Source organism: Magnolia sinica, chromosome 19 (genome assembly GCF_029962835.1).
Source record: "Magnolia sinica isolate HGM2019 chromosome 19, MsV1, whole genome shotgun sequence".
In the NCBI taxonomy this organism is placed as follows: domain Eukaryota; kingdom Viridiplantae; phylum Streptophyta; class Magnoliopsida; order Magnoliales; family Magnoliaceae; genus Magnolia; species Magnolia sinica.
The window spans coordinates 37,891,080-38,179,437 of NC_080591.1; the positions used below are offsets into that span (position 1 = coordinate 37,891,080).

Genomic DNA, 288,358 nt, shown 5'->3' on the forward strand with positions numbered 1-288,358 from the left:
TCTATCCTTTTACCCCTTGCTTCTCTCGTATCTTGGTTTTTGTATTCTCTTGCGTCTTTGCTTCTTTTTTCATGTTCAACCATGTTCGTGAACAACTTCTGAAGTCCTCTTCATGCCAGTTCAGAATTGAATGCTGGCAATTTTCAAGTCATCAGTTCTGAGGCGTGATCTTTTGTGGCTAAGTCACGAAAAGTCCTGATGTCGGCACTAGTGAGACCGAATGCCACCCCCGTCTCCATGGAGTTTAGGCAGATCTTCACTTGTTCTTTCTCTTCTGGCAATTACCTGTAAGAAGCCCCCAAGGTCTTCCATCTATTTATAAATTTTTCTACTGGCTCTCCCTCTCTCTGTCTTATTGAAGCTAATTCTGTGATACTGAAATCTCGTTCTGATGAGAAGAAGTTTGACATGAACACGTCTTGCATTTTTTCCCATGTCCTTATCGACCCAGGTGCTAGGCTGAAATACCATTTAAACACTTTGTTTGTCAAAGAAGACCTGAACAACCAGAGACAGTACTGCGGCATGTAGAAAAATTTCCCATGCTGGTAATAAAATGCATCAGATGTTCCTCTGGTGACCCTTCCCCATTAAACTTTTAAAAATCCGGATGCTTGAAGTTATTTGGGAACGGAATATCTTCGACTTCTTTTGGGTATGGCGTCCGATATCTGAATCTCCGTATATTCTCACGTTCTTTTTCTGATCTGACTGCTTCTTCGACAACTTGTCACACCTCTTCTTGTGTTAATACTTTCATCGTAGGGGCAGATCCATGTGACCTAGTCCATGGAGGTTGTGACTCTTCAGGGTGCTGCTCTCATTCGTTTATCTTATCGGTTATTGGGGGTGTCGCCATTCACGCCACATTATGTGCAAGAGTCCCCAAGGCTTCCCGGAGGTTCCTACATTCCTCCATTAATGCTTTCTTCACTTCTGCCATCTCGGTGATTCGATCTTCTGAGTTGGAGAAGAACCTCGGTTTGTTCCGGCCATGTGAACGATAACCTCTTCATTCCCTGACGAGGTAGTAGTCAATGTTGAATGGGAGTGTATTGACATTATAGGAGTTTCCGAAAGAGGAGACTCATATGATCTTTGTGTATTTCTGAAGTATCCGGTTGATTGGGGAGGCATAGTGATTGGTGATATAGATCCTAGTGGACTTGTCAGTAAAGCCTTTCCTTTTTGCTCTCTTGTCCACCGGGAGCTCTTAACAGGCAAAGCAAGGAAATCTTGTGCAGCTGAAGGAATCATCACTTGCATAGGGTAGATTGCAGGTGGAGCAAGTTCAGGATGTTTCCTGGTTGTATTTCGCGTTATCGGTCCCTTATCTCTTCTCAGTGGTGAATTTGTTCCAGCTACAGCGATGTTCCGGGTCCTTGTCCTTCTGCGAGTGACGATGATCTGGTCATCTCTTTCTTCCTGTGCTATTGATGAAGCAGTTATAACTATAGCAGCTACCCGTGGCTCCATATGCTTGGTTGACACTGCTTTCTCTTTGCGGCATTCAGTTTGTTTATCAGCATACTCTACAACGAAACCCGTCGCAATGAAGTAGAAAATTGTATTCTTCTAAAGGATTGCCATTGATTGGTTGGTTGGTTGGTTGCAATATCTTTTCTCCTGAATCCTCCATATTGCAAAATAATAAAATTTAGTAATTAAATCAAGTTATATTCTATTTTGGAAATGAAAGGCAGGATGTTTCCACTGAGAGTCGCCATTTTGGCACCTTATAGGCGCCAAACAGTTGTGATTATCTTTCGTACAGCTCTTAAGTTAATATTTAAGTAAATATGAGAAATGACCATAGTGGAGTCACCATTTTGTTTCAAATAAGAAACAAATGCATTCGATTTGGGAATCTCATTCACTTAATGATAAATAAAAGAAGATAAAGAAGATAATTACATCATTTATTCATTCCAAGTTCTTTTACATCCTTTTCCCTCTGATTCCAAAATAGAAGGTTTATGAATTGTAATATAAAACAAATATTTGGCAGCGTTGTGCATAAGGGCATCATGCACTAAGACACTGTGCTAAAAGCACTGTGCTGGAGGCCATTGTGTTGGAGGCCATTGTGCGCTGGAGATCATTGTGGGCTGAACACTACTGTGCATTGGGCACTATTGTGCGCTGGGCCTGTTGTGCGCTCCCTCTTGTTGTGCACTCTCTCTTGTTGTGCACCAATAGCATTGTGCGTTGTACAACACCTGTTTCGCACAATGAGTGCGGACTCTACCTCTCTCTTCTTTCGCATTCTTTTCCTCTTTCGTGATTGGATGCTAATAACCCCCTTAGAGGGGTCATGGGGTATTTATAGCCCTCTCACATGTGTGATCATGCCACATAGTCATTGTGCGGTATCCCTTGTGCGCCAATTTACTTTGCGCGAACTCTACTCTGCGGATTCCTTTGTGCGGACTCCACTGTGCGAGTTCCTTTGTGCGGACTCCACTGTGCGAGTTCCTTTGTTTAGACTCCATTATACGAGTTCCTTTATGTTGATCGACTCCTTTCAACGCACAATGCTTCTAAGCACACAACGATCATTTGTGCACAATGATCATCTATGCACAATGAACTCTTGTTGTCTTTCTTTCTCTCTTTTTATGCCTCAACACATATATGCGGGCAATATGCCTTAAGATTCGGATTTCAAGCCTCCAACAATGTAGCAAAATACAAAGCTTTATGCATCGAAATTAGGCCGGCAGCCATTATGGGAGCTCAGCACCTCAAAGACTTCAGCAATTCCCAATTGGTCATCAATAAATAGATGTAGTATACTAAGTCAAGAAGGAACACAAGAAAGCTTATCTAAGGAAAGCCAAAGAATTGATCAGAAGATTCAAAAAATGCAACGTAGCACTGATTCCCTGAGCGAAAAAATCCAAAGCCGACATGTTAGCAAAGCTATCCACTTCAGATGAAGACAATATTCCAAGATCTGTTCTAATCGAGTTGTTCACAACCCCAAGTGTAGGGTCGCAATGTAGCAATAACTTGGTAAGACTGAGGTCAAATCCACAAGGACTAAACTTGTACGTATTTTGAAAATAACTAGAACTAGGAGTAGAAAAATATCTAAATTGAAATCTGAATACTCGAGAGTAATGGTGAATAATGTTGATTAAAACTTATGAATTTAAAGGTGGGAACTAGGGTGCCAATGATCCACTTGTAACTATCAAGAGCTACCTTACTTGATTCAAGGAACACAATTGGAATTGGAGTCCTATCCTATCCAATTGGAAGATAAAGCAATTTAAATCAAATCTGAACTTTTCATTGACCTAATTCTCAATAGAGGAGAATTGTGATGATTGGAAAGGATTCCATCACCCTACCATGCCCAGGAGACGATGGTGAACAACGGGATTTACCAATCTCACTATCTCAAAACAGGAAAAAAAGATATCCAAAGTTATCACACCATCTATTGTAATTTGAGTCACAATAAATCATAGAAAACTGAAAATATTCCCTTAATATCAAACTAGAAATTAATGAAGTTCAATAAGATCAAAAATCAAAGCAAAATAAACATCCAAACACGCTACAAGCTTACCCTCTTAGCCCTACCTAAGAGGTTTACCCAACCATAGACATGATTGAAACCAAATCTCTTAAACAAAGTATGAAAAATAAACTAGGGAAGAAAAAAAAACTCTTTAGTGGATGCTCCACCCTTGTGTATGCTCCTTGAGACCTTCCCAAACCCTAAAAGATGTTTTGGAGCATCCTAGGGAATCGTATTTATAGTTGTGAAACTCTAACTTTCGTACCAAGTTGAAAAAATCTAGAAATAATTTTAAATTTATGCATTCTGCACAGTTTTTCAAAATAGACTCAAAGTTTAAATCGCTTCAAATTTACGCACTCTGCATAGTTTTTCAAAATAGACTTGGAGTTTCAAAATATGCTTTTCAGGACAATTTCAAGAATATGTTTGTTTTCAGGATAATTTCAGGATTCCTTTTCTTCTCTTTAAATCTTTGATTCTCTTCATTCCTTACTTAGTTTTCTTTGATCTTTGGCATGTGAATTCTTCATTGATAACTTCCAAATCTTCAAATCTTTATTTAGTAATCTTTTGAGCATAAATCTTCCTTTTGGCATCAATTTCACCTTAAGCTCTCAAACTCATCTCGCACATGAAAACATGCATAATTAAATCGATTGAGCACTATCATGTTTATAAAACCAAGGTATAAATAGGAGAAATATGTAATATTTCACACTTAACACACACCCCAACTAGCATTTTAGTCTCAAGCAAAACATGCATGAAGATATCCTCAATTCTCAGTGTGCAAACCTCTTTTACAAAATAATCTTTTGTGTAATCAAGTATGAATGAGTAGAATTAAAATGAAAAAGTGAAACTTTAAAAACCTAGAGCCGAATCACATAAGCAATCAATCAAATAGGTTCTATATCAATCACTTAGGAGCATAAGTTCATATATTAAGTTTTTCAATGTGCTTAATAAATTTCAACTTACTTTCCATAAAAATACTATCATTTCAAAATATTAACCATGATCATCACTTCAAGATTAATTGAATAGTTATGTGCTAATTCCAAACTTATCTCATTTTTCTTCTTTTTTGAGTTTTTGATTTTATATCGACAGTCCCTTTTATTTATTCGTTCTTTTCAGTCTTTTTGGTCTTTTTTAATCTTTTCATCATACGTGACCTTTTTTGTTTATCTTTCTATTTTTTAACTAGTTCTTTTCATCTTTTTAAGGTGGATAGAATTCTCCAAACTCAACTATCAATATCTATCAATGATACACATACTAGCAATCAGAAATTTTAGCATTATTCACAGGAAGCAAATCTGTAAGACCCGTGTCCTAATCCATACTATTCCGTTGGCTTCCGCGGTCCTTCCGGTCAAATTCCAGCAACCTTCACACCGTATCCGGTGTTTGCACACGATCCTAAGCCAGGTCCCGCGCACCGACGTCGGCTCGATCCGAAACCTATGTCTTAGCGATCGCGTCATCGCCGCGGTTCCAACGCCGTGACTTGCGCACCGAACCGATACCCAGGCAAGAAGATGCCGATCTGTATTTATTTCGAAGAAACACCGCGTGTTGCGGATTTTGAGGGAATCTCTACTATTAGTCCCATCAATCAATCATAAATGCAAGCCTTACCTCAAGTACATCAACCCATTCCCTCCTTTTTCAAAAGTCCACCCTCTTTCCACCTCACCACTCCTCTTTTTCCCATTTTCAACAACAACCATACACCTTTTACAATTTTTCAACCCAACCCATCACTCCATCACCTCACCTCACCCATCCATATCTTCTCTCTCTCCCTCATTTCTCCAAAAAGAAAATCTCTCCCAAGCAACTCAACCCCCACACGTCCAAGCTTTCTCTCCCTCCCAAGTGTGGTCCACCTTCCCATCTTCCATCTCAACCATCAAAAGTCCATCAACCTCCATCAAAGTTGAAGCTAAGGAGCATTGGAGTCTTAGGGACCAAGAAGAAGGAAGATAAGGTGGGTGATTTGCCATTATTTTAAATTTTAGGGCCCACTTGTTGGTGGGACCCATTTGGATGTATGTGATTTAATTAAGAGGGCCCATAGTGGCGGGGTTCCTCTATCTCACCGTATATCCCTCTCTATCTCTCTCTCTCTTCCTTTGTAATGGTGTAGATCCCACCAATATGTGTTATATCTACCCGTCCATCTACATCAGATGGTGTAGCCCATCCTATTGTAGGTGATGATCCACACCATCCATTGTTTGGATGGGCCCAATGCATCTTTTTATATGTATATATATATATATGTTATATTTTATATAATATATGTATATAATATATAATATAATATGTATTTATATATATATATATAATATAAGATATATATTATATGTATATGTATCGGTGGGCCACGTCCACATGGGACCCACCACAATGTTGTGAATATGTAAGTCGTCCAGCGTCCCTGGACACTGGACGTTGCAAATAGTGAAGTAACTGGCATGTGTGTGTATTTTAAAACAAAAAGAGAGAGAGAGAAAGAAGTGGTGGGCCTCTCATGCAAGCCCCACCTTAATGTACAAGTCAAATCCAAGCCGTCCATTTTGTTCCCCATCTCATTTTAGGCGTTGAGCCAAAAAATGAAGTTGATCCCTTTCCTTGGCGGGCCATACCATAGGAAACAGTATTCCTACCTTCAATTTACTCCCTGATGCTCTTGTATATCAAAAATAGCCCAATATTGGACTCTATGGGCTTGTATCAAGCCACAGGGACCCATGGCTGGAGTGGATGTTGCTGATGTGGGCCCTCCCATAGAGAATCCGTAGAAAAACGGTTTTCTTAAAAAAAAAAAAAACAAAGGCAAGGGATGCAGCAGCGCTGACACTGCTGCTGCCATCAGCGCTGGCCGCTGACGGACAGACGTGCTGGGGCTCACGACCATCAACACCGTGCATTTGATGGGTCCCCTCAGTCCACACGTCTGCCCCAAAAATCAGCCTTATAGGAAACTCAGGTGGGCCATACCATGTGAAATCGTGGGAAGACATGCTGAAATATATAAAATCAGTTGGTGGGGCCTACCTGAAATTTGGATGTGACTAAAACTTGGTCTGAATGTTCAGCCAAGTGGGACACACATAATGGACGGGCTGGATCAGTGGACCACATCACAGTGGGCCCCCAAACCGTGACCCTATGAATGGTTTAGATGACAAAAAATAAAAATAAAAATAAAAATTCCAGCGTAACCCTATCAACCGTCCGATGTAAGTGAACATTATGGTGGACCCTGGTCCACTTGGATTCGTGAACAGATAGGAGGCAAATAAACATTACAATGGGCCTACCCCCTAGTCCACGTGACCCTTTGACAGGTTGGATGGCAACAAACATCACTGTAGGCCCTACCCTCCTATCCAGGCCCACGTGACCTTATGAAGAGATTGGATGATAAATAAATATTATAGTGGGCCCTACCCTGGTCCACATGACCATATGAACAGTTGGTTGGAAAATAAACATTATGTTGGGCCCTAGGTGGCTTGGAAAATAAACACTACTGTGGGCCCTGGTCTGAATGACCTTATCAATGGGTTGGATGGGAAATAAACATTATGGTAGGCCCCGCATGGGACCCACTTATGTATGTATTATAAACCATACCCTCCATTAGAGTGGGCTCCATCATGATGCATATGTTTCATCCAACTGTCCAACTATTTTAGAGATGATTTAAGGCCCATTGCCGAGGCCTACCTTGATTTGTATAGGGCCCATATTATGAGGCCCATTGTGAAGCATATAAGAATCGTGTGTTTAAGCCCAGCTTGATGTATTGTGGCCTGCCCACTAAGGCCCACTTGAGATATATGAGCCATGGTTTGAGGCCCATTTGGTGTATTTGGGCCTTGGGTCGAGGCTCCACAAGATTTATATAAAGTCCATTACAATGTGATTCTATCATGGTTCATGCCTTGGGAACAATGTTGGTTTGACGTCCACATTGCAAGTACAATGTTGGTTAAATGTCCGCATTGTCGCTCTCCCTAAGGCCCATTAATAGGTCCATACCTGTAGTATATAGGCCGTCTAGGCCCATCTTCATTTTGATCAGAGCCCATCACCACATAATATGCAGATCATGATTCATGATCATACGCATCATATGTATGCCTGATGTGAGGAGTGACCGATCATAGCATATGCCTTCGGGCGGACTGTTTATGGGCTCCCTGATAGGCGAAGTTGCCCCATATGAGTGCATGGTACACGCAGGACTGTTGCATGACTGATAGTGTGATTTATGCACTTGCATTTGTGTAATTGTAGTTACTGTATGCCCTAGCCACATCAGGGTCACAGCCTCCACAGACACATCATGGATGGCAGGATTGGATACCGAAAATGTTTGGTTCTAGCATACGGGCGCCATAGACGTCCCTGGGTGAAAATCCTTAAACCCGATGGTACCAGAGGATGACTCCAACGTCGAGACCGGGTGGATATATGAGCGCATGAGGGCCGAATACCAGGAGGCCGCGTCTCCCACTGTGTCGTGGTCAGTTGGAAAGGAGTGTGGCCTTACTCGCCCGAGGGTAGGGGGCAATACTAGGCTGAGTTTGACCAGCACGCGAATGGGTCCGCTATCGACGTGCCGGATAGGTATTGGTAGACTATTGGTCAGGCAGATAGTGAGGTTTCTTACCCTCACTTGGACTATGCAGCTAGGAGAGTGACAGTGCCATTTAGAGTGTATTGAACCCCGGTGATTATCCAGGATGAGAACTGTACTAATATATGATGAGGTTTGGCATGCTTGAGTTGCATCTCACATCGTATGGCTGTGTTATAGCCGATAGCATTCATATCTTGCACCGCATAGCCTTCGTACGGCTGATTGCATTCATGTGCTCATCACCATGATTCCGCATTACTCTAACCTTGCATTTTGAGCACGCTTATATTACGCACATACTTACACCACCCTCTAAGCTTTCTATAAGCTTATGCACGATTGATGCGTGCAGGTGACGCCAGGATGCAGTCGCAGCCATAGTCTCACCGTAGTTGGACCGTGCAGACGAGTTTTAGAGTTTCTATCTTTGTGGGTTATGCTTTTGTTATGCTCATTATGATTCAGACTGATGATTATAAATCCTCCTTGTAGTATCTCAGGATCGGAATCCGATGAATGGGTGCCGGGATCCGAGAATGGGGTTCTACGGAGGCTGTCGGCACCGGATTCGGCGATAGGGAATTTTGTGAGCCCGGTTTTCGAGTTCGGGGCGTGACAAAATCGAAGGTGTCTTATGACTTAGATCAACGTGATATTTAAACTTTCTCTTAATCAATTAAATGAGAGAACCTAAGTGATAGTCTTCTTAGTTGATCAAACTCCAACAATTCAAAATTCAATCTCCGTCTTATCATCATATTTAAAAAATTCTTAAGTGCACAACTATCTCTTTCTAAACAGGTTTTTCGCTTGAAAATTTGAAATTTTTCATAATTTTCACTCAAAACTAAGAAGACACTGATTACTTTACCTAATCCACACCCCCTAACCTAAAACCTACATTGTCCTCAATGTAAAAGATATGAGCATGCAATGCACATGAAACAACGAAAAGAAATGAAAAGTGATGGGAAGATAATACCTAAAGAAGGAGAATTGAAGCTTGTTCAAAGTTCTTAACATGTAAATGGATTAGCACGAAAACTAAACAAACTGAAATCAAACTATCCTAATCCTAAATCTAATGAAAGTAATAAATATAATCTTAAACTCGGAAAGCAAGGGATAGCTACTCAATCATCCGGTCAGGTTCCTCCAGCCAGTATCTCGATAAATTTCTTAGTAGGTTTCTCAACAAGATCATCTAAAAGCCCTTTTTGCAATAGGCTTGGATGCCCTAGAGCATGAATGTCCAGAAAATATATGAACCTCAGCATAAAGTTTTCTTTTGCTCTCCTGAGGTGTCCAAAGTAGATAAAATTCAGCTGTGTTAGAAAAATTTTCAATGTTAGTGCACCACAGTGAATTAGAGACTACAAGTAGGTGAAATTCAAAAAATTCTCATTAGGTTGTATAATCTCAATGCATTTCAAAGTTTCAGACTTCGCTTCAATTTTCAGCTCCTCCTCCTTTACTGTAAACACTCAGGATCTATGAAAGGAGGTGCTTTAGAGAAATAATTCCCTCGGTCAGTATCAACTACCAAGGTATTTTCTCGCACGGCATTCACTATATCTTGAATCATATAGTCACTAGAATTCTTAAAGTGTGCCAGGAAAACTTCTAAAGATTCAAGACATTCAGTTGGAAGAGGCTCATTCTCCACATTGAGGTCTGTGATGATATGCCCAATGACTCCTTCATCTTCTTCGAGAGTAAAAATGAGCATACTCTCATGTTCTTTCTCAAGGTGGGATGAAATCACCACCAGGTATGTCTCATCTTGACTCGAGTAAACATATTTAAGATCAACAGGTAATGGTTTCAGGTCAAGCTTCGATTCTTTGAGGCTAGACGATAGAGGCACTACATTAGTTTGGGGTAATTTCTCAAATTGTGGCCTCCTCTAATATATTTCAAGTACCGGCATAACATTAAGCATGGCATCCATCTCCTTAATCATGTCATCATCCAAATCAGGGGAGTGGGCTCAGCACATCTCTAGAGGATTAGAGTATAGATTCAAGGTTGTTCTATCTTCCACGAAAGAGTTGATCATGTTAATGTCGTGGATATCATCAACATCTTCTGACTGTTTGCTCATGTTGAAAAAGATATTGAGCTCCAATGTCATATTTTCGAAAGATAAACTCATAACTCCATTCCTACAATTAATTATGGCATTTGATGTAACAAGGAATAGACGACCAAGGATGACAAGGATCTAAGTGCTCATATTTACGATGGGTTGAGTATCCAAGATGATAAAATCTACCGGATAGTAGAATTTTTCAACCTGGACCAATACATCCTCGATTATCCCTCTCGATACATGGATCGAATGATCAACAAGTTGTAATGTGGTACGAGTGGGTTTAATTCACCTAAACCCAATTGTTCGTATACCAAGAAAGGAATCAAATTAATGCTTGCTGCCAAGTCAAGAAGTACGTGCTCTATCTGGTGATTCCCAATTATACGGGTGATAATTAGGCTACCAAGGTCTTTATATTTTTATGGCACATCTTGCTTGAGGATGACACTCACCTTTTCTATTAGAAAAATTCTCTATTGAATAGTCTGTCGTCTCTTAGTTGTACATAAATCTTTCAGAAATTTGGCGTAAGAGGGGATTTGTTTCACAGCGTCTAGCAGAGGGATGTTGACTTTTAGTTATTTCAACACCTCTAGAATATCCTGTGAGTTAGCTAGAGGTTTTGGTGCAATCAACTATTGGGGGAATGGCGCAATCGATTTACTCACTTTTTCTGGTTCTTCCTCATGTGAGGCATTGCTAGGTCCATCATTCTTAGTTCCTTTCTGGTCCTTAGGCTTTTCAGCCCTCACCAGAATGGTTTTGTCAATAATCTTCACACTCCTAAGAGTGGTGATAGACTTAACCTGCTCCATTTGACTTAAAGAGCTTAGGTCACTTATTTCATATTGTGGTTTACGGTTGGGGAGAGGCGGGGTTGAAAGGATCCCTTTCTCCCCAATCGATTTGTTCATCTCAAGCCCTTGCATGGCCTTTGTAAGGCCTTTAAAGGCTTGTAACATGCCCTAATTAAAAAGCTCTTGATTTTGAATAAATTTCAAGACCGGATCCTCTTGAGGGTTCCTTTGATTCGAAATTTAGTTAAGGATCCCTTGAGGAGTAGCAGTTTATTCGTTCCTCCAACTGAAATTTGGATGGTTCTTCCAACTTGAGTTATATGTATTTGAATTGGGTCCACCAAAAGGTCTTTGGTAGTTGTTCACGGTATTCGATTGCTCATTCAATATTTCTTGAAAAGTAGGCATTGTTGGACAATTTTCAGTTGTATGAACGTTGCAAGCACAAATACCGCAAACAACTTCCTTAACCTTATCCTTCTTAAGTTTATGGCCTCAATTTTCCTTTTGAGATTGACCATTTTAGTATTTATATCATCTTCCTCTTTCAAAATATATATTCTACCCCTCTCCTTTGATTGAGTAAGCTTAGAAGTGGTGCTAGGTCTTGGGAAGATGTCCCATGATTGTGCGTTTTCAGCAAGTTTGTCAAAATAATCCCACACATCATCAACATTTTTGTTCATGAATTCCCTATTGCTCATCATCTCAACCAATTAGCGCATGGAAGATGTCAATCCATCGTAAAAGAAATTTGTTATGCGTCATGTTTCAAAGTTATGTTATGGGCATGAACTGACAAGATCCTTGAACCACTCCCAACATTGGAAGAATGTCTCATCTTCCTTTTGGGTGAATTCATGATCGACTTCCTGATGGTATTCGTCTTATGGTATGGGAAGAATTTCTTTATGAACTCCCTTGTCATGTCGTTCCATCTGCCAATAGATCGTGGTCGTAGTGAAAGCAACCAAGTCTTATCTTTTTCTTTTAAGGAGAAGGGAAAGAGTTTCAGCCTAATCGTTTCCTCAAACATGTTGGGAAGGTGTAAAGTGGTTATTATCTCATCAAACTCTTTCATGTGTAGATATGGACTTTTATATTCAAGTCCATGAAACTTTAGAAAGAGTTGGATCACCCGGTTTAATATTCATAGTTCTTGCATTGTTTGAAAAAATCAGGCAGGAAGGTGTGCTCACCCCGCCGGTTGTAAATAATCTCATAAAGTACGAGGTGGAGGTACATGATGCACCTCATTCTCATCCTAAACTTCCTCAACTAGAGGTTGAGGTTGATTTGCAGCCATCACTTCTATTGACTCAGAGGTTCTTAAGTGGTGTCTAATCCTGCGATGGATAGGCAACCCTTCGACTAATCCTCCTTCACTCAAAAGACATAGAGTGTTATAACGGACCCACTTAGGCATGAAATATTGTCAGTCCTTAAGTAATAAATAACTAAACCTAAAAAAGGAAACTAGAAAAACTAAAACAAATAAGAGATCTAGAAAAGATAAGAGAGAGAGAGAGAGTTGGAACAAAATTACCAAATAAAAGTTGTTATGTTAAGATCCTACAAAACAGAAAATAATGTTAGTTTCTAAAAATAATTAAAAAAATAATTTTTAAAAAATGTAGCTATAGTCCCCGGCAACGTCATCAAAAACTTGTTTACAACCCCAAGTGTAGGGTCGCAATGTAGCAATAACTCGGTAATACCGAGGTCGAATCAACAGGGACTAAGCTTCTACGTATTCTGAAAATAACTAGAACTAGAACTAGAAAAAGATCTAAATTGAAATCTGAATAATTGAGAGTAATAGTGAATAATGCCGATTAAAACTTATGAATTTAAAGGTGGGAAATAGGGTGACAAGGATCTACTTGTAGCTATCAAGATGATACCGTACTTGATTCAAAGAACACAATTGGAAATGGAGTCCTATCCTATCCAATAGGAAGATAAAGCAATTTAAATCAAATCTGAACTTTTCATTGACCTAATTTCATGGTTTAGGTACCCATTATTCTATATTCGGGAACGTAGTGTTTAAACCGAGTCCAAATTGAGTATTCCGACAGAAGGTGCGGACTATAAACATTTAGGTTATGGTTTTCAATGCTTTCAATGTCAGCTAATGATTTATGTCTAACTTGATTGTTACTATATGATCTTAGTTACGACATTAAAGATATATTATGCATGTGTGAACTATGTTCAATATAAGATGTATTCTATGTATTTGTTGAAATGTTTGAATGAACATGAAATCGTAATTTGTGCTTGTCATGACTGTAAACCTAGGATTCACGTTTGTCGTATGTATGACGATCTCTTTGTGTAAGGAATTGCCATAATACATGTCGTAACTAATCTAGTCTATGTATTTAGTGAACTGTAGCCTAAGTGTTTGATAACTTGTCTGAATGAGAAATTGTTGATGATTTATACTTATTAAGTGTATTGAAAAAGGATTCTCAATTACCCTATCCATATGTATAGTTCCTTCATGTAATCTTAATTTCGTCTATGCGATTTATGGATAAAATGTAATTGCTAGGGGACATGTTCAATGTGTTTGGTCAAATGCTCAAATAAGGGATTTATTTAGACTGTTTGTTAAATACCAATATGATTTTCACATGTGTCTACCTATTGCATCTGAGTAAGATTGGGGCTACAACGTAGCTCAGGCAATCGGTAACAATCCATGTACAGGTGGCTGAATTAGTCTCGCTACCTTGGGTAACTCGATAAATCCGTGTTGTACGACAACGGTCGATAGTGGTTAGGCCACAAGGGGTGCTTATGCGCTCCATGTCGATTAAGTCAACGTGTGCTCGTACCAATCAAACTTACCAAACAAACCGATTGGCCTATTGTGTGTTTACCATGTATGGACATCACTACTTGAATCTAAGGTACCACCTACCAATGTAAAAAGTCGTTTCAACCATGGTACCACGATCCGCTAAGACTCATGAGCCGGGCATGGTGGTATGGGACACCGTGGTCGAGTTGTAGGCCTACGCTAGGGTGATGAGCCTCTCGTAGTGACCAGTGAGCAACTTAAACTCATGAGCCGGGCATGGTGGTATGGGATACCGTGTTCGAGCTGTCAACCTATGCTGAGGTGACGAGCCTCCCCGTAGTGACCGCGTGTGTAAACTTTTGAATTTGCCTATCGACTGCTTTCCATTAGGGGTGATGCCCTACAATTTGCCTATCGTATGTGGTTAACTAGGATTGACAACCCTAGATGGATCCTTTAGTTTGAGTCAATGATATAAAAGGAGGTACCTTAGCTTCCCAAATCTACTGTATGAATAAGCCTAAATTAATTACTCAGCTAACACGAACATGCACCGCATTGCATGTGCTTTAGCGAGGAAGGTGCACTTTAAGGAGGTTGTCATGCGCGAACTTGGTTGTCGGAGTCACTTGTGAGGGAACTTTGTGCGAGGGCATACATCATTACTGCATACCATCCCTGCATTAACAAGAGTAATTAGGGAATGAATGTTGTACTGCTTTATCATTACTGCTTGATTGAATTGATAACATGTTAACCTTTGCCTTATAGTAACACTGAGTCGATCACTCACTCCCACCCTGGGACGGTGTTTTAAAACACTAACCAGACTCTATTATAGATGCAGGTGATGACAAAGCCTATGCATCGAAGTTGGACTTCATAGATGAGGAGGAAGAATTCTCCTACGTTCAGCTCTTAAGCGGGTCTATGTAGACCTAGTACTGATTCGACAGGATTACAGGGACATATGGATTAGATGGACACTTTACATTTTGATATTTTGTTTATTTTGGAATAATACATGTATATATTCTGCCCGATTATGTAATCATACTCTGGAGTTTGTGAAACACTTACCGTTCAAATATATATGTTTCAGTCTTTTGCTTGCTTAATTAAATTATATCTGGAGTATGATATGCAATTTTGGTATAATCTCACTCATGTTTAACTCATTAATATGGACAAAATCTGAACATCATTATCCATGTTGCGTAAGTGATGTGCTGGATTTCGGGAGTAGAGCTTTGCTCGACCCTCGAAATCCAGAGCGTTACAATTGGTTACACTCCTTGAGGCTGAGATCTATTGAGACATGGGTTGAGATGACCTGGGAGTTCCTTAAAAAGTTCTTCTCAATTCATAAGACTAATACCCTAAAGAGAGTGATCATGAAACTTAACGGGTAATAAGATTTTTTTATGATGGACTGACTTCGCCCATGTGCTAATTCATAGAGATGATGTGTAATGGAGAGTTCATGAACAAGGATCCCAATGATGTGTGGGATTATTTCAATGTACTTCCTGAAAAGCGTAATCATGGGATACCTCTTCTAAGACCACTAATTCCATGCCAACTCAGTCTAAAGAGAAGGGAGAATATACATCTTAAGGGATGAGGACAATGTGAATGCTATGGCAGCTAATCTCATAAGAAAGGTCAAAGCCATGGAACTAAAGAAAGTATAAACAATCAAACCCGATGAGACCATTGAGGTTGTTTGTGGTATTTATGCTAGTAACATACACTTGACACGGGATTGTGCGACAATTCCTGCATTCCAAGAGTTGTTACATGAGCAATCTAATATCGTGAACAATTATCAAAGGTCATTCAATGCCACCATCTCAAACACGTATAATCCTAGTTGGAGGAAACATCAAAACTTCAATTAGAGGATTGGGAAAACGACTAATACAGAGAAAAATCCTTTAGGAGATTTTCCATCAAATTTCAATCCATTAAATCAGGAAAGATCTCAAGAGGATACGAGTCATAAATTCATTCAAAATCAAAAGCAATTCAACCAAAATATGTTACAAGCATTTTAGGATATCAAAACATCCTTGGGAGTGTTTGCATCGTCTATTCAAAGAATTGAGTCACAACTAAACATTAGGGAGAAAGGGACTCTTCCAGCCCAACTTCTACCTAATCCAAAACAACAATGTGAATTAAGTGACCCAAGCTCTTTGAACCACCATGTGGAGCAAGCTAAGTCTGTCACCACTCTTAGAAGTGGTAAAGTAATTGATAAAAACATCCTGAAGAGGGCTGAGAAGCCTAAGGATTTAAAAGAATCTGAGAGGAATGATGGACCTGGCCATACTATGCATGAGAAAGAACTGGAAAAGGAGTGTAAGTCGGTTGCTCCGTTCCCTCAAAGGTTGATTTCACCAAAACCTCTACCTAACACTTAGGAATCTTGGAGGTGCTTAAATAGGTGAAAATCAATATTCGTCTATTGGATGCCATAAAATAAATACCATTATATGCCAAGTTTCTGAAAAATCTCTGTATAGCTAAAAGACAACAAAACATTCAAAATAAAATTTTCTGACAGAAAAAGTGAGTCTTATCCTCAAGCAAGATGTACCCCAAAAATATAAAGATCCCGGTAGCCCAACTATCTCTTGTATAATTGGGAATCACCGAATAGAACATGCACTACTTGACTTGGGAACGAGCGTGAATCTGATTTCATACTCAATTTACGAAGTACTTGGCCTTAATGAATTAAAACCCACCAAGACCACACTTCAACTTGTTGATCATTCGGTTCGTATATCAAGAGGAATGATAGAAGACATGTTAGTCCAAATCGATAAATTCTACTATCGAGTAGATTTTATTGTTTTGGATACTCAACCTATCATTGATATCATCCATGGTCAACCCTTCCTAGCTACATCAAATACCATCATTAATTGTAGGAATAGGATTATGAAATTAACTTTCAGGAATATGATATTAGAGCTAAATATCTTCAACATGTGTAAACAACCAGAGAATGTTGATGATTCCCACGAAGTAAATGTGATTGATTTACTCGTGGAAGATAGGTTGCTTTTGAGCTTATAATTTAATACTCTAGAGACATGCTTGGCCCACTCCCCTTATTTAGATGATGATGTGATTAAGGAGATGGATGTCTTGTTTGATGCTATACCAGTACTTGAAACTAACCGGTGGAGGCAATTTAAAAAATTGCCCCAAACTGATATGAAGCCTCTATCATATAGTGTCAAGGCACTGAAGCTTGACCTAAAACCATTACCCACTAGTCTTAAATATGCTTGTTTGGGTCAAGATGAAACATATCCGATGGTGATTTCTTCCCACCTGGATGAGGAATAAGATAGTGTGCTCATTTCTACTCCTAAGGAACACAAAGGAGCCCTTGAATGGACGATCGCGGACCTCAAGGGAATTAATCATTTGATTTGTACTCATCGCATTCACCTCAATGATAATATGAAAACATCTAGATTACCACAACATCAGTTAAATCTAAACATGAAAGAAGTGGTTAAAGCCGAGTTGTTAAAGTTGTTGGATGTAGGTATCATATACCCTATATCCGATGGCCAATGGGTGAGTCCAACTCAGGTGGTACCCCAAGAAGTCCAAGATTACCATCATAGCCAATGAGGAAAATGAACTTGAGCCAACTAGAGTCACTACTGGTTGGAGACTGTGTATTGACTACAGAAAATTGAATACCGTCACAAGGAAATACCACTTCCCTTTGCCCTTTGTTGATCAGATCTTGGAAAGGTTAGCCAGTCATTCCTATTACTATTTTCTAGATGGATATTCATGCTAAAACCAAATAGAGATATCCATTGAAGACCAAGAGAATACCACATTTACATGTCATTTTGGCACTTTCTAATATCGAAGGTGCCATTTGGACTATATAATGCTCCTGCCACTTTTCAACAACGTTTGTTGAGTATCTTTTCTGACATGGTGGGTCAATTTTAGAGGTTTTCATGGACGATTTCTCTGTTTTTATTACATTTTTCAACAAATGCCTTAAGAATCTCAAACTTGTGCTAAAAAGATGTGAAGAAAAGAACCTTATGTTGAATTAGGAAAAATGTTATTTTGTGGTTCAAAAGGGACTAGTCCGTAGACATATCATATCGTCCAATAGAATTAAGGTAAACAAAACCAAAATCAATTTAATCTCTAACCTACATCCACCCACAAGCATACAGGAGGTGCGATCATTCTCAGGACACACCGAATTTTATAGAAGGTTTCATAAAGGACTTTAGTCTTATCTCTCGTCCTTTATGCAATATTCTTCAAAATGATACTTTAACACCGGAAATTTTTGCTATTTTAAATTACCAAAAAAATCCTTAAAATTATATATATATATATATATATATATATATATATATATATATATATATATATATATATATAAACTAGCCACGTCATCACTTACTGACCCTTGACACTTGAGATGGGCTTATACGTGGCTGGTACCGATAAAGAACCGTACAAATAAGATAGATCCAACGTATAAAAACAATGTATCCAACCGATCACTTAAACATCGAGTTTAGCCTCATGATTTATTCATATAGGGCTCAAATCTAACTGACCTGCCACCGACTAATTAATTAAACAACCGTAACTAAATTAGAGATCTATGCAAACCCGAGCTAGCTATGAATCGGACCTTAATTAATAAACCAAATCAACCCGGTTACACTTTTATCCTAAAACCGATGGTTTAGAGTGATCATGACTGAATCACCATTTTTGCTAATTTTGAATAGGCCATACTGTGAACTTAGTTAATCCATACCTCAACAACTGCGCCCAAGAAATCTCCCTACCCAATTTACTCTAGAAATGCCCCGATTATCCGAACATGCTCTAGACCGCTCGTTAGTGGGCCACTAATTCTGAAATTATAAAGGAATGTCCATCTCACTGGGCTTGTGGTCCATTATGGGCAATAGACTCAAAAAACACCTTGAAACAGACGATTTGCGCTATCCAGTCGGCACTTTTAAAATGCAACCCTCCCAAGTATTGGCCAAAAATCTGAATTTAAAAACAAATGGCCCCACCACTTAGGACAATAAATTAGGACATTTTAGCCATTGGATTTCACCCAAATTTACACTAAAGGTTGAAGATAGTTCCTTACACTTGTCCGTCAAATCTGACCCCCGATCGAGAAACGGTGACCGTTGATCACAAATCGGACCTTTACAATAAAACTCCACGTTCGTTTGCTATTAAACTTTACACAGCCCTTCATCGAGCCATGAGGCACATATCCCATAAATTAGATGGGCTATGGGGCCATTAGGGCAGCCCCAAAAGCTATAAGTGGGCCCCAAAGGGGCATTTGAGGAAATACACAACACCTAAGGCCAACTGAAATAAAAATCAGGGTATATAACCCATTTCAGCCCTCTCTCTCTCACTCCCATAGCAATTTCTAGCATCAGAGAGAGAGAGAGAAAGAGAGGAGGGTGCATGTGCAAGGGAGCTAGGGAATTGAAATTCCCGCTCTCCTACCACCGCTATTCGCCGGAAACTACGGCCCTACCGCCATAGAGGCGAAGTGCAGCTAACCAAAGGTAACCATTCTATCTCTCCTCCATTTTCCTTAGCTTGGGTCACTCGCTTGTGTCCTGACATGCAATGCCTCTGGCACAGGACCCCGATACATCAAATTTACGGACCCGGCACCGCTAGAGCATCTCCAAGGACCTCTAATCTATGATAGGTGCGGACCATTACCTCTAATTGGCCTGTCATCATACCTAGAGCAAACTCTAGTGATTTTGTGTGAAAAATTTACTTGCATGTTACTGTTTTAGTATAAAATTGCTGATTTAGAACTTATGCCTGAAATTTCCCTAAATTGGGGAAGGAAATTTCAATTCTAATTTCCTTGATATATGCATTGTTGAATTGTCTGTCAAATTGTGAAGTTACATGTGCATTATCCCAATCTTGTTGATTTCATAAGTTAGATCCTGTTACATGCAACTTACATGTGTAGCTTTGGTGTATTGTTGTTCGTACTGTCGAATTGCTGAAATTTGTGAAACTCCTAGCTAGAAATATCCCTGAAATTGTTGAATGTACATTATGGACTAATACACATGCCTCTCATAGACCCGAAATGGGAAAATTTACTACCCACACCCCACCACGTAAGATAAATCCTCCCTATAGCTAGCTGCGGTGTCCATTCCCACACTGTGATCCCTTAAAACTTAGATCCACGTACATGTATCACTAAGGATTCCTCAAATTATACACAGCTATGTCTTGTGCCCTGATTTCAAATGTGGACTATAATTACACTCACCTGATTCCCCTCACAACTACAAGTAGATCGGCTTCTACTTGTCAGTCTTGTATTTACACATTGTGCCTTTTCAGATCAGTCCATCAACCGAGATTTTATTGGGCAACCCTTCCGTTGGGTCAGCTCATGGGTGAGTTTGGCCCGACTAGCCAAATTGTGAGCTGTCGACTGTAGTTGGACTATACGAGACATTGCTCTCAGGTCGTACAGCCCGTGGTTCATCTCATGGGGACAAATTGGTCCACTGGTTGCCCATCCTTGTACGTTAACTATATTTGTACATGCCTGCTAGAACCTGAGGCACCCTATAACCTTTGCGCCCACTGACAACCACAAGTTGCGGCTCACAAGACTCATGAGCCAGGGGTGGTGGTATAGGACACTATGCCCAAGCTATCGGCCTATGCTAGGGTGACGAGCCTCCCCGTAGTGACCAGTCATGAGCACTATAACTCGTGAGCTGGGGATAGTGGTATAGGACACTATGCCCGAGCTGTCGGCCTACGCTAGGGTGATAAGCCTCCCCGTAGTAACCACGAGCAAGACTTTATATGTCTTAAGCACCTTCGTATGATATTAAGTTATGGGAATGATAAACCCACATAGGCCAAGGGTCGAGAGCCATATGGCCACGACCACCAGAGCTGCGCAATCCGATTAAGGCATTGATTTGTCAGGATGTTTCGGTTTCTCAAAATTGTTAGATGAATGAACGTAATTAATCAACTTGGCTAACATTTTACATTACATTACATTATTTAATTTTGGCGATTCGGCAGTCGAGGTCGCACCGAGGAAGTGTTTGTCATATGTAATTGTTAAATGTTGTCGCTCGAGGGAGTGTTGTTGAAGAGGGTATGTATCATGTCATTGAATCATACATTTGCATTAACAAGAGTATTTAGGATTCTTTGAACGTATGCCTTTTAATAAATATGTTCCTGCATATGATAACATGTGTAACTTATTGTTAATGGTATCCACTGAGTTGATCACTCACTCCCACTCTGGGACAGTGTTTTAAAACACCAACCAGACCTCATCTTGGATGCAAGAACTACAAAGCCTGACGCGCTGGATGAAGCGGCCATTGCATAGTCTTTTCTAATTCCAGAAATTACTCAAAGCCCAGGTAAAATGAATTATAAGAACCCCGCTTCCGCAAAGTGTAAGTGGCACTCGGGATATCAGGAGTTGAGTATCTACTCAGCTCCCCAAAAATCTGGGGTGTTACAGGTGGTATTAGAGTAATAGTTTGGAATTAAACTGGGCCATGGGCTGTGGACTCACCAAAATGCATTCAATGACGTAGATATAACCCTTTAGGTAGTAATGTTATGCCCTAAGGGAAGCTCCGGAACTAGGCTGCAACTAAAACTCTTTGGAATCCTTACTTATTATAAATAGTAAACTCACCATTTATAGACAGTCATGATCTCCGCTAGATCTAGTGGTTTCCAGCCAAAAGTAGTAAGTGTCCCACTTGCCTCAACCCAATCCATTCCCCTAATCTCTCTAAGTGTCTTCCCTATTGAACGCGACTCTTAGAACTAGAAAGGATCAGATGCCCTAGTCGATCTGAGACCCTACTATACATAGTAAAGGCGGGAATAAAATAAATTTCTCGGTCCATCTTAGCCTCAGAATCACCCACTCGCCGCCCTACACCCATCTTGGATGAAGAACAATGTCGCCGCCAAATAAAATCAAATAAATTTCAATGATAGATAATAAGAACAAATTGACAATCCTTTAAATAGTGATACCAAACCTTGTAAGAAGTTTTAGAATCCAACTCCAACTCAAACTCCCTAAATTCCATAACTTAATATAAATAACGAATTTTTTTTTTTTTAGTAAATGCCCTATCTGTCTTAACCATGTTATGCTCCTAATTTTTCTAAGGACTTTTCATTTTAGACACAACTCCTAAAGCTCAAAGGATGAAGAGTTCTAATCAAACTAAAACTTATTATAAATAGTAAAAATAGAAATAAAATGGATTTTTGACCACCAACCTAATGGAATCTCACTAAATAACCCAGTTTTTTGATAAATTGGCTCCTCTTACCCTAAAATCATATGTGTCATGTCAAATAACTCCTTTTGGTTTGCAAGATATGCATGTTATAAGGTTTAGACAGTCCGAATCAACAAAACGGGGCGTTGTCGCAACCCAGGGGGCGTGCCCACGTCCGGAGAGACAGAGGGCAGCGTTTCTGCTGCCCTGGGGTGTGCCCATGCTGGGCTACATAGAGCCTAGGTGTTGCTGCCGCGCGGGGGTGTGGCCACACCTAGGTAACCCCCACCAGGCGTTGGCCCCGCCCGACCGCGTGGCCATGTTGAAAATTCTGTAAAATTTATACTAACTTTAAAAAATTATATCTCCCTTGATATAACTCTGATTTAAGTGATTCAAAAACCAGATTAAAGATTAATAAGTCTAGTTTTATGTAAAAATTAAAATATAGTTAATTTTAGAATGTTTTGACAATTGTCCAAAAATTGTTAGTTTCAGACAGTTGTTACTTTTAATATTTTAATAATTTATTTACAGGTCCAAATGAGATGAAATTTTGTGAGATGGATTTAAACTTAATGATAAATTATAATAAAAATTTTAAAAATAATTCAGTTACTAAAAGTATAACAAACGTTAAAAGAAATAGAGACATTTTGCAATCATATAAAAATCATTAGTTTCAGACAACTGTCACTCCTAGAATTTTAATAATTTTCTTACAATACGAAATGAGATAAAATTTTGTAATGTGAGATTTAACTTACTGATAACTCACTATGAAAATTTAGAAAATAATTTAGTTACTTTAAGTATGAAAAAGGTTACAAGAAGTCGAGGTATTTTAGAAACAAACAGAAAATCGTTGGTTTTGGACAACTAGTACTTCCTAAATTTTTATAATTTTTATAAAATTTTAAATGAAATAAAATTTTGAAAAATAAAAGTAAGATTAATTATGGATTACTATAAAAATTGTAAAAATAATATAGTCGCTAAAGGTGACAAATATGTTACAAATAATAGAAGGGTTGAAACCGAAAATTTCTGCAACTTCAAGTTGTCAATAGACTAGTCATATCTTTACATATTAAAGTTTAGTATTTGGTGTCTATTTAGGAATTATTTATAATCGTACTAGGAATCATCCCCGTGATTAAATTTAATTATATATATATATATATATATATATATATATATATATATATTTGTTTAAGTTGTTTTGGTGCAATTAAATTAGGACCATTGAGTAGGATTGAGTTTCATAGTTTAATACTCTATAAGATCATATTAGAGGCGGACTACAGTAAAATATTTTGAGTTTTCTTATTCTCTTATGGACTCGAGGTTTAAACAACATTGCGAAGACGATATTCTTCATCTTTCCTTTTTTATGTCCTTATTAGTGTTATTAGCACTCTAAACCTCTAAAATACCTTAGAACGTTCAATCATTCCTTCTCTCTTGAGATTAATGAAACCGAAGTGTAGTTTTTCCATAACCCACTAGCCATAAGATCGAAATGATAATATACATGTAAAATTTTCTACCATTAGAAACCCTTTTAGGATGACCTTTGACCATAGGCATATTGAGAGATTTATTAACCCCAAATATGGACATAAATTAAAACGAGAACTCTCTTAGACCAAAACCCAAAGGACAACCTTATAAATAGGAGATTTGAACTTTTCAATGTTAGGTATTCCCTAAACATTTAGGTTGATCGGACTACGGAATTACGGAACGATACACCTATGAAGCATTCGCAGCTTAACCCAATTATCAATCCTGGATGACTACTAACGGACTCACTGCTTTGACTGAGCAGAAGACCAAGATCCACCAGGATTAAGAAGGGATACAATGAACCTTCTACACTGGCCAGTTAGATGATCGATATATCAAGTTCAAGCCCTACTACAACCATCTCTTCGTGTTAGCTGAACATTGAAAACATGCATTTTTACTCTAGATAAAGGGGAACCGTCGTCATGAATCCAAATATTACAAAAAATTAATAAAGGAATAAAATAAAAATTTTAGTAAACCATCAGGATGGAAAGGTTTTAACAGGTGTAGACTATAATAAGCCAGACTAGTATAGATAATATGCACCTTACCATGCACATGAATGTGAAATCAATGAAACTTAGATATACATAATTAAATTACATTTTCCTACTTACATTAGGCAATTTTGAGGACAACATTGTTTTTAAGGGGGGTAGATTATAACACCCTGAATTTTTACTATTTTGAATTGCCAAAAAAATCCTTAAAATTTATATATATATATATATATATATATATATATATATATATATATATATATATATAACTAGCCACGTCATCACTTATTGACCCAGGACACTCGAGATGGGCTTATATGCGGCTGGTACCGATAAAGAACTGTACAAATAAGATAGATCCACCATATAAAACTAATGTATCTAACTGATCACTTAAACACCGAGTTTAGCCCCATGATTTGTTCACATAGGGTCCAAATCTAACCGACCTGCCACCGACTAATTAAACAACTGTAACTAAATTAGAGATCTACCCAAACTTAAGCCAGCCATGAATCGGACCTTAATTAATAAATCAAATCAACCCAGTTACTCTTTTATCCTAAAACCAATGGTTTAGAGTGATCATGACCGAATCACCATTTTTGCTAATTTTGAATAGGTCATACTGTGAACTTAGTTAATCCATACCTCAATAACTGCACCCAAGAAATCTCCCTACCCAATTTACTCTAAAATTACCCCGATTACCCGAACAAGCTCTAAACCGTTTATTAGGGGGCTACTAGTTCTGAAATTATAGAGTAATGTCCATCTCACTCGGTTTGTGGTCCATCGTGGGCAATAGACTCAAAAGACGCCTTGAAACAGACGATTTGTGCCGTCCAGTCGGCACTTGTAAAATGCAACCTTCCCAAGTATTGGCCAAAAATCTGAATTTTAAAAGAAATGGCCCTACCACTTAGGACAATAAAGTAGGACATTTTAGTTGTTGAATTTCACCCAAATTTGCACCATATTTTGAAGATATTTTCTTGTACTCGTCTGCCAAATCTGACCCCCGATCAAGAAACGGTGACCGCTGATCGCAAATTGGACCCTTGCGATAAAACTGTGCATCCATTTGCCGTTAAACTTTGCACAGCCCTTCATCGGGCCATGGGGCACCGATCCCATAAATTAGATTGGGTCAAGGGGCCATCAGGACAACCCCAAAAGCTATAAGTGGGCCCTACATGGGCATTTGAGGGAATACACAACACCTAGGGCCAACTGAAATAAAAATCAAGGTATATAACCCATTTCAGCCGTCTCTCCCTCACTCCCACAACAATTTTCAACAACCGAGATAGAGAGGAGGAGGAGGGTACATGTGGAAGGGAGCTAAGGAATTGAAATTCCCGCTCTCCTACCACCACTATTCACCGGAAACTGCGACCCTACCACCGTAGAGGCGAAGTGTAGCTGACCAAAGGAACCATTCCATCTCTCCTCCATTTTCCTTAGCTTGGGCCGCTCGCATGTGTCCTGGCATTCAATGCCTCTGGCACAGGGCCCCGACATATCAAATTTACAGACCCGACGCCACTAAAGCAACTCCAAGGACCTCAAATCTACGATGGGTGCGGACTATTACCTCTAGATGGCCTGTCATCATGCCCAAAGCAAACTCTAGCAATTTTGTGTGAAAAATTTGCTTGCATGTTGCTGTTTTAGTATGAAATTGTTGATTTAAAACTTATGCCTAAAATTTCCCTAAATTGGGGAAGGAAATTTCAATTCTAATTTCCTTGATGTATGCATTGTTGAATTGTTTGTCAAATTGTGAAGTTGCATGTGCATTATACCCAATCTTACTAATTTCATAAGTTAGATCATGTTACATGCAACTTACATGTGTAAATTTGGTGTATTGTTGTTTGTACTATCGAATTGCTTAAATTTGTGGAACTCGTAGCTAGAAATGTCCCTGAAATTGTTGAATGTACACTATAGACTAGTACACATGCCTCTTATAGACCCGAAATGGGGAAATTTACTACCCACAACCCACCACGTAAGATAAATATTCCCTATAGCTATCTGTGGTGTCCATTCCCACACCGCGATGCCCTAGATCCACGTACATGTATCACTAGGGATTCCTCAAATTATGCATAGCTATGTCTTGTGCCTAATTTTGAATGTGGACTATAATTACACTCACTCGATTCCCCTCATAACTACAAGTAGATCGGCTTCTACTTGTTAGTCTTGTATTTACACATTGCGCCCTTTTCGGATCGGTCAATCAACTGAGATTTTCTTAGGCAACCCTTCCGTTGGGTCAGCTCATGGGCGAGTTTGGCCCGACTAGCCAAACCGCGAGCTGTCGGTTGTAATTGGACTACGCGAGACATCTCAGAGGTCGTACAGCCCGTGGTTCATCTTGTGGGGACAGATTGGTCCACTGGTTGGCCATCCTTGTATGTTAACCATGTTTGTACATGCTTGCTGGAACCTAAGGTACCCTATAACCTTTGTGCCCACTAACAACCACAAGTTGCGGCTGACAAGACTCATAAGCCAGGAATGGTGGTATGGGACACTATGCCTGAGCTATCAGCCTACGCTGGGGTGATGAACCTCTCCGTAGTGACCGCAAGCAAGAATTTATATGTCTTAAGCACCTTCGTATGATATTAAGTTATGGGAATGACGAACCCACACGGGCTAAGGGTCGTGAGAGCCATACGGCCACGGTCACCAGAGCCACGCAATCAGATTAGGGCATTAATCTGTCAGGATGTGTCGGTTTTCCCAAATTGCTAGATGAATAAACATAATTAATCAACTTGGCTAACATTTTACATTACATTGCAATATTTAATTTTAGTGATTTAGTAGTCGAGGTCGCACTGAGGGAGTGTTTGTCATATGCGATCATTAGATATTGTCCCTTGAGGGAGTGTTGTTGAAGAGGGCATGCATCATGTCATTAAACCATGCATTTGCATTAACAAGAGTATTTAGGATTCTTTGAACGTATGCCTTTCAATAAATTTGTCTTGTGTATGATAATATATGTAACTTATTGTTAATGGTATCCACTGAGTTGATCACTCACTCCCACTCTGGGACGGTGTTTTAAAACACCAACCAGACCTCATCTTAGATGCAAGAACTATAGAGCTTGACGCGCTGGATGAGGTGACCATTGCATAGTCTTTTTTAATTCCAAGAATTACTCAAAGCCCAGGTAAAATGAATTATAAGTACCCCTCTTCCGCAAAGCATAAGTGGCACCTGGGATATCGAGAGTTGAGTATCTACTCGGCCCCCCAAAAATTCGGGTGTTACAGATACTCCATTTGAATGAAGTAAGAAATGCCAAAAAGTTTTCACAAAGTTTAAGGGCATGTTGACTAGTGCTCCCATTATGCAACCACCCGATTAAAGTCTTCATTTTGAGATTATGTTCGATGCGAGTGACTATGCTATTGGGGTGTATTAGGCCAGAGAAAAGAGAAGAGGCCTTACATTATCTACTATGCAAGTAAAACTCTAAACTCTGCCTAAGTGAAGTATTCCACTAAGGAGAAGGAACTCCTAATCATAGTATTTTCTTTTGATAAGTTTAGGTCCTACTTGATAGGATCCAAGATCATCATTTTCACTGACCATGCGGCGTTGAAGTACTTTCTTTCTAAGAATGATGTTAAGCCCCATTTGTTAAGATGGATCCTTCTACTCCAAGAATTTGATATAGAAATATGAGACAAGAAAGGAGTAGAGAACGTAGTGACAGACCATCTCTCTAGGCTTGTTTTGTTGATTCCATGGAGATGACACCTATCAATGACATATTCCCTGACAAACAACTCTTTTAAGTCTCCCAATTCCCTTGGCATGCTGATATTGTTAATTATCTTGTCTCAGGTATCATGTATATTCATTGGATTGCGTAAGATAAAAAGAAGTTTTTTCACTGAGGTACGCAGGTTCTTCTGAGATGATCCATATTTGTTCAAATATTGCCCAAATCAAATCATTAGGAGATGTGTCTCTGATAATGAAGATTCACATGTGGTGGCCATTTCTCGGCTAAAAATGGCACAGTGAAAATTCTATAGTGCGGCTTTTACTGGCCCACTATGTTTAAGGATACACACAAATTTTGTAAAGCGTGTGAGCGTTGTTAGAAATTGAGAGGATTTTCTCATAGAAAGCGTAGTCAGAAATTGAGAGAATTTTCTCATAAAAATATGATGCCGCTAAACCCCATTCTCATCATTGAAACATTTGATTATTGGGGCATCAATTTCATAAGGTCAATACCACAATTCTTTGGAAATATATATTTTTGCTCAATGTAGATTATGTCTCTAAATGGGTCGAGGCAATTTTGTGCCAGATAATGATCATCACATGATCATTAAGTTCTTAAAAGAAAATATCATATCTCAATTCGAAACACCTCGAGTCATAGTGAGTGATGGAGATTTCATTTTTGCAATAGGCCATTTAAAACTTTAATGAAGAAATATGGTATTTCTCATAGAATGAATACCCCCTATCATCCTTAAACAAGAGGTCAAGTTGAAATTTCAAATAGAAAAATCAAACAAATTCTAGAGAACGGTTAACCCAAATCATAAGGATTGGTCACTTCAATTGATCGATGCATTATGGGCTTACCGTACGGTATATAAAATTCCTATTGGAATGTCTCCCTTTAGACTTGTTTATAGGAAGGCTTGCCACTTACCTGTGGAGTTGAAGCATAAAGCATATTGGGTGATAAAGAATTTTAATTTCAACAATGTCGGCTTGCTTCACAAATTACAATTGAATTTTGAAGAAATCTGGAGTGACGCATATAAGAATTCTAGAATTTACATGGACAGAATGAAGGTGTTTCATGACAGGAACATTCTTCAGAAATATTTTGAGCCAAACTAGAAAATCCTTTTGTATAATTCTAGACTTCATCTTTTTCCCGGTAAGTTGTGATCTCATTGGACCAGCGCCTTTAAAGTCAAAACTATCTAACCTTATGGAGTTGTTGAGATTTAAAAAAAACCCGATGAATCATAACATTTTTAAAGTGAATAGTCATCGTCTCAAACCATTCATTGAGAAATTGATTCAGAGTATATGTCCATCCCTCTAATTAATCATCTGTATCAAGATTGACCTTCTAGTCTGATGGAGGTCCACTCATTTTCTGTTTTCCTAAGATTAGGATTAGGATTTTGTTTTAGTTTTATTTAATATTAATCCCTTTAGAATGATGAAGACTTCATATCATCTCATTGATCTTCCTCAGGTATTATCCTTCTTACTCACTCCTCTTTTATTTTCATTGTCTCATGTGGATTTCATGGCATATATTTTACATTGAAGACAATGTAGATTTTAGGTTGGGGAGTGAGAGTAGATGAACTAATCAGTATTCTCTAACCTAAGCAAATTTTCTTGAAAATTTTCAAAATTTTCAGTTTCAAAACTCTCTTTAAATATTGATATTCTATGTAATTAAATACATTTAGCATATAGAATAACTTTTGAAAATCAAGAGTTTAGTTAATTAGTAGATTTCTTAATAAAGTTCATTTTTCAGGGGAAGCAACATATTTTTCATGAGAAGTTTTGTTAAAAGTTCATATTCAAGGCCTATATTATTTTGAATATGGTTATTGAGTCTATGTAGTCTTGAGTACTTGTAATGTGATAAATGTGTAATGTTTTATATTTTGCAACGAAATTGACAAAGGGGGAGATTATAAGTACTAATATTTTAAGCACACCAAGTAGATTGTCAAATTTCGTAAACAAAAGAAATATTGTATGAAACTTCAGCTCAATTCAACATTTCAAGAATAGAGCGCGGCTCAACATCTTTAGATCAAAGGTAGAAGAATTTCAAGAGAAGAATCGATTGTATGCTAACCTTCTATAAATACTGTCTTATCTAGTTCCTAGGTTTATCAAATTTTATTATGCCAAAACCTCTTGGAATCTATATCTTGTTTAGTAGATATTGTAAGATCAACTTCATGTCATCCTTGCCAATCTTGTCTACATTTAAGTACAAGATCAAGACATTTAAGTACAAGATCAAGACATTCAAGTACAACATCAAGAAGTTCACTTTTCAGAACAAGAAGTTCAAGTATAAGATCAAGAGGTTCAAGAACAAGAAGTTCAAGTACTAGATCAAGTCTTCAAGCTTCAACTATTTTAAGAAAATGATATGTGATGAATCGATCTCAGAAGTAAGGTTTGTTTAACCCTAGACTAACCCTAGGATAGGTCACATATTATCATAAGTCATTTAATAATTTTATAGGTCATTTTTCGACCAATCCTAGTCATGATTCGACTAGTCCAGACACTGGCTTGACCAGTCCAAGAAATCCCTCGACCAGTCCAAGGTTTGTTGTGAATTTTTAGGATTTTTTATTAGACCCTCGACCAGTCCTGGAGACTGCTCAACTAGTCGAGTGAACAATGCTCGACCAGTCGAGCAGGCTCGACTCAAAGTCCAGCAACATTGTTGGGTCCCACTTGACCAGTCGAGTAGCGATCTTATCTTATTGCACCAGAAATTTTGAAATGCTGTTAGTCCTTCAACCAGTCGAGCTGACCACTAGGCCAGTCGAGTGAACAGTATTTTTACTTATAAATTGAGGATAATTTTCAGAGATTTTTAATTGATTCAAAGCTATTCAAGTCACAACTCTGAGAAACTTGTCCCCATATTCTAGAAGTTAATTGGTTAGTATTTAAGATTCTTTTAATAGCTTTTTTGCATTTAATTTTGTGATCTCTATTCAATTATATTTCTTTTAAAAAGGGAATACTGATTTTACCCTTTTTGAGATCAAAATCAAATCAAGCTAGCCTAGGTTGATTTAATCTAAAAATCATTTAGACCTAAGAACCTTTTCATATGTGAGATTGGACATTGATGATCTACATCGAATTGGTTTTATCGGGCTTCATCAAAAGAAGAATCTTCAGATAAGTACATTTCAATTTTCTGTATTTGGTTTGTAACATTATAAGAAAATCTTTCATTTTTGGTTTTGACTGAAATAGCAAGAAAATCTCAGTGTGTGGCGTTTTAAATTGTGGTAGCCCTTTAAAAACACAATTGTGAAGGTTTTGGGTGAACCTTGGAAAACCTATTTCATAGTGAAAACTAATATCCCGTGGGTGAAGATATTGGGAGTGGAGTAGTTGTATGGCTATTTTCTAACAGTTAGTGTACACACAAGTGAACCACTATAATTATTGGAGTTGTGGTGAATGTTTATTTTTATGCATTTGTAGTGAATGATTGTAATTTATTTTCTGCATATGTAGTGAATGTTGTAATAGCAGTAGATATTTATTTCTGTTTTATTCTTTATTCCTTTGTATCGGTTTGGGATTTTGATACACAGACCGTTCCAGAAATCAGGTTGTCCTACCATAAGCATTGGTTTTTGGTGTAAGGTTGTACTTAGAACAACATCTGTATCAACCTCTTAATACTTGTGCATTTGAGGTTGTTATTTTTTTCTGCTATTTGGGATTGATAAGTGCTATCTTATTCTAGTTATTTCATTTATTCCGCATTTAAATTTTAATTTAGCATAGTCCTATTTACACCCCCCCCCCCCCCATCTATGACTTTTAGCTCGACTTTTTCAAGTGGTATCAAAGCCTAATAGCTCATTTATTTAGATTTATTTCCTGAGCTAACCGATCTGAGCTTATATCATGTCAAATTTTGATAGCCTTTCAATTACTAGGCTACCACCATTTGATGGCTCCAATTATGCCTATTAGAAAGCCATGATGAGAATTTTCTTGAAATCTATCGATGAAAATGTGTGGCAATCCACAGTAACTAGATGGAACCCACCTGCTATTGAAGTTCTAGCCATTGATAGTATTAAAACTCTTAAGGTTGCACCTTATAATACTTGGACCACTCTTCAAAAAATGAGGGCAATGTCAATGCTAAGGCTTTAAATGCAATTACTTGCGCACTATCACCAGATGAATTCAAAAGGATTATATCTTATGATACTACAAAACAAGCCTAGGATATCTTAGAAATGACATATGTGGGTATGACTACTGTCAAGAAATCTAAACTACAAGTCCTCACCAAGAGGTTTAAGGAAATACATATGGAAGAAAGTGAAATATTCATGGACTTCTATACTAAGTTAAATGACATAATCAACTCAATGTGGGGTCTTGGAGATAGCATCCCAGAACGCAAAGTTGCGCTGTTTAATCCGAACCTCATATCCTAGCAAATTCTAATGATCTCAATGCCCTGATCAGGTAGAAGATCAAAATTTATCAGGATTACGGATTGATACAGAAAATCCTCTGTTTTACGTAGGCAAAGGATCGATGTATCGGGCTCAAACCTACTACGACCATCTTCTCGTGTTGCCCTAGACGCTGAAAAATAGAAATTGGTAATATACCTTAGGCAGCTAGAACTATCATTGATAGCCAAGGAAAATAAAGAGGAAAATATAAAATTCTTAGGCGTCCCCTAAAGGAAGTTGTAGTCCTAGTAAATACCGTAGGATGTCGCAATGTTGTTAGACATTAGACCAAATCTCCATAAGAAAAATTTTCTTTAAGGGGGGTAGATTGTAATGACCCTTGCCCTAATTATAAGCCATGAGCACTTACATATATAAATGAACTTAGGGTAGAGAACTAGCGGATGCATATGGATACCGTAAGATAGGTTGTTGTCCACATCCATAGTCGGAATACTGAATTTCGGAGGCAAAATTCTCTTTAAAGGGGGTAGTTTGTAACACCCCGTACTTTCCAGTACTCGAGTGTTACCATGTAGAGTAATTTAATATAAATACAAAAAAAATTTATATATATATATATATATATATATATATATATATATATATATATATATAAATAATGCAACCTAAATATATATACTATGAAATGTTTTTTTAATATATATTTTATAAATATTTAAAGTTTCATATTAAAATGATATGTAACTATGATCTATATTATATGCATATACTTACAACATCGTTAAAATAAATTACAAATTATAGAATTTGTAATACATAAAAATAAAATATACTGGAAAAATTTGTAATGGATAACATATTTTAAACAATTTAATGACTCATATAAAATTTAAAACCTAACACAAGGATATATATATAGAGTTATGCTCCCCTGCGCAACTAATTTATATATATTTAAATTTTTTGTGATAATATAAATTATATATATATATATATATATATATATATATATATATATATATATATATATATATCGGAAATAAATAATAATAATAATAATAATAAATGTTGAATTAACCCTAATAAAAACATTTAACGTTCTAAAATCATAGAACGGGTGGTCCCAATCACCTAAATAAATTCTAAAGTACCTTTTTACCCAAATTATAAGAAATCCCATGGAAGCCACAATTGCCAAATTCACACCTTGCAAACTCCGATTTGTTCTGGTATGTAAATAAATAGCAAATATGGTCCAAGTAATAAATGCCCAAGTTTCCTTGGGGTCCCAATTCCAATAAGATCCCCATGCCTCATTAGCCCATACTGCTCTCAAAAGAATACCTATGGTTAAAAAGGTAAACCCTAGACTAATGACAGACCACTAGATCGGCAGGAAATCCATAAATAGGGCCTGAATCAAGTCGTAGGCCCCACCTAGGTATTGGATCTGCTTGATCCTTGATCAAGGACCTTACCTGGGGCCTCCATAGTGGAATAGATGGAGTGGATTCCCAAAAAACATCACGGTGGGTCCCAGAGAGGTGTGGCATGCGTATCAGGGCGTGTACACCCACCGTGCATTGAGCCAAGAGGCTCGGTCAGACGCTGCTGACCCGCTGTCTCTCTAAAAAGAGAGATTTTTCTCTCGCTTGGTTTCTAACAACGGACGGACAGGACGCCTATTTTCTTTGATCAGCGGCCCACCAAGAAGGGTCCCTCACATGATCTGAACCTCCCATCTTACAGGTGGATCAATTTAGAACAAAACCCAGTTATCTCAAATAAAGGTATATACTCATGAGGGCACAAATCCAGTCGTATACAGACTATGAAAACCATGTTTCTAAAAATGGAAACCTTCCGTCTCTCCATCCGTATGCCAGCTTGGAGATCCGAGAGAGAGGTAGAATCCCTCAATACTAGCTGTCTATGGGGAGTCAATCACGACCGTTGAGAGCAACAAGCGTTGTTGCTATACGACCGAACGACCGGATATTTTGAAGGGAGAAAGAGAAGAAGCCCTAGATCGGATCCTGACCATTTATTTTTCATTGTCTATGAATAACCACAGTCTCCTATAAGAAACGGAGGATCGAGCAGCAGCAGTGTCTATGCTCCCATTCCTGCAGCTACACTTGAAAATCCACCGTTCTCTTCTCCTTTCGAAACCACCACCAAAACTCCAATGGAGCTTCGTTTTTCTTCTTCCTCAAGCTTCATGATATCATTTTGATTCATCCCATGCTCTCGTTTCAAATAAACGGATACAGATGAAAAATCTGCCATTATCTTCCTCGTTGAAGAGGAGCTGCAGCACGTCGAGTTGAGGTGAGTCCGGACATGTCGAACGAGCTCGTCTGAGTCCAGTGGGGTTGCTGGCCTTCAAAAAGATCTGAGGGAAGAAAAAGAAGAAGAAAAGAGAGTGAGAGAGAGAAGAGAGAGCGGGGGTGGCTGTTGCACCAACCCGACCCGATTGTGGTGCGCGAGTCAGGTAGGGCCGTTGGCGTCGTTGGGCCTGTAGCAGATGAAGAATGAGGGAAATTATGAGAGTAGAAGGTAGAAAAGAAAAGAGAAGAGAAACAGAGGAGAAGGAAGAAATAGGAAGAAAAAGAAAAAGGAGAGAGAGGGAGAGGAACGCTGTTGCTGATTTCTGTTGCACCAGGTGCTGCCCTGCCACGTCATGGCCTGAACAGGGCTGACTCAGTGCAAGCAGGGCCCTGTGCTAGAAGCAGGAAGAAGGAAAAGAGACAGAGAAAGAGGAAGAGAAATGGAGAAGAGATAAGAGAGGGGCACTAGTCGATGGGTGCTGCCGAGTTAACTCGGTTGGAGCCGACCGTGTCCAGCTGGGCTGATCTAGGCATGTGACTGGCATGGGTCTAGCGGGGTTCTAATAGGAAGAGATAGAAGAAGAGAGCAGAAAAAGAAAAGATAGGGAAGAAGAAGAAAAAGGGAGAGAGGGAAGATGAGAAACTTGAAGAAAGACCGAGTCGACTCGGTTGGTACCGAGTCAGGGCCGAGTTCAGCTGGGCCAGATAATGCTTGGGCCTGGTCCAAGCCTTGCTGAGGTCGAGTTGGGTCGACTCAGCTGAGTCGAGTCATGGAGCAGGTCTATGGCTCGAATGGAGGACGAGTTGAACTACCAAGTCAATCAATGTGAGCAAACTTCCTCTCCCTAAGTAAGCTCCATGATTTATTATCATCATTAGCGTTACTATAATTATTGCAATTATTAAATATGGTTAACCATTAGTAGGTTAATTTTACTAGTATTAGTTATTACAGATACTTGATATTAACAATTATAATTATTAATGCTATTTTTATTTTGTCATTAATTTATAGGATATTGATTATAAGATTAGTGTTGTTAATAGACAATTATTAATTATCTTTACCTCATTCTAATATTATTATAAATTGAAATATATGAGTTAGGTTTCAAACCCTAAACCAAGTCTAAGATTTGATTAATGGATAAAACTCTAAACTTAGGTAATCCAAACCCTAGGCTAAGACCTTAATCATGAATAGCATGTAATGTATGGTAGGATTTGGTTCTAATGACACCTATGTTTCCTAGCGACACTAATGGGCGACTCGACACGTAAGGTGAGGACTCACCCTTTGAGCTTCCCACTTAATTTCATCAATCTGGATATAGATGATGGCATAATTCCTCTAATTAAATTACCTACCTTACTATTGAATAAGTTAAATTGTTGTTTTAGATGATAGACATCTCTCTTTAATTATAACATGCATAAATGATTAGGTGATAACATGCTATCTTTAGTCGTGCATTGTAAATTAACTGTATGTCTGTCGTTTGTGATCGATTGATGTAATGAATGAGACCTATCGTGAACTCACCATCTTGCGGCCCATATTTGACTTACACAACTTGGATCGCACATCCTTACATGTCTTGGACCGCATATTTACCCTACGTGGCTTGGATCGTTTATTTGTCCTTCATGACTTTGATGGGTCGTTGGTGCCCTTTTATGACTTGATGGTGATATTCGCATATCTTGCTGTTTTCTAGCCATCTTGCGGCGTTTGGTCGTATTGTGATTTCCAGGTGGAGTGGGTGTTCGCTTGGCGATTTCCTAGCCATCTTGCGGTGTTCACATACGATACGATTTTCAGGTGGTCTAGAGTTTATATGTTGGTTTTCTAACCTTCTTGCGGTGTTCAGTCGTACCATGATTTTCGAGTGGAGCGGGTGTTCGCTTAGCGATTTCCTAGCCATCTTGCGGTATTCACGTACGATATGATTTTCGAGTGGTCTAGAGTTTGTGTGTTGTTTATCTATTCATCTTGCGGTGTTTAATCATACCATGATTTTCAGGTGGAGCGGGTGTTCGTTTAGCAATTTTCTAGCCATCTTGCGATGTTCACGTACGATATGATTTCCGGATGAAGTAGACGTTGGTATGTTGTTCTCTCTTCATCTTGCGGTGTTTAGTCGTACCATGATTTTCGGGTGGAGCGGGTGTTTGCTTAGCGATTTTCTAACCATCTTGCAGTGTTCACGTACGATATGATTCCTGAGTAAAGTAGAGGTTTAAGGTTAATTTTCTATTCACCTTATGAATTTCACTTGTACCATGATTTCCAGGTGGAGCGGGTGTTCGCTTAGCGATTTCTTAGCCATCTTACGGTGTTCAAATACAATGTGATTTTCGGGTGTAATAGAAAGTCGTATGGTTGATTATTTGATTACCTGAACATATATCATTATATTGCGACTGCGATTATATTTACTTATGATGAGATTCTGTTGACTGGCTTGATTTTTTAGTATATGATCATGATTATGAATTGTCCTGTTTAATATATCCATTTTCATAACTTACAAGCTGTATTGGATTATGAATGATAAGTGTGCAATCTTAGAGGGTGCTCCTCACTGCGATAGCGATTGACGCTATCAAACCGTAACAGTTGATGCAGGTGTAGAGCAAACTGATGGTGTTCACAGGGTTGCTACAGGGTTTCACATCCCAAGAGTGTTGTAATTTACTTTATTTCATATGTAATATTATTTCATTTTTATAATTGTAAGAATGGGGGCATTGGTTTGTATAAGTCATTATGGGCAACTTCTTGTATATTCCAAATGTAAATGAAATTTTCCTTTATGCTGATTTGTTCACTCTATGCTTATCTGCTTACTCTGAATGAAAAAAAAAATGTGTACTCAAATTTGACCATCCTTTAAGATTACCACTCGGGTTTTCGGGAAACGGGTCATATACTCGAGTCCTTAAAAGTCAAGGCGTTACAATTGTAGATGACTTTACCAAGTAAACTTGGGTAGTTTTCTTGAGAGAGAAATCAGAAATCTCGACGAAGTAAAAAGTGTACTTAAACGTATCTAAACTGAAAAAGAATCACAAGTCACTAAGATCGGTAGTGATCATGGTTCTGAGTTTGAAAATAACAGTTTTGAGAAATTTTGCAATGACCAGGGAATATCACATGAATATTCCATGCTCAAAAAACCACAACAAAATGCTGTAATGGAAAGGAAAAATAGAGTGCTTCAAGAAATGGGAAATGTGATGCTAAATAGTATGAAGCTTCCTAAAAATCTTTGGGCTGAAGCCGTAAATATTGCTTATTATATAATTAATCACGTTTATACTAGAAGATCAAATAGTAAAACTGCTTATGAAATGTCGTTTGATAAGAAGCCTACTATCAAATACTTTCAACTTTTCGGCAGCAAGTGTTATATCTTGCGTGACCGAGAAAATCTAGGTAAATTTAACACCAAAAGTGATGAAGGGATATTTTTAGGCTATGCTCTAAATAGTCGAGCGTATCGGGTTCTTAACAAGAGAATTGGTGTAATTCAAGAATCTATTAATGTTGTCATAGATGATCATCTTAATACATCTATCACTAGTTCAAAAGATGATGAAGTCTCATTAATTGATAAACCAGACTCTTCATCCAGTTGATATAATGACACTGAACTACGATCAGTTAAAGACCATCCAACTGATCAAATCCTTGGAAATCCTCTCACTGGTGTGCTCACTCGTAAACAATTAGAAGATATGTGCAACTACGTGTGCTTTACATCTCAGATAGAACCGGCTAACGTAAAAGAAGCCCTCACCAATGAAAACTGAATTGTAGCAATACAAGAAGAGCTCAATCAATTTGTTCGAAATGACGTATGGAATTTGGTTCCTAGACCTAATGATAAACATATAATTGGAACCAAGTGGATCTTTAAAAATAAGTCTGATGAATTAGGTAACATTATAAGAAATAAGGCGAGACTGGTTGTACGATGCTACAATCAGATAGAAGGCATCGATTATGATGAAACTTTTGCCCCAGTAGCTCATCTTGAATCTATCAGACTGTTCATATCCATTACTTATTACAAAAAAATTTAAATCTATCAATTAGATGTCAAGAGTGCTTTCTTAAATGGTTATCTGCATGATGAGGTATATGTAGAACAGCCTAAAGGTTTTGAAGACCCTAAACATTCTAACCATGTTTATCATCTGGAAAAAAACACTTTATGGTTTAAAACAAGCTCCCAGGGCATGGTACAAAAAGTTGACTAAGTTTGTACTAAGCCATAACTTTATAATAGGAAGTGTTGATAAGACACTGTTTGTAAAGAAATACAATGATCAAATTCTAATAGTGCAGATATATGTTGATGACATTATCTATGGATCTGTTTGTGCTAACATGTCTGTTAAGTTTACAGAATTAATGCAGTCCAAGTTTGAAATGAGCATGGTAGGAGAATTGAATTATTTTCTAGGTCTGCAAGTGAAACAGCTTGCTGATAGAATATTTATCTCTCAAACCAAGTATGCTTTAAACTTAGTGAAAAAATTTAGATTTGAGAATAGTAAGAACTTCGATACTCCTATGAGTATGACACTTAAACTCTCTAAGGATTCAACAGGTAAAAATGTAGATCCTAAGTTGTATCACAGTATAATAGGTAGTTCATTATATTTAACTGCGAGCCAACCTAATATTGCATTCAGCGTAAGTATTTGTGCTAAATATCAATCTAACCCTAAAGAGTCTCACCTAATTGTTGTAAAGCACATTTTAAGATATGTCACTAGTTCAGCTAATCTTGGTCTCTGGTATCCACATGATACTAGTGTGCAATTAGCTGGTTACACGGATGCTATTGTGCTGGTAACATTGATGATCGTAATTAACCAACGGTGGTTGTTTCTATGTCGAGAACTATTTGGTTTCTTGGCTAAGTAAGAAACAAAGTTTTGTATTGCTCTCCACAGCTGAGGCTGAATATATTGTTACTGGTGATGCATGCACTCAGCTTGTGTGGATGAAGCGAATGCTAAGCGGTTATGGAATTGCGCAAGAATCTATGGTTTTATATTGTACAATTCAAGGACAATTAATATTTCTAAAAATCCAATTTAGCATTCAAAGACTAAGCATATTTGTAAATTGGTGGAAGACAAGATAATTTCATTAAAATATATTCAGACTAAGAATCAACTTGCTGACATATTCACAAAATCGCTAGACAAAAATAGGTTTGCAAAATTGAAATTTGATCTTGGTATGTGCAATATGAACTGATGATATGTGCCTATTTGTATCATAATGTATATATTTATTAATTTAAAATTTTAAAAATTCTAATAAGATGCAAAATTATATATTTTTAGTGGTACACGACCAGTCGAGTACACACTCAATGGGTCGTGGCTCGACTGGTCGAGTATGTACTCGACCAGTCGTGAATCTCAAGTTTTGTCTTTTATTTGGAGAAAAATATTTTTTTCTTCACTTGGTTCTTCTTCTCCAACAAGCCCTACCACGACTGGTCGAACCCATCTTCAATTCCTCCATGGTTAGTGCATCATTTTCAATTTCCTTGTAGATTTGAATTCTTTGCACTTCCATTTCTTTGTTTGTGTTGTTTATTTTAAGGTTTATATTTGTTTTGTAGGTTTTGTAGCTAAAAATCTGATTTATTTGAAACCCTTCTTGCCTCTTTTGTAATCCTTGTATTCCTTGGTTTTCTTATTGCAATGGAGAGTAGAAATAAGAAGAAAGGATCTCGTGGTCCTTCTTCTTCTCGTTCCGCTCTTATCACGGTCTGCCATCTTCAATTACCCGAGGAAGATCCCGAGTATGTGTGAGATATTCGCTTACGCAATGTGATAGTTGAACGAACAGTTAACACTGATCATTTGGCACCATTTGGTATTATTCAACTCCTTCAATTTGTAGGATGGGATAACATTTTACATTGGGGCGGTCTGGCATACCGTTCCATTGGGCAGGCTATGTTTGCTTGCATTAGTGACTACTCTTCTGAGAATCTAATGTTTATAATTACAACTAGAGAAGGTCCAATTAAAGTGGACCGTCACTTAATTTCTGGATTAATGGACCTTCCAGTTAATGATGACGGTATTCCCATTCATACACTTGTAGCAAAACCATCTGAATCTAAGAAAAGAATGCACTCTAGAGTTTTATGCAACATGAATGCGGAATGGAGTTCTGGGAATACGCTTGCTTCTAAGTTTATGTTACTCAGATACAAGGTTCTCCATTGAATTTTCATTTCAAATGTCTACCCTAAATCTGGTAATAAATCCGAGCTTACTACGTTCATGGCTCGTATTCTTCATTCGATTGTTACTGGTGTTTCCGTTTGTCTTCCATCCTTTATCTGTTACATCATTATTCAGTTCCGTCTCCACCCAGGTAATAGTGATATGCCTTTTGTCTATCTTATGACTGCACTAGCCACCCATGGTCTTATGGCAACGCCTGTTGGAGAAGCTCCAATTAACCATCTACCATTCAACAACTTGAACATAAATAACATTAATTTGAGGTTGGCTCTGGGCCAAGTTGATGTAGGTGCTGGAGGAGCAGCTGAAGCAACTAAAGAGGAGGATGCTTTGCTTCCAAATGATGTCAATATAGATGACATATTTGATGAGCTTGAGTCTAACTCTGCAGCTGATCTTGATTATCAGCCTTCTAACTTTGGTGCGCGTTTGCGATCTCTTGAGGAGAAGGTAGAAGGTATACATGTGTCCCAAGAAATGCAATTTAAATATATGCACAAATATCTTAGGCACATTAATAAGGGACTTCATTAAATTGATCCTTCCATACCTGCTCCTTCTTCTAGTTCAGATTAGTTTTGAATTTCTGATATGTAATAAATTTCATACTTGGATTTCTCTTGACTCTATATGCTTTGACATGTTTTCTTGTTTATGTGGACATGTTTTTAATGGTTATCTTGACATTATTAATGTTATCTTGAACTTACTTCTTATTCTCATTACTCAATACTCTTATTCTAGTCTTATACTTCCATCATTTATATACTCTTTCCTTTGTCATATTGTGACAAAAAGGGGGAGAATTTGTGTTGGTATGTCTATTTAATGATATTGCATTCCATGGAGTGAAAGTTGTGGAAGTTGTGGAGAGAAGTGTGGTTTTTTTTTTGTAAGTAGTTTCTTCTCTTTGCTTGGATTCTATAGAGTAATGTATTAAGGGGGAGTATTGATTTTTACTGACCAGCTTTTCACTGGTGCACGATTTTTTATTGATCTAACTGGTGCATGATTCTATATTGATCTAACTGGTGCATGATTCTTTATTGATCTAACTGGTGCATGATTCCTTGGTCTTGGTTTATTTTGTCACAAATTTGATAAAGGGGGAGATTGTAAATGCTATCTTATCTGCCTCCTAGGTTTGTTAAATTTTGTTATGCCAAAACCTCTTGGAATCTATATCTTGTTTAGCGGATATTGTAAGATCAACTTCATGTCATCCTTGCCAATCTTGTCTACATTCAAGTACAAGTTCAAGACATTTAAGTACAACATCAAAAAGTTCAAGTACAAGATCAAGAGGTTCAAGAACAAGAAGTTTAAGTACTTGATCAAGTCTTTAAGCTTCAACTATTTCAAGAGAATGATATGTGATGAATCAATCTCACAAGTAAGGTTTGTTTAACCCTAGACTGACCTTATCATAGGTTATACAATATCATAAGTCATTTGATAATTTTATAGGTCATTTTTCGACTAGTCCTAGTCATGGTTCGACTAGTCCAGGCACTGGCTCGACCAGTCTAAGGTTTGTTATGAATTTTTGAGATTTTCTTTTAGACCCTAGACCAGTCCTGGAGACTGCTCGACCAGTCGAGCAGGCTCGACTCAAAGTCCAGCAACATTTTTGCATCTCACTCGACCAGTCGAGTGCAGGGCTCGACCAGTCGAGTAGGCCGCTCGACCAATCGAGCGAGCCACTCGACCAGACGAGTAGCGATCTTATCTTATCGCGCCATAACTTTTAAAATGTTGTTGATCCTTTTTCCAATCAAGCTGACCACTAGGTCAGTCGAGTGAACAGTATTTTTGTCTATAAATTGAGGACGATTTTCAGAGTTTTTCAATTGATTCAAAGTTATTCAAGTCACAACTCAGAGAAACTTGTCCCCACATTCTAGAAGCTAATTGGTTAGTATTTAAGATTCTTTTAATAGCTTTTTTGCATTTGATTTTGTGATCTCTATTCAATTCTATTTCTTTTGAAAAGGGAATATTGATTTTACCCTTTTCGAGATCAAAATCAAATCAAGCTAGCCCAGGTTGATTTAATCTAAAAATCATTTAGACCTAAAAACCCTTTCATATGTGATATTGGATATTGAACATCTATATCGAATTGGTTCTACTGGGCTTCATCAAAAGAAGAATCTTCAGATAAGTACATTTCAATTTTCTATATTTGGTTTGTAAGATTGCCATAAAATCTTTCAATTTTGGTTTTGACTGAGATAGCCAGAAAATCTCAGTGTGTTGGGTTTTTAATTATGGTAGCCCTTTGAAAACATAATTGTGAAGGTTTTGGGTGAACCTTGGAAAACCTATTTTATAGTGAAAGCTAATATCCCATGGGTGAAGATATTGGGAGTAGAGTAGTTGTGTGGCCGTTTTCTAACAGTTAATGTACACACAAGCGAACCACTATAATTACTGGAGTTATGGTGAATGTTTATTTTTGTGCATTTGTGGTGAATGATTATAATTTATTTTCTGCACATGTGGTGAATGTTGTAATAGCAGTAGATATTTATTTCTATTTTATTCTTTATTCATCTGTATCGGTTTGGGATTTTGATACACAGACCGTTCTAGAAATCAGGTTGTCCTACCATAAGTCATTGGTTTTTGGTGTAAGGTTGTCCTTAGAATAACATCTATGTCAACCTCTTAATACTTGTGCATTTGATGTTGTTATTTTTTTCTACTATTTGGGATTGATAAGTGTCCAATTTCCAGCAATAGGTTTTTTTTATTTTCTTGAGTGTTCGGCTAGCCGAACCCTGTCTCAAGCCAGCCAAATTCTGTCTCCGACTAGCCTAAGATTGATTCAAATCATATCTCGCGAAATCTTTTAGCCGTTGAAACAAAATCGTGAAACTCTGGCTAGGCCAAGGGATTCTTAAGCTGACCGAAGCTCTAATCCTTTTGCTATAAATGTGGCCCATTTCTTACTATTTCAATACAGATAAAATACCAAAACATAAATGAAAAATCTTCTTCTTTTCAAACTATTTACATTGTCTTTAATATATTATATTTTAGCTTATTCAATTCTCTTCTCAAGCCTTGTTAAATTCAAATAGAGAGTAGCATATACTCAACTTGAGAATAAAAGATTGAATCTACAACTTTTGGGGATTTTCTTTTTTAAAAATTATCGATCCCTAAATTCTTCTTAGTTGTACATACATTGAATTATCTTCATCTAAGAAAAGAAAGGATTATTGCATTTACCAAAGCTACATCTTCAAAGGCTTCGCCAATATCTTCGTTTCAACTCATGTCTTCAAGAAGATACATTCTCATGCGGTAAATCGCTTTTACTTAGGTTGAATGAGATTGCCCTGAAAAATCTCATCTGGTTGAGATGTGATAAGCCCGTTAAAATCACTTAAGGTTAGTTATGATAACCTATGAAAATCACAAACTGTAAGAGATTGTTGAGGTTAACTTGTGAAAATCATAGTGGAGAAGTAATTTTAGGAGTGGAGTAAGTGTGTGTTAACACTATAATTTTGTTTGTCTTGTGGTATTTAATAATCTTTTCCTCATATTTATCATCTTGAAATACTGAGTCGAGAAAGTCATGAAATAAGATTATCCTACCTAAGAGATTAGGCTAAGGTTGTCCTACGACTCATTTAAAATCAATATTTCAATATTAGTTGTTGTTGTGAATTTGTTCTGTGAAATTGTTTTAAAAATATTGGTTAATTCCTATATAACCCCCCTCCCCCTTTAGGACATCGATAGCTCCACCGACATAATATTAAATACAAGCATGTATAGTGATTCGGTTTTCCTACTCCACTCTCAGCAGATGCACTTAGCCCATGAGTGTACCGGATTTCACTAACGAAGGTATTAAACATGTTTACCTCTAACCTTTACAACCCTAAACAAGGACCCTAGCGTACACTCCCTGTAACGCCCCGAATTTTCATGGCCAAAGTTTATACTCGTGCCGAGAAAACTGGGTGTTAATAATATAAAACTTAAATGCTTTAGAAATCACACCCTTTTCTTTTTCATTTGGATCACATCCAGGTACATTCATGAAGGTAACATTCACAAGAATAAAATTGACTAGATTGATTATTTCGTTAGAGTAAAGAAATTCAATAAATAATAAAATGCCTTCTCAACGAAAGCTTATTACATTAATTGAGTTCGCAACGGAAGTATAAAAATAAATAATAAAACTATCTTCATATTTTTTTAGTAGTCTTCTATAGGGAGATAGTCCTCTAGGTCTTCAAGCTGTAGATCACTTGCAACATCTGTACGATTGGGAGAGGGTCAATGCCCTACTCATAGTGATGGTTATCCTTTAAGATTAACAGTAATTCAAGAGAATCATAAAAGCAATGTAAAGGTTCTAATACGTCCCGTACTCCACAACTACAAGAGGTATTAATATGCACAAGCAACCTATATGAGATGCCTGCCTAGCAAAGTATATGCAGTTTATCATGCTTAGTGATCGCCATAATGTAGAATATGATTATAGTTATCCGACTCACCCTGTATCCCATACAATGGAGATTCGCCGACGTGTCCCACGTCTAACATGGATTTACGTGGTTATTCCAAAGTGAACACAACACATGATCGGGTGAATCAAGCAACCCGGATTGGCGCAACTAATTGCGACATTGAACCCCCAAAAGAAAAGACTGGATTGGAGTGACTAAATGCGACATTTAACCCCCAAAAAGAAAAGAATTGATGTAACACGAATAATGATTTACATACACCAATTTGTGCATCATCACTCATGAAACATGGAATTATGTGTCGCCCCAAGGCCACAACCAAAAATGCATTATGTCCACGATATTTATTCGATCATTAAAAGAGGGATACCCAACATAGTACTTGCACCAAAAAGGAAAATCCATTGAATCATAGGAGTTCAGGAATATCAAGACACATGCCCAAGCCCTTTAAAGATAAATAGCACAAGGCCAATAGCATAAAGAGGAGTGGCAATGGCCAACTCAGCAAAGATAAAAATGGCAATGGCTAGCGTAATAAAGAGGAGAGTGATAATGGTCAACTCAATACAAGAAGAGTAGCAATGGCTAACTTAACAAATAGATGAGTGGCAATGGCCAACTCAAATATAAGGAGAGTGGTATTAACTAACTCAATAAAGAGGAGAGTGGCAAGGGCCAACTCAATAAATTGATAAAGGCAAGGGCAAGGCTTGTATCCATCGCCTCACATAAATTCATAAAGATCATTCATAATCAACATTATACTATAATCCGAAAGGGCAAATAATTGATGGTAAAACATAATTGCAGGAAGGATTCATAATAACATGAAAGCACGTAAAAGGGTAAGAAAAATATAACAACTTAAATTAATGTAAGCTTACAAGATAAAGCCCTCTCCTTAGTTGCTTGGCTGTCTTCTAAGGTTTAATTTTTGGATAGTCTTTAGAATATTGATCCACCTATTTTTTTTGACTAAGTGAATTTAGAGTTTCCTAAGCTTACGTTATTTGGGACTCAGGTGATCTTTCACCAAGTCAACTCGGTCCAACTGATGAGTTCGGCCAGACCAATGATTCTGCTTTCTTTCTTTCCTTTTCCTTCCTTCTTTCCCTCTAAGCTAGGACGTCCAGTGATGCCTCGTTTTCTTTTCTTTTCTTCTTCTTTCTCTTTATTTCCCTTTCTCCTCTCATTTCTACTGTGGACGTTGGCAGCGTGCCTTTCCTTTTATTTTTCTTTCCTTCTTTCTCTCCTTCTCTCTCTCTCATTTGTTATGTGTTTAAGACGATGGAGTGAAGGGCCCCTTTTATAGGTGTGAAACCCCCGAATTCCCTGTGCAAAAATAGCTTTTTGTTCGGACTTTACGCAGCCCTTGTTCCTGCGTAGGGAAGTCGATGGCGGTCTGCGTAAGGAGAAACGGGAGTTGCCGTGTTTCTTTCTCGCTCGCGTTTCCCTCAGACGACGTGGGTGGCATCGGATCTCTCCCTCCCCATTATTGGACGGCTCAGATTTCGCTAAAGCTATCGAGTCCAAGAGTCCTAATAGGACGTTCTTTCGTAGTGTAAGTCACTTGGTCACTGTTACAGCGTGCGGAGTGAAGCCGACTCTGGTTGTTTATTGCAGTAGGTGGGGTCCACTGATGTTTGTTTTTTGTCATTTTTGTCCCATCTACAAGATGGATGACTTGGATTTGTCAATTAGCCAATCAGGGTGAGCCACCGACGTCACAAATGGGCCTTGTTCGTTTGAATCTTACGGCATCCAGGTTCCTTTCATCGATAATTGTAGTGACGTGTGCATGCATGGATGCACCCGGTGCCATGGTTTTGATCAGGCCAGGACTCCAGACGTGATGGACGGTTCGAATCAAAGAGGTGGTCCAAGATCCATCACAGCAAATGGACACTGTCTGTTTAAAATCCAAACATCGAGAAAACAGTTCCGCTTTGAGATTTTTGACTTCCCGTTTGGTGCACCGCAAGTGTACATGGGTTGCATACCTTAGGATTGATTGCGGGTCCCATAGTGATGTTTCTGAGAATCTACACCGTTCATTTGTTTTTCCATCTAACCTAAGGGTTTGAGCCCAAAATTGAAGCATATCCAAGGATTCGATGGACCATACCACGTGAAATAGTGGATATTTTTGATTTCCACCGTCGAAACCTGTCTAGGCCCTATAGTGATGTTTGTTGGTCATCCAATCCTATTCATAAGATCATATCAACATAGATGAAGAGATATCTCGTACTACAACTGCCCATGACCCTTCTTTAACCGATGAACAACAAACTCAACAGTTAAGGGCTGATCTTTTCATTGGGTTATTTGTACAATGATCCAAGTGCTGAAATTCGACGTGTACAGTTAATTTAGGATTTCAATGCATGGTATAAAATTTCACGTTAATCGGATAATGGAGAACTACATGGTCTAAAATTCAGGGGTCTAGTTAATGGCATTTCCGTAATTATTCTAATCTAAGAGTTTTATGAAATCTAATGGTTCGACATGGTTTTAGGCATGCTTCTAAGTGATTCTTATGAAATATCTCTATCATCATGGATGAAGGGTTTATTTGTAAATTCATTTAAGAGATGATTTATATGTCAAATTACCTGATGGATGATCTTGTCTTAAAATTGACGGTCAGATTGCTAGATTTATGAGTGGAGATCATTCACAATGGTTAGGTTCATGTCAGGGAATAGATGTAAGGTTTGGATAGTTGAATTGGCATCGTACACACGTATATATTATGTTGAATCTTATGGTAACACTCAAGAACTTTCGATGCTCGAGTATGGAAAAGTTTGGGGCGTTACACTCCTGTCAGAGGCTCCCGTAAGTAGAGTTGGGGACAAGACAACTCGACTCACCTAATTTGACTAGTCCGACTCATTAGGATCCAACTCGACCCGAACCAAATGGGTGAGTTGGTCCGAATCAAGTAGGCTTTGCCCAATCCGAACTTAAACCGAGTCGAGTTCGAGTTACCTAGTAACTCGACCCGACTCAATCCAAAACGCGATCAAGTCAAACTCAACTCGATCCAAAACCGTATCAACTCGGATTCGGGTATATATATAATAAAAACCCCAATCCGATCCCAAACTCTCTTTTCCTACCTCATACTCCTCTTCCATTCCCAACAACCACACACCACCATCACCACCCTCCTCTCTCTCTCCTCTCCACTCCCTCTCACCCTCCTCTTTTAAGCCCACCACCACCCTCCTCTCTCTCTCTCTCTCTCTCTCTCTCTCTCTCTCTCTCTCTCTCTCTCTCTCTCTCTCTCTCCCCCCCCCCCTCTCCACTCCCTCCCTCATCTCTTAATCTGAATCGGTGCTGACTCAAACCGACTTGGTACTTTTTACCGGGTCAGACTCAATCTGGATTAGTTTAGGCCAGACCCGGATTTGGATCGATTTAGGCATACTGGACTCAGTACCGAGTCAAGTCAAGTTTGGATCGAGCCTATTTCAAAACCAGATCGAGTTGGGTTAGCCCTAACTCAGTCCGACTCAACTTGATGCCCAACTCTACCCATAAAAGACTTGAGTTGGTTTTCTATCGACTAACTAACAACCTCAATCATAATCTATAGACCTATGTTTACTCCCGTCAGAGGCTCCCTTAGAAACTAATACGTACACACCTGTGTCCGGTGGCCTACACAAAGACTTTGACTTAGCTCCTACACAAGAACTTAGTCAAGTTTGGCAATCAAACTCAATTCTACATAAGGAATGAGTGTACATTGACTCACTTAATGATACTTGTCGAATTGAGCCCCATTAATGCATTGTCTTGGGTTGCTTAATCGATGCTCTCCCATGCTTCAAATAGCTCCCATTTGCTCCCTCGGTCATGATGTCGATGCATTATCAATACTTCAGCTCCAAGATCAACCACCTTGAATCTGATGCTCCTTTGAGGTGACTACGATGATGGGAGATTGGAAAAATATCCTATAATTAATGGGAAGTTAAATTCCTATGGGATTCTACTTAGAAGGGTTTCCTAGAGAGTTTAGATAAATGATACACCAATAAGGTTGGGTCTAATCTCTAAAAAGTGGTGGAGATTGGGTTCATTTTCAACATTGAGGTTAAAATCCTCATTAGAGTGGTAAAGCTCAAAAAGATTAATCAAATCTCATGAAATGTGAGGCTTAAGAAATGGAATATGATTGGAGATTTACCTAAGCTTCAATTGCACCAAAAACTATCTCTCTTGCCCAAAGATCTGAAGTAATTTTTTTAAGAAAAAAAGCTCCAACGGATCTCTAACAACTTGGATCAATTGATTAAGCCCGGTCTTCGATCGATCAAGCTAGGCCGAAAATAGTTCAGAGAACTTATTGGACTATTTTGGCCATATTCAATCGCTCGAGAAGAATTGAGGATTCCTTGATCGATCGAGTTTGTAAGACCCATATCCTAGTCCGTACCATTTTGTAGCCTTCCGCGGTCCTCCCGGTCGAATTCTAGCAACCTTCGACCCGTATCCAATGTTTGCGCGCGATCCTAAGCTAAGTCCCACATATTAGAGTCGACACGACTCGAAACTGTACCCTGGCAACCGCGCCGTCGCAGCAGTTCCAATGCCGCGACTTGTGCACCGAACCAATACCCAAGCCAGGAGATGTGGGCCCGCGTTCATTTCGAAGAAACGCTGCACGTTGCGAATTTTGAGAGAATCTCTACAACATGTCCCATCAATCAATGTCAAGTACAAGTCAAGTACACTCCATACCCAAGTACAACAACCCTTCCCTCCTTTTCCATAAGTCAACTCTCTCTCTCCCCTAACCATCCCTCTTTTTATAAAAAATCAAACTCACCCATAGCTCCCATCCCCTCCTTACAACACCCATCCTTATCAACCCATCACTTCTCTCATATCTCAAACCTCCCAAGCAACAAATTCCAACGTCCAAGCATTTCTAAGAGCAAACAAGTGTGCCCCACCCTCTCATCTCTCATCCCCACCATCAAAACTCCATCATCCATCGTTAAAAGTTGAGCATAGGAGCTAAGGAGGCCAAGGGATAAAGGAGGAGTTAAGAGGTGGATGATCCACCGTTGATTCTTGTTTTAAGGGCCCACTTGTTGTGGGACCCACTTGATGTATGCATTGTTTAAGGGAGGGCCCAATAGTGGTGGGGTCCCTCCCCTTCTCGTTTCTCTCTCCCTCTTTCTCTTTTCCTTTCTCTTTCTTTATGATGTCTTGTGGCCACCACGGTGCAAGATGATCTTGACCGTCCGATCGTGAGGCCCACCTTGCAGCGGGCCCATTGGACGGCCAAGATGAAGGAAAAACACAAGTATCATATTGATTCAAATCAGGTGGGCCATGTTCATGTGGGACCCACCTTAATGAAATGTGGGACACGTCCATGTGGGACCCACCGCAGTGCCTGTGTTTATCCATGCCGTCCAGCGTCCCTGGACACTGGACGTGATGGTGGCTAGCATGGAGTGTGTGTACTGACATGGGTGTGCACTAACAGCTAACCAAAAAAATGAAATATATATTATATTTGAGCTTTTGGGGTGGGCTGCTCATGCAGGTCCCACCTTGATGTAAAAATCAAATCCACACCGTCCATTCCATTTCTCAGCCCACTTTAGGCGTTGAGCCGAAAAATGAAGTCAATCCGATTATTTGGCGAGCCATAGTATAGAAAATAGTGGTTCTTACCATTAAAATGTACTTTAAAGTTTTCTATACGCCAAAATACCTTAGATATTAGCCTCATTTAGCTTATACTGAGCTGTAGGATCCAATGGCTAGAGTGGATCTGCCTGATGCGGGCCCCACCTAGGAAAAACCCTGAATAAACCAAAAAAAAAACATGTTATGCAGCAGGATGCTACTGCTGCCTGAGGATGCGCAGGCAGCGTCCTGCGTTGCCATGGCATGGATGGTCAAGGATGGGGGTCCCATGTGTAAACCCCACCATGATGAGCGTTAAGCATCAACGCCGTGCATTTGGTGCCCCACCTTCTGGGACCGTGGGCCACCCCAAAATCAGCCGCATGTGGTGCTCAAGTGGCCCACATCATAGGAAACAGTGTGATTTAATGTCTGCCATTCGAACCCTTTTGGGTCACTGAAGTTTTGAATCATTATGAAATTTATTTTTCCTATTCATCCAGGTCTGCATGACCGTATCAACAAGTTGGACGATAGATAAAATTATGGTGGGCCCCATGTGGGACCCACCTGTAATTTGGAAAGGGGAGTGGCCGGTGTACGTTCACAACAGCTGTATAGCTGCTGTATGGATGTCACCCAACAACGTGGGACCCCACCGTATTATACATCCACACCATGTAGACGGTGGATGTCCACTGTGATGCATGTGTTGCATCCAAACCATCCAACCATTTTGAAAGCTCATTTTTAAGGCTTGAGATAAAAAATAATAATAATAATAAATGAGACAGATCCAGTTGTCAGGTGGACCACACTACAAAAAAAAAAACAGTGGAGTAAATGCCTACCATTGAAACCCCTTTTGGGTTACAAAAGCTTTGGATCAATATGATATTTGTTTCTCCCCAGGTCCTTGTGAACATGGGAATAGTCTAGATGGAAATTAAATGTTGGGGTGGGCCCACTGGAATTTGAAAGTGGGAAATTAATGTCACCATTGTTAGTTGTAGTATGGTCTAGATGATCTTTGGATATGATTCATTTTATGCTCTATAATGATCTCTATTGATGGATGATTGGTGCGGCCCATTCGATTGGCCAATTGATTTGGCCCATTCGATAGGCCAATCGATTCAGCCCATTTGAGTCAAGCCATTTAATTCGGCCCATTCAACTAGGCCCATTCAACTCGGCCCATTCGACTTGTCCCAGTTGATTTAACCCATTGATTCGGCCCATTTGATTAGGCCCAATGTGATATATGAGGCCCGATGTTGGGGAGCACCTGGATATATATGAGGCCCATTTGATGTGGCCCATTTGATGTATTTGGAGCCCTTGGGTCGAGGTTCAACAAGATGTACATAAGGCCCATTGCAATGTGTGATTCCACAATGGTTTATGTAATGATGTTCATGGCAGGTCGTGCCTTGGGAGCAATGATGGTTTGATGCCCACATTATAAGGATAATGTTGGTTAAATGTCCGCATTGTCACTCTCCCTAAGGGCCCATTGATAGGCCCATACTTGCAGTGTGTAAGCCGTCTAGGCCCATCTTTGTTATGAACAGAGCCCATCACCACATAACATGTTTAGTATAGATCCATAATTCATGATCATACGCATCATATGTATGCCTGATATGAGGAGTGACTGATCATAGCATATGCCTTCGGGCAGATTGTTTATGAGCTCCCTGATAGGCGGAGTTGCCCTACATGAGCGTGCAGTACGCGCAGGATTGTTGCATGTCTGGTAGAGTGATTCATGCACTTGCATGTGTGTGATTATGATTATTGTATGCCCTAACAACATCAGGGCCATAACCACTACAGACACATCATGGATGGCTGGATTGGATACCGAAAATACTGTTTCTAGCATCGGGACGCCATAGATGTCCCTGGGTGAAAATTCCTAAACCCGATGGTACCAAAGGATGACTCCAACGTCAAGACCGAGTGGATATATGAGTGCACGAGGGCCGAATACCAGGAGGCCGCGTCTCCCATTGTGTTGTGGTCGGTTGGAAAGGGGTGTGGCCTTACTCGCCCGAGGGTAGGGGGCATTACTAGGCTGAGTTTGACCAGCTCGTGAATGGGTCCGCTATTGACGTGCCGGATAGGTATTGGCAGACTATTGGCCGGGTGGATAGTGAGGTTTCTTACGCTCACTTGGACTATGCGGCTGGGAGAGGGGCAGTGTCATTTATAGTGTACTAAACCCTGGTGATTATCCAAAATGAGAACTATACTGATATTTGATGAGTTGTATGAGGATTTGGATGAGGATTAGCATGCTTGAGTTATATCTTGCATTGCATGGTCTTGATATGCTCGATAGCATTCGTATCTTGCACCGCATAGCCTTGGTACGGCTGCTTGCATTCATGTACTCATCAGCATGATTCCGCATTACTCTGACCTTGCATTCTAAGCACGCACATATTACGCGCACACTTACACCACCCTTAAGCTTTCTATAAGGTTATGCATAATTGATGCGTGCAAGTGACGCCAGGGCGCAGTCATAGCCTTGTCATAGTTGAAGTGTGCTGCCGAGCTTTAGGAGTTTCTGTTACTTTCATTATATTTTATTTCCCTTTCATATGCATTGTACTCAAAGTTTTTTATCATAGTAGATTTTGTGATAGTGTTCTTATGGTTATTGTTCGTGGGTTATGCTTATGGTTATGCTTATACTAAAATAAAATCATGTTTGAAATCCTCCTTTTAGGATCCCAGGATCGAAACCTGGTGTATGGGTGCCAGGAGCCAAGAATGGGGTACTATGGAGGCTGTCAGCGCCGGATCCAGCGATCGAAAATTTTGTGAGCCCGGTTTCCGAGTTCGGGGCGTGACAGAGTTTGTACTTCGAGACTAATTAATATTTAGGACAGAGCTTGCTAGACATTTTAAGATATGTTTAGTCGATTGACTTGATCGATCAAGCTTTGCTCGAGCACATTAATAAGACTACTAGTTTGGGCAGTTTAGATTTTCAACAGCTTGGGAACCTCAATAACCCATCTTATCATATTTCAATAAGGCTCCTAAGACTAAAGGATCATCACACAAAGTTTACTTATTAAGGTTAGGATCATCTAGAGGTGTAGGGTTATTTTGAGTTAAGGCTAGGGTCACTAAGGCACCTCATTTACTTATTCTTTGCTCCTTGATGCTCATGTCCTCTTGTGTTTTCAGTCTTCATCTTTTAAGGGCTCAACCGACTACATGACACACGGACTCACATAATTGATAAACAAGATTCACAAATTAGTGTACTAACATTCATGTCCTTTAACACATATACATGTATGATTTAAGATGTACACACTATTAATAGAGTGCCTTTAATATGGCCCAGTGTTGTTCGATCGACCGAGGAATTCTAGGTCAACTGAAGCACAATGTGATATTCCCAATTGACTGAGGTATGTTTTGGTTGACTAAGAGTTTTTATTAATATCTCGGTCAACCAAAGGTGTGACTGAGCAAAATGCATAAGTGCAGATTTTATTTTTAATGAAATCAGGGTAGAATGAAAGTAGCTTAGCACATTTTTAAGGGTTTTGAGGGAGAAGCTAGGGTTTCTCACTTTTAAGTTGTTCCATCTCTTGTAACTTTCTGCTCATAGTAGATTGTTTGTTGCTTGGTGCCGTGGTTTTTTCCGACAAGGGTTTTTCCACGTAAAATTTGTATGTTCTTTGTGGTTAATTAAAAAAAAAATCCCTATTGCATTGTGTGATTCCGTCTAAAGTTGCTTCTGTGCCAAACAAGTCGTGTTAGGGCTTGCTACGTCCCGAACGAGTGATATCAAAGTGTACGTTAGGTTTTCAGATAGAATTTGAGACATGGCATCAAGGGAATCGAATGTGAAGTTTGAAATAGAAAAATTCATAAGTAAAATTAATTTTGAATTATGGAGGTTAAAGATGAAAGCCTTCTTAATTCAACAAGGGTTACAACAAGCACTCATTGGCAAAGCGAAATGTTCTAAATCGATAAAAGAAGGGGATTGAGATGACTTTGATCAGAGGGCAATTAAAGCAATTCAATTATATTTGGTTAATGAAGTCCACTCTAATGTCATTAATGATATGACTATCATAGGCCTATTTGGAGAGCATATATATGATAAAGTTACTCTCCAATCGTCTATATCTGAAGAGATAGATGTACAATCTAAAGATGGCGAAAGGGATATATCTCTCTAAGCATATCAACGCCTTTAACAAACTGATTTTCAAACTGACAAGTGTGGAGGTGAAGATCAATAAAGAAGAAAAAGTCTTAATTTTGTTGACATCTCTTTCGAAATCTTATGGGTATCTGGTGGATACTTTGTGCCATGGTAAGGGATACAATGGACCTTGATACCGCTATCTCATCCCTTCAGTCGAAGAAGTTGAGAAGGAATAATGATGAGGAAGTTACTTCTATTGGTGTACTGGTTGCCAAGAGAAGATCGTCTAAGCGAGAGAATGGGAAGTAGTGATTGAGGTCCAAGTCTAAGGGCAAAGGAAAGTTGAAGTATTGGAATTATGACAGGATGAGACATATGAAGAAGGATTGTACAAATCCCAAAATCCATAAAGAGAAGAAATCAAATGATTCACCGAATGAGGCTAAGTTAGCAAATATGATATACGAACAAGTAGTTGTGACGTGTTGTCGATGTCCAAGGTTGGTCACTTATTAATGAAAGTAAGAATGAGTGGATTTTGGATACGAGGGCCTCACACCATGTGTCCTCATCGGAGTTGATTCACCACATATAGTGAGTATGATAGTGGCCTAGTTCTTATGGACAACGATTATGCCTGTAAGATGATAAGAATTGGTTTAGTTCGCATTAGAACGTCTGATGGGGTGGATCGTACTCTAACTAATGTAAGCCACATTCTGGATTTAAAGAAGAATCAGATATCTCTATAAGCTTTTGAGGCACTCAGATGCAAATTCGCCTACTACAAAGGTGTCGTAAAAGTTTTCTAAAGGGGCACTCACTGTTGTGAAGGCACAAACGAGGAGAAACCTTTACAGGTTGATCGGGAGCACTGTATCGGGTGGAATTGAAGCGTATGTAGCAAAATCCACATCAGCACATGTGTGGCATGCACGCCAAGGCCATATGAGTAAGCATGGTATAAAGGTACTTCTTGATCATGGTTGATTCTTAGCTTTAATTTTTTTATTTAAATCAATATGAGCACTAAATATACAGGAAACAATCAAGGTTAAGTTTTAAAACCAAGAAACATGTTAGTAAATGAGACCTTGATTATGTGTACTCAGATGTGTGGGGCTCATCGCCTATTGTTTTTGGAGGAGGGTCATCATTCTTTGTCACATTCATTAACAACTTATCTAGAAAGGTGTGGGTTTATTTCTTAAAATATAAATCTGATATTTTTTCCACTTTTAAAGCAGGGAAGGCAATGACTGAAAAGCAGACATGGCAGAAGTTAAAATTGTGAGGACCGATAAGGGCGAAGAGTTTACTTCTAAGGAATTTAATCAATTTTGTAAGAACATGGAGATCGTAAGGTATAACATAGTGAAGCATACACCAGAGCAGAATGGTATGACAGAATATATAAATTAGACTCTTTTAGAAATAGCTCGAAGTATGTTAAGTAATGTTGCGTTGGGTAAGGAGCTATGGACTGAAGTTGTTAACATGACTTACTATTTAGTTAATTGATCTCTATCTACGTGGGTTGATTGTAAAAATCCAGATGAAGTATGGAGTGGTCATGAAGTTGATTACTCGAGGATGCACATATTTGGTTGTGATGTTTATTCTCATGTATCGTTAGTTGAGAGAGAAACTAGACCAATAGGTGAAAAAGTGTACTTTTGTTGGCTATGGTGATGGGGTAAAAAGATATAGACTGCATGACCGGATTTCACGTACAATCATATTTTGTCAAGATGTCAAGTTCGATGAAGGTTCCTTATTTTGGAAAGATGAGCACAAAAAAACAGAAAAATCAACGATCGACGTTGAAATACATAAAGAAGTTAAGCCGCAGGAAGAGTTGGTGGCACCACCTATCATAAGAAATCTACCAATAAATCGTAGAGTATCATTGAGGTATAAGGATGACTCAATTGTTGTGTTTTCCCTCATTATAGATTAGGAATATCCATCTACCTTCCACGAAGCATTAAAAGACATAGATGCTGAGAAGTGGATGGCGGCGATGTATGATGAGATGGATTCTCTATATAAGATCGAAATGTGAGAGCTGGTGGAGCTACTCATTGGGAGGAAAACAATCGGGTTTAAGTGAATTTTTTGTAAGAAATTGGATAGATACTGTAACGCCCTGAATTTTAAGAGTCGAGCAAAGCTCTACTCCCGAGATTCAGCACATTACTTATGCAACATGGATAATGATGTTTAGATTTCGTCCATATTAATGAGTTAAACATGAGTGGGATTATACTAAAAATAGCATATCATACTCCAGAGATAATTTAATTAAGCAAGCGAAAGTCTGAAGCATATATATATAAGTATGTAAGTGTTTCATAACCTCCAGAATATAATGATGTAACCGGGCTGAATATGTACATGTATTGTTTCAAAATAAACAAAATATGAAAAGTAAATGTGTTCAACCAAGCCAAAAATCCCTGTAGTTTCTGCGCATCGGTACGAGATCTACATAGACTCGCCCGAGAGCTAACAGTACGAGAATCTTCATCCTCATCCATGAAGTCATGCTCCGTCGCATAGACCTCATCATCACCTACATCTAAACTAGAATCTGGTTGGTGTTTTAAAACACCGTCCCAGAGTGGGAGTGAGTAATCAACTCAGTGCTACTATAAGGTAAAGGTTAACATGTTATCAAGTTAATTAAGTAGTAATGATAAAGCAACATAACAATCACTTCTTAGCTACTCTTATTAATGTAGGAATTGAGTGCAAGTAATGATGCATGCCCTCGCATCAAAGCTCCCTCAACAAGCGACGCCTACACCAATATCGCATATGACAACACTGCCTCCTGTGCAACTTCCACGCCTTTAAAGCACGTCCTAACTAATGTAATGCAATGCATGGTCACGTTAGCCGAGTAGTTAATTAAGCTTATTCATACAGCAGATTTGGGAAGCTAAGGTACCTCCCTTTATATCATTGACCCGAACCCAAGGATCCATCTAGGTTCGTCACTCCTAGTCAAGCACATACGATAGGCAAGTTGTGGGGTCATCACTCCCAATGAAAAGCAATCGATGGGCAAATTCATAAGTTTATACTCGCGGTCACTACAGGGTGGCTAATCAGCTTGGCGTAGGCTAACAGCTCGAATACGATGTCCTATGCCACCATGTTCGGCTCACGAGTCTGAGTTACTCACTGGTCACTACGAGGAGGCTCGTCACTCCAGCGTGGGCCGATAGCTCCAACACGGTGTCCCATACCACCATGCCCGACTCATGAGTCTTAGCGAATTATGGTATCATGGTTAAAGTGGGTCTTTACATTGGTGAGGAGTACCTTAGATTCAAGCAGTGGTGTTCATACATGGTAAACACACAATAGGCCGATCGGTTTGTTAGGCAAGTTTGATTGGTATGGGCACACGCTAACTAAATCGACATGGAGCACATAAGCACCCCTCGTGGCCTAACCACTATCGATAATCATCGTGTGACCCGGATTCATCAAGTATACCCAATGTGGCGAGACTAATTTGGCCACCCAAACAGGAACTGTTACCGGTTGCGTGGACTACGTTGTAACCCCAATCCTACTCAGATGCAACAATTAAATACATGTGATAATTAATTTAGTATTTAACAAACAATCCAATTGAAATCCTCATTTGAGCATTTCATCAAACACCTTGATCATACTACTAAATACTAGCAATTTTATCAATTATTTACATAGAGGTGAATATGATTTCATAAAAGAAACTACACATATGTATAAGGTACGAAAGGATCATATCTTAACACTCGTCATACATACAAATTATCAACAATTTCTCATTCAAACAGTTCATTAAACACTTAGAATACACTTCACCAAATACGTAGACTAGGGTAGTTACAACATGTATTTTAGCAAATCCTTACACAAAGAGGTCAGCATGCATATAACAACGATGAATCCTAAATTAGTAGGCATGGCAAGCATAAATCATGTTTACATGTTCATTTAGACATTTCAATAAACACATGGAATGCATATTTTGTTCAACATATTTTATACATGTAAAATATATTGAGATCGGTGTGTGTAAGACAATATGGTAGTAATCAAGTCAAAGATAAACCATTGGCTGACATTGAAAGCATTTAAAACCATAACCTAAACGTTTATAGTCCGCACCTTTCATCGGAATACTCGATTCAGGCTTGGTTCGAATTCTACGTTCCCGAAAACGAAATGTCAGGCACCTAGATAACATATATGGTTAACTATTTTGACAAATAATTAGCCCGGATCTCTATGACAAGATTAAGGTTAGGGTTTCTTACCCAAAATCGTAGCCGAAAACAGGTTGTGTAGCGTAACGGGAAAGTGATTTGGCGCGTGGAATCATGGGAGAGAATCACAGCAACGATCTCCCAAAAGCCTTCCTTTCTCTTTCCTCTTTTCTCTTCTTTTCTCTCTCTCTCTCCCTTGGGGTTTTAGGAAAATTCGCATATGAGAGGGGTGGGGTGATAAAAGGGCTATATAAAAGCCCAAAAGTGATGCAAATGGCCCCAGGCCACATATACATGGGTTATAACCTTTGGGCAGCTGTTTTTAACAAACAAGGCTCACAGGGAGGCCCACTACTCACATACGTCGTAGGGTAAGTTCTCCGAAAATGGATCTATGCCATGATGTGATTTCGGTGCGATCGGATAAGTCGATCAACCGTGGAGGACCCATGTCAGATTAACAGTCATACTTACACAATTGGGGCCACAAGTATATGGATATATGCAGGAAAATTTTCTTTTCCCATGGGTGAAGTTTGGTTAGAAACTGACAGTCCGAAATCTTCAATTTCGCTTGTGAGCGAATGGCCCAACTCACTTAAGTTTCATTTCATTTTCTAAAGATATTCGCGTTTCTCACACTCTTCGTTCAGGGCTTAAGTTGTGCATTTCTGGACACCATCTGGGCTCGATTCCCGCAATGGTTGTCAAACCCAGTAGGACAGACGTAGCCCTATAGTTTCGCGGTCATCGGACTCTCGATGTGCAGTCTAGGTCCGATACGGGGTTTCAATGTATTCCTGAGAGCGACAGGCTCTTGGGATTTCTCCTAGGTTTTTAAGGGACGTTGAGTCAATGGTATTAATGGTTTTGGATCTTGCCATTTGTGAAAATGGTAGTTTGAGTTAAATCCATCAATTATTTAGTTTAGCACTTAACTAAATTTCGCCTTAATTACGACAGGATAAGGTCCTTAGGTATTTCTGCCTGAGGTGATACTCGGGTCTTTGTACGGATTTTTTCGAGATGTTACAAATACATGGCCATATTGGTAGCAAATGGTTATACTTAGAAAGAGGGTGTCGACTTCTAAGAGATATTCATACTTGTGGTTAAGTAAGTATCTATCAGATTTGTATTGCATTGGTTACCCAATACAATCTGAAACTGAAACAGTTAGATGTGAAGATTACGTTTCTACATGGAGAATTATAAGAGTTTATTTACATGAAGCAACCTGAAGAGTTAAAGGTACAGGGAGTAGGTAATAAGGTTCGAAAGTTAAAGAGATTGTATAGCCTGAAACAGACGCCTAAGCAATGGTACAAAAAGTTTGATTCTTTCATGTCGAGACAACGGTTTATCAGAAGTGAGTTTGATCATTGTGTCTACTACAAATCACTGAGTGATGGAGAATTCATTATTCTGGTATTGTATGTTAATGATATGCTTATCGCCAATTACAATATGTTTGAAATCAATATCTTGAAAGCTCAATTATCCAAGACATTCAAGATAAAATATTTGAGGGTTGCGAAAAGGATTCTCTGCATCGATTTATACAAAGATAGGGAAAGGAGCAGGCTATGATTGTCTTAAGAGGAGTATCTTGAGAAGGTTTTAGTCAAGTTTAGACTTAATAAGGCTAAACCGGTTATCACACTATACGCTGCTTACTTTCGTCTTTCTTTAAAGCAATGTCTTGTGTCAAATGAAGAAAAGTGGTATATGTTTCATGTGCCCTACTCAAGTGCAATTGGCAGTCTTATGTACGTAATGGCTTGTATTAGACTAGATATTTCATTTGTGATTGGTGTTATGAGTAGATAGATATATGTTAAATCCCGGCAAGCAACACTAGGAGGCAGTAAAATGATTATTTAGTTACATATGAGGTATAATGGACTACGTCTTGACATTCAAAAAAATTGAGGAGAGACTAGTAGGCTATGTGAATTCGAATTATGCTAGTAATATGGGCAATAAAATGTCGACTTCCTGATTACTTGTTTGTGTTAGTGGGTAGAGCGATCAGTTGGATGTTGAAGCTTCATTCTGTTGTTATACTTTCCATAACCAAAGCAGAATATATGGCAGTGATGAAAGCATTCAAGGAAGCTGTTTGGTTAAAAGGGATGATGAATGAGTTGAGGCTTTAGTAGGAAGTTGTGCTTATGCATTTAGTAGCGAAAGTGTGATCAATTTGGGGAATAGCTCATTGTACCATTATCAGACTAAACACATTGATGTTCGTCATCATTTTATCTGATAGATGCTAGAGGAATATGGTGCTACTCTTGAGAAGATTCACACTAGTAAAATTTCAGCAAACAGGCTTATGAAGGTGGTTCATGCAGAGAAGTTCAGGTTTTGCTTAACTTCTCTAGGCTTGGCAAATAATGAATGAAGGTAGAGTGTGCACAAGAAGCAATGATGATGGTGCTACTATTAAAGAGAGTAGAGATGGTGATGGCAACTTGAAACAATAGAGCTGGAGGATTAAAGCCATGATGGAGATTGTTGATAGAGTGCCTTTAATCTGGTGCAGTGTTGTTCAGTCGACCGAGGAATTCTTGGGTAGATCGAAGCACACTGTGATGTTCCCAATTGACCAAGAGACTCTGTTGATGTCTTGATTGACCAAAGGTGCGACTACGCGAAATGCGTAAGTGCCATTTTTTTCTAATTTTGTATGGAAGTATATAAATAGGCTTAATTACACAATTAGGATAGAACGAAAGGAACTTGATACGTTTTCAAGTGTTTTGAGAGAGAAGACAATGTTTCTCATCTATAAGTTATTCCATTTCTTGTAACTTTCTGTTCATAGCAGATTGTTTATCGCTTGGTGCCGTGGATTTTTCCCACAAGGGTTTTTCCACGTAAAATTCATGTGCTTTCTGTAGTTGTTTAAATTTTAATTCCCTTATCGCATTATGTGATTTTTGTCTAAGGTGGCTTCCACATCAAACAAGTCGTGTTAGGGCTTATTGCATCCCTAACACACACATAAAAAATATGGTGTTAATAACATGTCCAAATAAGACTTATGATCATTATGACCTACTTTCAAAATCATTAATTTAATCAATGATTAATATTAACTCATTGACTTTATAGGGCATACAACACTACACACATGCATAAATAGATATGGATTATGAGCCCAAAGCCGTAGGACTCTATAGAAGGGAGGAGACCCAAGGATAACCCACCAGGCTTGGACATTCCCCCTCTTTCTCTCTTTCCTTCAGGCTAGGGTTTGGGTATAAGGAGTGACTATAAAATTCATTTCTCAGAGGCATGTGGGCAGAATTAATGATCATCCATCGATGAAGGAAAAAAAAAAAAATCTTACATTGTGTTGTGGCTAGAAGAGTTGAAGATCCAAAGCTAGTGGAATTATATTTTTCTCTTGAGGTAAGCAATAAACTTTAAACTATTATTTTTTGTTAATCATATCATATTATGCGTGCAAGTCTCTCCTTATTTGTTTTGATTGCATATAATCCTTCACACGTATAGAGTGTGATCTATGGGGTTTCAAACCTAACAACACATGGCTATACGACCATCTGAACAACATTCCCTCCTTTGGAGATGCAACACGTGGCCCCACCAATATCTTGAGGCCTAGGTGACTATGTCAAATGCCTAATTGCTAAATGGTTATATGAAATGTCATGTGCTAAATAACTACTTAAAGCTATTCAATTGTGAAAAGGCCGAGTTATGTGTCCGGGGGGGGGGGGGGGGTTGAATAGGACTATGCCAAAAAAAATTAATAAGCAGAATATAGACAACAAATAGCTAAAAAGAATGCAAACAACAAAAGAAAATAACAACCTCAAAAATCAAGTATTGAGAGGTTGATACAAACTTGGTTTTAAGGACAACCTCACACCAAAAACCAACGGTTTATGGCAGGACAACCTTACTAGAACGTGGGTGAGTATCAAAAACTCAAACTCAAGAGGATATGAAAGAAATAGAAACTAATCTATTACAACATTCACCACACAATGCTGAAATATAAAGATTACAACATTCACATCCACAAATACATCCCACAATCTTAAACCATAAAAGATAAAGAAATAAATCACACATCCACCAAATACAGAGAATTACAGTGGTTCGCTTGTGTGTACACCAACTGTTAATAAATAGCCACATAACTACTCCACTCCTAATATCCACTCCCTCAGGATATTAGCATTCACTATTCAAAATATATTTTACAAGATTCACCTAAAACCTTCACAATTGTGTCTTTAGATGGGTTTACACAAATCAAAAAACCCTTCGCTCTGAGATTTTCTGGATCACATCAGACAAAACCAAAATAGAGATTTTCTAGAACAATCTCATAAACTAGAAATAAATTGAATTACGGAAAAAGTAAAAACTTATCTGTATGACGATTCTAAAGCAGCCCGGTAGAACCAACTTGATGACGACATAGATGTTCAACATTCAGTCTCACAAGTGTATAAGGTTCTAAGTCTAGATAATTTTTAATTAAATCAGCAAGGGCTTTGTATTGATTTTGATCTCAAGGAATGGTAAATCAAATATCCCTTTTCAAAATGAGAATGAAACAGAGAATCAAAATAAAAAACAACAGCTACTTTAAAGAATCTTAAATATACACAAAATAGCTTAAAATGTACTCAAAATTATCTCAGAGTGATTGCTTAAGAATGATAAGAATTAAATAGAAAACTTTGAAATTTAAGCACTATTTATAGGTGAAAAATCGATTCGCACAACTGGCCTTTTGTTAGCTATGACTGGCCTTATCCAAACAGATTTTTAAAAATTATGGTGCGATAAGATTTTTCAGCTGCACGACTGGCCTTGTGGGTCCCACGACTGGTTGAGTGGCCTGCTCGACTGGTCATGGACACCACACGACTGGTCATGTGAGTCCAGATTACTCGCTGGAAAATGAGTCAGTACTGCACGACTGGTCAAGCACTATTCACACGACTGGGCAAGTAATTTTTAGGACTGGTCGTAAACCAACAGAAAAATTCTGAAAATTTATAACAAATCCTGTACTGGTCGAGGAAATACTAGGACTGGTCAAGCTAGTGCTGGGGCTAGTCGAAAGAATAGAATTTTACACTTAGAAAATGACCAAAATGACCAACCGAAAGTATGAAATGATTTAATCATGATCTAAGGTCAATCTAGGTCAATCATACCTTACTTGTGAGATAAAACATATGAACACTTAATCTATCGATCACTTCAGTAGCTTTAATTTTTGCGATCTTCAAAGCTTAAACTCGACATACCAAATATAATCTTCAACTAGGTCTTAAGTTCTTGGACTTTTCTGGTTCACTTTCTTCCAGTTTGAAGATCTCGGTAAGTTTGTCGTAGATATCGGCAAGATAGATTCAGCCCGAACAAAACAAACGTCAAAGATTCAATGTGAACAGATGCACAAGCTTGATACAAATCAAGATACAAACTTGAATTGGTTTGTCATACCAAAATTTGACAATACTTAGGGTTTATTAACATAATACTTTCAATCTCCCCTTTTGTCAAATTTGTGACAAAACCAAAATTACAATATGCAATAATATTCAAACAACACATTGCACAAACATGTTGCACTAACATATATACACATGTATGATATGATCTATAATAGATATCATGCACAATAATCAACTCTCCCCCTTAATCCACTACTCTTTGTAAAAAAAAATAAAAAATATTAGCCACATTTCATCATATCATATCAACATATCATTCAATATTACAATGTCTCCCCCTTTTTGTCACAACATGACAAAGGAAGCGAATAAGGATAAATGAAGAGAATAAGAGAGCATGTAGAATTAATGACTACTCATTCAAATCAAACAAACAGAGTATCTGAACTAAATAGATAAAAGTGTAAACAAAATTATCTAATTAGTCATAGGGAAAAGAGTTAGAACAAAGTTATTATAGATACCATCAAAACAAAACAAAACTAATCAGATCCTGAAGAGGGAGCAGGAATAGATGGATTAATTTGATGTAAACCCTTATTAATGTGCCTGGTATGTTTGTGCATATAAGCAAATTGAGAATCCTGGGTTACACGAATCTGAGCCACCTGTTCCTCAAGATTACGCAACCTCTGATCGAAATCAGAAGGCTGATAATTAGGGTCAGCCTCAGAATCTGATTCAAGTTCATCAAATAAATCATTCATATTAATGTCTTCTTAAGGTAAAGCATCAACTTCTTCAGCTTCTTCATCTCCTCCAACATTCCCATCAACTTGACCAGGTGCCAAGTCCAAGTTCATCTTGTTGATATTAGAATTGTTAAATGGACGGAGATTAATAGAACCTTCTCCAACCGGTATAGCTATCAAAGCATGATTAGCTAAGACAGTCATAAGATAAGTGAATGGAATATCGCTATGACCAGAATAGAGATGAAAGTGAATAATATGATGACAAATAAGAGAAGGAAGACAGATATGGATGCCAGATACAACTGATTGCATTAAAAGAGATCAACTCAGTCTTGTTACCTAAGCAAAGATAGACATTCGAAATAAAAATCCGATGCAAGACCCTGTATCTGGACAACGTATATTTGGAACTGAACATAGTACCACCATTCCATTCCGCATTCATATTACAGAGAACTCTCGTAATCAATTGTTTAGCATTTTCAGAAGGTTTAGATTGCAAAGTGGATATGGGTATGCCGTCATCAACAATAGGTATATTCATGATTGATGAAATTAAATGACGGTCTACCTCAATTAAACCTTCTCTAGTTGACACAGTAAATGTCAAATCTTCTAGAGATAACTCAGTAATGCAAGCGTACATGGCCTGCACAATGGATCGGTATGCAAGACTGCCCCAAGAAAGTATGTTTTCCCAACCTACAGGTTGAAGGAGAGGGACAATGTTGAAGCGCTCAAGATTATCAACAATGACAACATGCTCAACAATAACATTTCTAAAATGGAAATCCCTCACATACTCGAGATCCTCTTCGGGAGGCCAAAGGTGACACATGGTAATGGGTGCAAAACGAGATGAAGAGGGACCACGAGTGGTTCTCTTCCTATTTCTTCCTTCCATTACAACAAGAAAACAAAGAAACAAAGGATTGCAAAAAGAAATGAAAGGATTCCAAGCAAATCAGATTTAAGGAAAAAACCCTTTCAAACCACCATAAATCTTGAAACAAGAAGCAAAATCAAGATTAAGGATGATCAAAGAACTTAAATCCACAAGGAAATAAAAAATGAAGCACTAACCGGAGAGTAATCGAGAGATGGGTTCGACCGGTCGTGGTCGGGCTTGATGGAGAAGAAGAAAGAAATGAAAAAAAGTGACATTTTTCCCGAATAAAAAAGCATTTCACGAGTTTCACGACTGGTCGTGTACATACTCGACTGGTCGTGCCACGACTGGTCGAGTGTGTACTCGACTGGTCGTGTAACACTGAAAATGTGCAATTTTACATATATTTAAATAAAAAATGTAAAATAATATATACATATACACACACACATTATGATACAAATGAGCACAAATAATCAATTCATATTGCACATACCAAGATCAAATTTCAATTTTACAAATCGATTTTTATCGAGCGATTTTGTAAATATGTCAGCTAGTTGATTCTTAGTCTGAATATATTCTAATGAAATTATCTTTTCTTCCACCAATTTACGAATATAATGATACCTAATGTCAATGTGCTTGGTTTGTGAATGATGAATAGGATTTTTGGAAATATTAATTGCGCTTGAATTATCATAATAAATTCTTACGCAATTCCATAATCGCTTAGCATTCTCTTCATCCATACTAGCTGAGTGCATGCATTACCTGCAGCAATATATTCAGCCTCAGTAGTGGAGAGCGATACAGGACTTTATTTCTTACTGAGCTAGGAAACGAGACAGTTCCCTACATAGAAACAACCACTACTGGTCGATTTACGATCATTAATGTTACCAACCCAATCAGCATCCGTAAAACCAATTAATTGCACACTAATATCATGTGGATACCAGAGACCAAGATTAGTTGAACTAACGACATATCACAAATTTCGCTTAACAACAATCAAGTGGGACTCTTTAGGGTCCGATTGATATCTGGCACAAATTCCAACGCTAAAAGCAATATCAGGTCGACTCGCAGTTAAATAAAGTAAACTTCCTATCATACCGCGATACAACTTAGGATCCACACTCTTACATGTTGAATCCTTAGAGAGTTTCAGAGTGGTACTCATTGGAGTATCAAAAATTTTTTCACTCTCAAACCCGAACCTTTTAACTAAGTTCAGAGCATATTTGGTTTGAGAGATGAAGAATCCATCAGGAAGCTGTTTGACTTGTAACCCTAGGAAATAATTTAGTTCTCCAACCATGCTCATTTCAAATTTGGACTTCATAAGATCTGCAAACTCAACAGTCATGTTAGCAAAGGTAGATCCATAGATAATATCATCAACATAGATTTGCAAAATTAGAATATGAACATTATGTTTCTTAACAAATAATGTTTTATCTACACTCCCCATAACAAACTCATGACTTAACAAGAATTTAGTTAATTTCTCGTACCATGCCCTGGGAGCCTATTTCGAACCATAGTGTCTTTTTTAGGCGATAAATATGATTAGCATGCTTAGGGTCTTCAAAACCTTTTGGTTGTTCAACGTATACTTCTTCATACAAATCACCATTTAAAAATGCACTCTTAACATCCATTTGATATATTTTAAATTTTTTAAAACACGCAATGGATATAAACAATCTGATTGATTCAAGACAAGCTACTGGGGCAAAGATTTCATTATAATCAATACCTTTAATTTAGGTGTATCCTTGTACAACCAGCGTAGCCTTGTTTCTAATTATGTTACTAAATTCATCAGACTTATTCTTGAAAATCCATTTTGTTCCGATAATATGTTTATCAATTGGTCTTGGAACTAAATACCAAACATCATTTCTCACAAACTGATTAAGCTCTTCTTGCATAGCTACAATCCATTTTCATCAGCAGGGCTTCTTTTACGTTAGCCAGTTCCATATGAGATGTAAAGCACATGTAGTTACACATATTTTCTAATTGTTTATGAGTACGTGCACCAGTGAAGGGATTTCCAAGGATTTAATTAGTAAGATGATCTTTATTTATTCGTAGTTCAGTGTTATTTTGATTAGATGAAGAGTCTGATTAATCAATTAGAAGAACCTCATCATCTTCTGAACTTGAGACAGGTGTATTCAAAGGATCATCAATGACCACATTAATAGATTCTTATAATACAACGGTCCTCATGCTAAGTACCCGATATGCTCGACTATTTAGAGCATACCCTAAAAATATCCCTTCATCACTTTTGGTGTTAAATTTACCCAGATGTTCTCGGTCACGCAAGATATAGCGTTTACTGTCGAAAACTCGAAAGTAGTTGATAAAAGCTTCTTATCAAACCACATCTCATAAGCCGTTTTGTTATTAGATTCTTCTAATATAAACATGGTTAATTATATAACAAGCAGTATTTACAGCTTCAGCCCAGAGATTTTTAGGAAGCTTCATATTATTTAACATTACATTTGTCATTTGTTGAAGCACCCTATTTTTCCTATCCACTACCCCATTTTGTTGTGGTGTTTTGGGAGCAGAATATTCATATGATATTCTTTGGTCACTACAAAATTTCTCAAAACTGTTATTTCCAAACTCAGAACCATGATCACTATGGATCTTAGTGATTTGTAACTCTTTTTCATTTTGGATACATTTAAGTACCCTTTTTACTTCATCGAGAGTTTCAGATTTCTCTCTTAAGAAGACTTTCTAAGTATACCTGGTAAAGTCATCTACAATGACCAGAATATACTTCTTCCCACCTCGACTCTCCGTTCTAGTTGGTCCAATGAGATTCATGTGAAGAAGTTCGAGTGGTTTAGATGTGGTAGTGGAGTTTATCTTTTTGTGAACACTCCTGGTTTGTTTACCAATCTGGCACTCGCCACATATCTTATCCACTTTCTTTATTTTAGGTAGACCTCTTACCAAATCACTTTTGCTCAATCCATACAAGTTGCGATAGTGTACATGTCCTAGGTGCTTATGTCATAGTTCGATCTCATTGGTATGGACCATGTAACACGATAGCTTAGATGAGCTTGAGTCATTATCTATATAGCAGTTCTCAGAAGTTCTGTGACCAGTTAATATTACAGAACCATTCTTATTTAAGATTTCACACTTTTGGCTTGAAAATTTTACACTGTGATTATTGTCGCAAATTTAAGAAATGCTTAATAAATTATGTTTTAAACCTTCTACATATAAAACATTCTCAAATAAAGGGAGGTTAGGGAGTTGAACCATACTTTGGCCAACAATTTTGCAGTTGCTACCATCACCAATTGTAACTAAACCATCAGTCGTGTCTTTAAGACTGGGAACAGACTTTTGTCACTATCCAGGTACCACTTTGAATGGCTCGTGGCTTTGAATATGGTGTGGGCAACCAAACAAGCAACCTTAGGGACCCATTTCATTGCAGTTTTGGGTTTAGGAGCATAGTTGGTCTTCTTCTGATTATAATTGTTATACATCCTACCCACTGAGTTAGATTTTAAGAGCTCTTTAAGCAAGTCTACAATTTTCTCAGCTAAAAGATTATGGTTCTAATTTTTATAGTTGATATAGTTCTTTTTAGGATTTAAGGACTAAAAAGTTTTAGTCGTTTTAGAAATATTTTGATTCAGACTTTTTCCTTTTGAGTTAGAAGACTCTCCTTTAACAAATTTAGGTAGAGTATTCTTATATTTAGGAGGAATATTTTTATCATAGCCCAATCTAGATCGATCACCATATTTTCTGGATCCGGATAAGAGTTTTTCTAATTTAGGGTCACCTTGGGCATACCTCCATGTGTCCTTCAAACTTAAAAGTGAAGAGACTTCTAGTTTTAGGTTTTCATTTTCAGATTTTAAGTTTTTAACTTGGGATATTTTGAAATCTAAGTCACACTTAGTTTTTTTAAAGCAATCTGAAAGGTGTGATTTTTCTAAAATCAGATTATCAAAATTTTCTTTCAATTTTAAAAACTTTTCTTCCGATACTTTTAATTTAACGGCTATTTTACAACTTTTCCTATATAGGGCATCATAAGCATCCTAAAGATCTTCTTCATTCTCATGATCACTTCCTAGATTTTCTTCACTGGTTGTATCATTATCTAAGAAAGTGAATTTAGCTAGAGTCATTAAGGCTTTAACATCATTACCCGACTCAGTTTCAGAATCTTCTAACTCAGAAGAGACTTTACAGCAAGAAGATTCATCCCATGTAGCCTACATACCTTTCTTTTTAGGTTTATTCTTTTTAGGACATTTGTTCGCTAGATGCCCATATTCATGGCAGTTGTAGCATTGGCTGTCTTTTAAAGATTTTCAATTTTTTGATCTTGATCTTTTCTTTTCAGTAGGTTTTTGAACATCAACCCTCTTTTTACTTTTGAAAATCTTATAAAACTTTTTAACTAAAAGGGTCATATCATCTTCAGAATTTTCTAAATCAGAATTGTTATTTTCATGAGACATGCTTTTAGAAGACTTAAGGGCGATAGATTTACCTTTCAAAACTTTAAAGTTTAACTCATAGGTTTGTAAAGAACCAAGTAATTCTTCAACCTGCATATGATTTGTATCACGAAGTTCATAAATGGTCGTGACTTTTGAATTGAACATTTCAGGTAGTGAGCGTAGTATTTTTGCACAGACTTTGCTTTCTGGGATGTTATCTTCAAGACCTCAAATAGAGTTGACTATGTCATTCAACTTAGTATAGAAGTCCATGAATGTTTCACTTTCTTCCAAACGTATTTCCTCAAACCTAGTGGTGAGGATTTGTAGTTTAGATTTCTTTGGCAGTAGTTGTACCCTCATTTGTCATTTCTAAGATATCACAGGCTTGTTTCGCAATATCATAAGATATAATTCTTTTGAATTCATCTGGTGATAGTGCGCAAATAATTGCATTTAAAGCCTTGACATTAACACTACTCTCAGTTCTCTGAAGAGTGGTCCAAGTGCTATAGGGAGCAACCCTTGGAGATTTAGTTCCATCAAGGCCTAGAACTTCAACAGTAGATGGAGTCCATTTAGTTATTGTGGCTTATCACACATTCTCATCGAGAGACCTCGAGAATATTCTCATTCTGGCTTCCCAATAAGCATAATTAGAGTCATCAAAAGGTGGATGCTTAGTTATAGAAAGGCTATCAAAATTTGACATCTTAAAAGCTAAGATCGGTTAGCTCAAGAATTAAATCTAAATAAACAAGCTATTAAGCTCTGATACCACTTGAAAAGGCCGAGCTATGTGTCCTGGGGGGGGGGGGGGGGGGGTGAATAGGACTATGCCAAAAAAAATTAATAAGCAAAATATAGACAACTGATAGCTAAAAAAAATGCAAATAACAAATGGAAATAACAACTTCAAAAATCAAGTATTAAGAGTGTCATGCCCCGAAGTCGGAAACCGGGCTCACAAAATTCCCGATCGCCGAATCCGACTCCGACAGCCTCCGTAGAACTCCATTCTCGGCTCCCGGCAACCATTCACCAGGTTCCGATCCTGGGATACTACAAGGAGGATTTATAATCATCAGTCTGATTCATAATGAGCATAACCAAAAGCATAACCCACGAACAATAACCACAAGAACACCACCACCAAATCTACTATGATCAAAAACTTTTGAGTACAATGCGCTTGAAAGGGGAAAATACAAGATAATGCAAAAGATAGAAACTCCAAAGCTCGTCTGCACACTCCTGCTGCTACTATGCTATGGCTGCGTCCTGGCGTCACCTACACGCATCAATCGTGCATAAGCTTATAGAAAGCTTAGAGGGTGGTGTAAGTGTGTGTGTGCAGGTCAGAGTAATGCGGAATCATGGTGATGAGTACGTGAATGCAATCAGCCGTACCAAGGCTATGCGGTGCAAGATATGAATGTCATCGGCCATAACACGGCCATGCGATGCGAGATACAACTCAAGCATGCCAATCCTCATCATATATCAGTACAGTTCTCATTCTGGATAATCACCAGGGTTCAATACACTCCAAATGGCACTGTCGCTCTCCTAGCCGCACAGTCCAAGTGAGCGTAAGAAACCTCACTATCCGCCTGGCCAATAGTTTGCCAATACCTATCCGGCACATCGATAGCGGACCCATTCGCGAGCTGGTCAAACTCTGCCTAGTATTGCCCCCTACCCTCGGGCGAGTAAGGCCACACCCCTTTTCAACCGACCACGACACAGTGGGAGACACAGCCTCCTAGTATTCGGCCCTCGTGCGCTCATATATCCACTCGGTCTCGACGTTGGAGTCATCCTCTGGTACTATCGGGTTTAGAAATTTTCACCTAGGGATGTCTATGGCACCCGTATGCTAGAACCAAACATTTCCGGTATCCAACCCAGCCATCCACGATGTGTCTGTGGAGGATATGGCCCTGATGTCGCTAGGGCATACAGTAACTACAATCACACAAATGCAAGTGCATGAATCACACTATCAATCATGCAACAGTCCTGCATATACCATGCATTTATATGGGCAACTCCGCCTATCAGGGAGCCCATAAACAGTCCGCCTGAAGGCATATCCTATGATCAGTCACTCCTCACATCAGGCATACATATGATACGATTGATCATGAATCATGGATCTATACTAAACATATATAAAGAGATAGGCTCTGAGTATAACGGAGATGGGCCTAGACGGCCTACTTACCACAAGTATGGGCCTATCAGTGGGCCTTAGGGAGAGTTATAATGCGGACATTTAACCAACATTATCCATTCAATGTGGACGTCAAACCAGCATTGCTCCCAAGGCGTGGCCCATTACAAAATCAATACATATACCATGGTGGAATTACACTACATTGGGCCTTATGTACTTCCTATTGGGCCTTGACCTGTGAGCCTCCAGTACATCAAATGGGCCTCATACATAGGTCTCGTATATACATATCAAGGTGGGCCTTAAATTATCTCCAAAATAGTTAGACAGTTGGATGAAACACATGCATCATGATGGAGCCCACTCTAATGGAGGGTATGGTTTACAATACATACATAAGTGGGTCCCATGTGGGGCCTACCATAATGTTTATTTCCCATCCAACCCATTGATAAGGTCATTCAGACCGGGGCCCATAGTAATATTTATTTTCCAAGCAACCTAGGGCCCAACAGAATGTTTATTTTCCAACCAATTGTTCATAAGGTCATGTGGACCAGGGTAGGGCCCACTGTAATATTTATTTATCATCCAATCTATTCATAAGGTCACGTGGGCCTGAATAGGGCCCACTGTAATATTTATTTTCCGTCCAACATGGGCCCACTGTAATGTTTATTTTCCATACCACCTATTGATGAGGTCACGTGGGCAAGGAGCCCACCGTGACATTCATTTGACGTCCAACCTGTTTATAAGGTCACCTGGACCTGGGGGTGGATGTGGGGCCCACTGAAATGTGGTTCACAGATCCAGCCCATTCATTGTGTGTGTCCCACAAATTTAAGGGTCCAAATCAAGTTTCAATCACATCCAAAACTCAGGTAGGCCCCACCAAATGATTTTATATGTTTTAGGCATGTCTTCACATGATTTTAGATGGTATGGCGCGCCTGAGTTCCATTTACGGCTGATTTTTGGGGTGGACGGCTGGTCCGTGGGGACCCATCGAATGCATGGTTTTGATGTCTGAAACGCATCACAGTGGGGCTCGCAGCTGGGGCCGTGAGGCCCTGCTCGTCGTCCGCCCGCCCGCCTTTTGACAGCGACAGCAGCAGATGCTGCTACCTCTTATTCCATTTTATTTTTTTTGAAAAACCAATGATTTGATGGTTTTTGATAGATGGGGCCTACCACAGACGAATCCATCCCAGCCATTGGTCCCTGTGGCTCGAAATAATCCTATCGAGTCCAATATTGGGTGGTTTTTGATATACAGGAGCATCAGGGAGGTATTTTAATGGCAATACCGCTATTTCCTTTGGTATGACCCGCTTGATTATCAGATTGGTCTAAATTTTTGGTTCAATGGCTGAAATGAATTGGGTAACGGAATAAACGGTGTGGATCAGTCCCATACATCAAGGTGGGGCCTGCATGGGCAGCCTACTCCAAAAGGCCCCTTTTTTAGAGTTTTTATTAGCTTGTGAGTACACACCACTGTCAGTATACACACTCCATGTTGGCCATGCCCGTCCAGCGTCCAGTGATGGTGTGGATAAACACATGCATTGTGGTGGGTCCCACATGGACGTGGCCCACCAAATATATACATATAATATATATATATATATATATATATATATATATATATATTATATATATATATAATACATATTATATTATATATATTATATATATTATAAAAAATATAACATATATATATATAAAAGATGCATTGGGCCCATCCAAACAGTGGATGGTGTGGATCATCACCTGCAATAAAGTGGGCCACACCGTCTGATGTAGATGGACGGGGTAGATATAACACATTGGTGGGATCCACACCATCACAACGAGAGAGAGAGAGAAAGAGAAATATACGGTGAGATAGAGAGGAGGGACCCCGCCACTATGGGCCCTTCATTGATACAACACATACATCAAAATGGGTCCCACAACAAGTGTGTCCTAAAGATCAAGATTTTAACGGTGGATCACCCACCTTTAAGCCTCCTCCTTGCTCCCTTGGCCTCAAATGCTCCTTGCCTTTGCCTTGGACGGTGGATGATGGGAGATTAATGATGTGGATGAGAGATGAGAGGGTGTAGATGGAAGATGAGAAGGTGGACCACACTTGGGAGGGAGAGGGAAGCTTGGACGTGAGGGGCTTGAGTTGCTTGGGAGATTTGAGAAATGAGAGAGAGAGAGAGAGATGATATGGATGGGTGAGGTGTGATGGGTGATGGGTTGGGTTGAAATTTTGAAAAAGGGGTATGGTTGCTGTTGAAAATGGGAACAAGAGGAATGGTGAGGTGGAAAGAGGGTGAACTTTTGAAAAAAGAGGGAATGGGTTGTTATACTTGGGGTAAGAGATGCATTTATGGTTGATTGATGGGACTAATTGTAAAGATTCCCTCGAAATCCGCAACGCGCGGTGTTTCTTTGGAATAAACGCAGATCGACATCTTCTTGCCTGGGTATCGGTTCAATGCGCAAGTCACAGCGTTGGAACCGCGGTGACGGCGCGGTTGCCAAGATATAGGTTTCGGATCGAGCCGACGTCGGTGTACGGGACTTGACTTAGGATCGCGCGCAAACGTCGGTTATGGTGTGAAGGTTACCAGAATTTGACCGGAATGACCGCGGAAGCTAACGGAACGGTACGAACTAGGACACGGGTCTTACAGAGAGGTTAATACAAACTTGGTTCTAATGACAACCTAACACCAAAAATCAATAGTTTATGGCAAGACAACCCTACTAGAACGTGAGTGAGTATCAAAAACTCAAACTCAAGAGGATATGAAAGAAATATAAACTAATCTATTACAACATTCATCACATAATGCTGAAATATAAAGATTACAATATTCGCATCCACAAATACATCCTACAATCTTAAACCATAAAAGATAAAGAAATAAATCACACATCCACCAAATATAGAGAATTATAGTGGTTCGTTTGTGTGTACACCAACTGTTAATAAACAACCACACAACTACTTCACTCCTAATATCCACTCCCTCGGGATATTAGCGTTCACTAATCCAAATAGGTTTTTCAAGGTTCACCTAACACCTTCATAATTATGTCTTTAGATGGGCTTACGTAATTCAAAAAAACCCCTCGATCTAAGATTTTTTGGATCACCTCAAACAAAACCAAAAATAGAGATTTTCTAGAACAATCTCACAAACCAGACATGAATTGAATTACAGAAAAAGCAAAAACTTATTTGTATGACGATTCTAAAGTAACCCGGTAGAACCAACTTGATGACGACTAGATGTTCAACGTTCAGTCTCACAATAGGGTTATAAGTCTAGATGATTTTTAATTAAATCAGAAAGGGATTTGTATTGATTTTGATCTTAATGAAGGGTAAATCAAATATCTCTTTTTAAAATGAGAATAAAATAGAGAATCAAAATAAAAAATAAGAGCTACTTTAAAAAATCTTAAATATGCACAAAATAGTTTAAAATGTACTCAAAATTATCTCAGAGTGATTTCTTAAGAATGATAAGAATTGAATAGAAAACTCTGAAATTCAAGCACTATTTATAGGTGAAAAATCGGTTCGCACGACTGACATCTGGTTAGCTACGACTGGCCTTATCCAAACAGATTTTCAAAAATTCTGGCGTGATAAGATTTTTCAGTTGCACGACTGGTCTTGTAGGTCCCACGACTGGTCAAGTGGCCTACTCGACTGGTCGTGTGAGTCTAGATTACTCGTTGGAAAACGAGTCGAGCACTATTCACACGACTGGTCGAGCAGTTTCCAGGACTGGTCGTAGACTAACAGAAAATTTTTGAAAATTCATAACAAATCCTTTACTGGTTGAGGAAATACTAGGACTGGTTGAGCCAGTGCTAGGGCTAGTCGAAAGAATAAAATTTTACACTTATAAAATGATCAAAATGACCGACCGAAAGTATGAAATGATATAATCATGGTCTAAGGTCAATCATGGTCAATCATACCTTACTTGTGAGATAGAACATATGAACACTTAATCTATCGATCACCTCAATAGCTTTAATTCTTGCGATCTTCAAAGCTTGAACTCAACATACCAAACATAATCTTCAACTAAGTCTTGAGTTCTTGGACTTTTCTGGTTCCAGATCTTGAACCACAATATTCTTGAAAACTCTATCTTCACTCAATATATGAAAGTCTTTACTTTCTTCCAGTTTGAAGATCTCAGTAAGTTTGTCGTATATATCGGCAAAATAGATTCAGCACGAACAAAACGAACGTCGAAGATTTAATGTGGACAGATGCATAAGCTTGATACAAATCAAGATACAAACTTGAATTGGTTTGCCACACCAAAATTTGACAATACTTAGGGTTTATCAACATAGCACTTTCAAATTGATACTCCGGACACTAAAAGATGAAGGTCGACATTAGATTAAGAAAAATGAAGCATTTGCATTTATATCATACCAATTCCTTTGTTTTCCTTTAATCAAGGTTTTCTTCAAGGATTATAATTAAGGATGTGGTATGTCATACCTGGAAATATTAATGAAGCCTTTTGAAGAGTATTAATATTTTCTTTGATTAAATGAAATATGTTATTTGAAAACACTAGGTCAAAAAACTATATGCTTAATGCACTAGCTAAGGGCTCATTGTGTAGCAACAAAAGTTTAGTCTTCAACAACCTATTAGAGATATTTTTATCCAGGTTGAAGACTTGCCCATGCTATTCTAAACTAATCATTTCCTATTGTTTATGAAGCACCTAGAATGAAATAAGGATTATTTGGCACACATGGTATATACGTGGTTCTTGAAATGTACAACAGCTTGTGTGGCCCATCGAAGATGCTTGAAAATGTATGGTAACCTATGTGGCATATGTGGGGAAATCAACGATGTACTATAATCCACATAGCACATACATCACATCACATGTATAACTTGTTACTTGTGAAAAATGTAATACATGAATGACATAAAAGACTATATTTTTCCACATTTGTAGTGCTTGAATATAGACAATGGCTCTTTTAATACATTGACATGTTAAACATGTGTGACACGTGTACAGAGGACACAACTAGGTACATGGAAAAGTTTTATAACATTAAGCCGCTGTAAGGTTTCTCGAATAACATAGGCTCCAATGTGTTGGCCCTTGTTACATATCGAAGCTCAAGCCCAGCCCAATCAGCTTTCTAGCCGGTCCTTACTCTTGCTCTGGCAATAGACTCCCAGGAGTTTCAAAACCTGGTCAAAGGTTCAAGTACCCATAGGTGGTGAAATCCCACTAGTGAGTGTGGGGTGTGTGCATGGCTGTAAATAAAATTTTTTTTTTAAAAAAAAATCAGCTTTCTAGCTCAAAAAAAATTAATTTTTTTTTTTAAAAAAAAATGGCTTGGCCCATCCTACGTACCTTAAAGCTAAGCACATGTCCAGCCAAGCGCAAGTTCTCCAGCCCAAAAACAGAAAGGCACTTGTGTTGGCGGGAAATGTGACCGTTGCTCATCCACGTAATCCGCGTTACCGTTTTGTCCTTTCGACCCTTTTTACAGTCAGTTGAAAGGTGGACCCCACGGGGCATCCGATGCCCAAGTAGTACTTCCCGCCAATCGCTTGTACTAACAGTTCCCGCCAATTGCATTAACAATACAAAGAACAAAATTACAATCTTACCCTTATTTTATTATGTAAATGGACTGAGACTGTATGCTTTTAAAAAGGAAATTTGGTCCTGGATGATCGCATTCAGCTCCCATCCCGTGGTAAGAAAACCATGCAACTTTGTACTGGTGCGTTGAAAAAAATAGTAATAGGGCGATGTATCACACGGACCTTGCTTTTAGCGAGGGGGCCGTTCCTCTCAAGTCTTGTACGGTAAGCTTATTCTACACGTGTTTTGAGGCCCAACAGCGTGCATGGCACACCCAAATCGTGCAATAAATAAGCCCCTTCGTGAAAATTTGACACTTCAAAAATCAAACCTATCCAACCATTATGTAAGTCACTAGGTGAATTTGGAGATTTTGAATGGTTGTCTATTATTTTCTAAGATAGTGCTGATCATGCTGTGTATATGACATCCAACCCATGTATTATTGGAGTGTTATCTTGATAATGGGATCCATAAAAAATAAGCTTTGACAATCATTAAGTGAGTCACATCACAGGTCATTATTCATAGCCCCGTGGCATACAATGGATGAAGGATGAGTTAGATGTTATATACAAAACTTTGGCCCAAGAAAATTCTTATAGTTTATTCATTTTTTATTGTCAATTCTTTAAGATGGGAAGGAAAGAGAAAAAATAAAAGTGATTTGAACCCCAATCAAACTCTGACTCGTGATAATATTAATAGATGTAGAGCAGAAATCAAAATATAAGTACGAGTCAAGCTGTTTGAGATCATACGAGATAACAAATTAAATCCAAATAGGACTTGTAAGGGGACTGCCCTCACACAAATACGCAATTGTTGCTTTGTAAGACCTACAAGACACATACCAACATACGGTCACAGATGTCAACGGGTATAGACCATCTTACAAGTGCAATGTGTATGACCCCACAAAAAATGAGGCCTGTGGCGGCAAGTGTGAACGTTACATGGCAACTTATCCAAATTGCACATGTATAGGCCAACTTCATATTCAGTAAGTGGGGTTAGCCCATGAGCAACTTATTCTACTTTGCTTAAAAGCCGACATTAGTCGACTTCATACCTGGGTTTTTAAAAAATCAGTCAAAAGCATTAAAAAAACATTTCTAATTAAGTAAACTAGTAAATTCAGCTTAGTACCATGTGCTCGGAGAACTGAGAAGGTGGCTTGTAAGATGGGAGGAGAAACACTTGTAAAATGTACAACTATTTGGTTGGTAGTGAGCTTAGCACTTGGGTTCACCTTATGAATCACCCAAACACCCTTTGATTCAAATCCCTTCTCTATACTTCAATAACCTATGGTTCTATGCCTGTTTTGCTGACACTTAAAAAACTGAGTTCATTTCATTTTAGTTAATCATAATTATTTATTATAGATCATAATTGTTGATTATTAAGATTGTTTTTAATCTTTAATAAAAAGAGATATGATTTCTAGTACATAATTGTGATTAACTAAAACGAGATAAAATCATTTTTAGGCATTTACCAAACAAGCCTTCGGTAATTTTGAAATTTATTATTGTGCAATTTTTTGCTCCTAAAGGCACTATCTCAATTACTTGAGACCATTTGATGCTTCAAAGCATGGATAGGTATGGCCCGAAAATTTTCAAGACGGAGATGATTCAATCCATCCTGTTGGGGGATGCTACTGTATTTTCTCACGAACCATTCAATTGTATGCCTATGATTTAAGGGTTAGAATCCTACAACCCATAAGATTTTTAAGCCATCACCTATCATTTGTGAGCTCATTCACGTGACGACTGGATCCTGACCGCAAGCCCTACTTTCACAAATGGACGCATCAGGAAACTCTCATTTTAATGAATCAAAATCCTGTAACTAATCTATTAGTTGAGGGCATGATGCAAATAATGTCCCATCACAACAATTCTAGGAAGTTTCACCCAAGGTTCATTTATCCAAACCATTGATTGAAGTATCCCATTCATTAACTAGCCATCAACAACCAATCTTCGACTATATTTGGAAAGCATGTACCTTATTTTCAAGGGTAAAAGTAGAAGCAAATATTCATGAAGCAAGAAAATAGGTCCTACATTGGATGTGGTCCAAATCAGTCAGGTTGATCTAATGTGCCATTGGATCTGACTTTGCAATAAATAGGCATGCATCTCATTTTGGATACACTAGATTAGGCCAGGCTTCAAAAGTCCATCCACATTACACAAGGGGTCGAGTTGAGAACCCCTCAAAATCAACCCGATCAGAGCCACCCTATATATGATTTAGACCAATCTAAAATGGACCCAAACTCAATCAACCTAGCCATGGACCTCAGCTAGACCCAACTAACAGGGAATCTTTAAAATTCGACAAATGGTAAGTTTGTGCATAAGACTCCAATTACTCTTATAAACACAAAAATTTTTAGTTCCCTTGTAATCTTTTGAAGATGTTTCAACATTAAAAGTGAATGTACAATTTTTAAGTTTTGATAATGCCTATAAATTTTAAATTTAAATTTTGAATATATTTCTAATATATATAAATTATTAAATTTAAATTTTGAATATATTTCTAATTTAAGATTATATTATTGAAAGAATTCCATAATTACCAAGATGCCTTAACAACTCACAAAGTGAATGGGTTAGGTTTGTATGATAGAGTCAGGCCTCTTAAATGAGTGGTTTGGCAGTTTTGGTAGGATACTGTAATGGGTTGGGTCTTAGACTAAAATATGGATTTGATTATTAAATGAGTTGGGTTTGGGGCCCTCACTCAAACTGTACCTGATCAAACCTGACTCACGAAGTGAATGGGGTCAGGTCCGTATAATAGACCAGCCAATTAATTGAGTGGATTGGCCGTTTTGGCAGATATTCTAATGGGTTAGGTCTAAGGCAAAAAATATGAATTCGGTTATAAATGGGTTGGGTCCGGAGCTCCCCTCAACGCAACCTAACCTGGCCCATTTGCTCTATGCATAGGATGAATTGCAGACGTTGGTTAGCCTTCATTGCACATGTGTTGCATGCTTCTCTTGATCATCCATTTGTAAGCTATTAATCCAGGGGTTAGGATCTGCCATTCTGTAATAATTTATGAGATATCCCTCCATCCACTCTAAAACAGACATTGAAGAAGGCAAGAAAATGTATAATTTTGAACCATGGATGCATAAAGCGGTGCAAGAAAATAATAGGCAGTTCGGGGATGTAGAAAAAGAGGAGAAAAGAAAAAGAAAAAATCAACGCTTCAAGGACAGTTACGTAATTTGAATATCTCATAGTAGCGGGTCGACTCAGAATCACCGAGGACCTGTTTTCATTAACAACTCAGTGTGTCCTTTCAACGCTAAAAAATCATTTCACGCTGCGCATGCCTTTCGCGCAATCTTTCTTTTTTGGTTTTTAATGTTTTCCGGGAGAAAAACTCTGATACTCTGGTAGAATGTGAGGAATGATGCACAGGTACTTAAAAATTACTCAGATACTGCACACATTTCACATAAGTAGGTCAAGGTCAACTGTCCAAATTATGGTACTAGATTAGATGTGCGACAAACCAAAAACTACTCTTATTTGATTGCAACCATCGGTCAGTAAACTTCTATTGGATGGTTAAAATGAAGTATTAATGAATCAACGAACAGGATTGTTCAACCATTTTAATTATGGGAATGTGACCCAGTGACATTGGGTTCTATAATTTAGTCAGTTTAAAATTAGATTTAATGAATGTCATGTGTTCAATTTCTGAGTGGCTGCGTATTGAGTGTCACACTCCAGCAGAGTACTGAACAACTCCTGATTTTCTTTACAATTTTTCTTGTAGAAAAAAAAAAAACACAACTCTCCCACGCGTCCATGCACCACGTGCCAGAGAGGTTACATGCGGATCCAATCTAACGGCAGATGTTGCAAGCATGTTTAATAATCAGGACTTTGATCTAGTGGGCCACAGCATCTACAGGCCATATACAGAAAGCAAGGACGACTCATCTTATCAGTGGCTTGCAAAAGGAACGGCCAGGGCAATTTTCTACATTCAACCGTCTAAAATCACAATTTGGAGGGTTACAATTGTCCAATCCCGGGATTTTATGGTGCATCGCTTGTCCACGTAGTGGCCTACTATGACAATATCCTTGATCACCACACACGTATTTACCAAGTGCACGTGAGAAGAAAGCTGCATAGTACTTGTATGACGCAAGATCCATGGAGTCTCCCACTCTTTTTTGGGGACCGGAGCCGTCTACAGCACAGTGCGTGGTCTAAAACGTTTTATATGTAAAATCCACTAAGTTCATCATGTTAGAAATATTATTTGGACCGTTTATGTTGAAGATGTGCTTTATTAAAGATTGATTTAAACCACAACAATGGGAGCAATGTAAAACTGCTAACAAAACTGCTAAATTCACATGGTGTGGCCGAATGAGATTCATGTAAGGGTGATTATTCTATATTTTCTTAGTCCGTAGTGATTTATACCTGATTAATGGGTCTGATGAAAGATATACACCATGGGTATAGACATAAACCTTTGGTTGGCATCCTATCCCGATTATCCTGTTTGTGTGCCGCAATTGAGTTGTGGATCAAGCTGATTTTTGTAAGTAATCTTAAAATAGAGGATAGAACCAGATGGACGGAGTGGATTATACATATACAGAACATGCATGTTTTCCCTACAGACTTGTGTATTTTACGCACTTGGTATAGCAGTGTTGCACGGGATTCTATTCATTTTTCTTGTGGGTTAAGCATTCTTCTCCCTATCCATGTCCAATGGATCTAGACCGTTTATCTGGTGAGTTATACGATGCATAGTCCTGACAACGGACATGATCCGGGTCTGGTCATGGTCAGCCTATGCCGGATCCAGTATTTAAATCAAGGCTGAAACTCAGGCCGAGGTCTCATCCCGTCTAGGAACTGTGGCCTTGATTTCAGGTCCAAGCCCCGCCCATCGAAAGTAGTTCGGCACCCATCAGTCGTAATGGACGGTTGGGATCTTCCAATTTTTGTGGGTCCCATCAATTGGAATAAAGTTATATTGTCCATCCGTCCATCATGGATGGATCGTAACCGCTTAAATTAGGTAATTCTGTATTGTTCGGCCGAGAATTTTTGTACGTGTATTTGAAAAAAGAAATAGTAAGAAATTTGGTTGCGTGGATTTTCAATTCCGCCGAGTCCCATATTTTTTGGATCGAGCGAGTCGAGGCCGAGTAGAGAATCGCGGTCTCACCTGTCCTCTTGGCGGTAATATCTTTAAAAAGCTAACCGTTACTTCCGCTCGCATGAAAAGGGGGATTTCTTGCGGCACATGTACCAACAAAATGAAAACGTGTAAAAGATCCAAGCCATTCATGAGGCGGACCCACCTCTAAAATAGCCTGGCCAACAAGAATCAGGCAGGGCTACTTGTCATCAAGCAGCTGGAAGGCCATGCATTTTACCAATCTATTACTTGCTGTCGGTTTTACACGCATACGCAACGCACCTGATCGGCAGGGCCCATTCCTGAGCCAGATTAATGCCGATGGTGGGGCCCACTGGATGAATCCCCATGACCTTATGCGCGTGTGTCTAGTCGTCACGCGTTCGCTCCATGTCACACGAGCGGATACTGCAAGCGCTCCTCTCCCTAGCTTCGTGCCTTAGGGCCTAGTGTTAGGAAGTGGAAGAGGCCGTTCCGTCTCTCTCTCTCTCTCTCTCCGATTAGGGCAGAGTAAAATAACACAGCCCCTTTCTCCCAACCCCCAAAATCTCCCCTCTCTCTCTCTCTCTCTCTCTCACAGAAGGCGTCGTTTCCAAACCCTAGCCAGGTATTGCAAATCTACAATCTCTTTTCTATTTTTAATTTCATCCGTTGCAGCGATTCGTTCTCTTTCATATGGGCTCCGACGAAGCCAAAACAGGTCTGGAAACCGATTCTTGAAACCCTAGATTTTATATCGAAGGCCGTTCCCATCAAGGGTTTCTCCCCTCCCCCCCACATTTTTTTTCCCTTTTATATGGAGTCTGAGGTTCTCCCGTTGGACAATCGGGAGCGGAAGCGAGGGAGAGAGCAACTGGGCGGTCCAGATCGATGGGATCTGGTTGGGCGCCGCGTGAGGAAGGAATTCGTTGGCAGCGGGGTCTTCATCGGGAGGATCTTGAGATTCAAGCGCGGCGGATTGTATCTCGTTGAATATGAGGATGGCGACCGTGAGGATCTGGAATATGAAGAGGTTTGCGATCTCCTTGTGAAGGAAGATGGTGGTGGCAGCGGCAGCGGTGGTGGCTTGTGCGCGGATCCTGCTGCTGGGAAGCAGGAATTGGGTCGGTCAGTTTCAAAGAATCAGGGTCCAAAAGCTCCTGAAACTGCTGATGGAGTCGACCGGGTTGATGATTCATCGGCTGTCAGCAAATTGACTTCTGCTGATGTCGAGTCGGATGCCGACTCGTCCAGCGATTCATGCGAGTCTGAAACGGCTCGGCTTCCTCCGCTGGCGCTTCCTCCATCCTCTGGTGATATTGGTATTCCTGAGGAATCGATTGGTTATTTGTTCTCCGTGTACAATTTCCTGCGCTCGTTCAGTTGCCGGCTGTTCTTGAGCCCATTCAGCCTTGATGATTTCGTTGGGTCGCTCAACTGCATGTCCCAGAATTCTCTGTTGGATGCGATCCATGTCTCTCTGATGCGTGCGCTGCGTCGTGATCTTGAGATGGATTCTTTAGATGGGAGCAGCTCCGAGTTCACTTCAAAATGCTTGAGGTATTTCTCTGTTTCTTTTGCGGTGTTTTCATTCCTGTATACTCGTCTCTGACTTTCCCTTTTTTCCAGGCGTTTGGATTGGAGCTTGCTTGATACGCTTACTTGGCCTGTTTATGTAGTTGAGTATCTTCTGATAATGGGATACACAAAGGAGCAGGAGTTGAAAGGATTTCATGACCATGTTTTGAAATCTGAATATTACACCATGCCAGCACCGACAAAGCTAAGGATTCTGCAAATCTTATGTGATGATGCTCTAGACTCAGCAGAGCTTAGACATGAAATTAACATGCGGGGAAGCATGGAAGTGGGAATGGAGACCGATGGTAATGCCAGCCTTGCCCCTGAAAATGGGCCGAGAAGGGTCCATCCTCGATACACCAAGACCTCCGCGTGCAAAGACCCAGTAGCCATGGAGAATATTGTTGAACCCTGCGAATCGAAGCCACCTCGTGACCGGAGTTCTACGGGTTCTAGTAAAGCTGTGGAACCAGAGGTGAATATGTCAGAAGATGTTGTGGATACTGATGAATGCCGGCTTTGTGCAATGGACGGGACTCTCCTTTGTTGTGATGGATGCCCTTCAGTGTACCATTCGCGATGCATTGGTTTGAATAAAGCTTCATTAGATGAAGGGGATTGGTTCTGTCCGGAATGTGTTGTGAATAAGATTGGGCCAACTTGCTCAAGAATTGGAACAGGATTAAGGGGGGCAGAGTTCCTAGGCATCGATCCACACGAGCGGGCATTTTTGGGCACTTGCAATTACTTACTCGTGTAAGGATCTCTAGTCAACTACTATTCCTTCTATCAATATCTTATTGGTCGTATGGCATGTCTTTAACATGTAGCAAAACTTGGTTATTTTTTGTGAGTTCATATCACTGTAGGTACTTTTTATAATCCTTTGCTGACAACTTGAATCTACATTATATTACACAATATGTTATCTTCTTTGTCATAAGCTTGTCTTGTTGGATGCATATTGCCTTTGCCTTTATTTCTTAGGACTGATATTGTATTTTGATAATACTCTGGTCTGCCTTGTGTTTGGAGCTCTTTGAGGGTATCAACCTTCAATAGGCCATATGACATCCACAATTTATGATAACATAATCCTAACCCAACCTAGCAAGTAAGAGATAAAGAAATTGAGAGAATTTTCTAATTGAGTTTAGAAATACCTCTAAATATGTTTTGTTTAACTCCTTAGTCCTTACTCAATTTTTGTGTTCATGGTTATAGAGGGATAAAAAGGGCAAAAGTAAATTAGAAAAAATAAAAATAAAAATTCTTCTATAACGTCTGCTCTTGAGAAACAAATTGGGAGTCGCCTAAGACCCTTAGCAGAAGGCATACATCATACAGGACGTGTATATCACTCATATGCCTCACTATTTGAGGCATAAGCCTTACGTATATTACACCTCAAGGTCTATGCCTTGGGAGAGCGTCGGCTTCCTTAAGGCATAAGCCTTCCGTACCTCAACAACATTGATCCCCTTCCTGATGTGAACATGACCTATTTGCCTATACAATGCAAGAGGACTCTGGTGGGCCCCACATAACTACACTTGAACCCCACATGATCACACGTGGACCCCATGTGTGGCCCTATGTCCACATGAACCCTTTTGACTGTGTGCTTTTGCTTTTGCCTGTTTTTTTCTTCTCTTTTTATACTGGAATGACCCTAATATCCCTTTCTTTTTCTCCAGTGAACTAAAGTAGGGCATTTTAGTCCTTTCACCTAGTTATTGGGGCTAGTCTCTAGCTGTTATATGTGCACTGTTTATATATTTGAACTTCTTGGATCTTTTTCATATCTCTTGAAATGAATGATTGCAGGCTCGGGACTTCAATAAATGCAGAACCAATCATTAGATACTACAGTCAGGATGATGTTTTGAAAGTCCTCCAAGTGCTTCATTCATCTGCCCAACATGCACCATTGTACTCCCAGATCTGCAAGGGAATTTTACAGTACTGGGAAATCTCAGGAGATGCAATATTGTCTCATCCTGCAGGAACTGAACCTGGTGTAAATTCATTGGATGAGAAGGAAGATGCAATGGGTTCTTCTACATTTTGCCCCCAATCTGTTAGGAAAAGTCGAATTCCCTCAAATACAGATGAGGGGTATAACCATGAGAGCAAGACAAGTGAAAGTAAGTTGGAGAATGGAGCACTATCATTTCAGGAGAATGACTGCATTGAAGCTGGGGTCAATGGCCCCTCCTTAGACTCGGTGTGCCAAACTGATCTTCCAGATTTGCAGAAAGACAATGTTGTTACCTGTGAGAAGTCTGGTGACCAATTTACTTCTGGACATGCTGAGCTGACAGCTCAACAGGTTGGGCAGCTTGGAACAGAATCTGCCATATCTGCTGGCTCACTCATCATGCCAATTGATCCTTCTGATGTAAACCACCAAAGTTCAGGTGAAAGATCAACTGTATTAGAATTCGCTACTGGTGCATCACGAGATGTGGAGAGCTCTGGTCGAGAAGATGCAGATAGCTTGGTATTGCAAATGAAGAATAGCATTCATAGCATTTCTCGTGAAAGCAGGCAGCATAACCATGGTTACAGTGGGGTAAATAAAGGAGATACAATCAACAGCACCTCATTCTTGGGAACTTCTTTCAAATTCTTGGGAACTTCTTTCAAGCCTCAGGCTTATGTAAATCAGTACATCCCTGGTGACGTTGCTGCATCTGCAGCTGCTGCTATTGCTCGTCTTGGATCTGAAAATGGCAAGTCTTCTGAGTCTCGCGGTGCTTCAAAGGCTAAGAAAATTGTTTCTGAAAACACATCTTTGCAAGTAAAAGCCTTTGCAGAAGCAACCATACATTTTCTATGGCCAAGTTCTGAAAGGAAGCTCATTGAGATCCCAAGGGAAAAATGTGGCTGGTGTTTAGCATGCAAGGCTCCTGTAAATAGCAGAAAAGGCTGCTTGTTTAATTCAGCTGCGATCAATGCATTGAAAGGAGCTGCAAGGGTCCTTGGAGGTGTTCGTCCCATAAAGATTGGTGAAGGACAACTTGCTTCTATTGCAGCATATATTTTACACATGGAGGAGAGTTTACGTGGTCTGTTAGTTGGCTCATTGCTGATTGTAAGCTATAGAAGACACTGGCGTAAACAAGTAGAACTGGCATCTTCATGCAGGTTGCTCAAGCTCCTCTTGCTTGAAGTAAGTTTTTCTTGCTTACAGGTTTACTGATTGATATTTATTTTGCATGCGGCAGTTATAACTTTGTGTGGACCATTTCTTCTGATCTCAGATTTATCACATCTGCTGTGTTTATCTTTATGTCAATGTTCGATTTGAATGCTAGTAAATGCAATGGAAGTGTCCACTTTGTCCAGATTGTAGTCTATTCTTTAATAAACATAAAATCAATGTCATTCACATCGTCATAGCCGTCCCAGCCGTTTGGGCCTCTCTATGGATCCCAATTCCTCAACCACTCCTATCTAAGGTTCTATCTGATGCAACTAAACTCAAAAGAACGAAACTAACTGCAGAAATGGAATTCTATGTTCTAATTGAATGATCAAAATCACGAACAAGAGTGTAGGAGGATCTACATGCATCAAATAGAAAGAAGAAACAAAGTACTGTGAGCAAGCCCAACAGCCCTATGGTCTTTCACCACATTACTACTACAGTAGAAACGAAACCTCTCAGCAAATTTTGCTCAAAAGAAAATAGCATGAATCTGTTATTATGTACGGCATGTACCCTTATTTATAGACTGGGGACTGTGAGGTTTGCTTACTTGATCTAACATCCAATTCTCATAATAAGGAAACAAAAATCCTAATGAGACACTGCATCCTAACAACATAACAATAACAAGGAAGACTTCTAAAGCAAATAGGAAAACTAGTTAGGGACACATAACAGGGCAGATGAGGACCCTAGCTACACGTGCTTAAGTGGGGTCTCATGTTCACGTTTGGGCCGATTCATGTGTAGAGACGGAGCATGCACATGTTGGATGGGGTATGATTGCTGCAATTCCTCCTAATGTGAAAGAACTTGTGGTGCAGGTTGATGCAATTGAACTCGGTCGACCTCTTCATCTAATTAGAAATTTTTTATCCCCTCCTAGGTGTCCTGAAATTAAGTGATCGTCGAACACATCTTTAATGACTTTCTCAAAATGGTGTTGTCTTTAGATATTTGGATAGTCCATTCTTTTGTGCTCTTATCATAGTGATGTCGGTCCAAGTTAACTGCAAGGTCCTCAACTTGGAAGCACACAGATCTTAATTTCAGGTGGAAGCTCGTTCTGGTGTGCATGATCACATAACTTCTTCAGAGCATGATAAGGACCTCCCTTTATTAAGTGGAGCTCGGTATAAGTTCCTACTGGACACCATGACCTTATCTCATTCTCTTGCAATTGTGCAAAGCGTTGCCAAACATCTACATTGCTCGTGTAATTTTCATTACCAAGGTATCTTCCGCCTGACTTCGTCGTGTGTATTTTGCACAAAAGCCTAAATGCCCCTTCTCAGTCTAATCACAATAGTAAGTGGAACCATTGTTGTCATGTGCAATCGTATATGCGCATATCCATATGCAGATCGCATATGTGATCACATATGTTGCATATGCGAAAATATGCGATGTATGCGATCGCATACAGCATATGTGATTGCATATTGGCCATGGCACATTGAATTTTTATTTTTATTTTTTTGCAAAAAATAACATTTTGTCTATAAAAAAGCTTCCAAATCTCCTCCATTTGCAATATTCTCACTTAATCTCTCTCTCTCTCTCTCTCTCTCTCTCTCTCTCTCTCTCTTACATTCCCTCTCTCTTGGAAGTTGGAAGATCATGATTCAAGTACTTTTAAGTTTCAAGGAAGATAGCTTGTTGATTTTGTTGTTACTTCTTGTTAACTATAGTGTTAAATGTGGATGACTTGATGTTTAATTCATTGTTTAATTGATTTTATCTCTCTCAAATGTATTTTAAATATGTAAAATTAGTTATCTATGAACTTAGAAAAGTTCTCCTCAGTTTCTTATATTTTTTTACAATTTTTTGAATTTTTCCCTAACATATATATATATATATATTTTAATTTTTCAAATTTTTTTTTAAAAAAAAAATGCAATTGCACATGATCGCATATGCGATTCGACAACAATGAGTGGAACTAAATTGATAGATCATTGAGGTCTAATGATAGTCAAAATCTTGAAAGGAGAGTCCCATAATTCTGTTAACGCAATTGTTATAGGCTGTTTGAGAAGAATTTCTTTCTTTCTTAGGTTTGATTATATTAGCCCTTGTTCCAAGCTAGGCCTCATTAAGATGCTCTAGCTTGAGGGGGAGTGTTGAAAGGTTGATAGTTGAATAAGGTCCATTGGGTCGAAGTCCATTAATAAGGCTATAGGCCCTATTCATGTTTTTACTATTATAAATAAGAGTAGAGGGCTGAGGTTTTAATAGACCCACAGCATCTCAAGTTTTTTGCTATTTCTCTCTCTCTCTCTCTCTCTCTCTCTCTCTCTCTCTCTTTCTCTCTCTCATTGTTTCTCTCTTCCATCTTTCTTCTCCTTCTTCTCATTGCAGCTTCTTATAGACCCTCAAGATTAGCACAATGTATCCGTTTAACATGGTATTAGAGCCTAAGTGTTCCTATGGTTTCTTCTTTTCTCCTTTCTTCTTTTTTCCTTCATTTTTTTTTCATTGTTCTTCGATTCTTTTTTGGAAGATTTTTTTAACGGACTTTTTTATTTTTGTGTTGCCTTGACTATGGTTTTTCCTGTTGAAGCAAATTTTTTATTTTTCTTGTTGAAGTAGATTTTTGTTTTTCGGATTTTTGTGTTGCCTTAGTTAGAGTTTGCTGATTTTTTTCCCCTTTTAGAGCATATTTTTAGCTATTTTTTGTTTCCTTTCCTAATCTTCGGTGGTTCCTATCTTTCCTTTAAAAAAAAAAAAAACTTTTTCCTCTTTCATTCTTTTTCATATGCTTCTCAACTCTATGAGTTTTATATTTTTAATCTTTCTCAACAACTAGTGTCTCCCTTCCTAATCTTTTTTTTTTTTTTTTTATCCCTTTCCTCTTTCCCTCTTTCGGTCTTTCTTTCCCTGTACAACAACTTATTCGTAATTTTCTTTTCTTCCCCTCTTTCCATACACAACTACAACTTTTTATTAACCCTTTTCCTGGCACCCTTCATTCTTCTTTTTCATTCGTTTTTATGTTTTGAGAGTCATGAGACCTTTCTTCACTGACTTGTTGTGATTTGTGAGAGGGGATGGCTGGCCATTGGAATTTTTAGGGCCTTAAATTATTTGTTGTTGGATTTGGAGCCGTTTTGTTGACCGGTTGAAGTTTTTGGTGATCTGGTTCATGTGTTGCTGGATTTGAAGCCTCTTTGATGTGTTGTCACGATCCGAAATTTGAGTACCGAGCACACATCCCAAACATGATTTTCAAGGTGCGACTCGTACACTAAGTGTACTTAATCAATTCAATGCATTTACGTAGAGACGCCAATTTGATATTGTTAATGTAGAATCTAAGTTCCATCCAATCACAATCGCAATCACAAATCATACATCCAAAAATCAAATATCCATTCAAATCAACTATTGGGAATTCATTTTGGGACCCACCCATTTGAGGTCTTATTTACATGTCGAAAATTAATACTTAAGTTAAATAATCATCATGTCATGTCTAATGCTCTTAAATCATAAAATCAACACCATCATCTCAAGTAATGCGTAACAAATCGGAACTAATTCCAAGAATAGCAGGTTAGAACTAAAATGAATAATTAAGATTGGTCCAAAGCAACCAATTTTTCTTCCAGCAGGTAAGGCCATGTGTCATGTGGATCATTCATTGGTTCGGATGCGCTTTCTTGTTCTTATGCCAAAGGTTCAACCTCGGTCACATCTATACGATTTTTCATTAATAGAGGGTAAGCTGACCAGGCCTAGTGAGAATTCCCAAGTGGTTTGTCGCATTAAAATTAAAACTGTATAACAACAAAATAAACAGAATAACCATCAAGCAATCTAAATGCATGAATTGAATGAACGCATCAATGTCGTGCAAATGCGTAAATGTATGAATGCATCAAGTGGGATAATTGTCCACTTGCTTGAGTTGGATGACCGTCAACTCACATCTGTGCTTGGTAGGCTTCTACTAGTTTGGTAGGCATGGGAAGGCCCACATCCAATAACGATTCTACTAGATACACCTTCCAGGGAGGTCCCCCAGGAATTCAAGCACATAGTGTGTATGCAAGAGATGAATGTTCGAATGTAGTAATACCATTGTAAACAATGAATCGCATATAACAAACTGATATTCAACTCAGAATCAACACAAGTTACATGTGAACTGATGAAATCAACACCAAACGATTCTCAACCAAAATGAATAAAGTCATGAGTTCAACGACATTAAATCAATTAGTTTCAACTTAATCGAAACAAGCGAACGACATAACAAACATCGGATTGGATATAATAAATACATCAAAACCATTTAAAATCTAATAGAGAGGAAACATGTTGGGATTACTCACTTGTACTCGACAATAATGATTCTATATAAAATTTGAATTAGAACGAATTAGAAATTGCTAATATAGTCATATAACTAAAATCATTTGCTAATCATATTAATTTATATGGTAGGGCCCATTTTAAATTGACCAATTTCCCAAATTGGGGTCCACATGAAGGATTACACACTATCCAATTAGACTCCTTCATACCCAACCCTTAACACAGGGTTTGCGATTGCCACCATCTTATGTGGGGCCCACTTGATCAGATCCAAGTGGCTGACCACCAGCCAGTGATATTTAATTGGTTTGGACAAGCCTAATGTATGTGAATTTATAAGTATATTTAGTTCATTAGTCCAAGTATCCAAATTCAGAATCAAACAAATCTGTTCAACTGTTTGTTGATCGAATCGACAACACTGTTGATTGAATCGACTCGAATTGATGGTTTGTCGATCGAATCGACACTAATAGAAAATCGCATTGAGAGTCTCTAGACAAAATTCGCCTTTGTCGATTGAATTGACTCAAATTGAAAGTCGAATAAAAAATCTCCAGATTCAATCCAGTTTTGACAAACTGAATCAAAATTGTTGGATTTTTCTTAAGTTCATTTTTTAGTCCAATCGTGCCCATTGGACGGATTGAAACCAACCATTGTCTCTCTCTCTTAATCAATTAGGAGAGAGGTCCATTGATCAACTGATCTGAACCACCCATGGCTCACATCATTCAAAACTACATGATTTGATAATAATTGATGTTCGATTAGTAGTAGTACGGTCCATCAGATGGTCAGATTGGCCCAGTGATTGAGGTTTTTGCATATTTCTACATTGGAAAACCGATGGATGGTATGGATCTGACTTCATAAGTCATTAAAGGCTAAACATCATTCTCTACGCCAATTCGCCAAAAACGATTGCGCAAAGGATGATATCTTTGTACTATACATGCCGAATTGATCGATGCAATGAATGTGTAACTAATCCCACCCATTCATTGTGTAGATTTGCCAAAATAGGCCTAGGTTACAAGAAAATCAAAATAAAGGGATCATATTACCAAACTAGATAAATCGAGCTTATGGTTTCCTCAAAGCCTCTCCTCTCCCTCTCCGTTCCAAGTCTCTGAATTTTATTTTTTTTGGTTAAAGAGGGCTATTCACGTATCCTCCCTTGAGGAGGAGGAGTCAGATAAGAGAGAGATAAGAGGGATGAGGGAGAGATTTGTCGTTTTTCTCTCTCAAATTTAAAGATCAACTTTAAATTTAAATTCAGATTCTTTATTTATTTATTTTTAAATGGACAATCGTTACATGTGTGGTTGAAGCCCTTGCTGATTTTTTCGCTATCTGGTTAGAGGTATTTGACTGGATTGTCTCTTGCTATGTGACATGTGTTCGCCTCTTCTTCACCTCTTCCTTCGACGACTTAGTAGTTTCTCTGTTTCATGCTCTCCTTGCTAAACATGTGATGTGACTAATATTTATTCAAGGCAGTTGGAACAACTTATTTATGTACTGGGTAGTTGACTTGAACCCGTTTAAGCACCAAATTGTTGGTTTTGGCTTGTTTGGACTACATGATTGTCCCAGCCTTGGTGCAGATTTATGATTGTACTGGGCTTGTTTACTCTGGGCAGTTGGCTCAGGCTCGTTGTTTATATTGGATTGTTATGATTGTGTTGGGCAGTTGGCAACCTTGGTTAAGCTGGGTAATTGATCCAGGCTCGTTGTTTATATTAGACAATTAGTCAATTCTTATTTGTTCTGGGTGGTTGTTCGGACTTATGATTGTGTTGGACAATTAGCTAGGCCTTTGTTGAGCTGGATAGTTGATCCAGACTTGTTGGTTGTTTCTGTGGTTCACATCCTAGGCATGTCCTTAAACTGCTAGCCGAGGGACTTTATGAAGTACTTTCCTAGATGCCTTAATGGCCCACTAAGTGGACGGTCAAGGGGAAGGAAATCTTGTACCTTAGGCAAGCCACTTAGTGGTTAGGTGTAAGTGAAGCTTAACCTCCTAGCGCCTAACCTCAGGATGGGGATGGTTTCAGATGACAGTCTTTGTTTCAGCATACCTGAGGTTAGCCACCGGGGGTAACAAAGGTGGAAAAAAACCAACCAATCACCCCCTATGGCTCACATCATTGAAATTGTAAGAGTGCCTGTTCGCCTAAAGGTATTAGTGGTCTCGTCGCCTCCACTTCTCATCCGCTCTTCCCATGGAGCATCAGGTACTGGAATTGGAGTATAAACAATTGGTATCACCCAGGGTTTGCAGGGAATCACAAAAAGGTGGGAAAATAGTGATGTTAAGAAAGGGTTGTATATTGTTGATTGGGTTAGGGACATTGCTAGGAACTGTTTGGACTGAACTTAATTGTTAATGGGGCTGAACTATGACTGATTCCGGGATTAATTTTCTGGACAAATTTGGGACTGAAATCTGGTTTGCAATAGGGATGGCATGAAGGCTGGTTTTGGGTCAATGGTTGGCAGGTTTGGTGACTGTTTGAGTGCAAGATGGCTGAATTTTAAGGGCTTTGCCTCTACAGATTTTGGGCTGAAATGTGGGACTTATTTCTGGCCGAAATTTCTGACAGATTCAGGGACTGAGTAAGATGCATAATTTGGGCCTGAAATTGCACAGATAAGGGGACTGTTTGGCAATGAATCCATCCACTGGTTTAAGGGTAGATTTTGTGGTGGCTTGGGGTTGTGAATGGGCTACTTATGCAGCTGCTGGGGACTGACTTGGTTTCTGAATATGGCTGTTATAGGATGGCTATGGGCTGTTCTGGGAGCAGGTAAGGGGACAGTTTTGGGACCAATTTTGCAAGTTCACATACTGTTTGGGCAGAAACTGGACCACCATGGGATTGCATTGGTGATGGCTGGTTTTAGGACAGGTTTCAGTGATGGTTACTGAGGCTTTGAACTTGGCAAATTAGTGGGCTGGTTGTGGACAGATTCCTTTACAGGTTGGACCACAGGGCGACTAGGTGTGGTCTGTAGCAGTGTTTTGAATAGCGGCAGCATGTTGCGTAGCTTTCAGACCTTTGTAGCGTGCAGTGTAAGCTACACGATACTTCTATTTTTAAATTTAAAAATAAAAAAATTATGATAAATAGTAAGAAGAAAATAATGTGTGTGCGTGCACATCTAAAAGTAAAAAAAAAAGAAAAAAGAGTCATTGTAGAATGGTGGCCCACATGATGGACTAGAAAACAATGGGCCATAGTGGGCCCATTGTGGGCCATAGAACACAATGCCCAACCACCTATGCACATCTTTTTATTAAATCCATACTATACATAGCCATAGTGGGTCCCACATGAGCCACACCATAGAAAACTATGCGCAACCACCTGTACAAACACCACAACAGACCACCTAAAAAATGAAAAAGAAAAAAATTCATAGCAACCCCTACCATGTCATGCACACACTACAGCAGGCCCCAAAACAAACAAACAAAAATGAAAAAAAAAAAAAATGGATAGCAACCCCCTATCCTACAATATTACACAGTAACCAGCATCCTAAAATGAATGTGTGTGTGTGTGTGTGTGTGTGTATTCCCAAAAGTAACAAGAAATCTTCATTCCAAATGTAAAGGAACTCATTGAGGGCAAGGTATCCCAAATCGGTTACGTATCGGCCGTAACGGCCGATACATAACGGTAACGGTGGGACCCGTTACGCGATACGGGGTCGAAACGGCCGTTACGGAATTCTGTGACCGTAACGGCTGTGACGGGCCCTATAAAAAAAAAAAAAAAAAAAACTTACCTTTTTTTCCTTTCCTTTCTTCTTCTTCTTCTTCTCTTTCTTCTTCTTCTTCTTCTTCTTCTTCTCGAGTAGCTGCGCCCTGCTGCGGCTGCGGCTGCTTCTTCCTGTTCTTCTTCTTCTTCTTCTTCTTCCTCTCTCTCACTCTCTCTCTCTCTCAATCTCTTCTTTCCCCCTTTCCCTCTTTTTTTCTTTTCTCTTCTTTCCCTCTTTTTTTCTTTTCGTTTCCCTCTCCCCATTTTTTTTTAATACTGCTGTAGGTACGTGTCACGCAAAGACGAGCGCTGACACTCCTCGAGGTCCGAGTTGTACGAACGGTTCAAAGGAGATCAAAGTTATATGGGCTCCACAGTGATGTATTTATTACATCTACACTGTTCATCTATTTTCAGAGATCATTTTAGAGCACCACCCAAAAAATGAATTATATCCAGAGATCATTTGGACCACACCAAAAATAGCAACAGAGATAATGATTTTCAGGGTTAAATAATTCGTAGGGCGCACGGTAACGTTTATTTTCCATCCAATCTGATCAGACCCGAGTGGGCCCCACTATGATGTATATTTTTTATCCATATCGTCCATCCATTTTGCCACATCATTTTAGGTCAGGATTCAAAAAATTAGTAATATCCAAATCTTAGGTGGACCACACCATAGGAAAAAGTGGTTATAGAATGCTCACCATTAAAATTTTCTTAAAGTCCACTGTAATGTTTATTTTCAATCTAACCTATTAATTGGGTCACATTGACATGGTTAAAGGGAAAACACACATGTCAGCTTGATCTAAAACTTTTTTAGCCCCCAATAAATTTTTAACGGTGAACATTTAATTATTGTTGTTTTTTATGGTGCAATCCACCTGAGCTTTGGATGTGCCTCATTTTTGGGCTCATGCCCTAAAATTATTTGGCAAAATGAATGGACGTTGTGGATATAACACATTCATCACGGGTGGGGCCCAAAAAACTTTGACATGTGTGCTGCACTTTACATCTGAGTCCCTCCTAATTCAAGCCTTAAAAAATTGTACACGAGACATATATTAACTTAAAATTTGACAATTAAATTATGGACTGCAATTGCTAACTCACAATGCCAAAATCAAATTACTTGAATAGTTTTAATTGTTAATTTGTGAGCTTTTGTTTTTTTAAATAGGGCCTTTTGATTTATTTATTTATTTTTATGATTCACTATCCAATAAATGTCCACCAATTTATAAGTGGGATAATGACAATAAATGACATGAATTTGAGGCTGATTTGGAGAATAGATTGGTCCTCCAAGTCAGCCCCAAATTGGTAACGCCATCTACCTGAATTTAATTTCATTTTTTTTTAAAGAACTATTGGGAGAAATGATATCAAGTTGTCAAATATAAAAATTACATATTTAAAAAAATTAAATATATGAATTTTGTAGTCAAATTCAAGTTACCTGGTTAAAAATTAATTAGATAGTCCGATACAACTTCTCACCAAAGAGTGGACCGTTACACCACCATAAACGTTTTCCAATTTATAAATGAATGGATATTTGGAATGCTTGGAATATTTCGGATTTAATCAATATTTTTTCATATTTTTTTGGCAAAAAAAAAATTGCGCCATTACGGGCCGTTACGCCTCCGTATCGCCGTTACGCCCCCGTATCCGTATCGGTTTCGGAGGGCACCGTTACGCCAACCGATACCAATACAGGACACCTTGATTAAGGGGCAGGAACATACCTCTTGCAAGCTCAAGAAAAGATTCAATCAATTAAAAAAAACTGAACATTGGAGCTCCGTAGCTGTACAAATGGGAGAAGGAGAAAATCATTTCAACTCCACAATGCTCTTGAAAATACAACAAATGGACCTTTTTGTAAGGTCGACTAATTAGCCGAAATCTCCCCTTGAATGGCCTTCCAGATCAAGAGAATTGATGATGGGTTTTGGGTAGGGGTGCTTGTGTCGCATATAGGGTTTGAAAGAGGGGTTATCAAAAAAAATTTCGTTTAATTCTAGTTTTAAATATTTTTTTACTCAGTGAGTTTCACACCAAATTTAACAATGGGCCACCGCCATTTAAAGTAAAAATAAACAAATGAAATTTTGGTTTTAACTTTTACATTTTAACTTTTTTTTTTTTACAATGAGTTTTACACAATTTGATACACTAAACTTTTAAACAAACTATACATTGTAGCGTATGCTACATGCTACGTAGCTATAGCACACACTACGACCCCTATGCACTATTTAGTAATGCCGCATAGTGTTATGGCTATGCTATGCTATGTAGCGTGTACGCTACGAGTGCTATTTGAAACACTGGTCTATAAAGATCAACAGTTTGCATGCAGGCTAAAAGTGGATGGGTTTATGGCTATAAGTAGGATTTTGGCTTGGGAATTGGGACAGATTTGACAAAGATTGGAGCATGGTTTTGAGAAGGTGTTCCATATCCGTTATGATATGGTTGTAAAGGGCGATACGTATAGGTAATAGTTGTGTCCATTACATGATACGGGGGTGAAATGGGGTAATGGGTTTTTTGGGACCGTATCGGCCGTTACGGGGGACGTAAAGGCCGTTATAGGGGACGTAAAGGCCGTTACAGGGCATGACGATTGTTACCCTTGAAATAATCGAAAAGCGATCACTTTTTTTTTTCTATTTAAATAAAAAAAAAATTCCCTCATTTTGCTATTTTTCACATTCTGAAAACTTTCTTATAAATCATTCTACATCAGATTTCGACTACTCTTACTATAGTTTTTAGGATTAAAATCGTAGATTGAAGCGATTTGAGCGAACAAAAGCTCCAAGGTCCATTTTTTTTCAATTTTTTTTTTTTAAAAAAATAGTATTTATGCCTTTTTTCCAATTTCTAGTTATAATGCTTGACTGTGATGTGTAAACATTAGAAACATGTAACCATGTTCATAAATTCACCAGACAACTTGATACAACACTCTAACTAGAGAGTGGACTTTTACCCTACCATAAACATGTTTCAAACAAAAAACAAATACATATTTGAAATATTTACATTATTCTAGATTTTCTAGATATTTTTTCAGAATTTTTTGGACAATTTTTTTTCCCACCGTTATGGGTGCCGTAATGGTTGTTACGACCTTGTATTGACTATTACGGTCGATACTCGTATTGGTAATAGTGGTGACCATTATGGCCGCCATTACTGATACATAATACCTTGTTTGAGATTGGGAAAGAAAAGAAACATGAGAAAACAAGAGAACAAGAAAAGATAGGTTCTAGACTTGCTCTAATACCAAGGTTATGCAACTGACTCAAAAGAATGAACCTAATTGTAGAATGGAATTCTACACACTTGATTGATTTATCAAAATCACAAACAAGGGTGTAAGAGGATCCACACACACAAGTAGTAAGAATAAACAGAAGATTGCGAGCTAGCTCAACAGTCCCCAATATTACTACCATAGTAACAAAAGCTCACATAAAATTTTGGTCAAAAGAATATATCATAAATCTATTATTACATGTGGCATGTAGCCTTATTTATAGAGTGGAGTACTAGGTCTCTTTCATCTAACTGTTAATGGTCAATACTCCTAATGAGATGTTACTTCCTAACAAAACAACAATAAAAAGAAAACTTATGGAAAAAAAAAGAGGAAAACTAACCAGAAATAGATAAGGACCCTAGCCATGTGTGCTTAAGTGGGACCCCATCTGGTCCTCTTGTGTACGCATTTGGAAGTGCACATATTGGTTGATGTATGATTGCTAACCTAAGCCTCCATTCCCTTGCACCTCAATCCAAGTCCTCTAGGCCTTATCCTCATGTTTGTCCCTTCAACCCTAATCAAAGTTCTCCTCAACGGAGCCATTTGTAGTCTTCATTTCACATAACCAAACCATTTCTATCTCTTTAGAGGACCTGATTCTTAATTTTATCCTTCCTAGTCTTCCCACACATCCTTGGTAAGGGAATTAGCCTTCATACGCTTCCTCTCACAACTCTTATCCAAATCCTTTTAAGTCTTATCCTTTCATACGACCTTTCAGCGCTAAGCTGTTTTGGTTCGAGCTTATGTGACTTCAAGAGGAGGGTTTTGCAGAGTTAGTAAGAAGTGGTAACAATTGTTTGAGGTTGAGGGCTTTGTTGGCTTCATTCAATTTCAAAACCTCTTAAGCTTTTGAAAAGGAATTGACTAGAGAAAGGAGGTGTTGAAGGAGAGGGAAGTAGAAGCAGTGGTTATCCTATGGGAAATCCAAGCTTTGATTTAAAAGAGGGTGGTGAGATTTTGGAGGAAGAGAAGGCCACGCTTGCAAACCTTTCTCTTGAATATATTAATTGTCTAAAGGAAAAAGAGATAAAATGGAGGCAGTGCTCATAAGCGACGTGGCTAAAAGAAGAGGCCAAAAACACTGAGTTTTTCCAAGAGTTGCTAGTGCGTGGGCTTAGTGTTGTCAAAATCCTAGGATTTACTATTTACGATATATGATTTTAGTCGAATCTTAAGCAAAACTATTTGAATCCCAACCTTAAATCCCTTTTTATATGAATCCTACGATTCTATGATATGAATCTTGCAATTTACGATTCAAATCACGATTTATGATTCAAATTATACTTGTTCTTTTCTATTTTAAGATTCGCTTGGCTTTCATTTTATATTTTAAAATTGTTGGGGGCTTTAAGATTATTTATAGAAGGTAAATTATTTTATTTATACTTTATATATTCTCTTCAACATTAAATCATGTAGCTTCTTTTTTTTTTTTTTATTTCTTTTTTTTTTTTTGTGATTTCTTATTTAATTGGTTGAAACACCAAATTTAATTATGTCTTACTTGTAATGTTTTAATGGATGGTTACAATCATGCTGACTTATATGTATTATCGAATGATGTTTGGAAATTAAAATATCTTTTTTTCTTCGGTCTACAATATCAATGGCTGCTTTTCCACCGTGGTTCTACATTCAAGAAAGGTAACAAGAACATAAATTATTAAAGGATCCTAGTATTTTTTAAGGAAAAAATTCTTGAAAGACAAAATAATAATAATAATAAAGGAATAAGAATCATTTAACACCATCATGACAAGGTATTACTTGGTGCACATTGATGGCAAAAGGATGATGAGTTTTTTTTTTAGAAAATTATGATTTAATTATTTTTACAAAAATCTCACGATTCATGATTCGATATGATTCAAACCCTACTACGATTTGCAATACGATAACAATTTTGACAACATTGCCTGGGCTAGGAAAGGTGTACCAAAACGGTAACGGTGGACGTTACAGCCCTCGTATCGACCGTTACAACCATTTTTTATTTTTTGAAAAATGCTGTTACTAGGCTGATACGGGACCGTTACGGCCCATTTTTCTATAACGGCCATTACATTACTGATTTTGAATACCTTGGGCCTAGGCATATATGATTCACATTGTGTTGGTGGACAAAAACAAGGTAGAAGAAAAGAATTAGGTGTGCGACTCTATAATGCAACATTATAGGAAGATGCTCATGGATAAAGGTTGGGTGAGGCCTTGGTTGGATAATCTTCAATTTAATCAACTTTCTCTTGTGGTTGTGAATGGTCTAGAAAAGCCCTTCCTGAGGTCAAAGTTGTTGTTAACACTTTGGGTAGGGAAAATGTTGTAGGTCCAGATGGCGTCCCATTGGTGTCTTTTGGTAGTGAAAGATGACGTGCTCAATTTCTTATCCAATTTTTGGGTGAGTGGCTGGATTTAGTTAGAGTTTGGGGTATTGTTCATTGCTATCATTCCGAAGGTCCAAGGTGCCTAGTGTTTATGAGATTTTAGCCCTATTAAATAAGGGGTCCTCGTAAGATCCTTGCTAAAATTCTGGCTTCTAGATTTCGGACGATGTCAAGGAATGCCATTTCCGAATCCCAAGGTGTGTTCTTGTAAGGTGCATTTATGGCTACGATGCAAATATTGGATAGTGCTTTTATTATATACAAGTGCGTAGACTCGCAATACATGGAAAATGAAAGGGAATAATTTGCAATCTGGACATCGAGAATATGTGTGATCATGTGAACTAGGACTTCCCAGACTACATGTTGGGGAGGCCGAGGTGTGGTCAGAAATGGAGGAGATTGATTCAATAATTTCTTCGATTAGTTAATTTTTTTGTACTTGTCAATGGATCTACCAAAGGCTTATTTTAGGCGTTAAGAGGTCTTAGGTAGGGAGACCTGCTATCTCCCTTTTGTTGGTTGTAGTCACTAAAGCTTTTTTTGGTAGTTGTTGAAGCTTTGAGTAAGATTATGGAAAAAAGTCAATCTATTGGGTTGATTAGTTGTTTCAGGATGGAGAATGCTGATTTTCATATCTCGTATCTTTAGTTTGCAGACCTTCTATTTTGCTATGCAAATGATGTGATGGTGGACAACCTAAGTAGTCAGGTGCTTTGAGGTGGTGTCCGGTTTAAAGGTTAATATTCTCAAGAGTGAGTTGTTGGACGTTCACACTTCTAAAGATTAGGTGGAGAGATTGGTGAAGGCGTTTAAATGTCGGGCTCGGTCTCTTCCGTCACTGTATCTCTGTTTCCAGAGATGAAGTTCTTTGGTCACACCTTGTAGGAGGAACCTAACGGATGAGTTCATTCAGCTATTACCAAGGCTCCATCATGCAAGGCTGCTTTTGGCGAGAGTGCTTTCGATGATGTGGACCAATGTCAAATCTAGATGGCTATCTATTTGATTTTTCTATAGGATGGTGACCAATTGCTTGTTAGGTGTGAGGTGTGGTCATACCTCCTACATTTGGTCCTATGGGGCTCCTCCCAAGGTCACGACTTTTGCTTGGTTAGTGGGAAGGAATAGAGCATGCACTATAGATAACCTGCAACGATGAGCGTTGATGATCCCCAATTGATCCCCAATTGTTGCATTATGTGTATGAAGGATGTGGAGTTGGTAAACCACTTGTTCATTCACTTGAAAGATGTGAAAAAGATTTGTTATTTTCATTCACTACGCATTCACTTGAAAGATGTGAAAAAGACTTGTTATTTTCAACACCTCTTGCGTGATGCCGGGGTCTATTGATGATCTCTTCGTAGTGTGGCATAGGGGAGCAGTAGGTAGCAAAGAAAGGGTATTATGGTGGTTAGTTTTGTTGGTTGTAATGTGGGGTTTGAGAGAGAGGGGGTGGGGGGATGTTTTTTAAAAGGGGTGAAGTTTGATGTTTTAGATTGGGTAATTGTATTATTGCCATCAATCATAGTGATTGGTTTGACATGGCAAGGCCTTTGTTGTAGTTTGACGCCTTTTTGGTGTTTTTTTCAATAAAGTTCTGTTACCTTTCAAATAAAAGGGTGGATTATTAGGAAAATGGCATACTTTTACATGCGACCAATATGCGATCGTATATTTCCCAACAATCAGAAATATGACCTTTGAGAGCAATTTATTTTTTATTTTTTAAATTTGGGGCACTTTTGCCTATAAATAGCCATTCAGACCCCCTCCATTTTCACTATTCTTTACTCCAAAGCTCCAAATCTCTCAGTTTTTCTCTCGTACTTAAATTTTTCTAAAACTATTTTAAGCATGTTTAATTTTTATATTTTGTTAAGTTGTACTTATTTTTTGTCAATTGTATTTGTAAATTAAGTTGTAAGTTGTAATTTATAACTTGTTTCAAATTATCCATTTATCAATAAAATTTCTATGTTGAATTTTTTAATAATTAATTCTCTCTTAATGTAGCTTGATTGTTTTGTTAAAATTATGTAAATATAAGAAGTAATTCTATCTCCAGATTTTATGTATTCAACTTTTATGCAGATTTCTGTGGTATTTTCTCTTCTTAGTGAGGACTTAATTGCATGAACCTTCTATCTTGGTGCCTCTCTCACTTCGGACCACACCTTGGACTTACTCACCTGCTCCTGCTTCGAACCACATTTCAGACTCACACTACTCCTTCCCAGCTGTTTATACTTGTCAGCATTTTGGAATAGAAGCTTCCTGCTCCCTTGCCCAAATTTGTTGCCACTTCCCTTCATGCTTGGTTCAGTTATAAGTGAGGGGATGCTGTGGGATTTTGGGAAAGTTTATGGATGGGGAAAGAATCCTCGTGGTCAAATGCACAATGACAAACCAATCCATTTTTCATCCATTGTGTTCTGGTTCATAAAATTTAGCCATACTTTCTCAATCTCTTTGGTGTTTCATGATCATGCATAAAAAAGGTTGGGGGTGTGACAAGAACAATGACTGCAGTATCGATAATATTGGCCGATATTATTGATATTGCATAGTACTGATAAGACACCATTCCTTTAGTTGGGAAACTTCCCAATTTCGGTCAATATATTGCAGATTGATGGAACTTTTCGAAATTAAAAAAAAATATATTCTTAATTAAAAATGTCAAAAATTAATTAACAATAATTTGATTTGAAAACAATTAGATTGACTAGATGTTATGTATGCCCAATATTTTGTATTCATGAGTGTATATTGATTTTAACATCACCCACTTGTTTATTTATTTTCTAAATTAAATTAAATTATTAATACATTATAAAAAATAATTTAAAAAATATACTTTTAAATAAATGCACCATAGATTGTAGAACATATCCAGTGTCAGTATTTAGTACATTGAATGTGCCGATAAGTGATATGAATTATAGAAATATTAGTGATTTCTTTATTTTTTTAAAACTTTTATATGCATTGTTTTTTGATACGGTTGCATCACTTCTATCTGACATCGCATGGTTTTAGTACCCTATGCCAAGAAAATTTATTGTACGTACTTGATTTTTGTAATATTATGAATTCTAAGTGTGTAATGCCGTCTTTTTGAACATCCCTTAAAGTTTCATTGAAAAATTCAATCAACTTTCCATTGTTTCCTAAAAATAGCAATATTATGTTATACATCTCTGATATTTCCCATGCGATACCCGATACGTTTCCGTATCTCAAGGGTGCGATACATCCGTCGATACTGATAGTAAAAACATTGGGCAAGAACAAGGTAATGGGCGAAGAAAGGGAAATGATATTTTTCAGATGTTTCCCATTGCTCTCAGAGTTTGGAAAGTGGGTAATAACTGAATATTTAATGATGTGAAGGCCCTATTGTACAGCATGGTTAGCCAAAAGGGAAAAAAGAAAAAGAAAAGGAAAAAAGAGTAGCCTAATGAAGTGGGCTCTTATTAGGCCCAAATTCAAAGGAGTATCATCATGTCAAGGGATAAAGTTGTTTCTAGTTGGACAATCCTGCCTATTATGTTCATGGATGGCTCCTCTTGGAAACCAATAGCCTTGTGTAATTGACGGAGTTTTAAGGGATCACTCAATTCACAAAGGTCTGGTTCAGATGTCCCTTTACAGTCCTGCTGTTTGGATTGGAGGGTAGAGGCTCTTTTGGAAGGTCTCCCAAAATATTTCTGGTCCTCAAATAAATGGAGGTGATTCAGGGAATATGGTTACTTGGGTGTCACTTGTGCGTTCTGAGGTTTGGAGATTTTCCTTTATGTTTTATTTTTATGAAATCCGTGACTGCACCTTTAAGCTAAAGTGCTAAACTTTGTATCTAAGGGCTTGTTTGGATATGTGGAAAATGTGGGAAAGGAAACATTGTTTATTGGGAAACTTTATTTTCAGGGAATTGTGGGAAAGGAATCTTGTTTTTTAATGTTTGTTTTTTAAATAAGATTTTCCTACAAAATTTGGGGCAATTTTCCAAATTTATTGTTTGGCAAAATTAAAGAAGAAATTCTTGAGAAAATTTCCTTGGTAGTTATTGGCATGTGCGTGTGTCAGATTAACACATGACACATATTAGACGCTTGAAGATGGACGATGGCACATGTGGGTGCTTAAGCTTAATGGTGTCGCACATGACACATGAGGGGTTCTTGAAGTTGTATGGTGGTACTTGTGACACAAGCGACACATTTGCACATTTGACGCCATCTGAGCACTTGAAGGTAGATGGTGGCACATTGGCACCTATGGCACGTATAGAGCAATTGAAGATGGACAATGGCACATGTGGGGCACCAGCGAAAGATGGATGGTGGCACATGTACAATACAATGGAAAGTTGACACATGACACACATGTGAGGCGCTTGTACATGTGGAGCCCAAGTGAAGATGGATGGTGGCACGTGTGGCATAGTAGAAAGTTTCAACAAAGAGAGGAAATGAGAAATGGTGTTTCCCACTAATTTCCACGAAAAAGCCTTCACAAACAGTAGAAAGTTAGTTCATGGGAAATGGTGTTTTCTTTCCTTTCCATGAATCTAAACAGGCCCTAAAGGTGTCATCAAGCATTATATTTGTATTGGGAACACATGCCCCTACACCAAAGTATTCTTCTTTTAAATTCACTAATTCTCAGAATAAAACATATTGATTTCTGCACTAAATAAATAGCACTGTTATGACAAGCATTTTTAATTTTTAATGGTTGTTGCAATAGGCTCAGGTTTCCAAATTTCCACTTTTATCATAGTAGCAGCTTCTGAAATTCTTTTGGTAACAGATATTGTGATATGTTTCTTACATTTCCTTGACCTTTGTTTGATATTATCTCTAGCACTGCCATAAAAAGGGTACTTTCTTTGAATCCTACTTGCAGACACAACTATTAATGCCAGAGCTTTTTGTACTGTCAGCTTTACACTGATTTATTATCATCTTCAAGTCTTTTCTTACTACCTCTATCGCATCCTTTTGGTTCTGCCACTTGCCCTTTTCATTTCAACTTTCTTCTTTGAGTAAAAACTAAAAATGTGGCTTATTTTGGTAAGAAAAATTGTATCTTCAGTATATGTATTTTCTAATCATTATTTTATCTGGTAATATACTGTGATACAAGGTGTTCCGTATCCGTTAAGATACGCCCGTAAAGGCCGATACATATAGGTAACGGCCATGACCATTACGCGATACAGGGGTAAAACGGGGCAATTGATTTTTTGGGACCGTATCGGCCATTACGGTGGCCGTAAAGTCCGTTACAGGGCATGACGACCGTAACAACCACTTATTTTATTTTATTTTTTCTATTTAGATCCATTTCTCCCTTTTTTTTCTTTTTACTTTCCTCATTTCAAAAACTCTTCTAGATCATTTTACAATAGATTTCGACCACTCTTACTGTAGTTTTTAATATTAAAAGCGTAGATTGAAATGATTTGAGCGAATAGAAGCTCCGATGGCTTTTTTTTTTCAAAAAATTGAAAAAGTAGTATTTATGCATTTTTTCTTATTTATAGTTTTAATGCTTGATTGTGATGTGTAAGCATTAGATACATATAATCATGCTCACAAATTCACTAGACAACCTGATACAACACTCTCACCAAAGAGTGAACCGCTCCACTACCATAAACATGTTCAAAACAAAAAAAATGAATACATATTTGGAATATCTACATTATTCTTGATTTTCTAAATATTTTTTCAGAATTTTTTGAGCAAAAGAAAATTTTCAACTGTTACGGTGGTCGTAACAGTCGTTACGCCCCCGTATCGGCTGTAAATATCAGTAATGGTGGTGACCGTTAAGGCCACCATTAGCGATACGGAATACCTTGCTGTGATACGCTCCAGTATTTTCTAATCATGTTGTGTTTTAAGTTTTCTAATTATTTCTATCCATGGAGACTAAAAAGAGTCCAGTAGAATATTTACATTGTCTTTCGGTAGCTATTGCTTCTAATGCATATAGCCTTGGTATGTTTCTTTGTTTCATTGGAAAAGTGAATATTTTATGCACGTTATGTACAACTACAGATACACATGCACAAATATTTGTATAATGTGATATATGAATACACTTGTACATACATATGTGCATGTGCATATATTATATTTTTTGAATATTTGATGACATCTTATGTGGTGTTTGCAGCTCGAGGAAAATATGCACATACTTGCTCTTTCTGGTGGCTGGGTTAAACCAGTGGATGATTGGTCGGTTGAGTCTTCTACAACTCAGGCCACCACATGTGTTGTTGGACCAGCTAAAAAACGTGGACCCGTTAGAAAGAACAGGAAACAATCTGCTACATCTGAAATCACACCCGATGCAAGTTCCAGGAGTCACATTAACTGGTGGAGAGGTGGGAAACTATCGAAGCTGGTATTTCAGAAAGGGATTCTACCACACTCCATTGTTAAGAGAGCTGCTCGTCAAGGTAAGAATACTTTGACTGTGTTTGGATAATCTCTCTTGACTTCTTCTCCATTGTTTCTCTTTCTATCTTTAAGATTTCATATCTGCTGCGTATCAGGTGGTTATAAAGGGATTTTCGGTATTAATTACAGTCAAGCTTCTGAAATTCCTAGAAGGAGCCGACGGCTTGCTTGGAGAGCTGCAGTAGAAATGAGTAAGAATGCATCACAGCTTGCTTTTCAGGTTTGTTCACATTTTCTCCCATTGATTAATTGCTTATCAGATGGTCAGGCACTTCTGAGACCTGAGCATTATTGAACTGTTTCAGTAACCTATGTTTTCAACTGCAATGTATATCAGGTCAGATGTCTTGATGCTCATGTAAGATGGAATGATCTTGTTCGTCCAGACCAAGTTTCTCAGGATGGGAAAGCGTCAGACACTGAAACATTTACTTTCAGAAATGCAGTCATTCGCGATAAAAAGATTGTAGAGGGGAAGACAAGATACGCATTGGCCTTTGGTAATCAGAAGCATCTCCCTTCACGGATAATGAAGAATATTGTAGAAGTAGAGACAAGCCAAGATGGTATGGAAAGGATGTGGTTTTCTGAAAATCACATCCCTCTGTATCTGATAAAAGATTATGAAGAGAAGGCAGAGAGGTATCCCCTGCCATCTTCTGCGGAGCAGTTGCAGTGTTTTTCAAAGTTCCAGAGAAGGCCGTTGAAAGCTTGTCAGAAGGATATATTCTCTTATCTCGTGTGCAGGGATGACAAGTGCCCCTGTGCTCTCTGTCAACAGGATGTTTTTCTCAGGTATATGTGCTGTTTCAGTGTTTTGCTACTACGATATTCTCTTTCAACAATTTCCCGCTAGTTCATCTAATGAATATTTGGATGTGATTCACAGGAATGCTGTCAAGTGCGGTTCATGTCAAGGTATAGAAACACAAGCCCTCTAGCACTTGCTCTGCTTGCACATGATATATACTGGTTGGTCTGATAAATGCCGATGATTTTGTTTGCTGTTTTCTGTTTGCTGTTCAGGTTGCTGTCACAAGGATTGTACAGTACCGTCAACAGTTGACATGAAAGATGGATTGGAATTCATGTTCACATGCAACAGGTGCCATCAAGCTGTATCTGCTGTTGTAGAGAGCTATAAGAAGCTTCCAAAGGTTCCACTGTCTCCGCAAGGGCAACATCAGATGGTTTCAAATACTAAAAGCATGCAGCAGGATGGTTATCATCACATTACTAAAAGTGTGCAGCAAGATAGATTCAGTGTGCAGGAAGATAGATTCAGTTTGCAGCAAGATCGATTCAGCGTGCAGCAAGATAGATTCAGTGTGCACCAAGATAGATTCCGTCACATACCGCTGACAATCGAGAAATTGGAAAACCACTCGGAGAGGAAGCCACCCGCTCCCACTCCTGATTCGGGACGCAAAAGTAGACATGGGTCATGCCTTACAAATGGTCTGATATGGAAGAAGAAGAAGGCACAGACATCTGAATCTGGCACAGACTTCAGGCTCAAGAACATTCTTCTTGGAGGCACTGTAGATATGGATCCGTCTATGGAACCTCGTTGTATCCTCTGCTCCCAACCATACAATTCGGATCTGATGTATATCCGCTGTCAAACTTGCTCAAGTAAGCCTGCATCAGATGTAAAACTCATATATTATGCTTGGAAACTTTTTTTTTTTTTTCCATGACCTTGTTTGTGCCTTTTTCTTTTTCTTTTTTGTCATCTCTAGATTGGTACCATGCGGATGCTGTCCAGCTCAAGGAAGACCAAATTTTTGAATTGGAGGGGTTCAGATGCTGCAAGTGCCGAAGAAAAATCTCTCCCATATGCCCATACACAAATCCAGAACGCATGAAGACGCTGCTGAAGAGGGCTTCGAGGAAGCAAGGCAGCATCACACCACCTGTATCAGCAACTTCCTTGAGAAAACTTGAAGTAGGAGAAACAACTACTCCAGTCATACATCTGAAAACAGAGAATGTGAAAGCAGAGAATGTGAAAACAGAGAATACAGTCATAGAAGAGGACAATGACCCTCTTCTATTCTCACTGCAAAACGTCGAGCCGATTACAGAGCAGACGCCAGAAATTGAACCTGATTGGCATACAGCAACTGCAGCATTGTCCCAGACCCCACAAAAACTACCAGTCAGAAGGCATTTGAAGCAGGAAAATGAGGAAGCTGCAACCCATGAAACAAACCCTCCCATAAACACTAAGGAGGAAGCATCATGTCCTGGAGTAGAATGGGAGTTTCCAGTTGCCAGCGAGTTGGCTGACTTTGAAGGTGGGAGCATGGAGTTTGAACCTCAAACGTACTTTTCTTTTACAGAGTTGTTGTCAACTGGGGATGAACGGGTGGATGGCCTATTTGAAGCGCCTGTGGATGTGTCAGGGAATTGGTTGGATCCCTCGGTTTATGACGATATGGGAACTGTCTGTCAATCAATGTCCCCCTACAACTCATTTGAAGCATACGAAATGGGCATGGGAGCAGGTCCCCAGGAATTTGGTGCCGTGGCCAAGCCTGCGGGTGATGAGTTGGTGCCATGTCAGATGTGCACACACGCCCAACCTGCCCCTGATCTCATATGTGAAACTTGCTCCCTGCAGATACATAGCCACTGTTCACCATGGGACGAACCACCATCATGTGGTAATAGGTGGAGATGTGGTCGCTGCCGGGATTGGCGATAGGTTGACACAGGTTACTGGATTCAAGTTGTCTGACTGGTATTATTTCCCTTTTCTGAGATTGACATTTGAGAACTGGTATTTTTTTTCTCACCAATGAATTGGTAAGAGGCCAGGGCTGTATATTATCAGGGGGTTGGGGTGGGGGGAGGAGCAGCAACATCAGACAGTTTGATAAGATGGCTTTTAAGTTGGGGAGAGAGACCCCATGGGAGAGAAGCTTCTAAAAGACAATAGGGAGGGACACTGCTCATTTCCAAAACTTAATTTCCCGAGTAAACTCAAGCGTGTGAATGCACTGGTTTTTGCATCCCGCCGATTATCATTTTGAAAGGATGACACACCTCTTTTGAAAATATATATACAAAATTGATGAGAAAGGTAGTAGTCACTTTGAGAATCTCATTCATCTGTCATGTTCTATCTTCTTGGGGGGAACTAGTTTTGGACGCGTGATTGTGGAGCTTGTTGTTGGTTTGATCTTTCAAGCTTTGCAGTTGTTCGGTACAGTTCCCATTAGGAGAAAAGCCCTGAAAGTTGCGTATTGATTTGGCTTTGGGGTATTTGAATTTCATTTTTGATGTTCTTCAAAGGATGAGCAGAGGTGTTGGTTTTTTTTTTTTAATTAAATGCTTTAACATGTTGGATTTGTTCGTGTAAGTATAGCCTTTGATATTAGCAACAAATATTTTGCAACTTTTCAAATGACTTCCTGCCATTTGATTTAAGACAACCCAATACCTGCTGTTTTTTTAGTGCCTGTGAATGTTGGCTTGCAGGGTCACTCTACCCCTCACTTGGTCTGCGAATGATTTTTATTACTCTTGAACCCTGAGGCCATTGATTTGTTGAATGACATTCCATCTGTAATAGGCCATGAATAGTGGGCCCTACCTGTTCCCGTTTCCAAGGGGCCATCATGCTCTAAAGGCGCCCTCTACCATTGGAGGAAGACACCTTAAACCCGTGTGTTTCCTTGGGATGATGTATACAAGTTTAGCTTGCTGGAACTTGGTTTGCAGGAACCATTTCATAATACAGATAAAAGTGGTGGTTGTTTACTAGAATGCAAAATGTCAGGATTTGGATCAGGGTCTTTTGGGAAAACACAAGAACTTTTATATAAATAATGTACCCTTGGTTTAATTTCAAAAGGCTGCGGGTCGTTCTGGATGCTTGTAAAATTTTAAGAAAACAGGCGTTGCATGTAAAATTGGTTATATTTTGTTATTTTTTGCTAATGTATTTGGCTTTTGAAGCATTTACCTAGTTATTATAAAAAAAAAAAAAGTGCAGTGCATATAATTCCCCTAATATCTTCAATCCACACAATAGGGCTGATATAAAAGTATGCCATTGAGCCAATTTCAATGCAAATGATGAATGGGCTCCACAATTTCCGGGAGTCTTTTAATGGTAGCCATACAAATCCAAACTGTTCACCAGTGTAGGCCATATGATTTTCAAACAGCCTGAGTTTTGGGGACAAATGGACAACTTCGATGGCCTGTACCCATCACATGCGTGAATGTCAAACATGGCACTCCCTATCATGCAACCACTAGTATCCATGTCTAGAAAAATATTTAGCGCTTGATGATTTTACAAGCACCCAAACGAGACATTCCTAGGAAGAGTATTATGATCAGTGAATTGAAATATTCTGATATAAATTATTATTATTTTTATCACTTTGCGTATTGCCAATCCAAACACTATATATATATTCACCATTTAATGATTTCACAAGCACCCAATGTGACATTCCAAGAAAACAGTTGTATGAGGTCGGCCCATCATACAAATAGTTTGGATCATTGAAAGATGATCCTAGACCGAAAGGAGGCTAAATTTACTTTGGTACCTCGAAGATTGTTTAGGGGCTGAGAAGGTTCTTGGGGATGATTGATTGCTAACACTTGTTCATGACAGAAAGTTGTCTACATTTAAGATGTAATCTCCACACCCAGCTTTGCATAGTTATAGAAAGTTGGCTACATTTAAGATGTAATCTCCACACTCGGCTTTGCATAGTTTTAAAAAGGGCTATTTTGGAACACCATTTCAGAAGTGGACATTATAGGAAGAGACGAACCTTAAAAGTTAAGGAACCTAATAGGCAAATTGGTCAGTCAATTGTCAAATTGCCCGATATCTTAACTAAAGAACAGGACTGATCTCCGCATAAAGAAGAGGATTTCAAAATTTACCAAATGACTTGCATTCAAGCTCCCATTTTTACTGTTTAGTAATTAATTTGTTCTGTTTTTTTTTTTTTTTGAGGGAAAGATGCCTTGCGCACTCTTGCCATCACCTAGGCAGACAACCTGTGATGACGTCCCATGTCTATGTGAACCAACAAATTTTTTTTGCCTCGGCTCCATTTACTTGCACAGTGTGAGGTAAATTGGCATTTTGCAAAGTATCCAAATGGAGAATAAAAACTCAAGAAGGGCCAAAACTGTTCATGTTTCTTCCTGCCGCTCTTTATTGAATATATAACCATGGAATTGCCCACAAATGCAAACTGTTGTTACAAGTGCTTTCACCCATGCCCTAATACATTCTCAAATATCAGGTTACAGAAACTGATCCTGCGAAACCGTAAAAGACCGGTCACCCAACACAACGATACCCTCACCAAAAGGGTAAAAACTACACCCCGAAAGAATCTAAAAGCCCCCACAAAAGAAATCCACTCCAATACTATGCCGATCACACAATGAGCTCACCTTTATTCCGCCAGCCCTTGCATTGTACCACAATCCTCTCCCATGCAGCTCCACTTCAGCAATTGCGGTGCTGCAGGGGGTTGGGATCTTTCTCAGGTACAATCATAGTAAACAAATCGGCACGCCACATCAATCACCAAATTCCTCAAAGCAAACCAGCAAGCATGGCACCGGGATCCGTTAATGCTGCAGCTGCAACAGCTGGTTGCCCCGGAGGCAGTGCTGGTGCAGGTGCCGATGGAGCCATGGGAGCTGTGGGGATACTGACCAATTGTTCCTTGATAAACTCCTTCAACCTGTATGGAAGTATGTTCAGAGTCCTCTTTGACAACCAAAAACTTGACTGTTGGGAGAAAGAGAAACTTACTCTAATGTTAGAGTTGGTTCTGCAGAAGCAACTGTCATCCGAAGCTGGGTTCTGTCTGATGGATCTGTTTCAACTCTAATCTAAAATGTAAAACAAGGTTTTATTAGATAGTGGACCTAAATCAACTTCACAAAGCTCGACACATAACCATAGTATAAAACTGGATGGGTTGATTCCAAACTCAGCACTTTTCTATTTAGAAGGAAGGAAAAGAAACGGTAAAAACTCTAATAGATTTAAAAACTGGGTAAAAAATTGGAAGTTGGGACTTGCCTATGACATTTTTCAGCACAAAGCAAAAACACATGATGGTCAACAGCCAATTTTTTCCTTTTGTTTCGTAAACATACAGTCCCTTCAACTGCTCATGCTTGCTTATCAAGAGAATTTGCTAATTATTGTGGAAATATAGCATGGAACCCACCACGAGAACCTGTTACAGAGTGGAGTCAGAAACCCAACTCCAATTGGCACACCAGTATGAACTTCATTTGGAAGAGCCCAAGTCTGTCTGACAACATCAGATTTGCCAGTCAAGTTCTCCCTCTAGTTTGGTTTCAATTTAGGGGAGTTATTGCATCATACACAGGCAATTAGAATGATACACATGGAATATATCAATTCAAACGAAACCAACTAAATTGTGGAACCAACTGTCACTGAGTTGCAATTGAAAAATCATATTGGTTGAACAATCCTGGCCTCTGGTTGTGGATAGATGTTTGCTGAAATTAATTAGATCAATGGATAATTTTTCAATTTTAACAGTTCAATAAATGCTTACCAATCTGATAGTCAGATATAAGAAAAGACTTGATGACCTAAGGATACGGTCCTTGATAAAGTGGAATGGCAGCACACAATTTGTGTAGCTGACCTGAAGTGGTTGGGGATAAGGCTTGGATGTCGATGATGATGATGAATAATTTGGATGGTAATTTGAATTACTTGTATACCATGTATGCCATTTCGAAGTAATTTGTAAGTGCCTAAGTATCATCCATCATACTCTACCAGAGAATCGGAGTTTTTTCCCCCCTTTTTTCTGGAAGGTAACAAACTTTTATTAAAGCAGAGCACCGATGAAAAGGAAAGGCGAGAATGACTCCTATAACCCAAACAAGGAAGAAAAATTACAATCATTGATGGCATTTAAACAAGAGGCACATCCCACTATATCTAGCCTAGCCCTTCTAAACACCTCCAACACCAATCTACTCTTATCCTGGAAACACCTACTGTTCCTCTCCCCCCAAATTGATCATATAAGAAGATTAAGAAAGCAAGCTGACACCCTTTGAGCAAGCTGACATACCACCCTACCTTCTTTTCCAGCCCCTCCTCCATGCCAAGCCAAGAACAACTCTTCAATTGTCCCTGGTATCACCCATGAAACTCTAAGAAGATTAAGAAAGCAATCCCACACCCTTTGAGCAAAAGGGCTGTGAATGAACAGATGATTAACTGATTCCGCATCTTCCACATCTTTCATGCACATCACACATGTTGGTAACCACCATCAACCTTTTCTTGAAAGTTGTCGATTGTGAGGACTCTCTTCCCACCCACCAACCAACCAAAACTCACTATTTTAGGAGGGGCGCCATTGAACCAGACTTTGGAAATGTGGCCACATCTCTCCTATTGAGGATCTTTGAAGCAATTTGTAGAAAGAGCAAACAGAGAAGCGGACTTCTCCTTGATCCACACCATCGCGTCCCCCACACCCAAAGTTGGATAGCAGAAACGAGGATGCTCCAACAGCTTAATGAATCATTTGCTTCCTCATATGATAAACTCCTACTTTAAGGAGATGGAACAACTACATCACCACATGTAGAGAAGCAACAAGCAATAGGGGTATTCCTTGTTGGAGATAACCAAGCTAAATCTTCGAAACTCAAAACTAAAGCGATCCTCTGCCAACCCATACATCCTCCCAAAAGTGGATCTGATAGCAGACAACTGACCAGTGCACCAAAAGCTCTAGAGTTGATGGGGAATGACCAGTTTATCCCTATATGCAGGCCCTACCCGGCAAACCCAGGCAAGACCTCCCCATGGGCAACTCCCGCTTCGCACAGTTCGCCGAATCGCATGGGTCCCCGAATCACATGGTCCCAGAGTGGAACTCACCTTGTGGCCATTCTGCATCTCACTGACCCCACCTCGTGGGCCACCCCACCCTAATGTGGAGATATGGTGTATCCGTGGAATCACACCAAGATGCCCCCACATCATCCACCCATGCCGTTGAGGAGACTTGAACACTGGACTCTCACTACGATACCATTCTGATAACAAGCAACCGACCAACACACCAAAAGCTCGAAAGTTGATAAGGAATGACCAATTTATCCCTATATGCAGACCCCCCAGGCGAACCCATGTGAGACCTCGTGGGCAACCCCCACTCCACACAGGTCCCACAGTGGGCCCAACCTCGTGGCCATTCAGCATTTCACAGACCCCACCTCGTGGGCCATCCCACCCTAGCATGGAGATACGGTGCATCCTTGGAATCACACCAAGATGCCCCCGCATCAGGATCTCAATGCCATCACTAAGAGAGAAGCTAACCCCCTCCTTAAACCTAACTAGCAATTTATAACCTCCTTCCATAAACCTGAAGCCCTATAAATAGAATATTCATTTACGCACCATCTCCCTTCTTGAGTCCCATGCTTGCAATAACCCCTCTATAAGCTCCATTCTTCCGTATCAACCTCCACAACCATTTACCTAAAAAAGTGAGGTTTATCATCCCTAAATCCATTATACCTAGGGGTGTACATCGAGTCGAACTGAGTCGAGTTGGCCTCAGCTCGACTCGGCTCGGCCGCTAGCTGACCTCAGCTTGAACTTAGCTGAACTCAGCTAGGCTCGGTCCTCGAGCCTGACTGGCCAGCTCGGCTTGCTTCGGTCAGCAGCTCGGGCCAGTTTGAGCCAAATTCGAGCCAAGATCGAGCCGAGTTCACCATTGCAGCATTTTCACAAACACCTTGACTCCACCTTCAAAATCTCACTGTATTTGAGATAGCAGAAATGGTTTTACAGGTATTTTATCAAACACCTTCTAAGCAACATAAAAATCAAGAAAAGAGGGGTGTTGGTTTCATATACATACCTTCTTTGCCACCAACCACACTTCTTTGAGTCATTTTATCAAACACTTGGTGAGCAACATCAATATCAAAGTAACCGAGTCACCAAACTAGTTCAATCCGAGTTCGATTCGAGCTGGGTTCTATCTGAGTCGAGACAAGCTGAGGCCAGCTCAAACTCGGCTCGAACTCATTTTCGAGCTCAAAAAATCAGCTCAACTCGGGCTCGAACTCAGCTTCGAACCGAGTCGAATTGAGCTTTTTCGAGTCGAGTCGAGCGAGCTAACCAAGCTAGCTCGGTTCGTGTACACCCTTGATTATAGCTGTCCCCCCTTCCCCATAGGGGTTGCATACCTCTTCCCATCACAAAAGGTGACAATTTGTTTTTTTTCTTTGGAACCGTGCTATAGAAAATCCTGTCTAAACCTGTCCAAACTATCCAAAACAAATTTTAGACACCTTAAAAGGGGCATGAAGTACAACAGTAAGTTAGAGACATACTGACTCTTCCACCTAACAACTTTCTTTCTACTCTTTTGATTACCTATCCCACAAACGCTTTGCCGGCTTGCAAATGCCTAATGGAAGATCAAGATACAATGCAAGAAAAGAACCCGCACTACCCAAACACCGCCAATCTCACCACCTCATCCCTAAAGATACAAACACCCAACATCTCACAGTTAAGAATATTAAACTTCAAATCCAAGAGCACTTCAAAACAACTCAAAAATCTTCCTCCAATTATCCACTATAATACGATCTACATCCAAAAACAAAATTGTCAAATTGCAGGTGAGAAATCTAAAACCCCATGTTCTCCACCCTATCCCCGCGAATAAGATTGATCAATTGACTTTTATCCAGCATTTTACTGAGCGCCTCAACAACTACCACGAATGGGAAGGGGAAAGCAGATCACCCTGCTAGAGACCCCTTGATGCATTGAAGAAGCCTTTCTAAGATCCATTGACCAATATCAAGAAGTTGGCCGACTGGATGCATTCTTAGATCCACTTTCTCCACTTTTGCCCACATTCCAGCATCCCAGCATGTAATCAAGGAAGTCCCAATGAACGTGATTGTACGCTTTGTCAAGGTCCAACTTGCATATGATATCATTTTTTTTCCTTCCCTACACCAGGAATCCATTTAGTCATGAGCTACGAGCACACTATCCAATATGTGTCTACCCCCAATGTTGTCAAGTAGCATAGGCGATCCTATGCAACCCAAGGGGGTGTGCTTATGCGATAACACAACCCCATGAGATTTATTTATTAAAAAAAGAAGAAGAAGAAGAAGAAGAAGAAAAAATAAAAAATGAAGGAAAATGAAAAATTATGTAAAAATACTACAAGTGAAGAGAATTGTTTCTTCTTCTTTTTTGTAGTTTTATTAGACTATTAGACTATAGCAAGTCAACTAACAACTACTCGATGAATGCATATACTAAAAAAATGTGAAAAAACAATATATAAATTTTATTGATTTCATTTTAAGAAAGGATGAGAGTAATAGAGTGTGAGAGAGAATAAGGGAGTTAAGAGACTAGAGAGATTAAGAGACGAGAGTATTAGCGAGAGAGAGAGAGAGAGAGAGAGAGAGAGAGAGAGAGAGAGAGAGTTGTGAACATAGGGGAGTGGGAGGCAAAAAGTGAGAGAATGAAGCAAAAAAAAAGAGTCCAAACAATCAAAAATCTAACTATTGGTAGGTTGCGCCATCGCATACTAGGTACATAATGGCATAACCGCATAACTATGGCTAATGTGGTTCACTGGTCCAGAATGACATATGCGATGGCATAATCGTCTATGTGATCACATGTGACAACATTAGTCTACCCATGACAAACGCACCTTGGACATTAGAGATAACATTCACAAGAACCACCCAAAACCTAAAAGCCAATATTTTAACTATGATCTTAAATGGAAGCCATAAAAGTAACATTTACAAGACCACCCAAAACCTGGAAGCCAATATTTCGCTATGATCGCATTGTCTAGGATTTCTCAACCGGCGACAAACACACCTTGGACATAATTGATAACATTCCACCATAAACCTAGAAGCCAATATTTTAACTATCTTATATGGCCCCCCAATAAGACTTGTTGGCTTGTAATCTTCCAAAATTTTTATGGCTTCAACTCACGGAATAATAGCAATAAATGAAGCTCCTAACTCTGACGACAATCGAACTCTATTGTAAAATTTCATCATAAAAGTAACTAAATCACCCTTCACCACTTCAAATAAATAAATAAATAATAATAATAATCCAATATTTTAACTATCTTGTATGACCCCCCAACAATTGAACTATATAACTAGAAGAATGCTATAGGAAAGCGATCATAACCCGGTTTTCTTCAATCCTTCTATCATCTATAACAACACGGTTAATCTTGTCATTCCTTGCCTAGTCACTAGCGCAATGATTTTTATTTTTGTATTCTTGTTGCCTTCTTTAAGCCAAGTTGCTCTTGATCGCTAACCATTGTTTGGGTTATAGCTAGGCCAAAGTTTTAGGAGCTGCCACATTCGGACCTCCCACAGGATTGGATAGGAGGGATTCATTGGGGGTAAGGGATGAGGATAAGGCAAAGTGAAACCCACCTTAACTGGGCGTCTTAAAGCTTAATTTCAATGGGTGCTCTTTGGCATGATGGCTTTCTCCAGGCCTTGTGGGAGGTGGGGACAAGCATCAAGGAGGTTTTTGCCCTTAGGGATGAGCTTCACAAGTTCCTGTCTTGTTTCTCTGGGAAGTTAATCATCGGAGAGGACCCTTGGAATGTCATTTATCGGGCAACAATAAAAATTAATTAATTAATTAAAAAACAGGACCTCAGTGGTTTGAGTCATGTATCCCAGAGAACAGATGTTAAGCCTTTAACTGCCATTTTGAATTGAAAGCCAAGTTTTCTATCATTCAGACTGATGCTGATGAAGTGTCAGGTAGTCTCACAATGAGCTAGTGAAGAAAGGGTCCCTCACTATGGATCATTCCATTTCACTCTTAAGCACATATTTGGTATTTTCATTTCTTTGAATAAAAATTTGTAGCCTTTCAGAAAGAAAGTTTGCCTTTAGACTTTATTTAAGTAAAACCAAATACTAAAAAACTCAATCAAGTTGTGTTGTGTCTGAACTGAGTCACCTCAACCAGATAGTGATCCGAGTACGGATTTCAAGGTTTTAAACCTTGCATAGAACCAATTGTGCATTGGGACCCAGCGGCTTGGCTGCAGGTGCTAGAAAAGAAAGCAAGCATTTATTGCTTACCAAGCAAAGCATTGCCCGAGTACTCTCAGAGTTGAAGGTTGTACTTGCAACCAGATTGTTTGGATTCGGATCCTGAAACAGAGCATCAGCTTTAACAAACTGAAAGGAGATAGTGGAAGGCAGTTGGAATGCAATGTAAAGAGTGCCTTACAAGTCCTGGAGAAACCATCAACTGGAAGCTGTTGAACAAGTTTGCCATCTCTGGAAGGGAAAGCGGTTTTACACCTCTAACCTGCAATCACATAGGCAGGGATGAGTCTAAAGGAAACATGACCAAATCAAATATGTTCGACATGATTAGCTTAACCAGAAAAGAGATAAAAAGAAGAAGAAGAAGCTAATGAAATATGTTTGATATGGGTAGCTTAACAAGAGAAGCTAACAAAATATGTTTGATATGGGTAGGCTTAACAAAAAAGCTAGAAAACACATGGCAGGAAAAGGCAACCAGAAGCACTGTTTACCAAGGTTCACTACGGCAAAAGAAACATTTCCATCAATTTGAACTCCCTGTGTTTCCTGCCAGTATGTAACATGAGTAAAACATCTCAACTGTGTAAAAGTTGGGGCCCACTATGAAGATCACTAATCACAAAGATCAGGCAGGCAGGCTGCATAGGTAAAATGAGTAAGGCTATCTATTGTTTTGATGGTGTTGCCTGCATGATGAATGGACTGGCCTGTTTCTTTTATCATGGTGGTATACCTTCCTCTGGCCTCTTTTTTTTTTTTTTTTCTTTTAAAAAAAATAAATAATCATGGTGGCCTCCCTCCCTCTCATGCACACACATGGGGCAGGAAAGACAACCCTCTCTCTCCCTCTCTCAATCTTGGCAGGAGAGACAGGGTCACCTTTATCAGCCTCATGCGTCACTCTCACATTCTTTTCCTCTAAATTGAATAACAAATAATGTATCTAAATGTAAGCAAAACCGAAAGAACAAAGCGATTTCCCTAACAGTCAAGATTAATTTTCGTGAAGAAAATGGAACTGACAGAAAAGAAAAAGGTACTCGCACTAATGACTAAGAGAAGACTAACCACTTCTTGAAGCTTCAAAGGTGGTCCAGCAAGAGATCTCCATTGGCGAAAAAACTCTTCACCAGAAACTGATATAGGCTGCAGAAATTTATTTAATACAGCCGGAATACGGAGCTTGACATTCACCTAATAGGACAGAAGAGAATTAAAGATTGGAATCACAAGGCTTCTTCTAGCACCCACAAATCAATGACACTCAACCCATTAGTGTTTGGTTGAAGTACAGTACCAATGTAGTTCCAAACTTATATGAGAAATCAAGAACAGCCACGTCCCTGCTTGGGCGAAGATTCACAATTTCGAGTGGGCATTGCACCTAGACAGACAAGGAGAGATCAGAAGAGGTATTGCATCATACAGCTACAGAATATACAGCAGCATAACATATGCAATCTTGACCTGTGCCCTTGGAGGAATAGTTTCAGGTACCAACGAGAGCTCTATTTTCAAATGGGAAGGAGGCAAAATCAAAGCTTGGACCGAGACAAGAGGGGAAGTATTCTTGTTCCCTAAGAAAAGGACGAGACGTCCATGTTGTGCTCGCCACTCTGCTTTTATGCCAATCTGAACAGAGGCAACAAGAAATTGGGTGTAATGAATATTAGAAGCTTGAACAGATAAGATTACTGTAAAGCATAGCCTGTCTAGTGCACAACAACTAAATGGATCACTGCCATTTCAAATACACAAGAGTCAGTACACCTGAATGTAAGGGTCCTCGTACAACACGCCACTATCCTTCAAGCACAGAGCATGAAATCTTTCCGCAATATTCCCAAATGGCTGCAAACATGTATGGTAGGGTTAGCTCGTAAAATGTGAAACCATTCCCATTGCACAACAGCCATGCACTAACACCAGTGTAATTGTGTTAGACCAATCCTATCCAATGCATTATAGCCTAGCACTAAGACCAGTTTAATTTTGTTACAAAGTAAGAGTCAGATATTTTCTTTACAGAAAAAATAAAATAAAATAAAATAAAAAAATTCACACGAACAACAAGGTAATGCCAGGTAAACTATTGAATATCCATGACAAGCATACAATCTCCCTCACATGAATACAGAAAAACTATTCAATTACCATGAATGACTAATATTGCAAGGCTCCTAAATCTTGGGCCTCACCCCAAGGAACTTGAGAAACCACTTCTCAAGTTGCACCTAAATTGATCTCAAGGTAAGAGCAAGGTGGGGGAAAAAACTACACAAAACAGCTCATGTCCTGTATTTCATGTGCCACTCTCCTCTCTAGCAAAAGACCCAAAATGTGGGTTATTAAAACATTACATTATTATGACAGCCTCAAGATACAATGCTTGGGATCTCTTCCCTTCTCCCTCTCTCTCTCTTCTTTCTCTTCCTCTTTCTTTTTGGGGCTGGAAAGAAGGCTGGCAATGGGCCATGCCTGGGAGTAGCAAAATCAATATTCTGAATAGGCCCAGCCTGGTTGCCTAGCCCAAATAGTTCAAAATCCAGGTGTGAACCACTAATGTATCCCGTATCCATTATGAACTTACGATACGGCTGTAAAGGTCGATATGTATAGGTAACGGCCGTGACTGTTACGCGATATGGAGGTAAAAAGGGGCAATTGATTTTTTGGTACCGTACCAACCGTTACAGGGCATAACAGCCATTACCCCAGTAACAGACTACCAGTTGAAAAACTATCAATTCTTTTTTCTATATAAATCCATTTTTTTGCTCCTTTTTCTATTTTTCTCATTCTAAAAACTTTCCTACATCATTTTACAACAGATTTCAAACACTCGTACTATAGTCTTTAGGATTAAAATAGTAGATTAAAGCGATTTAGGCAAATAGAAGCACCGAGAGCCATTTTTTCAAAAAATCAAAAAAAAAAGTGGTATATATGCATTATACGATTTCTAATTCTAATGCTTGATTGTGATGTGTAAACATTACAGACACATAACCATGTTCATAAGTTCACTAAACAACCCAATACAACACTCTCACCAAAGAGTGGACAGTTAAACTACCATAAACATGTTCAAAACAAAAAATGAATATAGATTTGAAATATTTACATTATTCTAGATTTTCTAGATATTATTCCAGAATTTTTCAGGCAAAATTTTTATTTGAACCATAACGCAGGTCGTAGCGGTCGTTACACCCCCATATCGACTGTTATGACCGATACCCATATCGGTAACAGTCGTGACCATTATGGCCACTGTTACCATTATGGAATACCTTGGAACCAACCCAAGGCCTACCCATTACCAGCCCTTGCTGGAAAGAGCTTGTAGGTGCACCAGAAGGTACGGCACAAAACAATAGCAAAGACAAAAGGTTTCACTGTTAAAGAAATTATGGTTTTCTTTCTCTCTTTCTTTCTTCTTTCTGCGATGAAACTTTTGATGTAGCTAGTCATGAAAAAGGGGAAATATCATGTAACATCAGATATTGCTCCCTTTTTTGTATTCTCTCTGTTTTTTTTTAAAGAAAATAGTCCAATTGTCATTAGCTTGTCGATAACTGGACCATATTCAAGCATATGATGCAATCTACATATATGAATCATGCGTGTACGTGTGCGTGTGAGAAATGCTCCAATGCTATCAGAGAACTAAGTTATCGATAACAGTCCAATCCATTAAACAGCCTACTATTTCAACATGCATATGCCTACTCATCTTGATAAGTTGGAAACATGAATACGCCCATATGTGTGTAAGCAACCACAAGCTTGATGAGTAGAAGCTACGGGCCTAGAGGGCATTACAGCAAAAGCAGAAGAAGAAACAGTGCCGCAAAAATATACACGCAATTTGGTCAGTCCAATTGCTAGTGAAGGACGTAAAAGAGCTCCACGGATGTGAATGATGCTTGTGCAGAAGTACCTGAACCGAGTTTGATTGCTCGTCAACAGGAGCAAGAGCTAAGGCGTCCGATGCACTGGAACCAGAATCCAATCCTGATATCAGAGTTTGCTCAGCTGGGACAGTTGCACCAGGAGGACCTTCAATAGCCAATGGACCCAAAAGATCACCAAGGAGGTCTGCTGGAGGTGCTGGGGCAGGTTGAGGATCTACTTTGCTCAATGTCCCATTTGTCTCTGTCAAAGCTCGGTCTGCTAAACTAAGATCCTGCAGATTATACATAATTTTACTATTATAATGTGATGACAAAAATATCGGCAACTCTAGATTTGATAATGAGTTTGGAAGAATCAGTTCTCACCGTATTAGCGCTTATGCTCGGCATCTTGACAAGGCTAAGTTGACCAACAGATACAGAACCATTAGCCGGCCGCTGGTCAGTTACAACAAGAGCATTTGATGTCTGTTGCTGCGTCCGTAATTTGATGGCACTTTGCTCTGCAGTATCAATTTCAGTATCTTCGGCTCTTTTCAGCAATGCAGACTGGTATTGGTAATTATAGTTAGCATTCAATGGTCTTTTACATGCAGACAGGCAGAGACGCATACATGCATGCATATATAGTCAGAACTACTGTTGTCAAAATCCTACAATTTACAAATTGAGTTGAAATCTTAAGCAAAACGATTTGAATCCCACCTTGAATCCCTTTTTAGATGAATCCTACAATTCTTGATTTGAATCTGATTTACAAATCAGATCCCAATTTATGATTCAAATTATACTTGTTCTCTTCTATTTTAAGATTTATTTGGCTTTCATTTTATGCTTTAAAATGGTGGAGGCTTTAAAAATCGCTTAGAAGAGGTTAATTACATTTTTGGTTCTTTATAAGAGATTACATGATAGATATTCTCTTCGATGTTAAATCATTTTGCATTTTCTTATGGTTTCATACTTCTAACATAGACGAAACACCAAATTGATGTAGTACTCAATAATGGTAACGGTGACCATAACGGCCAGCATTATGGTCATTACGATACAGGCCGTAACAGCCTTTACGGCCCTGTAATGGTCAAATATTTTTTTTAAAAGGAAAAATGTATCAGTCGTGTAATGGTCCGTAAGGACCCGCTTTGGCCCATTACGGGCCCTTTTTTTTCCCTTTCAAATTGGGTGTTACAGTCCAATATCATGTACTGGTCACCACCATTACCATTACATAACATCCATTAAGGTTGTAACATAACCGTTTTTTAATACCATGTGCATGACTTATCTGGAATATTTTTTTTAATAGATGGTTGCGATCATGTTGACCTATATGTGTTGTGGTAATGATGGATAGAGATAAAAATATCTTTTCTCACCGATCTACAAAATCAAATGCCTCTTTTCCAATGTGATTCTACACTTAAGAAATGCAAAAATAACATAAATTATTAAAGGATTCATGTATTGTTTTTAAGGTAAATTTCTTGAATGACAAATAATAAAGGAAAGATGACATCCTATAACACTATCATGATATGGTGGTATTACTTGGTGCATATTGATGTGAAATGGATGATTGATGAGTTTCTTCTTTTTTTTCCTGATTTATTTACATTTTGCAGATTTTTTTTCCAATTTTTTAAAGAAAATCATTAAAAAATCTTATGATTTACAATACAATTTGATATGATTAAACTCTTATTTCGATTCACAATACAATAACAAATTTGACAAAATTGGTTAGGACTCAATTGTCCGAAAATGATCCAGCCAAACTATCAGTCAAGGTAGCTCTGGGAATGTTAATTAATAAGCACTTCTTCTGTCTCCCATACCTTTCTCCCTTTTCTTTATTAAAAATAAATTCATCTATTATTACTATAATAAAGTAAGCCCTTGCATGGTCTGACAACACCTTTAAAGTAGCATATACATACCTGCCGCTCTGGAAACTTGGGCATTTCAGCCAATATGTCCATCAACGCTGCACCTTTCCTACTTAATGCAAAATACTCAACAGCCCGTTGTTGTATTTCAACATCAATGTAACTCTCATACCTGAAGACATGCATGATTGAGTTAAAATTCAAACCATGATATCATGAGTAAAGCATATGACAAAACAGCATTCAGACTAAAGAAAAATTGTCAGGCTGGGCTAGGATAAAAGTAAAGATCAGTCTCACTTGTTGAATATTGCCCAAATTTGATGCTGTAATTCTGGATCAGGGGGCTGCGTGTGCATTAAGATCTTAGCATATGTCGAAAGAAGAATCGAAACAGTAGCAGTCCTGAAAGAAATGCCACTTTTAGAATATTGAAAAAGAAATGGAACCAATATTGCTTTGCAATGGTCAGAGATGGAAAGATTGAATCATCTTACGATACAGTAGGAAGCTTCTCATGTATAATGGTAAAGATCTCCTTAGGACTACACCCAGGTCTTCTCGCCAAAAGGTGGCTGTACTCTCCAAGAAGATAAGCACTAACCTGTACCATATATTCCAATTTGACTGTTAAATAGACTTCACTATGTTCACTCAAAAGATCAAGAACTATCTGATGTTCCAATGTACTTTTAAATAAAATTACTAGGAATATGCTGCTGGCACATCACATATAGAATCTTAGAAGGCCAACAACCAACAAATTACTCATTAAATATTTGTCACCAGTAAAAATAAAAATAAAAATGATACGTTAACATAACAAGTCTTCCAATGTAGACTTTGCACAGATTTTAATAGCATGATTTGATTGTGAGATGGTTCCTGTGAGATTTTAATAGGATGACTTGGCATTTCTTCCTAATAAGATGATTTGATTGTGAGATAATTCCAGTTGCAGGTATCAGGTGTTGAGTCGTCCATACGCCTTTGGTTGCATATTGAGATTGAGGACATCTACTGAGTTCAAATCTGGTCATTCTGTGTGTGATTGATGCATACTGCTTTTGAACTACCAGATTTTAATACTGTTAGAAGTCCATTGGCAGTGAGATGGTTTTTTCCCTCTCCCTCTCTTCTCAAGAGTGAGATCGATGGCTCGAGGCAGAAGGCTGGATTCGAGAATCTGACAGCATCATCCTCAACGGACCACCATGGTGCGGGCCTGTAGTTGCAAAAAAAAAAAGAAAAAAGAAAAGACTTGGGGGAATGGCATGTGGGTTTCTGCATTAAATCTGGAAACACTTTTCTGTCCTCCTGCTGTTTCTTCCGATTTGAGAGGGAGAAATACTCTCCATTTCAATGGAGGTCACGGAGGAATCTTACGTCAAGCTCTGGCCCCCTCCAAGGCTTCTATCTAGGAAGGAGGGAAGAAGGGTGGACAACGGTCTCCAGAAGAAAGTGCAAGGAAGAACCTCATCCTGTGAGGAAACCTATGGTCTCTAGATATGTGGTTTTCCCTATGGTTTTTGTCTCAAAATCCCTCCAGAGTGGGATGAATACATGCTCAATCAGATTTTCCAGAAAAAAGCGAAGAGACAAGACAAAGGAAATTGTCTTGCCGAAGAAGAAAGGGACGATGTCTCATCAAGGCTTTGCCTATATCCGCATGGGTTTCCTCTGAAAAAGTATCAGTGGTCATATCCTCCCTACACAATGCGCGATTCAACGGTCAACACATCTCCATCCAAATGGCCCGAGTCAGACCTCGGCCTCCGGCGGGGAACTCTTCTCCTTCATCCCTGACCTCTCAACCGACTCAAAGCATTAGGGACCTCTACTCAGTAAAAGGAAGTTCATCCTTCAAAGATGTCATTTCGGGGGTGGAGAGGCCTCCCTCACCGACTTCTTCCCCCCTCCGAACTCACGTCATCACCTTTGACTTGGGTCCGAGCATCTTCGTCGACCAAGCAATGATAGCATAGGCCCTATCCTTCTCTCACTCATAGTCTAATAATTCATTGCACGAGAATTACCTCCTTCTACGAGGTCCAACAATGGCTTCTCAACATATGTAACATCCAGGCTGGGTTTATGGCCTCAAGACCCTATCGGAGACGGACCTCCTCAATCTACAATCAAGATCTAGCCTAGATTTCATTTTATCAGTCGGAGTCCAACACCAGGAGGACCTCGTGACCTCCATAAGCAAATTGAAGAATTTCTCCCCCTTCGGATCAATTGTTGTTCAATTTCTCTTCTCAGGTATTCCGATCGAGCTTTGGAACTTCTAATTTCACTCCACCCTAGGCTATTTTGTTGGAGAAGTTCTGGAGTTTGATCTGGCTACTCAATCTAGTTGGGAACTTAGATGGGCTCGCATTAAAATAAAAAAGAAGAATCAGGTCACAACCCCTTCCTCAATGATCATCAAATCAGGGTATGTTACGTTAAAAATCTCAATATCTCCTAAGCAAATGATCAAGGTTCACGCCAGAAACAATGGCAGTTTTCACTTCCGACTCCCATCATGGACGAAGATGGAGAAATGGTCCCATTCTCCGCTGGAGCACCGAACATTTCTCAGCAACGTGTCAACTAATCCTCACCCACGTGTTCAAGCTAGACGCACAAACGGGCGCCAATCTTGATAATAGACACTCCTTCCCACATTCAACACGTGCCTCCATCTCAACATGTGACCCTTCTCTCCTCATTTGGGAAATCTACACCACAGAAATCCCCCACACGAGAGAATCGTGGCAGCATCAATCCTCCTCTCGCACATGATCCAAGTGGGTACACGTGCAGATCCTTTTGTGATGATCCCTATATAGGCAAGGTATTCCGTATCGGTATCGGTTGACGTAACGGTGCCCACCGATACTGATACCGATACGGAGGCGTAACAACAATATGGGGGCGCAACAACCCGTAACGGTGTAATTTTTTTTTTCCTAAAAAAATATGAATTAAATCCGGAATATTCTAAGCATTCCAAATATGTATTTATTTATAATTGGAACATGTTTATGGTAGTGTAACAGTCCACTCTTTGGTGAGAAGTTGTATCGGATTGTCTGATGAATTTATGAACCAAACAACCTGGAATTAATTGCAAACCTTTTATATTTAGTTTTCTAACTATATAATATCTATATAAATTTATTATAATGAATGTAATACCAAAACATCTTATATTTTCAAGTTTTCCTTTTATTTATAGTACTAACGCATTGCATACTTCGTGACTCACATGCATTTTATTTCAATATATAGAGTTTAGGGACTTTTGTATCCTATTATGTAATTCATATACCTAACAATTTGATATCATTTTTCCCCATAAATCTTTAAAAAAATTAAATTTAAATTGAGGTAAATAGTGTTGTCGATTCGGGGCTAGTTCGGGGACCATTTGATGCCCTAAACTAACCTCAAATTAATGCAATCTATTGGCACTTATCCCACTAATGGATTGGTGAACATTTATTCGACAGTGAAAAATGAAAAATATCAAATGGTCTTATTTCAAAAAACAATTGGAAAAAAAAAGGTAAATCCAGATCTCAGGTGGGCCACTAGTGGGCCAAGCGGGCCACCTCGATGTATTTATATATCAATGCCATCAATCTGTTTTGCCAACTCATTTTAAGGCATGGTCTAAAAATTCAGGTAGATCTAAATCTTCGATGGACCACTAGTGAGTATTCCTTTAAAAGTGGGGCCCACCTCAATACATTTGTTGTATATCCATTTGGGCCATCCTTTTTGTCAACTTATTTTAGGGCCTGATCAAAAAAATGAGGCTGATCCAAATCTTAGGTGAACCACAAAATAAGGATTTAATTCCCAACATTAAAAATTTCTTAAGACATTTTTTTTTAAAAAAAATCAAGCTACTATTTGTGTTATCCCTTCATCAAGGTCAAAGTTTATGTGACCTTATCAACAGGTTCGATGGAAAATAAACATTATAGTGGACGGCATAGATATACCACACATAAATTAAGGCGGGCCCATGTAACAAAACAGTGCAAGTGCACTGTTCAACGTGCACCGCAAAACACGTTAAAAAACAAATTTAAAGTGTGGCTATTTCGTTTTCGATACCAAAATGAAAAAGAAGAGAGAGAGAGAAGAAGAAGAATGGCCGTAGCCGCAGCCGCAGCAGTCTGAGAAGAAGAAGAAGAGGAAGAAGAAGAAGAAGGAGAAGGAGAAGGAGAAGAAAAAGGAATGTTTTTTTTTTTTTTTTTAAATATATTTTCTTTAGGCCCGTAACAGCCGTTACGGTCACAGAATCGGGGGGTGCCCATTTCGACCCCGTATTGCGTAACGGTGTTGATCGTTACCATTACGTATCGGTCGTATCATAGCGGATACGGGACACCCTGTATATAGGTGGCAATCCAGGAGAGCCTAACAGAAGGCTCGAAAAATTGCCCTCGCCGACTCTTTAAAAGAGGGATTTGGCTTGCTCAACAAGTTGACATCCCTCCCATCTCTCTTCCTCAGTTTGTGACGAATGTCTTGATGACATCATGTTCAAACACGAACCAATCAGGCTCAGTTGACTCCGAGGCTAACAGCTTCGAATCTGAAAAGGGGAGCGACGTGAACTCTCCTCAACCATCCATGCCTTCATCCATCACCTAATTAGCCATCATAGTGCCACTCAACCTATTACAATAGACCCCACCAATTCACGTGTCCGTCTCTTCTTTGAGCCTAATTCAATCGAATGGCTTTCTTTCTTCGCCAAGCAAAGCACTCATAGTGCCACACCTCGACCGTCCACACCTTCATCCATCACCTCATTAGTCATCATAGTGCCATGTAATCCTATTAAAATAGACCCCATCGATCCACATGTCCATCTCTTCTTTCGGCCCAATTCGATCAAATGGCCTTCTTTCTTTGCCAAGCAAAGCGCTCCCATTTTCAACAACCTTTCATCTCAAAACAACTATTGTTGCCCTCTTTCAATTCCTTCTTCTTGCAAGCTTCCAACAACTTTCCTTAATCCTCCGAGAGAATGGGCTTTGGTCCCGGTTCCAAACCCAACCCCCTCTAACTCCATTGTTATGGATATTCCTCCTATTCAATTTGTTGCATGACCTCTGATAACCCCACAGGAGCCTCAACTTATTAATCCCCCTTACATGGAATCCTAATTCCATCCTGGATAAATGTAAAGATCCCATTAAGGTTAAAGAGGGACTGATGGACTTTCGAACCCCATTGGGGTTATCACTCGAAGAAAAAGAGGAAGACTACATCACTCTCATGCACTTTATTGAAGAATGGGAAGTCAAAGCCTCTGAGGAGGCTAGGAAAAGTTCAAGATCTCCTAGAGGTATCAGAGAACTCATCATCCTTAAATCCTCCATCAACTAAAAGAAAGGGTCATCTGCTTGGGTGGCCAATCCCAGGCGAAAAGGTAGGAAAGTTGCTCAATTAAGATAATTTCCTGGAATGTGCGAGGTCTGGGCAACTCCTCTAAATGAGCCCGGATAAAAGATTTATTATGTAAATTCAAAGCTAAGACCATCACATTTCAAGAAACAAAGCTCACCAAGGTAAGCAAGTCCATCCTTAACTCAATTTGGAGCACTTATCATAAAGAGTGTTTCTTTTTAAAGGCTTCTGGAACTTCAGGGGGGATTCTAATTGCTTGGGACGCACGTTCCTGGTCATTAGAAGACTCCTTCAAAGGTTCTTTCTCAACTTTTGTTGTTCTCAGAAACCCTTCCTCTGGGTTCAAATGGATCTTCTCTTCTGTTTATGATCCCTCTTCCACCTCCTATCAACCGAACTAAACTCCATCAAATCCAGATGGGATCTTACGTGGTGTGTAGGAGGAGACTTTAATGTTACTCACTTCTCCTTTGAAAAAATGAATGCCTCTTGCATCTCTAGAAGTATGAGGCTTTTCTCATAATGGGTAGGGGAGAACAACCTCATAGACCTCCCGCTTCACAATATTCGGTTTACCTAGTCAAATGGTTGATCTAACCCTACACAATCCCGGCTAGACAGATTCCTCCTTACCCCGAAGTGGATTCAATCCTTTCTGTTAGTTACCCAGGGTGGTCTTCCCCTTCCTATCTTTGACCATTGCCCTATTCTTCTTAAATTGATGGAGGAAAGCTAGATTCCTAAACCCTTCAAATTCGAATCATCCTGGTTCCAATCCGAAGGATTCTCTGAGCTTGTCTCCTCTTGGATGGACTTCTTTTCAGATTACAGGTAGCCTGAGTTTCATCCTGAGCCAATAACTAAAAATGCTTAAATTCAATCTTATCAAGTGGAGAAAAAAACTCAGGTGGATCTCGATGTTGCTACTTTTAATTCTTTGTGCCATCCAATCATTGGACATCCAAGATGAGACTTCCCCCTTATCAGAAGAGGACAAAACCTTGAGGGAGATCCATAAAGCGGATTTCAAAAGAATCTCCCTACAACAAGAATCCAAATGGTGTCAACGCTTGAGAGCTACATGGTTGAAAGCAGGAGACTGAAATATAGCTTTCTTTCACGCTATCGCTAGTGCCAGAGCTCGTTCAAACAAGATAAGTTCCATAACAATTAATGGTTCTACCTTGGAAGACAAAAGCCAGGTATCTAACCATATAGTCTCTTACCATTCATCTCTGCTTTCGTTTGACTCTTAGTCGAGACCTTCCCTAGACAATCTAGAGTTTCCCCAGCTGTCAGCTAAGGACTCTTTTGATCTTGAAAAACCATTCTCTGAAGACGAAATTAAACACGCAGTTTTCTATTTGGCTAGTGAAAAATCTCCAAGGCCAGATGGCTACCTGATGGCCTTTTTTTCCAAAAGTTTTGGCTCTTAGTTAAAAATGAAATTGTTGCTTTTGTAGCAGACTTCTACTACTATGGAAAAATCTCGCAAGCCATGGGATCTTCTTTCATTGCTCACAACCTTGTAATAGAAGGGGCTTCAGATCTTAAAGATTTTTATCCTATCAACCTCTTGGGGGCCCTTTACAAAATTTTGGCTACCAAATTACACCCTACTCTTTCCTCCATTATTTATGAACCCCAAGGGGTTTTTTTGTCTAATAAGCATATATTGGACTGCGCTTTCCTGGCCCATGAATGTGTTGATTCTGGCCATAGGTCTAGGGAATGGGGTATCGTCTGCAAATTAGATCTAGCAAAGGCCTTCAATCATATCAACTGGACCTACCTTGATTACCTGATGTTGAGATTTGGTTTTGAGAGGAAATGGAGAGGGTGGATTGCTAATTGTTTATCTTCGACCATGTTTTCTGCCCTTGTCAATGGTTCCCCTAAAGGCTTCTTTTCAAGCTTCTAGGGACCTTAGACAAGGGAACCCACTCTTCCCTTTCCTTTTTGTTATAGCTAGTGACGGTCTGAGCCGTACGATATCCAAACGAACCTCCGTTGGTTACTTTAGAGGCTTCAGTTGGGCCTCCCCCTTTCCCCCTATATCCCACATTCAGTTTGCAGATGACACATTGCTATTCTGTGAAGCCTCTGAATCTACGGTTCTTGCTTTAAGATTGGTCATTAGATGTTCTTTGGGCTCAAGGTGTAAACCATTTTAAAAGTGAAATTTTGGGCATAAAAATATTTAATGATACTCTTGATATCCTTGCAGATATCTTTGGTTGCAAGTAGGGATCATTCCCCTCTAAATACCTTGGCTTGCCCCTTTGCATTGGAAAACCTCCAACTTGTCTCTAGGATGCTGTTCTCAAAAGAATGGAGAGGAAGCTTGCTCCTTGGAAAAGTAGATACCTTTCGCTAGCAGGGCGTCTAACCCTTATTAAATTCTCTCTTTCTAACCTTTCCTCATATTTCTTGTCCCTCTTCTGCTGCCCTAAAGACATTAACCTTAAAATTGAGAAAATCGGGAGAGATTTATGGAATGGTAGTTCTCCGCACCCCAAATTTCATCTTCTTAGCTAGTCGGATGTCTATAAACCTTACACAGGAGGGGTTGGTATCAGAGTTATCATCGACGTTAACCCTACTGTTTTGGGGAAATGGCTTTGGCATTTTGGTATTGAGATAGGTAGAATGTGGAGGGAAGTTGTTGCTGCTAAGTATGGGATTGAGAATGCGGGTTGGTTCATTAGACCGGCCTCTCTTTACAGAGCTTCTATCATTTGGAAAGTTGTTGCAGGTGCTAGAAACCAATTCCTCCAAGGTATCAATTTCTCCATGGGTAATGGGATGAACATAAGATTTTGTCTTGATACCTGGATTTTGGATAGATCTCTAGCTGAAGCTTATCCAAATTTGGTCAATATCTCTATCTCATTGGATGATTGTTTCTCCATCGGGCGTTGGAACTTGGTCCCCCCCTTGCCACATAAACCTTACTGATTTAGAAGCTAAAGACTTAATGATGCAGGACAATTAACCACTTACTCTAAAAGTTCGAACTGATAGAGCATGGAGAATCAATCCTTTTATCTCATAGCCCAAGCCCCGTATCGCATGGGTTAGGACCTCGGCCGAACCCCCCTCACGGGACCCACTTCATATGGGTTCCGCCTCACACGGGTGGGGCCTGCCTCACACGAGCCACCTGCTTCACACAAATCACCCACCCTAAGTGTGCCCCTGCATCCCACAGGCCACCCCACTCAAGCCCGGTGTAAAAATGCACATGCATTACTTATCTTCTCCTCCTCTTTTTGTAAGGGATTCATCCCTCTTTGGATCAAGTAGACTACCTCCACTAGACTCAAGAGTACCCCTCCAAGATTTTCACAACAAAGTCCTTCTATAACTTAATCTCACACTCTCTAACTAGCAAGTGCAGCCTTTCCCAGCCTTCTTCTAGAAATATAAGGCTCCTCTGAAAGTTACGGCTTTCACTTGGTCATTAGCTAGAGGAAGGACACTAACCATAAATAATCTTTAGAAGCGAGGAATGATTCTCCCTTACGTAAAAAACTACGAGCGTAGGGAATTGATTTTTATAGTTCTATTAGAGACTATAACAAATCAACTAACAACTAAAATGAATGCATATACTAAAAAATGTGAAAAACATAAATTTTATTGATGTCATTTTAAGAGAGAATGTAAGTAATAGAGTGTGAGAGCTAGTAAGAGAGTTGAGAGATAAGGGTATTAGAGAGAGAGAGAGAGAGAGAGAGAGAGAGAGAGAGAGTAATAGATATGTGAAAATAGGGGGATGGGTGTGCCTATTTATAGGAAAATTTTCAGAACGGAAGGTTATGCCATCACATACTATGTACACGATGGCATAAGTTTCAACGGCACAATAACGGCATATGCCAACATGGCATATGTCGTCCACTAGTCCAAAATGGCGTGCGCAATGGCATAAGCACTTATGCGATCGCATATGACAACAATGGAAATTTGAAATTCCATCATAATCTTAAGATGATGAGATGTTCTCTGCGTGGTTGTTGGGTGTTTTGAAACAGGCAGGCAATTGTCGAGGTTAATGAGTAGGATCGGAAGTTTGGAAGTGGTCAAGGAATGGAAGTCTATCCTCTAAATCATTCTTCTTTCAAGTTTGCGCTCAAGTGAATGAGGCCTCCCCTTGTGCTAAAGTTGCAGCAACCCCACTCCTTTGGGAGTAGAAACCTTCACCTAGATGGTTGTTGGCTTGTTGCAAACAAAGTTTTAATCTTGGATATATAAAGAAAAGGGATGTAGCTCCCTAGCAATTCTTTAGATACTAAGGAATTGCAATGGATGGTGAGAGTGGATACTTAAAGTCAAAGTTCAATGTAAATCTGAATTCTTTATATACCAAGGCATTGCAATGGATGGTGAGAGGGGATACTTAAAGTCAAAAGTTTACTGTAAATCTCGTCCGGAATTGAATAGGAAGATTAGGATACAAATTACTGCAACCTAGACGTGGGTCCCACCAAATTCCAAGGATTAGGCCCTACGATCTTTTCTATGAGAGTGCCTACAAGCTACCTAGATAGTTCGTGGATCCCTGATAGTGGTCTGAACAATCTGTCAGCCCCACAATAGTGGTCATTCAATTAGTGGTGTACATGACAGGTCCACAGGGATTGCTCATTGAGTCCTTTAGTAAGTTTATTATTTAATTGGTTATTAGAGTTAGCCTGTGACTTTTTGGGCAAGTTTCTCTTCAGTGTTTTTCATCACTTACTCTGTGGGCAGCGTTTTGGGTACTGAACAATGTCCGATTGTCACATAATTGGCCCCATTTGAAAGCCTATTTAAGTTTTCAAATACGCCCAAGAAACCCTTGGCTTTAACCCTTTTCCTTTTAAAGAGACAGAGACCAATATCCAAGTAGATCTTCTCCCAATTATCCTTGCGAGCGCCCTCTCAATCTTCTCGTTGATCGCCCTCTCAATTGCCACTCCCTTTGAGAAGCCCTCTCGATCGCACCCTAAAGGCTAAAACATGGATTATGCCACCTAATGGATGGTGGAAGATCAATCTATATGGGAGCTCCGTGTAATACTAAAGCCTCAAGGACTTTGGAGGTTTTAAAGAAAGAGCATGTTACCATCAAGTATTCTTTTTAAAGATGGGTGAGGACCAGAAACTCAAATAGTGAGAATTTCTAGGGCATTAAAGCTAGCGTGGAATTTTTCCCTATTTGAGTGGTTGGGTGTTTAGTGATTGGAGACTCTCGTGATGCCATTACTAGGGCTTCCTGACTTGCTTTCATCCTTCGGACATATTGAGTGACCTATAAATACACCCCAGAATGGTTCTAAATATCAGTGTTGGGGGGTGTATTGGCCTAGCCTAAAAATGATACGATATGGGCATGCATCAGTATAAGCCCGTATCGGCCTTTATTGGTCGAATTTTTTTAAAGCTAAAAATTTAAGGGAAATATAAGGAAAAAAGGAAAACAATGAGAATTCAAGAATCTATCAACTTTTGTATTTTGGACATGTATATATGGTGTATCCATCTTTTCTTTGATAAGAATGGCGTCTATCATCTTGCCAATTAAAAGTCAACCAAATGGGCCATAATTGAACAGAAAGCAACCATGATTTGGTGAATTAGGGCCTGTTACAATGAAATACAACAAAAAGGCGATGGTTTTACCTTTTTATGATTTATTCCTATAATGGTCTATTCTACTTCGATTCGATGAATCCCACCCAATTCTTTCGTTATGATCCCCAAAATAGGGGTAGATCTAGTCTAAATGATTTTCTAAGATTCCTCCGTAGTTTAAGTGAAGAAGGCAAAAACTTCGGAGAAATTAGAAAGGTAAAAAAAAAAATTCAAATTTGGACCTTTATGGTTGTATCGGCCATGTATCAATCAATATGGGCTAATATGGCCTATTTTTTAACTAGGGCCAATACAGCCTCGTATCACATATTGTTTTGAGCTGATAAGAATACACCTTTTTTTTTTAACAACGATGATATATTAAAAAAAAAAAAAAAAAAAAAAAGGCCAAAGCCAAAGCATACAAATATAAAAATATACAACTACACCCAGCAAAACGCTCCCAAAGGACAAGAAGAGAAGATTGAAAAATCTATGTTTCCACCAAATCCTCTATATTAAGAATCACCCTATTGACTACTTGCACCCAATGTTGTCGAATCGCATATGCGATCATGTGCAATCGTATATGCCTATGCACATATGCGATTGTGCGATCGCATATGCGACCGCATATTTTATTTTTTATTATTTTTTTGAAAATTTAATATATATATATATATATATATAGGGAAAAGGTACTATACACTCGACCGTATTATACCTTCTATAAGGTCGAGTGCTGGCGGCACGTTATTCGTCGGATGGTGAAAATTTTAAATAAATCGGGAAATTTTATAAGCCGCAAGGAATTTATGTGCGAGACTTTCGTTGTTAGAAGATCATGTTCTAGGATTCTGTGTAGGGCTCACTATGATGTTTGTGATAAATCCAACCCGTCCATCCGTTTTTCAAAATCATTATAGGACATGCAACCAAAAGTGAGGAGGATCCAAAAATTAAATGGGCCACATGAGAGGAAACAGTGGGGATTTAGTGACCACCATTGAAACATTCATATGACTATAAAAGTTTTGTATTGGTTTATGTTCGTGGTGTTTTCACTTCATATAAGTGAAAATGACCTTATAAACGATTTGGATGGAATATAAAAACCAAGGTGGAGCCTAGGAAGGTTTCAACGGTAAGCATTCCTTTCCCCACTGTTTCATCTCGCATGGCCCACTTGAATTTTGGATCCTCCTCATTTTTCGTATAATGTCCTAAAATGATATTTAAAAACAAATGGACGGATTGGATTTCACACAAAGATCACAGTGGGCCCCACACAAAATTCTTCCGCTAACCTTCATGGGAAAGGCTTTAGCAGAAAATCCGCGTCCCTGGGTTTTGAGTTTGGGAAACGGACTGGCTACTCCCCCACCACCGGTAAATGGCAGGTGGTTAGTGCCATGTTCGCCCCCACCATGATGTATGTGGTTCATCTATGCCACCCATCCATTTTTCCATCTAATTTAAGGGGTTGATCCCAAAATTGAAGCATATTCAAAGATCAAGTCCATCATGCCTGGGAAAGAGTGGGGATAATGATTTCCACCGTTGAAACCTTGTTAGGCCCCATAGTGATGTCTATTTGTCATCCAACCTGTTGATAAGATCATACATACATGGATGAACGGAAAACAAAAATATAAGCTTGATCCAAAATTTATGTGGCCCCCAAGAAATTTTCAACAATAGAAGTTCAATTCAACTGCTTCATGTGGTGTGGTCCATTTGAACATTGTATATACTTCATTTTTGGGATTAAGCCATAAAATTATCTGGGAAAATGGATGGACGGAGAAAATAAAATACATAAATCATGCTGGACCTCACACAGTTTACTCAGTAAGCTGAGCAATCCCCTTCCGTCTAGGAGGGAAGCGGATTGGCTGGTGTACTACACCAACTATATAGCTGGTGTAGATACGTGTTACACGAAGACAAGTGCCGACGCTCCTCGAGCTCCGAGTTGCACGAACGGTTCAAAGGAGATCAAAGTTACATGGCCCCACAATGATTTATTTATTATATCCAGACCCTTCATCCATTTTTTGAGATCAATTTAGACCATTAAACAAAAAATCAATCATATCCAAAGCTCAAATGGACCCCACCATAGACAAAAGTGTGGAGAGTGATGCTCACAGTTAAAATAATCCTAAAGCCCACTGTACTGTTTATTTGACATCCAATCTGTTGATTAGGTCATACGGACCCATATGAAGGAAAAAAAAAAAAACAAAGATCAACTTGATCCAAAACTTTTATGGCCCCCAAAAAAAATTTAATGGTCGACGCCCATTCAACACTGTTTCCTGTAATGTGGTCCATTTGAGATTGGGATATACCCCATTTTTGGTCTCATTACCATAAAATGATCTAGAAAAACATATAAACAGCATAGATGAAACACATACAGCATGGTGGCACCCACATAACACCGACCACCCGCCATTGGCTGGTTGCGGGGGAGTAGCCAGTCTGTTTCCTAGACCCAAGGATGCAGATTTCCTACTAAAGCCTTTCCCATGAAGATTCAGGAAAGGATTCTGTGGGGGGCCCACTGTGACCTTTGTGTGAAATCCAACACGTCCATTCATTTTTAGATATCATTTTAGGACATAATATCAAAAATGAGAAGGATCCAAAATTCAAGTGGGCCATATGAGATGAAACACTGCAGAAAGGAATGCTTACCGTTGAAACCTTCCTAGGCTCCACCTTGGTGTTTATATTCCATCCAAACCGTTTATAAGGTCATTTTCACTGATATGAAATGAAAACACCACGAACATAAAAACTTTCAGAGTCATATGAATGTTTCAACGGTAGTCACTAAATCCCCATTGTTTCCTCTCATGTGTCCCATTTAATATTTGGATCCTCTTCATTTTTGGTGGTATGTCCTAAAATGATTTTGAAAAACGGATGGACGGGTTGGATTTTATCACAAACATCATAGTGAGCCCTACACAGAATCCTAGCACATGATCTTCCAAGAACGAAAGGCTCGCACATAAATTCCTTGCGGCTTATAAAATTTTCCAGTTTATTTAAACTTGACGAATAACATGCCGCTAGTACTCGACCTTATAGAAGGTATAATATGGTCGAGCGTATAGTACCTTTTCCCACATATATATATATATATATATATATATATATATATATATATAACAAACTAAGGAGAACTTTTCTAAGTCAGTAACTAATTTTACATATTTAAAATACATTTGAGAAAGATAAAATCAATTAAACAATGAATTAAACATCAAGTCATCCACATTTAACAATATACTTAACAAGAAGTAACAACAAAATCAACAAGCTATTTATTTATTATTGTAGAAAATCAACAAGCTATTTATTTCAGTGTTTTAAATAGCGGTAGCGTGATGCATAGCGCTCAGCCCTCTATAGCATGTAGCGTAAGCTACACGATATTTCTATTTTTTTATTTAAAAATAGGACAAATATAATAAATAGTGAATAAAAAAGGGGAAAAAATATAAAATTAACTAAAAGATGATTCATTTTATCAATTATAAGCATGTTCAAAAAAGTTATTAGTAATCATTATCAAAAGCCAATCCACATATATAAACCAAATCAAATAAGTATCACATCAACAACTTCCTAAGCAAACCACTTTAATTAATAATGTCTAATTGAAACCACAAGTCACAATTATGAAAAGAAATAAAAATCCCATAGGTTAAAAGTATCAAGTACAATACAAGTGTCACATTCCTCCACATTAGAAACAACGAAAACATGAAAAAAAAATTTAAAAAAAAACTAAAATAGTAAAAAAAATATATTGTAGCTTACGCTACGAACGCTACGTAGCTGTAGCGTACGCTACGAACCTTGTAGCATGCGCTACGAGGGATTTACGCTATTTGGGACGCTACTTAGCGCTACGGCCACGCTACGCTACGTAGCGTACGCTACCGCTATGCTACGGGCGCTATTTGAAACACTAATTTATTTATTATTGTAGAAAATCAACAAGCTATCTTCCTTGAAACTTGAAAGTGCTTAAATCTTGATCTTCCAACTTCCAAGAGAGAGAATGTAGGAGAGGGAGAGAGAGAGAGAGAGATTAAGATCCTTTAGAAGTAGGAAATACGAGAGAGAGAGAGAGAGAGAGAGAGAGAGAGAGAGAGACTAAGATCACTTGTAATTAAGAAATGTAAGAGAAAAATAGAGTAACAGAGTTTTGGAGTGAGAATATTGCAAATGGAGGAGATTTGGAAGCCTTTTCATAGGCAAAATGTTGTTTTTTTGCATAAAAATAAAAATAAATTCTATGTGCCATGGCCAATATGCGATCGCATATGTTGTATGCGATCGCATACATCGCATATGCAATTGCATATTTTCACATATGCCACATATGTGCCATGATCACATATGCCATGATCCTCGCATATGGATATGTATGCGATATGCGGACGCACATGACAACACTGCTTGCACCTGTCCACTCATTTTGTTCTTGAAGCAACGCTAGTTTCTTTCCCACCATAAAGCCCATAGACTAGCTAAAAAACTTAATCGCCACAACCTTTTCCCTTCTTTCCCTATCCCCCTCCGTGCCAAGCAATGAGAAACTCCTTTATCATCTTCGGGAACACCCATAGTACCCCAAAAAATTGGAGAAAAAAATCCCAAACCTCCCTGGAAAATATGCAATGAATGAACAAGTGATCTGCAGATTCTACATCTTTGAAGCACATTAAGCAAACATTGGGGAGATATATGTTCCGCTTACAAAGATTGTCTATCATTAGCACTATAATGCCACCTTCAATGGAGCACTGTAATGCCAGAGGAAAGCCATTGTCGCTATCTCAGAATTTTCCTCACTTGCACTCAAGAACACTCCTATATTGGCCGATACGATATGTATATTACAATCCATGCACCCTAGGGAGATAATGTATCTTTGTGTTTCTTGGAAGGCTAATAGTATAGCTAACTCCCAACCAAAGGAAGAAATTTATAGAACATCTATATGCATTAGTAACTCTTATCCATTATTTGATTGATCTTTGTATTTTGTCTCCTTTTTATGAATAAAATTTTCTTCATTGAAAATTTAAAAAGAAAGGAGAGGGAGAGGGAGAGGGAGAGAGAGAGAGAGAATATAGGAGCATAATATCATCATTTTCATATATTTAGTAGCCTGCTATGCCATTATTTGAATGAATAGTAATAGAGGGAAAAAAAAAAAAAAACAAAATCTGTATTGAAGATCTATCCAATGATTTTCCTCTTTCCCAAAATTCTCCTCATTTCTGCATAAACTAATAACCAAAACCTTCCTAATATATAAATTGAGGCTCAAGCCTACATTGTTAGTTGAAAGTTAGATTATAGTTGCACAAAGCATGAAATGAATGATGCAAGACATGAAAACTAATTATGATATGCAAGGTTTCAGGCTTTAGATCATACTAATTTAGAAACAATCACAAAATTTCCACATCCCACAAAAAGAATCAAGCATTCAACAAGGGGAATCTGCAAGGGTCCAAGCCTACACATGTTAGGGCTGGATCAATTAAAAATTATAGACCAAACAATGCTCAAAAGAGAGTAGATTCATCCACACATGCAAAGGATTACTTCCCAATCCAAGGGATTCACATGTTTCAAATCGGGAATGCTTAGGGTTTGCAAAAGTGGAATAGAATGTGGGATTTAGGATTATCTAGGGTTAAGGTTAGGGAAATCAGGTGAGAGAGGAGTGAAAGCAAGTAGAGAGAAGACCTGTAACCAATCCGCACGTGTGGACAGCATGCAGGGCCTGACGCACGTGCGCTGATGGCTATCCGCAAGTATTTGGGGCCCACGAACCCCAAAAATGCCACGTTGGGTCTGGTCAGCCAGGGCTAGGCCACACGCCCACCAAATTTCAGCCCGATCCGACGTCCAGTCCGTGCGTGATGCTCCGCCGAAGTTTCAGCCCTCCTGCAAAGGAAGGTTGACAGCAAAATAACGGTGGATTTGAAGGTTGGATGACTATAGATAAAGGTGAATATGGATGGTAGGAGATGGGGACAGTTTGGGATGGGTGTGGCTTCGCACCGCGGGAGTAGCCCTTCGAAGAAGGGAGGGTTTCACATCCAATTAGGTTTTCACACTCAGATAAAAGCAGGAAGACGCAGAATTTTTATTCCAATCATCAACAAGCAAAAACCCTACAAGGGGTGCCTATTTATAAGAAAACCCTATACCCAAAAAAGCCGCGCCATGTGCGCATCCTATGACTTAGAGACGAAGTAATCACAAATAACAACTAATCAAAGCAATCTAGACTATCCATGACGTTCCTAACAACAATAACAACCAAAACTCAAAGTACTAGATCATCTCGAATAGTAAACCAAGATCATGAGGTCCCATAGTGGGATTCACATGATGATTAGGTCCACTCCAAGGAACCAAAACACAGTCCTCTAGCTATGGGTCCCCCTTGGACGTCGTCGTCGATCCAGATCAATGGTGCGTGTGCCCGTGATGTCCCCATCAATGAAGCAGCAACAATTTGGGTGCAGGATGAAGTATAAATAGGTAGGATCTGGGAGAAAGAGCGTGAGTTCAAAGCACAGTTCATAGCGGTAGCATCACCTAAGTAAGAAAGATCTACAACCAAGAGTAGGATCAATAGAATTATTGGCTTTACAAAGCTACTAAATACAATCCTGGTAAATCAAGAATTTTCGACCGACATATCCTTTTACGATACAAGCCATCAGTTTATCCCTATAAAATACCAAATCTACCCAATATGTAGCATAAATTCCAACAGATCGATGGTGCGTGTGCGCGTGATGTCCCCATCAATGAAGCAGCAACAATTTGGGTGCAGGATGAAGTATAAATAGGTAGGATGTGGGAGAAAGAGCGAGAGTTCAAAGCACAGTTCATAGCGGTAGCATCACCTAAGTAAGAAAGATCTGTAACCAAGAGTAGGATCAATAGAATTATTGGCTTTACAAAGCTACTAAATATAATCCTGGTAACTCAAGAATTTTCGACCAACATATCCTTTTACGATACAAGCCATCAGTTTATCCCTGTAAAATACCAAATCTACCCAATGCGTAGCATAAATTCCAACAGAACAAACAAGGGATAAACATGTAAGCACAAGAAGCACACCTTGACCATTGTTTCATGCAAGGCAGGCTTGTCAAGATATTCTCTTGCCTTGATTGCTGCATATGGCTGACAGGATATAACGTGTCAGGCAGTTAAGGAAATCTTCAGATAGAAATGGGAGAGATCACACTGGAACATGGAAGTACAAAATGAAAACAGCAACAATAATGCAGAGACCTGTAAATCTTCATTGTTCGTAACAAACTGGACCACACGATACCATATATCATCACTAACAAAATCGCCTGCCTTGTCAATCAACTGAAGAATAACATCAACATACCTGTAATGAAATAAGAGTATGGGGTTTAGTCATCTAGACTAGAAGCAGACTAACATGAAGATAATTGAGATTCTGGCGCATCATTATTGCAGAAAAACTTAAAACAATATATTATAGAGCTGTGATCCAAACAAATTTCTCCCTACCTTTGCTAAGTTGAGAACTTCTAAGCAAGGCCAAGTGGGCCTACCTATGATCAACAAAGACAGGTGGATAGAAGGAATCCACAGTAGATTGCACATGGCCCAAAAATAACAACGATTGGAAAATGACATCCATATAATTAAGGGCATGCAAAATGGATGGTAAGAGCACAATGGTAATATGCCTGATGCAGTACAACTTCCCATCACCATAGGTTCAAGGGTAAGGGTGGCCATCACAAGTTGCGCAACTGAAGATTTGGAACCCACTGCCCATTTAGTGTTTGTTGACAAAAAGAGGCAGGTTGTTGCTGCACTTCCGAGCTTTTTATGATCTTAAAAATAGCAGACTGCATGAAGGCATGGAGCACCTTTATGCAACAATAGTGCTAGCCATACAATGGATCGGGTTTTCCAACACTTTTTCTTTTGCTTAACTGCTTAGCAATCAGAATCATTGGATCTGTGACTATCATGTTCCAACTGAATTCAGCAAACTCTCATAAGCAGCCGTCTACTGGGTCCACAATCACACTATAGTAATTGATGACCAGAATAGTTGGACTGATCAGCCTACTGGCCCCAGTACGTTGTATTTTGGCATTAATAGAGATGTCGGCTGATCTGTGGGCCTCATGTGTGATATTGAATTAAACAGCCAAACCACCATAGCATGCTACAATATGTTAGGTCTTGTCTTAGTTTACTAGTCAAAGGCAATTGTTAATCAAGTACTTGTTTTTGTAGCTAGAAATGTACTTTTTCCTTTTCTGGAAGGCAACTAAATTTATCAAAAACAAAAGAAAAGAACAGCAAGAGCAAGGCAGACTGATGATGAATCATCTCACCCAAGAACATACGAAATCAGCTTTCCCCATCACTCCAGAATTGAGCACAAACATGTTGTTGGAAATTCGAGAACCCCCTCCACCAAACTGCACGCACCCCCCTTTTGGAAAGAAACATGTAGCTTTTGGCTTAAGGGAGATGATTTGTTTATGTCCAAGAGACCCATACCAATTATGCGCATATAGTCCTAAAACCACACCCACAGTCAGATAAATAAAGGTTTACTTTTGTTAGTGAGATTGGAATGCCTTTTATAAGTGAGACGCTTCAAGATCCTAGTGGTGAGACTTCACTAAGGATAAGTAAATCTGTTTCGTCCATCAAACTGCTTGTCAAGAAGGGGACACTAATAATGTCCTCAGCAACATTTCTAGCCTGTTGTCACTGTTTAGGACAAGCTTCTTGACCTAGTTCAATTTTTGTTCTAGATAGGATCCCATCTATTGTTGTAATTCTTAAGGCCTGTTTGGTCCGCGGGATTAAATGGTATCGAATTGCATTAGATGGAATTAACACCATTATTGCACAATGATTGCATGTCAGGAAAAACCATGGTATTTTGACCATCCAATCTCCCACGTTTGGGATCAAATTCTTCCTTTGGAAAAACATTGTATTAAGCAGAACCCATGTTTGGTGGACCACAGAATTGTAACAAACCAGATTCACAACTGATGTCGGTCACTTTGTACTCATATACAACTTGAATGTCACATGTAAAGGGCGCATATGGATGGATAGCATGGATAAAACACATGCATCAATGTGGGGCCCACAGAAGTAGTGGATTTCAAAATCCACCAGAAATCCTACATGGAACCAAATGCAATTCCATTCCACCTAATCTCAATCCTTCCCGTCATCTCTAAATGCAATTCCATCCCACCTAATCCCAATCCTTCACATCATCTACAAAAGCCGAATGGAATTTGCATGGGACCAAATGCAATTCCATCCCACCTAATCCTAATTCTTCCCGTCATCTCCAAATGCTGGATGGAATTTGCATGGGACCAAATGCGGTTCCGTCCCACCTAAGCCCACGTACCAAATAGGCCAGGGATTTGAATAATGTCCTTAGCGGATAGAGAGAAGAGAGCAACTTTATATTTGCAATATGCAAACTGATTAAAAGAAGAGGAAATTAAGTGGTGCCAAAGATCAAGAGTGGTTTGGCTAAAAGAAGGGGACAAAAACATGCACTTTTTTCATAGCATTGCGAGTGCTCAGGCTTGTGGTAACAGGATTTGCAATTTGGTAGTGGACAACGTGAGGACTGCATACAAAGGGCATATATGCGATTCTATTGTTAATTTTTACAAGAAGAAGTTATCTGGTGATAAATGGAATAAGCATGATAATTTAGATTTTAATAGATTGTTGAATAAGGATGCTTCCTTTCTTGAATCGTCAGTTGTTGAGGATGAAGTGAAAGTGGTCCTCGACTCGATGTATGGAGATACGGCCCATGGCCCGGATGGCTTCCAGATGCGCTTCTTTCAGAATTTTTGGCCTCTGATCAAAAGAGATATGATGGATTTTAGTTTAGAGTTCTTCGAGCGTGGTCATCTCTCTAATGAGCTTGGGGCATCTTTTATAGTTCTTATTCCTAAAATTGAAGGTGCAAAGCAGCTAAAAGACTTTAGGCCCATAAGTCTTATTGGGGGTCCTTACAAGATTCTCGCAAAAGTTCTTCCTATAAGGTTCTAAAATGTGCTTTCCGTAGCTATTGCTGAGAATCAAGGAGCTTTTATTGTGGGAAGAGAAATCTTGGACAACGCCTTTATCACTTATGAATATATTGACTCTAGAAATAGGGAGCGGAAGAGCATCTGAGTTAGACATAGAAAAAGCCTATGATCATGTGGATTGGGAGTTTTTGGATTACATGATGAATAGATTGGGTTGTCGTTCAAAATGGAGGGGTTGAATGAGGGCTTGTGTTCAATCTTCATCCTTCTCTATTTTGGTTAATGGGTCCCCTCAAAGGCTTCTTCATGGCATCAAGGGGTCTTAGATGAGGGGAACCTTTCTCCCCTTTTCTCTTCATTGTTATAGGGGAGGCGCTAAGTAAGAAGATTCACAAAGGGGAGGAGAATGGTTTGATTAGTGGGTTCTCGATTGCAACCAGGGGATTTCCTATAGGCCATATCCACTATGTCGATGACACTATTGTTTTGTGATGCGGATGTGCCATCTGTTGATAGCCCTAGAAAATTACAATTTTCTTTGAAGCAGTCTCGCGCCTAAAGACCAATGTGGCAAAAAGTGAAATGTTGGGAGTTCACGTGAATGACGAGGATTTATCGCATCTCGGGAGGATCTCTGGACGTAGGGAGTGTTTCCTTCGACGTATCTAGGTTTGCTCTTGTGCATTGGGAAGCCTACAATTCACCTTTGGTATATGGATATTGAAAGAATTGAAAGAAAGCTATTGAGTTTGAAGGGTCGTTGCTTGTCCTTGAGAGGGACGGCTTTCTCTAATATTAAGGTGTATTTTATGTCCATTTTCAAATGGCCTAAGTTGGTGTTAGTCAGGCTAGTAAAGCTGAGATGAGATTTTTTTTTTTTCTAGAAGGGGGCCTCAAATGGAAGTAATATTCATTGTCTTCGATGGGAGGATGTTTGTAAGCCGATTGATGCAGGGGGTGCCGAGTTAAAAAGTTTGGACTCCATGAATTTAGCGCTTCTTGAGAAGTCGCTTTGGAAATTGAGCTCTGAGCCAGGAAGATTATGGAGGGAGATTATCGCAAGTACTTGTAGGAGGGAGGTTGGTTGGTGAATATATCTTCTCTATATCGCGCCTTTGGTCTTTAGAAGGTGATTTCTTCGACAAAGCACTTGTTTTCGAAGAGGGGTGGCTTATTGTCTAGCGAATGGGCATCATATTCAGTTTTGGGTTGATGTGTGGTGTGGAGATGGAGTGCTTCAAGACCATTTTCCAAGCCTAACTCTCCTCGCGCCAGACAGATTCATTTTGGTAGCTTGGAATCCTCCTTGTCATAGGAATATGGTGGATGGAGATATTGCAGAATTTGTTGGTTTACTAGATTGCCTAAAGAGTAAGGTGCCTTTACCTCAACATGAGGTCTCGATGATCTGGACCATTCATAGCTGGGGATTTTTGGTTCAATCATTGTGTAGTTTGATTAATTTGACAACTTGTAGTCCTAGCCCTCCACATCCTTTTCATCATTGATTTTACGGAGCCCCTCCTAAAGTAGAAGTCTTCGTTTGGCTAGTTAAGAGAGAGTTCTTATTGCGGACAATCTACAAAGGAGGTCCTTGTTGCTCCCTAATATTTTCCTGATGTGTATGAAGAATGCAGAGATGATTGACCATATTTTCAAATTTTTCATTCATTGCCCCCTTGCTCACAAAGCTTGGGAGTTTTTTCTCTTTATTCTTCATACCAATTGGGTCATACCAGAAACAGTCGAAGCTTTGTTGTGGGCTTGGCATGGGGGAGGAGTTGGGAAGCTTGGGAAAGTTGTGTGGAGGCTCATCATCATGGCTTTTCTTTGGTCCATTTGGAGAGAGCGGAACAACCGGTGCTTTTGGAATGAGAGCTCCTTGGTGGAAGAGGTTATTCACAAAGAAAATGGTTTTGTTTTGGGTTGGGCTCCTTATGTTAATGCAGTAAAGACCACTAATCTTGTCTTTCTTTTGAGTTTTGTTTGTCATTATATTCTTTTCCCACTTTTTTGCAGGTATCTCAAAAAAAAAAAAAAATCAGTTCTCTCTCAAAAAAAAAAAAAAAAACCATTCTAGTTTGTTCTCATTGTTTAAGAAAAGTTTCTTGGCCTACTATAATCTTTGTCATTCTAGATAGGATCCCATCTATTGTTGTAGTACCCATAGTGACAAATCTCATTCTTGACAAATGCTCGGGGGATTTTCAGATTTTGAGGTTTTTCTAGGGATATTATCGGGAGATTGGAATGCCTTTTGGAAGTGACTCCAGATCCTGGTGGTGAGATTTCACTACTTACCTTCTAATATCATCTTTCTGTTGTTTCTCTCTCTTCTATTTCTCCATATGCTTGGTTGGTTCTGCTGGCTTTGTATATCTGCAGCTATAATTGGTGACTCTTGACTGTTATACCCACAAGAAGGTTTTGAGGCTGTTGAGTCAAGGTAATGACATTGTTAATCAATTCTAAATCTAAAATCGGACCTCAGGTATGTTCACTCAAGGTTACCTGGATTATGGGTAGCTTTGGAACATGGTATGTTGGGAATGGATATGCAGTATCTTACTTCCTCATTCCTCCAATATCTGGGACGCTAGAGGTAGGATCACGTGCATCATTCCAATATATACAATGTTTATGCAATATAGTTTTATATATGAACTAGTATTGCAATTTATATATGAATTGTGAATGTTATTATTATAGACCCCACATGCTTAGGGTTATGTTTAGGGTTGTCAATGGGCTGAGTAGTCCTGATGGACTTTCGGGCTTGGCCATATTGGGCCGGGTTTGGGGTGGTGTATCAGGCCCGACGATCGGGCTCGGGCTTAAATGAGGAGCCTGATTGTAAATTGGGCTGGACTCAGGTTTAGCACCCCAAAAGCACATAAACCTGGCCCAGCCTGATAGGTCTTTTCTAAACATAATTTTCGTCATTTTCTTTCATTCTATCCCTCTCTCTCGCACATGAGGCACACCAAAATATCATTTATCCACAAAGATATTCAGGGCTCAGACTCGAGCTGACTCAGGTCGGGCTTCATGTAAATGTCTTAGGCTGGACTCGAGCTGATCAATTTCAGCCCATCATGGGCCTGGGCTGGATTTGGGCTTAGGTTCAGAATTGCAAGCCGGGCTTGGATAGAGCTCGGCCCGGCCCAAACCCGGCCAATTGACAGCCCTAGTTATGTTATAACTAAATAAATAGAAATGTATAAATCACTACATTGTAAATATAAGTTTGCATGAACTTAATCAATAGTAAGAATATACAGCCATAATTTCAGGTCACTAAGAATAGTGACCTAGATATACAGCCATAATTTTAGGTCGCTAGGAATAGTGACCTAGATCACAAATGACCTAAAATCTAGATCGCTCAATCCGGAACTGAAAACGGGGGGGGGGGGGGGGGGGGCGTTCAATCTCCCTGCTCTTTTTTTTTTTTTTTTTTTTTTAAAAGATAACGAGAGAAATACATTAAAGAAGAAAGAAGTAAAAACAAAAAGGCTGCTGAGATAGCAGAACCACTAACAAGATAAAAATAAGAGGTCAAGACTAGAAAGATCATCAACTAAAGCAGACCACTCCACAACCAGACGAAACACCCTCTCCCAAACAGCATAGACCGAAGAACTGTTATCGTTGAAACACCTGTTATTCCTTTCTTCCCAAGTAGACCACCAAATAGCAAGAAGCATCATGTGCCACACCCGAGATTGGGTTTTACCTAAACCCATGCCAAAATGGCAAGAGCTCAAACGGAGATTGCGGAAGACAAGTAGAAACCTTGAATTTTCTGAACGCGATCGACCATAAATTGGAGATAAACTGGCAATGCATGAGGAGATGTTCGACCATTTCTTCCGCCTTCATGCAACAAAGACAGACATTAACAATTTGCATGCCTCGCTTCCTTAAATTATCATCAGTAAGGATCCGTTTTCTCCCAACAAACCAAGCGAAGCAGATGAATTTTGGAGGGGCCGGGTACTTCCAAATGAATTGAGCGGAGCACTCCGAAAGGGATGGAGGCGAGCAAAGAAGAGAGTGGAGAGATCTGACTGAGAAGGACCCAGACTTTTCCAAGAGCCAGATCGGCCTATCCTGATCCACAGTATTCGGAATCATTTGATAAAGACGATCGAGGAGGTTCACATATTCGTCAACTTCCCAATCGTGAAGATTACAAGTACAATCAATGGACCATACAATACCGGAAGGATGGAATTCATAACAAGGAGCAACAGGGATGGACTTATCAGAACTAAGCCGATAGATATTCGGGAAAAGGGATTTACGAGGAACGTTGCCCATCCACTTATCGTCCCAGAAATTTATGAGAGTGTCATTGCCAAGCTGAAAACCAATGTTAGCAATGACTTCCTTTCTAGCTCTTAGGATCCCTTTCCAAACAGATGAGGCTCTATAGGATGTAGATTCCTTTGTCCACCAGTTACCTTGAGATGTGCCGTATTTTCCTTTGATAATAGCATTCCAGAGGGCATGGTTATCTGAGGCCAATCTCCAAGACCATTTGCCAAGAAGCGCCCGATCCATGTATTTCAAATTTCTGATACTAGCGCCTCCCTCTTGAAAATGTTTACAGACGTGATGCCAGTCCAGGAGATGGAATTTCTTTTGGGAATCTTTACCAGACCAGAGGAAATCGCTGCGAAGTCTATCGATCCGCTGGAGAACCGAGGAAGGGCATCGGAAAAGAGACACGAAATAAACTAGTAAATTGGATAGAGCCGATTTGATAAGCGGGTCTCCCTGCTCTGTCCGAATCCAGAATTTAATTTAGCATCCAGTTTTCCATCATGGTCCACTTTTCAGTCCCTTGAACAGCTGTGATCATCCAATCAGGGTGCTATTGGGACCTTGTACAATCAAAGGTAGACCCCTCCTATCCAAAGGCCTTTGCTGATCATAGGCGAGCCCACCTGGACCCCGCATATAAATTTGCACTGTAATGAGCAACAAAGAATCGTAGTAGATCATAGCTCAAATATTCTATATGACAGAAATGCTTCCATTAAAAGTTCTTGTAGGAATATGCTAACTGAAATCATGGCTAAAGAGGCAGCAGTTTCAAAGTTCCTGCCAAATAGTAGAGAAGACAGCACAATAGGACCGTACATGATATAGACTGCAATAAGCATGAAGATCGGGCAGAAATTTCAAAAGTTCCTGTCAAATAGTAGAGATGACAGCACAATAGGAACATACATGATATAGACTACAGTAAGCATGAAGATCAGGCATAGGCAAAAGGTATCAAAGCCAAAAAAAAAAAAAGGCCTCTTTTAGTTTATAGATAATGCAACTTCATTAAAATTATAGAAAAAATTACAGCAGGGGAAGAGCTTCCCCATTAGAAGTCGCCGATTGCCAAATGCGTTGTTCAAGGTGTTCCATAACAGTGATGGTGGCTGTAATAGCCACCGCTATTACTGTTATGATATGGGCCGTTACAGGCCTTTTTTCTTTTTCTTTTTGAAAAAAATAAAAATAAAAATTCTGGACTGTTACAGGACTGTTACAGGACCTTTACGGCTCTTTGTACTTTAACAGCCATTTCAGCCTGTAACGTGGGTTACAACCATTGCTGTCAAGTAACAGCCATAATATAACAGATTTGGTATACCATGGCATTGTTTGGCAACTTCGCTGGCAATAATAATTGAAACACAAAATGAAGATGTTTAACCTTGAGAGAGTATCCCTAGTCTTACCTAAAATAAATGACAATCTCCAAAGTTTTTCCCAATCACTCAATGCCCTTCTCGACTAGGGGGATTAGAATGCTATCAAGTGAGCCCAAAAAAAAAAAAGGGGGGGAAAAGATTCTAAGACCCTCATGACAGGCCATAGCTTTCGGGAACATATTATCACCTTCTTTTGCAAGACCGCAAAAATGCATATTTCACATTTCAATTTGAATCACTTAGAATGACTTGCATAGAGGACTGAGATTGACCCTAGTGGGAAGAAAAAAGTCAACTGAATTGATCTTTTTATAGAGTTAACATGAATTTTTATTGAACCACCCACCAAGCAAAAACAAGGCAAGGAAAGAATACAAACCAACAACAACTAAGCAAAAAACAGAAAATGGGAGGCAGATCTCGCCTCCAACACATTGGAGGCCCAATCTCTCACAAAAAAGTTTAATTTTTCTGACCACCTCCTCAGATGCACATCTATTATGAAAACAACGCCCATTCCTTTCCTCCCAAACACCCCACAAGACTGCAACCAACACTAGCTACCATAGAGCCTGGCCATCTTTCCCCAGGGCCCCTCCATGCCAAGCACAAAGTAAACTATCCACCGACTTTGGCATGACCCATCCCATACTAAAAATATTCAACTAGAACTCCCACATCTTGGGAGCAAAGGTGCAATGTATTAAGAAGTTATCAATAGATTTCACATTGTAGATATTAGGGATCATCATAGATCTCTTCGAAATATTATCAACCGTTAGCACCCTTTTCCTACCCAAACCCACCATTGGCTGCCACTCTCGAAGAAGCCCCATAGGACTAAAAGTGAGAGGGAAAACAAGAACCAGACGTAAATAACAAGTCAAAGAGCATAGACCAAACTGACAAACGGCCCAAACTGTGCGCGTACCACACCATAGAGTCACATTCCCCTTGCAATGGAGAGAAAAGCCGAAGACTATCCAACAAGGACTCAAACTCCAAACATCTCCTCATCACTCAAGTCTCTTCTACAGGGAGGTAACCACACTCCAGAATTACTGGAAATGGAGTAACACCTAGCCATCGAGATATCCTATTCAGAAGCTAAATTGGCCACCCTCGAAGAAGCATCACAAAGTCTTCTTCCCCCACACTACAAATCTTCCCAAAAATGAATCCGGGTACCATCACCCAAAGCAAAAGAGACCCTAACTGTATGAGGTCGCAACTGACTCCACTGCTTTCCATATCCAAGAGACATGATAGATTGATAACCTCATTATCTTCCATCCCTTGTATGAGTGTCACACTTACAATGAGCTCTCCACAGCCTACTTTCTTCGATACCAAATTACCACAAACATTTGCCCAAAAGAGCCAAATTCATCATTCTGCATAGGATGTTGTGGGAAACTAAACCTTTCTACTACCTGTAGGATGATGCACACATGTTCTCTTTTGCAGGATGATGCACACACTCTGTCTAGATGATCAAATCAAAAAGAAATCAGAGGCATCTTGGATCTAACAGAAGAAATACTTCGGCAATTATATAGAAAATTTACTATTTGCTATATATGTTTCCTGGAGGACAACTGAGAAAGTCTAGTAGTCTATTTGAATTGACTGATTTTTATTTATTTATTTCTTATTATTATTATTATTATTTTGTTGATTTTGTCTCTTTTCTTAGTATTACCTAGGCTAGATCAAAGAAGTATGATAGAGAAGCTTGAGATACAGCTTGAAATGTTGTTCCCACAACATCCTATGCAGAAAGGTTTAGCTCCAAAACCCCGATGCCCACCCCTCCATCTTTCACTGGCTTGCACACTTCGAACCACTTAAGCAAACGAAATTTTATGCTTGTTCTAGGCCCCCCTCCAAAGAAAGTCTCTTCATAACTTTTCCAACACCAACTTTGGAAATTTGAAAAGAGACATGAAATACAACAAGATGTTAGAGAAGGCAACCTTGATGAGAGTGATTTGACCTCCCAAAGACAGGTGATGACTTTTCCAAATCCACAAATTCCTTTCGACTCTCTACTACCACCTTGTCCCAAAGATGTTTGGGTGGTTTCCCGATGCACAAAGGTAACACCAGGTACTTGGAGGGGAACAAACCCACCTTGCATCCAAACACCTATGCCAAGCCAAGGACCTCCTCTCCACTTAACCCCAACTTCCACACTCTCACCAAGTTGTTTTCTCACCTCCAATAAGCAGATGATGAGGATACGCATAAGTGAAGCAACTCTGTCCAACTAGAGAGAATATTCGATGTTGACATTCCTTGAAACTATTCACATGATACTCCAACTAACTAGAGAGCACTTAACTTGTCTACATTGTCATCCTTAGCATTAAAGATGCGCTTACTTGGTTCCTTACAAATGCTTAAAAGATTGAAAAGGGAGCATTTTTTCAAAGCAAAGAGTATCTCATCTTGAACAAGTCTCATTACATCATTTAAATAGATTTGCAGCCATAACTTGGATGACACAATGAAGTATCAAATAACTTGAAGAGGCGGACCATATTTTGTGTGCCACCTTAGAATGAATGAAAAGGTCGTCACCCACCGGGGTCCACATGCTGAGATGTTCGAATGATTTACAGAGTCCATATTTTCATTAATAAGCTATTATCCCATGGTCACACTTCATTGACGAACCTCATCTCTGATTTTTATAGTTGAATCTTGAATGAGAGCCGTTGAAAAATTTTGTTTCGTAGTTCTAAATTCATCTACAAACAGCCATGGTCAAAATCACCCATTCAATGTATTTTTCTTATGGTAACATGTATAGGTTGCACAACATGGACGGTTTTGATCTCCAGACCATGCAGCACGTTCGCCCCAGTATGCCACCTTCCAATGAATGAAAAGGTCATCAAACTCTACGTACATGATAGAAATATTGGGCAAACCATGTAGTTGGTGTTGGAAATGATCCAAGGTGAGAATACTGACAAGGTCGCAAGTGTAGGCCACACCAAATTTTCCTAAACAAGATTATGATGATACCCGCATTGCATGATGATGGGTACATCAGAGGACCTACTCGGGTATACCAGAGACAAATACGACCACCCACATCAGTGCAACCTTCTTTGTGAATAAAAGACAAGTTCCAGATGGGGTCCGCCGGGCCATTTTGAAGACCCCACAAGCATTAGACGTGAATCAGGAAGACTCCACTTTGGGATGATGCATGTGCGCTGCTTAGGAGACCATTTTAGTGATAGGATTTCTATTTCGTGTCAATCCGACAGTTGAATCTTGTCGATCAGGCCATCGGGCGACCAGATCTTTTATATCTAGGTCCCTTGGACTCTGATCTTGCTTTCTCTATATTTTTTTTGTTATTTTTAGGATTTATTTGATGGTTGAGATTTATAATAAATGTTTTAATTTTCTTATTTTGGATGATGAGCCATTTCACTTAAGTGAGTGGTATAGTTGTAATTATTCTGAATTTTTAATTATAAAAGCACATGAGAGGTGGAATTCTAACTCTAGTGGTGTTATTAAGAATAAAGAAAAAAGATAGAAGCTCTCTTGTGTGAAGGAATTTTTCTCATTTTGTTTTAGGGTTTGTGAGAAACATTCCCTTCCAATTGAATTTGGATTGGAAGGGTAGAAGCTTGTTTGGTAATGGATTCCTCAAGGTACACCATTCCTTTATCTCTTTTTCAAAAGGCACTCTTCTTATTCTCTTGCCTTCCTCTTTCCCCTTCCAACCTTCTAAACCCATTAAAACCCCACTCAATCATCCCTCTCTTTCTTCTCCATTACCTAGCCACATGTGGGCTATCGTTTGGGGTTTTCCCTCATTGATTTTCCTCCAAACCTCCTTAATCCCTAAATCCTTTAAATCCCAAAAAAAAAAAAAAAAAAATCTTAAATCTCCATCCATGAATACAAAACCATAATGAAAATCTGAATTTTTTGTGAGACTTTTTCCAAACCAGAATTTTGCTTACATCTTTGTCTATCCACATGGTTCTTGCACTACCTGCACAAGATTGGAAGTCACTACTTTTAAGTGGGCCACTTTTGAGTTATTTTATATTTTCGTGCATCGCATATGTGATAACATAGGATCTTCGTGTTATAAAGATGAATTTCTAAATCTATCATGTGGATATGCTTGATTTTACTTGTTGATTGCTGAAGGTAATGTGTAATTGATCTCTTAGCTTGCATCCTAGGACATTTTCCATCATCCTACATCAAATTTGGTATCAAAGCCTACTTTTAGCGTAGGGTAGGTATTCGACAAAATTCTTATACCCATAATAGAGCATATAGGTCACATATAGCTTACTGCATTTTATGATTTGGCTTGTTGAATTTTCTACTTGGGTATTTTCAAAGCCCTATATTGCCGAAATTTTTAGATTTAGTGACTTTAAGACACTGGTTGAATTTTCAGTTTTAGCCTTATTAGAATCATTGTAGGGTTGTACATAGGATTTAAGGTACTAAGAGTCATCATACATCAAATACACGTGTATCATATAGCAACACATTGAGAGTCATCAAATCTGATTTTTGCACCACATTCATCATATAGTACACATTCAGCTAGGTTGTCTCCCATTAAGGGTCGTTTAGTGTATGCAAATACGAACAGGTCATGGTTTTGATCTATTCCCCACCATGAAGCCGGATCAGATCACTGAGGCTCTTGAAAAGACTAACCACCATTTGACGGCCATTGAGACGCACGATAAGACCAAAGCCATGCAATTAACTGCAAGCAACCAGTGTATCACACGGCTAGAGGCTACCTTTCATGGTACCCCCATCACCAGAGAAGACCACCAATCTCAGGCAAGAGATCCAACGGATAAAGACCCAGTTGAGCAAGGTCCAGTGCCAGTAGAACCCATTAGGGATCGTAATAGGAACTTTGGTAAGGGAGTAGGTCATATAGGACCGCGCGCCCACACGCTCCGTAGAGAGTCGCTGGATCATTACAACCCGGAGAAAAAGGTTATGAAGAGAGTCAAAGTCAATGCTCCCAGTTTTGATGGTCAATTAAACCCGAAGCATTTCCTTAACTGGCCAGCTAACACGGACCACTTCTTTGAGTGGCATGATATGTCAAATCGCCATCGAGCGAGGTTTGCTAAGATGAAGTTGATGGGTCAAGCCAAGTTGTTCTACACCAATACAAAACGAAAGGCAAAGCGGCATAAAAATGAATCCATTACATCATGGGTTGAGATGAAAAAACTTAAAGATAAATACGTTCTGCTCTCCTATCGTGATTGCATTTTGGACTAGTGGCAGTCCTTGAGGCAAGGGTCGATGTCTGTATCGGATTACATCGAGAGATTCGATGAGTACATGATGCAATGTAATGTTGATGAGTCCCCTATTGTGACCCTATCTCGTTTTAGGACGGGTCTACACCCTGAGATTAGGCATGAGCTCATCCCTCATGATGTTGGTACACTAAAGGAGGCCTGCCTTAGGATAAATGAGCTTGAGCGATACCTAGTGCAACCGACCATGAGGAGGCGTGATTCCAATGGTTGGGTTGCTCCTCAGGGAGCCAAACCTAACCTTGGGAGCCAAACCAAATCCCTAACCGGTGCTTCCACCTATAACAGAAATGTTAAAGGTAAGGGTGTAGTCAGCACTAGTTTAAAGGGAAGTAAGTACATGCAGTGTTTCCGTTGCAATGGTTATGGTTACCTCGCAAAGGAATGCCCAAACAAAGAAAGAGATAAACCTCTTATGATAGATGAGGCACATGAGGATGACGAGGACAATCGCGACGTAGAGGAATATGAGTCTGATATTAGTGCTAGTAATGAGGAGTTTGATGATAAGAAGACTCACACTCTCGCAGTACTCCGATGCGCATTTGCCCAAGCTAAAGAAAATGATTATTGGCGTAGGGACATGATCTTTTACACTTATTCCAAGAGTGGAGGAAAGAATTGTAAAGTGATCGTGGACAGTGGCAGTTGTGCCAACATGGTCTTTACAGGCACTGTGAGTCGACTGAGCTTGAAAGCTGAGTCTCACCCTTAGCCCTACAGAGTCTAGTCGGTTAATGAGTCATCCATTCCGGTCTCACAGCAATGTTGTATCCCCATTCAGTTTGGGTCGTATAAGGATTCGATGTGGTGTGATGTACTTCCCATGGATGTCAGTCATACCATCTTGGGTAGGCCTTGGTTATTTGACTTGGACGTTACAATATTCGGTCGCTCGAATATTTGTACATTCATGTTTGAGAGAGAAAATTAGATTGAGTCCTCTTCCACCCAAGAGCATACCGGGAAAGAAGGAGACCACCAAGAAGGGTGATCCTGGAACGTCGAGGAAGCCCAAACCTAAGTCTCTTCATATCATTAATGCAAAAGAATTTGAAAGAAAGACTAGGGAAGATTTGGGTGTGTGTGCCCTCATAACTGGAAAGGCTACCCCCCGGGTTGGTGCAAAGTTGCCTAGCGAGGTGATTTCAGTGATGGATGAGTTCAGTGATATCTTTTCTGATGACCTCCTGGATGGGCTTCCACCTATGAGGGACATCCAACATGTCATTGATCTTGTCCCCATGTCAACTCTCCCAAAACTTTCTCATTACAAAATGAACCCCACGGAGCATGCGGAACTCAAGAAGCAAGTTGATGAGCTTTTTAGGAAAGGGCTCATTCAAGAGAGCATGAGCCCATGTGACGTGCCCGCCCTTCTGATGCCTAAGAATGATGGCACGTGGCATATGTGTGTGGATAGTAGGGCCATCAACAAGATTACTGTTAAGTACTGGTTTCCTATACTGCGTCTTGACAATATGTTGGACATGATGGCCAATGCCACAATTTTCTCCAAAATAGACCTCAAGAGTGGGTATCACTATATCCATATTCACCGAAGTGATGAGTGAAAAATGGCCTTGAAGACAAAGGATGGGTTATATGAGTGGTTAATCATGTCTTTTGGGTTGACCAATGCTCCAAGTACATTTATGCGGGTGATGACCCAGGTGTTGAGACCCTTCGTAGGGAAGTTCCTAGTTGGATACTTTGACAACATCCTTATTTATAGCATGACTAAGGAACAACACCTCCACCATCTGAGGTAAGTGTGTAGGATCCTTAGTGCAAAGAAGTTATATGTCAACCTCAAGAAGTGTTCATTTTTGTCTAGTAGCGCCATCTTTTTAGGTTATATTGTGTCATCTGAGGGTATGTCTATGGATCCCGAGAAGGTCAAGGCCATAGTAAGTTGGCCTGAGCCATCTAATATTCATGAGGTACATAGCTTCCACAGCTTAGCAACCTTTTATAGACAATTCATTAGAGGGTTTAGTTCCATCATGGCTCCCATTACTGATTACATTAAAAGATGGGAGGTTCCAATGGACTAAAGAAACCTCTAGGGCGTTCAAGGAGAATAAGGTCGATAACTTGGGCTCCTGTCATGCAACTTCCAGATTTTTCCAAGGCTTTTCAGGTCGTTTGTGATGCGTCTGGTGTAGGTATAGGTGGAGTGCTTAGTCAGGAAGGGCACCCTATCGCTTTCTTTAGCGAAAAACTGAATAAAGCGAAACAAAAGTATTCTACCTATGACAAGGAATTCTATATGGTAATGTAGTCCTTACGCCATTAGTGGCATTATCCATTACCGCAGGAGTTCGTCTTATTTTCTGATCACGAGGATTTGCGCTATCTCAACTCGAAAAAAAAGTTGAACACAAGGCATGCCAAGTGGATCCAATTTCTCCAAGAGTACACTTTTGTGTTGAAGCACAAGGTTGATGTTGAGAATAAACCTGCTGATGCATTAAGTCGTAGGGTTGCATTACTCCACTCCATGAGCGTTGAAGTCACTGGGTTTGAGCATTTAAAGGAAGATTATCCAAGTTGCCCAAATTTTGGAGAGGTATACTATCATTGTTAGATGGTCGGTATAGAGTAGTGAGTTTGTTCTGGTAAGTAAGTTTTTATTTAGAGGTGAGAGACTATGTATACCCTCTACGTCCTTCCATGACTTTCTTCTCCGGAGCTTCATGTTGGAGGGATAGCTGGTCATTTTGGGTGTGGCAAGACTATTGCCCTTGTAGATGAGTGCTTGTATTAGCCAAGTCTCAAGCGAGACGTGCCTAACATTATAGGGGAATGTAGGACTTGTCAGCTGGTAAAGCAGAGGAAGCGGAACATCAATTTATATACACCTTTGCCAGTCCCCCACGCCCCATGGGTTGATATTAGCATGGATTTCGTGCTTGGGCTCTCCAAGACGATTAAAAAGCACGATTCCATTTTTGTAGTTGTGGACCGTTTTTCGAAAATGGCTCACTTTCTCCCATGTTCTAAAATGTTTGATGCCAATAACATGGCGAAGATATTCTTTGGGGAGATAGTTCGTCTACACGGTTTGTAGAAGAACATTATGTCAGATTGAGATGCGCGGTTTATGAGTTATTTTTGCAAAACTCTATGGCACATGATGGGGACTAAGTTATAGTTCTCTTCAGCATACCATCCTCAGACTGATGGTCAGGCGAAGGTTGTCAATCGAAGCTTCTTTTTTTCCGTTAGCTTGTTAGCACACCCCACTGTCAGTTGACACTTCACTGTTAGCCACCCCCACTAGGGATCGATACTAAGACCTCAAGTGTTGTCAATCGAAGCTTATGGAATCTGCTATGATGTAAGGCGGGAGACCATATTAGGACCTGAGATGCGGTTTCGCCCATAGCCGAGTTTGCATACAACAATTCCATCAATAGGTCCACAAGAATGAGTCCATTTGAGATAGTATTTGAGTACAAGCCTAGAACGCCTATAGATCTCATACCCATGTCCGTTTCACATAGGCCATTTAAGTCTGCAGACGCATTTGCACAGCATATTCATGATTTGCATAGTGAGATCAAGAAGCGCATTAATGCTAGTAATCAACATTATAAAATCTCTGCAAATTCACATCGTAGGTTTAAGGAGTTCCAAGTGGGTGACTACGTCCTAATTCATATTAGGCCCGAACGATTCCCATAGGGAACCGTGAGGAAATCGCATGCCTGTAATGCAGATCCATATAAAATTTTGACAAGAGTTGACCCTAATGCGTATCTGGTAGATCTTCCATCTATCATCGGCATTAGTGAACATTCGACGTGGAGGACCTTATGCCCTGTGATGAACCCAGACATTTATCTTTTAGCCCTCCTGCAAACCTTTCTCCTATCCCAAATGATGGTGTCCTTGACCCTGTCCCAAGCCCATGGCCTTTACCAAACTTTACTTCTCACCCATTGTCTTCTCTTCCATCACTACTTGGTTGGAAAGAAGAGATCGAGGATGTTCTAGACCACTAAATGGTCTTTACCCACCATGGAGGATATCAGAAATACCTCGTTAAGTGGAAGAACAAGTCGTAGTCAGACAACACTTGAATTACAAAGGTAGAGTTCCAACGCATTGATCTTGACCTCATCGAGCGTTATCACAGCTTTATTTCACTAGTGGGGAATTCTTCTCAGCCAAGGAGAATTGTTGGGGACATTAGAGGACGACCACCCACATCAACGCAGCTTTCTTTGTGGATGGGAGACGAGTTCTAGATGGGGCCCGCCGGGCCATTTTGAAGACCTCACATGCATTGGACATACATCAGGAAGACCACTTTGGGATGATCCATGTGCACTGCTTAGAAGACCATTTTAGTCACAAGATTTCTATTTCGTGTCGAATCGACCGATAGATCTTGTCGATCAGGCCATCAGGCCACCAAATATTTTATATATAGGCCCCTTGGACTCTGATCTTGCTTTCTTTATGTTTTTTGTTAACTTTAGAATTTATTTGATGGTTGAGATTAATAATAAATGTTTTGGTTGTCTTATTTTGGATGATGGGTCATTTCACTTAAGTGGCATAGTTGTAATTATTCTGAATTTTTAATTATAAAAGCATGGGGGGTGGAGTTCCAACCCTAGTGGTGTTATTGAGAATAAAGAAAAAAGAGAGAATCTCTCTTGTGTGAAGGAATTTTCCTCCTTGTGTTTTAGGGTTTGTGAGAAACCCTCCCTTCCAATTGAATTGTGGAAGGGTAGAAGCTTGTTTGGTGGTGGATTCCACAAGGTACACAATTCCTTTTTCTCTTCTTTGAAAGATATTCTTCTTCTTCCCTTGTCTTCCTCTTTCCCCTTCCATTACAACCTTCTAAACCCATTAAAACTCCACTCAATCCTCCCCCTCTTTCTTCTCCTTTACCTAGCCATGTGTGGGCTCCCGTTTGGGGTTTTCCCTCATTGATTTTCCTCCAAACCTCCCTACTCCCTAAATCCTTTAAATCCCTAAAAAAACTCATTCCTAAATCTCCATCCATGAATACAAAACCCTAATGAAAATCTGAATTTTTTGTGAAACTTTTCCCAAACTAGAATTTTGCTTACATCTTTCTCTATCCACGTGTTTCTTGAACTACCCGCACTAGATTGGAAGTCCCTACTTCCAAGTGAGTTATCTTATATTTTTGTGCACCGTGTATGTGATAACTTAGGATCTTCATGTTATAAATTTGAATTTTTGAATCTATTATGTGGTTATGCTTGATTTTACTTATTGACTGCTGAAATTAATGTGTAATTGATCTCTCATCTTGCATACTAGGATATTTTCCATCATCCTACATCACATGCGAACTTCAAATGCAATAGGTGTGCACACATGTCAACATGTCACGCGTATGACATCCGAGCCATGCAAACTTCAAAAGTTATCCCCAGATAGATCACCAAACACAAATATGAGGCTAGTCCACTCATCAGTGTGGCCACACATGTATTTTGATTTATAATGATGGTGGGCCTGATTTATGACCCCACCTGATAAGCAGGCCAGCCTGATCTTCAGGTCAGGTTATCTTTATGGTGGGCCCTTTTGCACAACTCAGATGTCATACACATGAGACATTGGCATCTAAGACCCCATTATCAACACATTGTAGTTGAATTTCCTCATATAGGATGTGAAAATTAAATAAATACTCTCAACAAAGACCAGAGACGGCATTAGTAAGAGGGGAACCTTGATTAGGGTTGAAGGCCTAAAGAGATTGAGCAAAATATCTGAAAGGACTTAGATCAAGGGGTGAGAAGGGATGAAAGGCTTGTACACTTACCCAGGATTGGACCATAAACAGAACTGGAAAAATGGGATTCGTAAAGCTGACACCAAATAGTTGGGACAAGGCTATGATGATGATGATGATGATGATGAAACAAATAAACACCATAAGATAGTCCAGTCTCTTCACCAATCGTATCTACTTGCTAGCAATAGTGACCTTATTACTTTTCGTGGTACACTAGGATTGAAGCTGCAACCTTAAGAGAGTAAGAGACAACATTGTCCAATTGAGCTACAGCCTCTACCCCATGATATTTTTCCAAGAAACACTGAGGTTGATATATTTAAATTTTATTCCTATAAGTTCAAATTTTGTATTGAAAGAACATATGGTCAGGAAGCAGTAACAGATCATGCATGTATCATGTAAATGCAACTTAGTATCCGGAGGACAAGGCTGGAAGTAACAAGGAGCCTCCACCCTGTAAAAATTGTGTCAGAAATCCAACTCAGAAATGTGTTGCAGAGATTGACAGGGCAATTAGGACACAAGCTTCATGAATCTTTGTTTTTGTATTCAGCAGTATCTATATACCATATATAGGTATGTTTGGTAATGCAGATGCGTTTTCTATATCTTATGCAGTTATGAACTAAAATTTATATCACCATCATCATGTAGTCTTAATCCCAGTTAATAGGGGTCGGCTGAATGAATCATATTCCGCCATTCCACTATATCAAGGAGCATATCCTCAGTTAAACCATAGAATTCAAGCTCGGTGGGAGAAATGTAGATGTGCATCTGGTTTTTTATGCGATTGCCATGTACCACTCAAACTGATAGAGATATTTTATGAACTAAAATTTATATGATAATAGATTCTTTTCTTCTTCTTCTTCTTTTTTTGGTATAATAATATATCTTTAGAGACCATGTCTCTGTGGGCTGCCTTATAAGAGAGAATTTTCCTGATTGGAAACAACAAAATTTTATTAAAATTCAAAGGACGAGCAATACAGACCAAAACTTGCACAGGGAAAGTATACTTACCAAGAAAGATCTGGAGCAAATTTCTCGGCTAGAATGGCGGCTTTTAATGCCAATTCCTCACGCATTGCAAAGTCTGCTGTGCTGAGATACTGAGTAAACAAACCAATATAAAACATGAGCACAGTCCTGTTTCACTATTCTGAAGGCAATTGCTGTTTCATATGTTAAGTGTAAAAGATTCAGCTAGAGTCCTCTCAAGTGCTGAAAATTACAAACTACTGGATCTTCTTAACCTTCAGTTGTACCTGCAGTAATTCTTCAACTATATCCTTGGCATTTGTAACATCACACATGCCATAAAGCAAATCAAGAGCGCGCCTTCTAATACTGCAGAAAATCATTATGCCATGTGAGAAGAGTCCTTTTTATTCTCTCATTGAACTTCACAAATGAACATTCAATGGGAGAAAGCATGATTTACATGAATGAAGATTAACTGCATGAGCTGAAAGTGAATAAGAGGGGAAAATATAAGCATAGAGTTGCCCCTGTACAGTGCTATGCATGCAAGCACCAGCAAATAATACTTGATTTATGTATAACCTAAAAGAAAAGGAAAAAAAAAAAAAAAATCACTAATAGGCCTTCCACAATACAGAATAAGTGTCTTGTTTCAGTTTTTCCATCATATCAAGGGTTTGAGGTCTACGACAAGCATCCAATAAATCATAGCAACAAGGATAGCCACAATGTGAGGCTGCTGCAGATATTTACACATGCACTGATTCTTGACTGTTTAAAATATTTTCTCATAAAAGGAAAACTAAAGCATTACTCTGGTTCATATGAATTTACCAATACTGTCAGCAGTGTTTTAAATAGTGGTACTGTGTTGTGTAGCGTTCAGCACTCTATGGTGTGTAGCATAAGTAGTGTAAGCTACACGATACTTCTATTTTTTTATTTAAAAATAGGAAAAATGTGGTAAATAGTAAGAAAAACACACACGCACACACACACACACACACACACACGTGTGTGTGTGTGTGCCTAAAGGATGATTCATTTTTTCAAGTATTAGCATGTTTAAACAAGTAATTAATTATCATTTATCAAAAGCATTTCCACTTATATAAACCAAATCAAATCATTATCACATCAACAACTTTTAAAGCAATCAACTTTAATTAATAATGTCTAGTTGAAACCACTAGTCACAAGTATGAAAAGAAATTAAAATCCCATAGGATGAGAGTATTAAGTACAAAATACAAAATACAATTATCATTTATTAAAAAAATGTAGTGTATGCTGCATACAATATGCTACAGGGGATTTATGCTATGCAGCAGGGGATTTATGCTATGCAGCGTCATAGCTACACTACGCTATGGACGCTATTTAAAACACTGAGTGGCAGGGGGAACAAAACCGACTCTGTTACACAGTCATACGCAAATAGAAGAAAACTAAGAATTCAAAAAACAGTATACTGCAGAAAGGGTGAGGACCAGAAAATGTATATCTCCAAAGAATCATCAAAATTCCTATTGCCAGAATGCTATTGTCAATCACATCATGTTTTACCCACCTGATGTCAGGATCCTTCAAAGAAGTGATGATCTGTGCTTGGTGTCTCTTGATAATATCCTGCACATCTGTCACCATCAACATCCTAGTCATATTTTCCTGTACAAAAGCAACAGGATGTCAGTAAATGAAGATCACAGATGACGTGTTTATCAGTGTAAAAGAAATCTTGTCATGTTGTAAGACTGTAGACCTTCAGATGGTAACCTGGCATAGTACCATCTGGTTTGGTCTGCCCTATAACAATAGGTTATATCACATTAAATAAAATGGTAGAGCATTACAAGCAATTTGCAAATGGTTTCATTATATCATCAGTCCAGATAATACTAACCAGGCCAAGATATCGAATATTTGGTTCCCGTACAGCAATAAATTTCCCAAGCAAAGCTACACACTGAGACATCATCTCCTTTTCAGCATCAAGATGCATAACCTGTAATATGGCAGACAGACCATAAAGAACTATATGAGAATACCCAAGTCCTTTTTGAGGGATATCACAAGCATAAAATCTAAAAGAGATCTCACTTAATGTAAAGCTTGATCTTTCACCCAAAATAGAATTGACAATGAGCAGGAGGGCCATATTAAAGAAATAGAAAACAACAAAAACAGCAACATGATACAGAAACAGCTGACAGAATACAACATAAAATTTTAGATAAAAGACAGAACTGCTGAAAAGAAAGAACAAAGCAACAGGTAACCTGTACCATATCAAATGCCCAAAGATAAACAGCCCAAACTAGAACTGCAGTTGCACAAGGCTCTGCCAAAATCTGCCGTCTGAAAGTTGCAAACTTCTATATCACAATGCTATTCATTTAGTACAATCAATTAGTCTACTTCCAGTCAATGTACAGTAGCATTGTAAATATAGGAGGTGCAGTGCACTTCTTACAAAAGAAAAGATTCAGGATCCCTGTTAATCATAAGGTAGTCACTACAAAAGAGCTTAAGTACAGCTCTCTCCGGTGGTATGACGGACACCCACAATGATCAACTTCTTGTATAATATGCTAGAGCAAATGCTACCAAAGTCGGTTGCTAGATCTAGAATATCACCAAGTGGTAAATCCATTGCTGTATGCCATACCAAATAACTGAGATAATAGTGGTGGTGGTGATCATCATGATTATGAACATCAAGGACATTATGCAGGATTGGAAGAGGCCAGATGGCAAAGGATTGATTGCAGGGATCGATTAAGGAATGGCAGATGGATGACCAGGAGAGGCCTGGAAGGCCATGTGTCCTCCACCTATCCCATGCGAGCAGGGAGCAACTCCGTCAGAGTATCCGCTCTCCAGTACTCCTTCAGCATCGAAATGCACTATTCGCTGAAGATGAAGCTGTTGAATTCCCTTCGCTCGAAGCCATTGCACCGGCAGCAACAACATTAGGGACCTCCAACCAGACCAAGATCTTGAGGCGGTCACCCCCCACAATGACAAAAATCCTGGAGATGGTCAAATCGAGTTGTTTCTTCCTAATCAGAAAACAAGCTGAGTGGAGCTCCCAACTGAACTCCATTGCCAGATCGAAAAGCAGAACTTCCTCGACACAGGAACCAATATTGAGAAGGAATTCTTGATTCCCAAGCTCTAAGGGAATGCCGCCAAAATGAAGCCAGATACCAGTTGAAACAGAGATTGAATGGTCTTTCCATTAGCAAAGGGAGGTCACCAGGCCGTTGCAAAACAGGGCTCCCACTATGAGGATGTACTCAAGGTTTGCTTCTAGCTTGAGATTGAGGGAGGAGCTCTGTCTCTCTTAGAGGTTTCAAACAATAGTCCCAATCAAGATTTACAACATGCATCCAGCCAAACCCTCATATCGGCCAAAGAGGACCCTTTCCAACATCGAACCACTGGACTTCGAGCATAAGATGACGCTGCCTCGGCGACAAGAGAATGACCCACAATGATCTCCAAGCTTGAGATGGGAGATTTTCTGAACCCGAAGACAGTCCTGTCCGATGGAAGCACTGGGAGAGGCAGGAACCATGGAACGCTGATTGTCAGGGGGTAGGGGCTCCATCAATTGCAGCTTTAAAAGAACAGTCGGCCACATGCAGGCCCCCTCCCTATATAGGGAGGCAATTCTCAATGGGAAGAGAGGGGTGTGACAAAGAAGTCCGATTTCTCTCTCACCGGTTCAAAGGTGGCCGAATCAGAGGCTAGACCATAGCGAGCCATTTGTGCTGAAATCCTCCTGCCGTTGTAACCATAGATCTGAATATCGGTAATGCATCGGCAATACACGATATGGGGTTGCATCGCCCGATACGAAAAAAAAAAAAAAACTGACTCGAATCTGCCTGTATCAGCTGATATGGGGCGTATTGACACTAATACGGGCCAATACGCCCATAAAAGCCCAATTTTGATTTTTTTTTTTCCAAATTTCACTCACATCTTAAAAACACATTAGGCTCGATCTAGACCTATTTTGCTGTCAAAACAAATGATTTGAATGGGATTCGAAAAATCGAGGCGAAGTGGACCATTATGGAAAAAATCGAAAAGGGTAAACCTTCACTTTCTTTTTGACATTTTTATCTTCTTTTTGTTGTATTTCAATGCAATGGACCCTAATTCGCCGAAGCATACTTGATTTGTGTTCGATTATGGTCCATTTAGTTGACCTTCAACAAGTCAATCCGACAAACAATCTTCTCGTCAAATAGTCGTTCAGTACACCATCATTGCATGCCCCAAATACCAACAAAAAAAAAAAAGAAGATAGATTCTTGAACATCTTATTATTTTCTTTTTTAATTCCTGATATTTTCCTCAAGTTTTTGGCTTAAATATTTTTTTTGACCCATACGGACCAATACCGATACATGGCGCCCGTATCATATCATTTTTTGGCCAGGCTGATACACCCCTCAATACTAATATTCAGAACCATTGTTGCAACTCGATTGATACAAAAGTAGCTTCCTCCACCATTTACATGCAAATGAAAGCAAAACCACCGATTTCAGATGAAACTTTCTTCATGGGGATGACAATCTCTACAACCACCCCTACCTTATGAAAGAGTTAGGAAAACATATATTCATCCCAGTCCTGCGGGAATTTAAAAACAAAAAGAGTAGGGTAGCCAGAAAACTTGAATAACAATGCATGTTTCTTGTCTTAGCAACAAGAGTCCATACATCCCTCACCGGAGCCCTCAAACCAACCGCAGGAGCAAGAGCCTAGCCTAAGATGCCCGAGTGACCTCCCTTGGGATAGTGGCCAAGGTCACCTCCTATATATCGCACAGGGGATCCATCACCAGGCTGATAAGTCCCCTTATTGTTGGTGTAGAAAGTTGAGGCTTTATATTTGTACCTTCCTTCCCCAAAACTTCCTCTGGATTGCATATCCCTAAGGCTCGTCAAACCCCCAGAGGAAGAAGCAAGCGCTCATGAAATCCACTGCTGCAGGCTTCCTCTCTTCCAAAAGCCCTGACGAGCCCTACTTAGGAACTAGGATTGGTGAAATCTCGATCGTTTCCGTGAAAGGGATCTTCCTCTAGCCCCCCCCATGGATCTCTCACTCCCTCATTTTTCTTCTCTCACTCCAATATTTTACTTCTCTCAAATTTTCTCCCTCCTCAAATCTTCTCTTGCTCTTCTTATCTCACTTTCCCTAAGGCATCACATTCACCTTGTTATTGTGAAGGAAAGATGGAAAACTTGCAACTAAGGGGAAACATTACTCAAAAAGAAAAGAAAAATACATCAAGGGGGGACAAAGATTTTGTTACAAAGTATTTTGACATGTTCGGTTTGAGAAAAATAAATGCAATGGATAAATGATGAATGTGTGTGATTGAGAAAACGTTTCTGAGATAGGCATTCCCTTCAGGATCCTTCGAGAGAAAATCAGAGAGAGAAAAATCCCCCAAGGGATCCCTTATGGGAAAATTAGAGAGAGAAATCCCCTTAGGGATCCCTCAAGAGAAAATCAATGAGAGAGAAATCCTGAAAGAAAGATCCCGTGTGGATCCTTAAAGAACTGAGAGAGAAAAACACCCTTTTATAAGAGATAGATCAAATGTCTGAAGCTACTAATAAGAAGATACATCAATGGGAGCTCCTAAAAGAGGTAAGCAAATAGAAGGTAGCTACTTCGATGACAATAGATCCAGTTGAGGTAAGGGCCCTGCATCTTCAAAGAGAGGACGGTCATCCTCCCATGGCATCCATATCACTAATCGAAGCAAGAGTCCTACATATTTTGAGAGGTACATCATCTTCTTTGTCCCACTCCATATATAGTGAGAGAAGTCGCCCCCTAGCAAGCAAATCGAGAAGGTCCTCCAAGGGCGATATGCCATGCTCTTTGTAGCAATTTGAGAATCATCACCCAGATGAATCATTTCGAGCTAAACGGAGCACTCTCCATTTCGATAGAGGTCACGATGGAATCTTGGGCAAAGCTCCTAGTGCTGCAGTAGGACAAAGGCCCGCAGATAAAGACGATTGAACTACAATCTTTAAGAAGAAATCTAAAGCTCCTTCAAAACATGTCCCCACTTCCAGCTATGCCAATTATCCTACCCTCTTCGTCCCCAACATCCATATTTGATTGGGACGAATATATGTTGTCTAGGGTTTTCCTTAAGGCTAGTGAGGTGAAAGAAACTATCTCCCTCGGAAGAAAGCTTTGAGTCAACATAGAGGTTTCGCCTTCATGGTGATGGGCTCATCAGAAGCAACCTCTACAGCCATCTCAACTCTTCATCAATCAGGTTACAACGGCCATCGCATCTCAATTCAAAAGGGCATGAATGACCCGAGGACAAAACCGACTATTCCTAAGTCTAATGGTAGGCATCAACTCCCCCCTCCCAACCCCGAAGAAATTATGTCTGTAGTGGAGAGGGAACCTAAGAGTTGCAGAGCGCACATTCAAGGATGTTATTGTAGAAGCCATCCCACCGGCCTTCCAAACAACTCCTCCGTCACAGGATCTAGCCATCAAACTAACCCTAGCCCCTCCCTTTGTTAGATTCAAAAAATCCTAACTGCAAAGGGGTCAAAAATCATGGTCAATAGGTCCCTGATCATTGAAGCAACGTCAGCTTATACCCGTAGCTTGGTTATTCAGTGCCAAAACAGGGAAACCTTAGCCGCCAACAAAATATGGCCAGAGCTCCGTTGTCAACTAACTAAGGGAATTTCAGCCTGAAGCCGCTAGGAGAGACAAAACTCCTCAACCTCAAACGAAATCCAAGCTTGGAGCCCATTCTTTTAGCCGAAGCTTGATTTCGAGATGACCTAGTGATCTCCATCTACAAATGGTAGAACTTATTTGGCTCATTTGATGTCTAGTTCCTCTTTAACGGAATCCCTATGAAGCCCTGTAACTTGGAATTCTTATTAGTTGCCGGTTCACGCATAGGAGAAGTGTTGCAGTTCGATCCAACAACAAAGTCGAGCTGGGAGAATCCAAATTTGAAGGAAAAGGCTCTCCTTCCTATTCAATATTCATGCCATAGTAGGACGTGATCGACTGGAGATTTCGGTTTAGCAAGAGAATGGAGCAAAGGATGTCAAAATCTATGGCGATATTCCATTGGTAGTGCTCCTTGAATCTAATGGTGCACGGCAAATCAAGTGACATGGTGGAGTATCGCAAGGTACACAGAGAGTCCCAAAAACACGTGCAAATTAGCTCTCTCTCTCTCTCTCTCTCTCTCTCTCTAAGCAACATATGGTGAGGTTCTTCATATCCACCCCTCATCGATAGTGTCATGTGCGACACCTATGGACCATCCTTTCACTGAGAAGACACGTGGCCCTAGCATTGATAACCTCAAGTCGATAAAAGCAGGTGTTGTCAGCCCCCCTTGCTTGACATTAGTTGTGATGTTTTGAGCATCGTTCCTTGTGGCAATCATCCAAAGGCTAGTAATGGGCTCAAGAAGCATCCCTCTCAAGAGATCGATCCATATGCGTAAGCATCTCTAGAGGATGATGCCATCACAATTAAAGAGAATTCAAATTCAACTGGTGAGGGGTGACATGCAGCCTAGCTTTGCAGTTCCGGAGCCATTTGTCACGTCCTCTTTTTTATTCAGACATCTTTATCAACGAAAAAGAGAAGGATGGTGTGGCCTCCTACTATGCTTCCTCTTCGTATTCAAGAGATCCAAGTGTTGACTCCTGCAACTCTCTTGAGGATTTCCAAATCCCTTGTTGTCACGAGTCGAACCATCTTACGACAGATAGGTTTCTCGAGCCTCACATCACACACCACTACAGGTGTATTAGCTCATGTGCCTAGCTTCCAGACGCGTGATGTGCCTCTATTGACTTTTATGTCAGCTTCTAACCATCACATTGAACTCCCCTCTCCCTCAGCCATAGAAGCTCGTGAATCTCCCTCTTTCCATCTTTCTTCCCTCCCTCTTCTATCCTCTAAACTCTTCTAAGGCTAGTCCCTCTCTAGGGCCCCCTTCCCAATCTCGGAAGTTTTCTAGAACCCCCCACTTAGGGACTTCCCAGCAAAAGAAAATTATATTCGCCATTTTCCAACTTCCACTCTTTCGAACTCCCCCGGTTGGGGCCTAGTTCCTACTAATCAGTCTCCCTCTCCCTTTCTCCCGCACCCTCTTCCATCCCTCCTTCAGCCTAGATACTGCTAACCCTTTTTTATGGATGTTCCACCTATCCAAGTCCACTCAAATGAAATGCCCACCCTTAGTCTCTTGAAGTACTCGAGCCCAGTTAACCAATGGGACTCCAGCTCTATATAGTTGAAATACAAGGATCTCCAACAGATTAAAGATGGGCCCATGGACTTTGAAAGGTCTGTGGGTATGTCAAATGGGGATAAGGAAGAGACTATATTGCTCTTTTTCAGTTTATAGAAGAGCGTGGACCCCAAGCAACCACAGAAGCTAGGAAGACTTCAAAGTCTTTCGTGGGTGAAGGGAGCTTATCAACGTAGAGTCCTCTGTCAACTATGATATCAGCTCTAGCTCTTGATCCTCAAAGAAAGGTTGAAGGGGCAAGATCGTGAATCCACGGAGATCATTGCCTTGAATGTGCGAGGTCTTGACTACAGCTGGAAGAAAGCTCAGGTCAAAAACACTCTTCGCAAATACAAAGTAAATATTATTTCCATCCAGGAAAGTAAGCTCCCTTCGGTAAGTTGTTCTGATCTTGACACCATTTGGGATATTAATAATAAGGATTGGATCTTTCTCGCCATTGAGGGCTTCTCGGAGGTATGCTGGTGGCCTAGGACACTAGCTCCTGGGTCCGAGAAGATTCCCTAGTTGGAACCTTCTCAATCTCTATGGTTCTTTCAAATCAATTTTCTTCTGTTTACAATCCCTATTCTGCTTCTATTCGGCATCTTCACTAGGATGATTTAAATGTTGTCAAGTTGAGATGAAACCGTCCTCGGTGTCTCAGTCGCGACTTGAATGATATTCATTTTTCACTCAAAAAATCGAATGGTAGTCGTATTACCAAAAGCATAAGAATGTTTTCTTATTGGGTTGGGGGAAACGATCTCATCAACCTTCCTCTTTTAGATGTTAAGTTCACTTAGTCAAATGGGAAATCTCCTCCCATCCTCTCTCGGCACGATAAGTTTCTTGTCTCTCCATATTGGATGGAAGCCTTCTCGGTGGTTTTCTAATGAGGTCTCCCCCACTCTATCTCTGACCACTGCCCCATCTTGTCGGACTCAAAGGAGGAGAGTTAGGGGCCCAAGCCTTTTAGATTCAAACTTTCTTAGCTTAAAGTCGAAGGCTTCTTTGCTTTGGTTTCTTCTTGGTGGTCCTCGTTTGAGGTTTCCGAGAACCTAAATTTCATCCTGAGTCAAAAGCTCATATTACTTAAGACCAATATGATAAAGTGGAGAAAGGAGACTCATGTTGATCTCGAGGCAGCCGCTTCTCTGTCGCAATTATTCAGTTGTTGGATGTGCAGGAAGAGCTGGGTCCCCCTCTCTGACGAAGATGAAGCCCTTAGAGATTCTCACAGAGCATATCACACTAGATCAATTCATCAACAACAAATCAAACGGAGACAGGTCTAGAGCTCTTTGGTTGAAGGCAAGAGACAGACATTGGCTACTTTCATGCCATTGCTAGCACAAGATCTCGCTCTAACAAGATTAGTATATTTGTTAACGGTTCCAAGGTAACGAGACGGCATCAGGTATCTAATCATATTGTTTCCTTTTATTCCTCTCTGCTTTCTTTTCATAACTGGTTGAGACTTAAATTGGATAACTTGGAGATCCCCTAGATCTTTGTTGAGAAAGTGGATGCTCTTGAAGCTCCCTTTTCAGAGGAAGAAATCAAATTAATTATTTTCGCCCTCGGCACAGATAAACCCCCGATCCCGATGGTTTTCCTCTCGAATTTTTTTCAGCTTTTCTGTGATGTTCTAAAATTGGATATTACTTCATTCCTCTCTAATTTCGTTTTTAATGATTTAATCTCTTGTGCTATGGGGCAGTGTTCGAAATATTGGTATCGTGTTACATATCACATCCTTAGGATACAGATATGTATTGGTTATCACATGGGATATGTCGTTTGTATCGCGTAATTTATCACACATTTTGGAAAACAATGGGAAACATTGAAAAAATGGTTGAATTTTTCAATGAAACTTCATGGATTGTTTAAAAAGACCTTAATACACACTTTTAAATCATAACATCTCAAGAAAGAAGTGCACATAATAAGTTTCCTTTGTATAAGGTCCTAAGTTATGTGTTGTTTAACTAAACTAATACAACTATATTCAAATTGAATGCATAACATTTAGAGTATATGTGATGATCATTTCATCAAACACTCTTATATACTTCAAAATTGAAGGAAATTTTCGAAAATTATTAAAAAATGATTTTTATTTTTTGAAAATTGACAAGGACTTGACAAATCATTAGATCAACCATCATACATGCTTCATTTCATGTTTGGAGTGCAACATTGCAAGGAATTTGGGAGAACTTGGGAAAATTGAAATTTTCTCCAAATCGGACCACCTACACTCAAATTTCGAAATTAATCTCAATTGACAGCTAGTTGAAGGAAAATTTCGAAAAACAACATGGAGAACATAAAGAACCAATGGATATCAAAATCAAAGCTCCAACTCCATGATTTTTCATGCAAAGAATGAAAAACCCATGGATTTATAACCATTTGACACTAATTTAACATAAGTTCAACGACAAAAAATGGATCAAAAATTGAAAATGCTCACTAGATCAAACATTTGGGATATATCAGCACTACCCGTGTGTTTCGTATCGCACAAGTGGGATACAAGATATATCGTGGGATATATCAGCCGATATTATTGATATTTAAAATATTGCTATGGGGAACTCCTTCATGGCTCTTATCCCCAAAATTGAAGGAGCCTCAAAGTTTAAGGAATTTTGTCCTATCAGTCTACTAGGGGCACCCTATAATATCCTAGCTAAACTTTTAGCTTCCAGACTACAGCTAGTCTTTCCAAGGTCACGTTAAAAGCTCAGGGAACCTTCCTAGCTAACAGATAGATTTTGGATTGTGCTCTATTAGCCCACGAATGCATCGATTCACGACATAAAATTGGTCAAGGGGGTTTGGTTTGTAAATCGAACATCAAAAAAGTTTTGAGCATGTAAACCAAGGGTATTTAGACTATCTATTAGGGAGGTTTCTTTTTCGTCAGAAATGATACAATTGAATTCGCTTGTCACTCATACACTTCTTTCCTAGTGTTGGTTAATGGATCCCCAAAAGAATTCTTCTCTTCCTCAAGGGATCTTAGGCAGGGAGACCCTCTCTCTCCGTTTCTGTTCATTATTGCCTCTGATGGCCTCAACCGCATGCCGAGTAAAGTTAAATCAAATGGCATTTCCAGTTGTTTCAAAGTCTCTCTAATCCATTCCTTCCATCTCCTATATCCAATTTGCAGATGATATGCTATTGTTTTGTGAAGCCATTGAATCGGCTATAAGTAACATGAGGAAGGCCATCCGTTGTTTCGAGGCTATTTCTAGTCTTAACATTAACCTATTTAAAAGTGAATTATTGAACATTAATATTTCTAATGATCTCCTCTCTTCCCTAGTTACAATTTTTGAATGCAAAGCGGGTTTTTTCCTTTCCAAGTATTTGGGCTTCCCCTCTGCATTGGCGAGCTAGCCAATCACATATGGGATATTGTTATTGAAAGAAGGGAAAAGAAACTTGCTCCTTGGAAGAGCCACTACCTATCCCTTGGCGGACATCTTACCATAATCAAATCAGCTCGGTCAAACCTACCATCTTACTTCCCCTCTCTGTTCCGATGTCCCAAATCCATTATTCTTAAAATTGAAAAGCTCAAGAGAGACTTCCTTTGGAAAGGTAGCCCTCCTCACCATACATTTCACTTGTTGAGCTAGTCTGAGGTGTGCACACCGTACACCTAGGAAGGTGCTAGCATCAGGGCTTTGTCATATGTGAATTCAACCCTCCTCGAAAGATGGCTTTGGCATTTCAAAACTGAGACTGGAAACTAGTGGAGAGAAATCATAGCCAAGAAATACAGTATCGAGGAGGGAGGTCGGTTCGCTAAATCCTCCACCCTTTATAGAGCCTCCATGATTTGGAGAGCCATTGTGGGCCTTAAGAATACCTTCTCTGAAGGTATCTCTTTCAGTCTGAGAGATGGTTCTCGAATTAGATTTTGGTTGGATAGATGGATCTTACTTAGGCCTCTCTCTTATATGTTGATCCTAGTCTGGCCAAAGTCTCTTCCAACCTCTCCATTTCAATTTCTAAATGCTTCTCATGTTGGTTCAAGGGCTTGGTGTCCTCCTTGTAAGAGGGCACTGTCAAAATCAGAGGCAAAAGCCCTTTGGGAGCTCCTCCATCCTCTACAAGAGATCCAACCAGTCTTTAGGGTGGCCAATTGCTTATCATGGGCACCTTCCTCTTCAGGGAGTTTTTCTTCCAAGTCCTACAAAATCATCCATGGTCATTCTTCAAATCAAGGAATGATCTTCTTGTCCTTTCTCTGGTCCTATAAAGCCTCCCCAAGGTTGCGGCTTTCGTCTAGCTTCTTACCAAAGGGAGGGTCATGATGGGAGATAATTTGCAGCATTGCAATTTAGTTCTCCCAAATCCGTGCCTTCTCTACTTCAGTAATCTGGAATCAATCCCTCACAGTTTCCTCCACCGCCCCTTTCTTGTTGAAGTTTAGTCTTCCACCTCGAATAGCTTATCCCTTGGGTGATACCTAGCTCAATCCACAATTTTTTGTTTACTTGGCATGGCACTCGCCTTAAGGATGTTTTCAAGGCTCTATGGCAGTTGGTGATGGTGGGCTCTTTTTGGGCTATTTGGCATGAAAGAAATCATCATTGTTTTCAGGATTGTGCCTCCTCTTCAGTGATGTCAAACCTGATCATTAGGGACTTGAAGGAGTGGAGTGGTCTATCAGTCTAAATCTCATGGACAGGTCCATCATTCCCCTCTAATTCTGGGATGATTTGGTTGCGTTGTAGGCTTCTCTAGCCTAGTCTTGCTTCGTCGATCTTGAGTTGTATAGTTTTTTTAGGTTTTTTTGTTTTTCCTTTGTATTGTTTTTGTTTGATCTATTCAATTTTAGAGCCTTGCTCATTTTAATACAGTTTATTTCATTCTTAAAAAAAAAAAAAAAAAAAAAAAGATATTATGCATGTCTACAACAATAATAAGCAACCTCATCATTGTTGATTTTGAATTACACTCATCGTCATCATCATCATAGCCTTGTCCTAGTTATTCTGGCCACCTCATTCACATGATTGTTCATTTAACGATTAGTTGCTCACCTGACATCAACTCTCCACCCAAGCTTGAGACTATTGGCACGTGGTATCAATATCAGTTGGCAGTATAAGTTCTGCGATCCTATGATTCTTTGTCAACATATGGCTTTGATAATTATGATAATTTGGTATGTGTTCGACTTTGACAAGGTTTTACGACCAATGTCTACGAGACTAAAGGCAATTATTTATGTGCATTGAGCACCAAAAATCGCTGTTTAGGGCCTGTTTGATTTCCCTTAGTGTAATTAGTATCCACCGGTAGAACTATACAATTAATAAAATCAATACAAACTGGGTTTCTGTTCTACACCATTGATGTTTCCCTTATGTTTGGATATTTTTACTTTAAAGATTCTTTTGAATGGAGCTTTTGAAACTCAAATGACGAGCATGACTACTTCGACTCAACTCAGGTGTTGGCCTCATTGCATCTCGCTGATATTTTATATTTTAAATCTTGCAGGCCACAAATAGTTTCCGGAAAACAGTCAAATATAAGGAATTACTAGGAATATTAGAAGCTATAATCAACTGCAACGTGAAAGGCATCACAGATTGGAGACGAGTACATAGAAGCCCGCTGTAAAATCCACCTGCAACTATTCTAACATAGTATCATGGTAAAGCCAGAAATATTTTGTATCAAATTGGATCAATTGAAACATGTTTACAATGCAATTCACTTATAGAAAAAATAATAAATAAAAATAAATAACAAAAAGAAAACTTCACAGCTGCATACTTACTAGTGCAAGGGCTTCAAAAAGAACGGCATGTGATGCATTGTTTTTATTCACATTTTTTACAACATCAGTGCCCATCAGAATACGTTGCAAAACCTACAGGAAAAAATAGGTTTGTCAGAATACTAATTGGCATAAACTCAGATTATTCCGTTTTTATGAATAATCAATAACTTTGATTGAAAAGAAAAAGAAACTCAGATTAATTATTTCCAGGAAAAAAAGGACCTCAAACAGAGATCTTCTAGTATTTGGATCTTCAATTGTTGGAAAATACTGGAGAGCCCTCATTGTCTTGACCTACACCAAAGTAGATTCTTTTAAGTTCCATACTATCAATTTGTGATAAACAAGTTAGTGCTGAAAGGCTGTAGATATGCCAAATCAATATAGAAAAACTTAAATCCTGTAGTGCTTTTGAAAGTCGAAATTATAATGTTTGGAGACAAGTGAGCAAATTCATACGCCAAGGGAGAACAGGAAAATTACTAGGAAATTTGTAAAACCAGAAGAGAAAACCCAGCCCAAGCTAGGGTACCCTCACATATCCTAGAGTTATTTAGTTTGTTCTTCCTTTTTTTTCCCAGGATACTCACTTTCCTTTTGCATCTGATTGAGAGATCAGTAGTCCTACAGAAGACACATTAGGAGCCAGTAACAATGATTCTCATTGACAGATCATGTAAAGAACAAAATCAAGGGAATAAATAGCTCAGAGATAAAGTCAAAATGTTCTTCAGAATTCAAACACAAACAAAGGGTAAATCCTGGGCCCCAGAAACACATGAAGTTAATAAGCGCCAAAAGATTCCATGAATCCAACTCATCTAAAGCATAGAAAGCCCACTTCAACAAAAATTGAATGATCACACGAAAAGATGGCATGCTTCTCAATATGAGGAAAAAAATATGAGGAAAAAAAAAACCAATCATGGACTGTTACAACATGCTTACATGTTTCTGAGTAAACAATTAGGAAGGAAAAAAAAAAAAAGCCTTACAAAAGAAATTCAAACCTGAAGCCATGGTGATGGGATCCCGTAGTAGGTGTATTCTTGTGGAACATCCTGGTTCCTAGCAAGCCTCTCTAAAATTTTAACACACTTTGGAAGACAACTCCAATATGCTTCATGGTTATTTGAAACTAAAGCAACTAGAAGGCTCATAACAGATGTCAAAACCCCCATATCACGCTCATCTAGAAGCTGTGTCATGCGATCTGACCTGAAAAGAAATGTAGCCAAAACAGAAAGTCAGATGAGCATTAATAATCAACAGGGCCCCATTAGAGGTATAATACAAAATCCCTACTTACCAGCCATCTACATTGACAACATCAGGATTCTTCCTATACAACCGCAGAAGACATAATGCAGCCTTTTTTCTCACAAGTGGTCTGCAGCTACTGGAAATCTGATGCAGAAAATGCAGCTCCCATCATTTATGCTCTTTTATTATAAGACGAATTAGACATGAAAAGGTTTCTGTTTCTCTTACAAGTAACTTTTGAACATCGGGTGCTAATGATTCAGCAAACTCTCTCCCACCAATGTTTCCTACCTGAGAAGAACAAGAGACGCAGAAGGCATTAGTGATCAGAGGAAAGAACCAAGAGGTGATCAACAAGGCTTACTAAACTCATCTTGTAAGGGAAATAATAACAAAAGTTATATGGAAGATACAGACAACTAAAAGAAGATTCATTGTGAAGACCCTGTAGAGGACGAGATTAAGAGGACCGGGTTGTCAGGAATAATTGACAGCCATGGCTTCCAGGAATAGGAGAAGATACATAACCCATTGTAAGTGTTGGTCTCAACATCGAGATAATAAGATGAACATTGCAACAATGTGAAATTGTGAACTAATTAGTGTTGCATGGATAAAGAGAAATTTCAAACTCCAAATGCAATATATTCTTCCTCTTTGTAACACACCACCCCCCCCAAAAAAAAAAAGAAAAAAAGAAAAAAGAAAGAAAGAAAAAGAAGCGCACTCCGCCTGATGCCATTTTAGCAAAGGGCATCGGAAACGAGCTTATCTTTTCATTTTTCCTCATGTACTATGCGTACGAAATGCTGCTTAATGGCAAGACCTCAGGCTTCTTCAAGTCGGAAAGAGGGCTTCGCCAGGGAGATCCTCTTTCTCCCAGCCTCTTCATTTTGGTCATGGAAGCCCTCAGCAGGGGCCTTTCGTCTCTATTCAATTCTAACGCCTGCCAAGCCTTCAGAACAAGTAGAGGGAGCATGCCGATCTCCGACCTCCTATTTGCAGAAGACACGACCATTTTCATCAATGGGAGCAGCCCATCAGTGAGAAATTTAATGTCCTTTCTCCAAACTTTCAAGGATGTGTCAAGCCTCAAAATCAATGCATCTAAGAGTAGCTTGATTGTTTCCTCCAAAATGATAGCAGGGCGGGTTCATTGCATCGAAAGGGTGCCGGGAATCTCGACGGTTGCGCCCCCTCTCCTCTACCTTGGGGTCCCTCTAGCCGAAGGTAGAATTAGATCTTCCACACTTCAGCCACTAGTGGACAAAATTCTGGCTCGCATTTCAAGTTGGAAAGCCCACTTCCTAAACCAGGCTGCAAGGATTACTCTCATCAAGCATGTTCTCTCAAGTATCCATGTCCATACCTTAGCAGCGATTGAAGTCCCAAGGAAGACGCTATTAGCCCTCGAAAAAGGTTTTGCGGACTTCTTTTGGGGTTGGAGTGAAGGGAGGAAAAATCTGCATTGGGTTAACTGGAAGAAAATTTCAGCTCCATCCAAGGAGGGCGGATTGGGTATCAGAAACCTAAGGGAGGTCACTGAGGCCCTCAGATTAAAGAGGGCCTGGACAATCTTTGTCGGCTACAAAAACAGCATTTGGGCTAGATTTATGAGGTCAAAATATGGCATTAATCAGATGCAGAATAGGTCCGACCCGCGTTAGTCAGACTCCCCTTCTTGGAAGCAAGTCAGGAAACTCCAAGATCTCGTCCAAGGCAACTCTCGTATGCTACTGGGGGATGGTAATGGTAGCTTTTTGTGTGACAACTAGACGGGGCTGGGCCCCCTCAAAGGCTGGCTTCCAACCAATGTCCCTCCCCTTCCCCACGATCTGAAGATTAAAGACGTTATGGGCCCTGAAGGCATCCTTCACGCTGCACGTTTCCCTGATATGCTCCCTGAATTCGTTCGGCATCACATGCAATCTGAAGGGCTTGCTCTAAATCATGGGACTGATAGCGTCATTTGGACCAAGGAAAAGTCGGGAATTTTCTCCACTAGATCGGCGTGGCACCTCATCAGGTCCTCGGGCCAGGTGCGCAACTGGGCCAAATGGGCTTGGCACCCGCACCTCCCTCCCAAAATTGTTGTTTTACGTGGAAGATTCTCAATGGCGCGGTCCCAATCGACATCAGTGTAAAGAAGAAAGGTATTCAGATGGCCTCCTCCTGTGTTTGTTGCTCGTCTATTAGCCGACAAGAAGAATCCTTCGACCACCTCTTTGCCAAGGGGGAGATTGCGCTCTCCATTTGGACCCATTTCTCAGCCATCCTTGGTGTCTCTTTCCTTCCGAACCAATCTGCAGGGGTTAGAGCATCCCAATGGTGGGTGATTGCCAAGGATTCCTCTACTTTGGGAGTCCTTAGAGGGCTTTCCCCGGGCCTTATCCTTTGGGAAATCTGGAAGGCCAGAAACGAACGTCATTTTGAAGACTCCCGCTCCAGAATCGCCCACGCCATCTGCCAGGTCAGGTCTTGGTTGTTCCACCTGTCCAATGCATTCCCCCTTCCAGCGTGTAAATCCCAGGAAGACAGGGAAGCGGTAGCTAACCTTCGGCTAGTCCCAGGGAGAAGTTCCCCGCCCTCATTGTCCTTGGTAAAATGGATCAAACCACTTAGGGGCTGGGTGAAACTTAATGTGGATGGCTCGTCTAGGGGTAATCCGGGCCCTTCTGGGAGTGGGGGTGTGTGTAGAGACGATAAGGGCGCCTTCATGTTTGCCTTCTCAAAAGGCTATGGCATGGGATCGAGTTTTCAGGCAGAGATGAAGGCGGTTATTGATGGCCTCAATTTTTGTAAGGATATGGACCTCTCCTACATTGAGGTGGAAAGCGACTGCCAAGTTGTGGTTGGCCTTTTCTCTACAGCAAGGAACCCTCCTTGGAATGCTTTCTATTGGAAAAACCAGTTTCAAGCTCTTCGAGTCTCGCTGTCTATTTCAATCAAGCATATCCCCAGAGAAATTAACTCTATTGCGGACTGCCTAGCCAAATGGGGCAGCTCTACTCAGCAGACCAGGTTCATCAATTCAGCGTCCGACCTCCCTCTCTTCGCCAAAGGGGAGCTGGTCCTAGATAGGACAGGATTAGGGACGGTCCGAATCTCCTAACTTTTTCCTGATTTTTTTCTCTGTTATATGATAGGAGGGCCTTTGGGATGGACCTCCCGAATGTGAATTCCTGTACAGCAGGGGGTCTTAGGCTTTTTTTTTTTTTTGCCTAAGCCCCCGCTCAGTGTTTTTTGTAAGCTCAATTCTCCATGTCAATGAAAATTTGAGAATCTTTTTTGAAAAAAAAAATGCGTAGGAAATGCTGCAAAGGTGTATTTCTAAATGGGATTTCTTTACACCATGTACTATAAAAATGCATTAAAAGGGAGGCCTCTTCTACTGATTTCGACTTGCTGTTGAACTCCTCTCTGCAACATCCAGCAAAAGTCTTAGGACGAAGCAACCAAACTTTCACCTTTCCACTTGATGCTTGAAAGGCCTCTTCTACTGATTTCGACTTGCTGTTGAGGTCCTATTCTCTACTTCCATCAACCAAACATCGGTAACAGAGAATCTGCACAAGACCCACAAACTGCTTGCCACATATAATCCCAAATCTACACTTAAGAAAAAAGCAGCAATCAACCCTAGCATAAACAACGACATCTCAAACCCCTGTCAGCTCACGCGCTTGTATCGGCCTCCAGCCAACCCCCAAATTAGAGACTTGGAACTGGCTCAAATCGTAATGTGTAATCAGCAAACTGTAAATGCGGTACCTGGCATGCTACACCTTGAATCCACAAATAAAACCTTCCAAAGTCACCTTATCTAACATAAAAGGTTAGAACTTTATTTGTAGGTGAACCGAAACTTATAGTCCAACTTTTTAGTCCAACCGGTTGGACCTTCTATTAAAAACAATAATAATAATAATAATAATAAATTTTAAAAAAAAAAATTAAAAGCAAGCTTGGACATAATGAATCCATGTCGCATGCTTTTGAAATAATAGAGAGAGAGAGAGAGAGAGAGAGAGAGAGAGAGATTTCTCCACAAAGAAAAAAGAAGAAGCAAAACAAGAAGAAAAGAAATAAAAGGTGTAGCAACAGAATAAAAAGAAGAAATCCAGCCATCCAGGTTTTCACCCCTTCTCCGTTTGTGGGCCATTATGCAAGGCTGTAACAGACCGTTAGTTGACCTCGTTAATAGGCGGTACAACTTGGCTGCAATTTATATACGTTCTAATCTTGTTTTCCGTGAGCAAACAAAACACATTAAAGCTTATTGTAAATTTATTCATGAGAAGGTTACTGCTGACATCATTTCTACTCCCTTTGCTCCATCTACTACTCAACTTGCGGATGTCTTTGCTAAGGACCTGTTTGTTTAACTAATTGTGTCTGTAATTACCTGTAAATCAGTAATGATGGAGGTGTACCACCATTTGGTTCATCGACAGATTTCAGCAGTAAAGACTCACTGACTTACCCTAACCATGCATCAGAGTAATTACTACAGTTCCAATGCATATACTAAGAGAATCTCCCTGCATCAATGTCACCATTCAAACTTACGGTGGTCTGGCAGTGCACTTGCCGAAACTACACCCGCAGGCATGCATGTATAAGCGTTTCAAAATGAGTTTCTTCCACCAACCTTAACCCATCTCCTACGGCCTACCTATGCCCGCCTGTGATGCCCTCACTGCGTACCACCATCGAAGCCTTCTCTGCAACCCATAGTCTATTAAACACCTACTTGCCACCTCCTCTCCACCATCTCCTCACACCACTCTCTTCACCCTTCCCTGCATCATCCCTACTCCACCCTTTCTCAAGTCTCCTCCATCCTCTTCTAAACCCCATAAACAACCCACCTCACCTCTTTCCCCTCCATCGATGACAACAAGCCTCTATGCCAACCTCGTCCACTCCACCATCACCTTCATATCCTCAGCACCTTACCGTCTGTTGGCATATACATGTTCCAGGTAACTTTCGTCCTCAAGGCCATCACAAATTATATTCGTTTGTTGAGTTTGGACATCATCACTGAAGAAAAAGGTGTAAAACCTTCACTATTGCAGGAGAATAAGTCCATAGAAGGTTCTTCCACTTGTGTACGCCATCGATGGACTTGCTGTATTTCTCCCTCATAGAGAGTGAACTCCACGACAGCACGTTAATCTGGCCTTTTCCATCTGGTTTGTGCAACTACACCGGTGCACAGGTGTTACTAAGAACGCATATGTTCTTGTTTGGAGTTTTGTCCCAGTAATGTGAGGACATCTGGAATGGTGCAGAGCACCAGACAAGATTTTCACTTATGATTCAGAATTTACCGTGTGTGAGCAAACAATGGATTAGTCACATCATGGGTGATGTACGGTAAAAGCAAACTTTTTTTAGAGAGATCACAGAGACTTTATACTGACAGGTAATCTAAATGGTAAAAGCAAACATGGTTTTTTTTTTTTTTTTAAAGTCAAAATACTCAGACTTACACTGACAAGTAATGTAAATGGTAATGATGACTTATTTACAATACTCTATGATGTAATCAATAAAACAAACAGCCCTAAGGTTCTTACCGTTGAAGTTAGACGACGTATTCTTAACAAGCTAGGCATAATTGATATCTATGCCTCAGCTTGAGTGGTAGTATAGATAGTTCTAGACCGTGGGCCATCTCTATGGACCATGGGCCTTACTCTCGCTAGACCATGAGTTGTCTCGTATTCTCCTCTTATTTTACTTTTTCTTCTTTTGCCCTTGGTTCCAAGGGTATTTTATGTAATTTATGACATCACATAATATAGATGAGAAGGGAGCTGGACGATCATGCACAGGAATCCAATTATGTGCTTCCTATGCTTTTGGGATCTCTTGGTTGACTGATCGGACAACCAAATCTCCAATTCCTCATGATGGTTCATTTCTTCGTGGGTCTTATGGCTTGGCAATTGAGGTGGTTGGACACTTTGAGTGGAGGTGAGAGCAATTGATCTTGCAACTAAGAGGCACACCTAAGGATTGCATAGCTGCAATATTGGCAGGAGTCATGGCCTGGAGGAACTTGATCATCATGTCTTCCATTATTTTCATGCTTTGCACCATGTCGGCCATGGAAGGAATGGCCTATGCACTTTCAGTCGCAGGACGCAGTGTTTTAAATAGCGGCAACGTGTTGCGTAGCGTTCAGTCCTCTATAGCGTGTGGCATAAATAGCATAGCGTGTAGCGTAAGCTACACAATACTTCTATTTTTAATTTAAAAATAGGAAAAATATGATAAATAGTAAGAATATATAATATATATATTGCCTAAAAGATTATTCATTTTTTCAAGTATAAGCATGTTCAAACAAGTTATTAATTATCATTATCAAAAGCTAATTTGCATATATAAACCAAATCAAATAATTATCACATCAACAACTTTCTAAGCAAATCACTTTAATTAGCAATGTCTAATTGAAACCACAAGTCAGTAGTATGAAAAGAAATAAAAATCCCACAGGTTAAGAGAATTAAGTACAATAGTCACAAGTGAAGCCACAAACTCACAAATCAGTAAAACATGAAGGGCAACACTAAAATGTAAAAAACCACCGTTGTAGAGTGGTGGCCCACATGATAGACAAGAAAACAATGGGCCCATTTTGGGCCATAGAAAACAATGCACAACCACCCATTGAAAACAATGCACAACCACCCATACACACACCATAGTGGGCCCCATGTGGGCCATAGAAAATGCACAACCGCCCATACACACCACAGTGAGCCCCTTTTGGCCCACATCATAGAAAACAATGCATGAACACCACACAGGCCACCCAAAAAAAAGGGTGGGGGGGAGAGAAATTGCATGGCAACCACTAACGTGACATGCACACACCACAACAGCCCTAAAACAAACAAAAAGAAAAAAAGAAAAAATTGGAGTAATAAAGAACAGCCCTAAAAAACCACCGTTGTAGTGGTGGCCAACAAATGTACAAAGAACGCAATATTCAACAAAGATTATCATTAGATAGAAAAAGACGGGAAAGATCTTTAAAAAATAATAATAATAAAAATGGCAATGTCATACCATAGTCAGTGCCAAGCATTGGAATGTCTCATTGCGCCCGATGATGTCATTGCGGACGGTGTTTATGACCAATCTCAGAAAGTCATGGTTCTCATTAAGTAAGCATGATGTAACTATGTAGCCCACCTGCAGCCATAGTAGCATATTTAAATGATAAGGTAGTCGACAAAATATGCACCATAATTTTTCACGAGAATGAACCAACAGAGGCAAATGCATGTGTTAGTCAGATGTGAATTAACAAAACTTTGCCCCAAGCACAAGATGTAACCAAATTACAGAATTCAAATAAGAAGGAATCTCAATCCTGGTTGATAAGGGTGTAAAAGATTTAATCATCATCTAAGCCTTATCCCCCATTCCACTTTAATATTCCAATAAATTCACTATTTTATTTATTGAATTTGTTCTTTCTTTAATGGATCTCTTTAAAGAAAACATCCAGGGAGAAAAAGATTATCAAATCCTTTCCTCCCTAGAACAAGAAAGGTGGATCTTCATTCAATCTTTTATTCATATCCTCTTTCCTTTGATTGGGAACAAAAGCTGATGAACCAATAGTAACATACAGGAACAACAAATAGTGACCATTAAGGCAAACATTTCTTGGCCTCAATGCGTAGAAATAGAAGTTGATAATACAAACTCAACATTTCCTTACACTGCTATTGCGCACACGTCCGCAGAGAGAGGCGTAAAAAAATAATGCAAATATGAAATTGGTTAGCCACCATTCTCCATACACATCCATCAATTAAACAACACCTATGAAAATGTCATATAGAAATGATAAACCAATAACTAATTATGACCAAGACAAACCATCCATCTTGAACACCATTTCAAATAAAAAAAGAATAATACATAAAAGCAATATACACACACACACACACACACACACACACACACACGGAAACGCTCACCTGCGAACCAGTTCGTACGTACTAGGTACGAACTTTTTTGAGAACCCATCATACGTGATGTGGATCCAAAATCTGAACCGTTCATGTGAAGCAACACCTCGTGAAACCCCCTGGATCCAAGTTTTACTTTGATCTAAAACTTTGATGGGCCACGAAAGATGAAAACAGTTTCCTCCCTTGATTTGCATTTCTCTTTTCTATGGCCCACCAGAATTTTAGATCGGGGTGAAAATTCTTCACATGAGGTTTCACGGGATTCCGCATCACATGGACCGTTCAGATTAGACACCCATGACACGTGTGCAAAGGTGCGCACGTGCGCAAAGGTGCGCAGGGGAGCATGACTCTATATATATATATATATATATATATATATATCTTGATGTGAAAACATGACGCATCATGAACCCCACACATTCTGCTGAAGCATCATAAAGCCCTGTGTTACATTATCATCCTCCATTGTACCATCATTATGGAAATGAAAAGCAAAATCCACCTTTGTGTTTTTGGATTTTTTTATTTTTATTTTGGGTTAGCTTGTTAGTACACACCCATGTCAGTACACACACTCCATGTTAGCCACCCCCTCTAGGGATCGATACCAAGACCTCAAGTGTTGAAACGAGGTATCTCCACTCAGTCTGCCAGTTGAGCTGTCAGTACATACACTCCATGTTACCATCCTCAAGTGTTTTTGGAATTTATGAGGAACTTGTGAATTCAACCTCTCTTTTTTTATTTTGGTTTACTAGCACAAAGAGTTCCACAAGGAACATATCTGATCCCACTCAATGTAGAATAGCAAGGAAAAAAAGGCAATCGAAATATGATGAAAAACTTGGACCTATGATGCTTTCTTTGTCATCAAATTTAAGGTTTTGAAAAAAAAAAAAGAACAGTTATCCTTCGGACGTCCCACAAATCTCAGAAAGTCTCAAAATGGAATGCGTTTGGTGTGGAAATAATTCATTCTTTTAATGATGCAAATACAAGATGTTTTTATTAAGAAAATGAAAAAAGTTGGTCAGAACTGAAGGTTTCAAGTCAAAAAAAAAAAAAAAAACAGAACTTCATAAGTTTTTAAGCCATGACAACCATCACCAACATCCTAAAAACCTAAAAATCAAATCATATATTGTACAATTCACCCCAAAAACAATCAGTAACCCCATTTGATAGTTTGGATGTGAATTAATTTGAAGTTTGAAGTTTGAACCATACAATTCATACTGTGAATGTACATTTTTTTATAACATTGCTATCAACAAAAGCATGCCTCAAGTTTTACCATAGTATTAGTTATTATCATGTCATTATAGTGTAGGGAACAAATATGCCCCAGCTACTTTGATCCATATAAAAGCACTTCCTTTTCTGTTTGGCTTTTAAGTGGTAATCTGTTTACAGGCAAACGGATTAAGTGTTTGGCTAAATTGTAAAGTGTTTACTACACGTAAAGTAGGTATTCACACCACAGAGCTTAGGGCGGTAAATCCTACCACAATCGGAAAATTACGTAAAAAGACATTTGATTTTTTTGGGGGCCCTAGGAGAGCATCAAAGCATGCTCACGCTGGATGGCTTGGATGTCCACCATTCATCATAGTGGGCCTTGGGTCACTAATTCTAGACCGTAGCAAGCCATCTGGACTGAGATCTTCGTTCTGTTGTAGCCGAACTAGTGGAGAAGGGAGATGACATCGGCAACTTCCTCCATTGTTTCCATGCAAACGAAGGCAAAGTAGTGGCTGAGGGATGAAGCCTTCTACTTCAGGAGGGCCACATCCTTCACCACCCCCACCTTACGAAAGACCCAAGAGAACAACTATTCATCCCAGTCCTCAAAATTCAAAACAGAGAGAGAAGAGAAGGATGTGAACTACGGTGGCAGGGCTAACTTCTTGTGAGCCGGAGGGCACCGTCAGGAGACAGAGGTCCATTCTTCCCCAGCCGCACGCTTTGGATCGAAGGATGACACGGGGGCTCAACCAACGATTCCCGGTTGACCACCCCACTGCTGAAAAGCCAGAGCCAAGGACTCTACCTAAACCAGAGGAGCCAATGCCAAGAGTAGAGCTGGGCATGGGACGACTCAACTCGGCAAACTCGACTCGTTCAGACCCGACTCAACCCGAACCGAGTGAGTGAATCAATCCGAACCGAGTAGACTTCGTCCAATCCGAACTCAAACCAAGTCGAGTTCAGGTCACCCAGTAACTCGACTCGATACTAACTCGACTCAATCTGAAACCCGACTCGTACATGTTAAAATAAAATTAAAATTAAAAATAATAATAATAATAATAAACCAAATTTGACATTTCAGATCTGATGCCATGTAGTTGATGGAGAGGCTGCAATTCCAACAAGTGCACCTAAGTTCTAAGCAGTGTTTAAATTATCGGCGACAATATCGAATTGTCGTCGATAATATCGGTATCACCAGCTCAGCGAAACCGAAAACCCAATTTTTCGTTTCTCTTCTAGATATCACCGAAATATCGCAGATAATGTCGGTTTTCGATATTTTCTAGATATCGACGGCCAACTACCCCATTTTACCACATTTTCGGTGAATCGTCGAAATCCAAGAAAAAAGAAGAAGAGGAAGAAGAAAATACCTGTTTTTTCGCTCCGATCGATTTGAAGAGAGAAATCCCCAAAAAAAAATTGCATTTTCCGTCAAGATCCTTGAATGGCGACTTCTTCGATTTGCCAGCCCCGAAACTCGCTGGCAGGGCTAAGAAGATCCAGAGACTCATACAAATTTTTGAAATTTTGGGAACGAGGGGGGGGATTTTTGGTTTCAACGGAATTTGGGAAAGGATTTTCGATTTTTAACCTATTTTAAGGGGACGCGGATTAGGTACGCGCAGGTTAATCGTGCGACTAATAACTTTGAAACGTTTCCAAGTTCTGTGGGTCCCACCGTGATGTGTTGTATCCACATGGTCCATCCATTTGGAGAGGTCATTTTATGGCATGATTCAAGGAATGAGGTAGATCAAAAGCTTTAGTGAAACCCACAGAAAATTGTGGAGAGAGTGACCGTATCGTTGAAACCTTCCTAAGGTCCAGTGGACTGCTTATTTGACATAAAACCTATTCATAAGTTAACAGTGACATTAAATAAGGCTATTAACAAATATCATCTTGATTGAAAACTTCTGTAGCCCTTATAAGTTTTTTATGGTAGGCATCACTCTGTCCACTATTTTCTGTGGTGGGGTCCACTCGAGATTTGAATCTGACTCATTCTTTAGCTAATGCCCTGAAATGGTATCTCCATGTGTATGGACGATGTGGATACACAACATACATCATGGTGGGACCCACATAACTCGGTGACGTAACTTAGTCGCTACGCATCAGTAGCTAATCCACATCCATTTCAAATAAGTGGGTTGCCTACACATACCCTTAGCATACTGGGATGCTTAAATGGGGTCCACCATGATATTTTTTGAAAAATCCACCCTATCCATCTGTTTTTTCAGATCATTTTAGGACATGAGCCCAAAAACCAAGTGTATCCAAAACTCAAGTGGGTCACAGGAGAGGAAACAATGAATATTGGTGACCATCGTTTAAACATTCATGTGACCACAAAATTTCGTATCAGGCTAAAATTTGTGTGTTTTCACTTCATATCAATGGGAATGAACTTATAAACGGTTTGGATGGCATATAAACATCAAGGTGGAGACCAGGAAGGTTTTAAGGGTAGCAAACTCTTTCTACAGTTTTCCTTCTTGTATGGCCCACCTTAGTTTTGGATTCACCTGATGTTTGGTATCAAGTCCTAAAATGATCTGGAAAAACGGATGGATGGAGTGGATTTTTTGGAAATATCATGGTGGGCCCCGCCTAAGCATCCCAGCACAGGAAATTCCTACAAAAGCCTTCCCGCATGGATGTGTATTGAGTACGCTCTTATGGTACTCAGTAAACACTGTTGGGCCCACTCTAAATTCATGTGGTTTATCCACGCCGTCCATCCGTTTTTTAAGATCATTTTAAGGGTTGAGCCCAAAATCAAAGTATATCAAAATCTCAAGTAGACCATATCAAAGGAAACAATGGAAGTATTGATTTCCACCGTTGAAACCTTTCTAAGGCCCCCAGTGATGTTTATTTGTCATCCAAACTTTTCATAAGATCTCACAAACAATGATGAAGGGAAAACACAAATATCATCTTAATCTAAAACTTTTGTGGGCTTCCAATAACTTTTCAATGGTAGAATTCAATTCACGTTGTTTCAAGTGGTGTCGTTCATTTGAGCTTTGGTTATGATTAATTTTTGGTTTAAAGACCTAAAATGATAAAATGTATACAACGCATGAACGACGATGGGGCCCACAGAGTTTACTCAGTATGCTTAGAGTTACTCAGTACACAGTCTGCTTCCTTTGACGCGGAATCGGATTAGCTACTCCCACTGCCACCAGCCAATGGCTGGTGGTCGGTGGCCTGTGGATCCCAGCATGATGTACATGTTTCATCCATGCCGTCCATCTATTTTTTTAGATCATGTTATTGTATCAGACCAAAAATGAAGTATATCCCAATCCCAAGTGGACCACATTACAGAAACAGTTTTGAATGAACGTCGACCATTAAAAACTTTTTGGGGGCCATAAAAGTGTTGGATGAAGCTGATCTTTGTTTTTATCCTTCATCTGGGTCCGTATGACCTAATCAATAGATTGGATGTCAAATAAACAGTACAGTAGGTCTTAGGGGGATTTTAACAGTGGATGTCCAATCACTATTGTTTGCCCGTGGTGTGGTCCACCTGAGATTTATATCCCTCTCATTTTTTGCATAAAGCCCTAAAATGATCTGTAAAAATGTATGAATGACATGGATGAAACACATACATCATGGTGGGGCCCACAGAGCACCGACCACCACCCACCGGGATGGTGGCAGGGGGAGTAGCCTATCCTTTTCGGCACAGAATCACCGGTGTACACGGACGCAGATTAGATACTGTCATGTTGAGTAGTGAGTCAGCTACTGAAGTGACGTCACCAAGTTTTGTGGGCCCGACTATGATGTATGCGTTATATCCACACCATCCATCCATTTTTAGATATCATTTTAGGGTATGAACCAAAGAATGAGGCAAATAAAAATTTATAAACTTGCATTTGTATTATAAAAACTCATTTTGGTTACTATTTGAGTGATTTCTTACTACAACGCATACCTTTTGGCCCCCATTAAATGGAAACTCATTATTTAATGCATTCCTTTTGCAATTTTTTCATTTCTGGATATGTAAATGTGTATTTAGGCATGTCCTGAAGTTTCACTGAAAAATTCCACCATTTTCTCCATGTTTCCCCCTTTTTCCCTACATTTCCAGTTATCGGCGATAATGATATTATATCTTCATCTCCGGTCGGTGAAAATTGTAGCGATACCGACAACTCAAACACTGGTTCTAAGCGATGATTTCAGCCCGCAGATACCCGCCGCACCCGACCCAACTCGGTGGTTACTCGACCCAACTCAGTACCCATTATCGGGTCAGACTCGATCCGGGATAGTCCAGGCCAGACCTAGACTCAGATCGAGTCAGGCATACTGGACTTGGTACCGAGTCGGGTCGAGTTCAGGTAAGGTCTATTTCAAAACCGAGTAAAGTCGGGTCAACCCTAACTCGGTCCAACTCGACTCAATGCCCAACTCTAACTGACGGAGAAGCCTCTTCTCTACGTCTGTCGGCACCAGATCTTCCCCTCAACCTCGAATCCAAAAGACTCCTCTTCCTCGAACCTGCAATAGAAAGCCTTCTATGTGAATGAGGAGGACGCTCGTTAAGAATACGCACACCAGAGCATAAGATCTCTCTTGCACCTGCATATTTGGACTGCGAGGCGTAAAAATCTCAAGAGCTCTCTCTCTCTCTCTCTCTCTCTCTCTCTCTCTCTCTCTCTCTTTACTATTAGGATCCAAATTACAAGCACTAGGATCTCATAAAAAACCATATAAACTTTTCTTTTTCGCATAGGGACAAAATGGTAGTTTCCCTCATCTCTACAACCCAAGGGCAAAAGCACCATTTTCATGTGACCAACAGTCATTGGTCCCTTTAACGGTCAACTCTGACCGTATGTGGAAAGGGGGAGTGGTTATCTGGCAATACTTGAAAGGGAGTGGGTTCTTTGGCATATAGCAAAAAAGGAGGGTGGGATATGTCAAAAACTTTGCATTAACATCATGCCAAAGGTTACACTTCTTGCTCGGATTCATATTAGGTTAAACCAAAAAGCCCCTAAAGCTGCAGCAAAGCCACGTCTTTACAAAGTACGTCTATCTAGTTTATATGCTGCCATTCTAGAATCTTGATAGCTAATCACTAAGTTTCACAAATAACTTGTTAGTTAACCACGCAATAAAAATGTGATACTTCCACACAAAGGAAATGCTTTAATTCACTTGACTCACTTTAAGTTACAAAGCACCAAGTTCTGTCAAAACAGTTGGCGTTGATGATTGGATATGCGTCAGTCCAGGAATGTACTTGGATGGAGTCCTTGTGGGGCGCACTGTAGTGAAGGGCTGGTTAAAAAAATCAGGAAATGGATGGAATATTCTATCTTCAGTCAGGAAGAGATATGGCATCTCATTTGGGAGATCCTTCTGGAACTATGGAACAAAGAATCGTTTATGGTAATAGGAGGATGTCCGGGAGAGGTATTGGATATTGACCTTGCAACAGAGGATGGTGAGGAGCTTGTGGTGGACTGAATTCGAGTGAGAAAGAAACGAGTTGTGTCGGAGAAGAGGTCGATTTGGGCCCCATTTGTGGAAAATGGGCAACAATACCTGACCACTTTTCCCTTCAGTGCGGTCTGCTTGAGATTCAGATCAGCCTTATATTTGGGCCCATGGCCTAACATAATCTAGCAAGACGGATGAATGGAGTGGATAAGTCACATACATCATGGGGTCCCACGAGTGGGCCCCACTCCACACCCAAGCTGGGCGTCCGCCTGCCCAAGGCACTGGCAGTAGGCACTACTGGCGGTCTCATTTTTTTATATATTTTTTTTGTTTGGATGCACTATCAAGGTGGGGCCCATAAGGCTAATCTACTCCGTCCACCATCTTGGCCAGCTCCAACAAGGTCCAATGGGCCCTGACATGGGTTGGTTTGGATTAACAGGGACCCCACAATGGGCCTTGGAAGATTTTAACAGCAGAGGATTGTTTCCTTCAGTACAGCCCACTCACAAATATGATCTGCCTCATTTTTCGACCCATGTCTTACAATTATCTGAAGAAACAAGTGGACAGTGTGAATCCAGTAAACACATCCCGTTGGGTCCCATGAGTGGAAACCAACCCAACTTTCCATGTAAAAGTGCTTGTGATGCATGGGCTTTCCAGACTCCTACACCTTGCGGTGTGGCCCACCTGTGATATGGATTGGCTCCATTTCAGGGCCCAACGGCTTAAACGAGCTAGAGATTCGGATGGATGGCATGGATGAAACACATACATCATGGTGGGGCCCACGAGTGGAGGCCCCATCCACCCCTACGTTCCTTTGGCGTCTGGATGTTAGATCGTTCCAGCGTCTGCTATGAACGTCCACGTCAGGATTCTCATTCCTTTTTTTTGAAGGCATGCAAAGTGGGGTCCACGTGGGAAATCCAATCCATTATCAAGTGGACCAACTCGCAATGAGCCAAGGAGCTTTGGATCAACTTGAATTTGGTGGCCTTTCCACCATCCAAATCTGCATAAACTTATCAACATGTAGGATTGGAAATAAACATCACGGTGGGCCATACATGCGAGGCACGCTCTCCAACAGTGTGGCCCACTTGTGGGCCTAACAACATCATAACTAAAAGAAAAGGAGGAAAGAAAAGTAAGGAAAGGATACGGCCATCGAGGTAGGCCTCCGCCACCATGGGGTGCACCATACACTCCATACATGATCAAGGTGGGTCCTAGACTTGTGGGCACACCGAAATAGAAAAACCACAAAGAAAGGGAGGGTTTTGATCCTCCCATATACTCACAATATCGGATGAATGATTGGCTCGGCTCAGATCGACGAACGAACAGTCTCTCTCTCTCTCTCTCTCTCTCTCTCTCTCTCTCTCTCTCTACTCTCTCTAGCAAATGGTGGTAGAAATGAGAGGGGGGGATTTGTGGTAGAATTTTTAGGATAGGGAGAAAATTAGAAGAAGATGGAGGGGCATAATGGGGAGAGAGAAGGAGAGAGGGATGGCTAAACATGGGCAAGAGATGGGTTGCATGATGGGAGGCATGGGCTTGTTTCACTAATGAAGAGAGAGGGACATAAGTGATTGATGGGCTGATTGATGGATTGATTAGACAACCTTGGGATTTGTGCAAGTGGGGTTTGTGTGTGTTGCGCGGCCCACCTCGAATTGTACCAAAACTGCAACTTATAATCTAGGAGTCGCAATGGGGTGTGTCGCGCGGCATTGGAATCGTAGCTTCCACGCGATCGCTAGGGTATAAGTCACGGTATGTTGCGATACTGAAATAGGGTCGCAATCAAAACTCGTCGATCTAGTCCGCCAGGAACATGTCGGCACTGAAAACAAAGCATATGGTCGGTCTCACAAGGTTACGGGTCTTACATCAGTTGCTTAAAGATAAAATCAAAAGCTAGAAGAGGGAGGCAACTTTTGAGTTGGCTCTTCGACTTATGCATGAGTTGGACAATACAGAAGAGCTCTCCAAAGAAGATCGCCAAGAAAAGTCCAGAATTGTCACAATTTACACCAATCACATTAAAGGAAGAGATTAAATGGAGGCAAAGATCAAGAGCTATATGGCTTTGGGGGGATAAGAACACGCATTCGTTCACAATTTTGCTTGTATAAAGGCTTGATCTAACGGAATTTCTTCTTTACTTGTTGATGGCCGCAAACTCTCCAAGGAGGAGGAGGTTTGTGATTCCATTATCTCCTTCTTTTCAAAATTTTTGCCCATCGTTCCATGTGGTTCTCACTAGTGTCATTTCGAAAAATCAAGGGGCTTTTGTGTTGGGAAGGCAAATCTTAGATAGCACCTTAATTGCCCATGAATGTATTAATTCATGGTTTAAGGCAAAACTGAAGGGATTAGTGTGCAAGATTGGAATAAAAAAAGCATATGATGATATTGATTGGGGCTCCAACCATGTGCTTGGCACGCTGGGTTGCGGTCAGAAATGGAGAGAGTGGATACATCCTTGCATTCAATCGACTTCCTTTTACATTCTGGTTAATGGAATGTCAAAAGGCTTCTTTAAATCCTCTAGGGGAATTAGACAAGGTGACCCACTTTCCCCAAATCTTTTTGTTGTGGTTGGAGAAGCTTTTAGTAAGATGCTCCACAAAGGAGAGATTTTTGGGTTAATTAATGGATTTAGGGTGTCAAGTGGAGGCGTGCTTGCAGATTAGCCATCTTCAGTATGCCAACAACACTGTTGCATTATAACAAAGATCGAACCTCGATGGACAGCCTATGGAAGATTATTGTTAGCTTCAAAGCAGTTTCCAAGCTAAGCGTTAATGTGGCAAAGAGCGAAATGCTTAGGGTGCATGGGGATGATGACGAGCTGGAGAGTTTGGTGGCGGTGTTTGGATGCAAAAAGGGATTCTTCCCTTCGATGTATTTGGACCTTCCCTTGTGCATTGGAAAACTGGCTAAGCATTTGGGGGACAAGGTTATAAAGAGAATTGAAAGGAAGTTATGAGTTTGTAAAAGATGGTATTTGTCCCTAGGGGGAAGATTATCTCTCATTAAAATGGTGTTCTCCAACATACCAGTTTGCTTTCTTTCGCTTTTCAAATGTCCCAAATCCATGTTGCATAGAATTGAGGAACTTTTGATAGCAAGGGGTTGAATCAAACAAGAAGTTTCACCTCCTCAAGTGGGAAGAGGTTTGTAAGCCAGTTTCGAATGGAGGGGCACGAATCAAGGTGCTAGAGAATATGAATCTTTTTCTACTAGGTAAATGGCTATGGTGGTTTGCTTCCGAGCAAGGAAAGCTGTGGAGGGAAGTCATTACTTCTAAGTATGGAGTCCAAGATAGGGGTTGAGTGGTGAAAAGATCATCTATGTATTGGGCTTCTTCTTTGTGGAAACTGGTGGCTTCAACGGAGCATCTCTTTCTGAAGGAGATCTCCTTTTCCCTAGGTTTAGGTAGTCTCATCTAATTTTGGGCAGATACATGGGTGGGAGATGGGGCACTTTCTGTTAACTATCCCAATATCTTCCAGTTGGCCACGAATCCTTTTGTTTACTCCAGGAGTGCTTCTCTACATGTGGTGACTCAATTGTGTGGTCCCCGTCGTGCTGCACGGACATGACTAGTGATGAAATTTCTGAATTTGTTGACTAGTGGAATAGACTGAAGTTAGTCTATCCTTCGCCCCAAGCTGAAGATGAGATGTATTGGCAAGCACATGGTTCAGGTCTCTTTATGGTGCATTCCTTTTACAAGCTCATTTGTGGCAAGCAGAGGCATCCTGTCTTCCTGTATCAATTTTGGTTTTATGGTGCTCCTACTAGAGCGCCGGCATTACATGGCTTGTGGAGGAAAAGAATTTTAACTATCAACAATCTGCAAAGAAGAGCCCTTATCCTTCCTAATATGTGCTTGATCTGCATGGAAGACATAGAATCAATCGATCATCTATTCATTCATTGTATGGTCGCCCGTAAGGTTTAGAATTCCTTCCTAATATCTACTTGATGTTCATGGAAGATGCGGAATCAATCGATCATCTATTCATTCATTGTATGGCTGCTCATAAGGTTTAGAATTCCTTTATCCAAGTTTTCCTCTCTGCTTGGCTGATGCTGAGTTCAATCACGGATTTGTTTTGGGCGTGGCAAGGAGGGGTACGCAAGGATAGGAAAGCCATTCGACATCTTTTGTTTCTAGCTGTCATTTGGGCCATTTGGGGTGAGGGGAATAGAAAATCTCTAATCGATGAGATTGTTTATCTTATCAAATCCAATGTTGCGGGTTGGCCTTCTAATGTAAAGGAAATTGATCATGCCATCCTCTCTTCGGAGTTGGAGTTGTAGAGTTGGGTTGTATTCTTTGCACTCATCACGCTTCTCTAATAAAAGTTTTGTTATATCTTTATATAAAATAAAAAAAAATTTTAAAAAAAAAAAAAAAAAAAAAAGTTGCATTCAAACACATGGGGAACCATATCTTGGATCTGGACTGCGCTTTCTTTTTTTTTTTTTACTCCAGTTCACATCTCATGGGCCACCATGAAAAAGCAAACCAATTGGATAACCGTGAGAATGCATACAACATTATCAGCCAATATCATTGTAGAACATTAGGCCCGATCACCAATCTGAACCGTCTCCAGGTTTGCCTTTAACTGTCCATTGTTTCCATAAGGTGTGGCAGCAGACCGGCCAAATTTTTGTGCCAGGTATCTCAGTGGTGGGGACCCTCCCTCCCTCCCTAGACATACCAATCATTTACCTAGACCCTCCCATTCATTACATACCACCATCAACAGGCCATGATGATTATGACCCTTTTAGTGATGGTCATTTTGTTATAACCATCCACTTTAATGATCCATAGATCGTGAACTGTAACCAAACAAACAAAAGTGAGCCAACCACAAATTCCTGAACCATAAAGGGAACCACCCTATAAGGTCAAGAGCCTCGCCTAAAGGACCGGACCCAATTGTCGGAGATGAGAACAAGATCGAAAGCGCTACTTTTAATTTGAAGCATGAAAGTGGTCAAGTCGCTTACATCCAAAATAGATAAGAGCAGGAGCAGCTACAGTGGTTGCTCGAAATCTGTCAAATACGAGCACTCTAACTTCTTTCTCTATTCAATCCACGACCTATCATATGTTTATCATTATCTGACCGAAGTGGAATGATGAGTAATCCACAGTGGGGCCTATCAAGTGATGCTTCAAGGTGATCATTACACCTATTTTTTCTCTTCTTGATGTTGAGTCTTGAGAATCAATTTTAATGTGATATCCACCATATAATTAGGACCATCCATTTGTGCCCTGCCAATAATAGTACTATGGAATGAATGGAAACACCAGATCAACGGTTTGATCGTTTCATGCATCATTTAAAAGCTATTGCCACCATGCTAGTGTGCCCATGAAGTCAGGCACATTAGCACTCCACATGTGAGAGTGCGCAATGTTTTAAAACCTGGACCAGTCCAGACAGTTGGCAAACTGGTTGGGTTGCCAGAAACCCATTTTGGGAAGAAACCACTAGGATTGCCTGGCTCAACTAGTCCAGCTGTTGAAGTCAGGGTTTGCCCTGGACTAAACAGATGGTTGAAGAGTTTATTTTCTTCCCTTTTTCTTGAAATGGATAAAATTAATACACGTGCGCATGCATGCACACAACATTAGCATACCACCAAAGCTTTAAATCACTACCTCAAATTATTAAACCATTTGTAAGAAATTTGCTAAATTCTCAGGTAAGAAACAAGCTCATGGTGTCGGTAAATCATGGGAAATATACCTAATATGATATGGATTTACAAGTCAAGAGGGTGTGAAATCTACCTGTTTCTCTGGATACTTTGGTGCAGATATTAACGAAACTGCCTCCATATGACCAAAATCTACATCATAACCGAGCATATAGATGTAAAGCATTTTCCAAACATATTTCTTCTTCTCATAAGGAGTCAAACCCTGTCAAATGAAAAAAGAAACGGCCCTGTCACTAGCAGCTTTATGTTTCTAAAGGTCCATAAAGTGAAGGAAAGACATGTATCGAAGTTCAGCTAGTAGATTAGTAATTTAAGAGCAAAAAAAAGTGATCTTAACTTGATTTTTTTGCGAACCACTAATCAACAACAAAAGAAACAATTCCTCTCAAAAATACAAAAACAACTGAAATAATTGAAGACTGGTGGATTAGTATCATGTAAACTAAATTCGAGCAAACAACTCCAATAATGGATACTGCACTATGTTCACACATAGGAAGTGGTGAAGTTCAGATTGTGGAACAGAATATGATTAATTGAAACCTCAAAGGTTCAACATAAACTTCTAGTTATTGTGCCAAGTACAAATAACATCCACTCCACACATTGCATGCAATTGAGCACAACAGGTGCCTCTAAAGAGAACACAGAAATTAAAATCCAAATTGAACGCTGAGTTAATGTCAACAATTCAAGGCAATTAACGAACATTAAATGCCAAAAGAAAATTGGATGTGAGATGCGTTACTTATGATTATGGTGTTTCATTTTCACGAGATCTTAGATAAGTTTCCTGTTAGAAATGCACGAGGTAGGTTAAAAATCTCTTCCAAATAAAAGAGAAGACTAAAGAAAGAAGCATCGATCGAGCTAACATGAATAAAAGTCAAAATTTCCAGCATCCACTGTCACTTCAGATGAAAGACATTTATTACCAAATATGAAAGAATTTGGAGTCGGTGATCGGCAGAGATTTCGTCTAGGAAAGACACTTCAAATGCAAATCTCCTCTGGCTTCCAATTCTTCATTGCTTTGCCTTTTTTTAAAGGTAATGATAGATTTATTAAAATCGCATAGATGAGATATATGTGCAGAAACTACAAAAGGAAAGACCTGGATAAAGAAGCAAAGGGAAATTCAACAAGAGCCTTTATACTTCCGGCCCATCTCAATTTTACCCTTCTAAAAAGTTCCTCCAGATGACGCCTTTGATCCCGGAAGCATCAACTGTTCCTCTCCCCACATAATTCCCAAAGACCAGCTAGAAGAGAGAGCCACCAAATCACTTACCTTTTCAGCTGCCACCACTTCCATGCCAAGATAAAAGGAAGCTATGAATAGGCCCTGACATCACCTATTAGAATTTGAATATATTGAAAAACCATTTCCAAACCTTTCTAGCGAAGTCACAATGAAGGAGGTCGACCAATTCCACAGTTCGCATACACATCACGCAAATATTGGGTATCATCATATTCATTTTCTCAGGATTGTTGACAATTAGCACTTTTGTTACCTTCCGCCAACCACAAAAAAGCCACTACCTTGGGAGGGGATCCATACGATCACACAAAAGCAGTGTGGGTGTTGAGATCACCCCAACCTTGTGAATGTATCTTCCTAAAGAATGAGCCGATAGAGAATTGACCCAATTTATCCTAGTTCCACACCCATGGATCTGAATGAAGCCATCTGCAAGTATGGAGCCTCGATGGCAGCTAAATGAACTCTTTTGCTTCCTCTTCCGTAAGATTCCTACAGCATGGAGGGGACCATAGCACCACACCACCCGACTCTGAATAGCATTGGTAAACGGGAATATTAACTTGAGGATAAAGTCACTAGCCACGGGAAACAATCACTGAGAACCCTATCACCACACCACACATCCTCCTAGAAACAGATTCATTATCCCATTACCCACTGAAAAGCCCACCTCATTCTTGAACTCATTAGCTAACTTGGCCACCACCTTCCACGAGCCGATGCCCTGTATAATGATGATTCTTTGGACCACCAACCCCCTTCCACAACTCCATACTTGCTAGCCATAACCTCATTCCATAAACTTCCCTCTTCCGTCCCAAATCTCCACAAACATTTCCCGACAAAGCTAAATTCATAGATTTTGGCTCCCTAATACATGCTCCTCCATTATATGCCTTGCATACCTCCACCCACTTCATTAGATGGAATTTATGCTTTTCTTACACACCTTTCCATAAGAAATCACACCTTAATATTTCTAATCCATCCAACACAGCAACTGAAAACCTAAACAAGGACAAAGTTTAGTGGCAAGTTGAACAAGGCCGCCTTAGTAAAGGTTAGTCTTCCACCCGAAGAGAGATAACGGCTCTTCCATCTGGGACAGCTTCCTTTTGAACCTTTCAACAACCTTATCCCATAGGTGCCTCGCAAGTCTATCGATGCATAGAGGAAGTCTGAGATACGTGGAAGGAAGAAAGCCGACTTGACACCCATAAACCTTCAGCAACCTAGTGCAGTGACTTCCTCCTAAGATATACCGACTCCCAACAACTCACACTTAGATATATTCACCTTCAAGATACAGCACTTGAAAACAACAAATGACTTTCCTCGAATTGTCTACCTACTAAACATCTGCATCGCAAAAATAAAAGAGTGTTGTCAACAATCTGAAGATAGAAATTTTAAAATCTGCATTCTCCACCCTGAAACCACTAATGAGCCCAACCGACACCCCTCTATACAACATCCAATTCAATGCTTCCGCTGCCGCCACAAACAGGACAGGCGAGAGGGGGTTCCCCTGAAAAGGACCTCTTGACACCTTGAAGAAACCTTTAAGAGATCCATTAAACAAGATTGAAAACAACCAACTGAATGCATTCTCGAACCCACTTTCTCCATTTCAGCACAAATCCTAACCGATTCAACATATAATTGAGGAATCGCCAAACCACATGGATCCTCAATGCGTTGTAAATGAGATCTACACCAAAAAGTTTATAACTCTTCCAACAATCCTATCTAGAGAAACATCATGGTCATCAAAGGGAGCTTCTAGGTGGAGTACCTAACATGTTAAGCTTTAGGTGACTTCCTAGTTCTCCAACCATCCAATGAGAGTTGATAGAGAATGTACAAACAACCTCAAGGGAAATGGATTTCTAAGTGACTTTCAAGTTCAACCATCCAATGCGAGTTGACATAAAATGATCACCTTAACCTCAAGGGAAATGGATTTGACCACTTACAATGTAGAACAAAAAGTTTGGTTTTCTTAGTTAAATTATCATTCAAACAAACTAGTCATGTTGGCTCCTTGAATCATTTGGTGATAATTGGACTTGAGTTGTAGCGCTTAACTTCCATTTGGTTGGCAATAAGAGCTAAGGCATTGGCAAGTAACAAACTAGACAGAGACAAACTGCAACACAAAATTTCTCCACTTCTTTTGGATTTGTTGACGTGAGATGGCAACCTCCTCAGCTGTTGCATTCAATCAAAGATTCGATAGCTTTAGTTCCTAAGTATTCATATCGATTAAAACATTGTTGTGTTTGCATGGTGAAATACGTGGAACATGTCACTACAAGCAAAAGGGACTAGTCTATGTTACATATCCTTTTTATTTTTTCTTTTTCTTTTATTTTTTCTTTTTTTGGAAGGAAAAATAATGGATATGAAGCATTTCCATTCCTTCTCAATGATCTTAAATATTTGAGAAAATGTAAATCTAAGGCCTCCACTGAGAAGCTCACAACTTCAGACAGTCAAATGAATTGCAACGGGAGTTCTTTATCCTTTCTTTGGTCAATTAGTGTTGGACTAGACGATAAGTTGCAAAAGTTGTGTCCCCAAGGGTGTGAGAATTCCCGTGGGGTTGGCGGAAGTTAAATTCAACAACATATGCAAATCCCTACGATAAATAATGATATAGGATGCCATTCAAAAATTAGTAAATAAATAAATAGAGATAAAGGATATGATGGGTTCAGCTTGGCGTTCTCCAAGATGGACAAATCCTCCTAGCATATGATACGCCTAATGGACTGGCTTTTAGGTGCAACATGCTACTTTGCTCATCAATGATATGGTTGGGAGATTCTTTCATCATCTCCATCATCATCTAAGCCTTATCCCAATTAATTGGGGTCAATTACATGAATCTTGTTCCGTCATTCCACTCTATCAAGGCACATACCTTTAGTTAGACCATAGGTCATCAAGTCTTTTCTTAGAGCTTGTTTGGATTCATGAAAAGCATTAGAAAGTAAATAGCGTTCCTTGGGAAACCTTATTTTCAAGAGACTGTGGGGAAAGAAATATCGTTTCCCTCATTTGCTATTCAACAAGATTTTTGTAGAAATTTAGAATCCAATTTTAAGTTTGCTGTTTGGCAAAATAAAAAAAATCTTCTCGGAAAAATTTTTAGGTAGTCACTAGCATGTATCAGATTAGCACGTGGGATGCTTAGAGATGAACAATGGCACATGTGGTATACATGGCATATGTAGGTGCTTGAAGCTGAATTGTGGCACGCAAGGTACATGTGAGGTGCTTGAAGTTGTACGGTCGCACGTGGCACAAGATGCATTGGCACATTTGGACAAGTGGGAGCTAAAGCCAGATGACAACTCTTGTGCCCATTGGCATGTGGCATATTTGGAGGATTGAAGATGGAAAATGGCACGTGCGGCACATTGGTGCATGTGGTGTGCTTTGCACATGTGGGGGCACAAGTAAGATGAATTATGTTACATGTTGCACAATAGCAAGTGAGGCACAAGAGAAAATGCATGGTGAAACGTGGCACATTAGCACATTGAAGGCTCCTTACACGTGGGGCACAATATAAAGTGGATGGTGGCACATGTGGCAGTGGCACATGTGGGGCATGACCGAAGATGGACAATGTCTCATTTGGCACAATATAGCATATGTGAGGCGATTGAACATGGATGGTGGCATATATGTGCTTTAACCTTTGAAAAACCTATTTTCCTTCCACCGTGGGAAAATGCATTTCTTAGAGATGGAGGTAGGAAAATAAATTTATTTATTTTCTAGCAAAGATAGAAAGTGGGAAATAGTATTTCCCACAATTTCCCACAAAGAACGGCTTAACAAACAATGAAAAGTGAGTTTCGTGGGAAACACTATTTCCTATCCCTTACTTTCCATGAATCCAAACAAGCCCTTAGTACCTTCGTCCATGTCCTTTTAGGCCTTCCCCTTGCCCTTTTAGAGCCTTCATGCACCAACTCACTCTTAATTGGCACGGTTCTTGGTCTCTATTGCACTACCTTTAGTTAGACCATAGGTCAGCAAGTCTTTTCTTAGTACCTCTAATGCAGGGGCATTTTCACATCGGGCTCGAGTGGGGTCGCCTGTGGGATGCATGGGCGCACTCGGGGTGGGCGGGGCCCACGGGGGAGATCTCTTGTTCAATACTCCTCATCAGGGGTGATTAATGCGCATTTCACACCGGGCTCAAGTGGGGTAGCCTATGGGATGCGGGAACACACTCGGGGTGGGCGGCCCATGTTAGGCAATACCCATGTGATTTGGGGCCCACGAGTGGGGTTCGGCCGAGGTCCTAACCCATGAGATGTGGGGCCTAGGGTATGAGATAAAGGATTCGCCATGCTCTAACAGTTTAAGCTTTTAGAGCAAGTGGTTAATTGTCCTGCATCAACCTCCATCCATGTCCTTTTGGGCCTTCCCCTTGCCCTTTCAAAGCCTTCTTGTACCAATTCACTCCTAATTGGCACAGTTCTTGGTCTCCGTTGCACATGACCAAAACATCTAAGTCTACTTTCCTTCATTTTATTACCTATTGGTGCTACTCCTAAATTCCCTCAATCCATTCATTTCTAATTGTATCCTTCCTCATCTACTCCTAAGTTCCCTCAATCAGTGTTCGAAATATCGGTATCGCATAATGTATCACAACCTTGGGATATAAATACGTATCAGTTATCGCACAGGATATATTGTTTGTATCGCGTAATTTATCGCACTTTTTGGGAAACATGGGGAAACATTAGGAAAATGGTTGAATTTTCAATGAAACATCAGGGATTATTAAAAAAGACCTTAATACACACTTTTAAATCATAAAATCTAAAAAAGAAGTGCACATAATAGGTTTCCTTTGTATAGTGTCCTAAGTTATGCGTTGTCTAATTGAAAAAAAAAAAAAAGCAATTAAAGCTTTAGATCAAGCTGATATTTGTGTGGCCTCTTCATCCAGGTCTTTGTGACCTTACCAACAGGTTGGATGGCGAATAAAAATTCCAGTGGACCCCATGAAGTTTTAATGGTGGGGATTCAATTACTACTGTTAACTATGTTATGGTCCACCTAAGACTTAGACCTGCTTCATTTTTTTTTTATCATGCCCGAAAATGAGCTTTCAAAATGGATGGACAGTGTGGATGTAAGGCACATGCATTACGGTGGGCCCCACAATTAGGGATCCACCAAAACAGCACCTAGAGTGGACACAGATTTACTGCGAAATCCTTTCCCTAGAAGTTCCCCTGCTGAGAGGAACCACCATGGGAGGGACCACCATGATTTTTTTGATGAATCCAACCCGTCCATACGTTTGGCTTGATCATTTTAGGAGATGCAGCCAAAACTAAGCCTGATCTAAGAGCCACATGGGCCACACGAGATAAAACAACAGAGATTGAGCAACTACCATTAAGCCATTCGTATGGCCACAAAAGTTTTGTATTAGGCTAAGCTTTTAGTGTTTTCAGTTCATCCCAGTGGGAATGACCTTATAAACGGTTTGGATGTCATATAAATATCAAGCTGGAGCCCAGAAAGGTTTCAATGGTAAGAATTTCTTTCCCCAGTTTTCCCTCTCGTATGGCCCACTAGACTCTTAGATCTGTCTCAATTTTGGCCACATGTCCTAAAATGATCACGCAAAACGGATGGACGGGGTGGATTCATCACAAAAATCACAGTGACCCCACTTAGGTTCCTAACACAGGAACTTTGAAATCCGCATCCACCCCCGAGTTGGGGTAGTCCCCCAGTACACGGGGGAGTGAATTAGGTGTTACACGAGAATAGTTTAGTATGTGTTACCACTATTGTGTGGCCCACGTGGGTGGTATTTTTGTGTATCCACGCCGTCCATCTGTTTCTCCAACCCATTTGAGGATGGGGTTCCAAATATTATGCAGATCCAAATCTCAGGTGGACCTTACCGCTGGAAACGGTAATTGAGTGCCCCACCATTAAAAATTCCAAAGAGACCATCATAAGGTTTTTGTAATTTTTATTTACAATCGAACTGTTGATAATGTCAAGAAGATCTGGATGAAGGGAAAATAAAAAGATAAGCTTGATCCAAAACTTGTGGCCCATGAAATGTTTTTAATGGTCATTCATCACTGTTTGTAGTGGTATGGTCCATCTAAGATTTGGATCTTCTTAGGATTTGGTACAACGTCCTAAAATGAGTGGAAAAACAGATGGATGGCATGGACATATAAAAAATACATCAAGATGGCCCCACACAGTCAGTGTAACACCCATTAAGTTGTTCCCGGGGTAACAACTAATCCGCTGTCAGTCCGCTGCACACGGACGAGTTATGTGAGTGGGGGACCTTGAGCGTGGGCCACACCAAGATGCGTGTGTTGTATCCACACCATCCATCCATTTGGATAGATCATTTTAGGGCATCAACCAAAGAATGAGACAAATCAAAAGCTCAAGTGGACCCCACCACAGAAAACAATGGGGACAATCCAACCACCATTGAAACTTGAAACCTTCCTAAGGCCCATCATAATATTTATTTGCGATCTAACCTGTTCATGATTACAAGAAGATATGTACTAAGGGAAAACACAAATATCAACGTGATCAAAAACTTCTGTGGCCCTCAAGAAGTTTTAATGGTAAGCATTCAATCCCCACTATTTCTGTGATGGGGTCCACTTGAGCTTTGGATCTGCCTCATTATTTGTCCCATGACCTAATTTTATACCTAAAAACATATGGACGAAATGGATATAAAATATGTACATCAAGGTGGGCCCCACCGTAAGTGTTGTACCGTTTTAAATACACCTTAGTCGCATCGAATCCACTCCTTAGTTAAGGAGAGAGCGAGCCAACAAAACCCTCGACCTCGTCTTCTTCTCCGTAAGCTTCGAAAGGTCCTGCGATTTTGAATCCGTTTGAAAGCCCAAAAATCTCACCCAAATTCCATCCCTTTTCCAAATCCCTCCCAAAATCCCCATAACCTCAGCAGGAATCTGATTTTTTCCAAAGAATCTCTCCGGAAGAGAAAAAAAAGGTTTTTAAGGCTTTTTTACCTGATCCAACTCGACGTTTGGCCCACCAAATTCGGTCGAAGGCGATTACCTAATACAGATCTTTGAGGTAAGAGAGATTTTTTATTTTTTATATATATATTTTTTCGAATCTATGGGGGTAGTAGTGAGGATTTTGCCTCATATCGCCGAAAATTATGTCTGCTTTATCATCGGTATCGCACAATATTTCACGATATCTTGCAATATATAGGCGATATCGCACAGTATTTTGAGATATCTTGTGATATATCGCATGATACACAAAATTCCCTTTTTTTTTTCATTTCTGAGTGAGTTCTACTAAGTTTCGTATCACTAGCTAGCGATAACAATAATATCGGCCGATAGTATCAATATTATGAACATTGCCCTCAATGCATTCATTTCTAATTGTATCCTTCCTCTTCTTGCCACTCATCTATCTCAACATCCTCATTCTATCTACAATCATCCTATACACATGTTGTTCCTCAACTGCCTAGCATCTTATCCCATAAAGCATGGTTGCTTTTATAACTATCATATAAAATATCCCTTTCGATTTGAGTGGTACACAACAATCACATAAAACTACAAAGGTGCATCTCCATTTTTCCACCCAGCTTCAATTCCATAGTCAACATCCTTGTTAATCTCTCCACTCTCATAGATTATTGACCTAAGGTATCCAAAATGGTCATTTTGGAAACTTCTTGGTCAACAATCTTAACTAATTCCTCGTTTTCACTCCTATTGTTAAAATTGCACTCCACATATTATGTTTGGCAAGTGGAAGCGGCAAATAAACATCTGGTTTGAAAGGGTATTTCTTTCATGCTTGGAAACGAGAATTGCATTCGCTTTTGGAAGGACATATGGTGCGAAGATCAAGCGCTTCAAGATCTCGAGTTGCTTACCAAACCCCGACCATTTTGTTCAAGCGGTGGATTCTTTTTCTGTCTATGGGGGGTTGGTGGTGTGGCATCCTCCCTGCCGAAGATAGATGTTGGATGAGGAGATAGTCGAGTTTGCCGGGCTACTAGACTTCTTAAAGAACGTCAAGCCTGCAGTTCATGAATAAAATTGATTCTTTGTCCAAGGCATGGTTCTAGGAATTTCTCTGGCAGGCCGCTATTCAGTTTGATTTCCAAGTCTCCTACACTTCTTGGTGTGCATCATTGGTTCTACAGAGCCCCTCCTTATGTGGCGGTCCTTGTTTGGCTCGTGGGTCAAAAAAGGATTCATGATTGACAATCTTCAAAGAATTCTCCTCAACATCTATATGATGTGCATGGAGAATGAGGAGACGATTGATCACCTCTTCATTCATTGCACTTTTGTTGTTAGAGCATGAGACTATATTCTTTCCTTGCTTCAGACCTACTGGGTAATGATGAAGACAACTGAGGGTCTATTGTGGGCATGGCACGAAGTAGTTGGTAAATCCGACAAACTGATGTGAAGATTGATTATCATGGCAGTTTTTTGGGTTATTTGGAGCGCTAGGAAAGGGTGGTGTTTTCGGAATTTGTGCAAGAGAGGGGATGAGATTATCAAGAAAGTCAAAGGTCTTGTTTCAGGTAAAGCTACTTATGTAAAGGCCGCTTCGGTGGGTTCTCCTTTTGTGAATGTTTGATTTTGGTTGTTTGGGCCGCATTATTTCCTCAGTTTTGGGAGTTCTAATAAAAATTCAGTTATCTCTCAACTACACACACACTTTGTATTAGTCCGACTAATTTTAAATCCTTCAAATTCAAAAGCAACCCTCCATATATCTAGCTTCGAGTTTATGCCCTCCCCCATCTTGTCAACCAAAACAGCATCATTTGCAAACAACATACACCATAGGACCTCTTCTTACAAATACCTAGTTTACTCATCCAGAACCAATGCGAAAAGGTACAGGCTCAATGCCCACCAAATTAACTCTCTAGCGACCTTATCATATGCTTTCTCTAAGTCAATAAAGACCACATGGAGGTCCTCCTCTCCCTATATTTCTCCAACTAATGTCTTAGTAGGAAAATAGCTTTAGTGGTAGAGCTCCTAAGCATGGACCCAAACTGATTTTCCGATACATTTGTCTCATGCCTTCTTAGTCTTTGCTCAATCACTCTCTCAACGTTTCATACTATAGCTCATAAGTTTAATTCCACTATAGTTAGTGCAGCTTTGTATGTCTCCTTTATTCTTATAAATAGGTACCACTATACTTTTCCTCCATTCATCTGAAATTTTCTTCATTCTTCCAATCTTGTTAAACAACTTTTTCAACCAAAATAACCCAGCATTTCCCATACACTTCCAAACCTCCACTGGTATAGCATATGATCTAAGGGCATTTCATGTTTTCATCTTTCCCAAAGCTACTTTCACTTTAGATATCCTAATACTACAAAAGCATCAATAATCTCCGACATCATTTGAGTTTATCGTTCCTTCTATCCCTATGCTCTAAGAGTGGTTGTTATTTAATGAGTTCCGAAAATAACTTCTCCGCCTCTCATTGAGGGCCTTTGCTGTTTTCATCTTTCTCAAAGCTTCTTTCACTTGGATATCCTAATACTACCAAAGTATCTATAATCTCTAACGTCATTTGAGTTTATAGTTCCTTCCATCCCTATGCTCTAAGAGTGGGTGTCATCTAACAAGCAATGTTGTCAAATCGTATATGCGATCAGCATATGCTGTTCGCATATGCGATCGCACAATTGCATATGCCATGGCATTTTTTTTTAAATAATAAAAATTTGAAAAATATAAAAAGGAAAAAATAAAATAAAAAATAAAAAAATTCTTAAAAAAAAAGGGAAAAAACTTGTCTAATTAGTACACATGATTGGATTGGGTTATTTTACTTATTTCATTATAGTTTGAGTGTTTCATTAAGTGATATATTTAATTACTTATATTATATTATATAAATTTTAATAAAATAATCAACAAGCTACATTAAAAGATAACTAATTATTATAAACTTCGAACAAAGAAATTTTACTGATAAATGGATAACTTGAAATAACTTACAAGTTATAACTTGCAACTTAATTTATAAAAAGTAAGCACAACTCATAAAATACAAAAAATAAACATAATCAAAATAATTGTCAAGAGATTAGAGTAAGAGATTTAGAGCTTTGGAGTAAAGAATAGTGAAAATGCAGGGGATATGAGTGCCTATTTATAGGCAAAAGTTCTTCAAATTGAAAAAATTAAAAAATAAAAAAATTCTTCTGCTCTTAGCTATTGGGAAATATGCGATTGCACACTCGCAAATGTGATCACACATACTTGCCAGGATCGCATATGTCATCATGGCATATGCGATTTGATCAACAGTATGCACATATGCGATCGCATTTGACAACAATGCTAACAAGTTCTAAAAATAACTTCTCCACCTCTCATTAATATCATTGTCGTCTAGTACCACCCTCTAGTTATCAATCTTAATGCATCTAACATGATGAGCTTAAGTATAGCCTCACTCATTACTTTCTTAGCAATCTTTTTGCCATTTCTATATGGTTTGAAAATCAAAATTTTCATCCTTTCTAGTCCCTTGTCAGGCTTTGAAACATAAACATTTCTCATAGATAGCTTTTTGTACATCGTCTACATACTCCTAAAACATCTTTTGACATTTTCCTAATGCACTCAGCTAATCTCATTCCACAAATTTTATTTCTTCCTCGACATTCCACTCTCCTTGTTCCATCAATTTATTTCTGAATAACATTGTTTTCTCCCCTTTTAAATTCCACCACCTAGTTTTAGATACCTATTAATTTCACACCCTTTCTTTCATCACTTATTGTAAACATTCATAACCATTAACCTGTGTTCTGCAGTCAGACTCTCTCCAGGTAGTACCTTGCAATCCTTACATATCAATCATTTTATTTTCCAAACTAGAAAGAAATCAATTTAGCTTGTACATGATCCACTTTTGAAAGTAATTAAATATCCATCTCTCTTTTTAAAGTATGTGTTTGCTATGGCATAAATTTTATGCCATAACAAAATCAATGATAGCATCTCCCATCTCATTTCTCCCAAAACCATATCCTCTGTGTACGCTCTCATATCCTCTACTTTCTTTTCCTACACAACCATTTAAATCTCCTCCTGCAAATATCCTCTCTCCGTTCGGATTTTCCTTTGCATTAGTCCATCCATATCCTCCCAAAATTGTCTCTTGGTTCTGTCTTCTAACTCTACATGCGCTGCATATGCACTAATAACAACGCTTACGCAACATTAGATAGTCAACTGATTCTTCTAAAGCTTGCACGTTTGACGTCTATTCAAAATCATCCATCCACCCTCTGTTTTGCAAGTGATCAACAGCGAGGATCTTATTTAAGCAAGCCAATCAACAGACAGGTTTACTTTCAACAGAACCCCAATATCCCAAACTAAAGAAACTCGCTCAACAAAAATCTGCCTCTCGAGCAGCAACAAAAAGATCCAACTGAAAAAAGTCACCAAGTTCTAGCATCCGCACTCAGCCATCACCTCCAGACCAAGGAACATAATGACACTCCAACTGGCTCAAACTTTAGGTGAGGATAGGAAACCTCCTCGTCCTTGAGGTTTCTCTAGAATTTCAACGCCTAGACAGTGCCCCTGTCTAACTCTGAGCACTCGAAGAAGCGGAAGACTGAGCCATCCTCATCCATAGCAATCAAATGCAAAGGTTCAAACATGTACTTGAAGGAGGTTTCTAAGCACTAATTGTCTTTTTAGAATCAAGTCTTAGTGCAATCATGTATGAAATGTTCATGTAGAACTCCCTATACTCTTCTGAAATGGTCTTCCATATTGCCAACATCCGGCTGTAATGACCCAGCTTGACATCCCAACTGTTCGTCGCCAACCCATATTTGCATTTAGAATAAGACTGCCCCACAACCTATCTGCCGCCACCATTTGGCAAGCATAGCCACATCAACCTCTCTAACGGGCCTCACATTGAGACCCTACTCCTTCATAGAGCGGGACACAAACCGAGCTAGCTCGGTCAACTCCCTCGACTCGGCTCGGATAAGCTCGACTCGGCTTGGCTCGAAAGCTAGGTTCAGGCCAAGCCAAGTTGTTTTAATTGAGCTCGAAAAAAATTTGAGCCAAGCTTGAGCTGGCCCGAGCTCGACTCAACTCCGGTCAATTTCTAAAGTCGGGAAAAAGGATCAAAGGTTGGATTTTCAAGAAAAGCGTTTTCAAATTTTCCCTCGTCCTTTTTGCAGATTCCAAACTCGTGTCCATTCCACTTTAATCCAAAAGGGCCAAAAACCCCAACAACTTCTCTCCCAAGTCCCAATGTTACTGCCTTTTGTTTTGAAAACCTCCCTCCCTCTCTCTCTCAAGGCTCGCTTAGAAGAAAGGGGGTTTGGATCTGTTAGAAGAAAGCGATTGAGGTTTCATATTGCTTCAGCGATCTCTCTCTCATTGGTGAGATTCCATTGCTCTGATCGGTGCTAAGATTTTATTTTTCCGAGTTCTTGAAGATCATGTTCTTGAGAATTTCCAAGTTCTTTAAAAAGTTGTTTTTGTGAGATTTCAGTTATCATTCATACGAAATGATTTTTTTTGAGGGTTGTGGCATTGTGAATGCCCATCGTCACATATTTACCTTGTAGTTCATGGCCATCCCCACTGTGAATGATCCGGGTGAGTAGCCCCTTTCTCTGTCATTTTGAAACAGTTGCCTACAAAGGTAAGAATAGCAGTGGCTGATGGTATTTTGAACTGAAATGACCAAAAACACCTATTAACATCTTCCCTTTCCAACCCCATTGTGTCCTTCTACACCATCATCTACGAGCACATTTTGGGCTTCCCTTTCCAATCCCATTGTGTCCTTCTACACCAGCTCGAACTCGGCTCGAGCCCGGCTCGAGCCCGGCCCGAGCTGCTGACTAAACCGAGCCAAGCTGGCCAGTCAGGCTCAATGACCGAGCCGAGCCAAACTCTAGCTGAGGTAGGTTGTTGGCCGAACAGAGCCGAGCTGTGCCAAGCTCGACTTGGTTCGTCTCGGTGTCCAGCTCTACTCCTTCACTAGCTTACACACTTCAGACCAAAATCTTTTTTATGAATGGTGAGAATTTTAATTACGATGAACAACACAAGAAGAAGAGAGCTATGGAAGATGAAAACAAGCAAACGATGGTTGACCCTCTCATACTCCTTCCCTAGCAAGTGACAGTCAAAATCTTTCCACTACATTTTTATTGTATATAAATAAGAACTTGGTTGCACAAAATTACAAAATGATTATAATTAATGCAGGGTTGTAGATTCTGCACATGATGTGATATAGCTACTCATACCACTGCTTTCGCAAGTCGGGGGGAACATAGTTAGCCACAAGGAATAAATGGCTTAAATGAATCCATTCAAAAAAAATGGCTTAAATGAATCCATTCGAAATCTCCAAATTTTCATCAGCAAGGCTTGCCAATCTCCACAAGCCTGGCATTTTGGTTTATTATATCATTTGGTATGTCTTTAGTTGAACGATTTCTCTTTCGTTAGTTAAACATGTGCTTCCTATATTTTGCAGATCACTACAAAGTATTATCCAAATCAGACAAGTGCTAGACACCTTAATACAAGAATCTACCAAATGAGCCAGGTTGATCAAAATAAACATGGGATCGAATATGGGAAAGAGTTCTCTTTAAATGCCTCAACACACAAATCTACAAAATAACAAGGTTAATCAAAAGAAACACGGGTTTGAATATGGTAAAGAGTTCTCTTTCAAGAAGATATTTGGATGAAGGATTCACCCCTAGCACACAAATTTCCAAGATTATATTCAATTTCGTCAAAGAGGACAAAAGTTATGGAGTGGTAAGAAGTCATGGGAGGAAAGGTTGTTAGGACTCTTAATGCAGGGGCATTTTCACACCGGGCTCGAGTGAAGTGGCATGTGGGATGCAGGGGCACACTCAGGGTGGGTGGCCTACAAAACCGATGGATTTGGGGCCCATGTGAAGTGGGTAGCAAGTGTGAGGCAGAACTCATGGATTTGGGTCCCATGAGGAGGGTTCGGTCAAGGACCTAACCCATGGATTTGGGGCCTGGGCTATGAGATAAAGGGATTAATTCGTCATGCTCTATCAGTTCGAGCTTTTAGAGCAAGTGGTTAATTCCCACGCATTAAATTGGTACCAAAGCAGGAGGTCTCGTGTTTGAGACTCCTCACCGGGGATGATTAATGTGGGGGCATTTTCACACCGAGCTCGAGTGGGGTGGCCTGTGGGATGCAGGGGCACACTCGAGGTGGGTGGCCCGCAGAACCCATCGATTTGAGAACCATGTGAGGTAGGTGGCTCATGTGAGGCAGAATTCATGGATTTGGGGCACACGAGGAGGGTTCGGCCGAGGACCAAACCCATGAATTTGGGGCCTGGGCTATGAGATAAAGGGATTAATTCGCCATGCTCTATCAGTTCGAGCTTTTAGACCAAGTGGTTAATTGTCCTGCATCAACTCTGTTATTTCGTATGAATTTTGGGATCATGGTTTTGAATTTCAGTAATGGCGGGCATATCAGCCCGGCCAAAAACCGAAACGATACAACATCGCGTATCATTATTAACCCCATATCGGAAAGATTTTTTTAGCCAAAAAAATTATGGAAAAGATTAGAAAAAATAGAGAAATGCAATATCCAAGGAATTGTTTTTGTGATTTGGCCATGTATTTAATGGTGTATTGGACCATTCTTTGGGTAGGCATGTTGTATGTGGAGTGGGCCTACTGTAAGCTATGATGTCATGTCTTTGGGATATAAATTGTTCATATATGTCATAAATTGATCTCATAAATAATACGATTATCTATCATTCGACTATCAAATTATTCATATTCTAGTAGTAAAAATGCAAACCACAGATTTAAAAGCACATTACCAAATTGTTTTTTTAAAACAGTTGTTTAGGTGCTAGTGGGATTTGGGCCCCGCCTTGTAGGCATAATCTTTTTTATACTGAGGTTGCTAATTTGCTTCACCTCTTGATTATCTTCAAGGGGTTCGTCTGTTTCCATGGGTATCTGATACGCCGGTTTGACTGAAGGATAAATCAGGTAGATTTATTGTTAAATCTTTCTTTAGTTTGATCTCTAGGGTGTCAACCGAGGTACAGTGCTTCCATATGGGCCCTATTTGGTCCTATAGAGCCATGCCTAAGCTTGCGGCTTTCACTTGGCTTGTTGGGAGGAAAAGAGTTCTCACCATTGATAATTTAAGAACATGGGCTATGGTGCTTCCTAATGTGTGCCTCCTGTGTATGAAAGACACAGAATCCCTGGATCACCTCTTCATCCTTTGCCCCTTTGCTAGGGATGTGTGGGAGGGCATTCTAGATGTTTTCAAAATCCCTTAGGTAACGTCGAGCTCCATTAAAGCATTGTTCAAGTCTTGGCACGAAAGCATCCACGGTAGTCAAGTTAAGCCGAGAGGGAGGTTAGCTTTGCTCGCTAGTCTCTGGACTCTTCAGGTTGAGAGGAAGAACCGTTGTTTTAGAAGTCATGACAAGTCCCTTCCGCCTGCTCTCAATAGGGCCCTTATGTACCTCAAGGAGTGTGCACCTTGATTGTAGGGGGGCAATCCTTGATTCGATGTGGGCGGTGTCTGTATTTTTTCTGCCTTCAACCTTTATAAAATTCTTTATTACCTCTCAAAAACATACAAAAAATTTATGAAATGATCGAAAATACAAAAAAAAAAAAAAAAAAAACTCATGGATGGTAGATATATATGCCCAAGCAACACATCTAAGTTCAAACAACAATAATTTTTCATTTCTCCAATCTGAATTTTGGAAAAAAAATTGAAAATTACCAAAAAAAAAGGCGAAAATACATTAAATATAAAATTACATCTTATAAAATATAATTTATGTTCAAAGAACTTAAATCTATGTTTTACACAACATAGATCCGTCATTCTCCTAAAGAAATTTTCAGCAAAAAAAGAAAAAAAAAATCAAAAAAATGCATAAAATGGCCCAAAATGCAAAAAATTATAATAATAATAAATTAAATCCAGTAGCAAATGGTAGATCTATGTTCAAAATAAACATAGATTTACCTAAATCTATCATTCAACTCATTTCCGTAAAATCGGGTATTAGGCATTCAGTCCTTCAATTCGATGCAAAAAAAAAAAAAAAACCTCGTTTTGATATTAAAACTTGTTGTAGATCCCACACTTAAAAATAAAAATAATAAATAAATAAATAATCAGAAAGAGAAGAAAGAAAGGGAGAAAATGAAAAACGGAGGGCGGTTGGGGCTATTTAAACCCATAACAGTCTTACCAATACGAGTACAGCATATCAGTGTCGATACAGGCTGATAGGGTGTCGAATTTTTTACATTGGCCGATACAAACCCGTATCGCATATCGTATTGTGCCAATATAGATACATTATACATACGATATGCCTGTGTTAGTCGATACAATACTGATTTCCAAAAAACATGTTTAAAATCATAAGATTCCGATGGTGGAGGTATTCCTTTTAATGCTTAGTTAGGTTTTCCTTTCGGTTAATGAGACTCCCTTGCTTCACCTATTATTTCCCCAACATGTGGTACATGAATTTAAATAGAGATTTTAGAGTGCAATTCCCAAGGGACTGAAATCGGTATGACTTAGCCCCTTATTGTTGGGTAGCATTCTATTTCGGTCATTGTTGGTCCCATTTCATTTGTTGACATGTAACATTTTGGACCAAAACCAATATAACTCAAACGATATTGAGTCGTATCAAATGATTTTTAAACCATGTTGCGATCCTCGCGAACACCCCCAAAAGTGAAAGCATTTTTTTTTTCAAACAGCTATGGCAAACAAAATGCTCACTCTTGACAACCTAAAGAAGAGAATTTTAACTCTTCCAAACATGAGTGTCCTCTAAGGGAAAGAATAGGATGTGTCAACCACCTATTCATTCATTGTGAGATGGCTCAGGATACACGGTATTCATTCTCAATCTCTTCAAGGTTCATTGGGTCATCCCAAGGTCAGTTGTTGATCTCTTTAAAACATGGGGATTTGGTCCTTTTTGCTCGTGTGATGGACTTCTTTGGAATTTGATTCTACATCATTGTTATGAACTCTATGGAGAGGAATATGAATGCCTCAATTGATCATATAAAGGAAGAAGTGGAGTTCCATAGTATGGAGTGGGGTAGTGGGGGAAAATAATTCAAAGGTAGTATCTTTGTCTTATCCCTTTCAATCATTGTCTATTTCGAAGCAGTTTTGAGGCTAAATATTAATGCCTCTAAATGGAGATGATGGGAGTCTGTATGGATGGTGAAGAGTTATTGTGTTTGGGAACTGTCTTCGGATGCAAGAAAGGAGCTTTCCTTCGTCATATCTTGGGTTGCCTTTCTGTATTGGGAAACTGGCAAAGCAACTTTGGGACAAAGTTATTGAACAGATTGAAAGGAAATTATCGAGTTGGAAGCATCGTTACTTATTGTTGGGTGGTCAACAAACTCTTATAAAAGCGCCTTTCTCTAATATGTTAGTGTATTTCATGTATCTATTCAAATGCCCAAAGTTCGTCCCGGGTAGATTGGAAAATTTGAGATGGATTTTTTTATGGAAAGGGGCCGAGGAGAAAAGAAAGTTTAACCTTCCTAGGTGGGAATAAGTTTGCAAACCTATAAATGAAAGGGGAGCCAATTTAAAGGATTTGGGTCTTAAGAATACAACTCTTCTTGAATAGTGGCGCTGGCAATTTGAGAAAAAGATGATTAGAGGTGATTAACGATGAGAAGAGCCAGTCAAATCGATTGTTGTGTGGAGGCCTTCTCCTATGCATTCTTAGAAACTTAAATGTTGGCGAAAGCTCTCCTGGCAACTCGATGATTTCATCATTGCAAGTACCGAGGGATGTACGATTACGTTTGCTTTTTTCCAACCCTTGAAGGTTTGGGGAAAACTTTTTCTTTTTTCTTGAAAGGTAATGCTACTAGGGATTGAGCCCTAAATCACTCACACACACTACATTGAAACTTGGGGACTCAAACTGTGTGGAATTGTTGAAGATCTAGGTTGTTTGGCCAAATCATCTCTCAATCCCCTTAGTAATCTTATTGCCTAAGAGTCCTCTTGGTTTGTAAGTGCTAGTCAAACTCCTTAGAAGAAACATTCTTGTGTAAATGGAAGTAAGGATCTTATAGGCCGCAACACTATTGCTTTTATCCTCGTTCTGCGAGACGCTAATACTTTGACAAATGATCTATCCAAATTAAGTGTAGCTAAACCCACTTTGTATGTTGCTAACTTTCATCCATTATCTTAATGGATTTTTATTTTTTTTATGTTTCCTAATAGCAGTGATGTGGTTGATCCAAAAAAAAAAAACATGGGCTTGATTGTGTTGTCACAAAAACTCTTTTATGTTGTATTGGAACAAGAAATAATACAACCACCTCTATTTCCAATGCTTCATAAGTTCATCAAGAAAATGCTTGTTCTAAATATCATATTTGTTAGGAGGTATTCAATGTAGGATCTTAATATCAAGTGCGGTGCGTGCAGGGGTAAGATTGTTGGATGAGAAAAATAACAAGGCCCCCATTAATTGCACAAAGAAGCTACCATTGGAAGAGAGAAGTACATGGTTCAAAAGTCACTATTGCCTTAGATGAAGGAAGCCTTTTAAGTGACCCATCAATAGCCACATCAAGCTATTCCACATTATAATGGAAATTCTAGATGACCATTATAAATTGCTAGGACTTTTTTCTCTTTCTTAGATTGTCACCGTGTCTTACATTTAAGTTAATCTGATTGTCCGACTTGAAATTCTATATGTAGGATGGGGTTGTGTGACATTGATTATAACCTTTGACTATGACAACCCATGATTTTCCTCCTAACATGAACAAGGACAAAAGTTGATTCTGAACAAGATTTATTTATTTATTTTTGAACCAAAAGGAGACTCACAAAAATTTTATACCAAAATTTTAAAATAAGCCTGCCAAAGCAAGCTAAGGCAAGAAAAGAATACAAAGCAAGAGGAGACTCACAATTACAATCCTTACGGGCTTCCAAGCCAGAAGCCCACTCCATGGCAAGCAATTTGACCCTCCAAATTGCAATCTCTACTAATCCACACTTGTTGCGAAAGCACCGGTCGTTCCTCTCTCCCCAAATCACCCAGAGACTCACTATAAGGACTAAACGCCATAATGTTTTGCCAACCTTCCTGTTACCTCCTCCATGCAAGGCCAAGAAAGAACTCTTCTATGGATTCCGGCATCACCCAAGCGATATTAAAAAGGACTTAACAAGATTACCTAGTAGATTGGTCATTCTAATAGGTGGTGCCAGAATAGTGTGAAGCAGCTATGAAGGTTACATGGTACAGGAACAAGTACACAGTATGTTGCTTCCTTAATACATGGTACACTAGCAGGAGGATCACATGAATGGGTCGCTCCAATGAATAGAGTAAGCATATGCAATATAGTTTTATATAAGAATTGGTATTGTAGTTTATATGTGCCATGAATATAGAATATCCATAATACATCCACATGCATCACACCATTACATGCATGCTATTGCACAAATCAAAGTATAAACATCTACATTCTTAAATCTAAATTATTTTAAAACTCAATCACCACTAAGAGTATACCAGGACCATAATCCCGATCACATGATTAGGAACAGAAAATGCAAGGGGCAATGGTGATTTAGGTATCGTCAACAGCTAGTACCTATGGTGAATAGCATGCAGTGCGAGGCCCATTCAAATCACCAAATGCATAGGACAACTACTTAAATAAGTACCATATTGTCACTCCGCTAGATGCTACAATACAATGCGACTACTTTGTCGGTTGAATCGTTTTGTGACATACGGTGTATTGGTAAGGTTTTTTCTACTTTCCTTTGTTCCAAGAAGAATTCCAAATGGGACCTCTCGCTTCTAGCCCTCCTTTGGAGCAGGGCAGGAAGAAACGATCGTTGTTTAAGAAATAGAAGCAGCTCTACGTCTAGGGTCTCTAGTAGGATTTGGTCTCTTGTGAGAGATTGATCGTGTTGACATTCCCTCTTGAGTGTGGGTTGCCTTTTGGCTGTCGTATCTTTATTTTGCTTTTATTTTTATTTTTCTTTTTTGTTGCTTTTTCTGGCCTTTGGCTTTTTTTGAAAGATACTGAATTTTTTTTTTCAGTTTCAAAAATAAATAAATTCAGTATCTTTCAAAAAAAAAAATAGTCGCAGGGAGGGGGCCTAAACAAGTAGTCTGCTCCCACTTTAATCAAGGGCATTTTGTCTTTTAAATTCGTTCATGCAAATAGCCCACTCCAACTTCTCCTCTTTGCGTATAATCCTCATGTAATAGTATTAGAGAGATTGTGAAACAACGCCCACTGTGACGACTATTTGACATCCATACCTTAAATCTATTAAACCGGCCCAGGTCAAGACATCAGCCCAAAAATGACATCTCTAAAGCTCATGTGGGCCACGGCATTAGAAAATTGGTAACCATCATTGAACCCATTTTGGTAGCCCTACTTTCTCTCTCTACGTAGCTTGCACCTACGTGTAGCCCCATCCTCTCTCTCCACACGTGTTGCACGTGCCATAGCCCCTATCCAATTAACATTTATTTGAAATATCAAATACATTACTTAGTACAAGGTATTAAGCTTGCAGAATCAGATGACCAAGAGGCAAATGGAAGACACTTCAGAGGGACAAAGCCCTGGGTCAAGCTGCGACCAGTTTTTAAATGTTCTTATGATACATCCATCATCTTAGCCTTTTTTGAGGACTTAACTAAATACATTAACCTTAAAGGGAGGAAACAGATTTCCAAAATCCAAAAAGGGCGAGATGGCCCAGCATCTGCTAAAAGATGGGGTCATTAGCATCCCACTCCCCCAAAGTAAGCAAAGTGTTTAGCCCAGAGGAGAGGATACTGATCTTTTTAAATACAGTAATACCCCAAAACATCCCTATGAATGACACCCTCCCCTGAGCCCAGACAGCCAGGCCATCTACTTGGATTCTGATTCTAAGGTGCTGAAAGTGAGATCAAATAACTCTAAGCACCTCTCTCAACGCCAGAACAGAGGGCTGAGTCGTACAAACAGTTTGGGCGGGGCCTGAAAAAGCCGCAACTGACCTAGCTTGAGGATCCAGGAGAAGAACGCCAATCCCAGCCTTGCCCCTCTCTGCTCCATCTCCTGTGGACCTTGAACTCTCATCGGCAAAAGTTTCATAATCAGCTACCCCACACACATCAACCTTCCTCCTTTAACCTAGGCTTTGGAACCAAAAATGGCAGAGGCTCAAATTGAGAACACTTGCATGCCAACACAATCCCAGCAAGTAGCAACCCCAATTCAGACAAAATGCATGCACAACCAAGCAGCAGGAACGCAAACATGAATCATGGAGAGGCAGTTGCCAAACCTTGGCCCTGAGGCATGCACATTTACCACCAAAAGACCAAGAGTGAAAGGAAATGATCAAGTAGTTGGCTGCGAAAGATAGCTTTAAGCCCACTGAAACATGTTTAATAAAACCACCCACATAAGGACTTGGGCAACCGAACTTACAAAACATGCATACATGTATAATTACACGCCTGCACACATATAGGGTCTAGATACTGCTGGATCACATATTCTTCACTACACATCTTTTCACCGCTTTCGGTGCCACATCTAAAGATTGCAGCATAAATTGGAGAGACCTGATATAATTGCGACTACTGGAGAGTGATTTGGTCCGAGACCGCAAGTGAATAGATGCACCAATGGAACGTGAAATAACACCTAACAGGCAATCTCAGAAAGACGACAGCTTGATTCCTAACGCTTCCAGAAGGTAAAAATTCCAAGCATCAATCAATCAAAGAGCATGATTTTACTACCACAACACAGTCACGGTGTCAGAATAAAAGAAACAAATCGAAATTCAATCTCTAGGCAATCTACAGAACCTTAAACCCTAACCGCACGAAGCATTTACATGCTGTTCAAAGGCTGATATTACACGATGCAGCTACACGCTGCAATAGCGAAAGCGTGAGTTGAAATTCCTAACCTTCTCGTTCTTGAATCGGGTCCTGATGTTACCGAGCTCTTTGTCGACGCGGAGCCTCTCCTGCTCCTTATTCTGGCAGTTGCGGACATCGCTGATGAAAACGGAGAGACCCCTCATTCCAGACAAGGCCATCTCCTCAGATCCAGCGTCGGATCGAAGGTGGACCGATGTGGTGGACGGAGATCCTCGATCGGAGCGGGTTTTGCTCTTTTTTCTTTCTCAGATCCGAAAGGGGGAGATGGAGAGATCTTGAAATGAAGGATCGCAGGGATTCACGAAGCGATCGAATGCCCTAGAACGTAGAGAGAGAGAGAGAGAGAGAGAGAGAGAGAGAGAGGCTTGATTATGGTTCGTTGAGAGGTGGACTGAGGAAATTGGAAAAGCCGTCGGTCGCCGCTGCAGAGGACGACTTTTACCTACGTTCGCACGCTCGTTTTCATTTTCCATACATATATTTGTCTTTTCTTTTCTTTTTTTCTTTTTAATTTTAGGAGTTACGTCTTACTCGAGCTGCCATTGATACGCAGGCTCTTGGAATCACACGCGGAATTTATTAACTCAAGTTAAACCACTTAAATCGTGGAAACCGACGGCTTAAGTTACATTCTGAAAATCAGATCTTTTGGACAATTAATTCCGTGTATGATGTATCATCCATCATTCCCTGCTGGAGTATCAAAGAGGTTTTTACTCTTTTCTTTTATTTCCCTTTTTGTCCTGGAGTGAATGGTCTCCGGTTTCCTCAGTCCGCATCTAGAATCTAGTATGCTTGAATTACATGCCCCGCCTCGTGTGCACACGCATGCAAGGGGTGCCTCGTAGGATATACAACAGATTCCGTACCTAGTTTTCGGCGAGGCTTAAAATCAGCATGCTGCGGATACGGGTCCAATCGGCTAGCATCGGCGAATACGTGCATGGATAATGCCATTACATATTTGGCTCTGTATGAATTTTAATTATACTTTAAACACGGTTACCTTACCTAATTGTTTGCTTGATTTAAATTTTAACTATCCAACTTCTAAGTGGGTCGTACTGATTATGATACTTGTCTGCCGCATGAGATTCATTGAAATTAGGTGGGATGGAATTGTTTCAGTGTAATGATTATCTATTGTATGTATTATCTAGAAAATCTCTCGTTTCAAGGGACATTGTACCTATTATATTTTTTTTTTATTGTTTCTTAAAGAACTAATTAAGAAAGGGCATGTGTCATTGTGCGAGTGATATTGAGCACACATAAGATCTGGAAAAATATTTAAAATGTATGTTGTGGAAATAACAATTGACGCTTGTTAGATAATATATGTCATTCAAAGATGAACTATTGTTGAGCAATGGAAGACGAAATGAGATCGAGCAAAAAACGGTGTTGAAGTGATTAGCAGGACAGGTGTCAAATAAGAGTTTGAAAGCCTAAAGTGGTACTAAAGCAGATGTTATAGCCGATTAAACATGTGAAGAAGCATCCAAATAGCTATTTCAAGGAAGTCTATTAATATTAAATAAGTTCAACGAATAAAAGTGTCTCATACCAACCCAATCAAGCAAATCAAATCTATCAACTATCCTTTATGATTATTAGTATTATCTATTTTTTATGTTCCATAGTGTAACCAGTAGCTTAATCTTACATTAGAAGTAACAGTGATCCAATAGCTACAATCCTTAGTGGTAATCCAAGTCTATGCTCATACGTTGGACGATTTCCATTATAATACAAGCATTTTTGCCAGAAATGTGCTTTTTAGATACTTCATGCGATCGACTATAAGTGTTTTATTAATACATTGGTTTGTGCACTTTGTTTATCAATCACATTAGTCTATGTGTCACGTAGTCGGTTGAGCGTCTAAAAGTCGAAAACCGAAGACACGAAATAACTTAGAGCATTAATGAACAAATTATAGGTATATGAGATACCTTGGTGACCCTAACCCTTGACTCAAAATAATATATACATTTAAACGATCCTAAACTTAATAAGTAAATCATCGGTAATCATCCTTTAGCCTTAGAAGCTTGATTGAAACATAATAAGTAAGGTTATAAGATGTGCGAAGCTACTGCAAAATCTCATGCCCAAAACAACAATTTTTGAGTGTCTTCAATTCCATTGATAGGTTGTCGATGGGACTCGATGAAATTGAATGAATACTCGATTTGATTGAAGAATCAGTCCGACAACCTAACTAATAAATCATTGTATTTTCTTGATGGGATCGAATTATCGAACAATATTAGACCCCATCAAATGACTTTCATTTGGACCAACAGACTCGTTAACTATCCGTTTTCTAATCATTGCAAATCGATTTTTATAAAAGGGCATTCAGTTCTTGTATAAAGATAGTGAGTTTTTTGTATAAATAGAGATCGAGTGTTTTTCCACTTATGCCACACATCCTATATCTCTAAATCCATGAGATTCATGTCTCCTTCTCGAGCTTCATTACTATAACGAGGATTCCAAACTCAATGAAGAAGAAGAGCTTGATCTCCACCATTGTTTTAGAGATTAAACTCGGACCAATAGTCAACTTTATTATCTAAATCATCCAAGACACCCATTTAGGCAAATCCCATAAGAATTACAACATTCTCATGTGTTGTAAGAGATTCACCCAACCTCCGATCACCCTGGTCACTTATGTAGAGCAGTACATATGAGGCATTTTATCTTAGAGTTGAAGCACTTTTAAGCATCGACATCAATGATCGGGAGAGCATTTGAAGAACATATTCAATCATGAGATAACTTTAAAGAATCTACTCAAGAACGATGCATCAATGGGGCTCAATTTGATAAATGTAATGTATAAGTCCATACTCACTCCCTTTGTGCAGGATAGAAAGTAAGAATTTGTAACTCAAACTCGATAGGTTCTTGTGTAAAACCTAGGTAACTCTTGTGTAGGGCCGAATTTACCGGACACGGGTGCGTATGTGTTAATCTCTGTGGGACCCTCTGACGGGAGTAAACGTAAGTACATACACTAGGATCGAAATTGTTGGTTAGCTGGTAGAAAAATAACAAAAATCTCTTACGGGAGTCTCTGGTTGAAGTGTACGTTAGATATGTTTTTCTGTAGAACATCGGTCCTTATGTGAGGTTTTAAAGGTTAAAGGTGAACCTAATTTAAAACTTCTGACAATGAAATCCAGCACACACAGGGAGAGTGTATCTGTCGGGAGTGAAGTAGGAAAACCGGGCCACTATACATCCTCATGTTTCTGATTGTGAATTGTGTACATTCTTATTATTATATGTTTGATTAGTTAAATCATATGGATGTTTGAATTGAATGGTATACTGGGTGTTTATCTCGTAAAGCACACACAAGCACACTCGATATAGACCAGTTGCTTCATTGGCATATTTATTGTATTATATGTGATTAGACTCACTATTGGCTTGAATGCCTTAGTATTAATTGTCTTACTTAGTATAAATTGGAATATTAGTTTAAGTAAGCAACTATGTATTAAATGACATAAATTGGTATTGGTCTTGATTACTCCCTGGGACATAGCCACTCATTATATAGCTCTGTCAAGCTTCCACATGACGTGTTAGACTCTTTTATGCAATTTCAATTGGTATCAGAGCGGGTAGCTCTTTAAGGGCTTAACTGCCTTGAGTTGATCCAATGAGCTTAAAATTGATGTTTATGCAAGAGGAGTGTGTTGTCACGTGACCGTCTTATTTTAACGAGTATAACTACGTCAATTAGAAGATTAAAATGAGGGTATTCATAAGATCCCTTAACCATATGGTTTGAGAAATTATCAAATAACGATAAACTTTACCCGAAAAACAAGTCGTGGTTGATGGTAGAACCATTAGCCACAAAGATAAATTCAAATGGAGCGTGGATGAGATAGTGTGATATACATATGAAATCAAAGCTCTCAATGCTATTTAATATGTGAATTTTTTTGATAAATATAAACATATTTGCACGTGTGAAATGGGTAAGGAAGTGTGAGATATATTGGAAGTCTCCTAGAAGGGAACTAATAAGTAAAGAAATCGAACATTAAACTCTTAATGACTCAATTCGAAAACATAAGAATGGAAGAGTTTGAAACTTTCATGGAGTTTTATTACATAATTATATTTGCAACTTCATGTAAGGCTTATGAGAGAGGATTCTTGATGGTTAGATATGTAGAAAAATACCCAGACCCCTTCTGGATATGTTCACTCCCAAGATAACCTTAACAAAATAGTGTGAGAATATTGACGAGATGAATATATAAGAACTCTTAGGTTCCTTATAAACATATGAACTACACTTCAAGATTTCCTTCAGAATGAAAAAACGAGTCATCCTTGAAATATCTCATCCGTATTCACATAGGCATAAATTTATTAAATCTAAAAGTGACAATGACAATAAGGATGAGGATGATGAATTCGAAAGAAAATTCAATAAATTCCTCATATCGAGTAGATGAAAGAGTTGTGATAAGAGGGACAAGAATGTTGAAAATCGTAAAGGTAAATATGTTAAATAATACAAGCAAGTCTAACGTTACAATTGTAGGTGTTATGGACATATTGCCACGAATTGCCCCAGTAACGTAATATATAGAGGCAATACCATGGTGGCAACATGGGATGATACAAAGGAATCTGAATCCAATTCGGAAGACTCCCCTAGTGATGAAGACTTTAGCCTCTTATGTGTCACGCCCCGAACTCGGAAACCGGGCTCACAAAATTCCCGATCGCCGAATCCGGCGCCGACAGCCTCCGTAGAACCCCATTTTCGGATCCCGGCACCCATTCACCAGGTTCCGATCCTGGAATACTACAAGGAGGATTTCAAGTCATCAGTCTGATTCATAATGAGCATAACAAAAGCATAACCCACAAACAATGACCACAAGAACACCACCACAAAATCCACTAAGATCAAAAACTTTTGAGTACAATGCGATAGAAAAGGAAAATACAATGTGATAAAAGAAACAAAACTCCAGAAGCTCGTCTGCACGGTCCAACTACGGCGAGACTATGGCTGCGACTGCGTCCTGGCGTCACCTGCACGCATCAATCGTGCATAAGCTTATGGAAAGCTTAGAGGGTGGTGTAAGTATGTGCGCAATATAAACGTGCTCAAAATGCAAGGTCAGAGTGATGCGGAAACATGGTGATAGCACATGAATGCAATCCGTCAGGCTATGCGGTGCAAGATATGAATGCTATCGGCCATACACACCATGCGATGCGAGATGCAACTCAAGCATGCCAATTCTCAACATGTATCAAGTTTTCATTATGGATAATCACCGGGTTCAATACACTCCAAATGGCACGTCGCTCTCCTAGCCGCAATCCAAATGAGCGTAAGAAACCTCACTATCCGCCGACTAATAGTCCGCCAATACCTATCCACGACGCGTCGATAGCGGACCCATTCGCGAGTTGGTCAAACTCAACCTAGTATTGCCCCCTACCCTCGGGCGAGTAAGGCCACACTCCTTTCCAACCGACCACGACACGGTGGGAGACGCGGCCTCCCGGTATTCGGCCCTCGTGCGCTCATATATCCACTCGGTCTCGACATTGGAGTCATCCTCCGGTACCATCGGGTTTAGGGATTTTCACCCAGGGACATCTATGGTGCCCGTATGCTAGAAACATATTTCCAGTATCCAATCCCGCCATCCACGAGGTATCCGTGGAGGCCATGGCCCTGATGTCGCTAGGGCATATAGTAACTATAATCACACAAATGCAAGTGCATGAGTCACATTATCAGTCATGCAACAGTCTGTATGTACCATGCACTTATATGGGGCAACTCCGCCTATCATGGAGCCCATAAACAGTCTGCCCAAAGGCATATGCTATGATCGGTCACTCCTCACGTCAGGCATACATATGATGCGAATGATCATGAACCATGGATCTATACTAAACATGCATATAGGGATGGGCTCTGCGTATCACAGAAATGGGCCTAGACGGCCTGCAGAGTATAAGTATGAACCTATCAGTGGCCTTAAGGAGTGTGACAATGCGGACATTTAACCAACATTGTCCTTACAATGTGGACGTCAAACCAACATTGTTCCCAAGGCTTAGCCCGCCATAAAGCACCATTACACAAACCATAGGAAATCACACATTGCAATGGACTAATATACATCTCATTGGGCCTCGACCCATAGTGCTCCAGATACATCAAATGGGCCATCTTATATGGGCCTTATATAAGTCAAGTGGGCCGCATTAGTGGGCCTTATGTACATTGCAATGGGCCATAACCCATGAGCCTTTGAAAACTTCACAATGGGTCTCGTAACATGGCCCTTATATATATCAGAGTGGGCCTCGACATCGGGCCACCAATACGTTGAATGGGCCTAACCTCATGGGCCTTATATATATATCAAGGTGGGCCTCCCCAACGGCCATAAATACATCAATATGGCTCCACCACATGGGCCTAGGGCCCACCATAATATTTATTTGAAATCCAACCTATTCATAAGGTCACTTGGACCTTGGGTAAGGCCCACTGAAATGTTCATTTGAAATCCAACTTATTCATAAGGTCACACGGGCAAGGGAGGAGGGGAACAACAATTTTCAGCTTGATCTGAAACTTCTGTGGACCCAGAAAGGGTTTCAATGGTAGAGTTCAATTCACACTGTTTCTTGTGATGTGGGCCGCCTGAGCGTTGGATTGGCCTAATTTTTAGAGGGGGTCCATGTCAAATGGTGGCCCACCAAATGGACGGTGTGGATATAAAATATACATCATGGTGGGGCCCACGGATGGAGCCGTGGGTCCCTGCCTCGTGGCCGCGCTTTTTCGTTTTAAATTTTTTTTTTTTTTTTTTTGGGGCCCACCGAGATGTGATTCACAATCCAGCCCATCCATTGTGTGGGTCCCATCTAAATGACCGTACAGACCAAGTTTCAACGACATCCAAAACTCAGGTAGGCCCCACCAAGCGATTTTATATGTTTAGGCATGTCTTTACATGTTTTTAAATGGTGTGGTCCACATGAGTTTCGTATGAGCCTGATTTTTGGTATGGACGGCTGGTTCATGGAGACCCAGCAAATACACAGTGTCGATCATCGAAAGGAGCCAAGGTGGGGCCCACAGCTGGGGCCGTGAGCCCCAGCACGTCCGTCCGTCAGCGGCCAGCGCTGATGGCAGCAGCTGCTGCTGGTTCCCCTTTTTTTTTTTTTTTTTAAAAACAGAGTTTTCCGCGGTTTTTCCCAGGTGGGGCCCGCTTTAGTAAGATCCACTCCATCCATTGGTCTCTGTGGCTTGATACCAACCCATAGAGTCCAATATTGGGCTTTTTCAGATGTACAGGAGCATCAGGGAGCAAATCAAAGGTAGGGACACTGTTTCCTATGGTACGGCCCGCCAGAAAATGGGATCAACTTCATTTTTCGGCTCAACGCCTAAAATGAGTTGAGGAACAACATGGACGGCTCGGATCTTACATATACATCAAGGTGGGGCCTGCATGAGTGGCCCACCACTCCTTTCTTCTCTTTTTTTTTTTAAAAGGTTCATTGTTGCAACGTCCAGCGTCCAGGGACGCTGGACGGTTTGTATATATTCCCAAAAAAATGTGGTGGGTCCCACGTGAATGTGGCCCACCAATATATATATATATATATATATATATATACACATTTAATGTTTACCTTATATTGTATATATATATAAGTACATATTATATTATTATTATAACATACATATATATATATATACATATAAAAAGATGCATTGGACCCATCCCAATAGTAGAGGGTGCGGATCATCACCTATAATAGAGTGGGCCACACCGTCTGATGTAGATGGACGGAGGAGATGTAACACCTATCGGTGGGATCCACACCATTACAAAGAAAGAATGAGAGAGATAAAGAGAGAGATACACGGTGAGATAGAGGAACCCCGCCACTATGGGCCCTCTTGATTAAATCACATACATCCAAATGGGTCCCACCAACAAGTGGGCCCTAAAATTTAAATTAATGGAAAAACACCCACCTTATCTTCCTTCTCCTAGCTCCCTTGGACTCCTTAGCTCCTTACCTTCACTTTTAATGGAGATTGATGAAGGATGAATGGTTAGAGATTGGAGATGAGAGGGTGGGCCACACTTGAAGTTGAGAGAGGAGTGTTGGATGAGTGAAATTTCTCATGGGATTTGGAAAATTTGCTAGAGAATGAGAGGGAGAGATAGAAATAATGGGTGGAGGGATGGGTGGAGTGATGGTTGTAAGAAAGGAGTGATGAGAGGTATGGTTTAGTTTGAAATTGGTGGAGAAGAGGGATGGTTGAAGTTGAAAATGAGAAAAAGAGGAATGGTGAGGTGGAAAGATGGTGGACTTTTGGAAAAAGAGGGAATGGGTGAAGTACTTTGAGGCATGGTTGCATTTATGGTTAATTAGAGGGACTAATTGTGTAGAGATTCCCTCGAAATCCGCAACGCGCGGTGTTTCTTCGGAATAAACGCTGATCGGCATCTTCTTACCTGGGTATCGGTTCGGTGCGCAAGTCACGGCGTTGGAACCGCGGCGACGACGCGATCGTCAAGACATAAGTTTCAGATCGAGCCGACGTCGGTGCGCGGGACCTGGCTTAGGATCGTGCGCAAACACCGAATTCGGTGCGAAGGTTGCCGAAATTTGACCGGAAGGACCGCGGAAGCTAACAGAATGGTACGGATTAGGACACGGGTCTTACATTATGTGTCTTAAGGGCCTTCACCACTATTTCTCTCCCTAAAGAATTGAGAGACAATAGCTCAGATAGGTGACCCTATAAGGTCTCTATGGGCTTTAATGGTAAATCAAAGGATTAAGCCTTTTAAAAAAAATAAAATCAGTAGTTAATATATGAGTATTGTAGCCTCATTAATGTGAGTTTATGGTAGAATTAAAAGATTTTGTAAATGCTATTGCGTAAATCTAGCACCCATAGTGTTGTCAAATTTTGTTGTGCGAAACCATTTAGTATTTATATCTTGCTTTGAGTTGAAGTGATCAGGTTCGTATATTTTTTAGTTATCTGGATCTTCATCGAACTTGCCTACATCTTTAAGTTGAAGTGAAGATTTTTGAAGTTAATGATTTTAAGCTAAAATTCAATAACTCAAGTTCAAGTTTGAAGTTCAACTATTATACGTTAAAAACTCAATAACTCAAGCGTAACTCAAGCTTAAGTTTAAGACATCGAACGCAAGCTTCAAGTATCACAAGATATCAATTTTTGGAAGCGAATAATGTTTCAAGTGTTCCAACTCACAAATAGGTTTGGATGACCCTAGATTGTGTCATATTCATTGCATATTTTATGTGGGTTATTTCATATGTTTATAGATTATTTTCTTGACTAGTCTTAGACGTTATTCGCCTAGTCCAAGTACTGGCTCGACCAGTCTAAGAGTTTTCTCAACCAGTCCAAGGTTTGTTATAAATTTTTGAAATTTTCTTTTGGACTCTCGACCAGTCCTGGAGACTGCTCGACCAGTCGAGTGAACAGTGCTCGATCGGTCGTGCGGGCTCGACTTAAAGTCCAGTAAGCTTTTCTGTTCTCACTTGACTAGTCGAGTGCATTACTCGACCAATCAAGCAGGTCACTCGACTAGTCGAGTAATGACCTTATCTTATCGCGACCGAAAATTTGAAATTTTGTTGGTCCTTCGATCAGCCGAGCCGACCCTTAGACCAGTCGAGTGAACAATATTTTCACTTATAAATGGAGCACGAATTTCAGAGTTTATTCATTTCTTAAAGCGAAATCAAGATATCACTCAGAGAGATAAGTTTGTGAATTTATTAAGCTATTATGTGCTCATTTTAGATTCTCTTTAATTAACTTATGTAATTTTATTTTGTGATCTTTATTCCAATATCATATTAAGAAGGGATTTGAGTTTTTCCCTTTCTTGAGATCAAAGTTAAATCAAACTAGCGTAGGTTGATTTAAGTAAAAATCATTTAGAACTAGAACCTTTTCATCTATGAGACTAGACATTGAACATCTTCGTCTACATCAGATCGGTTCTACCAGACTTCTTCAAAGGAGAATTTCTAAATAAGTATCATTTAAGTTTTGTATATCTCTTTGTGGTTTTTGAGGCTGTGTCAGAAAAATCTCTTTCTGGTTTGGGGTTTTTGTAATTGTGTAAACCCAATCAAAGACACAATTGTGAAGGTTTTAAAGTGAATCTTGGAAAACTTTTTTTCATAGTTAATGCTAATATCCCGAGGGAGTGAATATTAGAAGTGGAGTAGTTGTGTGGCTATTTTCCAACAGTTGGTGTATACACAAATGAACCACTATAATTCCTGGAGTTGTGGTGGATGATTAAATGTGCTTATGTGTGTGAATGTTGTAATTTATTTTAAGCATTTGTGGTGAATGGTGTAATTTATTTTATGCACTTGTGGGAATATTGTAATAACTTAGTTTATTTTATTTGTTATTTCATTTGCGACTTTATTGATTTGAGTTTTTGATACTTACAAATGTTCTATCAAAGTTGCTCTGCTATAAGCCTTTTGTCACGCCCCAAATTCGGGGACGGACAGCTTCCGTGATGCCCTGAATCCGGCACTCGACTTCCATACACCAAGTCTCGAGTTTGGCGCACCACAAAGAAGATTTTTTATTGATTTTTTTTTGTATATACATATAATAATACTTGAGCATGAAGATTCATGATCAAAAGACCAAGCAACACTCTCCATTATAAATCCTGATGGTTACAAGTACAATACTTTCCAAAAGGTACATGACTTCAACATTGCCAAATCGAAAAATAGATAAAATGCATCGAGAAAGTTAAATCTTCCAAGCTACTGCCCTGAAAAAAATGGAAAATAGGAAGCTTAGGCAAAAATCCTAGTGAGTACACACGTGTGTGCAGTGTGTCCTACGTGCAAGTAAGATAAATATGCCACAAAAAAATCATGTATAGTGAAAGGCGTGTAGTACGTAAGGTATGATGCCAATGCCAATGCAATGCATATGCATCATAATAATACTCTGAGTCAATGCTACTAGCATCACCAAGTCATATTTTCATTTATCCTATACCATAGCCATAACTGGATTACACGCATCTGCAATCACATCATCATCACCATATTATCATGCCATATCATAACTGTATACCTTGAGAAAATACCGTGGTCGACACCCATACACCAGACACTAGTAATCGACCTCACATACCCGCCCTGCAGTGGACTTTCACCAACTGTATATCATGGGAAATACTGTGGTTGATACCCATGCACCAGACACCAATAATCGACATCGCATACTCGCCCTGTGCTGGACTTCCACCCGACACACTAGTAGCGGACTTCATTCGCGCTTCTCCTCGCCGGTGAGTCAAATCGGTCCCTGTTTGCACCTTAGCCCTTAAGCAGTTTGGACCCATATCTTCTCAACCCAACCTCGTCAATGGGAGTCAAATCCATGACCCATGTATCCACTCGGCCCGATGGTGAGGCAACCCTAGCTAGCAAAGGGGTTTAGGGACTTTTAACCCGAGGGGCACATCATCTCCTACTATTTCCACACTTCTGGTATCCCATTTATTTTCAAGGATAACCCAAGTCATCATCATAGATGTACATTTCATCATCAAGATCTAACTCATGTTATATGGCACGACTGTGGTATTTCGATCATCATGTATGTCATGATTATACATGAATTCAAGCAATTATGATAAGGCATATGTTCAAGTGCATGTGGTATGCATATAATGTTTTGAGTTTAGGATCTGCTTAACCTTTAAAGCAAAAATAACATATAATCATCATATGGCACTATCAACTATATCAATTCATAGTCATGTGACTAAACTGAAGAGGACATATCTTACACATGAACAAATGTATTGAAGTACACTTGCACATACCATCATTCCATAATATATGAGTATGATCAATAACAACATGGTCAGGTAAATGAATTTAGCATGCTAGGAAATGGAACAACATTAATCAAGATATTAAATCGCATACTTCCATTAACCATAATTACTAGCATCACTAATATCTTCCATAGCTATCATAGTCATAAGCATTAATTGTATTTAGAATTACACTATATCCTTTGCAAGATAAATATTCCATTAGCGGCTTTGGCCAAACATTATTTTCTTCTATTAAGACCACATGGTTACACCCTAACTGGGCCTTATGATTAATGAGTGGTGGTGATGCAAAGTACATGCACCAAATGGTTATGAGATGAAAGGCATAAGTATATCATATAGTAAATCAGCCACATGATAGATGGTGCTGGTGAAACTCATATAATATAGTAGGTTTCACCTTCACGTGGGTTGTTAGTAGATTGGATTTATAAGTAATTATTGTAGTAGTTTTACAATGGTTTGGAAGACACAGGTAAACTTCATAAGATATAGTGAGCCCTAGGTTGAACGACTTGGTATATATTATACACATAAGAGTTAGTCACGTTTGGATGACGTGGGTTTGTCTCATACAATGTAGTGGATCCTGCTTCCAAGTGGTCCTGCAAGCAGATGGATCCACACACAGACATTACGGTGGGTCTCATCAAGTGTATAATATAGGTAACTCACATATAATAAGGTAGTACAAGGAAGAACAGTTCAGATGTACAAGGCACACGACAGCGGGCTCTATGATCGAACTGTTTGGTTGGTAAAATAATTGAACAATGCAGATAAAATACGTACATTGAGTGGGTTCACAAGTGTTCGAAAGTTATACGTTCAATTAACACTATTTCATATCGTTTGACTTATTTAGGATTTAGATCAGGGTCATTTTGGAATCATGTTTTAGGATTAGCTAGCCTAATGAATAAATCGTGAAATATGCAATACTTACATCAAGGTAGGGTCAATGATCAATCTGACACACATCCTAAGTCCACTTACCCAAGAGGTTACGCCATCAGAATAGTCCACGAGTATGAGTAATCACACAATTCTTATATGCCCGCATGGTCTTATGGCCACTCCATTATTAGAGGTCCATATGGTTGAGTGGCCACACAAATGTCACTCTACTTATCATAATAAGAGACTTAAGGTGAGATGGTTACTTATTATTATTATTATTATTATTTTTATACCATAGCTCGCATAATGGGGCAACCACTTTACTAAACTTTGACATAGTCAGGCGGCCAGTACCACAATTTCACATAGTTTAGCAGTCACCTAAGCACCACATGATCATATGGTTAGGCCACACATTCCCCACATACCCACATGATTTACGGCTATCCACATCACGCATGATCATAAGATTTATAAGCTATATATTCAACACCATTTCGTCAAATCTACCTGCCACTTATCCTGATTATATGATCAAGGGCCACAACAATCATAAATCCACTTAGACAAGTAGTCACACAATTGCCCCAATTTCATACAGTTAGGTGGGCTATAAAAATCATGCAATCACATGGTGTGGTGGCCCACACAACTTCCACCAATTCACACGATTAGTTGGGCCACTTAAAATCCCAAATTCCTATAGTATAGCAATTCACACGATTTCTATTGACTGACAGTCTAAATGAGGAATAACTATTATGATGGGTACCATGAAAGCAACTTAGATTGCAGTAAATATATAGGCAGCCCTACACTCTAAAATGATCTAATCAAAATAGATGAATGACTGGTAAAACATGTATATTAGGTGTCCCATGATCGGTTTAAAAAGCATAGATGGATAGATTTCTCATAAGTATTACTGCAGCTTTAGAAAATATTTAATGGTGGACAAGTGATTAATATTGCTCCCATGGAATGAAATTTGGATCTGATTAGTCTATAGGGCAATACCCTAAAATGATAAGGATAAACCGATGAATGGCATGGATCTACATCATACTACAAGGTGGAGTCCATGGTCAAGGAAGCGTTCCAGCATATAAGGGGCACACTAGAGTCTAAGAATTTCCAATGGTTGTTACCACTATTTCTACTTACAGCGTGGCCCACCTAAAATTGAGTTGTACTTCATCTTGTGTCCACGGGCAGAAGGTGGGCCCACTTCCCAAGTGATTAGAAAATATAGGTAGTATGTGTATACAACACGTGCACCTATGTAGGCTTCACATACATCACATTATGTCCAGAGAAGTTTTCGTTGGTAAGCATATAATTCCCTTTCCTTATTATTATTATTATTATTATTATTATATTTTATATAATTGTGGGTCCCATTGACATGGTAGGGTCCACCCCATGAACAATTTGTGCAACAAACAGCATCATAGTTGATACCACCCACTAGCTGAATGACTTGGATATGAGGTACATACGTCGGGTGGGGGTGGGGCTCATAACAAATGGATGGCCTCAATGATGGACCACTTGGATATAAAATACATGTAACAAGTTGACTCCACGGTCTAATGGCTGACCCAACTTTGGTGGCAGTTACATATCACGGTAGAACTCAAAGGATTTAATAGCAAGGATTTTTATTCCCACTGTTTCTTATAGTGTGGTCCATTTAAGGTGTGGATCTGCCTCATTCTTTTTCTCATGACTTAGAATGGTCTGAAGGAGTGGATGAATGGCCCAGATATACTTTTCATCACCAAGGTGGGCCCTAGAAAAATCTAAGTATTTTGAGTACAATTTCCACTGTCCAAGTGGCATGGCCTGCATGAACTTCTAATTGGCCTGATCTTTGGGACCATACAATAAATGGGGTTAGTAAGATGGATGAATGGTGTGGATTTAGCACATACATCATGGTGTGGCCATAATCACCACCTCATTAAGGTGGGTCACTTGAGAGATCCAGTCCATCTATTGTGTGTGTCCCACTTGGTGGAGGGGTCAGTCCAAGTTTCAGATGCATCAAAATTTCAGGTAGGCCCCAACAAGTACTTTTATATGTTTTAGCATGTCTTCACATGATTTTTAATGGTGTGGGCCACCTGAGCTCTGTGTACGGCTGATTTTTGGGGGATCCCATCATTTAAAGGGGACCCATCGAATGCACGGTACTGATGTTCGACATATATCATGGTGGGGCCTATGGCCGGGACCCATGGTCCCTGCCCGTTCAGCTGCAGCGTCCGTGGATGCTGGACGTCAGCAGCAAAGGGCGTCAGCCCCTTTCCTATATATATTTTATTTTTTTGTTTTATTGTGGTTTTTCATAGGTGGGGTGCACATCAAGATAATCAAGTCTGTCTGTTGCATTCTTTGGCTCATCACACATCCAACAAGTCCAATATGTAGCATATTTTGACGCACAGAAGCCTCACAAAGGGCCCTAATAGATTAACACTATTAAAATAGTATTTTTGATGGTGTGGCCTACTAGAGAACTGGATTGAAATCATTTTTCGGCCCAATGTCTAAAATAAGCTGGGGAATCGGATGGACTGCATGGATTGAATATACACATCATGGGTGGGGCCCGTTGTGGACCCACACCCTCTTCCCTTTTTTTTTCAAGCAGCAGCAGTATGGACGCTGCAGCAAGCAGCGTCCGCTCCTTTTTTCTTTTTTATTTTTTTATTTTTTTATTTTAAATTTTTTTATTTATTTATTTTCATGGTGTGGTGTGCACATGTGTGCATGGGTGTGAGTGTGTGTGTTTGGCCAGCCCAATGGGCCACACTTTGGATGGTTTGGATGGCCTACAAAATTCTTGTGGGGCCCACAATCAATGGGTCCCACATAAAGTCTATAAAAAAATTATTTTTATTGTTATTTTTTTATATGTATTCTCCCATGAATCCACACCATTAAACACATTATTATCGTCATATCATCACCATTATTGATCATGATCACATCAAATCGTCACTACTAATAATCATACAAATAATAAAAAAGAAAACAAACCGATAGTGGAGTGGGTGTATTCACCTTGATAGATTAGATGGATGGTTAAGATGGATGGAAGGGATGGAATTAATGGTTAAGATGGATGGAAGGGATAGGATTAATGGAGTTGATGGCCCACCAAGATCACTCACTCTCTCTCTCTCCATGTGTAGAAAATGGGAAAATGCTAAGGGATGAAGGACTATTTGTAGAGAAATTGTTAAAATGTGGTTAGATTCAATTAATGTGATCTTGGTTAGCTTAGAATAGGATTATGACAATTAATTCATGATTTGTAATTAATGGTAGGTTAAAGGAGCATGGGATGACATGGTGTGATGATATCATGCTTAAGGTGTGGCATGAAAAAGAGTTGACTTGAGGTGTACATGAGAGAGGGAGATGTATGAGTGTATGACATTACACACATGGGTAGAGATTCTGTAACGCCCTGAAAATTGGGGGTCGAGCAGGTACCCAACTCCCTAGTTCCAACGCATCACTTATGCAACCTAGATAATGATAATTTAATGTTGTTCATGTTAGTGCATAAAACATGAATGAGATTAAGCTAAATCAGGAAATCATACTCCAGGGACAGTTGAATTTACGCAAGCGGAAGACTGTGATAAGTGTATAATATTTATAAACCATTGTAGGTCCCCAACGTATGAACGCATTGTCAGGTCAAATAGTTACAAGTATTGTTTCAAAATACAAAATATCAAAAAGTGATGGTCCACTACAAGTATAAGCCCTGAAGCCCCGTTGATCAGAACGATCTATAGAAACCCACCTGAATACTGCATATATGAGAATGCCTCCTCATCATTCTCAAAGTTCGGCTCTGCCTCCCAGGCTGCACCATCATCTGAAACTACAACAGGATTTGGTTGTTGTTTAAAACACCGTCCCGTAACGTGGAGTGAGTGATCAACTCGGTGAAATAATAAAGCAAAGGTTAACATGCTGTCAATTCAGTCAAGCAGTAATGATAAAGCAATACAATTAAACATCCCTAAGTACTATGATTAATGTAAGAATGGTATGTAATAATGATGCATGCCCTCGCTTGCACTCCTTCTGCGATCTTCATCTCACGGTCGCGACATGTTAGTCACTTCCTCAGTACTCTACCCAACCTCAAACGGCACATGCAATGCGGTACATGAGTGTGATTACCAAGTTCTTATTAGGCCTTTTCATACAGCAGGATTGAGAAACTAAGGTACATCCCTTATATCATTTCTCAAACGATGATCCATTCTAGGGTCGTCAGTCCTAGCCAGTCTCATACGATGTTGCGGTTACAGGTCGTTACAAAGGGCTCGTCACCTTGATGCATGCCTGGTTTATACTCTTGTTTACTACGGCAAGGCTCGTCACCTCAATGCAGTCTTAAAATATGCTCGAGGTCATTACGAATGTCTCGTCACCTAAACGTAGGCCGACAGCTCGAATACAGTGTCCCATACCACCGTATTCAGCTCACGAGTTTGGGTTGCTCACTGGTCACTACGGGGAGGCTCGTTACCCCAGCGTAGGTCGACAGCTCGAGCACGGTGTCCCATACCACAATGCTCGGCTCATGAGCCTTAGTGGATCGAAGTACCAAGGTTAATGGGGTTTCCACTGGTGAGTTTGGTACCTTAGATTTAAGCAATATCGTCTATACATGGTGAACATACATCGGGTCAATCAGGTTATTTGACGAACTCGACTGGTACGAGTGCACGTCGAGCCGATCGACATGGAGCGCGTAAGCACTTCGTGTGGCCTAACCACTGTCGACAACCCAAGTACAACTCGGATTTATCGAACACGTCTGCTGTGGCGAAGCAACCTCAGTCACCAACCCAGGACCTGTTACCGATTGCCTGGACTATACCATAGTCCCAAACACACTCCAAACAATTCATTTCACATGTGGTAGTCAAGAACAGCATGTGATAATCAATCCACATAGAGATCTTATTTGAGCATTTTAACAAACACATAGTATACATGTCAACATACATAGATAGGTTACATAAGGAAACCGTAATATAGATAAGGGGGTTGAGGATCCTGTCTTAACGCCCTTATGTCATACTATTAAACAAGCATTTACTCATTCAGTTATTTTGTCAAACACAGACTACACGTATTACATACATCTAATAGACTAGTTACAACGTACATCCCAGCAAGCCCCTCTTTCAAAAGAGTTGCCACATACGCAACCAGCATATATCCATAGCTAATAATCATGGCAAGCACAAATTCAAATTCCATATTCATTAAGACATATCAGCAAACATATGGATTTCACTATATTCAACATAGTTCATATATGTGTGTAAAGTGCAGGAAACATCGCATCTAAACATGTGATAGCATTCAAGTCAGTCATAAATCATTAACTGACATTGAAATCCTTGAAAACCATAACCTAAACATTTATAGTCCGCACCTTTCACCGGTAAATAAGTATCGAACTCAGTTTGTATACCGAGTCTTTGTCTACGGCACAACGACAACCTACAGTATGAAATAGGTTAGCTATTTCATCACATACACAATTTGAAACCCTAAAACAGGTTAGGGTTAGGTTTTTCTTACCTAGAAACAGAGTCGAAATCGCTGGAATAACGATATAGAAGTGGCAGTTAGGTACGTGGAGCGGTGGGATTGAATTCTAAGAACGATCTCCCACTTTCTCTCTCACTTTCTCTCTCTCTTTTTTTTTTCTCTCTCTCTCCTTTCTTCCTAGGGTTTGGAAATTCGTATGTGGTGAGAGAGAAGTGGGTTTAGGCCTTTATATAGGCTCATGTCTGATGGAAATGGCCCCAGGGCCAAGGTATACTTAGGTTACATCAAAAGAGTGTCTGTTTTAGTCCAACGGAGCACTTCTGATGGCCCCTCTTCTGCGTGCGGTCGGACTTAAGCTCCTTGACATTGGATCTAGGTCTGGCTAAGTTTTCAATCCGATCGAATTTACAGATCGACCATGGCGGACCAGTTTCAGTTTAACGGTCATCGGTGCTCGATCAGGGCCACTACTGTACTCACATGTGTTGGAAATTTTTCTTGATCCGAGGGTGTAATTGGGTCAAATTCTGACGGTCTGAATCCTTATATTTGGACCTGCAAGTGAACGATTCAGTTTACTTAAGTTTGGGTTTATTTCTTAAAGATATTCGCGTTTCTCACACACTTCGCTCCAGGCTCAAGTTGTGCGTTTCTGAATACTATTTGGACTTAATTTCCGGGATAGTTGTCAAGTCCAACGAGGCGGTCATATTCGTATAATTTCGTAGTTATCGGACTTTCAACGTGCAGTCCAGGTCCGATACGGAGTTTTGATGTGCTCCCAAGAGCAACTGGGACTTGAGATTGATCCTAAGTTTTAAGAAAATGTAGTGGTAATGATTCTACACGGTTTGGGTCTTGCAGATCATATTTAAAGTGATTAGTACTAATTTCACAGATAAACTAGTTTAGCACTGGTTAATTCTCGCCTAATTTCTAAAGGATTTGGTCTTGTGTGATTTTTGCCTGAGGTGGTACTTGGGCCTTTATACGGATTTTTCCAAGACGTTATAGATTCTCTCACCCATGTTTGGCATGTACATGTATGCATGACATGTGTTGTGCACATGTGTAGAATGGAGTACATGGCTCCTTGCACACATAATATATTAATGATTATTCACGGCGTATCTCATTAACGGAGTATCGTACAGACGCACGAGTGGTACCTACGCGATCGCAACGACGGGGCGGTCGATATGAAATAAGTTTCGAGGTTTTGGGATTCGGGTCAGTTGGGTGTGTACTATGAATGGCCAATCCAGGTCTAGCTAAGGGCATCGATCATCGTGTACATATGCATAGAAAATTGTACGGAATGGACGTGGTGTTACACCTTTAGTTTTTTGTGTTAGGTTGTCCTTAGAACTAAGTTTGTATCAACCTCTCAAGACTAGTACATTTAAAGTTGCTATTTACTTGTGCTTCTTTATTATTTGATTGTGATATCTTTCTTTCAATTTCGCATTTATTTTTTTTAATTTGGCATAGTCCTATTCACCCCCCCTCTCTCTAGAACGTATTGGTCGGCCTTTTCAAGTGGTATAAGAGCCTAATAGCTTCTTTTTTGTTTGGATTTATTTCCTAAGTTAATCGATATGAGCTTATAAGATATCAATTTTTGATAGCCTCTTAATCACTAGGCCTCTACCTTTTGATGGCTCCAATTATGCCTATTGGAAAGCCAAAATGAGGATATTTTTAAGGTTCATAGATGAGAGTGTGTGGCAAGCTACAGTGAATAGATGGACCCCTCCTACCATTGAAGTTTTAAGCACTAATGGAACCAAATTTATGAATGTTACACTTTATTTTTCTTCGACCACACTTCAGAAAAATGAGAGTAGTGCTAATGCAAAGGCATTAAATGCAATCACTTGCGCACTATCACAGGATGAATTTAAAAGAATTATATCTTGTGATTCTGCAAAGCAAACCTAAGACATTCTAGAAATGACACACGAGGATATGACTATTGTCAAGAAATCTAAACTTCAAATCCTCACCACTCGGTTTGAGGAAATACATATGAAAGAAAGTGAAACTTTCATGAACTTCTATACTAAGTTAAATGGCATGGTCAACTCTATGTGGGGTCTTGGTGATAGTATCTCAGAAAGCAAAGTCTGTGTAAAGATATTACGCTCATTGCCTGATAGGTTCAATTCAAAGGTCACTACCATTCAGGAACTTCGTGATACATATAATATAAGGGTTGAAGAGCTGGTTGGTTCTTTAAAACCTACGAGTTAAACTTTAAAGCTTCTAAAGATAAGTCCATCGCCCTTAAGTCTTCTAAAATTACTTCTCATGAAAATGTTAGTAATTCTAATTTTAAAAACTCTGAAGATGATATGGCATTATTAGGTAAGAAGTTTTATAAGATTTTCAAAAGTAAAAAGATGGTAGATTTTCAAAAACCTTCAGAAAAGAAAAGAATTAGATCTAAAAATTAGAAATCTATTAAAGATAACCAATGTTTCAACTGCCATGAATATGGACATTTGGCAAACAAATGTCTAAAGATGGACAAATCTAAAAAGAAAGGCATGTTAGCCACATGAGATGAATTGTCTTACTCTGAAGCCTCTTCCGAGTCAGATGATTCTGAACCTGAGTCTACTAATGAGGTCAAAGCCTTAATGACTCTAGCCAAATTCACTTTCTCAGACAGTTGTGATTCAACTAGTGAAGAAAATCCGAGAAGTGATCCTGAAGATGATGAAGATTTACAAGATGTCTATGATGCCCTATACAGAGAAAGTTGTAACATAGCTGTAAAATTAAAACTTCAAAAAGAAAAGTTTTTAAAATTAAAAGAAAATTTTAATAATTTAGTCTTAGAAAAATCACATTTTTCAGATTATCTTGAAAAAGCTAAGTATGATTTAGATTTCAAAACTTCTTAAATTGAAAACCTAAAATCTGAAAATAAAAAACTAAAACTAAAAGTCTCTTCTCTCTTGAGTTTGAAGGATTTTTGGAGGTATGCCCAGGGTGATCCTAAACTAGAAAGACTACTAACCAGACCAAGGAAATGTGGTTATAGATCTGGTATGGGTTACGATAAAAATACACCTCCTAAAAGCAAGTCCACTCCTCCTAAGTTTGTTAAAGGGGAGTCCTTTAACTCAAAAGGGAAAAGTCTGAATCAAAATAGTTTTAAAAAATATTAAAAATTTTCAAGCTATGAAACCTAAAAGCAATCATATCAACTATAGAAATCAGAATCATAACCCCTTAGCTGAGAAAATTATGGATCTACGAGCTTCTAAAATCTAACTCGAATGGTAGATTATACAACAACTATAAGCATAGAAAGACCAACTATACTCCAAAACCCAAAACGGTAATGAAATGAGTTCCCAAGGTTACTTGTTTGGTTGTCCACATTGCTTTTAAGGCTTCGAGTCAATCAAAGTGGTACCTAGATAGTGGTTGTTCTAGACACATGACATGTGATAAAGATTTGATCACCAATCTTAAAGATATGATTGATGGCTCAGTCACATTTGGTGATGGTAGCAACTACAGAATTATTGGCTAAGGTACGGTTCAACTCTTTAATCTTCCTCCATTTGAGAATGCGTTGTTTGTAGAGGGCCTTAAGCATAATCTCTTAAGCATTTCTCAAATTTGTGATAACAAACATAGCGTCAAATTCGCCAACTAAGGGTGTGAGATTTCTAATGAGAATGGTTCTATAATACTAACTGGTTGTAGAATATCTAAGAACTACCATATAGTCAGTGATTCAAGCTCGTCTAAGTTATCGTGTTACATGGTCCAAACCGATGAGATGGAACTATGGCATAAACGCCTAGGACATGTACACTATTGTAATCTTTATAGGTTGAGCAAAAGTGAAGTAATAAGAGGTCTACCCAAGTTAAAGAAAATGGATAAATTTTGTGGCGAATGTCAGATTGGAAAACAAATTAGGAGTGCTCACGAGAAAGTGAACTCCAATGCCACATCTAAACCCCTTGAACTTCTCCACATGGATCTCGTTGGACCAACTAGAACGGAGAGTCGAGATGGTAAGAAATATATTCTAGTAATTGTAGATGATTTTACTAGGTATACATGGGTAGTTTTCATGAGAGAGAAATCTAAGACTCTCGATGAACTGAAAAGGATACTCAAGCGTATCCAAACTGAGAAGGAATCACATGTCACCAAAATCCATAGTGATCGTGGTTCTGAATTCGATAATAGTAGTTTTGAGAAGTTTTGTAGCGATCATGGAATATCGCATGAGTATTTTGCACCCAAGACACCTCAACAGAATGGGGTAGTTGAAAGGAAAAATCGAGTACCTTAAGAAATGGCCAATGTAATGTTAAATAATATGAAACTTCCTAAAAATCTTTGGGCTGAAGCAGTGAACACGGCATGTTATATCACTAATCATATTTATACTAGAAAGGCTAATAATAAGACTGCATATGAACTATGGTTCAATAAGAAGCCTACTATTAAATACTTTCGAGTTTTTGGTAGCAAGTGATACATTTTACGTAACCAGAAAAATCTGAAAAAATTCGATACTAAAAGTGACGAGGGTATTTTCCTGGGATATGTGCTAAATAGTCGAGCGTATCATGTTCTTAACCAGAGGACCGGTGTAATTCAAGAATCCATTAATGTGATTATAGATGATCACTTGAATACACCTGTCTCAGTTTTAGAAGATGATGAAGTCTCTTTATTTGATAAACCAGACTCTTCATCTAGTCAAAATGACTTTGAACTGCGGTCAGTTAAAGATCATCCAACTAATAAAATTCTTGAAAATCCTCTCACTGGTGTGCGTACTCGTAGATAATTAGAAAATATTTGTAATCGTGTGTGTTTCACATCCTAGATTGAGCCGACCAATGTAAAAGAAGCGCTTACTGATGAAAAGTGGATTGTAGCTATATAAGATGAACTTAATCAATTCATAAGGAATGATGTATGGTACTTAGTTCCTAGAACTAATGACAAACACATTATTGGAACTAAATGGATCTTTAAAAATAAGTCTGATAAACTTGGTAATATTATAAGATACAAGTCTAGATTGGTTGTAGAAGGGTACACTCAAATTGAAGGCATCGATTATGATGAAACCTTTGCCCCAGTAGCTCGTCTTGAATCTATCAGATTGTTTATATCCATTGCTTGTTATAAAAAATTTAAAATTTACCAAATAGATGTTAAGAGTGCTTTTTTAAACGGTGATCTGCATGAGGAAGTATATGTTGAACAACCTAAGGGTTTTGAAGACCCTAAACATACTGATCATATTTATCACTTGAAAAATGCACTCTATGGATTGAAACAAGCTCCCAGGGCATGGTATGAGAAATTGACTAAGTTTTTACTAAGTCATAACTTTATAATGGGAAGCGTTGATAAGACACTTTTTGTAAAGAAACATAATGATCATATACTGATAGTACAAATATATGTTGATGACATTTTTTATGGATCTACCTGTTCTAACATGACTATTGAGTTTGCAGATTTAATGAAGTCCAAATTTGAAATGAGCATGGATGGAGAGCTGAACTGTTTCTTAAGTTTACAAGTAAAACAGCTTACTAATGGGTTCTTTATCTCTCAAACCAAATATGCTCTAAATTTGGTTAAAAAATCTGGCTTTGAGAGCAGTAAAAATTTTGATACTCCTATCAGTACGACACTTAAACTCTTTAAGGATTCAACAGGTAAAAGTGTAAATCTTAAGTTGTATCACAGTATGATTGGTAGTTTATTATATTTAACAATGAGCCGACTTGATATTGCATTCAACGTAGGAATCTATGCTGGATATCAATTGGACCCTAAAGAGTCTCATATAATTGCTGTAAAGTACATTTTAAGATATGTCACAAGTTCGGCCAAACTTGGTCTTTGGTATTATCATGATACTAATGTTCAGTTAGCCGGTTATTAGGATGCTGATTGGGCTGCCAATGTTGATGATCGCAAGTCTACCAGCGGTGGATGTTTTTATGTTGGGAACTGTTTAGTTTCATGGTATAGTAAGAAACAAAGTTTCGTATCACTTTCTATAGTAGAGGCTGAGTATATTGCCGCCGGTAATACATGCACTTGGCTTGTGTCGATGAAAAAGATGTTAACTAATTACGGATTTGCACAAGATTCTATGGTATTGTATTGTGACAATTCTAGCGCAATTAACATTTCTAAAAATCCAATTCAGCATTTACGAACTAAGCATATTGACATTAGATATCATTATATTCATGAATTAGTAGAAGATAAGATTATTTTTGTGGATTATATTCAAACTAAAAATCAACTTGCAAACATATTTACAAAACCGCTTAACAAACAGATTTGTTAAGTTAAAATTGGATATGGGTATGTGCAATATGATCTAAATTGCATATGTTTATTTGTAATATATTGCATATTTTTAATTTATTTATTTTTATAATATTTTAAATTTCAAATATATGGAAAAATGCATAATTTTTGAGTTGCCCGACCAGTCGAGTACACACTCGACTAGTCGTAGCATGACCGGTCGAGTATGTACTTGACCGTCGAGCCGTTCGGGGTTTGGGACTTCCTACAGTTTGAAGGAGGGGAACAATACCAAACGGTTCCAAATGATTAAAATTGACCATTCATTCAACAATCACGTTGCGAAGACGTATATCCTGCACATATTCAGGATCTTCTTCGGGTGATCAAAGATGGCGTACCGGGATTAAAGCAGAACAAGAAGAAGAGGGACCACAAGAGGCTCTCTTCTTATTTCTACTTTCTATAGCACAAGAAAGACAAGGAATATAAGCAATGCAAGAAAGGAAAGATAGGTTTTAAGAAAATCAGATTTTTAGCTAGAAAACCTAATAAACTACCATAAACCTTGAAATAAACTACAAAAACGAGGAAATGAAAGAGCAAAGAACTTAAATCCACAAGGAAATCGAAAAAGATGTACTAACCATGAAGGAATCGAAGGTGGGTTAGACCGGTCGTGGTAGGATTGGTTGGGGAAGATGAAACAAATGAAGAAAAAGTGCTTTTTGTACAATAAGGTTAACATTTTAAACTAGGGAGGTTTGGCATACCGTTTCATTGCGCTGGCCATGTTTGTTTGCATAAGTGACTTCTCTACTGAGAATTTAACTTTTACAACCAGAGAAGGTCCTATTGATACAGACTGTCACTTAATATCTGGATTGATGGATCTTCCAGTTAATGATAATGGAATTCCTATTTCTACTCTAGTGGCAAGACCTTCTGAGTCTGAGAAAAGAATGCTAACTAGGGTGTTATGCAACATGGATGTTGACTGGAACTCTGGTGTGGCGTTTAGTTCCAAATATATGTTACCCAGATACATGATTCTCCATCATATTTTCATCTCTAATGTATATCCTAGGTCTGGTAACAAGACTAAGTTTACTTCTTTCATGGCTCGCATCCTTCACTCTATTGTTATTGGTGTTCCTTTATATCTTCCATCTCTTATCTGTTACATTATCCTTCAGTTTCGTCTCCATCCTAGTCATAGTGATATTCCATTTGCCTATCCTATGACTGCTTTAACCACCCATAGTCTTGTGCTTATGCCTGATAGAGAAGCTCCCATTAACCATCTTCCCTTCAACAACTCGAACATAAATAAGATGAATCCGAGGTTGGCTCCTGACCAAGTTGATGTGGGTGCTGGTGGAGCTACTGAAGCAACTGAAGAGGAGGTGCTTTACCTCCTGATGATGTTAATATGGATGACTTATTTGATGAGATTGAGTCAGATTCTGCGGCTGTTCCTGACTTTCAGCCTTCCGACTTTGATGAGCGATTAAGATCCCTTGAGGAGAGGGTGAAGGGTCTGTATGTGTCCCATGAAAATCAATTCAAATACATGCGCAAATATCGTAGGCGTATTGACAAGGGACTATATCAGATAGATCCTTCTATTCTTGCTCCATCATCTGGATTTGATTAGTTTTTTTTTTGGTCATATATTAATACTCTCTACTCTTTATGTGTTGGGATATTTCCTGGACATACTTTTACTTTTTAGTATGTGGACATGATATTGTGCATTAAGTTGATATTTTACTTATCATGCTGATATTTCCTATCATATTTCATTTACTTCTCTTATCTTTATATATCTTTCCTTTGTCTTATTGTGACAAAAAGGGGGAGAAATTGTAAAGATGTGTGATTGTGGATATGGATTGTAGTATGTATGGGAAATTTTTTTTATAGGTTCTGTAAATCACCTCTCCTGGATTGAGGGGGAGTAATGGAATGAGGGGGAGATGTGTCTGTTGATCATTTGTTACTCAAATGGTACATGATTCTTTATTGTGCATATAACTGATGCATGATTCCTTATTGGTACATGATTAGTGCATGATTCTTTATTTAGTTTTGGTCACAAATTTGATAAAAGGAGGAGATTGTAAATGCTATTGTGTAAATCTAGCACCCGTAGTGTTGTCATATTTTGTTGTGCCAAACCATTTAATATTTGTATCTTGCTTTTAGTTGAAGTGATCAGGTTTGTACATTTTTAAGTTCTCTGGATCTTCATCGAACTTACCTGCATCTTTAAGTTGAAGTGAAGATTGTTAAAGTTCATGGTTTCAAGCTAAAATTCAAGTACTCAAGTTCAAGTTTGAAATTCAACTACTGTACGCTAAAGACTCAAGAACTCAAGCATAACTCAAGCTCAAGTTCAAGAGATTGAATGCAATCTTCAAGTATTACAAGATATCAAGATTCAAAAGCGAATGATGTTTCAAGTGTTCCAATTCACAAACAGGTTTGGATGACCCTTGATTAACCCTAGATGTGTCATATTTATTGCATATTTTATGTGGATCATTTCATATGTTTATATGTCATTTTCTTTACTAGTCTTAGACCTTGTTTGACTAGTCCAAGTACTAGCTCGACCAATCTAAGAGTTTTCTCGACCAGTCTAAGGTTTGTTGCAAATTTTTAGAATTTTCTGTTAGGCTCTCGGCTAGTCCTGGAGACTGCTCGACCAGTCGAGTGAACAATGCTCGACCGGTCGTGTAGGCTCATCTCAAAGTCCAACAAGCTTTTCTAGTCCCACTCAACCAGTCGAGTGCATTGCTCGACTAGTCGAGTAACGACCTTGTCTTATCGTGCTAGAAAATTTAAAATATTGTTAGTCCTTCGACCAGTCGAACCGACCCTTAGACCAGTCGAGTAAACAATATTTTTACCTATAAATAGAGCACGAATTTCAGAGTTTATTCATTCATTAAAGTGAAATCATGACACCACTCTGAGAGATAAGTTTGTGAATTTATTAAGCTATTATGTGCTCATTTTAGATTATCTTTAATTAGCTTATGTAATTTGATTTTTTGATTTTTATTCCAATCTTATATTAAGAAGGGATTTGAGTTTTCCCATTTTTTAAGATGAAAATCAAATTAAGCTAGCTCAGGTTGATTTAAATAAAAATTATTTAAAATTAGAACCTTTTCATCCGTGAGACTGAACATTGAACATCTTCGTCTACATCGGATCAGATCTACCGGGCTTCTTCAAAGGAAAATTTCTAGATAAGTATCATTTAAGTTTTGTATATCTTTCTGTGATTTTTGAGGTTGTGCTAGAAAAATCTCTTTCTGGTTTGTTTGAGGTGATCCAGAAAATCTCAGAGTGTGAGATTTTTGTAATTGTGTAAGCTCAATCAAAGACACAATTGTGAAGGTTTTAAGGTGAACCTTGGAAAACCTTTTTTCATAGTGAATGCTAATATCCTGAGGGAGTGGATATTAGGAGTCGAGTAGTTGTGTGGCTATTTTCTAACTGTTAGTGTACACACAAACGAACCAATATAATTCTTGGAGTTGTGGTGGATGATTAAATGTGCTTATGTGTGTGAATGTTGTAATTTATTTTAAGCATTTGTGGTGAATTGTGTAATTTATTTTATGCACCTGTGAAAATGTTGTAATAACTTAGTTTATTTTATTTGCTATTTCCTTTGTCTTTTTATTGGTTTGGGTTTTTGATACTCACGAACATTCTAGTAAGGTTATCCTGCTATAAGCCTTTGGTTTTTGGAATTAGGTTGTCCTTAGAACTAAGTTTGTATCAACCTCTCAAGACTAGTACATTTGAGGTCGCTATTTACTTGTGCTTATTTATTATTTAATTGTGTTATATTTCTTTCAATTCCGCATTTATTTTTTTAATTTGGCATAGTCATATTCACACCCCCCCTCCTAGGACGTTTTACTCGGCCTTTTTAGATTTAGCCTTATCTTATGCTTAATTAGTATGTTCGATTTTTTATTTTTTATTTTTCTAATTGCTTTGTGATAGTTTAGGTATAAAGTTGTTTAATTTTAATACCATATGTTTATTGATAGACTCTCATTGGTCATTCTTAATTCACTTGGTATATATTTTAAAAGACCATAATAAGCATGCTCATTGTATTTTATAGTTATATACACCATATTCCATTGCTTGTATGTGCTTATAGTAACATTATGACTTATAGAGTTTTTCCAGATTATGTTTTTATTGGTATATCTATGGAACAAACTCTTTGTCAATACCGACAAAAATGAGGAGAAATCTCAAGTCCCATCAAATTAAGTGGAATTATGTTTTGCAGGATTAATTTGTTGTTGTAGGAAATTGATGAAGATAGGGGAAGCAATTATGAGAGTAGTGCATTGTTACATGTCTATTGTATTCGAGTTGTAAATCTATTGTAATTGGACATGTGATATTTTGAGTTGTCTTAGTATGTCATTGATATGAACCATGACACGGTCTATAATAGATTTTTATCATGTAATTGATAAAGGGGGAGATTATTAGTGTACTGATTTGTGCACCCTGTTTGTCAATCATGTGAGTCCATGTGTCATGTATTCATTTGAGCACTTGAAAGTTAAAGACTGAAGACACAAGAGAACGTGGAGCATTAAAGAATAAAGAACATGTATATAAGGTGCCTTGGTGACTCAAACCCTTAACCTAAAACAATTTATACCTATAGGTGATTTTAAACTTAATAGTTAAATCATTGTTGATTATTCATTAGCCTTATAAGCCTAATCGGAACATGATAAGTAAAATAGAAGATGTGTGAAATTGCTATGAAATCATATGCCCAAAACAATAGTTTTCGAGTGGCTCTCGACCCATCAACAGGCTGCTGATTGGACTCGATAGAATCGAAGGACTACTTGATCTGATCGAAGAATCAGTTAGACAAACCAACAGATAAATTCATGAAAGTAACTAGAATTAGAACTAGAGAAATATTTAAGTTAGAAATCTAGAAATAAAGAAGTAATTGTGAAAGGAATTTCAATAATCTAAGGGGAACTAGGGTTCCAAGGATCCACTTGCAGCTATCAGGATGTTTCCTTATTTGATTCAAGGAACATAATTGGAATTGGAGTCCTATCTTATCCAATTAGAAGATATATCAATAAAATCAAATCTGAACTTTCGTTGACCTAGTTCTCAATGAAGGAGAATTGTAAAGGTTAGAAGGGATTCCATCGCTAAACCATGTCCTGGAGACAATGGATAACAACAGGATTTACCAATCCCACAATCTCAAAATAAGACAAAGAAGATACTCAAAGCTATTACGGATCTATTGTAAATTGAGTCACAGCAAACCATAATTGAAACTATTCCTTAAATATTAAATTAGAATCAAAGAAATTCAATAAAAACAAGAATTAAAACAAGAACAACATACCAACACACTACAAGCTTCACCTCCTAACCTTAGCTAAGAGGTTTACCAACCATAAACATGATTGGAATCAAAACCCCAAAAGAAAGCTTTAAAAACTAGGAAGAACGGAAGAAGAAATTCTTGGATGGCGGCTCTAACCCTTTGCTCTGCTCTTCTGTAATGCCTCAGATTTTTGCCAACTTAGAGTTAGACGTCCTTAGGCAATGAGTCTGTCATAACACCTTATCGACTTCTCAAAACTCAAATCCTAAAGTCTCAAACCCTCTTTCAACCCACTTCCTTCAAAATCTCACCTTTCATCACCTTATTCTTCAAAATTTTATAAGTACTTTCATATTCGACACTAATATTAAAGTTTAAATGATGAAGGATAATACTTAAACTAAAATTTACTACAAATAGTAAATATATAAATAAAATGGGTTTTTGACCATTAACCTCATGGGATATCACGAAATAAATACATTATTTAGATAGAGCAGCTTCTCCTACCCCAAAATCATATACTGCACATTGAATAACTCATTCTGGTTTGCAAGATAGACTCATTTCAAAAGTCGCATGGCAAATCCACCACTTGTTAGCACAGTAGGGCGCAGCGCCACCGCCTTGACCGCGGCGCCCCGTAGGTGCACCAAATTTTGGTGGATCCTCGCTACAATTTTTTGTACTTTTTGACTGACTTCAAAAAGTCATATCTCCCTCAATATAACTCCGATTTAGGTGATTCAAAAGCCAGATTAAAGATTAATAAGTTTAGTTTCATATAAAAATAAGTGAAAAATAAAATAAAAATTTTAATATAGTTGAATCTAGGTTGATGTAACAAATGTCTGGCAATTTTTAGTTCGGACAGCTACTACTTCCAGAATTTTTAGAATTTTTCTAGAAAATGATACTTAATGAAATTTGGTGGAGATAGAGTAGACTTGATGACAAACTATTAGAAAAATAATTAAAATAATATATTGACTAAAAGTTCCAAAAAAGGACATAGAATTACTCTATGATCTTATTCTGTCATAATTAGGGCAGAATTTAGTTAAGTACTAAACTAAATAATTGCTGGATTTAACTTAAACCACTATCTATACAAATGACAAGATCCAAAATAATCAAAATTACTGACTCAACACTACTTAAAAACCTAGGAGAAATCCCAAAAGCTAGTTGCTCTTGGGAGCACATTGAAACTCCGTATTGGACCTAAACCATGCGTCGAAAGTCTGATTACTGTGAAACTATAAGATTATGTCAGTCGTAATAGACTTGACAAACATCGCGGGAATCGAGCCCAAACAGTATCTAGAACCGCACAACTTGAGTTCTGAGTAGAGTGTGTAAGAAACGCGAATACCTTTAGAAAATGTATTGAAACTTAAGTGAATTGAGTCATTCGCTTGCAGGTGAAATAAAGACTTTGGACCGTCAGATTTTGACCAAACTTTACCCATGAGTCAGGTAAATTTCCCTTCACCAATCGGTATACTTGTGGCCCTGATTAAGGAACAACGACCGTCGATCTGATACAGATCCTTCACGGCTGATCCATTTGTCAGATAGCACCAAAAATGCAGTTCTGACATAGATCCAATGTCAGAGAACTTACCTTAGGATGTATGTGAGTTGTGGACCTCCCTATGGGCCCTGTTTGTCAAAGACAGTTGCCCTTTGGATACAAACCAGGTATACCATGGCCCCGGTGCCATTTACATCAGTTCTGGGCCTATATAATGCCCTTAAACCACCCCATTTCTATTCCATACGATTTTCTCCAAACCCTAGGAGAGAGAAGAGAGAAAAGAGGGGAACAGAGTAAGGAGAGAAGGGAGAGTCTGGGAGATCATTGCAGGAATCCTCCCACACGATTTTATGTGCTAGATCACCATTTTCTTTCCCTATCCAACCCTCTTCCAACTACGATTTTGGTAAGAAATCCTAACCTTAATCTTGTTTTAGGAATTCAAATAGAGGAATCGACGAAATAGCTAACCTATTTCGTGATTTAGGTAACCATTGTTCTGTAGGCGGAAGCGTAGGATTCAAACCGAGTTTAAAACGAGTTTTCTAACAAAAGGTGCAGACTATAAACATTTAGGTTATGGTTTTCAAGGCTTTCAATGTCAGCAATAATTTATGGCTGACTTGATTACTACCATATGATGTTAGTTACGACGTTTTCGATAAATTATATATGTGTGTAAACTATGTTGAATATAGATGCATTCCATGTGTTTGTTGAAATGCTTGAATGAACGTGAAATCCTGATTTGTGCTTGATATGATTTCTAATGTAAGATCTATGTATGTTACATGCTTCATGATCGATGTTGTGTTACGAATTGCTATGTCACATGTTGTAACTAATTTAGTCTATGTATTTACTGAGGTGTAGTCTAAGTGTTTGATCAAATGTCTGAATGAGAATCTGTCTATGGATTGTATTTATTAAGTGTATTATGATAAGATTCTTGATTTTCTTAATCATATGAATAGCTCTTTCAAGGAATTATATCGCCACTACGCGATTTATGGATGAAATGCATATGTATGACAACATGTTCAATGTGTTTGATAAAATGCTCAAACAAGAATTATGTTTGAATTGTTTGTGAAATGCTGTTATGATTAACATATGTGACTACTTATTATATTTGAGTATGATTGAGACTATGCCGTAGTTCAGGCAATCAGTAAAAATCCATGTACAGGTGGTTGAATTAGTCTTGCCACATTGGGTAATTCGACGAATCCGGGTTGTACGACGATTATCGACAGTGGTTAGGCCACACAGGGTGCTTATGCACTCCATGTCGATTACATTAGCGTATGCCTGTACCAATCGAACTTCCCTAACAAACCGATTGACCTATTGTATGTTCACCATGTATGGATGCCATTGCTTGAATCTAAGGTACCACATACTAATGTAAAGACCCGTTTCAACCATGGTATCATGAGCCGGGCATGGTGGTTGGGACACCATGGTCGAGCTGTCGGCCTACACTGGGGTGACGAGCCTCCCCGTAGTGACCAGTGAGCAACCCAAACTCGTGAGGCAAATACGGTGGTATGGGACACTGTATTCGTCCTATACTGGTGTAGCCTGGCTACGGTCCCAACGTGAGTTGGGGTGAGCCGTCTAATCCAGACCCGCTTTAAAAATAGCACTCTAGTTGATAGGGCGTTGGTGAAGTGACCTCGAGTATAAACTCATGAACTTGCCTATCCACTGCTTTTAACTAGGAGTGATGACCCCACAACTTGCCTATCGTATGCGATTAACTAAGATTGACGACCCTAGATGGATCATTTGTTTGGGTAAATGATATAAAGGGAGGTACCTTAGCTTCCTGAATCTGTTGTATGAACAAGCCTAATAAATTACTTAGCTAACACGACCACACACCGCATTGTATGTGCGTTGGCGAGGAAGTGCACGTTTAGGGAATTTGCCATGCCGGATCGTGAGATGAAGTCGCTGAGGGAGTATAGGCAAGGGCATGCATCATTACAACATACCATTCCTGCATTAATAAGAGTACTCAGGAAATAATTGCTGTATTGCTTTATCATTACTGTTTGACTGAATTGATAACATATTAACCTTTGCTTTATAGTTCCATTGAATTAGCTACTCATTCCCACCTAGGATGGTGTTTTAAAATACCACCCAAACTCTTGTTTAAATGCAGGTGATGATGAAGTCTATGTGACGGGGTTGGACTTTGCAAACTTGGAGGAAGAATTCTCCTACGTTCAGCCCTTAGGCGGGTCTAAGTAGACCTCGTGCTGATTCGACGGGATTATAAGGACTTATGGATTAGTTGAACGCTTTACATTTTGATATTTTATCTATTTTGAAATGATACATGTATATATATTCACCCCGGTTACATACTCATACTCCGGAGTTTGTGAACTCATTTCATATTTAGATACTTGTGTTTCAGACTTTCGTTGCTTAATTACATTATCTCTGGAGCATGATATGGTGTTTTAGTATAATCTCACTTATGTGTAATGCATTGATATGGACGACATCTAAACATCATTATCCATGTTGCATAAGTGATGCACTGGACCTCGGGAGTTGAGCTTTGTTCGACCCCTGATTTTCGGGGCGTTACATCCTCAAAACCCTCAATATCTCAAAAAGTTTGTAGGAAACCCATATTTATAACCTAGTTTGCGAAAGATCGTAAACTGCCTCAATTTGCGCAGTCTGCGATACACGTTCGATGACATCGAACAGCCTTTGATGTTATCGAACGTAAATCGAATTCCGGAAGTGGCGCCTTTACGCACTGCGTAACTTTTCTTGTCATCATGTACACCTTCGATGTCATCAAACAGGACTTTGATGTCATCGATCAGTCTTCGAGTAATCGAAAAAGTGTTCAAAATGGTCCAATTAGTTGCTTCAAATTCTTCCATAAATTCGATTGTCATGCCCCAAACTCGGAAACCGGGCTCACAAAATTCTCGATCGCCAAATCCAGTGCTGACAACCTCCGTAGTACCCCATTCTCGGCTCCCAGCGTCTGTACGCCAGATCCCGATCCTGGGATCCTATAAAGAGGATTTTCCAATGTACATTTAACTCGTAATAAGCATAACCGCAAGTTTACCCAAATCACAAAGGCAACATCATCATCACATATCCACTAATATAAACATTTGAATATAGTACTGAAATGGAAATATATATGATAAAATCAAAGCTCTAGAAGACTGTTGCACACTCCATGCTTAACTTTGCTGCAACCTAACGCCACTTGCATACATCTATCATGCATAAGCTTATAAAAAGCTTAGAGGGTGGTGTAGGTGTGTACACGAGATAAGTGCCAAGTATTCAATATAATGCCATAATCATACAATGTCGAAAATTAGAGGAAATACTGACAAGATCATGAATCATACGATATCAGAGTAAGCAGAAATATACTGGTAAGTCCATGAGTACTATCAGTTGTACCAAGGCTATGCGATGCAAGGCATGAATCTAATGGCCATATCAAGGCTATGCGATGCAAAAACATAATAAGCCAATATCAGATGCCGAGGATGCAATGCACTATGCGATTCGAATGAAATGACCAAGCTAGAGCATGAAGTCGGGATGATAGTACGTAGTATCGTAAGCTACAGAGTCTATCGCAATGGACTTCTATCCAAACCAGTCCCATACCTAAATTTGGATAGTCAGACTCAATGTGGTAGACTCCTGATCTCAGGTTAGTCGTGCGCCCAACCGAAATCCTGGCCATGAGAAGGTACACAACAATTTGTTGCGCACCACCAGCCCGAGTGGATAGTGAATGAAATAAATGAATGAGTATGCAACTCCTACTCAATAAGTCCACATATCAGTACGGTTCCTCTCTAGAAAATCACCGGGGTCGAGTACACTCCGAACCAGATTGCCTCCCCATCACGCGCAACAAGGTGAGTGGAAGTGACCTCACTATCCGCATGCCAATATCGGGCCCGGCTTGTCGATAGCGGACCCATTCCTTAAGCTGGTCAAACTCAGCCTAGTTTTGTCCCCTCCTCTTGGGCAAGTAAGGTCGCACCTCCTTCAACAAACCACGACACAGTGAGAGACACGGCCTAATGGTATACGACACTTATGCGCTCATGCATCCACTCGGTTTAGGTATTGGAGTAACCTCTAGAACTAAGAGGGTTTAGAGAATTTCACCCAGGGATATCTATAGTACCCTATGTAGAATAGATTTTTGGTGTCCCATCTAGCCATCCACAATATGCCTGTGGAAGTTACGACCCTGATGTCGCTAGGGCGTATGATGGTCATATCACAAAATGCGAGATGCATGAGTCATACTATCCAGTCATGCATCAAACATGCGCGTACCATGCGCTCATATGGACAACTCTTATTGGGGAGTCGCATAATAATTGTCCAATGACATGTGTTATGATCAATCATTCCTCTTATCAGGCATACATATGATGTGCATGGGCATGGGTCATGAAGCTATACTAAGCATGCTATATGATGATGGTGTGATGCGCATGGGCATGCGTCGTGAAGCTATATTAAGCATGCTATATGATGATGGTGTACTTTCCTTATATCAAGGATAGGCCTAGACAACTTATTCATAATAAGAAAGGGCCTCAAAATGGGCCCAAGGGAAGGTCACAATGTGGACATCTAACCATCATTGCCCATCAATGTGGACATTTAACCAACATCGCTCCCAAGTAGTGGCCCACATAAATATCATTACATACATTATAGTGAAATCACACATTACATCAGTTCGCACATTCATCGCATTGGGCCTTACTTAAGAGCCACATATACACCACATCGGGTCTCGCCATACGAGCCACAAATACATCACAATGGGCCTTATCAAATGGGCCATAAATACATCACAACGGGCCACATACCTGGGCCTAATACACATCACAATGGGCCACATGACATGGGTCTAATACACATCACGATAAGCTGCATGACATGGGCCTAATACACATCACAATGGATCGTATGACATGGGCCTAATATGCATCACAATGGGCCGCATGGCATGGGCCTAATACAGATCACAATGGGCTGCATGACATGGGCCTAATACACATCACAATGGGCTGCATGACATGGGCCTAATACACATCATAATGGGTCGCATGACGTGGGCCTAATACACATCACAATGGGCCGCATGACGTGGGCCTGATACACATCACAATGGGCCGCATGACGTGGGCCTAATACACATCACAATGGGGCGCATGACATGGGCCTGATACACATCATAATGGGTCGCATGACATGGGCTTAATACACATCACAATGGACCGCCTAATATAGATCACAATGGGTCGCATGACATGGGCCTAATACAGATCACAATGGGCCGCATGACATGGGCCTAATACAGATCACTATGGGCCGCATGACATGGGCCTAATACACATCACAATGAGCCGCATGACATCGGCCTAATACACATCACAATGGGCCACATGACATGGGCCTAATACATATCACTATGGGCCTCGACACATGGGCCATAAATACATCACATTGGACTAAAGCTGTACACGAGCAGGCTAAGCTCCGGTACTCGATCGACTCGACTCGGAATACTCGACTCGATACTTGACTCGTCTGAGTTAGAGCCGAGTATGAGCGGGTTTCCATGACTCGTTTATATTATGAGTAGAATACGAGTCTAGAGGTACTCGACTCGATGCTCAACTTGGTACTCGATTCGTACTTGACTCATACTCGTATATATAAGCCTGCCCAAAAAAAACCCTACCCCACCCATTTTCAACCAGCAAGCAGCCGAGCGCCAAAAAAAAACCCTACCCTACCCACCCGTCATTTTCAACCAGCGAGCGCCCAAACCCTTCTTCCCTCCCCAGCCCGTTTGAAAACCCCCCCTCTCTCTCCCCTCCCTCTCCCAGCGCCCATCCGGACTCTGACTGTCCCTCTTCCTCCCCCCCTCTCTCTCTCTCACTCGCCCTTGTCCCCTGTCCGGCGGTGCTAGACCCTGCCGCTCGTCTCTGCGGCCTTCCGGTGCCCCTGTCCAGTGATGGAGCTCATCCCTGCCACTCGTCCGGTGCCACAGCTCGTCCCTGTCAGGTTGCCACTCGTCTTTCATCTCCCTGCCCTGCACGCAGCTGCCGGTCGTTCCTGCCCAGCTCTCCCGATAATGTGTGGGTTTGATTTTTTATTTTTTATTTTTAGAAATTGTTTAATATATGTTAATATAGAAATTGTTTAATATAGTTTTGGGATTAACCTAATATTTGTGTTTTCCCTAAATATTCATTTTGCTATGGATTCCCTAGAGGGGGTGGCTAACAGTGAAGTGTGAGCTGACAATGGGTGTGGGTGTCCTAGTCTAATGGGCTAACCAGAAAAAAATAAAAAAAAATCATAATAATAATAATAATAATAATAATAATAATAATAATAATAATAGTAATCCCAAATCCCAGGTATTAGGGACTGCATAGTTCTATTCCTTCTAAGTCATAATAATAAAATAGCAAGCTTTTACATTTGGTGGAGCTAGGGACTGCATAGTTCTATTCCTTCCATGTTTGGAAAGGCAAGGTATTGTATGCTGTCATTTCATTAGTGATAGTCCCATCACCTTTTTAAATTGGTGGCGACTGGCGACTCTTTAACTGTACACATGGCCCATATGTACTTCTATTTAAACTATATAAACGAGTCACCCAATTGTTGATGGAGCATGCCCAAAAATCAATATGAGAAGTATGATAATAACCATTGATTTTCCCATCAGATTTTCTATTTATATGTATGTATGTATGTATGTATATGGTTTTGTCAACATCCTCACCTTCACGAGGACGTTAGCAATGTCCCCAATGCTTTAATGTGACACATGGCATGTTATATCATGTCATGAGCTGTTCATTCATTCATACAACTGGTGATGAGCCATGGTGAAAAAAAATCTAATCATAAACAAAACAACATGGGAAATGGATGGTTAAGATTTGAGTAGAAAAACAAAATAGGTCTATCACCAATTCACCATTCACCAGGCATAATTAGGGACCCACCATGAAAACATCCACTATAGTTTACCCAAGGGGATTGCTTGGCGACCCTGGACATATGTTAATATGTTTATATATGTTAATATGTTAAAATTGTTAATATATGTTAATATAGAAATATGTTAATGTTACTATAGAAATATGTTAATATAGAAATTATTAATATGTTAATTATTATCCTCTACTATTCAAGTCCTATGCCCTAATAGTTATGTTTTTCATGTTTCTTAATTTACTTTATAAATGACAGTTTACTTGTTACTTTGTTAGTGTTGAATGCTACCACTTTAAGATGCCTTTGGTTTTTCATTTGACATTTTGTTATTAGTTAGTTAGATGATGAATGTCAATTTCAGTATGCTCCTTTGTTTGCATAGATCTGAATTATTTGTATTGTTCTAGTTGTAGACTTGTAGTATAGGATAATCAGTTGCCCATTTGAGAATTTCTATGTTGCCAGACATAGATTCAGTGTGTTCTTGGATGTATAGAAATTCTCAAATTGTCCATTTTTAGACAGTTCAGGGTTAGATAGATTGTAATGTCTTTATTTATTCCAATTTAAATGCATATGCCTATTCTGGTTTTGTCTCTCTTTTTTCTCTCTGGATATATTTCGTGTATTTATTTCCGTCGTCAAATGTTCACACTTTGTGTTGATGATTGACATGGGAATCAAATACAAGATTAATATATTTTGGAGAGATAAAGAGAGATGCTGCCAAAATTTCAGTGTATCATTTAAATTGGAAAATGAAGCATTACAATCTATCTAACTTTGAATGGGTGACTGATTTAGACAGTTAAGTAATTATACCCGTCTAGCGGTTTAGCCGTCTAGGACCCTAGGTATAGCCGTATAACATATCGAGAACTTTATTTTATAGATGACTAGTCAAGATGAAAGCCCAAATACCCCTGGAATGGGTGCATCGGTCACATCTCCTCTAACCGTAGAGGGAGATACACATACAGACACGTCAATTGCATAAAAAAGGAAGAAGAAGAGAGTAATATGTGGGATGATTTCAAAGATGTGACAGTTAACGGTGTACAGAAGATAAAATATAATCACTGCAAAGGGTTATTTAACAAGATTCCAGGAGGATCTACGACATATCTAATTAGACATTTGAAGATGTGTCTTAAGAAAGCAAGACTCCCTCCTCCCGGCTAACAGATGCTGTCATTTATGAAGTCAGAAGGGGACGACTCCCAAAGCGTAGTGTCCACTCATAAGTTTGACAAAGAGAAGCTAAATGAGTGGTATGCTAGATTAGTGATTCTGGAAGAAAAATCTTTCAGAATGATAGAAAGTAAAGGGTTTAGGGCTTTCTGTTAATTCTTTAACCCTCGGGTCGAGAATGCCTCCCTCGTCATAGTGTAGAGAGAGTGCATGAAGATGTACGCTAAGGAGAAGATGAAACTGAAAGAAGTTTTGACTTTAGTGACTAGAATAGCTTTGACTTCTGATTTATGGACGGCATCCAATCAAAGAAAATGATACATTTCATTAACCGCTCACTATATTGATAAGGATTGAAAACTATGCAAGAGAATTTTGAACTTCCGCAACTTTTCTTCTCCACATATTGGTTTACTTATTTCAGATTACATCTACAGTTGTCTAGAAGGCTGGGGCATTGAGAAGAAAATTTCAACAATAACTTTAGACAATGTTTCAACAAATGACAGTGTCATTTCATGCTTACGTAACCAGTTCAGGGCTACAGGAAATTTATTTTTTGAAGAAAAAATATTTCAGGTCAGATGTTGTGCCCATATTGTAAATTTGATTGTATAAGAAGGGCTGAAAGCAATCGATGACACTATAGAGAATATAAGAGAAGTGTGAAATATATAAGGAGGTCGTCATCGAGACTGAGTGTATGGAATGACATCATCCAACGTTTCAATGTGCCATTTAAAAAAATGTTGAAGTTGGATGTCTGTACACGTTGGAACTCGACCTATGAAATATTAGATGTGACAATGGAATTACAGCTTGCATTTCCTGAATACGCGGCACGTGACAGAACGTATTCTTGGTTGCCGAGTACAGATGATTGGGCCAAAGCACAACAAGTTCACACATTTTCTCTAAGTTTTCTACGATTGCATGAAGATTTTTTTTGGGAATCAGTATCCAACTGCGAATCTATTTCTTCCGTCTCTTTGGAAGATTAAGGATGCTCTACAGAAAAATGCCAGTGCGGGTCTAGATTTCATATGCCAGATGACAGTTGGTATGAAGACGGAGTTCGATAAATATTGGGACGAATGTCATCTGTTGATGTCCTTGGCAGTTGTTCTTGATCCCCGTTGTAATATGGGATTGATTAGCTTTATTTTCATGAAGTTTTATCCTACTGAAAGAGCGACAGCAGAGACCTCTAAGGTTCGTCAAGCCCTTGAAGATTTGTACAAATTGTATGCTAATACTTTACCTGCAGCGGGTGTTGAAGAAAGTAGAGATGTGGATATTTTTATACCTGGTAATTCGGATGTGTTAAATGAATACATATCATACTTGTCACAAGCCCGAATGAGAGTTGATACTAAGGAATTAGAGTTAGAAATGTACCTTAAGGAGCCAATCGTAGCGCAAGCTGATTTTGATGTGTTGGAATGGTGGAAGATGAGGGTTAGTGAATCAAAATACCCTACATTATTTGTGATAGCATGGGACATATTATCAATACCAATTTCAACATTGGCATCAGAATTCGCATTCAGCACCGGGAGCAGGGTTGTGAGCAAGTATTGAAGCTCACTTTCGCCAAACACAGTTGAAGCATTGATTTGTACATAAGATTGGTTGCGCTTGATATAGGGAGGAGATATGAATGATGATGATGAAGAAGAGGAGATTGAGATTCGTGATGAGTATCTACTTACAGATCAGTAATTATTTTTAATTTTTCGATTCTTTTTGATTGAATGTTGAATGATCTGTAATATTATTTTACTGCAACTGCAAACATGAAAGTGTCGGTCCTTTTGGAGTCCTGGTTTGGAAGACTTTGAATCTTTGATATTTATTTACATATGCCTGTTCATTTGCTTTTATTTTTGAATTTTGATACATTTATATTGTTTTCTTTTGTTTTTATATTAAGTTCAAATTATTTGTCAATATTCTGATTTTTTATTAAAAATTGAGTGTAGATATGTCGTTATCAGACCCATCGACAAATATTTGGGACTACGCTTCCCTAGTTGAATCACCACCAATGTCTGAAAAAATAAAGATTAAGTATGGTTTGTGTGGCGCAAAGTTTGTGAACAAGACTAATCGCTTTCGCTTACACTTGTCATGTTGATGTGTCGATGCAAAACCATGCCCCAATGCCCCTAAGGATGTCCAAAGACTTTTTCAAGCCCTGTTAGATTCGAATAGAAAACCTTCCACTCTATCCAAAACTTCTGCTGCTTCAAGATCTAGTACACGAATGACATCCACAAAAGATGTAGAGAAGGAAGCCCGATTAAAACCTTTGGAGGAAGAACAATTCCAACTCGCCTTAAAACGCAATATGGAAGATGTTTTTAGACTTCAGCGATATTCGAGTTAAAGACAACACGATGTTGACGCAGGGTCGAGTTACTCGAGTACGACAAATAAGAAGAAGAAAAAGAGTAACAAATTCAAATTCCTGACTCGTCTCGATGAATTTTATAAGACATTGGGTACTACATACAATTCTTCATATAAAACAAGTTTGAAAAATCTAGTTCAAAGTGTAAAAGAGCACGAAGGAAATATCTCTTCGCCTTCTGACTCAGAGGAAGTAAACCAATTTGTATATAAAAAAATAGATAGCAGTTCCAATGGATAGATGACAATATAGGAAGACACTCTTCTTATGGAGGTTGTTAGTTATAAATTGTCATTTTGAACAATGTAATGTAATTATGTAAATATGTTAATGTAATTATCAAATTTTTTAATCATAAATTATGTTGTAACGACCTTGGAATTTTTGTGCTAATCTTTCCTTAAGTAGTTGTTTTTGGGGTAATTAGCGCTCTACTTGATTGCTTGTGAAATTCACATCAATCACTTTAAATTGTATCTGCATGGCTCTAAACGTGTAGATTAGTGAGCGCTACGTTACTCTGAAATCTGGGATCCATCGCTAAATCCAGTTGTTCTGGGGAATTTTTGGAAGATCTGGATCGGACCTAGACCGCGCGTCGAAAGTCCGATGGCGATGATCTTAGGCTGTTGCGGTCACTGAGTTGGGCTTGGTCTTCACCTCGAAAATCAAGTCGATCTGATGTTCTGGGTCGATTTGGTTGAGCTCGGAGTGAAGAGTGTGAGAACGGTTGGAATTTAATAAGCTTTTTATGAAATCTGAGTCGTGTCGCTTGCGCGACGATTTTAAGCATTCTGACCGTTGGATTCTGACCCAATTTCACCCTCGAATCAGGAGGTTGGCCCCGGCATATCCTAGTGCTTGTGGACTGATCGAGATTCCGTGACCGTTGAATTGAGTGTGGTCCGCCACTACTGATGAAGAGCCGGTCGGTGCGAAAACTCAGGCTGACCTAGATCCATGGTCAGTGAGCTTAAGTCCGACCTTTCGTGGTTATAGGCCCACCAGACGTGCTTCGTTGGATCGAGAAAGGCGTACTTTGGTTATAACCTAAGTATACCTTGACCCTGGGGTTATTTCCATCATTTTAAGGCCTATATATAGTCCTTAAACCCTAGCTCTCATTTCCATACGAATTTTCTCTAACCCTAGCTTGGAAAGAGAGTGGAAAAGAGAGAGTTAGTGAGAGAGATTGATTGGTAAATCACCTTGATTCTTCCTTGTTCTTCTTCACCTTTGAATCTTCACTTTGAATCGTTCCTCTGACGATTCTGAGTTCTTTTGGGGTAAGTTAACCTAACCCTAACCTGTGTTAGAGCTTAGATTAGACTTGGTGTTGTTGTATCTCATTTCTATCCTTCTCTTAGGGTATTCTTGTGCCGTTGACGAAGACAACTCGTCTAAATCAGTTCGGCGGTTCTTTCTTTGCTTAAGGTGCGGACTTTAAGTGTATTGGTTATGGTTTTCAAGGCTTTCAATCCCAGTTAGTGATTTATTCTTGTTATGGATGAGATTTCACATGTCAAATGTTATGTTTACATTGCTTTCCTGATATGCATGTGCTATATTGAGATTTGTGTATTCTAAGTGTATTTATAAAGTACCGTATACGTATAAAATACGCACTTATGTTTGCCATGATTTTTGGTCATGTATGTATGCTAGATGCATGTATGACAACTCCTTGGAAGAAGGAATTGTCTAAGTGCACGTATTTCAACATGCGTCATGTATGTTGTTCCATGAATGCTAAGTGTTTGTAGGAATGCATGAATGATCTACGTGTAACTGATTACACTAAATGCAGGCGTTGAGAAGTGATTCTCAATACTTCTATGGATGCGCATGATTTCCTTTATGCATTTACATTCCAAGTTATTTAAATTCAAGCATTCCTATGCTTACATTTATGTTAAATTGATATTCTTCAGATGTGTATGCACCATGATTTGAGTGGTTGTTCCATTACTGTTTTACATTCCATATGAATATCTGTCATAGTGTAGGATGTTTGGGACTATGCCTTAGTCCAGGAAATCGGTAATTGACTCTTTGGTCGTGGTTGAGATTGCTTTCGCCACGTGAGACGCATTAGACGAACCCGAGTCGTATTAGAGTTGGCGGCAGTGGTTTGGCCACGCGGAGTGTTTGCGCACTCTATGTCGTTCAATTCAACGTGCGCTCGTGCTAGTCGAGTTCGTCAACTAACCCGATTGTCCAGTGTATGTTAACCATGTATGGACGCTACTGCTTGAATCTAGGGTACCGAACTTACCAGTGAAATCCTAATAACCATGGTACCGATCCGCTAAGACTCATGAGCCGGACATGGTGGTATGGGACACCGTGGTCGAGCCGTCGGCCTACGCCGGGGTGACGAGCCTCCCGTAGTGACCAAAGTGAGCAACTAAACTCGTGAGCCGATTATGGTGGTATGGGACACTATATTCGTCTTTGTCGGCCTACATTGATTGGTGACGAGCCCTTTGTAGTGACCTCGAGCATACCGGATACCGCAAGGAGGTGACGAGCCGATCTGTGGTAGTAAAGGCATGAAAGGCGTGCATTGATTGGTGACGAGCCCTTTGCTACGACCTCAACTATATGATCGTATGAGATGTCTAGGATTGACGACCCTAGTATGGATCACTGTTGGATGGTGATATGAGGAAGGTATCTTAGCTTCCCAATCCTGCTGTATGAATTGGACTAATAACAACTTGGTAATCATATCCATGCACCACATTTGCATGTGCTTTGTAGATGTGGCGCACTTTGAGGCGATGTCATGCGTAACGTAAGATGAAGACGCTGAGGGTGTACGCGTGAGGGCACGCATCATATTGCATTCATACCGCATTAACAAGAGTACTTAGGATTTATTTAATTGTCCCGCTTTATCATTACTGTTTGATTGAACTGATAGCATGTTAACTAGTGCCTTATTGTTCCACCGAGTTGATCACTCACTCCCACGTTTGGGCGGTGTTACACACCCACCGGACTCCTGTCTTAGGCCCCGATGTTGCAGATGTGGATGCGACGTCCGAGGCAGAGCGAGCTGGATGACGACGAGGTGCCTTCTCCTATATGCGTTTTGAGACGGGTTCTAGCGAGCCTCGATCCTATTGCGCGGGATCTATGGGATTACTATTTTGGGAACTGAAATGATGTAACTTGTACTTATAATTTTGATAAATAACACTTTTACACGATCTGGTTGTATATGTAATTCAGGGACTTACACTTGTACACATATTTTACTATAAGTCTTCCGCTTGCTTTATTCACTTATCCCTGAATCATATCTGCGTTTTGGCTTAATCTATCCCATGTTTATGTGCTAATACAGTCAACATACATCATTCATTAATTATGTTGCATAAGTGATGTTTTGGAACTCGGGAGCTGAGTTATGCTCGACCCCCGAATTTCAGGGCGTTACATATGTGCATTTTATATATTTTATTGTTTCGTTTAACTTGGAATTCCAATTGACAATCGAATTTAAATTCAAATTAATCACAATTTATTACTTGAAGTCAGCTCAAAGCTCGAACTCGTTACTTGAAAACCCTGCTCGAATTGGGCTCAAATTCAGACTCGGACTCGAAGTCGCCTCGAAAACTCGGACTTGACTCGACTCGTTTACTACTCATACTCGGCTCGTACTCGGGTGAGTAGAGTACGAGCAAGGTGTCCATGCTCGTTAGCTGAGTAGAGCCGAGTACGAGCAGCACTTGGGAGTTAAGAGCCGAGTATGAGTAGGGCGATACTTGACTCGACTTGACTCATGTACAGCTCTACATTGAGCCTCACTCATGGGCCGCACATACATCACAATGAGCCTCGGCACATGGGCCATAAATACATCACATCGGGCCTCAAATATACATCACAGGTGGGCCTTGCACATAAAGTAAGTGGACCCTGAAAGTTGATGGACAGCGAGGATAACATACATCACAATGGTCCCCTGTCCCTAGACGACGTGGATGAACGGACGGTGTGGATAAAACATACATTGTGTGGGGTTCGCGTCCCATGGACGGTTAGGATATAAGGCACATACATCACCTGCATCCCACATGGACAGCAGGGATGAAACACGTACATCATGGCAAGCCCACCATTCCAGGCTGGACGGTGCGGCAGATGCATCACCTAGGTGGGCCCCAAGGTGTAGGTATCATGATGCTATGCTATCATATACTCATAATCGGTATCGATAGTCGGCCTATACAATCGGTCTCGACAATCGAAATCGGCAATCGGCCTAACCAAGGGCCTAAGGGAAGGTCATAATGAGGACTTTCAACCATCATTGCTCATCAATGTGGACATTTAACTAACATTGCTCCCAAGGAGTGGCCCATACAAGGGATTCATACACAACGTAACGGGCCATATATACATCGCATTGGGCCTCAACCATGGGTCTTGAATACATCACAATTGGTCTTGCTCATAGGCCATAGATATGTCACAATGGGCCTTGCCCAAGGGCGTCGAATACATCACAATGAGCCGCATCACATGGGTCTAATATACATCGCAATGGATCACTCATACGGGCCTAACATACATTAAGTCGGGCCTCATCACATGGGCCTAATATGCATCGCAACGGGCCACTCACATGGGTATAATACACATCACAATGGGCCACACCAATGGGCCTCATATACATCAAGTGGGTCGCATCAATGGTCCACACCAATGCGCCTCATATACAACAAGCGGGTCGCATCAATGGGCCATACCATTGGGCCTCATATACAACAAGTGGGCCGCACCAATGGGCCCCACATATTCCAAAAAAAAAGTGAATCATACTGAAAGATCATTTGGACCACACCCTAGATAGCGACGGAGATGATGATTGGAAAATCATTTGGACCATACCACAAATAGCAGTGGAGATAATGATTCTCACTTTTAAATAATTCTCTGGGCCCACTACAATGTTTATTTTCCATCCGATCTCTTCATAAGGTCACATGGACCTGAATTAGGAGGAAAAACAAATTTCATATTGATCCAAAACTTCGGGGCTCCCAAACAGGTTTGGATGGTAGCCATTTAATCCCCCACTGATATTTGCAGTGTGGTCCACTTGATAAATAGATCTGTCTTATTTTTAATCTCAAGCCTTAAGACAAGCTCACCATTGGATGGGCGGTTTGGATGTAACACCTACATCCTGTGGGACCCACAGAACTTGCTGACGTCATCGCAGCAGATGGGTCCGACCGTTTGAATGGTATAGATGAATCACATACATCGTGTGGGAACCAAAGAACTTACTGACGTCAGTGCGTTAGCTAAATAGCTGGTGTGAGGCATCCTAGCCTATTCGTCCAGCAGGTGGATCCCACATGGGGCCCACCAGCCAGTCCCACGGTTGCCCCTGCTTTTCTTCCAATGCTCCCTGACATGAACTCGTGCAGCCGTCCAAGCTCCACACGATCTCCTCTTTCTTCAAAGCCAAAACCGCAACCCTGCTCTTCCTTTTTCTCCACCCACACGCTGCCGGCAGCCAACCTCTTTATAGAGCTGTCGTCGGGGAAAGATTTCCGCACTCCCTACATATATATATGTATATGATATATATCATATAATATAATATACTTTAATTTTTTTGAAAAGAAACACTAGTGTCCAGATGGATGGATAGCTGGATAAAATACATACATTGATGTGGCCCACTGTCCAAGCAATGGACAGTGAGGATCCACACGTACATCATGGTGAGGTCCACCGTGATATGGACGGTGTGGATGTAAACCATAAATCATGGTCAGGGCCCACCTGGCCTGCTGACGCCATTGGTGGGCAGTAGCAGCTGCCTGCCACATGGGACCCACCGTGATATGAATGGTCTGGATAAAACGTATATGCCAGGTGGGTCCACACATGTGGGACTCACCAGCAATGAATGGACGGTGGGATATCACATATTCCTCGTGGTGGGATTCACCATGAATGTGGCTGGACATGTGCGAAAAACACATACATCATGACGCCCTTCATAGCACTGTCCAGATGGACAGTACAGATTACACATACATCACAGAGGTGGTCCCCACCATCCAGACCATTGGACGGTGTGGATACAAAACATATACTTCATGTGGGGTCCAGTCCACGTTCAGGGACTGGACGACCCTTGGATAAAACACATGGACGGCGTCGATAAAATTCATAAATCATGGTGGGTCTCACCATTTTGGATAGATGGTCGGAGTGTATAACATATAAACATCAAGGTGCGTCCCACATGGATGGGGTCCACCGGTAGATGGAATAGATGTTAACATTATTATGGGCCACACACCTCATCATCATCATCACCATGAAAGAAAAGGAAAAAAAAGAGAGGGAGAGTGAGAGAAAGAGAGATCGGTGAGATAGAGGGACCCCCCATTATGGGCCCCTCTTGCTTACAAACATGAAATGGGTCCCAAATCATGTGGGCCCTAAAATGATCAAACCCACACAAACAAAACATTAAAAAAATACCCACCTTAGATCTCTTCTTCCTTCTCCCGCCAATGCATGCTAGAGCTTCAAAGGAACAATTTCAACAGTTCAGATGAAACTTGGATGGTGGAGATGAGAGATAGAAAGTGGGCCACACAAAGCTCTCTCATGGAGCTTGGATGTTAGAGGTTTCTCCTCTCCTTGGGGTTGCTTGAAAATGGAGAGAGAATGAGAGAGAGAGAGAGAGAGGGGAGATGGGAGAGAGGGATGGGTGAAAGGTGATGGAGTGATAGGTGTAGTTGACATGTGTGGGTTACTTTGACTTTGGGGTTGCTTGGGGATGGGTGTTTGTACTTGACATGATGGGATGGAGTACTTGACATGATGGGATAGAGTACTTGACATTTGATGTGATTGATGAGACATTCTCTTGGGATTGCAACGCGTGGCATTTTCCTCGAACTGAACGCGGGCCCACAACTCCTAGCCTGCGTATTACCTTGGCGTGCGAGATGCGGCATTGGAATTGCGATGATGGCGGGGTCGCTAAGGTATAAGTTTTGAGTCGAGCCGACTCTGATATACAGGACATGATTCAGAATCGTGCGCAAACGCCGATTACAGCTCCTGAGTCACGAAAATTCGATCGGAAGGACCGCGGAAGCCTATGGAACAGTACTACTGGGATACGGGTCTCACATCGACGCCATCGAACAGTCTTTGATGTTATCGATCATTTCTTCGACTCATCGAACATGACTTTGATTCATCAAGAATTGTATCCAATATGTTCAGCAACTAACTTGATTCTCAAGTAAAAAATTTGATGTCATCGACCTGTGTTCGATGTTATCGAACGATGGCTTCGATGTCATCGAACTGTGGTCGATGACATTGATAATGAAGTGAATTTCAGCACTTTGTTCTTTCGACTTCCTTCCTTCTCCGCTTGATTTTCTTAGATCTTGGGTTCTTGTAATCTTCAATCTTTGTCTCCCAAGATCCGTTCTTCGCCTTGGTGTTCTTTGAGCATTAAATCCTTGCTTTTAGCATTCTTTTCAATCTAAGCTCTTAAATTCATATTGCAACACAAACATGCAAAAAGTATACCATTAAGCAGTATCATGTTCATAAAACTAAGATATAAATGGGGGAAAATATACAATATTTGACACTCAACATCTACCGGGAGTGAAGTAGGGCAATGAAGATACAATACGCCATTGTATTTGTGATTATGAATTGTGTACATTCTTATTATTTTGGTTTAATTAGTTAAATCATATGAATGCTTGAAGGGTCCAATCATAGAGACTATAAGAGATGCCAAAAAAGAAACTAGTCTATATAAATAGTGATCTTGTGTGTGGGATGCGTTAACTATTCAACACCTATCATTTATTTAATCATGCCTACACATAATTCAACAAATTAAGTTCACAAGCTTAAATAAAAATGTTCTTAAATGACAATCTTAAAGACAAGCATGTAGAAAAGTTCGGTTTACCTACTTTACTCCCAGTGTACAAACTCTCCTTCAATGTACCGATATTCACTATCTTATGAGTTTTCAATAGGTTCACCCTCACCTTTTACAAGATTACACTCCCATCAGAGACTTACACAAGGTCTTACAAACGTACACTCCCATTGGAGGCCTACATAATGACTTGACACACGTACATTCCCTTCGAAGGTCTACATAAGGACTTACATGTACACCCCCATGTTGGTGGCGGTACAATCTTACATAAGAACCTACGGGTTGCTTGATTGATGCTCTCATATTCTTCAATCAGCTCCCCTTGTGCTCCCTCTAATCTTTGAAGCTAATTTTCTTCCGCTTCCTTATATAGGGTACCTTACACTTGATGCTTAAATGAAGCAACTAAGGTAATGAGAGTAGTTTGGTTAAATCTCCTATAACTAAAGGTGTAACGCCTCGAAAATCGACACCCAAGTACGTAAACTCAGATCCTTAGTTTTCGGGTATTAACTTAATAGAATCTAAATGTGTCCTGATTTAAATTCACATTTATTTCACACATAAATAATCAGAGTAATGCATTTCAATTTAGCAGAACCAAAGCGAGGTAGAGATGGCAAGATCCACCAATATAGGGCTAACACCTAGAAGTTACAGTTCTAAAAGTGGTGACCACTTATGTGAGAATTATACAAATCACAACAATTACAATAGGAATAAAAGAGCAACTACCAAGCGGGAAGAAGCTAGGGATCTACTCACCCCAAGTGCACCACCGACTATTCCAATTCCTATGTTATTTACATATGTCAAATTGGAGGCGTCAAACACCAACATAGTGAAGAAATATCCCCAAGATTATTACTTGAGACATTTTAGTGATTAGTAGGTTCAGAAAAAATACATATTATACACTCAAGCATATTATCTTTGACACACAACTACTAAACAAGTTACACATTTTACCAACACAACAGAGCGCAAGTAATGATAACATAATAAACAAACAGTTTTCTGATCTAGTGGGTAAGTATATTAATGCAATGATGAAATGATACATGCTCCTCACAATCCAACACTCCCTCGCAAGCGACTCTAACGCTAAATCGCAACATGTCGTAGGAAATGCATGATTAGCGAAGTGATTATTAATCCCAGTTCATGCAGCAGGTTGGTGAAGTTAGGATACTACCATTATATCACGAGTCTTTATCAAGATCACGTGGTTTGTTACGGCATATGGCGACTTTTCACCAGTGTCCCTTGATCCAAATTAATGTATCAATAAGGTACGGGTCGTCACCCAATACTGAGTATAAACTATCAATTCAGAGATGTGAGCTTGTCACTCAAAACTAAATAAATACAAAGGAAAGGGGCTCGTCACCCAATTCCACTCACGCCCGGTTGTTCGAACAGTACTCTGTCACAGAACTATCAATGGGGTAATTTGACGGGGGTCGTTCGAACAACATTTTATCACCTCTATCAGTACTCAATGGTCACTATGAGGAGGCTCGTCAGCCCAGTATTGGCCGACAACTCGAACACGGTGTCCCATACCACCATGCTCGGCTCATGAGTCTTTGGGGATCGTAACACACTAATTATTATGAGTAGACTAAATTAATAGTAATGGTGGTATCCTAGATTCTATTGAATGTTAAACAATCACCAAGCACAAGAATGATCGAGCTTGCATTAGACTGATACGATCGACTATGGAGGACTCCGGGCAAACCGGCATTGGGTGCAAAGCATCCCGTGTAATTCTAACTATTGTTGATTATCCATGTTCAACTTCGGTCGGCCATATAAGCCTAGGATAACCTCCCTAAAGCGAGTTATCTACATATTTTAATAATTCTCAAAGCTCGATCCACCGCAGTAACACGTTTCAATCATCCTAGTATTTATAAGCATTCGACAACCAAGAATTTTATAATATTAAGAGTTTCGTGTCATTCAAACATGTTATCAATCAAATAACAAATAAATGCATGAGCCAGGGATTGGCGTACTATGATATCCACACAGGGCCATGCCCAAATACGGCTCTCTTAATAGCATGAGCCGCTCCTAATCAATTTTTGAGATCCCAAGTCCTAGCATGATCAAACCCTAGTGTAAGGAATTTCAAGAAATGACAAAAATGAAAGAGAGTTTCTAATCCTAATAGCTCAAAAGGAGTAGAAAATGAAAGGAAGAGAAGGAAAGACAATTAAGAAACATTTTACCTAGAAAGGGATGAAGAATCTATCCCAAACTCATCGAATTTTGTTTGTAAAAAGCGTGAAACCGAGCGCAAATGAGAGATCTTATAAGATCTGACGAGTATAGCAATTGGATGAGTAGATCTAGTACCAAGCTCCACCATTTCTCCCTTCTCTCTCTCTCTCTCTCTCTCTCTCTCTTCCTCTCTTTCTCTTTCTCTCCTTAGCTTAGAAAAAAATCGTATGGGGAGCGGGTGAGTCCAAACGAGTATCTTTTATAGAGCCAAATTTGGTGGGAATGGCCCTTTTATTCATTATACTAACCCTAGAGGGGGTTGTTTTCGACTTACAGGGCCTCTCCGGAGGCCCACTGGCTTATCTACACCATGGGGCAAGTGCCCCACTATGAGATCTACATTTCATCACAACTGGGAAGCAATCGGATACTCTGATTAGCAGTGAGGGGACCACTTAAGATGGATGATCATTGATGATCGATCGGGGCAGTTATTATACGTATATGTGCAGGGAAATATCATTAACTCATACATTGAGTTTGGTTAAAAACCAGGGGTCGGAAAGTGGCAACTTCGCAAAAGAGTAGAGAGCCTAATTCACTTAAAATTTCAGGTTTTTGCTTAGGCATTTGCACATCCCATGCACCTAGCTTTCAGCCCAAGTTGAGCGATTCTAGACACTATTCCGTCTCGACATCCATGATGGACATCAAGCCAGGTAAGATGGTCATTATTCTATAATTAGGAGTTTAGTGGCCCACTAATGATTGGTTTAGAGCTTATTCACAAGATCAGGATATTTCGAAAATGAACTAGGTAGCAAGATTTCTTATACATGGTAACTACAGTTTGGATTAGTTAAATTCATTGTGTAGCCTATTTTCAATTAGTGGAAATGGTGATTCGACTCTAATCACCCTAATAAGGAATCATAATTCAACTATACTCAAAGCTATCTGAATTAGTAAAATATACCAAAAGTAGAAAATCTTAATTTAATTATATAAGATGATTCCTATTATGATTAAAAACAATTCCTATGAAGACATCGAAAATAAAAACTCCAAGATGAAAAAGATAAAAATAAAAACAATCCCAAGTCCTGGCTACATAAAGTTGTAGAAATTTTTAGTTTCAATAGGTCTATTGCTTGAAATGTTTTTGATACTTTTACCTAAAATATTTTTAAATTTTTTATATTAGTTTATCATTAAGTTTGATTTATCCCCACCAAATTTCATCTCATTTTGAGTTATATAAAAATTCTAAAAATTCTGGGAGTACCAGGTGTCTGAAACCAATGATTTTGGTATAGTTTTGAAAAATCTATAAAATTAACCTCCTTTCAGTTTTGTTTTTGTTTTTAATTTATTTTTCCATAAAACAAAACTTATTAAGCTTCAATTTGGCTTTTAAATCACCTCAATCAGGATTATAGAAAAATATATATGAAAATTTGAAGTCAGTATACTGAAACTATCAAAATCCGAACATGTAGAATATTACTAAACAAAGTTACTCGGTTGCACAACTGAACCCTGCTGTCCAGATTTGCTCGGTTGGTCGATGCTTACTTGGTGCAACCGAGCAGTACTACCCCAGTTTGCATGGTGCAACCGAACCTTGCTGTCCATATTCTTCAAAATTCTTAAATTTCACTCAGTCAGGCAGTTTTAGTGGATCTAAAGTCACTCCTTTTGGTCTCAAATATGTGTGAATACACACACAGACATGCATTCAAGTTGATAAATCAAAGGTAATGCCCAAGGACGTCCAATTCCCAGCTGGTAAAAATACAGGGTGCTACAAAAGGCTTTGTTAGTTTCCAAATGAAGATTCACCTAGATGGGCATTCTAGATATTTGAAAGATAAAGGATTTTCCTATTGGATTGATGTGTATCCTCTGAAGAATGTAAGGAAACATGATTATCTTCATAAGGAGCTTGAAATACTCATGAGAGTGATTAATCACATGTAAGATGACTTAAATTCGTTTGGGTAAGAGCGTAAAAGTGTTGGGAAGTACTGTCATACACTGAGGTTTTTAATTCACTCAAAAACCACAATTTGTCCAGTAATTAAATGCTTATTTTATAGGAAAAAGTTTCCAATGGCTAGAAAATGGCTAGATTATGATTTTGTTGGTATGATCAAATGTCCTTCGATAAGATCGAGCACTCCCTTGATCCTATCAAGAAAATTTAAAAATTTTCTATTTGGTTGATGGACTATTTCTTCGATCTGATAGAGTGATCTTACGATGCCATCGAGACCCATCGATAAACTATTAATGGGATATGGGACCACTCAAAAACTGATTTTGCATAGGTATGATTAGAATAGCTTTGCATCTCTTTTAGGCTTACTTATCATATTCCGATTGAGATCCTAAGGCTATGTGATGACCACTCAAGGTTTACCTATAAAGGTTAGGATCATCTAGAGGATAAGTTGTTTTGGGTATATGGCTAGGGTCACCAAGGCACCTCAAATTACATGATTATCACTTCCTTGATGCTTCTTATCCTCTTGTGTCTTTGGTCTTTAGCTTCCAAGGGCTCAACTGACTCATGACACATGGATGCATATGATTTACAATAGGTGTACAAAATAAGTGCACTAACACCTTGAATTATACTTGTATTTATAAGTTTCTCCTAGATCCTCCTTGTGGGATTCTACTTTTGGATCTTGGCTTAAGCTAGGAGTAGAAATTGGGTTACTATGGAGGCTGTCAACATCATATTCGGTCTACACTGAATAAGAGTTAGAAACCAAATTTGGGGCGTGACATTACATGCCTTCCACTGCTTCTCACTGTCCATTTGATGGGGTTTTCATCATCCAAAAATGATGAGTAGAGAGGGGACCGAAGCTGCCCTTATATATATCTTCTTATTAGTGGTGGAAATTCCTTCCCATCGATGGATTCCACTGTCGCATCCATCACTTTCATGCCTCCATTAGAGAAGAGCCCAACCATTTACAACCTAAAGGGTTTAAGGTTGCTATGGTTCTATGTGGCACACCATTAGACTATAAACACCTTACTGCAATGGGCCCCACCTAAAGCCCATGAGATTTGATCCAAATCGTCCACCCTGCTTCCCTCATTAATAATCTCATGTGCGGCACCATAAATTTTTAACATTCTCCCACTTGGGTCACTCATGGCATTAGGATATATACAAAGTATATATTTAGTACCTACTTTATGAGGTTGAATCTTTACCAGATATCTTTTAAAGGATCATAAGCATTATCTTGTATAATCCAATCCATTAAAACTAATGATATGTATAACGTCTCAGAATTTTGCTAACTTGGAGTTAGACATCCTTGGTTATTACCTTTGAGTTATTGATTTGAATGCATATCCATACATGCACTTGCATGTGCTCCAGACCAAATTGAGTTATGTGGGGTCCACCAAAACGCCTGAAAGAGTAGAAGTTTGAACTTTAAAGAGCGAGGCCGACCCCGGCGGTACCACCACCAATCCGGCTGTGCAAAGGAAAAAATGGCTTTTTAGACAGTCCCTAGCTATGCCATCGCTATAACGGTAGTGCCACCGCCAAAAATGGACAGCAAGCGGCGGTGCCGCCACCACCCCCCTGTTCAGCAATTTTTTGCATTTCAGATTTTGACAGTTTCGGTGCCGTGCCTTCAAAAATTTATTTATTTGACAGCCCCAATTGAGGTGATTCAAAAGCTAAATTGAAGCTTGATGAGTTTAGTTTCATATAAAAATAAATAAAAAATAAAAAATATTTATAAAGGAGGTTAATTTTACGGGGTTTTGGAAACTATACCAAAAATCTTAGTTTTAGACAGATGTTACTTTTGAAATTTTTAGAATTTTTGTAGAAGCTGAAATGTAATGAAATTTGGTGGGACTAAAGTAGACTTGATGATAAACTACTAGAAAAAATAATAAAAATAATTCAGTAACTAAAAGTGCCAAAACTATGATATGAAATACACCTATTGAAAAGAAAAAAAAAACTGCAACTACAAATTGTCGATGGGTCTCACATATCTTTTTCATCTTAAAGTTTTTATACTAGGTGTATTCTTAGAAATTGTTTCTGACAAAATCCTGTTCTTAGGAACATATACGACGATTCTTTGGCTTGAAAGCCTTGGTGTTAAGTTGCCTTGATTAATTTAATTGATAAATTATGTTAAATAGGCAAAGAATTTCATTTGGTCCTAATCATCCCCCTCTAGGAGTTGGCCATAATTCTCTAGCTTTGCCAAGCTTCCAAACGCATGGTGATAGACTATCCCATGTAATTTCATGAGAAACTCCACAAGCAACATACATATCCATTAATTAATCGTTCAAGGTATAATGCCGATACAAAATACTTCAAAATATAAACAAGAAGTGTGCTCCAACATCACTAACAACAACCTTTTATATTAACCTACACGTTAAACAATGTGCTAAGCTTTTTATGAAGTTTAGTGGAGCACTTGTATGTGTGCGCAATACATGTGATAATTATATTTCAACAATATATCAATATCAAAGTAAGTGAAAATGATGGAGGTCAATCATACAACTAGCCATACCAAGGCTATGAAATATATACTATGAAATAACATGAGTGGAGCATGTTATCATAGTAGACATGATATAAGAGTCAAGAGCGCATACTAAATGATCGAGTCATGGTGCATAGTATCGTGCACCTGTATGGGTTTCACACCTAGGGTTATAATGCATGTTAGTCCCATACCTAACATGTGAAGTAATTCTAGAACGATGGACTCCTGATCCCGAATAGTCACATTCCTATTGGGGATCATGGTCCACAATATGTATGCCACTTAGATTGTATATACACATCCAAAATCTCGAGTACATGAATGTTAAATATGACATAATGCCTGAATGCCATATACGATGCATCGTGCCAATCCTGATGTATAATCCACATCTTAACATGGTTCTCATTTGGACATCACCAGGGTCTTGTATACTTCCAATATTGGCTATTGCCCCATCGTATGCATAACCAAGCAAGTGGAAGAAACCTCACAACTCACCTCGTCAGTGGTATACCAAAATCCACTCGGCCCATCGATGATGAATTCATTTCATAGTTGGTTAGACTCAACCTAGCATATAACCCTCTGCACCCGAGCTGGTAACATCACACCCCATTCGAATTGACCCCGACATAATGAGAGATGCAGCCTACTAGTCTTCGACCCTCGTATGCTCATGACTTCCATTTGGTATAAACATTGGACCATCCTCCGATCTCAGGGTTTAGGGCCTTTCACCCATACACATCCTTAGCACCAAATATGTTGTAATAGAATTTCAGGTGTCCACTCTTATAAATGCCAACTATAATAATTCCACGGTGGCCACAACCTTGATATGTTTAGGGTGTGCATGCAAATGCAATATGCAGATGCGTGAATGCAATAGTTTATAATCCAAGTCATGCAACCATATCATGCAAACCATGCATACATGCAAGGTGACCCTATCTCATATTGGTCCCTTGAAAAGTCCCAAATCATAGCTAAGGTTTTTAATATAGCTCTATCATACATAGGTAAGCCAACACTCATGGCCCGAGTACCAACCACAATTTTGTGGTGTACGTTATGATACGTTCAAATCCATAAGCAGGCATCATATGATATACATGAGCATATGAATAGGCATGGTATGCATTACTCATAGCATATTATCAATGTTAACCTTATCAGGTAAGGTACATACATATTACCAATCATAGTACGTACATACATACATATCCTCATTTGTATGTAGGTGCATAACACATGTGATAATCGCCATTAAATGATCCAATATAACGAGCGGGCCATATCAATGTAAAGAAAGTACTATAGCAATCATAAGTGTAGCCATCGAAGCAATCATAAGAGGCATGACCTACTTGGAACATCTGAACACACATAAACATGGTGGGGTTCACAACGAATTCCTAATAAGTAGGATGGCAAACAAACAATATAATGGGACCTTAAAGGTATTAATGGTAGCCACTAAATCACAATTATTTCTTTGGTTGGGCCCACCCCAAAGTGGATACTGCTGACACACTGCCCTAGAACGTGGTTTATTGTGAACGCCCAAAAGCTTATGGAGGAAGTTGATATGTGTTTTCCTTTCAGCCAAGTCTGAGGAAGTTATGGTACAAGTTTGGATGACACATAATATCATAGTAGCCTTAGGTAGATTTCAATGGTGGGCATCACTGTCCCAACCATTTTTCATGGCATGGTCCACTTGAACCTTACACACGTGCATCATGGTGGGGTTCACTAGGATCTATCATACATGTGGATTCAAGCCCTAAAATGGTATGGAGAAATGGATGGGCAGTGTTGGTATATAACGTATGCATCATGGGAGGCCTCACCCACTGCCTAGTGGAAGTGTGAATAAAACACATACCTCATGTGGCCTTTACTAATGGATGGCCTGGATACAAGCATAAAGTATGGTGGGGATCATAGTGGGCCCTACGATTAGGTTTAGATCACAAATACACATTGCATTTTTCCTTAGTGTGGACCGCCCAAGAACTGGCCTCACCCTTAAAATGAAATTTAGATGGTTGGACAACATGGATAAAACAAATACACCAAGGTGGGAGTCATTGACACCACTCTTTCCTGTAGTCTGGGTCACTTAAAGACCTAAATTGGTCTCATTTTTGGGCCCTAACCCTAAAACGATATGACAAAATGGATAGACGGCGTAGATGAAACATACACATCATGGTGGTGGGGCCCATGTTCATGCCCAAATGGGGCTTCCGCCCTTACACTGCTAGTTCTAGGGAAGTTTTCAGCTATGGGCATTAATTCACACTATTTGTTGTGTTGTAGCCCTCCTAAGGATTGGATATCTTATTGAAAAGGAGAGCTTAAGATGTCATAGAGGGGGGTGAATAGGACTATGCCAAATAATCGAAATAAGTGTTGAACATGTAAATAAATCAGAGATCTCAATTACTTAAGTATTGAAACGATGATTCCAAATAATTCGTAGGACAACCTTCACCTAAATTTTTAAGCAGGACAGCCTTATTTCACGATTTTTTTTTAAAAAAATCAAAACCTCAAACTTATAACATTCACAACTCAACTTGAAATTAAATACTACCATTCACCACATAAAAAAATAAAAGCATTCACCACATAACACAAAGGATTATAGTGGTTTGGTGTTTTAAAAACAGCCACACCTACTCCACTCCCAAAATTACTTCCCTCGTAATTTTGACTTTCACTATAAAAAAGGTTTTTTCAGGGTCACCTTAAAACCCGGTACAATTCCTGTGATTTTCACGGGCTATCACAATCAAACCCCCATTGAGATTTTTAGGCTATCTCAGACAAAACTTAAATTAAGATATTAACTGGCTATCTTAGAAAAACCAAAAAGAGTTTGAAAGGTATACTTATCTTCATCGTAGAAGACTTATTAGAAGTTTGTAGTAGAAGAACCTCTTTCTTAAATGTAGATTGTTTCTTATTCAGCTAGATAGAAAGGGTCTAGGGTTCTATTGATTTTAATTAAGTTAAACTCAATAAGCTACTTGAATCAATTCTCTTAAATCTCAAAAGATATAGTTTACTCTCTTTAGAATCAAACTTGAAAGATCTGAGATAAAGGGAATTAAAAGAAAAAGCTATAAATTAAATTATAAATACCGTTTAATAGCTTGCAAATAACTTGACCTTTTCTCTCTCTTTCAGAAGGATTTTGATAATTTACTTGTGTAATTTGGAATGAGATAGGAACTCAATTTATAGGCAAAGAATTTAAATCTTTGGCTAGCCCAAGGCAGTCTTCGACTAGCCCGAGCAGACCAAATTCAGTTCAATGGACTTCAGATCATGCGGGATAAGATTTATCCAAAATTCGGCTGGCCCAAGATCATCTTCGGCTGGCCAAATACCCCAGTTCGGTTGGCTAAATTCGTCCGAATTCCAAAAGATGTAGTTGCTAAAATTTTACTAGAAATTTCTCGAGCTAGTCGAATTTCAAGCTTGGGCTAGTCGAACCAAAACTCGGGCTAGCCGAATTTACAATAAAAAATCAGTTTTGCTTCGGGCTTGAACTTAGGCTTGCCGAGAAAATTTAGGCTAGCTGAACCAAAAGTTGGGCTAGCTAAATTCCAAGTAAAATAAATATAAAAATCCAATTTTAAACATTTTTATAAAGCACCTAGTCCTAAGGTCTTTCTAGGGTTTTATACTACCTGAGATATATCAAATATCTGTTCTTTTTTTACTCGAACTAAGTCTTCGAGTTCATCTTGACTTTTGAGCTTGATCTTTTCTTAAACTTGAGCTTGATTTTTTCTTGATCTTTAGCTTGATTTTCTCTTAATTTAAGCTTGATCTTCTCTTAAATCTTGAAGATCTACTGTTATGTTGTTTTGACCGTATGAAATTTGATAACTAAAATGGGCTCAAACAATTTTGCACTTACACTCATTTATGGGGCATAGCCCTAAAATGATATGGCAAGATGGATGGACAGTATGGATGAAACACATACATTATAGTGGGTCCCACCTATCCACGCACGCAAATAAACTAGCACACCGGTGTTGGGTGGCCCTGCCCTAACTGTTCCCTGTGTTGTGGGACTTGGTTCTTTCTCATATTTGGGTTACAACCCTAAAATAAGCCAAAGGAAGAGATGAACAGTGTGGGTTTAATACAAATATCAAAGTGGATCCTACAATGTGATAGTGAGAGCGCTATCAATTTAGTTAAAAACTTTGTTTATCACTCGCATACTAAACATGACAGTAGAAACATTTTACAATCTTAACATGCTCATCTAACCGGTTCGGCGAAGCAACAATCCTGACATACAGGCAGATGAGCAATCCTAACATGCCCACTGATTCGTTGCCTAAAAGAAAAATAAATTTGTAAGTCCTATGCTTTCTAACTCCTATGATTGTCAAATTTTGTAGTGCCAAGACCTCTTGGAATCTGTGTCTTGTGTAGCGCATCTACATATTCAAGACTATGCATCTCATGTACAAGAACAAAGGTCTTTACCTCAAGAACTTCAAATGCAAGATTACATGTTCATGTTTAAGTACAACACCAAGTGTTAATTCAATCTTTTAAGCTTCAATAGTTCAAGTTTTCAAAGCTTCGTCCAAGTCAAGACAAAGTTCTTAACTTTGAACCTCAAGCTCAAGCTTCCATGTTAGTCAAATTCAAGCTTCAAAAGTCTCAAGTTCAAGCTTCATCATATGTCAAAATCTCAAGCTTCGTGAACTTCAACGGACAACTATCAACTGACGTAAAAGAAGATTCAATGTTCATATTTTGCTTACAAGGTATGAATAACCCTAGATTGGCCATAAGATAGGTCATTTTGAATACATAATTTAATTGGGTCACTTTATAAGTGCATAGACTGCTTTTCGACTAGTCTTAGACTATGTTCGACTAGTCTAGCACTGGTTCGACCAGTCTAAGAAATCCTTGACCAGTCCTAAGTTTGTTACTTATTTTCAGGATTATTTATTATTGCCTCGACCAGTCCTGGAGACTGCTTGACCAGTCTTGCAGGCTCAACTCAAAGTCCAACAACTAAAAATGGCCGCACACGACCAGTCGTGGACAGGACTTGACCGGTCGTGGAGGCCACTTGACCGGTTGAGTAGGCCCTTCGACCAGTCATGGAATGGTCTTATCTTATCATGCCCAAATTTTCAGAAGTTTGTTGGTCCTTCGACCAGTCGAGCCAACCTCTGGACCAGTCGAAGATGCAATTTCTGCACTTATAAATAGAGCACGAATTTCGGAGTTTGATA

The 288,358-nt window shown here is 39.4% G+C and overlaps 2 protein-coding genes across 2 annotated transcripts; one reads left to right on the top strand and one right to left on the bottom strand.

Moving 5' to 3' along the window:
* Positions 1-84,895: 84,895 nt before the first annotated feature.
* On the top strand, positions 84,896-113,024 carry LOC131234439 (DDT domain-containing protein PTM-like). Its single transcript, XM_058231312.1, has 9 exons — positions 84,896-86,027; positions 86,097-86,804; positions 87,876-89,223; positions 109,293-109,578; positions 109,675-109,799; positions 109,917-110,374; positions 110,469-110,497; positions 110,606-111,214; positions 111,322-113,024. Exons 1-9 carry the CDS (start codon positions 85,285-85,287, stop codon positions 112,287-112,289), a joined length of 5,274 nt encoding a protein of 1,757 aa, XP_058087295.1. The 5' UTR covers positions 84,896-85,284; the 3' UTR covers positions 112,290-113,024.
* A 1,715-nt stretch (positions 113,025-114,739) lies between these two features.
* LOC131234440 (AP-2 complex subunit alpha-1-like) lies at positions 114,740-226,368 on the bottom strand. The gene is made up of 27 exons (XM_058231313.1): positions 225,927-226,368; positions 202,578-202,709; positions 189,078-189,203; positions 182,217-182,279; positions 182,035-182,132; positions 181,736-181,943; positions 180,948-181,019; positions 180,723-180,815; positions 168,482-168,583; positions 168,149-168,246; positions 166,863-166,944; positions 166,618-166,706; positions 145,950-146,055; positions 145,773-145,838; positions 128,054-128,160; positions 127,857-127,961; positions 127,608-127,728; positions 126,034-126,216; positions 125,694-125,939; positions 123,521-123,601; positions 123,218-123,382; positions 123,048-123,134; positions 122,819-122,944; positions 121,929-122,009; positions 121,778-121,849; positions 115,386-115,465; positions 114,740-115,314 (listed from the first exon to the last, which is right to left on the bottom strand). The coding sequence occupies exons 1-27, from the start codon at positions 226,056-226,058 to the stop codon at positions 115,164-115,166; spliced, it is 3,072 nt and encodes a 1,023-aa protein (XP_058087296.1). The 5' UTR covers positions 226,059-226,368; the 3' UTR covers positions 114,740-115,163.
* Between the last annotated feature and the right edge of the window lie 61,990 nt (positions 226,369-288,358).

Bases quoted from the DNA above. Each gene is read 5' to 3' on its own strand.
- LOC131234439 (XM_058231312.1), top strand. From the start codon at position 85,285: ATGGAGTCTGAGGTTCTCCCGTTGGACAATCGGGAGCGGAAGCGAGGG. The intron at 109,579-109,674 runs GTAAGAATACTT...GCTGCGTATCAG, and splicing joins TAAGAGAGCTGCTCGTCAAG to GTGGTTATAAAGGGATTTTC. The intron at 111,215-111,321 runs GTAAGCCTGCAT...TGTCATCTCTAG, and splicing joins CCGCTGTCAAACTTGCTCAA to ATTGGTACCATGCGGATGCT.
- LOC131234440 (XM_058231313.1), bottom strand. From the start codon at position 226,058: ATGGCCTTGTCTGGAATGAGGGGTCTCTCCGTTTTCATCAGCGATGTC. The intron at 182,133-182,216 runs GTAAGAGAAACA...TTTCTGCATCAG, and splicing joins CCGATGTTCAAAAGTTACTT to ATTTCCAGTAGCTGCAGACC. The intron at 115,466-121,777 runs GTAAGCAATAAA...TTTACATTTTAG, and splicing joins CTCGGGCAATGCTTTGCTTG to ATTAGAGTTGAAACAGATCC.